Source organism: Mixophyes fleayi, chromosome 4 (genome assembly GCF_038048845.1).
Source record: "Mixophyes fleayi isolate aMixFle1 chromosome 4, aMixFle1.hap1, whole genome shotgun sequence".
NCBI classification, from domain to species: Eukaryota; Metazoa; Chordata; class Amphibia; order Anura; family Limnodynastidae; genus Mixophyes; species Mixophyes fleayi.
In genome coordinates, this window is record NC_134405.1 from 173,490,057 (window position 1) to 173,778,414 (window position 288,358).

A 288,358-nucleotide genomic window follows, 5' to 3' on the forward strand; every position below is an offset into this window, starting at 1 on the left:
GTTTGCTAAAATTAAAGCTTAAAGACTGAACCCTATGTTACCTTATTAATCAGGATCAGGTGGGCTTTTTGTCTGGCAGGCAGGCACCCAATAACACAAGAAGGGTTCTTAATATCATAGCTACTAACACTGCTCGTTCCCAACCTTTGATGCTGCATTTGTTTGATGCCGAAAAGGCATTCGACAGAATCCATTGCAATTACCTGTCTGCTGTCCTTACTAGATTTAGATTCCGAGGTTCCTTTCTCCTTGCATTCGTACCTTGTATACTAGGCCATCGGGTCAGGTCTATTCTTATTTTCTGATTACGAATTGCACTAGACAGAGGTGCCTTCTTTCCCCACTTATTTTTCGCATTAGCAATGGAGCCCTTGGTTGAAAGAATACGAGCAACTGACTCCATTAAGGGCTCCGAGATTAGTCATATGGACCATAAAATATGCCTCTTCACAGATGTAAAAGGGCAGCTATTTTGGTGCTTCTTACTGTGCTGATTTGAAAGCACGAAGGTTCAATGATGTGGCAAATATACTATTATTGCTAATATCGTAATAACCATTTAATAAGCTACCTTCATTATCACACAGGGTTGATTCCAATTTGAACCCAGTTCTTAGAAAGATAACTCTATTTCAGTGTCTGCTCTATTTACTCATATTACCACTGTTTAATGCAGGAAATATTGCATATCATGTTTAAGAAAGGATTCCACAAAGTCTCATTAAAGATAATATGTATTCTTATTAACAATATGTATTTTCAGTAACGTTTACACATATAATAGTGTAGAACGCATAATACATTTTATATGAAATACAATGCATTGCCTGCTTCAGCTATCTTATACATGTGTAAATGTGCCCTTTATCTATGTTACTAAGCAAACATGGTATATGTATATGTGTGTATATCAGATTGTACGACAGTGTGGGTATGCAATCAGTTTGTGTGCAATCAATTTGTAAGATAAAGTGTGTGTGTAAGACAGATTTTATTGTAAGATAGTGCATGTGTGTGAAGAAAAGATGGAGGATAGGCCATGTGTGTGTGTGAGGAGACAAAGTAAGATTTACAAGATGGATGATATGGTGTGTGTGTGTGTGTGTGTGTGTGTGTGTGCGTGTGTGAAGACAAGATGGAACATAGGCCATGTGTGTGTGAGGAGACAAAGAAAGAATTACAAGATGGACAATATGATGATGTATGTGTGTGTGTGAAGACAAGATGGAAGATAGGCCATGTGTGTGTGAGGAAACAAAGAAAGATTTACAAGATGTAGGATATGGTGTGTGTGTGTGTAAGACAGATTGTAAGATAATGTGTGTGTGTGTGCAAGAGAGATTGTTTTATAGTGTGTGTGTGTGTGTGTGTGTGTGTGTGTGTATGTAAGACAGACAGTGTGTGTGTATGAATATGTTAATTGCAAGTGGGAAGAAGATTGATGATTGATCAGTCCACATGGTAGATAGACAAGGGCGGCCTTGCAAAATGGAGTCCAGGCCATGTGTCTCTGGCCTTAGAACAAAGCCTAAAACAGAAGTCTTGAGAGTATATGAATTCCAGTGGTGTTCTTCCTCTCTGAGGTGTCTAGGGATACTTATTCCCTCATACCTTCTGAATGTTATCGAATGCAACTACTTTCCACTTTTATAACAATTGGACTCCTTGATTAAGTCCTGGGCCAGCTATGAGGTTTGGGCAGGATAGCTGCATTAAAGATGCTCCTCCCAAAGACCCTGTATCTGTTCCACTCTATTCCCTACATAGTTCCCCAAAGGCTGATTAATAAGTTTTATTCAATAGCCCTTAACTTTGTATGGAGGGGTAAGCGCCCCAGACTTGCTAGGGAATGCTTGTTTCAATCAAAATTGAAAGGGGGCCTTACGACAACCAAACTGGAAACCAAGCAACAAGTCTCCCTATTGGCCCAACTCAAAGATTGGTTGCCCCTCTCTCCCACGTTAGCCCTTGGTTACCATTGAATCGCATAATTGTTCCCCATTCCCACTGCAAGATCTTATATGGCTTGATAAGGGTAACTGACTGGTATCTGCCTCCACATTGCACAGTATCACTGACTCCCTTGTTGTCTGGGACACATGTGACATTCAACCCAGGGATTTTTGCTTCCCTCTGCCCACCTCTCTATTCTAGCATTATCTAAATTCATTCCGACCTTACGCCTTGATCTCCGGCACAGTCAGGTGATTGTTAAGATATAAGATCTTTTTGAGGGTGACTCTCTTATGTCCTTCTCTCAAATGTGGGCTCAATTCAGATTCCTTCCCTAGATTTTTACAAATATCTACAAGTGTGCCACTGGATATAGTCACAGCCAACAAATTCATCCTCTCTGAAACCCTTTTTTCCCTATGTACGGTTGATATTCTCCTTTTATACCCACACAGGTATTATTTCCACCAGGTTTAATGTTCTTCTTGCCCCTGCTGAATCTTGCAAATAACCAATACAATTTCAATGGGAGGTGTAACTTCTAATATCTCTGTCTGATGAGGATTGGGAAAAAATATTCCAGGACATATGCAAAATATCTAAATGCATTTACTATTTAGAGATGTTTATAAAGATAGTTCATAGACTGTATCTCATGCCAGATAAACTTCCTAAACTTGGCCTCGGTCTCTAAATTCTGTTGGAGTGAATGTAGCGAGATCAGATCTCTTATGCACATTTTTTTAAGACCTGCTCAAAAAATGCCTTCTATGGGCAATAATGTTTGGCCTAATACAACAGGTTACTAACACTAGGTTGCAACTGCATCCTGACATGGCTCTTCTCCAACTCTACCCCCTGCAACTCCAGCATCACAGTCAGTATGTTACTGGACATATACTTATCTGTCATAGCTCAACATTGGAAGGATTCAGCTCCCCCACCTCTCTCTAAAACAGCCAAGATTCAGAGTAATTACATTATGGAAACCATTGGGTTCAACCCTACATCTGTGTCTTATCCTTCGATTAAATGGAACCCATGGTATGACCTATATGCGGATCATCCGGTCTCGCCATGTTCCCCCCTCCAGACTAGAGCCCATTGCTTTATATTTGCCTGTATATTTACTTGCTCAACTCTGTATTGATACTAATGTACTTGCTGAGCCTGCCCGCACCTCTAATTGCCCTCCATTGTCTGGTTATTACCTTCTTTTACTGATGTTATCCTCTTTTTTGTTGCTATTTTTCTCATGCTTTTATGCACAGCATTTTCAATAAAAAACTTTTTTTAAAAAAATAAAGAAAACAAAAAAAGCTGGAAAAAATGCTGGCAAACATACTCTCTACCTCCCATTCAATAAAGTCACACCATAAAGAAAGAAAGATCATGCTGGGAGTAGAGAAACTTAGCTGGAAATCAGTTTGAAGATGTATGACTATCATGAGCAAATTCAGCTCATTAATCATTAATACATAAAATTAGGGGTGTGCACCGGGCACTTTTAGTGTGTTGGGTTTTGGGTTCTGATTAGCTTGAAGTTTTGGGTTCTGATTTGTTTTGCCAAAACACCTGACGAAAGGTTTTGGTTCTGATTTAAGGTTTTGGGTTCTGATTTATTTTTAAAAAAGCATAAAAGCGCTAAAATCCATTTTTTTTTTTTTTTACACTCCTACGCTATTATTAACCTCAATAACATTCAATAACAATCATTTCCACTAATTTCCAGTCTATTCTGAACACCTCACACCTCACAATATTCTTTTTAGTCCAAAACGTTGCACCGAAGTAGCTTTCTGGACTGCGTAGTGGAGTGGGCCCGGTACCCAATTTGGTACCGGGGCCACAATATATCACCCTCAACGGGTCTGAATTCCACTGCACAGCTGCCTGCTCCTACATCCTCTGCAGCATATACAGGGTGTAGTTCGAGCGCGTCAATACTTCTTGTTTTTGATGATGACAGGTCATTTTCATTAATTTTGGATTTGGCCCCAACACTGAATGTAGTTGATACGCATCTATCTGGACTGCGTAGTGGAGTGGCCCCGGTACCCAATTTGGTACCGGGGCCACAATATATCATCAAAGCGTACGAAGGGCTTCATCCAGAAGAGCTACATGCTTGGTGGAATCGCAGTGGTTTACCAGCTCCTCCCTCACTTTCTCTTGTAATATAGATTGCAGTACCTATTCTCTTGCACTGCTTAAAAATTGAATGTATTAAATGTAATATAGATTGCAGTACCTATTCTCTGGAACTGCTTAAAGAATGAACGTAGTAAATGTAATATAGATTGCAGTACCTATTCTTTAGAACTGCTTAAATATTATTTTTTTTATTAATTTTGTATAATTTTTAAAATAAATTGTTTTTTGTAATTTTGAAGAGATTTTAATAATTATAAATTTTTTATGGACTTAGCACAACTAAGCACAGGACTAAAGCACCACTGGACTCAGCAGGACAGACACTGGCCAAAGCACCACTGGACTCAGCAGGACAGAGCACAGGACAAAAGCACCACTGGACTCAGCAAGGACAGAGCACTGGACACAGGCATAAAGCACCACTGGACTCAGCAAGGACAGAGCACTGATCACGCAGGAGCACCACTACCCTACACTCCCTCCCTCTTCCCTGATGTCAGGCGAAATGAAGATGGCGGCCGCAAGGTAAGTATTTATGACATCCGAGTCTCGCGAGATCCGACGCGAGACTTGGATGTCATAGCCTCGGTTTGGCTTCGTTTGGCACCCGGAAGTTCCCAAACAGTGCTCGGATCCCGTCGGATCCGCACTGTTCGGGTGGGCTCGGATAAGCAGAATCCGAGCCCGCTCATCCTTACATAAAATGTTAAAAAATATTTGATAATCTCTATTGTCAGTGTTTGAAGCTCTTGTCAATGCTGATTGTGGACTTTGTTTTTGTTATACTGTACTCTAACCAGAGGTGTTGCCCTATTTTTGATTTCTGATATATCAGCAAGGTAACAGTTAAGCAATCCTTGCTCAAACCTCAGCAATTAACAGGCTATACCTTTTATCTGGCTGCCTTTAAAACCCTGTCTCTCTCTACAATCGGGACAGATCATTTTTGAACTTGTACTGTTTTACAGTTGTAGTTCTAGTGATTCAGTCTTGTTCCTTTTATCCTGAGTTCCTTACACCCTGTTACCAATTGCAACTGTGAGTTCCTAACACACTGTTACCCAAGGGTAATCCTGAGTTCCTGTTACTCTGTTACCAAAGTGTAATCTGAATTTCTGGCATCCAACTACCAGTGTGCAATCCTGAGTTCTGGTCTATGCATGGCAATCTGCACTCGTTAGTTCCTTACACTTTGCTGTCCTTGTACAAAATTGAGTTCCCGAAATCCTGTCACAGACTGCAATCCTGAGTTCCTGGCATCCTGCTACCAGTCTGCAAAGCCGTGTTCCGGGCATCCTGCTACCCATGTGCACTCCTGAGTTCCTGACACTCTGTTACTATTGTGCAATTCTGATATATCTCTCCTAAGGAATCCCAAAGCATTGTTAATTCTTGTATGGTGTAATAAAGTTTTCTGCACTTTCACCATATATCTGATTCCACCTATCACAAAACTCCTGGCATCTGTTAGGAACCCATTTAGCCGGTACAGCACAACCCGGAGTCTGCTCTGCCAGTCAGGTGTTCACTGGAGCCCCTAGTGGTGGGGACAGACTTGGCCGCAGACCAGCAGAGGGTCGTGAAGTGCGTATCAACTAGGGAAAACCCAGGAAAGCGGAGTGAAGTCCAGGCAAGGGTCGAGGGCCGGCAGCAGACAGGGAATCCAATACACAAGCTGAGGTCAAGGGTCACAAGCAAACAGGAAGGTCGGTAAACACGCCAGAAGTTGGGGTCACAGGAAACACAGGCAGGGTCCAAATCCAGTCAAGGGGTCATACACGTCAATCCAACACAATATCCAAAGGATAGGAGCAAGGAGCAGAGCAAGTCAGCAGACTGGTAACAAAAGCTATAAGAAGCTGCAGACCTCACTGCCTTAAATACCAGCGGCCACCAATCAGAAAAAACAAAACTAAAACACCTGGCGCAAGGAGAAATGATAGAAACGGAGACTACGTGTAAACCAGAGTCTGCAGCTGTAGAGATCAATAGATCTCAAACAAAGGAAATAACCACACAACAAGTAACAGCACTGACTACTGAGGTACACAAATAACAATAATTGATCTGTGAGGTACAGACAAAATGCACTTTAATAAAAACAAACAATAAAATAAATGAACATCACTGGCCAGTGGGTATACAACTGAACATAATGAATGCAGCTGATTCTGATGCAACAATAAAAAACATACCATACAATTGGCGTGTAATCAAATTGGTCACTCAGTGATAGTTGACATACTATATGTTCCACAATGTAAAACTGATAATGTCCAGTGACCCGGAGTAAAAAGCACGAAGAGGAGTGATATCAGATATTTGCGTTTTTTTATTGTTACATCAGAATCAGCTGTATTTCATTATGTTCAGTTGTATACCCACTGGCCAGTGATGTTCATTTATTTTATTGTTTGTTTTTATTAAAGTGCATTTTGTTTCTACCTCACGGATCAATTAGTGTTATTTGTGTACCTCAGTAGTCAGCGCTGTTACTTGTTGTGTGGTTGTTGTCACCAATCAGAGCCTAGCTCTAAATCACACACACACACCCTGCATGATTAATGCACCAAAGCATTAATTAGCCCACAGACTAGAGCAAGGCTTGTTTAATCAAGCCACAGGTTTTTGCACTGCTGTGCATGCGCGCCCGGCTTCCTCCGCTGCCGGGACGCAGCGCAGAACACAAAGCTTCCAACCGTTGCCTTGGCCAGGATCCGGAAGTGACGTCCCGGTCGTCAAGGTGACGGCCGGGACGCCAGTGGGCACAGTAAGCGAGCCGCGGTGGCTGTGAGTACCGCTGCGGCTCGTGACAGCATCTAGTTTTATGCTTGACAACTAGATATTCATTTTGGTCCAGACTAATTCCTGTTTACAATGGCTTTAAAGTTTTAATATTTTTAATTTTTACAGCTATTTTTATTTAATTTGACACTCTGAAACTCCTTTTTAAAATTATAATTGTTCCCTCTAAGGTGAACAACATGGAAATAATAGTATTAATATTTTGAATTGTTGGACAGAAACCCTGTAGATTGTGAATGCAGCCCTTCAGTGTGGAGTCCTCATTAGATGTCATTTTCATCTCTTTCCTTTCCAGATTGCTCATTTTAGAGAGAACATTGTTCATACCCTATGGACTGTGGTTAGTATTATATCAAATTAAATCAGAACAGAACCAATCTCAAATTTTGCTGTGCATTAAAGTACAAAATATATAATGAGTAAAACTCTGACAAGGTAGAGGTTGAAGTAAACAAAAATGTGCATTTGAAAAAGTACCAATAATGCAAAAATTGTTCAATAATACATGTAAAATGAAAAAAAAGAAGATATATTTCTATTTAATAATTCAAAAATCCCACATCCCAATCCCACAGGAATTAGTAGTTGCTATACAAAATTCTAAAACTATTTTAAAATGGGGAATATGTAATATAACCACTTACAAATCCCTTTTCCTATAACATGCCTTTTCTTGACATATGCAACCTAATAAAAATTTGTTTATTTTTATTATTTAATACATTTCTTTAATTATAGACTTGTCAAGAAACAGAAAATATAAGATTCAAACCATGTAAGTTAATCGTTAAATACATATAGAGTTTCACACTCACACACAGTATGATATATATGTATATATATATATATATATATATATATATAAATATATATATATATATATATATATATATATATATATATATATATAATTTTTTATATATATATTTAGTTATTTATTTATATTGTTATACTGACACCTGCTAAATGACAGACACAAACAACTTCTTACTTGGAAAAATGGTGCTTTTTTATTGTTAACTTCTCAAATAACACAACAAACTTTTGCCATGATGACACCAGACAGCCCTTGGTCAAGCTAGACACAGTTCACCTTCCTAGTTACCAGCCAACTAGCTTGCATCGGTCACCCCACACACAAGAAAAAAAAAGACAGTCTTTTAGCCCCCACCCAAGCACTACAAACAATCAAAGAAAATAACAAACCAATAACACCATATTGGTGCACTTATGTGTTTGTGTACTACAAGAGAAACCAAGGGCCTGATTTATTACTGATCTTATCTAGTGCAAAAGTTGCAATGCATATTTTAAGAACAAACAGGAAGATAAGAAAGCCGCTATTCAACAAGGAACGGAAGTTAAGAGACACGCCCATCTTAAGCCATTTACACAACGGAAAATAAGACCCTATGGATCTTAAGCAGTCAGTTCATCTTAAGATCCTCTTCTCAAGATCCGCTTCTTATTTAAAGATAAGAAGGTGTTACATAATGGCAATAGTGGGAGGTGCGAAGGGCTTGTTTAGAAATTTAAAAACACAATCGGAGTGTATTGTGCAAAACTGTTATTGCCTAATTATTTCCATTAGCATTTATATAATTATATTACCTGGGACAAATGATTTTAAAGTGGTAGTCTTAATATTAATTGGAAACACACACACGGGTCAGGGAAATGCTAGAGTGCTTTCATCACAGGGTAGGGAGGGGGGTGGTAAGGCGCAACACATCTTCCTAGGGAATGTGTGGAAAGACCACCTGCACTCATAAGAAGGGGAGAATGTGAAAGTTTGGAGATACCTGCTACCTTCCTCATAAACTTCATTATTACTAAAAATATATGGGAGTAAAGATCAGCAAGTTACCTTAGTAGTTAGCACTTCTGTCTCACAACACCGGCGTCATGAGTTTGAATACCAAACATAGCCTTAGCATCTGTGTGCAGCTTGTGGGCCTGAATCATTAAGGAAAGGAACACAAGAGAAACTGTGGGCAAACCAGCAGATGTTTTGAATTAGCAAGGGGTAGTATTAGGATACTATTTAGCGCATAAGGAAAAAAATGGTTATTTCTTCATGTAACACACACTTGATAGCTTTCATTGTATCTCTGACATTCAAAGTTGATCTACTACATGCTCTACCCCAATTAGAAATCTGTCATATTATAAAGTTACCTTCCCTCAAATGCAACTTTGTTACGGCAAGGTGCATTTTTTATTTATTACAATGGTTTACTTTTAAAAATGTTTCTGGTCCACAGGACTCATTCACATTATTATGTGCATGCTGACATCTATTACTATGAATGACATAAGACTCAGAGAGGGGTTGGTTGCTTTTGAGGGGACAGGCTCCTTTGAGGTAAATGCAACTGTTTTGTCGGGAAACCTTTTTTTTCTTCATCTACGCCTTGTATGTTATGTAAATGTTATGTTATGTGCTCAGTTTTATAAAAAAAAACAATGCAGACCACAATCCAGCAGCACAATGCTTTAGTGGTTAGCACTTCTGCCTTACAGCACTGGGGTCATGAGTTCAATTCCCAACCAAGCCCTTATCTGTCACTTTGTAGGCCTGAATAAGGGACTTGAACCTTGCTCAAACCATGTTGTCACCTATATAAAATAAAGCTTAATGTATGTGGTAAATGTGCAAAATTGACATGAGTACATGTTTTATAATTGCATTAAAAAAAACACACACACACACACACTATGTTTTTTGTTTTTTATATACAAATGTAAATAACGCCAATATTAGTCAGCAACCAAAACAGAATATAAAAAAATAATTCAACAGAACGGTACAATTTTTCATACAATGAATTTTTATTTTTTTCTGTAGTTTTTGGTATTTGTTTATTTTTTTCTATATTTCTCAAGTTTCTGTATTAGGGAACCCACCGATGGGTTTCCCTCCCCTTTTCTGGTGTCTTCTCGAGCTGTTAAAAACAAGGAAAAATAACACAATTAGCATGCCTAGGTTATTTCTCATACATAAATTACTTCTTTGGGTGTTGTTTGACAGAGTCAGCAGAGGTATGAAGTGTGACGTAACTTTAAACTGTCGGCATAGGTGAATGTGATGCTTAACACATTAGTAGCCAGCGGACTAATACCTCTTGGTGCCCCCCTCTGCCCAGGGGACAGGGCTTATTTTATTAAAAAAAATATTTATTAGGGTTATCATGTTTGAAACCTGTAGAATGGATAACTAGGGCAAATGGCATGTGGGAAATAGTGCTTTATGATGACTACAATGGACCTACCCTCAACTGCAAAAATATCTGTTTGTTTGTGAAAATTACTTACAGTCCACAAAAGCCTCCACCTCGACCCTGGACGCCTCCTCCATCTCCTCCTCCTCATCCCTGGGCGTCTCCTCTAGCTCCTCCGCCTCAACCCTGGGTGCCTCCTCCACCTCCTCCTCCTCCTCAGGCTCCTTCTTGGCCTCATGTGCCTCACACCTCTGACAGCCTGTTGGAATAAGTATAATACATTAGTTTCTTTATAAATGTTCTCCCTGTTTTCACAGTTACCTATATTAATATTTATTTATAAACACAATTTCTGTAATCAAATGAAACACAAAATAAAAACAAACTGTAAATACAAACTCCTTCGTAAAAAAAAATAAACCAAAAAGATCAAATACAAACACATGCATGTTGGTTTTATCCCATTGGTTAGAGGTGTTGCAAGGCAGGTCATGCTGGGACCCATAAAGGCTGTCTTCTTTATCTGTTTAAAATGTTAGAGAAAAAGAGATCAACCTTAGACCATTTTGAAACAAAATATTACTTGACTGTGTGTACTTTGCACACACCTGTACTTTCAAGCTGTAAAATCTACAATTTCTGAATGCTTAACTGTAACAGAGGTCCCCCAATAACCTAGAAGGAATAACATTGTTAACTATAGATACTTGCATACTTACAAAAGGCAACTCCTTCATGTCCTGTTCCTCCCCCTTCCATGAAATGATCCTTGGTGCTCCAGCTGACAGCTGGGTCATAAGGTCTGTTGGAATACATTACACACCTTTAGCTATTTAATAAAACGGTGTCTGTTTCTCACTTATCCTCAAAATGAAAGAGTTTATCTTTCACAAGGTATCTCCATTAGAACACATTGACAAATCAGTGCCTTAATATCAATAAACAGACACAACAATTACTTTATTTAACTGTCGTAGAAAAGAACATTCACATAGTGAGTCAGATATGTAATTAACACAGACTATGGTTGCTTACTGTTTATTTTTCAGATGAGACAGACATGTCTCAGCTAAGGCCTGTTCATACATCAATGAAAGCCTTTAGTTTGGTCTTTTTACAGCTAAGCTCTAACAGTCAACCATCAACAGTATTTTTATAAAAAGTATGGCTAGCATACTCAAATCTAAAAATCTCAGCAGGGGCAAAGACAGCCCTTACAGCCCGATTACAAAATAATTATCAAAGGTAAACATTTTTTTCAGTCAAAACTGTCTGGTGCATGCATTTGTTTATGTTTTGAAAAATGAAACATGCCTTTACTTTCATCACCAAACAACAATTGTATTTTTAAGATGTTAGATAACTTTAAAAGGGTGATATAAACCATATTAGAAAAACATTTTACAATGCAAATCAGTCTGGAACCTGAAGTGGCAGGCCTTTACAGTTTCAGGAGGGCTGGGGATCTGTTGGATAAACGTGTAACATGGGGACGTGCCAAAACACATAAGAATCATCTTAATAGATATTAGATGGAAAAGCTTCACAACACCCCTCCCCCCACTCCCCCTCCAAAAAAAAAAAGATTGGGCTAAGAATTATAATACCAAAAATATCACACGTCAAAATGCACATTACATATGAAAATCGAGATGCACTGTTATTGCGGAACATAAAAAATCTTACAAACACAAACTTTTAAAGTGTCTATAAAAGAATAAGAGAAAAGATAACTGTCAATACAAATAAAAGTCCAAATCTACACCAGTAATCTCCCCTATAGACTCCTAACCAACTTCAAGTGTGCATGAAGCAGACTTTTATAGTGGATTGTAATGAGACAAGTATATGCAGGTGTATGGCCCACTGTGGTATCAGATGACAAGCTCTGGTGCTGGGTCTATGCAACGCTGTTTATGGATATCTGTTTACTTTTATACTAATTAAAATATGATTGCGTTTATTTCTGATTGCGATTTATTCTGAGATGCATTTGCATAGACATTCTTATTTTAAATTGTTGAAAAAAAATATAACCCTTCATGTCGGTAATTAAGAAGGTGTATGCAATTGTTCATTTAATTATGCTCATTAACACTTTAGGTTACCACTAGTTCCTGTGTTGTGTTATATGTTTGTTTCCATTGGAATTATGCATTAGTGGTTACTCGAGTCAGTTGCCAACGGTAGGGTCATAAGTTCGAATCCAGAGTCATGCCCGTATCTGTGTGGACTTTGTATATCCCCATGTTCCTGTGGGTTTACTCCAATGTTTCACTTATATAAGAGTACTCTAGTATATGTTTTGGTGTTAGCTCTGTCTATAGAGTATTGTATTGTGCATGTATATTTATGATTGAGAATTATTAGCTGTTGAATTCGCATCCACATTTATTTTTATTTAACCTAATAGGACTTTCAAACATGGTGCTTGTCATTCACGTCTATATAATGTATGTAGTGATTAATCTGCACATTGTCTTAGTGGCTAGACAATCCACTTTTTATCAGTGGGGTCATGAGTTTGATGCCTGACCTATTTTGTGGAATATGCCTAAACTGCATGTTGAAATTTGTGTGGAGCTACAACAGAGACAAGCAGCTGTTTAAAATAAAGTGAATCCAAACAAATAGAAAATATCCACAGCTAAAAGCAAACAACACCTAAGTCCCAAAATAAAAAGCCAGAAGACAAAAAATGACAAACAATTTATAGTCCAACTTTTATTATTATTACTATTATAATTATTATATTATACATCAATGATTTTACATTGCAAATTATTTAAACTTTGCATCTACCATGAATTAAGGAAAAAATATTTCATTGTATAATTATTGACATTAATAAAAATTAAAAAAGAAAAAAGTTTGTTATGAGACAAGTGTATGCAGGTGTATGTTGTGCATAGTTGTTTTTTATTATGGGTTTTTAAAGCAAACATTGTTTTTACAAAAGTTTAGTGTGGTTTTTTATTTGGCACTGCTGGTGTGTGTAATTGTTATTTTTTCTCAGTAACACTTTAGCCTGCCAGTAGCACTTGACTTACATGCAATTGTGTATTTTTGAGCTTCTCATTCTAGTCTATATCAGGCACATATTGTTTCCATCTGCACGTTGGTTTAGTGGTTAGAGATTCCACCTTCGAACAGTGGAGTCATGAATTTGAATCTTCAATCACAGTCTTATCTCTGTGGAGTTTAAATATCCTCCTTCTCATGTTTTGTGTGAGTTTCCTAAGTCTCCCTTATGGAAGAAGAGTACTCATGGTTTATGTTTGCACAAATAAAGCTGTTTTGGCTTTCATTTTTACTAGTGTATTATTAGCTGTTTAAAAAAGAATATCAAACAAGGTATAGGCTAACTATTAGATATTACAACCACTTCACATTGCAATTTATTACAACTGTGCATCCACCATGGTTGTTTTTTTTTAAAAAGTACATTGTTTAATGTTTCACATTAATATAAAATAAAATTAAAATAAAAATATAAAAATTCTGAGTGAATGAAATTAAGATGTACATTGTGTATATCTAGTTGTCAGTGTTTTAAACAAACAATGCTTTTTAAACAGTTTGGTTAGTGTTGTTATTCAGCGCTGTTTCTATTGCTTTTTTGGACTTAAACATGACCCCGAGCTTTCTTAAGTTTCAGCATAAAGTTAAGAAAAACGTAAAGCATTTTTTCTTATCCATCTGACGGATCCGGAGATAAACGCCTACTCTTCTTAAGTCAGTATGATCTCTGCCCAATCTCCGCCCATTCCCCTCCCTTTACCAACCCTTTTTTCTTAAGTGGTCAGAGGACTTCTTAAGTGAAGTTAAGAAGGATTTTCATCTTAAGAAATTCTTAACTTACGCAACAGATTTTCCTTCTTATCTCTTTTTCCAGGTATGCACAGAGACGATTTTAGTAAGATCCGAAAAAACAGTAGATAAGATCAGTAATCAATCAAGCCCCAAGAGGGAATTTAATCCTGCTTGCAGCCCGCTCTTGTAGATTCCTTGGGTTTTACATATCCCCCTGTAGAAGAGGTGTGGCAAATAAGACTCTTTGTCACAATATACGCATACACACATATAATCTCTCTCTCTCTCTCTCTCTCTCTCTCTCTCTCTCTCTCTCTCTCTATATATATATATATATGCATATATATATATATATATTATATATGTAAATAACTAATCTTAAAGACTAGAAGTAGGAAGGTAATCTAGAGGAAAATAAGTGACTTGTATAGGGGGTAAACAAGTGCCTAAGAGAGTGGAAGGGAGGATATGCCTGTGATAGGAGGACACGTGGTCAATGAGGTATCCACAAGATATTCTAAATGGCAAATATAGACAATTCTTTGTAGAAGTAAGAAGATGGATGCATCTTTCTTTGTTTTTTTTAATTGGATTTGTGCTTCTATATATAATGATTTATATGAGTTAGACCTATCTCATGCCATGTAATTGTTAAACTAGTACATAAATGGTATTTCATCTCTCAAATGCTGTATATCAATATCTCATGAGACACTATACACATACGGTAACTATGTCCTGTAATTTGTCTATGCAGACCTCATTCTTGTGGGTCATTACTTGCTTTTAGGAGTTTGTTTTACTTTATTCTAGCACAGTAACCAGTAAGCATACTGTCAAATTGAATCTTTGCACATATAGGTTTTAAATATTCACAAGTTGGGCAAAAAAATGATTAATACACAGAGGTTTCTAGGAGTCATACTGCAAGCGCTTTTTAAGCTTTCTCATGTCACTTTCAATTTGCAAGAATGCATATAAGTAAGCACTTTAAAAATAATACAGTAACTAAGATTATTGATCCTTATTCATGCATGCGTTTGCTGCAAAACACCATGAAATTGCGTATACTCCATTTCCCAGGTTTACAAACTGCGAGCACAAGTTGGGTCTCCAAATTCTCAGATATATGTTCTATTTAGTTTCACCTTTTTTGGGGTCCTAGAATAATGTCACGCTGACTCTTGGGGTCCCAGTTCAAAATAATTTGAGCACTCCTGTTTTGTTTTGTCTCAGTCTAATAAGCAATATATAAAGTGTAACCTATACATGCTATTGCTGTATCAGTAAAAATAACAAAATAAAAAGCTAAATAAAGCTAAATAACTGTCACATATATTATGCCCACAATACACATAAATAAGTTGGTTATGTGAACTTTGGTTTGGTTGTATAGGGCAAGTTACACATATGACATTATATGCAACAAAGCTGCACTACACTGGGGCTACTGAGGCAACAAACGGGTCCCAATATTAATATTTAACCTGCTTCCCACATCCCAGGTGGGTCAGTTAGAGCACTGGTGTTATTACACAGTTTACCGTGTTTGAGAAATATTTTTCCTAGAAAAAATCTATTATACTTTGAACAGAGCCAGTTCAGTGAAGTCTGGACTGTCACTAATGTGTATTGGAGGGAGAGGGGATTGCAAAACCGGCCACAATGGGAAATAATGGTAGAGTAGAGGTGTTTCTGCAATAGGCTATTGCTAATGACAATTGATTTAAAGACAGGATGGGGTTGCCTATATTTTTAGAGTGTTATTTATTCAACTAACCAAGTTTTTGTGAATTAGGAGCAATATGGTAATTCATTCCTTGGCTACAAATTCAGATACATTTCAAAATATTCTGAATCAATTAGCCCATCGCTATTGTTAACAACCTTTGTTTGTGAGGAGCCTGAACTATAACATTTTTCACAATTAGAACTTTAAAATATATTTTTTTTAATTTTTGTTCTTTTTGTAAAGGATTTTAATGTATGGCCTTTATAACATTTAATGTATATGGGTTCCTTTCTACTGTAAAATGCCATAGCCTTGCTACTCTTTTAACCAAGTTACATGACCTTCCTTAGATTTGTCTGGTTGTAAGCAGCAGGGCAAGCTGGGATCCAAATTGAAATCAGCTGTAGCCATCATTAATACATGCTGTGTATTTAAACATACACAGATTTAACCCTGTCTTCTTTTGGCTCTTTGCAGTTTATCCATCCAGCTGTAGTTACCCACACTTATTTTTAGATGAATCAGTATATTTTACAGTCTCAGTTATGATTCTATTTAGCTATGGTACAGATACAATTTTCTATCTGTTATTTGTATTTAAGGACTGTAAGCTCCAATGGGGCAGAGACTGATGTGAGTGACATAAATTTTCTGTACAGCGCTGTAATATTAGTGGCGCTATATAAATAGATGATGATGATGAGTAACAGGTTTATAAGTTTTTTTTTTAGAAGAGTGGAAATGACAAGTTACTGTTACTGTTTAAACTTTCCACAGAAATTGTTAGCTGGTCATAAATTTACACACAGGGGCATACATTTGATTCATACCTGACAATTTGATTATTTCATAGTAAACAATTATTTTAAAACTTTTTTTCTAATTATAATAGTCTGGTTTGAATGAATTAATTAACTGATTTTAAAATACAACTCTAGACAATTAGCTCAGTCTAGGCAATTTCAAATGGGAAAACAAGTGTGATCTGTATAACAGTAGTATCTTGCGTTAAAAAAAAGTAAAAGGGACATATCTACATAGTAACATAGTAACATAGTAACAAAGTTGATGAGGTTGAAAAAAGACACCAGTCCATCAAGTTCAACCTATTTTGGATCTCCTGCGATCCTGCACTTATATTTGAAATTAATCCAGAGTAAGCAACCGCCAATCTGTTTCAATTTTGAAAATCCCCCCAGACTCAATATTGCAATCCAATTTTTACCCTATATCCACTACTATCCTTTATTTTAAATTAACAGTCGTATCCCTGGATAGACCTTTCCGCTAAAAATTTGTCTAACCCTTTCTTAAACATATCTATTGAATCTGCCATCACAACCTTCCCTGGCAATGAATTCCATATCTTGACTGCCCTTACTGTAAAGAACCCCTTCCTTTGCTGGTTGTGAAATTTCCTCTCCTCTAACCTTAGGGGATGACCACGTGTCCTGTGTATGGTTCTTGGGGTAAAAAGTTCCCATGAAAGCTCTCCGTATTGACCCCTAATGTATTTGTACATAGTAATCATATCTCCCCTTAGACGCCTCTTTTCTAAAGTAAACATGCCTAAACTGGCTAACCTTTCCTCATAACTTAATGACTCCATACCCTTTATCAATTTTGTCGCCCTTCTCTGAACCCTTTCTAGTTCCAAATTATCTTTTTTATAGAGTGGTGCCCAGAACTGTACTGCATATTCAAGATGAGGTCTTACCAACGATTTATACAGTGGCAAAATTAAACTGTCTTCCCTTGCATCTATGCCCCTTTTTATGCATGCCAATACTTTGTTTGCCCTTGCAGCTGCTGCTTGATATTGAGCACTATTGCTAAGTCTGCTGTCTACGAGCACTCCCAAATCCTTTTCCATTATAGATTCTCCTAAATTAATTCCATTTAATTTATAGATTGCGTTCTTGTTTTTGATCCCTGAATGCATAACCTTACATTTATCTATGTAAACCTCATATTCCATTTGGCCGCCCAATCCTCCAGTTTATTTAAGTCCCTCTGTAGAGAAGCTACATCTTGCTCTGATTTTATTACCTTACAGAGTTTAGTGTCATCTGCAAAAATAGAAACTTTACTCTCTAAACCATCACCAAGGTCATTAATAAATATATTAAAAAGGAGTGGTCCCAGCACGGAACCTTGAGGTACTCCACTTAAGACTTTTGACCAATTAGAAAATGTTCCATTTATCACAACTCTCTGTTCCCTATTCTCTAACCAGTTTTCGATCCAAGTACAAATTTTGATTCCTAGACCCAGTTCCCTTATTTTGTAAACCAACCTCTTGTGTGGCACTGCATCAAAGGCCTTTGCAAAATCTAAGTAGACCACATCTACTGTCCTGCCCTGGTCTAAGTTCCCACTAACTTCCTCGTAGAAACTAATTAGATTAGTTTGACATGACCTATCCCTCACAAATCCATGTTGATTCCCACTAATAATTTTATTGCGTACCAAGTAATCCTGAATACTGTCCCTTAAAATACCTTTCAGTAGTTTCCCCACTATTGATGTCAGGCTTACAGGTCTATAATTATCTGGTTGTGATCTCGTCCTCTTTTTAAACAACGGCACCAGATCTGCTATTCGCCAATCCCTTGGTACTGAGCCTGATGAGATTGAATCTCTGAAAATTAAGAATAGCGGTCTAGCTATTTCCGAGTTTAACTCCATAAGGACCCTTGGGTGTATGCCATCTGGACCTGGAGCTTTATTTATCTTAATATTCTTCAGTCGCCTTTGGACTTCTTCCTCTGACAACCAAGTATTAATTAGCGGCATGGTTTCATTTCCATTTTTATGTATTACTCCTGCCATTTGTTCCTCTCTGGTAAATACTGAAGAAAAGAACGTGTTTAATACCTCTGCTTTTTCCTTAGTATCATTTATCAATTCACCCATCTCACTTCTTAGGGGTCCTATATTATCTTTTTTAATCCTTTTGCCATTTATATACTTAAAAAACTTTTTGGGGTTTGTCTTACTTTCTTTTGCAACGTGCCTTTCATTTTCTAATTTAGCCAATCTAATTTCCTTTTTGCATGTTTTAATTCATTCCTTGTACCTATGGAAGGACTCCTCTGACCCTTCAGACTTAAACAATTTAAATGCACGCTTCTTCCTTTGCATTTCTTCCCTTACCTTTTTATTTAGCCACATTGGTTTAGACTTAATTCTTTTACATTTATTTCCCATAGGAATGAACTTATACGTGTATGTTTCCAACAACATTTTAAAGACAGCCCACTATTCTTCCGTATTTTTTCCTTCAAAGGCTTTGTCCCAGTCTATGCTCTTTATAGACTCCTTTAGCATATTAAAATTTGCCTTTTTAAAGTTTAAAGTCCTAGTTGATCCCTTATACTGTTGTTTCTGGAAACTAATATCTATATTGACACTTTTTTCAGGGAGCTCTGAAGCAACATAAAAAATAATGCAAACAATATTTTATGCTCTTGAATGCAAGAAAATGTCTGTGTCGGTGTATCCTATAGAAGGATTCATGTAGCTACAGGTGTGTTTACAATGCAGCCCATTAGACTTTTTTCTGTATATGAATCAAAATTAGTTCCATTTTGATTACATGTGAGAAGACTAAACACTTGTTAAGATGAGTATTTTTTAATGCCTTGTTCTGGATGAAAATACTGCAGAAGCAGGGATCCAAGGACAGCACAATCCGGAATGTGGTGTGAGAAAATAGTTTGAAACAAGAACCTGGAACACATGCTAAAATACTGTTTAGGTAGATTGATTTTTATACCCCTATGTCCACTCACACATGGATCATGCAGAATGTGATAATAGTAGAACAGTTGTGAAGCTGATGCAGCAGGTGAAGCTGTGCATAGTTACCTCTGATGAAAAGAAAGGCTGCCAGCAGTGGTGAAATTGTATTTTTCTATGGGACCCGCTCTCACCTCCCAGGACCACTCCATTTTGCCTAGAGATGAGAGGGGACTGCCCAAGACTTGCAGTAGAGGTGGTCCCCAAAACCCATGTATATAAATATGGAATGAATATAAATAATATTTATATGTTCTATTAGTTAAATGTAAGAAATATGTAAAAGAGACAGTTCAGATAGGACAATAGTCACCCTTCTCACACATGCAAGTATTTATAATACTTAAATTAATGCAGATTTGGTTGCCCAAACAATGTATTAACAATGCAATTGGAAGTTAGAGAACCGTAGAGTATGGTTAATTATTTTTAGAATTGAAGTGGAGAAAGTAAATGCATCTGTGGATTTACAAAATCCTTCATTAAGACAACAGTGAACAACTACGCACAGCGGCATTAGTAGACATGTAAAATATGATGAGAGGTCACAAAGTTAAATGGTGCAAGTTTAGATGACATTGTCGTTTGAGTGAGGTACATCTGTGCCATAATGCTGCCCTTCTGAATCAAACCATAAATATTTATGTGGGAGGGAGGGTGGAGAATTATTGCCCCCGGGGAAACGGGGGACTGCCCGAGACTTGCAGAAGAGGTGGTCCCCAAGAAAGGGTGTACTCCCTCTGATGCCAGGGCAACCTTGACGCCTCCTACTGGCGCTGCGTCACGGCTAGTGACAGGCAGCCGGGGGGTGCAGCTGTAATTAAATTATTGCTGCCTCTTGAGTGGATGTGGGGAGCGTGCTCTTGGCCCCATTTCTCCTATCTCTGTGTCTATTGATTCATGCTAATAAGCCTTTACTACATTGAGTTAAATCCTGGGGGCATCCTGTCTCCTTTACATATTTCTTCCGCATAACTATAAGAACATATAAATATTATTTATGTACATTCCATATTTATATACATGGGTCTTGGGGACCACCTCTGCTGTAAGTCTCAGGCAGTCCCCTTTATCCTGGGGTTGGATGAAGTTTCCCCTGGGGGAATGATTTTTCAGCCCTCCCTCTCCATTATTATATACGAGTCCCTTGGTTTGATTCAGAATGGCAGTAATATGGCACAGAGCATATAACTTGAATCATTGATATGTTCATCTTTTGGAAGTACATTAGGCATATAAAAAAAAAGTGTGAAACGTGTTTTATCACAATTCTATACATGGTCCTTGGAAGGATTGTGCAGCCTAGCATTTCAACCACACAGATAAAATATACTAAGCTCATTACAGAACGGCAGTAATATGACACAGAGCAAGGAAAGCCCTGCTCTTGACAACCGATGAATACTCTTTCAATGTATTATATGCATAGTCTTTGAAGGCTTTTAGTATGGCTGCAGGCCACCTTTATCTCCCAGAATCTTAATTTATTTATATAGCGACAGCAAATAAGATGGGTATCTTCTTGTCTAAATATCTACTGATGCCTCTGTCCGTCTAATGACATTTGAATGATACTGCCTCCGCATTCTCAATGATGCATGCTGTGTAATGTTCCACATTTAGTGCGTGTGTAGAGATTCACCATTTTTATCTTTTGCCGCTTACACAAATTTATTTTGCTGCTCAATTTATCTAATGTGCTTGCTTCAGTTAGTGGCATAGCAGATTACATTTTTCTGCAGCTGTTGCAATGATCTAAATGCAGTCACTGAATGTTAAAAAAGTGCCCATATTTTACTGACTGACCCTTTCAAAATAAACAAGTATATGGAAAAATATAAAAGATTAGAATATATAGTGTTTTTTGGGGTGTGCAGCTGTGTGCTGACCTCACACTTAAACACCCTTTTTTAATATGGATGTTACTGAATGACTCTTGTTCTTGCAGCTTTGACTACCTGCTGTTCTCTCTTGCTTGTTCTTGTGGTCTTGTTGTTGTTGTTTAGTTGGCTTGTAGAAATTTGTGATCCTGTTTTGAAAATATGCAAAAATTGTGTCATAATCAAAAATGCTAACAAACCCTGAATGATTAGGCTATTTAGTTCAATCACAACACTTCATATAAATGTACCCTATAACACAGGCATATATAGACCATAAAATATATTAAATTTTTTTGTCAATGAGCTATAATCAAATGCAAACATCTACCAGTCCCATCTGACTAGTATTTAATATTCTAGTGCCTGCAGAGACCATAGAAACCACGAAGAGCATCTGTAACCACCACACAATACAGAGATTATGCCCTCCCCAAGATGCTCTACTTTTATAAATAGCCCCTCAGTTATTTTATCACTCACCTTTCAGTCATTTTCATCACCCCCAATTTTACCACCCTCCATCCATTAGTCATTTCCCTCACTGCCCCTTCAGCCATTTTACTCACCCTCTGCAGCCTTTTAATTGACAACTCCCCTGCAGCCATTTTCATCACAACCACCACTCCAGTCAAGTCATAATCCCCCAAGTTATTTTATCACTACTCCTACCCAGCCATCACCCCCTCCCAAACAATTTATCACCTCCCTTTCCTCACTGCAATTTCAGCAGCATATTTCTCTTACCTTCCTCTCCAGCAGTAATCTTCTGGTCATGCTCCTCCCTCTTCTTCTTCAAGCTTCAGCACTGCACTACAGAAATATCCACTTGCTGTTAGCTGCCTGTCAGTGTGGACAGTACTACAGTTATGGCCAAAAGTTTTGAGAATGTCACAAATATAATTTTTTTACAAAGTCTGCTGCCTCAGTTTTTATGATGGAAATTTGCATATACTCCAGAATGTCATGAAGAGTGATCAGATTAATTGCAATTAATTTCAAAGTCCCTCTTTGCCATGACAATGAACTTTATCCCAAAACAACATTTACACTAAATTTCAGCTTTGCCACAAAAAGACCAGCTGACATTAGGTCAGCGATTCTCTTGTTAACACAGGTATGAGTGTTGACAAGGACATATTTAGAAATCACTCTGTCATGCTGATTGAATTAGAATAACAGACTGGAAGCTTTAAAAGGAAGGTGGTGCTTGAAATCACTGTTCTATCTCCGTCAATCATGGTCATCTGCAAGGAAACACATGCAGTCATCATTGCTTTAAACAAAAAGGGCTTTACAGACAAGGATATTGCTGCTAGTAAGATTGCACCTAAATCAGCCATTAATCGGATCATCAAGAAATTCAAGGAGAGAGGTTCAATAGTTGTGAAGCAGGCTTCAGGACTCCCAAGAACATCCAGCAAGCGCCAGGACCACCTCCTAAAGTTGATTCAGCTGCGGTATCAGGACACCACCAGTGCAGAGCTTGCTCGAGAATGGCAGCAGGCAGGTGTGAGGTCATCTGCACGCACAGTGAGGTGAAGACTTTTGGAGGATGACCTGGTGTCAAGAAGGCCAGCAAAGAAGCCACTTCTCTCCAGGAAAAACATCAGGGACAGACTGATATTCTGCAAACGGTACAGGGATTGGGCTGCTGAGGACTGGTGTAAAGTAATTTTCTTTGATGAATCCCCTTTCAGATTGTTTGGGGCATCTGGAATAATGCTTGTCTGGAAAAGGAAAGGTGAGTGCTACCAACAGTCCTGTGTCATGCCAACAGTAAAGCATCCTGAGACCATTCATGTGTGGGGTTGCTTTTCAGCCAAGGGAGTGGGCTCATTCACAGTTTTGCTTAAGAACACAACTATGAATAAAGAATGATACCAAAACATCCTCCAAGAGCAACTTCTCCCAACCATCCAAGAACAGCATGATGAAGCACCTTGCCATCAGGCAAAAGTGATAACTAAGTGGCTCAGGGATCAAAACATCAAAATGTTGGGTCCATGGCCAGGAAACTCCCCAGACCTTAATCCCATTGAGAACTTGTGGTCGATCCTCAAGATGTGGGTGGACAAACAAAAACCCACAAATTCTGACAAACTCCAAGCATTGATTAGGCAAGAATGGGCGGTCATCTATCAGTATGTGGCCGAGAAGTTGATTGACAGCATGCCAGGGCAAATTGCAGAGGTCTTCAAAAAGAAGGGTCAACACTGCAAATATTGACTCTTTGCATAAACTTAATGTAATTGCCAATTAAATCCTCTGACACTTATGAAATGCTTGTAATTTGACTTCAGTATATCACAGCAACATCTGGCAAAAAGTCTAAAAACACTAAAGCAGCAAACTTTGGGAAAACCCATATTTGTGTCATTCTCAAAACTTTTGGCCATGACTGTATTTACAGTCTCGTAAGATGTGGTAGTCTTGCAAGACCAGACTAAATGAACCATGGTCACACTGACAGGCAGCTAACAGCATCAGATTTGTTGTCAGGCTACCTCTCTGCATAGTGACTGTCGGAGCTGCCTCCATGGTAGCTCGATGATTTCAGGAGCTCCCCACCACCTATTTAAAATTATATGAGTTGTTTAGACCCTGTGAGTTTGGGTTGAATATAGTATTGGTGGACATTATAAAATAGTATACTAGGGTCTTAATTGAATTGCATTATAATGTAAAATTTCCCTCTTATGTAAAGTACTGACACCACTGTGTAAGAGAGATCAATGTAGTTTTAACTGTGATAGACTACCAATCCAAACAAATCTTGCTTACAAATTGAAGTAGAATAACTTATAAAATGTCTTCTCATTTGCATTTTTATATTATAAAATATTTATCTTTTCTCATTTTATAATTTCATCTCCTTTTGATGAAAATCATGTACTCATGTTCCTTGTTCTGTTATGTTATTAAGACATTATCTTGTCAAGGGATTTGAAAACTACTTCAAACAAGTCTGGCATATGCTTATTGAAAGTAAAACTAAGAAGGACTCTGTAACCTTTTTTCTGACAGTATTTATAAACCTTTAAAGAAATGGCTAAAAGCACTGTCAAAATCAATAGAGGATGCTGTAATAATCAACAATTCCAGAAAGACTGCTCAACAATTAACTTTATTGTTAGCTCTAGCATTTGTTCTACTCAGCCATATATTAATTATAATTATAGCTATTTTTATATACCGAGCTGTAGTTAATGGCAAATGATAGCCTAACATTTGTTGCATCCTACTTAATTACTACATAAAAAGTTTCAACACTTAACAGAGCTGAACAGTTAACCAAATCAATGAACACAAATGTTGCTTCTGAGCCTGTATTTTATTACACGCTACATAAACACTTTGTACAATGTTCCTTCTTATTCACAGTGAACAAAATAAAAAAAAAATCTTGTTGAAAAGTTCAGAGCTAAATGTATTGCCTTCCTCGACTCATTCATTGATACTCGCTTGCTATAGTGCTATTAGTGGCATCTCTACATTGCATTATATAGTACAGGATTTCTTAACTACAATAGAGATGATCAAATTGATTTGACTGAATTTCAAATTTGTGTATGTCTTGGTTGATTTGAGCAAAAAAGGGGAACAAAACTGAATAAAGTAAGATCAGATCAATTACAGTATATAATAAGAAAACAAGCCAATCACAAAGCAACATCCACTCTCACATGGACATAGTCTTATAAAAGAAGCAAGTAGTGACTTTTTAAACTGGTTCATTTTAGTTGTAAGAGAGGTGAAACAACACAGGATGAAATAGTGTTCTGTTAACATACAGAACAAAACTAGCATCTGTTAGTGTAGACTGCATGGTTCCTCAAAGAATAGCAATAACCAATAAAAGGACAAAGACAGAGTTCAATGTAGTGTCAAACTATCTGAATAGATTATGGCAACGTTATATTTTAAACATACTCCAAAAACTGTAATGATTAAGAAAATAAAATGATTAATAATTGTGAATAAAATAAATACATATATTTTATTTAAAATACATTTAATAACAGCTATAAAAAATATTTTATCACTCTGAAACCACACTTAATAGATAAAACTATTTAAATATATCCACATATTCACCTGGTGATGGGGATTGGTATATCCCATAATATATATGGTACCAGCTGCATGGCAAGAAGTCTGCGCTCGGTATATCCCATATTGTATATGGTACTGGCTGCATTGCAATATAAATACCCATATATATGTATACAAAACAAAAAGACAGTTTTCAGCGCTTATCCTTAACACTGCATATCTGTGTGGGGTTGGGTACGGCTTAGTGATTACGACAATTCCGACAATTTTCATACCTACAAAAAGAACCTGATGGCAGAAAAAGACAAACTAAATAGAAGCAGACTTACCTGAAAGACGAAGAGGCAGATGTCCGATGGCACCACAGGCTGATAGGCAGTGATTCCGACTGGACAGCTCTCCAGCACTTCAGTGTGCCGTGCGCGTGACTTACATGAATGGTATTTTAAAGCAGCAATGTCTGAACCCCGCAGGCTAATTGTTTCAACACTTAGCCTGCGAGATTGCTAAATCCCCAAATAATAAAAGACAACATAAAAAAAAATTGTATATAAAAACGGCAGCCATGGCAAACAACAAAATAAGGAACTGGCTCACTTTAAAATAAATAAATAAACACAGATTTAATTTTAAGTACTTATATATAAATCAACTTATACTTGCATTTCAAACGGGACACTCTTCTGTTCCGGCGGTCAGCGTTTCTGACCGCCCCTGTTCTCCTCCAATCACCCGGCAACAGCCTCTATTTAAATCCTGCTCTGGCACCATTAGGGTGCCAGAGTATCAGGTCTTCTGTTCTCCAGCATTGTTCTATTTCAGCTCGTATATTGGTTTAGACCCAGCTTCCCCTGACTCCTCTCCTGGTTTGTGCCATTGCCTCCGTTTTGATCCCGGCTTGCTGACTATTGTGGATTTCTTGTGACCCTTGACCTCGGCCAGTTTGACTTCTCTGTGGATTTCCCTCCTGTACCGCCTGCCTCCATTTGGTTTGATCCGGACCGTCCTGACCATTCCCTATCACTACTCTGCTAACTGTCTAGGTGGGCCGCGACCTGCGTACCTCTTGCAGTCAAGTCCAAACCTCCTTGCGGGGGTCCCTGGTAAAAAAAAACAGGAATACGTTAGACTCTGCACCTAGTTTAGTGGTGCTAATACCAGTTGGTGGTCTGAAAATCCTGAGTCCAGCAGCATTTCAAGCCTGACAGTAATGTTTTGTAATATTTGGACCTAAAAGATGGTCAGCAAAGCAATGTTAGTAGTGTTAAGCAGTCCATTGGAAACGCCACATGGTTGAGATCATAGGAGTAGTGCTCCCCAGGAATTAGTTGTTTAATCCTGGTCTTGAGTCCCCTTAATCCAGAATGTTATAGTCCTTGAAATAGGTACCTTGGATGTAAAATATGTCCATACCACCTGTTTACCTTAGTGGCACATTAATAATCCCTCATTGGAGCATTCATGCATACTAACTTATGATTACCGGTTGAAATTACTGTTGTCAATGTGTCAGCATGTAAAACTCCCAAGTCAGTACTTGCAGAACATGTTCACTCATGTTCCACTTTAGCTCACCTCCATACTGTACTTTACTGTACTCTCTGTACTTCAAACAATTTGTGACAGATTTATTTCCTCAGGGATTTGTCTTCCTGATCACTAAGCCTTTCGAATCTTCCCCCCTCCCTTCCCCCCCGGAATATAAATACCTTAGCAGTTGTAATTATTGTATTACACTATTTTGGAATTATATTAAGGGCAAACAAAATTATATTTCTACCAACCTATTTTAAAATGCCTAATTTTCAGTCAAAAGATGACTAGTGAAAGAAAAAACGTTTTCTGCTGACTAAGTTTTACAAATGCCTTTTTCAGACAAGTAAAAAACAAAATGTTGGTTCATATTACTGTACTATACTTTATTTTATTTATAATTGGGAAAGAGAATTGTTTGTTTAGAAACTCTTAATAATGATTTTTCAGTTTGATAAGTTCAGCAAAAGCTGGTTCTAGGTGCTCTCAATCTAAACAAAGCTCATTTTATTTAGTTAGCATCATAAATAAACCAATATGTTGCTCTAATTCTTGTAATTCATATTCTACCAATCCTGACACCATCTTCTGTTCACTAAGTCTTATAAACTCTTTTTAGTGTAATAAATACTACAATATAGCGTTCTAATTGTTGTAATTCTTATAAACCAAATATAACAGAAACAACTAAATAAAAAAATATAACTAACAAACTAGATAACTAACTAAAACATCTGTAAAACAAAATAAAAATAAAAATAAAAAACACACATTAGACAACAATAAAAGAAAAGTTTCCCTACTCTCAATCACATTAATCACAAAAGAGGGCTACCATGAATGGCTAAATGAATAGAATAATCTGCTATAGGGAACAACAGTTTTCCTAGTGAACTGCTAGATCAATTTGTGGAAATGAATTAAGAATTATATACACAAAATTGACAATTTACTAGTGAATTGAGTTTCGACGGATTTGTTCAGCTTCACTTAGGAACACTGATAAGTCATCAGCCAAAAAAACTCATTGCCCCATTCTTACTAAGCTGTGCTTTCAAGCAATTATGTACATCAACAAGGCAGCAAACTCGTGCAAGGTCTTTCTAAAAATAGTGAATAGTTTCAAATAGGTTTTAATTGTCAACTATTTGACTTTGAGGTGACAAGGTAATGCATAGGTCATACCTTAAGGATAGTAACTAATGCCACTCTTAAAATAGACAAAAGGTAAACCAAGTAAATTAAAAAACACATGCAAGACATAAAGTATATTTTACTACTTTCAAAATCACAATATGTCAACAGCATATGTTGTTCAAATAAGAAAGCATATACCGCTATAAGGCAAGCCATTTGCACTCTCATCTTATCTTAAAGTATCTTAAGTGCTGACTGCACTTAAAACAGCAAAAAAGGACTGGACTCATCCAAGCATACTGAGAATGAGGTATGGCATTAGCCATGCATAGAAATACAGGGACATGCATTTGCAAACCTGTTTTATTTATGTGTCACTTAAAATGACAAATATTGTTATTTATTAGTTTATACCAATCTTGCTATGTCTACAAGAAATCTAACTATGACACAAGAAATGATGTACAGGATATATATAGTACATGCCAAACATATTATAATGAAAAATACATACAACATTGCACTGACAAAATAGGTTACCACATCTACAATATATTTAGAATTAATGTATTAAACCATTTAGTGGATGTCAGTATACCATTTGGGAGACATTTATATCATTGCATGGGCACATAATTGGAAGGCCAACCTAGATGTGAGATGAATGTCTCCATATTAAATAATGATTTTTTCAGTATATAGGTCAAAATTACATGAAAGCAGTTAAAACATTATTGCACAAAAGTCTAGTTCCATTATCACCAATTTAATGGGTATCAGCTGATCTAAACTAGGGATGAGCGGGCTCGGATATCTGAAATCCGAGCCCACCCGAACCTTGCCGATCCGAGCCGGATCCGAGACAGATCCGGGTATTCCCGCCAATTGCAAAACTGAAAGCGAGGCTCCGAGTCATAATCAAGTTGTCGGATCTCGCAATACTCGGATTCTATAAATTCACCGCTGGCCGCCGCCATCTTCACTCAGGCATTGATCAGGGTAGAGGGAGGTTGTGTTAGGTGGTCCTCTGCCCTGCTATATCCTATGCTGTGCTGTGCTGTGCTGTGCTCAGACCAGTGGTGCTGTGTGCTGTGCTCTGTCCTTCTGAGTTCAGTGGTGCTGCTGGGTCCTGTGCTGTGTCCTGTTCAGTCCAGTGGTGCTGTGTCCTGTGCTCTGTCCTTCTGAGTTCAGTGGTGCTGCTGGGTCCTGTGCTGTGTCCTGTTCAGTCCAGTGGTGTTTTGTTTTGTCCTGTGCTCTGTCCTTCTAAGGGCACTGTTATTTCCCCATTATTCCCAAGTTATAACATTTTTTAAAAAAAGTTATAAAAAAAATAATTATAAAAAAAAGAAATTAAAAAAAAATATCCAAAAACAATGCTGCAGTATAAGTCCATTGGTACTGCAATATTACAAAGTTCACTGATTCTGCAGTATAAGTCCACCAGTGGTACTGCAATATTACTAAGTTCACTGATTCTGCAGTATAAGTCCAGTGGTACTGCAATATTACAAAGTTCACTGATTCTGCAGTATAAGTCCAGTGGTACTCTCCTGTGCCGCATATAATTTTTAAAGGCTTTGCCGAGTGTGTGTGGCTTAGGGGTACGCTCTCTTGTGCTACATATAATGGAAAACAAAAATTTGGAGGATAAAGCTGTGAGGAAAAAAGCTCAGTTTTCCTAAAAGACCCGCTGGCGGGGATGCTGATAACATCTGGTCCAGACTGAAGGACCTGCCAATCATTGCAGACATGTCTACTGTTGCTGCATTGGATGCTGTCACAATAGAAAAAATGGTGGAGGATTATTTTGCTGACACCATCCAAATAGACATGTCAGACAGCCAATATTGTTACTGGCAGGAAAAAAAGGCAGTTTGGAAGCCCCTGTACAAACTGACTCTATTTTACCTGAGTTGTCCCCCCTCCAGTGTGTACTTGGAAAGAGTTTTTAGTGCAGCGGGGAACCTGTTCAGTGAGCGGCGAAGGAGGTTGCTTCCTCACAACGTTGAAAAAATGATGTTTATAAAAATGAATAATCAATTCCTCAATGAAGTACAGCACTGCCCTCCAGATAGTACAGAGGGACCTGTGGTTGTGGAGTCCAGCGGGGACGAATTGATAATGTGTGAGGAGGAGGAAGTACACACTGTAGGGGGAGAGGAATCAGAGGTTGAGGATGAGGACGACATCTTTCCTCAGTAGAGCCTGTTTAGTTTGTACAGGGAGAGATGAATTGTTTTTTTGGTGTGGGGGCCCAAACAAACCAATCATTTCAGCCACAGTTGTTTGGTAGGCCCTGTCGCTGAAATGATTGGTTTGTTAAAGTGTGCATGTCCTATTTAAACAACATAAGGGTGGGTGGGAGGGCCCAAGGACAATTCCATCTTGCAACTCTTTTTTTGGCATTATGTGACCATTCAACAGTCGTTTGCCATGTTCAAAAAGTAAAACAAAATGTCAACAAATTCAAAAAATTAAACCAAAAGTAAAATGCCCTGTCATAATTTAAAACAAGAGGTATTGACGTGCTAGAATTACTGTAGTGTTTATATGTTATAAACACTACACTTGGAAGTTGGAGGAGGTATTGTGGCCCCGGCACCAAATTTAGTACTGGGGCCACTCCACTATGCAGTCCAGATAGAGGTGTATCAGATATTAAACAACGTTGACTGTTGCTGCAAAATTTTTAAATAAAATTGTGGGGAACACTACACTATGCAGTACATAAACATTTTTGGTGGAATTCAGACCCGTGGAGGGTTTTTTAATTATATTGTAGGGACCACTCCTCTACGCAGTCCAGGTACATTTTTTGGTGCGATTCAGACCAGTTGAGGGTTTTTAAATTATATTGTGGTGACCACTCCTCTACGCAGTCCAGGTACATTTTTTGGTGCGATTCAGACCAGTTGAGGGTTTTTAAATTATATTGTGGTGACCACTCCTCTACGCAGTCCAGGTACATTTTTTGGTGCGATTCAGACCAGTTGAGGGTTTTTAAATTATATTGTGGTGACCACTCCTCTACGCAGTCCAGGTACATTTTTTGGTGCGATTCAGACCAGTTGATGGTTTTCTTATTATATTGTGGTGACCACTCCTCTACGCAGTCCAGGTACAATTTTTGGTGTAATTAACACCAGTTGATGGTTTTCTTATTATATTGTGGTGACCACTCCTCTACACAGTCCAGGTACAATTTTTGGTGTAATTAACACCAGTTGATGGTTTTCTTATTATATTGTGGTGACCACTCCTCTACGCAGTCCAGGTACATTTTTTGGTGCGATTCAGACCAGTTGAGGGTTTTTAAATTATATTGTGGTGACCACTCCTCTACGCAGTCCAGGTACATTTTTTGGTGCGATTCAGACCAGTTGATGGTTTTCGTATTATATTGTGGTGACCACTCCTCTACGCAGTCCAGGTACAATTTTTGGTGTAATTAAGAAGACCAGTTGATGGTTTTCTTATTATATTGTGGTGACCACTCCTCTACGCAGTCCAGGTACAATTTTTGGTGTAATTAACACCAGTTGATGGTTTTCTTATTATATTGTGGGGACCACGCCACTACGCAGTCCAGAAAGATACCTCGTTGCAACGTTTTGGACTAATAACAATTTTGTGAGGTGTTCAGAAAACACTGTAAATTAGTGGAAATGATTGTTATTGAATGTTATTCAGGTTAATAATAGCGTAGGAGTGAAAATAAGCCCAAAAACTTGATTTTTTAACTTTTTATGCTTTTTTCAAAAAAAATCCGAATCCAAAACCTTAAATCCGAACCAAAACCTTTCGGCAGGTGTTTTGCGAAACAAATCCGAACCCAAAACCTCAAGAAAATCCGAATCCAAAACACAAAAGACGAGACACCAAAAGTCGCCGGTGCACATCCCTAATCTAAACATGCTGTATCTATTGATTTTGCATTTTCCGTTTTAGATCGATTAAGATTAAGTTTCAAATGAAATTTGTCTAATTCAACCTGCTTTTTTAACAATATTCCTGAAAAAATGCACTGCATACAAGGCACAGAAAGCAAACAAACTAAACAAAACTGACTGTATTAAAGTAAGAAACCAAAAAAATAATGTGCATTTGAGGATTGCAAAATTATAATTATAAAAATGTTTTTATGGGAAGGATCTAAAAAAAACGGTATATTAAAAGTAGAGAATATGGAAATCTAAAAATTATAACAAATTACAAAAGAAACAAAGCCAAAATAGAGAAATATGAAAAAAGTGTGACTACAATAAACCAGAAAGCACATAGAAAATTTGAAAGTATGCTATGAAAGAAAATGGGACAAATACTATGTTAGAAAATGATAAATCAGGTATGAGGCAATACCAATCACTATCTAGATTTTATTACCTTAGTATGGATTGTACCCTTCGCCGATAAAAAAAAAAGTTGTATATAAAGAATAAAGTGGTATCAAACAAACACGTGTGATTTATACACAATTCATACTCATATATTCAAAAAATGTGAAAGAGCACAATACCAAAAATTATGTCAAATGTGTACTGCTTACACCATTCTTAAACTATGGTATCTAAACAAACATAGTATATATGTAAAACTATAGTTCAATGTTACTGAAGTGCAATTAATGTGAACAAGAAGTAAAATTCTATACATGGTATATAATTATGGTACTATGAGTGCCCAGGGAAGATATAAAGGGCACAAAATGAAGCTCAAGATTGGTTATTATAGATTATTTACATATAGGATGCTATTAAATGTAATAGGTTTACAGGGATATATTACTAAACATAAAAAATAATTTAATAGTGCTACTGTACCATAAGAGAAAATGCTAATACCAGGTGTGTAACTACAAGGGTAGCAGCTGCTATAAGGTCCAGCAGGTGAGGCCCGTGTGATGCCAGGCTCCTTGAAACTGTCAATCATGCTACTCATGCCCTGCTTTACTCTGCGGAATCTGTGGTCAGTAGAGTGAGCTCTCGGCTGTTTGGCTGCTGACAGCATGAGGGATTAATTCTGCTCACAGTGCAAGGGAACTCTGGCGTGCAAAGCAGGTGCAGTGGGGGAGGAAGAGGAGGCAGCTGACTTGTTGGCAAGCTCATTTACATAAGGCAAGTTAAGAATGGGGGCCTTTCAACATTTTGCATTTTGGAACCTGGTTAACACTATCATCTAGGAGTCCACAATATATATGGAAAGTCACCAACATATTCTTTTGTCACATATATATATATATATATATATATATATATATATATATATATATATCATCATCAGCAGCAGCTATTTATATAGCGCTACTAATTCCGCTGCGCTGTATAGAGAACTCATTCACATCAGTCCCTGCCCCATTGGAACTTACAGTCTAAAATCCCTAACATACACACAGACAGACAGACAGAGAAAGACTAAGGTCAATTTGATAGCAGCCAATCAACCTACTAGTATGTTTTTGGAATGTGGGAGGAAGCTGGAGCACCCGGAGGAAACCCACGCAAGCATGGGGCGAACATACAAACTCCACACAGATAAAGCCATGGTCAGGAATCAAACTCATGACCAGTGCTCTGAGGCAGAAGTGCTAACCACTGAGCCACCGTGCTGCCCATAAATATATCTATATCTATATCTATATCTATATCTATATCTGAATGTTTGAAAGCAGTCAGGACAGTTAATGCGGTTCATATCTTAAAATGAAATCATATGAAAGAGAGAGATTATGGGGTCTATTTAACAAACTGCAATAGATCAAAAATCCAGAGTAAACAGCTATTTTCTTCAGAGAATGGCTTTCACAAGACTTCACTCATTAAAGGGTTTAACAGAGGAGAAATTGGAGATTTCTCCTGCATTAACCTATTTTTCCTTTATTACCAAGGTCCCCATAGAACTCTATGGGGAGCAATGTTATTGATTTATCAATCAGTGAAAAGCAATGCTGTCATTAGCCTACATCCTGCCTTCCAGTGAAGGCAGAAATGCCTTGATTGTTTGATCCCCTGCCGAGTCAAATCAAATGCGCATGCTTGGACTTTAGCCGCACATGCACATTTTACCTTTTGCTTTTCACCAGCAGTTTGCCCTGGCATAGTAAATTGTAACAGTAATGCATTATGTTTTACTTTGATATGCAACAATACGTAATAAGTGTTACCGCTGTGTAATAATAAAAAGACCTCTGTGTATACTGCTATAAGTTAAACAGAGTGGCTTGTGTTCCAGGGGCTTATCTTTTAGGTGCCTCTTGAAGTCCTGCCACCAGTGAAAAGAAAATAGAAAATAGTTTTGGTTAGTTTTTGATATGTAGAATGCAGACGGCAGTTGGTGTAAGCTGTACACTGGCTCAGCTCTTTGCCCAAGCTCTCACAAATATAAAGCATTGGATATTTCTGAATACTGTTGGCAAACATCAAAAGCAGCACTGAGGATCGACTTCATACTGAAAAACAAGGCTGTTTTAGGAATTGCTGAACTACCTTCTGTTCAGCTGTGGAACCCACAGAGCTAAACTGTCATTGTTGTTTCAACATCTGTTCAGCTGCCCACTGAGCTCAGCTCTGTTTGGCTGCTGGACTCTCTGCACCTAATTGTCAGTATCCTGGACTTCATTGTCTTAAAGCTACAGAAACAAAATAAACCTCACACCCACAAATCCTCTTTGCATGTCCTCTTCCTCATCCTGTTCCATCTGCAGGTGGCATCTCACCTAACACTAGACCCCCTACAATTCCAACTCTCAGCTCATGCTCCTCGTTTTATCCCAAACCTTTCCATCCACACTGTTCTTGCAATCCTGCCAACTTTATCCACATATCTCTACTACACCTTTTCCCTTCTCTTGTGCATTATGGAATGCCAGTTTCCTTTGTAACAAATTTTCATTCATTCATGATCTATTCATATCAAAATCCCTCAACCTGCTTGTTATTACAGAAACTTGGCTCAACTCCTCTAACACTACATTCTCTGCAGCTCTCTCCTATGGGGGACTCTCCCTCAACCATCCCCCTAGACCAGAAAAATGCAAGGTGGTGGAGTAGGCATTCTACTCTTTCTCCAAGTTGCACCTTCCAAGTTATATCCTCTGAACCCTCACTCTCATATAATTTCTTTGAAGTCCACACTATCCATCTATCTTATCCTCTGCACCTTCGTGTTGCTGTAATTTATCACTTCCCCAGGACCAGTTTCCCAAATTTTTTGACAACTTTGCGGCCTGGCTCCCTTATTTCCTATCCTTTGACCTTTCTACTTTCATACTAAGGAAATAAACAATGCATCAGGTGCTAGTTAAACAATTAATAGTAATGTACAATTAAATACACCTTATTATAATTGGATATATAAAAATAATGCCCAAGAAAAACCTACAGCTCTCCACAATAACAAGTACTGTGTCTTGTTATAAGAATCATATAAACAGAAAAGAACAGTGGCAGCGCTGGTTAATCTTAGATAAACATATTTATTAAAATGTAAATAAATGAAATAATCATGAGCTCTCAACATAACAAATAGGCACCTATATATATATATATATATATATATATATATATATATATATATATATAAAAAATAAATTGAAATTTAAAAGTGATAAAAACACTTTTGCAGGCAGCTATAGAAACCCAGTGTCCACAGGTATCAATTAATGGAGAACTACTATATCCAATAATTATCCCCAAGGCAGAAAGTCAGTATGAGCCAACCTGCATAACTGTGTCCTCTGAAAGAGATGATTCCAGCGATAGCAAGCTATAAGTACAGAGCCTAAGCACACTATGTATTCCAAATGTCACCTTAGCAATCAAAACTCAGCTGTACCTTACTTACAGGAACTGGTTGTCGCTCCTGATATCCTCCTTAGAGACTGTGATATAGTACACTGGGGCCCATGGAGATAATGGGGCCCGCTGCATGGTAGATGCAGAGGGTCGGGGGCCCTGGTTCTCTCCTCCCAGCCTCCCTGCAGCAGGGCCCATAGCTCGCTAGTTCCACCTCTGATCCAATTACCATGTCCAGGTTGAGATTAAACTGTCAATCTCGATTCATCCTATTGGCTAAGCTCAAGTGTAGTATCTGTCATAGTGTGGCTGGTTCAGAATGCCTTGAAGGGGTGGGTCTCCTTGTTCTGTTTCTGGAAGGCCGGAGGTATTTGGAGTCCAGGTGCCTGTGCCTCCGGGGACAGAGCCCGGAGGTGACCTTCAAAATGCAGTGGTGGTGGTGGGACTATAACCCTCACCTTGCACAACCCCGGGGTATAGGAGGCTGCTTTAGACTTGCAGCAGATGCTGTCTCGAAGACCCATGTATATAAATATGTAATGTATAAAGATATGCAATGTGTAAATAATATACAGTATACATGTTATATTAATGAAGTGTAAGAAATATGTAAAATAGACAGTTCAGATAGGCCAATAGTTGGCCTTCCCACACTAGTAAGTATGTATAACTGACATTGATGCAGATTTGATTGCCAAAAGCATCTATCTTGACAATACAATGTAATTGAAAGTCTACATTGTGACAAATTAGGAGGACCGAATTTGGCACTGCCAAATAATACATGTATATATGGAGATATGATGGAATTAGAGAACCTTAGAGACTGGTTAATTATTTTCTTAATTGACACAGAGAAAGCAAATGCAATGAGGGAAGAGTTACAAATTCCTTCATTAAGACAAGACTAGACACAGATCTCAACTCTGGACAGTGGCTTTAGTAGGAATCCCGGGTTATAGGAGGCTGCTGTAGACTTGCGGCAGATGCTGTCTCGAAGACCCATGTATATAAATATGTAATATATATAGATATGCAATGTGTAAATAATATACATGTTATATTAATGAAGTTTAAGAAATATGTAAAATAGACATTTCAGATAGGCCAATAGTTGGCCTTCCCATACTAGTAAGTATGTATAACTGACATTGATGCAGATTTGATTGGTAAAAACATCTATCTTGACAATACAATGTAATTGAAAGTCTACATTGTGACAAATTAGGAGGACCGAATTGGCACTGCCAAATAATACATGTATAAATGGAGATATGATGGAATTAGAGAACCTTATAGACTGGTTAATTATTTTATTAATTGACACAGAGAAAGCAAATGCAATGAGGGAATAGTTACAAATTCCTTCATTAAGACAAGACTAGACACAGATCTCAACTCTGGACAGTGGCTTTAGTAGGAATCCCGGTTATAGGAGGCTGCTGTAGACTTGCGGCAGATGCTGTCTCGAAGACCCATGTATATAAATATGTAATATATATAGATATGCAATGTGTAAATAATATACATGTTATATTAATGAAGTTTAAGAAATATGTAAAATAGACAGTTCAGATAGGCCAATAGTTGGCCTTCCCATACTAGTAAGTATGTATAACTGACATTGATGCAGATTTGATTGGTAAAAACATCTATCTTGACAATACAATGTAATTGAAAGTCTACATTGTGACAAATTAGGAGGACCGAATTGGCACTGCCAAATAATACATGTATAAATGGAGATATGATGGAATTAGAGAACCTTATAGACTGGTTAATTATTTTATTAATTGACACAGAGAAAGCAAATGCAATGAGGGAAGAGTTACAAATTCCTTCATTAAGACAAGACTAGACACAGATCTCAACTCTGGACAGAAGCTTTAGTAGACATTTAAAAGATGATCAGAGGGCACAATGTTAAATGGTGCAAGTCAAGATGGTATTTTTCTTGGGAACATCCATCCATGCAAAGGTCATGCAAATAGTTTAACAAACCAAGCACTTCAGGGACAGTGACTCCCACTCTTATGGCTGAAGTGCTTGAATTGTTCGGGACCCCACAACAGCCAACATTTTGGTTGTTGAACTGGAGAATAGATAGGAATGTTAACCAAATGAATCATGGGCATTTTGATAACAGTTGTCACTGGTCATTTTCCTCAGTGGTGACAAATGACAAATGTTATCACCACCCTCATCATCATCTTAATCATTGATGTCAACATCAATCACATTTTCGTCAGGAACAATACTTTGGAAAAAATTGTTGAAACTTTGGACAGATGTGAAAAGATCTTTATAAAATAGGCTGTAAATGACGGTTAATGCTATAAATAGTAATATAGGAGCAAAAACAGCTAAAAATCACCTAATTTTCCCAATGTTTCCCAAGTTTTAATTAAATCCAGATCGAAAATCAAAACCTTTCATGATTTTGGGACAGAACCTGTAACAAAGCCAAAACACAAAGGCATTTTTGAACCGACATCACATCCAAAACCAAAAAATGGTGGTCAAATGCACATCTCACATATATATATATATATATATATATATATATATATATATATATGGATATATATAAGTACATGTATATATATATATATATATATATATATATATATATATATATACAGAATTGGCAGAAACATCCAATCACCTGCAGTCCCATTCCGTGTGCCTGCAAACGTAAAGGACACTTACTACAGCCTATGATTTCAGGGAGTGATCTGGGCAGGAAAGAAGCGTTTTGCCGTAGTAAATTTACAGTAGAGGTTTGCCAAAGTCAAGCGTGCGCAGCTGCATCCGAATCAAGTGATGAGTGTCTTAAAGTAATTTTGTTAATTGCCTTACCTCTTGCTTCAGCTAAAGGGCTAGTCTAAGTCCTGATCAGTTGTGATAACATTCTCGTATGCATGCTGACCTATGTTTAATTTGTGCTTTTGTGCATCATCCAAAAACCTGTAATCCATAAAATATCAAAATAGTTAAAGGAAGAAAATAGTAAACCTATGTCCAAATGCCAATTTTCAATAATAATTGATGTACTCTATATTGAGAGCATTTTTTTTTTTTACAAAAATTATTATTGCCATTATATTTTGTCTTTTTCTCATCCACAGTACACGAGTACCTAAGTCTTGAGGGAAAAATGGATATGACCCAGGCATACATGTATATCATCCATTGCCAGATGGGTGTCATGCGTTATGCCCTGGGCTAAACAATGGAATACATCCATTTATTAATATTATATAAATAATTTTTGTTTTAGCAAATAGTTTACATTATTATTTTTTATTATTTTTAAATTTAAATACAAATTATAGAATTTGTAAAGGAAAAAGTTTGCATTATTATTTTAACCCTTCTTGTTTTATTGAACCTCAATTCTATGTATTTCTCCAAACTAACATAAGAAATTATTATTAAACAGTGTGAATAATATGATCAATTAGTGTTACAGTGACAGAACGCAGTACATATACATTACAAGGTGTTAATATTCAAAGTAAAACAAAGTTTATTGCTTACAAATGGGGCAGTTACAGAACATTTTCAATGCACAATAAAGAGTCACTCAATATATACATAACAATAATGTAGTATGAAGCATGTTACAAGCAATCAAAAAAAATTGCTATTGGTGATGTAGCAGTACACAAGAAATATGCATTGTTAATGTAGCATTACTGCATTAATAGCAAATATAATGCACACAATCTTAATTCAACTATACTTTGTTAGATGTACCTGTGTGCTCTGGTTTAATTTGGGTATAATTATATATAATGTATCCCAGATAAACACTCTGTGCATATGCTACTGGTGCAGAGCTGCACACATCTTGAGATGTGTCTGACTGAGAATATGCATGTAAATACACTTTTGTTTAACATGCATCTTTTTTTAGTGTAGTTTTGGACACATATAGGTCCAACTCAGCATCAGTCCCAATATTTTCACCTATTCTAATTGGGGACTTTAACATATTAGGGCTTAAGACAATTGCCTCTGTTGCTTTGCACCTGAGTAGTGCCTTATGCAGAACAATGAATAACAAGTTTAGTTATATCATATTATGCATTATGCAGGAAAATCTGCAACTTATTGATCGCTATATAATAATCTTAAAGATGGAAAATGATAGTTAAGCTACATAATTTTTGCTCATATTCTGCTTTAATTCTTCAATATCAAGTGTCATATCTCTGGTGAGGTTCCATCGATCGTGAGACTACTTTTAATAATATCTCCAATGCAATAGTCCAATGCCTTCAGAAAGGAAGCAGACTTTGTAATAAGAGGAAATGAAAAAAGTTGACTATTTTAATACATTACAAATTTCCTATTAATACCACTTAGGAACAGTTTAAGTAAAAGGTTTTATGATTTCACCCTATCACACTCCAGTTTTGGTTAAACCTTTTTTAGGCTTAGGTAAAGCTGCTGACTTTAAAGAAATCTAATTTGTAAAGCAATTGACACATCACAAGTACTTGAGTAATATAAATGTACCATGTTTTATAAACAGAACAAAATGCTACTTACAGTTTATAGCCTTAATAAAGTGTCAGTTTATAACTGGTATAGTAATTTTATTGCTTATCAGTCATTAAACGCCAAATAATGACATCAATTCTAATAACTTGTTAATCACGTTTTATTAATTTGGTCATAAAAATATGCATTCTGTGCCAAACATGGTATTTAAAGAATCTATTCGACCATCAACATGCATTATGCTGTTTTATACAAATCAATTGTATTAGGAAATGGCGCTTCCCCAGACTGAACAGCCTTCCGAGTTCCCCTGTATGTGGGTAAAGACTTACACTAATGGAGATATCCAGCTTAACCAATGGTAGCTTTTATTAATGGAACAACCACAACAGGCACAAAACCAAGATATGTACAGGACTAATAGTTACAGATAAATACAATGAACACAAGGGTAGTACATACAATATGATTCCAATCATACTATGGCCTCCTTGGGATATCTGCATACGCTTTGTTACCAGGTCCTTCTACACTCCTTAACACAAGTCCCGAGATTGCTGAGCCTCAGTGACTGTCAGCAAGGCAGCAGTCCTTCTTCACCTTGCCTTTGGTGAGCGTACAGATTCATAAGACCTTTTCCAAAGGAAGAGGAACAAGGGTCCTTGCAGTACTTCTCCCAATCTCTGATCTCAGTCAGCTAGCAGGACCATTACTTCTTACACCAGCCTGATCTTTAATAACTTGAACACTGAACTGCTCCTTCATATACACCCAGAATAGGCTAGGGCTGTAGGGGTGTGTTTGGCTTTCCTCTGTGTCTTAGGATCTTAAGGTTTAGGAATATAATGCACATATCCTAATTAAGGTGATTAAATCAGACACAGAGGACCACCATGATTGGCTTGTGAATACACTCCTAATCTTTATTTAGTTTGTCTACAGATGTAGCTAACAGCACAATCTTACAGTCTCTTACGGTTAGCCTTTTATGTATGGGTAAATAGCAATGTCATAGCAGGGCAGAATAATTACACGTTACATGAATGGTTACAGCATAATGTAACATTGACTATTCAATCCATTGTGCTTTAAGCATAACACTTGCCTCTCTAGATTTGGAACAGATGAGGGAGGACATTATCCCTATCTAGATCTCCTGTGGTTTAGGCAACCAAAAATAGTTTCTGTTTAACAATAATATAGTCTACATAATCTGGTAGTCTAATTATTGAAGTATGGTTTCCACAGAGCTAGAATACACATAGACTTACTCCTTTGGCATAATAAAACAAAAGCTCTAGGGCTAACATGAATACCTCACCTACAGTGTAACAGTTAACACAATCTCATAAATTAGTAATATTAAGGCTGATGTTCAAACACAGTATGGGATTGAACAGATATGCTATGGAAAATTAAAAAAATCACATATACTTAATACAGATAGTCATAATGTGTACAAGGGCAGACACTGCACTGCACATGGGGATAAGAAGTACATATTCAATGGGTTTCATCACAAAGGGCAAATTTCAAGTTATATTTTCAGTGTGCTTTATCAAATAAACTTATTGATAAAAGTAAGTTTCTGTCAGGCACCAGACCCATTTTCTGACTGCCTGTTGCTGGACCCAGTGTGCGCACATTCTTTCCATCCATCCGACTCCTGGTGCTGGATTCATGGTGTCCCCTTGCTGTCTGCTCTGTATAGCAGTGCAGTTTCCTGTGTGAATTTAAGTTGCGGTCATGTAACCCAATTCAAATCTGCCCTTGTCTATTTAAACCTGCTCTGACCCACAGCATGTTGCCAGAATATTACACTTCTGACTGTACTTCAGGGGTCCAGTGCATTCAGTGGCTGTTCTTTGTGAATTTAACCCAGATTGTTCCTAACTCCTCTTATGCCTGCTGTTTTTGGTACTGACACTGATTTTGCTTGTTGCTGGCCCGGCCTGTCCTGAAATTCCTTCTGTTCTCCACTTGGCTCTCTGCAGACTGTCCATGTATAAATCCCAGCTATGTTGGGATTTATATGTCCTTTCCATATACTTGGCAACAGTTCCTCACACCTGGGAGTAGGGGAAAGAGCCATGACTACAGCAAAGCCCATACCCCTTTGCGGGGGTCACTGGTGAAAACTTGGGGTTTGTTAGACTAAGTGCCTCTGTTTCTGTCAGCTCTAACCGAGATTGGCGATAAAGAATACACTAATCCCCACGTAACCGGGTCAGGCTTGTTGTGTTTGTGCTTGTGTTTTATATAATGTATATCCCTGGTTGATATGCTTTAGATGCTTTCACATGAGTTTAAGAATGTGTCCAGATGCAAATGGCAGAGAGATTTCCCATTCAATTTAATAGTCTCACAAATTCCTCAACCAGCCCCAGAGCTATATAGCCTGGACTGATTCCTATTTATTAATAACACTGTCAAAACACTATTCACTGTTGTGTGTATATGACATTTCATGAAATTTTATTGTGTATGAATAGTTCAATGTGATTTTCACATTTACTACTAGCACTGTCAAGCTGTATCTCTATGCTATTATGGGGTGTCAGTAAAACCAATTTGTATGCCAGACATACCTCATGCAGGAGTACAGCTTTTTTTGAGTACATGCAACTCAAGATATGGGCAGCACGGTGGCTAAGTGGTTAGCACTTCTGCCTCACAGCACTGGGGTCATGAGTTTAATTCCCAACCATAGCCTTATCTGTGCGGAGCTTGTATGTTCTCCCCGTGTTTGAGTGGGTTTCCTCCGCGTGCTCCGGTTTCTTCCCACACTCCAAAAAACATATTATTAGGTTAATTGGCTAGTATCAAATTGACCTTAGTCTCTGTCTCTGTCTATGTGTTTGTTAGGGAATTTAGACTGTAAGGTCCAATGGGGCAGGGACTGATGTGAATGAATTCTCTGTACAGAGCTGCGAATTTAGTGGCGCTATATAAATAAATGATGATGATATGTACCTAAGTATGCTTTTTGTGACAGAATTGCCATCATATTATATATTCAGAGTACAAAATGCATCTATCTCTAAATGAGGCCCTTAATGTATACTAATTTATTACATCTAAAATTTACTATGTTTAGTTAAGAAAAAAGAATGCTTCACATTTTTTAATATAGTTTATTTAACAATATAGAGTAACCCCCTTCCCCGCCTCCTTAAAATTCCAGTAATTTCACATTTGATTTGTGAACACATTTTTCCCAAGTTTAGTAAATTCCACACATTAATATACCCCTTTACAATCATATGCAACCAGTCTGTTTGGCACTAACCTTTACATTACATATAACCTTGAGTTGAATGTTCTATTATCTTATTTGCACACAAACTTACATTATTATCACATATTAAATGTTTGCAACTGCTTGTCTTTGGAGATGTTGACATAAATAAATCTACATATATATGCAAAACAGTTTGTATATCCAGTAGATTAAACAAAAGTCATTTAGGAAAACAGCAGGAAATGTAGCTTCATGTAATTGTTTTGTTCAGATCAACACTCTGTTCATGTCTGATTAAAGCTCTAGATAGGCATTTTATGACACATTTGAAACTAAGGTCTACTGTATTTTCTGCTACTCTCATTCTCTTGTAGAAATCTTATAGAGCCATACCAGAATACCAAACTGTGCATTAAAGCACCCATGTCAAAATAAGTCATAGTAACACCCACTGAGGATTTAATACACATATTAGTATTCTGGAATGACTGCTACTATGACAAAATATGAGGTTAGACTTTATATCATGTTATTACTTTGTGTGTCTTGGTATAGTAGGTTCCATCCATCAAGAAGAGAGTGAAACTCCCACATTTGTGATACTGGGCCAACAGTTTAATTTTTTCCAAAATTGATTTGCAATTCTATGTGAAGGATAAGAGATAGATTACCACAGTGGTTGCAAAGGACAAATGGCAGCAGTGCAAGGTTTAATTGACAAAAAATCTCATTCTCCTGTTCCATTTAGTTAGACTACATACTGTATAAATGGTCACATTGCAGTATACAGTCATGGCCAAAAATATTGGCACCCATGTACTTTTTAAAATAACTCACAGTTTCCTTTAGTCATAAGTTGAAATTAACAACAGTTTATGGTATCCACAATTTGTTCTCTGCTAATTTTACAGAACCTTTGTTTTTGATTCTGAATGTAATACTGTATATCCTTTTAAATGATAAAATGAAAAGAAATGTAGTTAACAAAATTATTGGCACCCTAGACTTAATATTTAGAAGCCTAGCTTTTGGTTGAAATAACAGCAATCAACTGTTATAGACATGGATGAACTTCTTGCACCTCTCTACTGGCAGTTTTGTCCATTCTGCTTGTACAAACTGCACCAGTGCTCCCAGATTTGAAGTGTTCCTTCCCCAAATACTGTTTTCAGATCTCTCCATGAGTGTTCTATGGGATTTAGATTTGGACTCATTACTGGCCATTTGAGAACTGTACAATATCTTGAACAATTCCTGGTTGTTTTTTCAAATGTGTGTTATGGCCACCAGTGTGTCATAAACTTGTAGAACTAGTGGAAGAGGTTCTCACCTATAGCAGCCACCTTTCCCGTAGAGACTGGTTATACTCACAGGTACTCGGATGCCCCCAGGTCTTACACTCAATGTAGTACAAGTTTATGGTCACACAGCGGCACATAGGAGCGGGAGATAATACACGGTGTAGGGACAGGCCAGAGGTCTGCGGACTGGACAAAAATGATAATGTCTGACTGGCCTGACAGAGCACAGGCGGAGAAGTCAGGTACAAGCAGGGTCAGAGCCACAGGCAAAGGTTTGGAGTCCGGGTACAGGCAGAAAGGTCAGGGCAACAGGCAAAGGTTCAGGGTCCAGGAAACAGGCAGAGGTCATACCACGAAGTCAATCCAAAAGGTGTTCACCAAACACAGCACAGCACTGGAGCAGGTTAGCTAACAAGAAACTGGACGCTATAACCGGCAGAGAGGCTAAGCCCTCCCTGCCTTAAATACTTTGATGGACAAATCAGAAAGGAGGAGGACAGGGCTGACAATCAGACTCAGAAGGCTGCTAATTAATTACTAGATAGAACTAGCATACGTATTATCATAAACCAGGAACATGTATAAAAATATAAATGAACAAATTTAAAACATACGAGAGCCCCCCCTGGAGTTGGAGGATGTCCCTACACCCTCCTACTCTATGTTACAAAGATAACCCCAAAGAATAATAACAGTGCATTGTAACTAATACACATGCCCGGCTACAACATCACGCCAGGATGTGGAGTACCGCGCGGCTCGTGACAATGTGTTATGACTTCCAAAATTAACCCACCTTTCTGACACTTGGTTCAACATTGCTCACCAAAATAGATTCCTAATATCAGATTTTATGGTGACATGCACATGTTCAAGGCACCCAAATGCCAGATACAGCACTGCCACCCCAAAACATCACAGAATGTCCTCTATTTTTGACTGTAGAAATGGTGTTCTTTTTTTTTTTGAAAGCTCCATTTTGCTTCATGTAAACATAGGAATGAAGTCTCATAAGTCCACAAGACATTCTCCCAGCAAGAATTTGGCTTGTTTAGGTTTGTTTTATCACATTCCAGTCAACATTTCTTATATCTCTCTCAGCAGTTGGGCACTTTTGGGCCTCCTAGAATATGACCCAATTTAAATGAGTTTTTGACAGTTGAAACTCTTGTACCTTGTATCTGGAGGTCAGCTTGAATCTTATTGAGAGTTGATCAAGATACTTTCTCAACAATTAAAACAATCCTGCACTGCAGTCTTTAATCAAGTTTTCTCTTGTGGTTAATTTCAGGGGCACTGTAGCAAACATTCTAGTAACATTATATATGGTGGAAGTAGGAACATTAAAGACTCTGGAGATTGATTGGTAGCATTCAGATTATTCATGCTCGTCTACAATCTTCTCTCTGACCTCCACAGAGAGCAATCTGCTTTCTTTCTTTTCTCCATGCTCAGTATACACAGTGACACAAAACAGAAGCTGTTTTAATAAATGATTTTTATTTTGCCATGACTGTAGTTTGTGGCTTTTGTATTAACAAATCTGATCAATTGAAGTTCCAAATATAAATGCTATATTCCCATCTAGAAGGACTTCAAATTGAAATCTGAGTAAATGCAGATGAGACTTTATATTATTTTTTTTTGGCTTGTCCTTTGAAGTTCTGTCCATATAGAGGTGAGTTTACAGGGGTGTCCATATAATTAACCAGTTCCAGCAAATGTCCTGAATTTCTGATTCCAAAACACTAAATTTAACACGTATTTCCTACTGTCACAATATGAGTTAATGAAGCTGTAACTCACAATAGAAACCCCATTTGCTGGGTCCACAGATCAGAGGTAAGGTAGATAGGACAGATGCAACAGTATCTTTTATTGCAAAATACAATGATATAATGCAAAACAGTAACAAAACTGTGTACAAACACACTTAAAAATAGCCAGGTGACTCACCAATACTTTAGGTAGTACCCTTACTCAGTCTCTGAATAATGCAGCTTCACTATTGACCACAATACAATCCTTATGAGCAATGTATGAAGATTCCAGCCATTACACAAAGAATCCTGCCAAGTGATGTAAATTCCGAGCACTTCTGTATGAATAGAGATGTCCACTTGCGGATTCCGGCCATTTAGACACATCACCCTCTACCAGCTTGGTAGAGAACTGACGCTCAGTCATCCTACTCCTGTAGGCACACAGGATCAGATCTACTGGTTTCTCCTTATGCCACAGGATCAAAGGTTTATGCACAGCTTGCATGAATAAGGTATTCCTTACAAACCCTCCAACAGAGTTGTTAGAAGCCAAAACTCCTTTACCAGTTTCCAGCATGGCACCCTAGATCCATTGAGTTCCTTATTTTAAAGGGACCTAAATCCCCACTATGTTCTGGGTGGGTACCAGATATCTTGAAGCTCCAGGATTGGGCACACGTCACCAAGGAGTTGATTGAAGTGTCTCTCTTCATGTCTTGCAATACCTTTTACACCCTACTGGATGTGGGCTGGGATATCTTACAGACCAATAGGCGCTTCATCATATTGACAAAGAGGTTTAATTTCTTGCAAAACTTTCTTCCTACATCCATAATTAGTGTTGATTAGTGTTAATCCACAAGGCTAAATTAAAGAAGTAATAAGATGTATACAGTATATAAATATCAATTATCCAACATGAAAACAAAATAAAAGAGTATAACATAAATGGCACACCATAATGTACATACACATGACGGGCTGTGTTCATTAAGGAAAATAGGGCAAAAAAATTAGTTAGTTTATTATTTTTCATATAAGTTAAACACTGGCTGTTTTTGTCATGTAGCACACAAATATTTTATAGCTTATTTGAACACTGTAATTTAAATTGATCTAGGACATGCTCTACCCCATTTATAAATCTGTCCTCTCATTTTCCCCCACATTGTCCCCCCTCCAAAACAACAAGGTTTGCCAAGGTTCAAAATTACTCAATTTATTTGCTTTCCTTTCCTTAATGAATCAGGCCCAACAATACTGCTAAGCAATAAGATATTGTCTCCTTCTCAGCACCCAGGATCTGAGGAACACACATAAGCACCAGTTCTTTAGTTCATATTTTGAGAGAAACAAGTTGCAGGTCAGTTAAGGTGAAATCAACCCATGGTTTCATTACACCTACATAAAGATTGTTTTATTTCTATAACATTCACTATTATAATGTATATGTAAAAGTTTCTATATATTTCCAGGAATTGAATAGCTACACATTGAGTCTTATTTAGAGTCAGGAGTTGTGACAAGACTAAGCCTTACATTGAGAATATTGCGCCAGCCCAGTCTGTTAATCAGTAGGCCAATTGAACAGCGGCCCACTCAGTTATTAAATGCATACCATTGGCCAGATCCAGTATTGTTGTAGTGTTCAGAGAGGGAGGGGGGCAACTCACAAGAAGTCTGAAACAGCTGTGGACCCTGTGACATAAAAAGAGAGGACATGGTTAAGAACAGGAGGGTCAGGACTCTAGCTACAATCAGGAGGCATAATCTTCCTGTTTACTGACCATTGTTCCAGCACCTCTCCAACACAGACTGGATGGCACAGAATCAGCAGGTGGTAGACCACTGATGTCAGGCTCTACCTCCACTCCGTTACCACCTAGACTCTACACACCACCAGTAAAATTGTACCATGGTGGTGGTGGTGGGGAGTTTACACAGGAGGTGGCAAGGATTGGGTGACGTTGGGGAAGATACAAAAAGGAACTTCCACAGGGGAGGGCGGTTGTTGTTAGAGAATCTTGGAAGAGAAAGGACTTGTACAAATATAGAGTAACCGTATTCCATCAGGGCCAGAAAGGATTGCTTGAAGCAGGAGCTTCTTTAGACAGATTGGGCACTGTACCTCTAGGACTGATTCTGTCACCACTCCATTAGCAGACACTCACAGATTCTGGGGAATTAGTGAGCCTTCTTCGGTAGGGAGACTAATACCCAGGGTCCTACCAAGCTGATGGAGAGTTGTCCACCAGCTTTATTATAATTAATACTGTAAATAAATTCAAATTGACCTTCTTAGAAGACTCTACAGTCTGCTTTACAGGAAAATATATCTCTTTATAATCACAACTTTTTCTCAGATATCTTCATTTATGATAATCTCATTAAAATGTAACATATACACTGAGTAGACAGAAAATGGAGACACTAAACCTGTTAGTCCTGATTCATTAAGGATAGTAAAGCAAAAAAATTACTAATTTTTCACCTTGGCAAAACCATGTTGCATTGGAGGGGGATGGTAAGTTTAAAATGTGTGGACAGATTTATAATTGGGGTAGGGCATATCCTAGATCAACTTCAAATGTCAGTGTAAAAGTAAATTAAGTATTTGTGTCCTACATGAAAAAGCAGCCAGTATTTTCTTTATGTGCAAAATAATAGACTAATTTGCACCCCTTGAATTGTAACATGGTTTTGTCCAGGAGAAAACTTACTCCTTTTTTTGCCTTTCTTTCCTTAATGAATCAGGCCCATTGAAAGCAAATGCTTAAACAAAGGTCATGCATTAATTAAGCAAATAAAATCCTTGTATTAGTCACATAAAAAAATGCTGTTATGGTTTGGTTGCTTAGAATCATTGCTATCATGGCTCTAAGAGGAAACATATCAAGGCTGTAAGAAGAGAGTTTGAGTGTTATGAGCAGTGGAGAAGGCTCCTTCCTCATTGACTGCTTGGTTGTTGTGACTGCCTACAAGCAGCTGGGTAGTTTAATGCACAAAAAGTTAAAAACAGTTTATTTATAGTTTGGACCTTTACTCAACTCCACATAAGCTGGTTTTAACTTCTTGTTAAAGTTTGTGCAAAATTATTTCTGTTTCTTTTAAAGTTATTATACAATACTACACTATATGGTTGCTGTCTGACAATTTTCTTTCCCAGCTTTAAGGAGTTGTCATCAATCCAATAAGGAAAAAAATTAAAGACCTAAAGAACCTATACAAAAAAAAAACTGATATATATTGTCACTGGGTACACTGTCACTTTGTGTCTCATTGATTGACAGATTTTTGTATTGCCGATATACTACATGAATAAGAGCTTGCTTTTCTCTTTTTAAAGCGTCAGGCAAAACAGATGAACACCTAAAAATCAATTGACTGCAAATTTCAACCTGTGGCATGAGCAAATAGTTTCATAAAAAAAATGGCCCTACACCGCAGAGCAGGATATCATAGTTGGGTTGCAATGCATAACTCGTTCATCAAACCTGGAAATGCACGCTTGCAAGTTTGGTGTCACAAAAAGTAGGAAGATTAATCATCCTTTACTATGTTCTCAACAAATGGACAGATAAATGTGTAAGGCCAACCTAAGAAACTACACAGACCTGAGTTTCCAACAGTGTTGGTTCAATATTGTCATAGGTTCAATTTTTCTGGCATTGCTTGGGTCGTCATTCCATTAGATGGCAAGGTCATTGATAATAGTCACTTATTGGTACTGCCAGTGTAAGGTGACGATTGTGAGTTTATTTGAACATAATTTAGACATACGCAATTACCAATGATCATATTGTCAGGCGCCGTCCTGCTCTGTCATCTTTGGAATGACTGCCTGCTCTCACTCACTCTGCATCTGATTGCTTGGCAACCATATTGTTTGGGACCAGGTGGTCTGCTCTACTGCACAAGCACCTCCCATTGCATAGCAAAGGGATGTGATCCTGAACCCGGCATTCGCTGTTGACGTCACCGCCACAAGTAGTTATCTTCTCTTTCCCACACTATATAAGGGAGATTATGGCACCATTAGCGAGCAAGAGTATTAGGTCTCCCTGTGCTCCAGTATTCCTGCTTATGTGCTGACATTCCCTGTATATTGGCTCCTGACCTTGGCTACCTCCTTTAGACTACTCTTTGGATTTTTCCTTGGCTCTGAATATCTTTGTGGCATTTGACCTTTGGCTAGTCTTGACTTCCCCTCTGGATTTTGATTTGGTGCCATTCTGCTGGACTCTGACCTGGACTGTCTGACCACTCTCACTCTTAACTACTTGGCTGATAGCTCTTTTGTAGAACCACAACGTGTGCATCCCTTGCAGAAAAATCCAAAACTCTTTGTCACTGGTGAAGTCAAGGGGCATGTTAAACTCCGGCAAGTAGCCTGCATCCAATTTGCGCCAATGTGTATGTGACACATATAAAGTGAAAACACAGCTTGCTACTATTTTGCAAAAACTGAAAAAAAGACTATAGTAATGGCAGCCTATGAAAGACAGTAAATAACTGAGAGACACTGGCTGTCTGTAGTGCTTTACACAGAATAATTAAGGCACAAACTTGTAGAAGCAGACAGAGAATTCACAAGATGCAATATTGGTAATGGAGTATATCCAATTTTCCTGATCCAACTGAAGATATAAAAAGTCTAAGTGCAGCAGAGACAAGTCCAGAGCCCCTCAGTGCTGTGATCAGCAGGGGAAGTGACCAATGTTTAAAAGACAGTTCAATGCTCAAAATGCTGTACTCACAGAGAGAGATCACAGTAAGCAGGATAGCAGATTGGTGGCCTGGATTAGTAATGTTGTTTGCCAGGGTACATGTTCAAAAGTCTTTGTGTGCCATTAGCCAGGGAAATACAGACAGAACTGAAGCTGAAATCAGTAAACTGAAGAATCCCAGAGAGGAGACTGTATATGAGTCCAGAATGTAACTCTATCATTGACAAAGTTGTATAGAACAGGAGGGACTTTTAAACTCCAAGTGGTAAATGTATCAAGCTGTGAGTTCCGGCGGGTTTGAAAAGTAGAGATGTTGACTATAGCAACCAATCAGATTCTAGCTATCATTTTGTAGAATGTGCTAAATAAACAATAACTAGAATATGATTGGTAGCTATGTGCAACACCTCCACTTTTCAAACCTGCTGGAAACATTTACCCCCAAAGTTCAAATCAGGTCCAAAGAGTAGCACACCTCATGCTCACAACAGCTGAAGAGGTAATATAATAACATACACAGTCAATGGGTCTTGCTCACCAGAGCTAAAAAGGCAATACCAATAAATTAACAGAGTGATAATCTTCATGCTACAGTATTTTCACCAAACAGCACACACGGTTGCCAAATGGTTTTATGAGAATTACATGCTGTTATCCATGTATTATTGCATTCTCAGTCACCATTTTTAAACACAATCAAACATTTATGTTATATTCTGAAATGAACCCTGAAACACTTTTTTCCAGTTCCATGAACCAGGTTCCTTTTTGTGAAAGAATTGTGCTGATTCTCTCAATCACAATTCTAGACATTGGATGACCCCAAGCCAAAGTGTATACAGGTTTGTTCTAATTTGGTATGTAGTATTGCTGTGTTCTGATTCGTTTATGTCATCAGGGTCTGATACTATACACATATTGCTTCATTTCTCATAGGACATAAGATTGCAAAGAATAAATTACAGCCAATACCAAGCAAAGGTCAACTACTTGGGCCACACTCACTCTCAGGGGCTAAGACATTTGACAATGGACAGGATTAAGGCAACACAAGACATGACACTGCCACAAAACCAGCTGCAGAGTTGTATTTTTTATACTGCACTGAAGTTGCTAGTTGTGTAGAAGTCTTGATTGTGAAGCTAGCAGACCAGTAGCATGCTACAGTTTATAATTGGACACTGTTGCAAAATCTCTCCCTACGTGTTTAAGAAGTGTAACAGAAACTGGTCTTTTGGTAAGTAAGAGCGAGGACTTTGTACTGGGACTTGATTCAACTGTTTATACACCACACGCAGTAACTGTCTCCTAAATTCTGCCCAAACTAGGCATGTATTCTCAGCAAGATATACCAAATGTGCCTCTGAGATGCACAAAGGGTGAAAGGAGAGGAGACTCTAGTTGAAGGTGAATTTGACAGGTATACAGATGCACATGATTGCATGGAATATTTGAATCACACCTTTACCGTAAGACCTGACATAGATGACACCCCTTTAGAAAATGTCAATTTTGTGTTTTTTAAGGATGGGAGTTGTCATAGACAGACGGACTCATGAAAATTATGTACTGGTTATGCTTTTGTAGTTGATGAAGGTGTTATGGAAGCTGAAGTCCTTGGCCCACCTCACTCAGCACAGATAGTTGAACATGTAGCATGGAGAAAGGCATATGAGTTGGCAGAGGGTAAATCAGTTTATATATACACTGATGCTAGGTATGCCTTTGGGTAGAGCATGACAATGGGGCTCTATGGCTTCTTAGGAATTTTATGATCATGGCAGGCACACCAGTAGTGCACTCATCATCATCATCATCATCATTTATTTATATAGCGCCAACATATTCCGTAGCGCTTTACAATTGGGGAGAAACACAGTAAACTAATAAACAAACTGGGTAAAACAGACAAAGAGGTGAGAAGGCCCTGCTCGCAAGCTTACAATTTATGGGACAATGGGAGTTTGATACATGAGGTTAAGTCTACATTATGCATTTCAGCCCAGCCAGACTGCAAAGGTAAAATTGACTCATAAGTTAAATAATCCATCACACAACCATGTTGTTGAGGGGGTAGTTGTCTTGTGTGAAATTGTGTAAAGGATGGTATTAGGGTAATGTAGTGAGGTTAAGAGGGTGGTTGTGGAATATTATAACCTTGTCTGAAGTGGTGGGTTTTCAGAGAACTCTTGAAAGTTTGTAGACCAGAGGAGAGTCTTATTGTGCGAGGGAGAGAATTCCATAGAGTGGGTGCAGCCTGAAAAAAGCCCTGTAACCAGGAATGGGAGGATGTAATGATGGTGGATGAGAGACACAGATCTGGTGCAGAACGGAGTTGCCGAGTTGGGAGATATTTTGAAACAAGAGAGGAGATGTATGTTGGTGCAGCTTTGTTGATGGCCTTGTAGGTTAGTAAAAGTATTTTATATTGGATTCTGTAGAAAACAGGCAAACCAGTGTAGAGACATACAGAGTGATTCAATAGAGGAATAACGATTTGAAAGGAAAATCAATTTTACCGCTGTGTGCAAAATAGATTGTAGGGGTTTGAGTCTGTTTTGGGGAAGACCAGTAAGGAGGGAATTGCAATAGTCAATGCGGGAGATAAGTGCATGAATTAAGGTTTTTGCAGTGTCTTGTGTGAGATATGTGCGAATTCTGGAATTGTTTTTTAGATGTATGAAACATGATTTAGATATAGAGTCAATGTGGGGAACAAAGGATAGGTGTGAGTCGAGGATTACACCTAGGCAGCGAGCTTGTGGGTTGGGATTTATGGTCATGTTATCAACAGAAATAGAAATGTCAGGTATGCTCTTGTTGGTGGGTGGGAATATTATTAACTCTGTTTTAGAAATATTAAGTTTGAGTTGGCGAGAGGACATCCAAGATGAAATGGCAGAAAGACAGTCATTTACACGGGACAACACAGATGTCGAGAGATCAGGAAAGGATAGATAGATTTGCGTATCATCCACATAGAGATGATACTGAAATTCAAAGGAACTTATTAGATTTCCAAGAGAAGCGGTATAGATAGAGAACAGCAGAGGACCTAGCACTGAGCCTTGCGGTACTCCAACTGATATAGAAAGCGGAGCAGAGGTGGCCCTAGAGAAATTAACATTGAAAGAGCGATTAGAAAGGTAGGATGAGAATCAGGATAGAACAGTGTCTTGAAAACCTAGGAATTGCAGCGTTTGTATACGAAGAGAGTGGTCAACTGTGTCAAATGCAGCCAAGAGGTCCAGGAGAATTAGGAGAGAGTAATGGCATAAAAAGACTTTTGACCGTGATACAACTACCTAAGGAAGTAGCCGTTATCAAATGTAAAGCACACACATATGATATGTACCCTATATAATTTGGTAACGATAGAGCAGATGAGGCTGCTGAGAGAGCAGCAGGCTCAGTCATAAAAACAAATGTAACCAAATGAATGATTTTCGAAGCTCTCAGTGTACAGAAATTAATAAAAATGCAGGATTTGTGTCCCCTACACGAGAAGGCTGTCTTGAAGTCGAAGGGATGTGGGCAAAAGTCATCTAGACTCTGGAAAGAGGGACAAGGTAGGCCAGTAGCTCTTAAGACATATCTTCCAAGCTTAGCAGATGCGGCACACCTTGGTAAGAATGGTATGTTCAAATTTGTAAGAGCATATTGGTGTGCATCGGGCTTCTCTTCACGTGCTAGTAAGAAAGCAATGTCTTGTCTTACTTGTCTGAGAAAGAATATGGAAAGAGCTATACTGACAGAACCATTCCACATTCCTAGTTTCCAGGTCATATAAATCTACTTCATCCACTTACCACTGTGCAGGAATCTCAAGTATATATTAGTGTGCATCAAAGTCTTCTCTAAGTTGATAAAGACTTTTCTTACTGCTTCTAATACTGCTGTTTACACTGCTAAGAAAATTGTTCAGAAATTGGTTTGTAGGTTTAGTATCCCTAAAATCATTAAAAGTGTTTGGGGTACACATTTTACTGGGGATGTCTTTCAGTTTATGTCTAAGCTCATGGGTATTGATAGTAAGTTACACACTCCCTAAAATCCAGAAGCCAGTAGGAAAGTAGAAAGGGTAAATCATACTATCAAGAACGAATTGAGTAGAGTAATGGCTGAAACTGGACCACCTCTTAACCTGTCACCATATTAAATACTTTTTGACGGAGCACGACGCTTGATGGTAGATCCCCAAGATGATTTAAAATGTAACTATGAAGTGACTGTTTATTATCTTATAAAGATGTTTAAACAGTTGAGTCAGCAACAAAGGAATTTCAAAATACTGTCTCCTGATATGCCAGACTCTAGCTATCATGATGTTGAACCTGGGGAATATGTTATAATCTGGAATTTCCTACGCTCAGGTTGTATAACAGACAGGCGGAATTACCCATTCCAAGTGTTGATGACCAGCACCACATCTGTGAAAGTAGCAGAAAGAGACACTTGGATGTATGTCACAAACTGCAAAAAAGTCAACTATCTGGAGAAAGTTCAAAAAAAGACCAAGGCTGACACTACAACCCTGTCACTCATAAATCTGTTCCATGAGACTAAAAATTGCAGTCAAAAACATCTGACCCAAGGATTTCACATCATGGAATGACAGTTTTTATGTTTTTCAATTTCTAGTGTTTCTTCTCTTACTTAATTTTTCCAGGACAATCTATTTTTGCAATGGTGATCAGATGATGGAGATTGGTTTGGGTGATAATACTGATGTTGTGGAGATGAAGGAGAATATGTTAGCATAATCAGTTTAACTTAACACTTTATTCAATTCATGGATAAAGAAAAGGTCTGCTAACCTTGGAGCTCCGAGACACTGTGAGGGACTATGTATGAAGAATATTGTATTTGTAAGTACTATAACCCCATAATCGAAGAGAAGTGCATCCAGCAATGCCAGTCTAAAAATAATTTGAATCTGGGTGGACATCCTTTAGATAATTATCATTCTTTGGTGGGTAAGTTCTTAAACCAAACTGAATGCTGCGTGTGTTCTCACGTACATCAGGGACAAAATTATGTAGGACTAGTACCATTTCCACTAAATATCTCTGAGGTTCTCAATTTACATGGGGGAGACTAATAGAAGGAAGGTAAAATATTACAAGATCCGCTAGTTTGACACTTTGCCAATACTTGGTTGACAGGTCTCTGTTATGTCTGAATCTTACGCATGCAAAAAAACTTGAGTATTGGGAAGCAGAATGAAACGATCAGACAATAGCCCACTTCACAAGTGTTGGCAAAAGACCTGTTGATAATGCTAAAGTAATCAAGAAGGCTGAAGGGTATCATAAACAAAGTAATATTAATAGACATGCTAAAGTATTGTTTGGAAAAGTTCCTCTGGGTTATTGTTTAAACGTTATCCAAGCTGAAACTTGTCTTAAACAGATGGAAATGCTAGGCATGGGTAACTTTACTAAGACATTGTATGACATTATAATGGATTGTTTTGTACCTTATATCCTTCCAGATGATGTATATTACATTTGTGTACGAAGGGCTCACAAATAGTTAACTCCATGCTCTAAAAGAATATGTTTTCTAAGAAAGATAGTTCTTGAAATAATGACTGTTTCCTTTGATAAAATGAATGACATTCACAGAACAATCTCACCTCCATACGAACACGCACAGTATGAACACAGATTCAAAAGAAATATGATTCCAGAGGAAGAACCTATAGCCGCAAACTTAATTACAGAATTCACAGGGTTTCAGACCATGGTTGCAGTGAACCCCACCAGGACTGCTTGGGGAACTCTAAATTATAAATAAATATATATATATATATATATATATATATATATATATATATATATATATATATATATATTAAGGGTGTGCCACTTTTGGTGTTTTGGGTTTTGGGTTCTGATTAGCTTGAGGTTTTGGGTTCTGATTTGTTTTGCCAAAACACCCCACGAAAGGTTTTGGTTCTGATTTTGGGATTTGGGTTATGATTTTTTTTTTAAAAAAGCACAAAAAGTGCTAAAATCAATTTTTTTTTCCCCCACTCCTACACTATTATTAACCTCAATAACATTAATTTCCACTAATGTCCAGTCTATTCTGAACACCTCACACCTCACATTATTGTTTTTAGTCCAAAAGGTTGCACCGAGGTAGCTGGATGTCTAAGCTAAGCGACACAAGTGGGCGGCACAAACACATGTCCCATCTAGGAGTGGCACTGCAGTGGCAGGCAGGATGGCAGTTTGAAAAACTAGGCCCCAAAGAGCACATAATGGCCAAAAAACAGGTGCAAGCTGGAATTGTCCTTGGGCCCTCCCACCTACCCTGATGTTGTTGAAATAGGACATGCGCACTTTAACAAACCAATCATTTCAGCGACAGGGCCTACAAAACTGTGGCTGAAATGATTGGTTTGTTTGGACCCCCACAAAATGAACTGGCAAAGAAAAAAAGAGGTGCAAGATGGAATTGTCCTTGGGCCCTCCCACCCACCCTTATGTTGTTGAAATAGGACATGCACACTTTAACAAACCAATCATTTCAGCGACAGGGCCTACCAAACTACTGTGGCTGAAATGATTGGTTTGTTTGGGCCCCCACACCAAAAAAGCTGTTCATCTCTCCCTGTACAAACTAAACTGGCTCTACTGAGGCAAGATGTCGTCCTCATCCTCATCCTCTGATTCCTCGCCCCCTTCAGTGTGTACTTCCTCATACTCACACATTATCAATTCGTCCCCGCTGGACTTCACAACCACAGGTCCCTCTGTAGTCTCTGGAGGGCAGTGCTGTTCTTGATTGAAGAATTGATAATTCATTTTTATGAACATCATTTTTTCAACGTTTTGCGGAAGCAACCTCCTTCGCCGCTCACTGACCAGGTTCCCCGCTGCACTAAAAACTCTTTCGGAGTACACACTGAAGGGGGGACAACTTAGATAAAATAGAGCCAGTTTGTACAGGGGCTTCCAAACTGCCTTTTTTTCCTGCCAGTAAGAATATGGACTGTCTGACATGTCTACTTGGATGGTGTCAGCAAAGTAATCCTCCACCATTTTTTCAATTGTGACAGCATCCAATGCAGCGACAGTAGACATGTCTGCAATGGTTGGCAGGTCCTTCAGTCCGGACCAGATGTTCTCAGCATCCCCGCCAGCGGGTCTTTTAGGAAATCTGAGCTTTTTCCTTGCAGCCACAGGTGTTGAAGTAAATGGAGGAGCTGTTGGCATGTCTTCAGAGGACAATCTCCTGACCAGCAGGTTTTTGCACCTCTGTAGACTTGTGTCCGCCGGAAAAAGAGACACAACATACGCTTTAAACCGAGGATCCAGCACGGTGGCCAGAATGTATTCCTCTAAATTTAAAAGAGTGACCACCCTCGGATCATGGCAAAGCGTACGAAGGGCTTCATCCACAAGAGCTACATGCTTGGTGGAATCGCAATGCTTTAACAGCTCCTCCGTCACTTTCTCCAGCTGCTTCTGCAACAGTCTGATCAGGGCAATCACCTGACTCAAGCTGGCAGTGTTGGAACTGACTTCTCGTGTGGCAAGTTCAAACGGCTGGAGAACCTTGCACAACACGGAAATCAATCTCCAATGCGCTTGACTAAGGCGCATCCCCACTCCTTTTCCTATGTCGTAGGTGGCTGTGTAGGCTTGAATGGCCTTTTGCTGCTACTCCATCCTCTGCAGCATATAGAGGGTGGAGTTCCAGCGCGTCATAACCTCTTGTTTGAGGTGATGGCAGGGCAGGTTCAGCCTTTTTTGATGTTGCTTGAGTCTGCGGTAGGCACTGGCAGAATGCCGAAAGTGTCCAGCAATTTTGTGGGCCACCGCAAGCATCTCCTGCACACCCCTGTCACTCTTCAGGTAATGCTGCACCACCAAATTAACGGTGTGGGCAAAACATGGGACGTGCTGGAAATTGCCCATATGTAATGCCCGCACAATGTTACTGGCGTTGTCGGACACCACAAATCCCCAGGAGAGTCTAAGTGGGGTAAGCCACTGAGAGATTATTTCCCTCAGTTTCTCTAAGAGGTTGTCAGCGTTGTGCCTCTTATTAAAACCGGTGATACACAACGTTGCCTGCCTTGGAACGAGCAGCCGTTGTGGAGATGCTGCTACTGATGCAGCTGCTGCTGTTGCTGCGGAAGGCGATGCATCTACCCAGTGGACTGTCACAGTCATGTAGTCCTTCATTTGCCCTGAACCACTTGTCCACATGTCGGTGGTTAGGTGGACAGTGGGTACAACCGCATTTTTCAGAGCACTGAGGACCCTTTTTCGTACTTCTCTGTACATACCGGGTATCGCCTGCCTAGTGAAGTGGAATCTCAACAGTGGCCTAGTGGTTAGCACTTGTGCTTCGCAGCACTGGGATCATGAGTTCGATTCCCGACCATGGCCTTATCTGTGTGGAGTTTGTATGTTCTCCCTGTGTTTGCGTGGGTTTCCTCCGGGTGCTCCGGTTTCCTCCCACACTCCAAAAAAAAACATACTGGTAGGTTAATTGGCTGCTATCAAAAATTTACCCTAGTCTCTACCTCTCTGTCTGTATGTATATATCTATGTGTGTGTGAGTGTGTGTCTGTATTAGGGAATTTAGACTGTAAGCTCCAATGGTGCAGGGACTGATGTGAATGAGTTCTCTGTACAGCGCTGCGGAATTAGTGGCGCTATATAAATAAATGATGATGATGATGATGATGATGATGATGATTTGGTACCGGGGACACAATACCTCCATCAACAGTCTAAATCCCACTCCACTGATGGCGGACACCGGACGCACGTCTAACACCAACATAGCTGTTACAACCGCAGTTATCCGCTTTGCAATAGGGTGACTACTGTCGTACTTTGTAGTCATGGCAAACGACTGTTAAACGGTCAAATGTTTGGTGAAAGACGTAGCGTTCTTGCGACTTCCCCTCTGGTAAGATGACCGACTACCAGCAGCAACAGCAGCAGCGGCAGTAGTAGGCGTACCACTGCAGGATTCCTCAGATGAATCCCGTATTGAAGAGGACTCAGTCATGCTGGTGACATGGCCTGCAGGACTATCTCTGATGGAGATCTTGGAGGAAGTTGACGAGCAGGGTGTTGCTGGTGTGTATACAACAGGACCAAGGGATTTAGGTGTCCCTGGACTGCTGACGGTCCTAGCCACAGGTCCTGAACTAAACACTGAATTATGAAGGTTCTTCAGGTGATGTGTAAGGGAGGATGTCCCTAGGTGGCCAAGATCCTTACCCCTGCTTATTTGAGCTTTACATAAGCTACATATGGCCATACATTTGTTGTCCAGATTGGGATAAAAATAACTCCAGACAGAAGAGGTGGATTTTTTGGTCTTCTGACCAGGCATGACGATGGGCTTTTTCATCCCATGGACAACAACTGTTAACCCCGTTGGTGGCTCATTTATGACAACCACATCAGCATCCTCCTCGTCAAGTTCCTCCTCAGCGCCAGCTACATCAATATCCTCCTCCCGGTGTACAACATTCACACCTTCATTAGCCAAATCTGTAACTGGACTGTGGGTGATCCTTCCAGCATATGCAGAGGGCGTGCTGCAAATGGTGGAAGGAGCCACCTCTTCCCGTAGAGTGATGGGAAGGTCAGGCTTCGCAACCACCAACACCCTTGGACTCGCCTTGGGGATTTGTGATGCCATCTCTTTAGAAGGCAGAGTTGTTTGCTGTGTTGTTGATGACAGCTTAACTCTCTTAAATTTTTTAGAGGGGGGGGAGAAGGAGGGCTTAGATCCTTGGGTGAAGCTTGCCACTCCGTGTCGTAAATGGCATATTGACAAGTTTTCATTTCTCCTCAGATGTTTTTAATTTTTTTTTTTTGGTAATTTTAGTCAACTTTGGGTTTTTGGATTTTACATGCCCTCTACTAGGAGATTGGGCATCGGCCTTGGCAGACGACGTTGATGGCATTTCATCGTCTATGTCATGACTAGTGGCAGCAGCTTCAGCATTAGGAGGAAGTGGGGCTTGATCTTTCCCTACTTTATCCTCCAAATTTTGGTACTCCATTACATGCAGCACAAGAGAGCGTACCCCTAAACCACACACACTCGGCAAAGCCTTTACAAATTATCTGCGGCACAGGAGAGTACCACTGGATTGGAGTTATATAGCAGTACCTAGTATTTTTTGGTACAGCAGCAACAGTGAACGTAGTTTGACTTTTAAATAGCAGTACCTAGTATTTTTGGGTACAGCAGCAACAGAGAACGTAGTTTGACTTTTAAATAGCAGTACCTATTATTTTTTGGTACAGCAGCAACAGAGAACGTAGTTTGACTTTTAAATAGCAGTACCTAGTATTTTTGGGTACAGCAGCAACAGAGAACGTAGTTTGACTTTTAAATAGCAGTACCTAGTATTTTTGGGTACAGCAGCAACAGAGAACGTAGTTTGACTTTTAAATAGCAGTACCTAGTTTTTTTTGGTACAGCATCAACAGTGAACGTAGTTTGACTTTGAAATAGCAGTACCTAGTATTTTTTGGTACAGCAGCAACAGTGAACGTAGTTTGACTTTTAAATAGCAGTACCTAGTATTTTTGGGTACAGCAGCAACAGAGAACGTAGTTTGACTTTTAAATAGCAGTACCTAGTATTTTTGGGTACAGCAGCAACAGTGAACGTAGTTTGACTTTTAAATAGCAATAGCTAGTATTTTTGGGCACAGCAGCAACAGAGAACGTAGTTTGACTTTTAAATAGCAGTACCTATTATTTTTTGGTACAGCAGCAACAGTGAATAGTTTGACTTTGAAATATCAGTACCTAGTATTTTTTAACTAATTTTTTTATATTTTTTTTCAATTATTTTTGTATAATTTTTTTATATTTTTTATAAATTATTTTTGTATAGGTTTTTTATAAAAAAAAATTTAATTTTTTAAAACTTTTGAATAATTTTGAAATAACAATGCCCTTAGCAGAACAGAGCACAGGACACAGGCAGCACCACTGGACTCAGCCGGCAGAGCCCAGGACACAGCACCACTGGATTCAGCAGGACAGAGCACAGGACAAAAGCACCACTGGACTCAGCAGGACAGAGCACTGGACAAAGCACAAAGAACCACTAAACTAATCAGGAGCTCCCTAACTACAACCTCCCTCGCGAGTGATCACAGCCAGAATGAAGATGGCGCCTGCAAGGTGAGTATTTATGACATCCGAGTCTCGCGAGATCTGACGCGAGACTTGGATGTCATAGCCTCGGTTTGGCTCCGTTTGGCGCCCGGAAGTTCCCGAACAGTGCTCGGATCCCGTCGGATCCGCACTGTTCGGTTGGGCTCGGATCTGCGGAATCCGAGCCCGCTCATCCTTAATATATATATATATATATATATATATATATATATATATATAGATAGATAGATATATACATATATACAATACATAAAGAGAAAGAGAAGCGCCAAAACATAGTTTGATATTGCCAAAAAACAGCAGTGATCAGGTAATTTTCAAATTGGCCTCGTACCAAATATAGAAAATATATTCGCTTATCTGAGAGAATATCCCTCTGCGGTCACGAGATCCTTCTAGTGCAGATTATGGAACCACAAACTAGGACTCAGATAGAGAATAGCAAACAATAGTGTAGTGCGTTCATAACAGAAATTAAATTATCTTATAAAAATATAAAATTTAATCACAACGTTGTATCCATATATAACAAACCAATGCCCATACATTGAATAAGAGCAAGTCAAGCTTATCTGTGCACTGTGATAATCCAATATGCAGCATAGACCTCGCCATCCACTGGTAATCTAGGCTCCTTTACACCGATAGACAGATAGGAGATGATGCTTTCTTAACCTCTCCGGTGACCAACGGCAATGCGTGTTCAGCCAACAGGTTGGATCAGATGCACAGCGGAAATCCCTTGACGCGTTTCGTCTATTAGACTTAGTATCTTGAGATGAAAGCAGCCCAGACTCATTTTATGTAGAATCTTCTACATAGAATGAGTCTGGGCTGCTTTCATTTCAAGATACTAAGAACTGGGACTTGCGCCAGTAAATACAGCCTTATCCGCTCTGCCCTCGAGCGCAAAGGACACTTAAGTCAGCCTATATTTTTAGGAAAGATCGGGAAAGGGTGTTTTGCTGTGTCAATGTACAGTAGAAGCGTGCCAAACTCAAGCATATGTTCGAACTCTTGCTCTAGCTACAGAGCTAGCCTAAGTCCTGATCAGTAGTGATGACAGTCTCGTATACATGCTATAACATGTGTTTGCAATCAGGAGCAACTGTAAAAATGTTTTTTTTATGTTCATTAAACATTAACAGCATACTAATAAATGTATTTCATGCTGGGAAAAAATATTTTATTTATTATTATCAGATGACATTAATTATATATATATATTTTGTGCGGTCTTTGGCGAATTTCTAATCCACATAGGTATTAGGCGTATCGTGCAGTGTCTTGTGTAGTAGAGCACAGCTGACCTAAACCCGAATTCACCAGTGCATGTATCTTGAGAGCCGTGCATTGATGAACTCAGGCGTGTGCACAGCCGAAATACGTGCATTTTAAACCAAACACAGGATGGATGCAGTCAGTATGCATGCCTTGATTAATCAGGTCCATGACATCTGCTCATGGACCTGATTCCATAAAACCGACCCCATACCTCTTTTTGAATGTCAAATAATGTAAAACAGTTATTGAAACCTATTCCCACTTATTCTGTTAGTGTGATAAATTAAAGATTTGTAATTTAAAATTGAGACATATATGCCACAGAGAAAGTGACATATATAAATATTATTCAATCTCACTTTTTTCTTACCTATGTTATGTGTCTACTTTCCAGTTATTATTGTAATCTCCCTTTATTCTCTTTTTCCTTCCCTTTTTCACTTCCTTATTGATCAATAATGCTAAAACATCAATTATCATGACATTTGATTTTAATATCCTGCATATTAGATAATTGGTAGTAAGAGTGTAGAGAAGAAGGATGAAGATTAAAGCTAAGCTACATTGAAATGAGGAAAATGTTATATGTGAGATCACAGACAATATACAAATGTTATAAATGTGTTGCTCAATTACTAAGCAAAATCAGATATTAAATTATTTATGAACTACAGTGAAATGAATAAACATTAAATACATAGAGATAAAGTAAATACAAGTAAAGCACAATTCTTTTGGATGATCTGGTGCTTCCTTAAGTGAGGAGGTGTGCTGGATCGTGCTGCACACCTACTCTAGTGTGGCACAACGGTAGTACAATATGTATCTCACATGCCTTATAGTTTAACATTGCAGCATTTCAGCATTATGGCAAAAATTACATTTGAATAATGTTGCATTTTCATTTATATAAGTACATTTAATTGCTAATGTTTCTATGTAAAGGCAGTGACACAATATCAGTACATAGGAGGAGGTAACAATCATCATTTGGAACTAGCCTATCGATAACAGTGTTTGTTTTTTCAGCAAGTTAGGGAATTGTGTGATTTGCTATCTGTTGCGCCCTCCTTAGAACGTAGTGGGCAGTTGAATGCTATATTAAACAATGCCATAGTACTGTTCTTGAGTGATGATAAGGATTGCCTTGTTGTCGGAAGAGCTAAATGAAAAGTAAACAAACATAAATAATTGTAATTGATTTTTGAAAATTAAATATTATTAATAGAGATGAGCGGGCTCAGTTCCCAGAGATCCGAATCCTACCAAATTTAGGGTATCCGAGTATCGAGCCGAGCACGCTCGGTACTCTCCCGCCCATTCGGATTCGAAATCGAGGCAAAATGTCATTGTGACGTATTCGTTTTTTCTGAGCTCGGTTCTCGCGAGATTTGAAAAGCATAAATACCAGCCTCCACAGCAATCCATCGCCATTTGACAGAGGGAGAGAGCAGGGTTAGGTCACACTGGCTAGATCAGCGCAGGGACAGTGATTGATTGTATTCAATACCATTGTAATCAGTTGTTACAGCAGTAAGAGGAGAAGAGAGGAGGGGTTTTTTTTGTTCAGTTTCTGGCTCCAATGCTGCTGGGGTGTCCCCCATTCGTTTGCAGAAATTTATCTGGCTGTCAAACAAGTCCTATTTTGCAGCAGTGCCAAAAAAATATATTTAGCACTCCCATTTCTTTTTGGGGTGTCCCCCATTGTTTTGCAGAAATTTTTCTGGCTGTAAAAAAAGTCCTATTTTGCAGCAGTGCCCAAAAAATATATATTTAGCACTCCAAGTGCTTTTGGGCTGTGCCCCATTCTTTTGCATTAATATTTCTGGCTGTCAAAAGTCCTGTTTGTCAGCAGTCTAAAAAAATAATATTTAGCACTCCAAGTGCTTTTGGGGTGTCCCCCATTCTTTTGCATTAATATTTCTGTCTGTCAAAACTCCTGTTTGTCAGCAGTCTCCCAAAAAAATTTTTAGCACTCCAAGTGCTTTTGGGGTGTTCCCCATTCTTTTGCATTAATATTTCTGGCTGTCAAAAGTCCTGTTTGTCAGCAGTCTCCAAAAATAATTTTTAGCACTCCAAGTGCTTTTGGGCTGTCACCGATTCTTTTACATTAATATTTCTGGCTGTCAAAAGTCCTGTTTGTCAGCAGTCTTAAAAAATTATATATAGCACTACCAAGTGCTTTTGGGGTGTCCCCCATTATTTTGCATTAATTTTTCTGTCTGTCAAAAGTCATATTTGTCAGCAGTATCTAAAACAATTTGTAGCAGTACAAGTGCTTTGGGCTCATAATGGATTCAAAGCAGTCCACATATGAGCAGAATCAGCAACCAGGTTCTGTCACCAGTCCTGATGGTAGTGTTCCCAGTACGTCATCTGGGAAAGGTGATGTCAAACTACACAGTCTTTTGAAATCAGTCAAAAAAAACACACACCAAAAAAATTTTTACAGCGAAAAAGAAGTGTAACTGAGGAAAAGTTAAGTGCTGATAAAAAAAAAATTGCCAACAAGCCATTCTACACACGCAGTGGCAAGGAGAGAATAAGGCCTTCACCTTTGTCTATTAGTGGCAGATCAAAAAATGTTACTGAGCCTACAAGTGGTGCACAACTACTGTTACGCGTCAAAGCCGACCTGCAAGATAACAGTAAGGCATTAGAGGATAATGTTTGCTCTGAATCAGAAATGACACCAATCCCTGTGGAGAGTCCATCCAACAGTGGGATGTCTAATCGTGAGCATTCTGTTAGTGTACCCATAAAGAGAGACCCTTTCAGCAGTTCTGCTGATATGTGCCTGAACAGCCCGAGTGTAGCCGGTGATACACCAAGTGAGGATGACACTTTGGAATTAGAAGAGGATGAGGGGGAGATTTGGGTAGCCGACGAGGGCGCTGATGAGGATGCGGTTGATTGTGTAAGTCCTGCGCCAGTGGCAGCAGGGTGGCACCAGTGGCAGCAGTTCTGGCAGGTGAGGTTCTGGCACCAATTTGCACTTTCCAAACACAAGCAGAGATGACGCAGGTGGCAGACCACAAGAGTTTGACATCTGGGCTGGTTTGAATTTTTTGGTATTTTATACAAGTGGAGGGGGGCCTAGAAAGACAGAAACCAAACTGGCTTTCTCCATTTCAATTAATATTGTACAGTCTATAACGGCTGAATTTTTTTGTATTTTCTACAACTGGAGGGGGGCCTAGAGAGACAGAAACCAAACTGCCTTTGTCCATTTCTTTACATATTTAAGTATAAGTGTAGGGTGTAATATACATCCAAATACGATGGCTGCATTGCCAATATTCATAGATGGAGAGGAAGACAATCTGGTTTGTGTGTCGAATTAATGAAGGCCTACCAGGAATTAAACTGTTTTTTGGATAATTTATTAGCTTTACAATTACATTACTCATCCAAGAAACAGGTGGAGCACTAAATTTGGTTATTTTAGGCCAAAAAACAATGATTTTTAATCAAAATAGCAAAACAAAACCAAACAAAACCAAAACCAAAACACGCAATGACGGTTTGGCAAAACCAAAACCAAAACACGCGGTAATCCAGATCCAAAACCAAAACCAAAACACGGGAGTCAGTGAGCATCTCTAATTATTAATCACTGGTGAAATAGTCATTGCAGGTGTATATTTTTTTTTGGAAGAAGTAAATAATGGCGAATAAAACCAGATTGTTTATAGTGTGAGTTAAATAATAATACTCCCTACAGCATGTTTGGGGAAAAGAGCTTTTATCAGGGAACAATGTTTCAGGCTCATAGCCCTTCTTCAGGTTCAGTGCTCAAATCATGTTGAAGCAAATGTTATTCTTTAATACAAATACAACAAATTGTGAATCTCATCCAAGTATATATTCATTGGATTATGGTGCCATGTTTGGCGAAGTTTGACAAGAGCGTGTGCTCCAACGTTCTCAGACTATTTTAGAAAAGACAAGTTAGCAAAATTTAAATTTATATGTTTAACTGTTATGACATATTCTCTGTAAAAACAACAAAGTGTAAAGAAAGTAAAAATCTTATAGCAGTAGCTCATTATTAGACTTAGCTGTAACCAAAATAGTTTGTCATTAAATTTGCTTTTAGTTTGTCTACTTTTACAAATTATTCATGAATTATTCAGCAATACAAGAGGGTTTCAGGGGAAAATCTTTTAAAAAGCAATCAGAAACATTTTTGCCTGTAAATTATTGAGTGCTCTAGAGACGTAAAAGTCAACTTTATCCAAGTAAACTGAAATTGTAGATTGAATGTTTCAATAAATAAAAGTTACATGCTAAAAGACAATCATTTAGTTTCAATGCACAAATCTATCTAAACATAAATCATATATAAATTAGTGACATATATAACATTAGTATATGTTAGAAGACTCATTATCTATTTTCTTTTTATTAACCCATTTCAAACCCCACATATGAATGGTTTCAGGATGCTTTACTGTTGGCATAACACAGTACTGATGGTAGCGCTCATCTTTCCTTCTCCGGACAAGTGTTTTTCCAGATGCCCCAAACAATCTGAAAGGGTATTCATCAGAGAAAATGACTTTACCCCAGTCCTCAACAGTCCAATCCCTATACCTCTTGGAGAATATCTGTCTGACCCTGATGTTTTTCCTGGAGAGAAGTGGCTTCTTTGCTGACCCTCTTGACACCAGGCCATCCTCCAAAAGTCTTCGCCTCACTGTGCGTGCAGATGCACTCACATCTGCCTGCTACCATTCCCGAGCAAGCTCTGCATTGGTGGTGTCCCAATCCAGCAGCTGTATCAACGTTAGGAGACGGTCCTGGTGCTTGCTGGATGTTTTTGGGTGCCCTAGATCCTTCTTCACAACTATTGAACCTCTCTCCTTGACCTTATTGATGATCCGATAAATAGTTGATTTAGGTTCAATCTTTATAGCAGCAATATCCTCCTGAAGCCCTTTTTGTGAAAATGATGACTGTACGTGTTTCCTTGCAAGTAATCATGGTTAACAGAGGAAGAACAATGATTTCAAGCATCACCCTCCTTTTAAAGCTTCCAGTCTGTTATTCTAACTCAATCAGCATGACAGAGTAATCTCCAGCCTTGTGCTCGTCTACACTCTCACCTGTGTTAACGAGAGAATCACTGGCCTGATATCAGCTGGTCCTTTTGTGGTAGGGCTGAAATGCAGTGGAAATGTTGTTTTTGGGATAAAATTCATTGTCTTGGCAAAGAGGGACTTTGAAATTAATTGCAATTCATCTGATCACTTTTCATGACATTCTGGAGTATATGCCATTAAAAAAAACTGAGGCAGCAGACTTTGTGAAAAATAATATTTGTGTCATTCTCAAACCTTTTGACCATCATTGTATATCGTAACATCATATGGTGCCCAGTCTGATACTAGGCAATAACATTTCCAAAGCTCTGATTTCCATTTTATGGGCCTGATTCATGAAGGAAAGTTAAGCAAAAGTAAGTAAGGCAACCCCATGTTGCATTGGAGAGGGAGGTAAATTTAAATTTGCACCCCTTGTATTGCAACATGGTTTTGTGCAGAAAACTTGAGTAAGAAAACTTACTCATTTTTTTTGCTTAACTTTCCTTAATGAATCAGGCCCTATAATCACAATGATAAAATTGAAGCTGAAATAATAAATTAAGAGATTAACAAAAAAATAAATATCCAAATAATGAAAATAATGTAGTTTGTCACAATGATGTAAATCAGCCCTGTATATTAAATAAAAATCTATTGGCATATGATCTCTGGAATGCTCTCATTACTTCTGTAGATCACTACACTACTTATAATTTCTCTTCTTCCTGTTTCTCACCTTTCTGACTTTCAATCCATCCAGAATGCAGTGCCTGGGCTCTTCTTCCTCTTCTGTCACTCCCCTTCTGCTACTCCTTTGCGCAATTCCATTCATTGGCTTCCTATCAATTACAGAATCCAGTTCAAGCTCCTTACCCTCACTTACAAAAGCCCTTACCAACTCTTCTCATCAATACATCGCAGACCTTGTCTCGAGGTACATACCCACCCAGCAACTCCGCTCTGCCTTCATTCATCTTTCATTACCTCCTCCCATGCTCACCTACAAGACTTCTGCTGTGCAACCCCCAAACTTTGGAATTCACTACTCCCCAACCTACAATGTTTAAAACTCTCATCTCACCTTTTGAAGCTCACCTATTATGCCACCTCCTGACCATCTTATCCATCACCTACTGTTCCTACTGTCTCTCACCACCCCTCCCTCTAGAATATAAGCTCTTATGGGCAAGGTCCTCTCTACCTATTGTCTCATGTCCATCTGCTGTCTAACTCCCTTGTACGCCATTTTATGTCATTTGCTGCACTATGTGTGAGTTCCCACAGCATTACTCACACTCATATGTGCTACTTACTTTTTACCTTATCTATCTGTGACTTGCTTACTGTAACCGGCACCATGAAATCTGTGGCATCGTATAACTGAATAAATAATAATAACAATAATACTAGATTATATCCCCTTACTGATCTAGAAATGTGTAGATATTTTACAAGTGGATTCTACTCTTAATAAAATATTGATATCCACATCAATCTACATGACAACTCTAATATATGGGGAACACTCCCTATCAATGTAACTATCCAAGATATAAATCCCTAAACGAGATGGGAGCCCTAATTCTACTGAATAACAGCAACAGAAATATTATTGCAATAAACAGCAATAAGTTTTCTAGTTTCTTTCCTACAGCCACAAGAAAATCACCACACCTACTGTCCAGGATCAAAGTGTTCTAATACCATAGGATTGAAATAAATTAGCATGCTAAGTGGTAATCCCTTTTCTGTTGGTATAAATAGGAAGGGTTAAGCACACATTACCTGTATGAAAAAATGAACTCTCAAGTACCATGATTTGCACAAATAATCTTAGTAGTAATATTAACAAAGGGTCCTGCTCACTAGAGCTTAGAGTGTAGTATAAAATAACAATTATCTCAAGCTCTCATAGCGCCTATTTCAAAACAATGCTGCACGATGGACTTGCTATATCATCATCATTATAAGATATTTATATAGCACCACTAATTCCGCTGCGCTGCACAGAGGACTCACTCACATCAGTCCCTGCCCCATTGGAGCTTACAGTCTAAATTCCCTAACACACACACACACACACACTGACTAGGGTCAATTTAATAGCAGCCAATTATCCTGCTATTATGCCTTTGGAGTGCGGGAGGAAACCGGAGCAGCCGCGGGAAACCCACGCAATCACAGGGAGAACATACAAACTCCACACAGATAACTCTATATATATTCTGTACACCATTGATGCTGTTTAAAACAGTTTTGTACAATGTTGGAGCTTTGTAAAAAAAAACCTGAAAGTCCTTTTGGCCTTTAAAATATATGCTAATGCCAGACTGCCTAGAACAGAGCTCAGATTTTCCATTAGACATGGATTTTGACCACTGGTTTAGGAAATGTGTAGTTGTGTCTTGGTCATTCTTTTGGGGATTGGGGAGAATTACACATAATTATTCCTTGCCTTATTTGTTCTACAGTTAAAACCATCTTATATTTAGGTTTTCATTTGCTCTCATTTACAACAACCTTCAATCAATCAACCAGTTTATAGAAATGAATAACTGTACAGTGTTGGCCATCATGTATTCTGGAAAATATACTACATTTCAACTAGCTGTTTGATGAAGTATTGCCCCTTATATTAATTGACAGGAAATTTAATTAGATATTTGAAAGTGGTAATCAAATCCCGCTATATAAAACAGGATCAACAGGTGGTTAGTATAGTTTGTTATTCATACCTGATCCCAAACAACTATACTGAACATACTATAGTCTACTCTAAAATGTCAAATTTTATGGTAAAGTAAACATCTGCTCACAATACCCCTTTTCCAATATTTCAATAGATCCATTGCACATTATGGATGAAAGATTAAGGTCCCTCCTGTTCACGGTTAATTACCTTTGACTGTTATTGCTATCCCTGTGTGAATCCGGTCTACTGATCCACACCCCTCTGAATAGTCCTTTCACAGAGCACTGGTAATTCCACAGGGCTTACCTTAACTATGCCTTCAAAATACATACTGGCCTCCTTAGTGACAAGGGCTCTCATGTTGAATAACAATAGGGCTCTTCCTGACATCCCTGGAGTTATAGATGACAAGAAAATAGTGTAAAGTGAAATTTAAATGAAACACTATTGTGGAACTACAAGCAAGGCTTGGTAGCCAAGAAAAGAGAAGCCCTAGTTTTATTCAGCAAATGGCTTGTCATCACATTTTTTTATAGGCGCAAATTCCCTAGGGATTCAGCTGTCTATGCTGGGCTGGTTTCTCATTATGGAAGGGAAACCCCACTATGGATCTCCATGTTAAAGTGTGAATAGCCCATGCTTGTTGCCTGGTCCCCCCTGCTTTAGGGCTAACCAACCCAGGCTATAGCAATGGAGTTAGTTTAGAAGGGGACATGCCGTGTTTTATAAACATTTATTTAATTCACATTTTAAAACCAATACTATATATCAGTCATCATCATCATCAAGTTTATGATGATGCCTGCCATATCTGTACTCCAGTCTCAGTTGCATATTTTTGTTGTGATCACATACATATGCTATATTTTGAGTTGCAGAAACCTTAAAGCTGCACTTATTTCTGGAGATAATTAGCTAATTTCCTTAACCAGAGCACCTGAGGTTGCTCCCTGTTTTGTGTTTTCCTAGGGCACCATGGTGCGATGCCAGTTATAAAAATTCCTAGAATAAAATCCTTATAACCAGGCTGGTGTTGGTCTTCATCTTTGGCAGCCCTCTTTCCCTTATAATGGACGATGCTCACCGGTACGTGGTTGCCCCAGATCAGGTCTTATGCACAATTTCGTAGGGACTTTTTCTGGAACTGACTTTAACTCTAGTTATACAGGAGACACTTGTCAAATGATACTGTGCTCTAACAGCAAGGAGTCTGGATCCAAGCCAAATTCAAATTTGGCAGGGATCCCAAAAATATTTAAGGTCCATAGGGGAGGTCAGGGCAGACTGCAATCCAAAGAGTAGACGAGGTACACAGAAAAGATCAGGCCAGGCAGCAATGCTTTGCCTCTCCTTTACCTCCACTCAACCACATGGGGCAACCCTATTTGTGTCTTCCCCTTCCCTTTAGTATGTAAGCTCTCATGAGCAGAGTCCTCTTACCTCATGCTCTCCTTCTACTGTTTTATCACCCTCTATACCTCTCTGCCTGCTTTTCTATGCCAGTTTTATTTAGTCCAAGCCTACTTCACATTGGACATTACCATCACTCTTAGGGGTATATTTACTAAACTGCGGGTTTGAAAAATTGGAGATGTTGCTTATAGCAACCAATCAGATTCTAGCTGTCATTTTGTAGAATGTACTAAATATATGAAAGCTATAATCTGATTGGTTGCTATAGGCAACATCTCCACATTTTTAAACCTGCAGTTTAGTAAATCTAGCCCTTAGTCACTGTCCCATCAATAAATTGATTTACATTACTAAGTTATCTGTGTAATCCATTAACTAGCAGATGTCTGGTCTTTGCATAATTATGTTTAGTCTAATAATGTATTATGCAATGTATTATGATTTGTTGCTGTATATGCATTGTATACCATTGTAAATATCATGTACAGTGCTGCAGAGCTTTTGTGGCATCTTACAAATAATGATAATAATAATCCACTGAATAGTCAAGGTTCAAAGTAATATCAAAACTTAAACAAGAAATATTGTTTATTCATTTATTGCCTGATTTATAGTTGAAAATAAAATTGCAACATTTGCATACATGCAAAAATGCACCCATACACTATGTTTCTGCAGTTGTTTATTGTGTTGCCTGTATTTTACTTGCAACCTTATATCTAGCACATAGATATGGCCAACCCAAAAATAATCAACTGAGAGAATTGCACTAGATTAATGGTATTGCGCAAAGATATGCATCCCAAAAGATATATATTAAAGATACAACTCTATACCAATATTGTACTAAATTTACAAATGAACGCCCCTAATCCTCCTCCAAATGCATATGGACACAAGTGTAAAATACACTTAATTCAAAATACGGGTGCAAGCTGCGCATATGTACATTGAGAGAAATTTTATCCAAATCACATTTTTACATTTCGTACATTTTGATTTATATTATCTAACGCTAAATAATGCCCTTAAACTCTAGTGCTACCTCTCTAGTGTTCCTCAGTATATGAAAGGGATGCATAAGGATTGGACATACTTCTAAATTGGGTTAGAAACCAACACATAATGAGGAATAGTGTACACTTTAGCAGTGACCTAAATAAAATTGTATATATATTTATATATATATATATACATTAACCATAAGAAATGTGCTATGGATACACATAAATGCATGTGATTGGATCGATAAGTATCCTGGCATCTAATTGCCAGAAATATAACAAAGTGTAGCTGGCCTTATTGGAAAACAATAGTAACAAACTGCATGAATTTAAATCATAGAAAAGATTTGGCTCTTTGAAAAATTGTTCCTGTGACACATAGAATGTCATTTGTTGTGAAAACACGCTGTCAAAAAGGCATATATAATGGTGTTAATCAGCTGATAAAATTAACCACACTTGTTTAAGCCAGCATAAATCTAGAACAGCCGGTGTGTAAATATGTTGTAATATAAGCTAGAATCGATTATAGAACCTCTTCACAGTCTGCAATCCAAAATATTATCATATATCAACAGTCTTTTATTTTCAATACATAAAATATTGCAGGTAATAGCAAGAGCAAATTGTACCTAATAATATGAAATAACAATACCCATAATACACCAATACTCTGGTGTACATACATAGACTGGGCCAGGGATTAAAAAGTACATTAAACAGTTAGAAACGGGTGATGAATAAAAGTCCTCAGTCCAGTGGGACCCCATGTCGTCACAATAGAAAACATTTATCAGTTGCACTCAAGGCAAAGCAAACTGTGCTTGCAGATTCTGGGGGCAAAGCCAGGCCAATTGTCATGAATAGACAACCTATTTTCAGAATGCTTGTGAAATTAAATCAAGTTGTGATGGTGAAGAAGAAACAGTCACAACACTAGACATAGGTGCCATTCAGCAGGCACACGAAAAGAGTTTTAAAAAATTGATTGCCCCAAGAAACTCATCCGCAAACACCACTTACACATCATGCCCCCCAAAAACATTAAACTGCAAAGGCAAGTAAATGTATCATAGGCTAAGTGAAACAAATGATGAAGCAAGTTGAAATTTGTCAGCTGCATATTGTTTCAGAGTGACATGGATAATATGACAAGGGCCAACTCTGTAGTATTTGCACAATGGGTTAGATGAGGATACGAGGAAACAAAGTTTGCAATATCACCCCTGATCTAACTTGTGGAAAAGCACAAAAGTCTCATTTGTTTGTCAAACTAGATAGCAGTTCCAAGAATAAAAATTAACACGTTAATTGTGTATCTTGTGTTGTTTTCCTTGCTGACGATGATAGGCGCATTGATAATGTACATATTCTATATGTTGATCATTAATGGACTGAAACTACTCTTGTTGGTAGTTGTGGAGTGCTCATTGTATATTCTCAGTCATTGTCATCTAATGGACTTGATGCAAAGTTGAATGCAACTGAGGCATAATTTACGGACCAAAAATGCGCACACAAAAATACAGGATTTAATTCCATATTCTGATTCCGATGCATTTAAAGATGTGCCCAGCTCTGCATATGTAGCAAATGGGCCTGGTTTACGGCCGGCGTACTTACACATACACAGAATCAGATCGCAAGAGCAATAAAATATTGTAAACATTTGTTTTTATAGTTTTAAAAACTCATTTGCTATTAGGCTTCATATAATGCAGAAGATATAACCTTCCTTCTCACATACAAATGAAAGTAAGAATTTCTTTTTTAATACACACACAAAATACATGCATAATACGTGAAGAAAACACCCAGCAGCTTCATAGGTGAAACTACAATCAGCCAATCAGAAGTGTTTTAGCTAGTGTCTGTAATCGTCATCATCATCAGTGTGCATATACTGTTGTAAATAATATGGCTGCAAAATGCATATCTGCATTTGTGTTCAGGTCTGGATTGGCTTGGATATTCCACGAATGCACCCTTACTGTACTCGGCCTAAATTAGAACTGCCCTTCCCTCCACCTTCATGCATTTTTATGCGCAAGTCAATGTGAATGTGTGCAACTCTTAATAGACATAGGTACTTGTGGAGGTATTTGGGGCAAGCGTTGAGAAAAACATGCAATTTACACTACCCAAACAGGGATATTTTCAACTCTGCATCAGACCCAATGAGACCCAAGCTTGAGCAAGTACAGCAGGGCACATCATCTAACACTTTCCCTGTAAGTAAGGAAAGACAAGTATAGTTTTAGAAATTCTGCCTTTCGGGTTTATTGAATCTGCATACTTTGGGAATTGATATCTGATAAAATACTTTTTAACTTTTCTGTACATTCTCTAGCTGTCACTTGCTGTTTTGTGCTGCTTGCTTGCTGCTCCCAACTAGATTCCAGATGACTGATAGGAAGTGGGCAGAATAAATCAACACAAGGTTCCTGCGAATCAAAGCAAAGGTCTGTAAGGTAGGGCTGGTAGGACTGCTTTTCTTTAATTTGGTAGTATTGTCTTTGGTAGTGTTTTAATCATTTGTGGTATTTTTTAAAAACTGACATATTTCTTCATGATTGTTATACATATTTGTTAAGAATGACTGTTCTGTCATTTATACTGTACAAGGGGATGGTAAATAAAAGGGAAACTGTATCTAATTCAATAACTGGCAGGAAGACTTTCTGTGTAAAGAAAAAAAGTTGTATCTAGTGAATGAGGCTTAGCTCAGCTACATTGACTATGTTCATAGATTCCATAGAAGTAATTCTAGACATATTTCTGTTAAAAATGATTTATAAAGAAAAAAGTATTCTTTTGGATGTAGCATGGTTATAACAAATATAGGCAGCACATTTTGACAGAATGAATGAGAAATATATACGATTAATATTTACTGTCTTCTTAAAATTGTTACTATGTAGGAGGTACAAATTGACTCAGTCATGTAAAATCATATTAAAATTAGCATAGAAATGTATTAAAATACTATAATTGAGCTTTTTACCCACTGAGGACCTTGATCTCATAACAAATGTCCTCGGGACTTGCTTAACTAATATATAGAGATACCAATTTAGAACTAGTTTGAAATTCAATCAAACCTGCCTGGCTTGACAACTTTTTAAATATTGAAGTTTGGTTTTGGTTTGCACAGCTTAGTTAAAAATAACTAAGCTGTGAAGTAGAGTTTGCTGTTAAAAGATGTTAAACATAAACTATAAATGGCTATTTTTTTTATATTATTATTAACGTTTTTTTTAATGTGTCATTTTGTCAAACAGCCAATATTACTGAGTTTGTTTGTGTCTGAAGTACAAATTTGCCATTAGCACAACATTAACACTTCTATACCATGTAGCTACATAGTGTTGAACATTTTTGAACACAAATTACCTGTATGCTCTGCTGTAATCAGGGCCGCCGAGAGGGGGGGGGGGGGGCGGGTACTAATTACCCAGGCCCGGGCATGTCAGGGGGCCCGGCCCGGGCCCTTGCGCTGCCGATTTATTTATTTTTTGCGGCGAGGGGTGGGGGGGGGGGACTTGGTCGTTGGTGGGGGGAGCAGGGTAGTTAAATAAAAAAACAAAACATACTCATGTGATCGTGGTGCTGGCGTCCCTCCTCTCTGCTGCTCTGTGCTCCATTCAGACTTTCTGAATGCCGGGTGTGATGTCATCATGTCACGCTCAGCATTCAGTCAGTCTGGAGCAATGGAGCACAGAGCAGCAGAGAAGACCAAGAAAGAAGAGAGAAGTAAAGGTAAGTGAAGGGAGGAAAATGAGGGGGGGCACAAAGAGGTTAAAAAATGGGAGGGCAGCATGACAGAGGGGTTAAAAAATGAGGGGGGCACAGAGGGCTTAAAAAACGGGGGGGGGGGGCAGACTGACAGATGGGTTAAAAAACGAGGGGGGGCACAGGGGGTTTAAAAACAGGGGGCAGCATGACAGAGGGGTTAAAAAATGAGGGGGGCACCAAGGGGTTAAAAACGGGGCAACATGGCACAGTGGGGTTAAAAAACGGGTCCACATGGCACAGTGGGGTTAAAAATGGTGGGCAGCATGGCACAGTGGGGTTAAAAAAGGGGGAAGGCATGGCACAGTGGGATTAAAAAACAGGGCAGCATGGCACAGTGGGGTTAAAAACGGGGGGCGGCATGACACAGTGGGGTTAAAAAATGGAGGGGGGCATGGCACAGTGGGGTTAAAAAATGGGGGGCAGCATGGCACAGTGGGATTGAAAAAGGGGGGGCAGCAGCATAGTATAGTGTGATGAAGGGCAGCCAGGTAAAGGGGGCAAAAGCAGCACGGAGGGTGCAGTGTGATCATAAGGCATGGCGATGATGAAGGGGCACATTATTGTAATATTGGAGCTGGAAGAAGGCCTAATTATTAATCATGGATGGTATTGATTTAACGCCAGGGTTGTTTGGATTATCTAAATGTAGCTATTTTTTTCCAAATAGGGCCCCCAGCATTCCAGGATCCAGACAAGCCGCAACTAAAGAAACATGCAGCCACAGGTGGTGAAAGTGAGAAGAACAGGTAGGAGAGAGCAGGACAGTATGTGAAATGTTGTGATTCTAGTAGGGACAATGTCAATTTTTGGTGAGTGTTGTGCCCAATGTAAGGTGCAGGCCAAGACTGAACTCTTTGTGTACACACTGCATTTTTTCTATACTACACTGTGGTGCTAGATGTCCTGAAAGTCAGGAGTGCTTGGACATATGTGACGGGCGAATTGAGAGCCTAGTGATTTTGATGTGTTAGCCATGCCCCAATGGCGCATTTGCCACGCCCCCAAATGCATGACCACACCTCCGCAAAAACGGTGGCGCAATTTTTTTTAGCATACTCAACTATAAGGGGGGCCCCATGAATTTATTGTACCAGGGCCCTGAATTCCTCTTGGCAGCCCTGGCTGTAATGTATCTGCATTTTCTTATATATCTAAAGCTTGAGAATTTATTGCAAATTTACAAACTTTAAAACTGTTTTGATAAACCGGTTTGAGGCTTACTTTGAAACAATTTTATTAAACCTCTACATCTATATCCTAAGTAATCTCCACCTCTGGAACTGGAATGTCTCTAGATGTTTCCTATGTAGAGAATGAAAAATAAAATTGTATCCTTATATTGTTACACATAATTAAAATAATATACAAACATACAACTAATGTTTCCTTAAAAAAATACATTAAAAAATCCCTCTTAAAAAAATGTGTTCAGTTAAAAAAACAGCACAAAAAAAGAAAAAAATGTCCTAAATGTGAATTTATGTGTTTACTAGCAAAAGACAATTAAAAAAAAATGCAAATTTCCAATTAATGAAGAATTTTAAAAATACCAGTATGAGTGCATCTATTAGAATACCTTACATTATGCATGATCAATTCATACTTAAGTGAAGTCACTACGGTCTCATTTTGCTACCCTCAATTTGGCATAAATACAAAAACTGTGTGAAGATGTAGTCAGAGTGGGGAATAAATGAGAAATTCAACTGCAGGAAATGCTATAAACTACAGGCAAATTATAGGTTTTTATTTTCTCAGTTCTGATATGTTAGGAAATAACAGCATTCATTATAATCAGCATTACCTTATAATAGCAATTACTTTTATGAACAAAAGTAATTTTAGTTATACTCTGTAATGTCTCGCAAAGGAGATTTTGAACAGAGATCTTGTAAATCCCTTGTCTCAAATGAAAGAAAATTGGTTAAAAACTACATTAAGAAAATGATAAAAAGACAGCTATATGCAATAAGTACAATAATTATTTTTGTTGTGTTAGTCCAAAATGAACATGTTGAAAACTACAGTAAACTTACAGGAAAAAATACTAACAAATATTTCCATTTTTATTTGAAACCCCTGATTAAACATTTTAAAATATAAGTGACATTAAACTGGTTTACTCTGCAATTTATATTGTTTTTGCTCTCTACTGTCAAATTTTTTATTAGACTGCGTAGTGAATAACATTGTAATTGTGACTGCAGGAGAACTTATTTTGTTACACACATTAGAGGCCATAAATTCCCATGTGCGCTGTACTTCGAGTAAAATCGCACTTTGCATGCCCAAAAACTAGCCATACGCCAAAGAACACAGCATTGTCCAATTCATCTTCGAGCATCAAAGGACCCTAACTACAGGTATGATTTCAGGAGCGGAATGTGGTGGGGAATGGCCATATGCACTTAGTCAATTTACAGTAAGAATGTGCCAAGCTACAGCGTATGCAGAAGCGTCCGGTTTAAGCTTTGGCCATCTCAGAAGTACATCTTTTTCTTTCGTATCATTTGCACCAACTGGTGTAAGGACTGATTACTAGTGCTGACAGCTGTGCCTGCAAGCCAGGACATGTGTTTGCAATCAAGAGCAACAATAAAAATGCATTTTATGCACAGTAGACATTCATAACATCATAATAAATGTGTGCTATGAAAGGAAAAAAATGGGAAAAAAACAACAACTTTTTTAATCTTAACTTTTGTGTCAGGGGACATTAATTCAATAGATTTTTTTTATGTGCGCTCTTTTGTGATGTTATATACCATATATGAATCCTGCAAAGCGGACCTAGACCCGTATTCATCAACAGATGTATCTTCAGATGTGCTCCTTGTTGAAAATGGACGTTTGTATGCACATATATGAACATTTATTTAAAAACGCACAATGCATTCATTTTGAGATCCTTGATGAATAAGACCGTAGATGTCTTATCCAATTGAAGGATACAACATGCTACTTCAATTTTCCCACCTATTGTAGGAAATAGTTAATAGGAATAATTATACAAGATTGCAGGAATCTATGATTTGCAAACTTGTTATTTTCTGGGGAAATATAATTGGCACTTGACAACAGCTAGTGGGTTGGTAACCAGCCAAAATACAGCTGAAACCAGAAGAGACAATGAAAAAAACCTTTTACTTCTCCCTGCAGCACATGGGGTGGACTGTTTGCTAACACACATTATCTTGCAGGTTACTAATCATGTCCTGAGTGTAGATAATTGCAAGTGCAACAAAGTGTCTTGGAACCATTGCTGGATGCACCTTGTAATATAGCATATAAAGATGCAAGGCACAGTTATCAAATTAAAAAGGAGAACAGTAACAGAGAGATGACGGACAAAAAAAAATCAACCATTTTTGGAAGCCATAACACTGAAACTGGAATATAGCATGGTGAACCTGGCAGCTGTTCTTGAATTGTTCACCCTTGTGGCTCAAGTTGCACTGCAAAATTGAGCTTTATATTGTCTCCTTGGGCATCCTGGTCTGGGTCCTCTTCTGGCTCTTTGCTGCGACAAAGACTGCACAATATACAGTTATTTATATTAGTAAAGTATTTCTTCAAAGGAAAAACAGCAGCTATATGTGTAGGGTGAACAAAGTGGGAGCTGTTACTAGTTGGCAATACTATTTCCATAGAACAAAGCAAGTTTGCAGATCATAGATTTCTGCAAACTTGTATTTTGGTCTTCAGAAGGTTTGATACCTCACCTTGTGGTTGCTGTGAGAACATGATCTTTTAGAAATCAAATAGACTCCAGTAATGTTTTACAAATGTACAAATTGCAACTTTAGTAGTAGCTGCACCCCGCAGTAAGAGGTCTGTGAATTGGTTGCTATCAGGGTACTCATAGTCACGATAGACACCTCCTAAGGGTTTCCAAGGGTGTCCCATTTTAGACCCCACACACTGACTGGGCTCTGTAATATCGTGAACCAGAACTAATTCCACAATGAGCAGGTTGAAAGAGGATATTTTAGAGTGCTCTAAGGCTAAATGCAGGAGGAAAGAGTTCAAATTCTCTCGTTACAGTCCCATATTAGGCCTTAAAACAGATCCTCAAGGAAGCATCAATCAAAGTATTTGTGGGCAAGGCAAACATCATATCCATTTGTAAACCAGTAATATTGCCATACACATGCAGTGAGGCAAGAGGGTAGATTTACTAAAGCTTATCAAAAGGTAAAGTGGATGTGTTGCTCATATAAACCAATCAGGTTCTAACTATCATTTATTAGAATGTACTAGATAAATAAGAGCTAGAATTTGATTGGTTGCTATGGGCAACACCTCCACATTTCCTTTATAGAAGCTTTAGTAAATCTATCCCAGGGTCACTAACAAATCCAGAATGCCCTGGAACAGTCTTTGCAAAACTGATTGATGAAGGAAATCCACAGTCTATTTGGCCAAACTGAGTATACCAGAACTGTTTGGGTTACATTCCTAGCTTGTGCTGTAGTTTTAACAACATGGTTGGTGGTTCAAAGTAATAGGGGTGCTTCAGATCAACCCATGAAATGGACATTGCATCCATATTTCATTCTACCTTTTTCCATATATAGTAGATGAGGCGAGGTAGAGTTTGCACAAAGGTCCACGTCTGGTCTCCTGAAAATGTATACTTTCTTTTGAAAGAATTTGTTTTTTAGTGACAAACTGTCTAGGGAAAATCCACTGGTGACATAAAGAATCGGTCAATTTGTTAAGTTTCCCCTATAAATATGTCACAATTTGAAAAACATTTTTCTGAATCACCCAATCCCAGATCTCCAGTACTTTCCTGTGTAGAGATATGAAACGAGTGACCCTCAACATGGTCTTCTTTCCCAGCTGATTCCACCAAGCTCGTTCCCTTGGATGTGGTTTCGCTAGCTAGTAGGAAGGGAAAGTGGGAATCTCGTTCATCCATTCATGCTCATCACTAATTAGATGACGAGGCATTTGACTACCTTAAGAGAGTCATAGTTACTCCCGTCGTTTACCTGCACTTCATTGAATTTCTTCACTTTGACATTTAGAGCACTGGGCAGAAATCACATCGCGTCAACACCCACCGCAATGCTTTGTTTTAATTAAATAGTCGGATTCCCTCGTCCGCACCAGTTCTAAGTGCAATATGATGCAGCACGTGCCCTTGTGTTTCAAACTCCCATAGTCCCATACATTGCAAGCTTGCGAACAGGGCCCTCTTATCTTTCTGTCTGTCTGTATTACCCAGTATTGTTTTTTTAATGTTTGTTCCCAATTGTATAGCGCTACAGAATTTGCTGGCGCAATATAAATAAATGTTGATGAAGATGATGATGATGATGAAATGATCTTTTACATTGACTTCATGATTGTCCCATTGGACTATTGCTTGCTACAATGCTTACTAGAAATAAAACAGATGTATACCAGAACTGATTCTATACATAACTACATTGCTGAAAATATTTACAATGTTCTTCTTTAAATTAATTTACCTATCATGTTAGTGGTCTAATCCTTTGTTCTCTGTGCGCCATCACTGTAGGAGTTACAACAATGGTTGTGCACTCTGATTGCCATTGCCATATATCAGGTACAAGCCTTGGGGGTGCTTTAGACTGACTTCGGGTGCTGTGTCACTACCCGCGATGCAAGTAAGGGGTATAGCTATAAAATAAAAAATGTTTACAACAGTGCACAGGAACTATCATATCTGTCACGAACGCCCAGCCTGTCCCAGACACAGCAATCTTTACAGCTGGCAGTGAGAGGTGTCACCTTAGTCACTTAGCAATGAATACACCTTTTCTGCCACCACAAAGGATTTATTATGGTATCCTTACATTTACCAAAACCACTTATTAATGTTTCACACTTAAATCACATACACATGTAGCATGTGCCTCCCTGGGCTTCGTAAATTCACAAAGAATCATAGAGGACACACTAGATTAAATTAATTGAATCTACAAAATGTTTCCAATGCTTAGTTACAAAAAAGTTAATGACAAGACATACAATGAATTGCACAAATAAGTTTCAGAAATAAAATAGGAAATAAAACCAGAGTCACTACTTACTAGTTAAGACTTGGTGTGTGACGGAACACAGTTGAGAAATATGAAACATTTCAGTCTTGATAGACCCCCTCATGAAAATGCACACATTATTTTCTAAGGCAGAACATTTTAAACCTTTTTCCACATAGCTTTCACCCCCCTACCTTTGGAGTTTAGCTGTCAAAAAGGACAGATTGATGTCACAAATGTCACAGGGCTTTTGAAGTGAGCTAGGGATGTCCTGAGATCGGGAATGTTCACAGGTTCTTGAGTTCTCACCTCTGCTCCTTATGTTTAGCTAGATGGTTTACCACTTTGGGGCTTCAAACTCCTCAGAGATGCCTTTCTCTCCCTGGTCTAGATAATTTCAACAGATTATTGACACTTGCGGTTCAGACCGATGTCATCTAGCAAAGCACATGTTGAGATTACATTACAAGGTTACATGCAATATGCATTGTCATACATGAATTCAACAGAAAATAACAGTCATTAGATATACTACATAATCATCACAATATCAAACACAGAAAACTGAAATGTTCCATGAATATATTAAAAAAGCAATTTATTAAAACTCAAATAAAAAAATAAAAAATAAATAAAATATACAAATACAATGAATGAGCTGATATGTTACCTGTAAAAACTCATCAAGCAAAAGACAATTGTTGAAGTCAAATAAGTCAGCTACTTAAGGGTATAACTATACTTGGGAAAGATAGCTAATTCCAGATTTAAGTAAATTAACGAGCTTCAACTGTTTAAAAGTTACAAGAAGCAGACCTGATAAAATAATTTTCTTTAATTTTCTCTATTATTCCATATATATTGGAAAATATTTTTTTCCCTGGCTTTAACTTATTTACTATATTACATATTATTTCAATTGAACCTGCTGAATGGCAGCTTTGGACTTTTCTTCAGAAGGGTTGTCCATCCTGTGCATGGAATTTGAAATGTAACATGTTATAGTATATCATGCGTCGACAAATGACTGTTATAAACACAGCCAAATGAAAAAGCCCACCACTGCTTTCTTAGTCTCATTCACCAATACTACTGGTGTAGTTTACATTCCACACAGCACAAAATATATACTTTGCGGAAATGAAAACAATTGATATAAGTATTTAAAAAAAAAAATGTTGAACATTAAATAATGTTAAATTTTTCCTTTAATCAAAATGTAAATGTTACCCCTCTTTGTTCTTCTACCTTGCATAATTTGAGCAAACTATGCTACATAAATTAGTTTGTTTACACAGAAAGAGGGAAAATGTGTCTATTAATAAGAGAACCGATAATTGGTCTTGCTGTGTTATGTAGTTTAACATTATTGATTACAAGTCGTGCTTAGAATAGAGTTACAAAAACTATTAACCTAAATTTAACAAACCTCTCTATTAAAATAAACACTATTTACTGAATGAATGCTTAAAAATCTATAGAAAACATTTGCTGCTTCAAAATGTAACCCAGATCAACAAATAGAATGCATCTATTTTCTTTAAAGCAATACTTCATATTTACAGTGTTAAAATTGTCTATCATTTAGTCTGAAAATAATAAAAATAAGGTTAAGTTTGAATTTTCAGTTTCAATACAAATAGTCATACAGGAATAATATTTTACAACCATTATGTGTAATCAAATTTCTTTTTCATAGCCCTCGCTCTTATTGTTGTCTATTTCGGTGGTAATCGTTTTTCCGATTACCATCATTCCAACAATGTGAGGTTAAATGTTTAAACACTTAACCTTAGGGGTCCACACATTGCTGCTTTAAATTTTTAGTGACAGACATCGCGATGACGTCAGCCTGCACTGCCGGTCAGTTCTCCAATCGAAATGTCTTGCTGTCATTATGCTGGTTTCTTCGGTGATCTCCAGCGTCGTCTTGAAGGTAAGTTTGATTATTTTCAAGTCGCTTTTCTATTCTTTCGTTTTCTTTTTGGAGGCATTAGCGATGTCGGATTTATAACGCTCGTTACAACGTACCCAACCCGTCTATTTATATTTGTGAATTTCAACCACAGTGTAGTCATGTGCACAGAACAAAAAAATGTGCATTTGTTTTACAACATTGTCAAGTATAGTTAGACTGTTACAGTTTGTAAAAACATTTAAGAAAATTAAATGCAGCAAATATTAAGACATTTTATGTTTTGCAGGTTTTTTTGATTTATCATGCTTTTAAAAAATGAGCACAGAACTTGAACGTATTTCTAAATGTGTTCAAATACAAGTGGAACTAAAGATACGTTTCCATTGAATCCGGGTATAAGTACACTCTCTCTAACCATTACTTGTCATATGTGGACAGACAGAACAGAGTGCATGATACACACATACATATGTGCAATAAAATTCCCATCAGAATGCATGCAAAAAAAATTTTTTTTTATAAAATATGTTAAAAATTCAATACTATAATCATTAATAAAAAAAAAAAATGTTTTAAATTGTAATCTATCTTCCTTGCTTACACAAGTTCTGTGCTATCTACTGGCACACTTATGTGTAGCTTTTAATACAAAGACTACACCTTGACAATATACAGTATCAGTCAGTACCTACATCTGCCCTGGAGCTGGTGTAAATGATACGGCTAAAATAAATGTAATTTCAAAAAACCAAGACGTTGAATTGGCTGCATCTGCATTGGCACGCCCTCTGCATGCTCTTACTGTACATTACCCAAGTTCTTTCGCCCTTTCCCTCCCTCTTTTACCTTTCAAGTTGTAGTCAGCAGTAAATGTTATTTGCGTTAGGATATGAATTGCATACAATTGTGCTAATTTGCAAAATGTCAAATTTCGAGCATGTGTAGAGCTATTTCATGCAAGATACAGCATGCAAAGGGACTTAAGTCTGAAGATAATTCATAACACCAGTGGGCACACGTCTATGAGTAGGTCACTAGCCAGGGTCAAACGTTTAAAAAAAAAGAGTTGGAAAAGCAGGGCATAGTTTAGCAGCAGAGTAACTGCAGGCAAAATAGTCTTCACAACTAATGATTAGTTCTAATACTTCAGGTAAAGTTCTGTGAACAAGTGCCCCAATTAGGAGAAATGCAGGTAATAATGTATAATGACATTACAGCAACTATGCCAATTGCAAAATCTAACAATTAGTAACCAGCTCTCCTAGTAAATGTATATTTTTTATTGGAAACTATGCCCTTTATATATATGAATAACTGGTTATAAAATATCCTAGATGTAGTGGTAACTGTTCCCAGCATCAGCCATTTCACCATGGGAAAGGAGCAGATATTGAGAAACGTCATTCTCCATTTGTGGCCCTGACGTAGCTTTCTATGTTGTATATGGAGATATGTTACCACAGTAACTGGACCCTGTAGCTGGGTTTTGCAAAATAAATTATTGTATTGATTGTTTTCTTAGAATAGGTTTTATATTATTTATCTAGGGATTTTGATTGTATACCTTATGAAACTAGTAAGTTTGATATAATTAATACGATTAAACACCATAAATAGTTTTGCTTGGACATCTGCACTATAAAAGACAGAAGTGATCACTTGCTCCCCTATCCGTCTTGACAAAGACTATCCATAGTTGAAACTCTTTGGTGTCTTACAGTGCCAATCTCCATTGGCAATAAATTCCATTATCCGGAAGAAGAACAATGAACAGTGTCCTATGACTCTTCAATTAAACTTTTGTTTCACTGCATATTTTAATTGGATTTCTGGTTGAAGGAACTACTTAACCCCAGTTGGGGAATCTATACATGTGAGATTATGCAAAAAAAAAAATCTTCTTTCTTTGTTTTATATACAATATGGTGTCTTACTAGAGAATTACCACATAAGAACTCAAAGACCTGAAGAATTGTTGATCCATCCATTGTTTTAGTTCAGTTCAAGTATTATGAAAGTGATTGCATGGTGGCTGCCTACCTGCATAATTTTGAGGAAATTCTATCACAAAATGTTCACTTGGCTGTAGTTTATATAACAAACACCTTCTGATGTTGTTCACCTCAAAGGTTGTCTACGTCTAGTGACACAGGTATTACAAATAAAAATTGTTATTGGAGGTTACTGAACTATATTATTTTTTTATTTTTTGCATACTAAATGCACCTTTCGGAGACCTAAGAATTCTCAGTTAATGATGGACTATAAAAAGGTAAAAGACACATTTGTTCTGAACTTATTACAGACTGTTTGTTTTGTAATCTGCTCCACATTATTGTTATATTGGTTTATCCTGTTCAGACATAAGTGGTAGCCTTTTGTGTCTTTAGTGACAGCACCAGATATTCATATTTATAATCTTTTGTGCAATTACAAAAACTGTCAATACAGACAGTTGCAGAAAACAAAAACACATGAACACAATCACATACAAACACGAACTCTGGATTAGTAATGATGATAAACCTACAAACCCGTGCTCAGAGAGGCCAGGTCATGTATGTTTGATATTGTTACAGTAACACAGTCCAGTTCCTCTACAACATGTTAAAAATTGTTTTTGGTTTAGTTTCACTTTAAAGTGTTCTGATTAGGTGGAACTTGATGGACTGGTGTCTTTTTTCAACCTCATCAACTATGTAACTATAGCATATAAGCATTTTAAAGGACCGTTAAAAACAAAACCATAGTTACCTGATATAAAAAGATACTAATAACATTCTATATATATATATATATATATATATATATATAAAAAAGTTACCATACCTTGACTGAACTTGTTGATTACATGTTTGATATTCTATTTCCATTTCCTCAGCAGATGACAACATGCTATTTTATTCATCAGGAGGATTCCCACCTAGCAACAGCTTGGAGACAACAAGCCTCCAGAAAATATTGCCAAGAAGAGACAGTGAAAAGAAACTTTCACTTCCTCCTGTTATACATGGGTTGCCCGCAAGCACACATATGCACACTCAATCAGTATACACAATCATGTGCACGCACCCCGCTAGTAGAATTTTCAGTCTTGTGCACCTGGAGATGCATTCTCTGTCTCTGGGACAGACTCCATAAAGTTATCCTTTGATGAGCCGCACAAAAATGACAGGAAGATCACCAAAAGAGTGGTTAGTCCTTCATGGAGTGAAAAGTGCAAGAGAAAAGTCTATCAGATAGGTTCTGTTTTTTTCAACCTCAGACTGTGCAGTGGTAGTCACTACACCGACTACCACAACCCTGACAACAAATAGCACGACTGGTAGTTGGTGGAAGGTACCCAACCCAAACTATGAGGAAGAAGCTCAGAAACACATAACCACTTTGGGCTAGATTTACTAAACTGCGGGTTTGAAAAAGTGGAGATGTCGCCTATAGCATCCAATCAGATTCTAGTTATCATTTATTTAGTACATTCTGCAAAATGACAGCTAGAATCTGATTGGTTGCTATAGGCAACATCTCCACTTTTTAAACTCGCAGTTTAGTAAGTATACCCCTTTGTCTTCACATAACCACCTTGCAGGCATCCCAGTTCTGCCCATAGCTGAAATACTTAAACTGCCCATAAATGGCAGCATGATGGGACACACAGTCAGTACAAAGTAGAGATGGGCGGGTCCGGTTCTCCGAGAACCGAACCCACCCGAACTTTGGGTATCCGAGTACCGAGCTGAGCAGCTCGGTACTCTCCCGCCCGTTCCGAATCCAAATCGAGGCCGAACGTCATCGTGACGTCGTCGGATCTCGGGGCTCGGTTCTCGCGATACTTCAACTTTATAAATACACGCCTCCACAGCAATCCATCGTCATTTGACAGAGGGAGAGAGCAGGGTGTAGTCATAGGCTGATTAGAGCAGGGACAGAGAATACAATATTGTTCTTGCAATTGCTCAAACCAAAATTGCTAGTGCAGAGAGGAGGATAGAGGTTTATTATTTTTTCTTAATATTTGGCACTCCCCAGCGCTAATTGTGCATAAATATTTCTGGCTGTCAAAAGTCATATCTGTCAGCAGTATCTACCAAATAATTTTTAGCACTCCTCAGTGCTTTTGTGGTGTCCTCCCTAATTGTGCATTAATATTTCTGGCTGTCAAAAGTCATATCTGTCAGCAGTATCTACTAAATAATTTTTAGCACTCCTCAGTGCTTTTGGGGTGTCCTCCCTAATTGTGCATTAATATTTCTGGCTGTCAAAAGTCATATCTGTCAGCAGTATCTACTAAATAATTTTTAGCACTCCTCAGTGCTTTTGGGGTGTCCTCCCTAATTGTGCATTAATATTTCTGGCTGTCAAAAGTCATAACTGTCAGCAGTATCTACTAAATAATTTTTAGCACTCCTCAGTGCTTTTGGGGTGTCCTCCCTAATTGTGCATTAATATTTCTGGCTATCAAAAGTCATATCTGTCAGCAGTATCTACTAAATAATTTTTAGCACTCCTCAGTGCTTTTGGGGTGTCCTCCCTTATTGTGCATTAATATTTCTGGCTGTCAAAAGTCATATCTGTCAGCAGTATCTACCAAATAATTTTTAGCACTCCCCAGTGGTTTGCGCTCAGAATGGATTCAAAGCAGTCCACATATGATCTGAATGAGCAACCAGGTTCTGTCACCAGTCCTGATGTTAGTGTTCCCAGTACGTCATCTGGCCAAGGCGATGTCAAACAACAGAGTGTTTTCAAATTAGTGCAAAAAACAAAAAACAAAAAAAAAATTACTGTATTGAAGCGAAAAAGAAGTGTAACTGAGCAAAAGTTAAGTGACGATAAAAAAAAAATTGCAAGCATGCCATTCTACACACGCAGTGGCAAAGAGAGAATGAGGCCTTCACCTTTGGCTATTAGTGGCAGATCCCAAAAATTTACCCAGCCTACAATTGGTGCACAACTACTGTTACGCGTCAAAGCCGAGCTGCAAGATAACAGTGAGGCATTACAGGAGAATATTTGCTCTGATTCACAAATGACAACAATCCCTGTGGAGAGTCCATGCAACAGTGGGATGTCTAATCGTGAGCATTCTGCTGATGTGTGCCTTAATAGCCCGAGTGTAGCCGGTGATACCCAAATTGAGGATGCCCCTTTGGAATTAGAAGAGGATGAAGGGGAGATTTATGTAGGCGACGAGGGCGCTAATGAGGATGTTGATGAGGATGAGGTTGTTTGTGTAAGTCCTGCACCAGTGGCAGCAGTTCTGGCACGTGACAAGAAAAAGGCCATTGTCATGCCTGGGCATAAAACAAAAAAATCCACTTCTTATGTGTGGAATTATTTCTACCCAAATCCAGAAAACAATTGTATAGCCATTTGTAGTGTATGTCAAGCCACAGTCAGTCGAGGGAGGGACCTTAACCATCTTGGAACCTCGTCTATGTTACGCCATTTAACGAGAGTTCATGGCAAAGTGTTGGGAAAAGCTGAAAGTTCTTCCCAAAAAAATACAAGCACTCCCTCATCAGCTAAGACCCTCCGCTCACCGACATACCGACGGCTACAAAATACACCCACCACACCATCCTTCACAATATCCTCAGTAGCACTCAGAGTTAGCCCGGCATCCCACTTAAGGCTGGATGACTCCGGCACTATTATTGATTCCTCTGAAGAAAGCGTTAGTCCTGTTGCTGCTGTTGCTGCTGCTGGGGGTGAATCGTCATCCCAGAGGCAGGTTAATAAAATGAGCAGTCCTACATTTCAGCAATTAACTGTGAAACAATCATTTGCGAGGGGAAGCAAATATGACAGCAGTCACCCAGTCGCCAAGCGAATCACAGACGCCATGGCTGCAATGTTAGTGTTAGATCTGCGTCCAATCTCCACAATAAACGCAGCTGGTTTTTCACAGTTAATTGAGGTTTTGTGTCCGCGTTACAGAATTCCATCGCGACACCATTTCTCCCGTAAAGCTATTCCACAACTATACCAAAAAGTGTGTAAAAATGTAGAGATTGCGCTGAAAAATGCCATTCTCCCCACTGTTCACTTAACCACAGATATGTGGACAAGTGGAAGTGGCCAAACCAAAGACTATATGACTGTGACAGCCCACTGGGTTGGTCATTCACCTTCACCAGCAGGAACAGCAGCAGCATGTACACCACTACGTAACATTTGTCACAGGCAGGCCACTCTTTGTATCACCGGCTTCACTGACAGGCATACGGCTGACAATTTGTTACGCAAACTGAGAGATGTGATTGATGCATGGCTTATACCACTCGGACTCTCCCCAGGGTATGTCATTTCAGATAACGCCAACAATATAGAGCGAGCATTACAGCTGGGTGATTTCCAACATATTCCCTGTTTTGCTCACACCATCAACTTGGTGGTGCAGAGCTTCCTACGAAATAACCGTGAGGTGCAGGAGATGCTTTCGGTGGCACGTAAAATTTCAGGCCATTTCAGGCATTCAGCCACAGCATGTAGGAGATTACAGCAGCTCCAAGAGCAGTTTAACTTGCCCTGCCACCAACTTAAGCAAGAGGTGGTAACTCGGTGGAATTCCACCCTGTACATGCTTCAGAGGATGGAGGAACAGCGCAAAGCCATCCAAGCATATTGCACAAGCCATGACATTGGGAAAGGAGGGGGGATGTATTTCACTCTTGCACAGTGGGGAATCCTTTCAGTGCTGTGCAAGGTGCTGAAACCATTTGAAGTTGTGACGTGTGAGGTGAGTGCAGACTCTGCTAGTTTGAGCCAAGTCATTCCTTTAATTAGACTATTGGAAAAGCAGCTTGAGAAAATGAAGGAGGAGCTGAAAGCAAGCAATTCAGCAAAGTATGTTGGCCTTGTCGATCAAGTACTTAATTCGCTTCACAATGATCCTCGAGTTATTAAGATCTTGAACTCGGATCAGTACGTTTTGGCCACTGTGCTTGATCCAAGGTTTAAAACCTACATTGAGTCTTTACTTGTAAATGAGCGAGATGTGAACTTTTGCAAGGAGCTATTGCTCAGCAAGTTGGCCGCTGAACTGGGCCTCGGCTTGACGACGTGTCCTCCTTCACTTTCTCAAGCTGCTGCTCGTAAAAAATTAAATTTCCAAAAAAGAAGCAGGGAAGACACAGGGGGCAGACCAGAACAATTTAACATCTGGGCTGGTTTGAAGGATTTTTCAAAAAAATGTGTCACTTTGCCCATAACTCCATCCAATACGAGTATAAACATGCAAAGGATGGTGGAGGATTACTTTCAAGAGGTAGTTGATATGGAAATGTCAGACAGTCCCTTTCCTTACTGGGAAGAAAAGCAGGCCATTTGGAAACCCATGTACAAACTTGCTTTGCAATACCTAAGCTGCCCACCCTCCAGTGTGTACTCTGAACGAGTGTTCAGCACAGCAGGGAACTTAGTCAGTGATCGCCGTAGAAGGTTACTTCCCAAAAATGTGGAGAAAATGATGTTTATAAAAATGAACTACATCTTCCACGAGGAAGGCCTTCACCATCCAAGACATCCAAGCACTGACTGTTCTCTAATGGCGGATTCAAGCGGCGATGAATTGATAGTCTGTGATGATGACGTACACACTGATGAGGGTGAAGATTAAGCTGAAGATGAATCCGATAACATCTTTTTAAAACTTTCTATGTAAGTGTAGGGTGCAATCTACCCCCAAAGAGGAAAGGGACTTGTGGCATTTCCATATCACATACCATCTTGAAAGGCTGCTGTTAGGGCAATTTATCCTTAAGGGTAGGGTGTCATAGACAGAGTGACCCTAAACTGGCTTTGTCCATTTTTCATAATATTGTACAGTCTATAATGGCTGAATTTTTTGGTATTTTATACAAGTGGAGGGGGGCCTAGAGAGACAGAAACCAAACTGGCTTTCTCCATGTCTATTAATATTGTACAGTCTATAATGGCTGAATTTTTTGGTATTTTATACAAGTGGAAGGGGGCCTAGAGAGACAGAAACCAAACTGGCTTTCTCCATGTCAATTAATATTGTACAGTCTATAATGGCTGAATTTTTTGGTATTTTATACAAGTGGAGGGGGGCCTTGAGAGACAGAAACCAAACTGGCTTTTTCCATTTCTTTACATATTTAACTATAAGTGTAGGGTGTAATATACATTCAAAGACGATGGCTGCATTGCCAATATGCATAGATGGAGAGGGAGACAATCTGTTTTATGTGTAGAATAAATGAAGGCCTACCAACGAAGAATTAAACTGTTTTTTTGGATGATTTATTACCTCAACAATTAGATTACTTGTCTCTAAAACAGTTGGAGCACTAAATTGGGTTAATTTAGGCCCAAAAACATGGATTTTCCAAAAAAATAGCAAAACAAAACCAAACAAAACCAAAACCAAAACCAAAACACGCAATGGCGGTTTTGCAAAACCAAAACCAAAACCAAAACACGACAGTAATCCAGATCCAAAACCGAATCCAAAACCAAAACACGGGGGTCAGTGACCATCTCTAGTACAAAGGGTCACTACATCATGAGTCACAGTGTATTTCCCCTGAGAATGCGGGCCTGTCAGGTTCCTCTCACTCTGTAGACTGGGAGTCTGAGGACTTGACATGATCCTCTGTCTCATCCAAGTGAGGCAAATTTAGTGAGATTGAAATGGCCGTGTTAGCCTTATTATTAGCTAAAATATTGTATATGGTACACATTGATCTTTGAATAACAGCTATGAAGTGCAGAATTTTGCACAGCTGGCCTTCTTCGTCACCGTCATTAGAGAGAATGAGTTGGTGCTACATAATAACTCATTGCCCTCCTCAAGGCTGAGCTACTATCAGTTTAGTAGAGACGTTTAATTATTTTATTAAAACCTGCAGTCTTGGGGGCTATCCAGAGCAGACCTTGCAAACATGGCCTCCAAATGACTGGATTTTCTTGATCTGGTAAATGCAGATATGCTCAGGCATCAATTCTTTGGGGACATAAAGGCCCACCATAAAGCCTGCATGTCATTTTCACTAAAATGTCCCAAAAAGGAAATTTGAACACATACCTCACCATAGTGCAAAAGGAGCAGTATCAAGTGGCTGGACTTCCTTCAGGAAATGTAAAAACACATTCTTCCTTCCTTCACCTCCTTACACTAAAGAACACCAGACAACAGATTTGTCTCTAGTTAGCTGGGGAAATTTCTCTCGAGAGAAAGAAGTAAGAGGCATCTGAGAAACCATGAAATCAGTCTTGCTTATAAATATGTTTGAGATAAAATTGACAGTGAAAGTCTTAGTTCCCAAACAGTTTCAAGGGGTCTCCATTCAGCTGTTCATGAATAACAGGTCAGTAGTTCTGTATATCAAGATGATGAGCTTGACTCTGGTCTGCAACTGTGAAGAGATATGAGAGGTTTAAGATACGTGGGAGGACCCCGGCCCCTGTCGAGGGGGCCACGGGGCACCGCTGGTGAAATACGACTACTCTTATTGTATTTTCAATTACCAGGTGACGCATTTGGGCAAGCCCCGTGCGGGCTCTCGCTTCTGGCTCCAAGCAGGCCGACGCCCTGCCTGGGCATTCCTGGCCTGCGACACGGTCTGTCGATGGGCCAGGTGGGAAGTTTGACTGGGGCTGTACACCTGTCAAACTGTAACACAGAAGGGCAAAAGCTGGTTTCATCCTGATTTTCAGTATGAATACAGACCATGAAAGCGGGGCCTCACGATCCTTCTGACTTACTTCTTTCAATATACACATGCCAATTCCAAAGACCTTACAATTGAATGGGAAAAAGGAGTAAGTGTAGCTCAGACTGGATATTGAAACAGTTATGAGCATGTACCTGTAAAAGTAGTAAAAAGAGTATTTCAAAATTAGGTTTGCTCTTAAGGAGTGTTGTTGATTTTAAGGAGTGTGTCTTTGTCGGTGATGTTGAGTAATTTAAGTTGGATTTTGTTTAATATGGGGAGCTAGTGTAGGGATTTGCAGAATGTTGAGGACAATGTGGGGTTGTAAAAGAGCAAGATCAGTCTTGCTGTGGCATTTAGGATGGATTGAGCAGGGATGTGGCAAATGACAGAGGTGGAGGTTGCAGTAAGTGACATGGGTGATGATGAAAGAATGGGTTAGAATTTGGGTAGCATTTTTGTTATGAAAAGGCAATATTTTGAAGGTGGGGAAAACAGCTCTGTGAAACAGACTTAATAGGAAGAATTCAAGTATGACACCAGGGGTCTTGGGAGACTAACTAAGTTGTAGTGTTGTTGACGGTGATTTGTGGGAGCTGCTGACTCTGGAATTGGGTGAAGTTGATAGGCACTGGTTTGTACATGTCTATACATTTATTTTACTGGCCCTCCTTCCCCTGGTTCTAGAGAAACCATTTGTGTTCATGCTGCACAGACACTCTTGTGGCTATCCACTAGCTGGGAGTTGCTCTGTGCGGCACAGTGTTTTTCTTTAGTGTCATGTTCATTTCTGCAGATGGAGTCAGGAAACTTATCCCCCAAACTTGCTGCCACCAAACAGGCAGTGAAAATCACCAAATGACAAATAGAGATGGCAAAAGCACAGATAGTTGACAGCAATGACAGTTAAACCCACTGGGTCCAGCAGCTATACTGAGATATTGTTCCGCAGATCATCAAATCAACTTTGTACTTGATGTGATGACACTCATTGGCCCCAACATGTAATATTCCACTGCAGACACTTATCATTGCTATCTGCATGCCACACTGCAGTCTGCAGGCACCATTAAATAAATATTACATAAAACTTGCTCTGTTGGTGTGATAAGAGATACAAATAAGTATACTTACCATTAGATTTTATGTTCTGTAAGTTAGATTTTGAAGCGCAGAAGTAGGAGGCAGTAACAGGAAAACCATAGACAAATGCCAGGAACAGTCTAAGGGTTGAGGGTCCATAGCAAGCAGGTAAGACAGGGACAGGCCAAAGGTCAGGGGCAATAGACTAAGCCAAAGGTCAGGGGCAATCAGTTCAAGCAGGGTCCAGAAACAAGCCAGGATTCACAACAGGAATCAGACAGAATTCAAGCAGAGTGACACCAGTACCAGAGACTATTCTCAGATGGAGCAATACCCAATGATGTAATAGTAAGACTGAATTTGGGAAGAGGGGCTCTGGGCGTTTTAACAACGTGTACATTTTGTGATTTTTTAATTCTGTGCTTTCCAGATAAATACATGGCATTGACTTAGTTGCAGCTAACACAAAATGTATCTTCAATATGGATAAATGTTTTTTCCAAAAAGTTTCAAAAGCAGAAGAAAGAAAAGTAAAATATTACTGTTGCAATAAAAATGGCTTATTCTTCAGTCACTGTGACATGCCCTGCTAAGTATGTGGAAGTACATGGATCATTTTAAATCTAATTTATTAGATCCTAGGTATGGTGCTCCATATTATTATTATTATTATTATTCAAATATGTTTATGATACCATAATACTCAGAGTAACAACTAAGAATGAACAATTGTATAAAGAAGTAAGAGGGCCCTGCTCACAAGCTTACAATATCAGGAAAATAGACGTTTATTAAATGAGATTAAGTGATTAACTGCCACATATTATATACTGGTCCAGCCAGACTGCAAAGGAAAAAAGTGCTTAGTGGGGCTATATGATCCTGCCAATTGCTGTACAGTAGGTTTGGGGATCATAGGGCTTAGTTTTTTAGCAAATTAAATTTAAAAAATATGAATGCTGTATGTTACCAAAGTATTATGGTAGATATTTATATATATGTCTGGAGAACTTGTATGTGTAAGGTTTTATTTAAAAAAAAGTTATTTTGCAAAAATGGCAAATAATGGCAAAATTGATGTTCTGGGAATGAAGCCAAGAATGCAAGGGTCACTGTACAAGCAAGAATACTAGTAAAATGTTTCAAGTTGTAAGAGCTGCTGGACAAGCAGAAATACTTTTAGAAATGGTACAGAACAAACTGTCATTAAGGTTGCTGGACAAGCAAAATACTTTTCAAATGTTGTTAAGGAAAGTAGTATATTGACCTGGAAATTGAATAATTTCATAGTAGGAGATTGCTTAGTTTAAATTGATTACATTTTACATATTTTTATGTGAAGTTTAATTGTACTGGACAATAGGTTGTATCTAGAGATGTTCACTGACCCCCGTGTCCCGTTTTGGTTTTGGCTTTGGCTTTGGATCTGGATTAACTACGTGTTTTGGTTTTGGTTTTGGCAAAACCGCCCTTGCGTGTTTTGGTTTTGGATCCCGAATTTATTCTAAAATCACTATTTTTTTTTTTTTTCTAAAATCACATATTTTTTTCGCCCTACATTATTATAAACCTCAATAACACTAATTTCAAGTCATTTGCGGTCAATTCTGACCACCTCACAGGTCACAATATTATTTTCATACACTTTCAAACAAAGACTGCAGATTTAGAAGACCAAGCCTGCCAGACCTATTATTTGTATTTCAGCAATGGCAATTAGCAATGGAGCAATGGAGCTCTGCTCTTTGTATGTTATCTATATAACACCGTACAATGTGACTGCAGATTTAGAAGACCAAGACTGCCAGACCTATTATTTGTATTTCAGTAATGACAATTAGCAATGGAGCAAGGGAGCTCTCCTGAATGTCACTGGAGACTTTGAAGAACACTGCTACCCCTCCTCTTTCTTTTCTACCTATGGCGCTGTCCAAATGCACTAGAGACTACCAAGAACTGTGCTACCCCTTCTGTGTCCCTCTGTGAAATGGCGCTGGATCGCCGTGGAGGGCTGTACTTATAGAATCCAAAGCTCGCGAGATCCGATGACGTAACAATGATGGTTTGCCTTGTTTTCAATTTCAAGGGCGCACAAAAGTACTTGGATCTGCTAAGTTCGGGTGTGTTTGGTGCTCAGGGAACCGAGCCTGAGGATCTCTAGTTGTATCATAGCAAATATTACTGCTTTATGAAGGAGGGAAATCAATCAATATACCTTTCCATTTGAATCTGGGTATAAGTATTTTCTGCCTAAACGTTACTTGCCATATGTAGACAGACAGAACAGAGTACAGGATTTGCACATGCATATGTGCAATATAAAGTCCTATCAGAATGCATGCAAAAATATATATTTTATGAAACAAATGAACAACTCTAATGATTATTAAAAATATTTGTAAGATAAATAAATAATTTTTTCATTATTCTTAACAGTAAATACATAAATTGTATGCCTACTGTACATACAATGCATTTTTATAGTCTATCTTACTTGTATACAGTTGTTATGTGCTATCTAGCAGCATGCATATATGTAGTTTTTAATACAAACACTATACCATGACAATCATCCCTATCATTCGGCAATTACTCCTGTCCTGCAGCTGGTGTAAATGTTATGGTAACAAGACACGTACTTAAAAGAAAACCAGGACTTGAATCAGCTATATCTGCATTGTCCTGCCTTCAGAATATCCATACTGTACATTGCCTACGTTCCCTTCCCTCCCCCATTCCACCCTTCAAGTCAAAGGCAATTGTAAGTGTCATTTTTGTTCAGACATGAATTGCATGCAATTGAGTTCATTGGCATAAGGTTCATTTATGAGCATGCACAAAGCTTTTTCACGCAAGATACGTCACACAAAGAGACTTACGTCTGAAGACAAACCAGGCCATACATGTATCAATATTGAAAGTTTTTGTTACATTCAACCTACGCACAGAGGCCTTTTTCTGCCTCATCCAAGGGTGTGTCATACACAAGTTATTTTTGCAGGGATAAAAAATTCTGTCCTGCTGTCTAAGAAATGCCCACCCATAAATACTCTATACGCCACTGTAATCTCATGTACATATCTTGACTAGCAAAAGGAAATATAATTTTAGCTTGCGGACATAAAATTAGGTTCATGAGTGTGCTTAGTTGGCATTGGGTTATGAATGCCCACCGCACCGCCCAATAGAACATGTTAAATTTTGCACTCCTGCTGATGCAACGATTTTGAAATATTTGTCATATACTGTATATGGGCAGAGAAGGGACACACTCAAAGGGTCATTTAAAATAGAACTGAAAATGCAGCTGATCATCTGCAATGCTTAATTACATCAACATTTATCCAGTTGCTGGGCAAGTAGAACAAACATAACGCACATTTTTTTAAAAAATTTTCTTTTATTAATTGAAAAAAAAGCAGAATAAAATTTCCATCTATATCCACAGCAAAGTTATACTTTACATAAGCTTCTTTACATGAAAAAGAAAATAGTTTAGTTTCCTTACATGTTTATACAATATAATTATTTATTTTTAAGTGAAACATATTACAAAATAAAACATTATGTGCAGCTTCCAGTTGTGGTCTTATCCAACATTTTAGTTAGAATCTACTTTGTTTGATAATTGAATAGGAGGATTATTCAACCCTATCCTTTCCTTATACCAGTTTGTAAATTTGAAACATGAGAATATTTTTACGTTCAGTGTATTGGTTAATACATCAATAAAACTTTCCCATATTTCAAAAAAGGAATTTACCTTAATTTCCTTATGCAAGGCAGTCTCTAGCCAATCCATTCAGAATTCAAATAACAATTTTGATTGGAATAGGTCTAAAGATGGCAGTTGTTCCTGTGTCCACATATACAAAACACTCTTCCGGGCAACTGCCGAGATAATCATTAGTTGTTATCCGAGAAGAAACCATCACAATTCCCAATACAGCCCATTCCGGGGATAAAGGGACATAGTTTAAAAGATATGTTAATACACAATGATAAACCAGTCTCCAAAACCATCTTATGAATGGACATTCCCACAGAAAGAAAGTAGCTTTTAAACTATGACATTTTGGACAACGGTCCGATTTAAATAACCCCATTATGTAACCTCTGCGTGGAGACAAATAGCCCCGATGAAATATCTTATAAAACATTTCCCTATATGTACTTGCAGGTAAAGTTTTAATAGAGAATAAAATTGTTTTAAAGATCATATCCAAGGTCACTTGGGGAAAAAGATCCACCCAATAAGACAGTCCCAAGCAAATTTTTAGTCAAACATTGTTTGCAAAAGTTTGTACTGAACAGAAGTAGCTCCTCTACCTAATATTGGCTTATCAATTATATTATCTAATTCATTGTTCCAATCTTGGGGTAAAAAATGTTTAGCAACCAAAGAAACATTATGCTGAGCCTGGAATATTGCAAAGACACGAGTATAGGGCACATCAAATTTCGCAATAATCTGAGCTGCCATAAGTATTTTCCTAGCTTGTTGATCTACTAATGATCTTATATTAATGATTCCCATACTCTGCCATTTATTGAATGGGTTTATAGCTTTTCCCTCTTGAAAATCATGATTTTTATAAAATGATAAGTAAAGTGAATGAGTACAATTAAGTTCATATTTTATTCTAGTTGAACGCCACGCTTTCCATGTAATAAACAATAAAGGGTTATCTATCCATTCTTCCAACAGATCTTGTCTAGGTAGATGCAGAAAGGAAATCAAACTACACGTAGATATGAAGGAACTGTAGACTTCCAAATCAACATAAACATTTCGGGCATTAAGCCATTCGTGAACATACCTAAGCTTGATTATACAACTTTAAATTTGGGAAATAAATTCCCTCTCTCGATATAGGTTGTTGCAACTTAATTAAGCCAATTCTAGATCTCTTAGCTTGCCAGATAAATCGACGGAGTTCCCCATCTATCAACTTTTCATCTTTGGCAGTTAGCAAAACCGGTAAAAGTTGATGGGTACAATATCTTTGGAAATATAGTCATTTTTCAAGTTTGCTCAGCCTAAATATTACAAGGGAAGGTCACTCCATCTCCGAAGTTGAACAACAACTTCTTTGATGATAGGACAGATATTCAAAGAATAAAGATTATTTCTATTTTTAGGTAGTTTAATCCCCAGATACATCATCGAATGATATGCCCACATAAACTCAAAGGCTCTCCCCCATATCAGTTTAATAACTGGCCCCAAAACCATTGCTACAGATTTTTCATTATAAACCGTAATTCCAGATACTCTCCAAAATTCTCCTTAAATGAGCATCTTAATACCAGCAATGGCAGTGTTGCTCTCTATAGTGACGCCATTTTAGGCAGACGACCTGTTGATGCGCCGCATTTATTTGAAGTCTGTTTTCCAACCAGTCGCACAGAACACACTGTCTGTAAGCAGTCTATTGCTGTTGTCATGTAGTGCAAATTGTTGTCAGGTTTTTTGTAGTCGGCTTTTAGTACCCAACCCCTCCACCTTTGCAATGGTGGATGTCAGTACTGCTCCACTTTTAAGCAGAGCTACATTATATACTTTATTAAGTGCACATTTTTAGCAAAGTGTAGGACTTCAGCCCCTTTACTTCTGGAAAAACCTGAATTCTTTATACTGTGAAGGGATGCACATGGTCATCATGTAGGCGGTGTCATTTAAATTATGCTCAATTGATATTAAGAAGCCTAATGTGAGCTATTCCCATTATTCACATCATTATACCACCACCAGCTTGCACTGTTGACACAAGGTAGGATGTGTCCATGAATTCATGTTTTTTATGCCAAATTCTAACCCTACCATTAGCAGAAATTGCGATTGGTCAGACCATACAATATATTTCCAAGCTTCAACTGTCCAGTTTTGGTGAACCTTTACCCACTTTAGTCTCAGTTTCCTGTTCTCAGTTAACAAGAGTGGAACCCAGTGTGGTCTGCAGCTATAACCCATCCACTTCAAGGTCTGACATACTGAGATGCTCTTCTGCATACCATTATTATAACGCATGATTATTTGAGTTACTGTTGCCTTCCTGTGAGCTTGAACCAGTCTGGCCATTCACCTCTTACCTCTCTAATTAATAAGGAATTTTCTCCCACAGAACTGCTGCTCACTGGATATTTTTTTGCTTTTCATTCCATTCTCGGTAAACTCTAAAGACAGTTGTGTATGACAATCCCAAGAGATCATCAGTTTCTGAGATACTCAAACTACCCTTTCTGGTACCAACAATCATTTCCACAGACAAAGTTACTGAGATCACATTTCTTCTCCATTCTTGTTTGTTTTCTGAACAATAAGTGAACCTCTTGACCATGTATGCATGCTTTTCTGCATTGATTTGCTGTCACATGATTGGCTGATTAGAGTTTTGCATAAACAAGCTCTTGTACAGGTGTACCTTATAAAGTGGTCACTTAGGGCCTGATTCATTAAGCAAAAAAAATTAGTAACTTTTCCCCTTGGCAAAACCATGTTGCATTGGAAGGGGATGTAAAATTAAAATATAATGGCAGATTTATATTTGGGGTATGGCATGTCCTAGATCAACATTAAATTTCAGTGTACAAATAAGCAATCAATTATTTGTGTGCTACATGAAAAAACAGACAGTAGTTAACTTATGTGCAAAATACAAAAACATTTTTGCACCCCTTGCATTATAACATGGTTTTGTTCAGGAGAAACAAACCTATTAACACCTATTTGTTCACTAGAAAACCACAGTTATTGTGGCTATTTTAACACTCTCTCTTTGCTTTTTTTTTTAATACATATAATGCACCAAGTATAATTTTTTCTTTTCCTTTTAACATTTTTTAATATCGATGAAAGACTATAAAACAAAAAATGTGTTTTGTTTGTTAATTTATATATTTTATTCCCTATTGAAAAATAACAAAATCACATATGAAGCCAATCTTTATCTGCATTTAGGGACATAGAGTGATACTGCAAACCATTGCACAACTCTAATAAGGCAACACAAAACTTTTAACCAATTTTATTTATTTATAAATACACAGTATATTTACCATAGTAAATATTGTTAGGCTACCTGGTTATGAGATATAGGTTTACCACCATGTTGCTCTTCCTATTTTAAGCAGTGACTTGTTCATATAGAGTCAAAATGAAAATAATTTTTAAATACAGTGTTTTTCAGTTGATTGGGTATGATCTGAGATCGTGGCAAAGCCCCATGTTAAATAGACCATGCGGCTGCAATGAAGTCAATACGCAGCGTGAGCTCTTCATGTCAAGAGCTAGTTTGAGGCGGTCCCCCAAAATTTTTATTTTGCCAACCACCGATTCTTTGGATTTTTGTTTTCAAAGCTGCAGGATCGAGGATCTGTTTATTTATTTTTTACATTTTTTTTATGGACATGGATTTTTTTTTCAGGTGTCAAGCTGCCAGATTGTAGGATATAATTTTATTTTATGGACATGGTTTTTTTAGGTTGTGAGTCCCAGGATATAATTTAAATTTATTTTATAAACAAGAGTGAATTACAGATGGCGAACCTGGATGTTGGTTGTTTTTTATTTAATTCAAATAAAGTTATTTTTCAAATGAAGTGTGTGTTATATTTACATTTTGTCTTGGAGCATTACAGGTCTCAACAGGTGATAGGTTCCCCAAGTGCCAGCATGCCCTGGCAGCCATGGGTATGCTGGTGCTTGTAGTACTACAATCAGAAAGCATGTCCAAACTGTTAATGGCAGCCTGGGCTTGCTGGAACCTGTAGTGCACCAGCATCAAAATGTGGGGTGGGAAGAGACATTGTGCTTTCACCACAGGGCTGGGTACTCCTGTGGAGATCTGCTTCTTTCTTTGCAGACCCCATCACCTGGGATTTGTTGTCATTATGGCAGGGAGATCCCATGCTGTGAGTTCCCTTGCCATTGTGCCACCAGTACTGCCAACAAAGCCTAGTGCTGATGCTTTTTGTCCCCCCTGATTTTGGTAGTACCAGCCTAGGCTGTTTGGTGAAAGGGGGACATGCTGTTTTTTGTATGTATGTTTATTTTTTAATTTTTTTTACTGCTTTATGGACTATATTGTGCTGGCGAGTCCGATAGCTGTATTGCCGCCGACCCGGGTGGCTTGCGGTGACATTGCCATTTACATGTCAACATTGTGACTGTCACCTTTATTACCTGTCGATAATCTGACTCAACACAACAAAACATTTTGATGTCAACAATCTGACTATCGGCAGGTTCAGCATCGGCAGATTGACTGCATCCCATTCATTTGTGGTGCATGAATAATATATAATTCTTTGAAAATCTACTTATAGCTAAAGATTTTTTATCATCACAATTTACTCTTTAATTCCTCCTTCCTTTTCTCCTAACTAATATTTTGGTGGGGTTATCTCCCGTATGATCCTGCTGTTTACTTAACTCATTAAAGTTCTGGTACTTACATTCAGTGAGGACCTCTGCTGATTAACTTTTAAAATGGTCTCCGACTGCTGGAAAAGCAATCTAATACAATGAAATGACAGCTGGTTCCTAATAAGACGAACAATATGGGCATTAGCAATCAGGAACTGGTTATTATTATTAGTCATGGGCAATATACTTTATGTATGGGGGAAAAAGGAGGAGTTTAAAAACAATTAAAATGTAGAAAAGTTTAAAGAGATTTAAACAGCACAAATAAGAACATAAAATACATAAAACACATGCTAAAGAATAACTGCAAGCATTAATAAACCTTAATACCTTTTGCAGATACGTCTGTGAAATCATCAACTGTTTTCTGGCTTTGTAGCTTTTCAAATTGCCATCCTGGTGGGGGAAGAAAAACTTGCAGTGATTGGGTCCCTTTTACTATCTGGGATTATATCATTATTGCAAGTAAACAATATTTTCTATCCCGGGGACAATTTGATCATGTCTGTCCTCACCACCTCTAAATGGTTTCTGTTCCAGTGATCTCCAAGATCATCAATATTTCTTGACTTCCCCAATAGTAAAGATAAATGTACACTTTAGCGTACAAATCACTTTAATTATTCTAATTATTGGACAAAACTAGAGGCTGTCGCTGATTGTTTCAGAGACAAAATAAACTCTATATTCCATTTATTGAGAAACATATATCCTACCTATAATGTTGCCCTATAAATTTTATTTAATTTATATTCCATTTATCACATGCTTGAATGTAAACAAGTTTCGAGGATACAAATAAAGATTTCCCAAATATGTATTGATTCTAAACATACACAACATATTATATTGACATGTTTTATTTCCTATTTATTGGTTTTTAGTTTTCACACCTTTTTGTTTGCTGGCAATATAGAGCAACTGATTCATTACTTCACATTTCCACTGCTGTTACTTATCTTGCTTCGGGCCAAGTATTTTTTCTATCTTTCAAAATGTTTTCATTTGACAGCCTGAATTTTTCACTATGCTAGTTAGCTCAATATGGTTATTCAAAATGAATATTTTATGAATAAACATGCATGGATTCATCAACTTAAGGAGCCTGTGCATTTTCACATAATATACCATTTATTTCACATTGTCAGAAAAAATAAAGTAAGTCAACTGTATTACAATTTAAAATGTAGAGAGCAAAACTTGGGTTTCATTTAGGTTAGCATGAGCACATGCTTTTTTTATTAAATATGTTTTAGAACATAATGCTACTCTTTAACTTCTTAATGCAACATTAACTTACTTAAAAGTATATTATAATTCCTAAAATACAACCAGGCAGGTGAAGTATATAAACTTTACTTCTAAACATTGTATAAAATCGTAATTTTAGTCGAGATTGGTAATTCATTGCCTGTAAATAAATTTCTGTATCGGTCCCTTTAAGTCCACAATTTGGCAACTCATTTATGCCCACTGAAGAATCAGGCTGATCATGGGGCATGGGGTGTATATCAGCAAGCATCAACAAATTTCAAGTGTCTATAACAAGAAAGGTCATAAAGCCGAATGCACTTAAACTCATGTGTTTGTGCAAGTGTCATTCACTTACCCATTCAGGGTTAAGTCTCCTGCATCCCCCAGCCACTAATATGCACATGGAGGGTTGCCGACTTCTCTATATATTCTTCTCCCAAGTGGATTCTGGGCTTCTTGTTTGCTGCACCAAATCCAGGACGCAGACAGAACACCAGAGAGGCTTAGTGTAGCTCAATTTTGTGGTGTGTTCCTTTTAGGTCTCTCTGTGTTTCCTATAGATATGTATAGATGTGTATTTTATATATGTCTGGTTGCATATTAGTACACCTGTCTAAATGGTACTGCATCTTGCACCTGTGTTTTGTAACTCTTTATATGTACATTCAATGGGTTTTATAATCAAACCTTTATTTACTTGTTAATGCATATATTTGTAAAATACACAGAATAAACCACACATTGTAAATCCAAAAGATTTATTGTTGAATTTAGAAAAGCAGAGCAGAGCAGTTGCTTGCTGTTCTTCAAAGGTATCCATATTAGTAAAAATTTTTATTTATGTGCAGTTGCGAGCGAACGTACACTGTAGACATGCTAACGAGTGTATGAACAAAATGTGTTACCTTAGCTTTTTTATGAGGTTTGTGGTGGTTCATCATCATCATCATCAACATTTATTAATATAGCGCCACTGATTCCGCAGCGCTGTACAGAGAACTCATTCACATCAGTCCCTGCCCCATTGGGGCTTGCAGTTTAAATTCCCTAACACACACACAGACAGAGAGACAGACTAGGGTCAATTTTGATAGCAGTCAATTAACCTACTAGTATGTTTTTGGAGTGTGGGAGGAAACTGGAGCACCCGGAGGAAACCCACGCAAACACAGGGAGAACATACAAACTCCACACAGATAAGGCCATGGTCGGGAATTGAACTCATGATCCCAGCGCTGTGAGGCAGAAGTGCTAACCACTTAGCCACCGTGCTGGTTACTATTGATTATGCTCTGCCCCTTATTTAAATTTATTGGGGATATTGTTACATGGACCTAATAAGTCGTTTCAGTGCATACAAAATTCTAATCTTTGTTTGCGACAATATGGCTGTGAAAAATCGCTGCCTGGACGGTCAGTCTTTCGTTAATCGTCTAAAACGTGACTAGGGTGTACAAATTATTGGCCGAGCGATCGGACCTTCGGTCAAAGGTAAAGTCTTTGTAGATAACACGTCGGTCAGGAAAATTCTTCTATGTGTACCTAGCCCTATTTAAGTCAACTGAATTTGGCTTACCACCAGCATCAGAAATATAATGACCAATTATCATCATCATCATCATCATCATCATCATCATCAAAATCAATTCAATCAGAACTGTTTTGGAGAGGGATATTAATTCTGGAACACCAAAAGAAGAGCAATTCAATTGTATGCATTTCTGTTGCTATATTTATTCCCATGTCTATTCTTTTTTGCTCTCGTTATATCTCTACTACTGCCCAATAACACCACAAAACAGAATAAATTACCTGCTATTGTCTCAGATTTATTACTACTGATCCATTACGTAGAACGGTGAATTAAAACCACCATTTAAGAATGTTGTCCTGGCCCTTATGCAAAATAACTTTTTCTACAGTGAAACATAATTCTCAATACATTTAATCACAAATGCATTAAAAACTAAACATGATATCCACAAGAATAAACAAAAAGTAAAAATATGAAAATAAGACAAAATTGTATTTTGTGAATACAAAAATCAAGGGGTATATTTACTAAACCGTGAGTTTCAAAAAGTGTAGATGTTGCCTATAGCAACCAATCAGATTCTAGGGCCTGATTCATTAAGGATCTTAAATGAAGATGATTCTTATTTCAGTCTCCTGGACAAAACCATGTTACATTGCAAGGGGTGCAAATGAGTGTTCTGTTTTGCACATAAGTTAAATACTGACTGTTTTTTCAGGTAGCACACACATATCAACTTAAAATTTCAGTGTACAAATAAGCTATCAAGTATTTGTGTGCTACATGAAAAAACAGGCAGTATTTAACTTATGTGCAAAACAGAACACTGATTTGCACCCCTTGCAATGTAACATGGTTTTGTCCAGGAGACTGAAATAAGAATCCTCTTCATTTAAGATCCTTAATGAATCAGGCCCCTAGTTATCATTTATTTAGTACATTCTACAAAGTGACAAATGGTGGCTAAACTCTCACCTTTAACCCACCAAAAGAAACCTACCTTTGCGGGGACGTCCTTGGTTGATTGTATCCCGCAGTCCGCTCACCTCACCGGCTGTCATCTGTGATCTGGACTCTGCTGATACTCCGACCAGGACACCCACGATTGTTTGATGTAACAGTTTTTTTTCTACACGCTGATAATCATCTACTTTCTGGTAGGAACATATATATGTTTTTAATTAATAAATACCAATAGTTACTACTTTAGAGATGTTCCATCTTTCTTCCTCTATGTGACCATCCGTGGAGATATTTGACAAATTCACTCATCATTATTTTTGAAGTGCCATCATTAAAGAATATATGGTGTAAGTAGTACCCCCTGCGGGAGATGTCCCACAACATATGAAGACACGGAATTTCACATGGTGGAATGTTCATTAATTCAATTACAGTTGTCGGTGAAGGCTCACTCTGGTTTTTTATTAACCATTTGTTAGACACTTGTGAATTATTGTATGATTTTTTTGATACCATTTAATATCATACAGAATTACGCTATTGTTGTTATTTTTTCCTTTCCATTTATATGTACATCAATATTGGAGAGGAGAATAGCAAAGAGCAAACGACAAACCGTAACATCATTTAATATAAGTATTTATTTATTTATATTTGCGATTGTGCTGTTAGTTTTTTGGGGGATCTCAGCGCAGAAAGGACTGATTCTTAATAACATTTATATATATGTATAGTGTTACCTTCATACCAGTAGTCATAGTATTGCCCATTGCCAGTCTATGCTGTATTCCTTTATTTGGTTTTACTGTATACAGTACTGCATTATTTTGCAAGTATACACAGAATAGATCCTTGACAGTCTCCAACTACCATGTAAATGTACACAGTTCAATTCCCATTTCAGTAGATATAGTTATTATAAATGCCAATATACTATATTGTCTCATGAGGGCATGTGTGTCTCACATCACAATATGCAGTATTACCCAATACTTATATACATCATATATCTTTATACCTGCATAGCATTGACCAATATTATTACCATTATGCATACTGTCATTTAGACCCATATCAGTACACAAAGTTTAAAAGACATACTCATAGCAAGGAGGGTCTACTATCAAGGCAAATACACTTGACTATTATGACAAATACATATGACTATTTAACAACTCTCTCTCTCTATGCAGTGTCGGACAGGGGCATGAAGGGCCCACCGGAGAACTGCAACGCTAGGGGCCCACCAGAGGGGGTGTGGCCAGTCATCATAGAGGCGAGACTAGACGCTAGAGGGGGAGTGGTCAGCCCACGAAGGACAGCTAGCACCATAGTGTAGTATATAAAGAATGCAGTGTGTGTATAAAGAGTACACAGTCTGACCTGCCCCATAGATTGGGCAGAACAGTCACCATAAATCGGGATTGTCCCACTAGACCAGGCTTGGCTAACCTGTGGCACTCCAGGTGTTGTGAAACTACAAGCCCCAGCATGCTTTGCCAATATATAGCAGCTTATTGCTGGAAGGGTGTGCTGAGACTTGTAGTTTCACAACACATGGAGTGCCACAGGTTAGCAATGCCTGCACTAGACTCAGAATATTTGACAGACTGTCCTACCTGTTCTTGTCACTTTTACCACCTGTAGCTGCTGGTTTCTTTAGTTGCTGCTTGTCTGGATCTTGGAATGGGCCCTATTTGGAAAAAATAATGGGTACATTTAGAAGATTCCAACCAGCCCCGGCGTTAAATCAATAGGACCAACAATTAATACTTAGGCCTTCCTCCAGCCCCAACATTAAAGTTATAGTATTCCCATTTAATAAACCTATTTCCCTCCCTCCAGACAGCCCCTGCAATAAATCGCATTTATGTATAATACGTATAATAAATATACCTATTTCCCGCAACCGTCACTGCCATTAAATAATTCATATTCACATTTAATTAATATCCCCCAAACCACCCCATCTTAAATTAAATTGTCCCACCTTCACCCTACAAAGAAAATAGCACCCATTATTTAGCTACCACCTACTACACACACACATTACATTGCCACAAGCCCGCTGTGCCATCACACACACATTACTGTGCCCCTTAATCACCATGCTGGGCCTCCTTATGATCACACTGCGCCCTCCATGCTGTTTTTGCCCCCCCCTTCATCACCCTGTGTCATGCTGCTTTTGTTCTCCCCTTCTGCTGGCCCCCCCTTCACTCTGCCATCATGCTCCCCCTTCACTCTGCCATCATGCTCCCCTTCACTCTGCCATCATGCTCCCCCTCCACTCTGCCATCATGCTCCCCCTTCATGCTCCCCCTTCATTCTGCCTTCATACTCTGCCATCATGCTCCCCCTCCACTCTGCCTTCATGCTCTGCCATCATGCTCCCCCTCCACTCTGCCATCATGCTCCCCCTCCACTCTGCCATCATGCTCCCCCTTCATTCTGCCTTCATACTCTGCCATCATGCCTCCCCTCCACTCTGCCTTCATGCTCTGCCTTCATGCTCCCCCTTCATTCTGCCTTCATACTCTGCCATCATGCTCCCCCTTCACTCTGCCTTCATGCTCCCCCTCCACTCTGCCATCATGCTCCCCCTTCATGCTCCCCCTTCATGCTCTGCCATCATGCTCCCCCTTCACTCTGCCTTCATGCTTCCCCTCTACTCTGCCATCATACTCTGCCTTCATGCTCTGCCTTCATGCTCCCCCTTCATGCTCTGCCATCATACTCTGCCTTCATGCTCTGCCATCATACTCTGCCTTCATGCTCTGCCATCATACTCTGCCTTCATGCTCTGCCATCATGCTCCCCCTTCATGCTCTGCCATCATGCTCCCCCTCCACACTGCCATCATGCTCCCCCTTCATGCTCCCCCTTCATGCTCTGCCATCATGCTCCCCCTTCACTCTGCCTTCATGCTTCCCCTCCACTCTGCCATCATACTCTGCCTTCATGCTCCCCCTTCATGCTCTGCCATCATGCTCCCCCTTCACACTCTGCCTTCATACTCTGCCTTCATACTCTGACTTCATGCTCTCTTCTTTCTTCCATTCCCTCACTTACCTTTTCTATCTGATTCTTTCTTCTCTTCTGTCTTCTGTCTGCGGCGCTCCTCACTGAATGTCGGGCGTGATGATGTCACGCCCGGCATTCAGTGCACACGGAGCCGGCGCCGCAGACACGCAAGGTTTTTTTTGTTTTTTTTGTCTTCAGTTACTCGCTCCCCCACCAACAAAGAGGGGAGCGATCAGGGTTGGGGCCTACCGGGGGATAGACCGGTCCCCCGGCGGGCCAGTCCGACCCTGTCTCTATGTATATATATATATATATATATATATATATATAAATATGTATATATATATTGTAACAAAGGGAGGCATTTTTCTGACAAGAGGCAGATAAAGTATACAAACAGAATAAAACATTGGCACAGTTATGCACCTAGGTGGAGATTAAACCAGGTAAAAACATATGTGTAGTTTGGAGTGTGTTAACTTACATGATTTAAAAGCTGCTTCCTCTCAGCAAACAGACAGGGTGTGTCTTAGTCTAAACAGAGCCAGGGATGGGCGTTTCCTTTTAAAGGGAAGGTGGGTGTGTCACCTGCCCATCAAGCTAGGCCTGTGGGAGGAGTGTCAGGTATAAAACCATACTTGTTTCATTGTTCAGGGAGATCAACGCTGGGCTAGCTGGCTGATCTGGACAGAGAGCTGGACTATGTATAGTAAGCGTATAGGGTCTCCATAATTGCTGTGCAAGTATACGGTATCAAAATATTATTACCACCTGGCCCTCTGTCCGTAGCAGTTTTGCCATTGGGCCCTGTAGCAGGGATTCTCAAACCTGGCTTTTGCCGTGGCAGCGGCTTTGGCAGAAATGCAGGTTCTTTAGTCATTTGCTGTAGCGAACAAAACCTTTCTACCACGTTGGCAAGCTCTTCATAAGTTTGTGGGTCTGATTGCAGCACCCACCTTTGCAAATCGCGGTTCAGCCCCCGGATGCAGTGATCTATCGCCAGAACTTCAATAATCCGAGAAGGCAAATTCTCCTCAGGCTGCAGCCATTTCTTTAAAATTTTAGAAAGCTCAGCGACTTGCGCTCTGACCATTTTTTCTTTATCATAGCGCCATTGGTGATAGCGCTAGGCTCGGCCTGGCCCGGAAACTCCAATGCGAGCCAATATCTCAGACTTTAGGCACAAATAATCAGAGGCCCGTTCCTCATCTAAATCCATATAAGCTCGCTGAGCTTCACCAGTCAGATATGGCGCCAGCCTCTCAGCCCAATCTTTAGGAGGCCATTTGCCCTTTTTGCAAGTCTCTCAAAGGACACCAGATATGCTTCTATGTCATCACCTGGCGACATTTTCTGGAGAACAGGACCAAGTGGTTCATTTCTGTCATGTCTCACCTGGCTTAACTCTTCTCTTAAGAGTCTTGTGTTTTTCACCTGTGCCTCGGCAACTCATAGCATCTGAGCTTGCTGCTGTTGCTGCGCAGCGGCCACATTCACGAGGGTTCTCAGTACTTTCTCCATGTTGACGTCTGCGGGGATTGGGTACCGGAAACTTGCTTCCCGCAGCATCCCACTCCTGACACCACTTGTGGCAAGAGCCCGCTACTGCAGAAGCACACGCGAACAACTTCTTCCTTTTTATGTAGTTTTATTGTCAGGATGGTAAATGTTTTGACACCGTACAGATTTCACAGCAATATTTGGAGACCCTAAACGCTAGCTAGACATAGGTCAGCTCTCTCTCTCAAGATCAGCCAGCTTGCCCAGCGTTGATCTCAGTGAACAAATGATACAAACAAGCTTTTATACCTGATACTCCTCCCCCAGCCTTAGCTTGATGGACAGGTGACACACCCACCTTCTCTTTAAAAAGGAAACACCCATCCCTGGCTCTGTTTGCACAAACAGACCCTCCCTGTCTGTTTGCTGAGAGAAAGGATTTCAAATCATGTAAGTTTAACCAAACTTAAACTATTGCTTTTCATACATAAGTCTTCACATTCAATCTAGGTGCATTACTGCACAAATGTTTTACTCTACTTTCCTGCTTACTCTGCATATTGCCAGCTAAATGCCTCATTTTGTTACAATATATATGATATATATATATATATATATATATATATATATATATATATATATATATATATATATATATATATATCAGTGAGTTGGATGTGATGTGACTGTCAACAGACAAATTGCGAGCCCTCTGTGAAATTTTGATCCAAGTCCACCCAGTGGAAGGGTCAGAACAGACTCTCTGGGTTCTGCCCAGCGTTCACCAACAGGACGTCTGACCGGGACCTCAATCCCTAGTATGTCTTCTGGGGTCCAATGTTACCATTCTGTGCAATTTATTAATACAGATGAGTGCCTGACATTGCCAATCTCTATTTATATTCTGCAAAAACAGGTGATGCAATGGTGTAAAATACTGTATTCCTCTGCTTGTATGATGCCAAACATAAATGTCCCCACTACCTTCCACTACCTATTTAGATTTTAAGCTCTTGCTTTCTAAAATGTTTCTACTTTGTAGCTTTTGTATTCTTAGTTTATTTGTGCTCTTTTTATGTGTTTGCTTTCTTCAGTACTGATACATATATAGAACAGGGAATATATGTGTATACTATACAAACAAACCAATGCTGTGCATCTTAATAGCAAACGAACATGCAAAAGAAACAATTTTGCTTTCTTGTCCCTAGATTCTCACCAGCAACCCTTAGATTTCACAATGAAGATATTCAGTTTAGCAACACTGGAAGATAAAAGACAAATAACTATTTGCATTTCTACCTGATTATGATGCGTCTTCACTCTGTAAGAAACAGAAGTCTGAAGGTTTGTGAATCCACTGTAGAATCCTCTTGGTTAAACAAAAGATTGTCCACTGCGATTAATGTGGTTCGAACACACAAAGAGATTTAATTGACAAATATTACAAAGTATAACTGATACATTACATAACTGATACATTACACTGTGCACTGGATCCAGTAACAGTCATCAATCCTGAAGCCTGTGAAGAGACTGTTACTGTGTCCAGTGGCCTGTTTTATATAGTTTTGAGCTGAAAAAACAGTGAAGATGTCACAATGTACATAAAGATCACTAAGATCATTCTTCATTGGTTTAAGATTCAGGATAGTTCAGTACAATGCAGGTCATAGGTCAGTTCAAACTATGAATCTCTAAAGGTGGGGCAACTCACTCCAACAGCTGTGCACGTGCTTGCCTCAGGGAATCACCAAAAATCAATTTTAAACTAACCTATTAACATATACTGTACAGAGTATTTTTGAGTATCAATCTCACACTAATGATAACGTGTTCACAATATGCGATCGCTTATTCGATGATGCCAGATTCCTGCTGGTGAAATGTGGATTAATATAAGACCAAATACAATAAATTTCTTTTGTCCTGAACCCTAAATAATGTAGGTTTGCTATATATTTGACCTCAACATTTGTATGAGGCTGTGGACCTCTGACAGAGCTAAATAAATGAAAATAGTTATACTTATATGATTACAATATATTTTTTTGTATGTTTTTGCATCAACATTTCTTAAAACATTCTAGAAGATTTTTACCACTGTTTTATTAAATGATGATCTCTAGACAAAGTACTACTTTTCTAAGTTCGAATTTTACATGTATTGCAAAGTACTGACAAAGATAGAGGTGCTCAAACCTAGTCTTCAAGAGCTACAAGCAGGTCATGTTTTCAAGATATCTGTTTGTAGAAACAGGTGGGATACTCATCCAGCCAAATAGATTAACTTGCCTGTGCATGATTAACACAATTCTGAAAACATAAACTTTTGTTAGAACTTAAGGACTGAGATTGAACATTTTTTAAGGCTTTCATGCAATATGAGCTGTATAATATCCACCATTTATTTTTCCAGAATGAGCACTGTGTTTGAATAAACAATTACTCAAATAACCCAATTTGATTCTATGAATATCTCTAGGTAAGCATGAGAAGATGAACACACGAAAAAATAACAATTGTACTTATACTGAAAGCCAGGTATATTAATTTGATTTTATCACTAGGGAAACAAAAAAAATCCGTTTTCTTTCCTTTTGGTATATAATTGGACATTGTGAAATCCTTATTTGTTTTTTAATTCCAAATGTATTAAAGGGACACTAACAAAATATAAAAAAAAACTATTTTTTTTTAAACATAGAACTCCGTTTTTTCAAAATACATGTTTATTTGAACATATAAACATGTGCACGTGGTAATCTCTACATTTTTCAAAATGTTTCTTGCATGGATTTTTATAAGTGATAACTTCTTACAACTTATCACTCTTGCTTTTCTCAACATTTAAAAGCAGCAGACCTGCACTATTTTTATTTTTTGAGGAATTGGGTCTAAATTTCCACCAAGCGCATTTCGTGATACATGTCCGTTTCACAGTCTTTGGTAAAACGCCTTTAAATTAAATCTCCACCTAGCTTTGTTGCTTTGTGGATACTCAAGAAATGCACATGATAAAAGAGTTAAAACACTGCTAGAGGGATAGTCAAAAACCATTATGAATGTTTTCTTACTGGTCAACCATATTTACACATTGTTCAATAGAATCCTACTTCACACTAATAATTGTCCTTGAGACCATTAACCACTCACTTCTCATGCAAACACTGCATTGATAAAGTCTCCAGAAAACAGTCCTATCATGCTTCTCATCTTACCTAATGAACTGCAGTTTCGGTGTATGTTTCTCTAGATCTACCTCTTCTCTGATTCCATAATCTTTTGTAGTACTGCAAAGTTCAGTCCTAGGCTCTTTGCTCTTTAGTTCTAACACCTCTCTTGCAAAACTAATAAGCACTTTTAGATATCAGCATCACCTTCTTGCGGATGACACCCACATGTATCTATCCTCTCCATATCTTTCACTATCTACTGATTTGAGCAAATTTGAAATTCGACCTGCAATTTGCTGCTAAGCTATTAACGCAAATTTAAAGTCCGCATTTGCAGCTCACAGTTAATAGACTGTAAAATTAACTAAACAATATTGCCTCTTCTGTCCATGTAATTAAATAGTTACATTTTGTAATGTTTCTAACTTATTTTAGCTTGAACAGTGAGTGTTACTGTGTTTGAGATCAAAGTTTGATCACATAGAAAAGCTTTAAAATACTATGCAATGTAGCCATATTGGCTCAAACAAGCTCAGACATGTTTGAGCCAGCTTGGACATGGTCAGGCCTGTTCACCTTGCTCAAATTTAGCTCAATTGTTTAGCCTATCTAAAGTATAAGAACCACTTTGAAACAATTTCTTTTACAAATCTTTAGAGAGGGGGCCCTGCATGTCATGGGCATCATATTGTCAGCAGACAGAAAGATGATTGCTGCTCTCCTGCAAACAAGGAAAGATGACAGCACATCCCAACCTCCTGTTTTAGCTATCTTCCTAAGGTTTTGATATTTAACAGTGGTGAGAGCAGGAAAACAAAAAATAAATAACAGAAATAAAACCAAATAAAATGATAGATTATTGATTCTGGGTTTTAAAATGGGAATGTCCTGGTTTCCATGGTGATATAGCAGTGGGGATTTGTCCATCAAATCCTCATTGCATTATTCTTTTATATAACATTACTTCCTTGCTCTTATGCCTTGCCAGCATTGCAAATCAAATACTTAATCATAAGATCTGTAATACAGTAAAATATGGAAACATGACATGCCGCTAAAAGATCATGTCTCTTCTGCACAAACACCACAGAGTTTGCTCTGCCGTGTTTCAGCCCTGCCTTTCATATTTCTGTTACAGAATGTTTTAGTTTTTACTAGAACGTCAAGGGAAGAACAAAATATAAGATTAAACTGTTTCTATGTAGAGATGCAGTACATTAACGAAGACTGTCAGCAAAGACTATAGAGTGCAAAACTGCTCTAAATTTCTGTGTTATACCTATTAACCATTTAATGAAATTTTAATGCATTTTCCTTTTCTTGTTTCATTTAAGGTTTTCCTGTCTCAACTATCTTTATTTATTTTGTCCTACTTTCGGAACGTAGTCGCTTAATTTATCTTTGGTGCCAATTTTAGTAGAAGTTATTGCTTATAATACAGTAAATACATATTTGCTTATAACAGCAATCTTGCCTGCTAATTATAGGTAATATTATTTAGCATAAAACATGTTTCCAATCCAAGTAATTCGATGCTTGGCTGCTCTCCGAAAACTAATTCGCCCTCCCCTACTGTGTTGATGGACTGATTATTTGTTTACACAAGATGAAAGAGTCAATAAGTGAGTTTTTCAAATCTGTAAACAGGGACATTTGTCTTTCCGATAGGAAGTTGCATGCCTGCAGCAAAACACAGTGTGAATGTTCAGAAAATAACCATTTGCTTTAAATATGCTGCTGAGATTATGCACTTCACAGACAGTGAAAAAAGGGAGAAGGAATCATTATGTTGTGGAATATAACAAAGTATGATCCTTTCTCTTTCAAACTTTTTCAATTTAGCCACTATTAGAATAATATTCTATAGCCATCACTATATTTCAAATGTGCTAAATTATACAGTATATATTTATTTACAGTGTTAGCACATATGATGTTATGATTTTAAACTAATTACTTACTTTAGTAAGTTGTTTTAATTTGTATAAAATTATAGTTACATGTTTTAAAAATAAATAAGCAAGGACTCCCTGTCTGAAGGCTAGTGTAATCTTGCAAGCTTTGTTATTGTAAACGTAAATTTCAACATTTATAACTATATAACTATTTATAGAGTAATGTGTCAGCCAGTTTCTATATATATGAGACTGCTTTAAGATCACTTTGCAAACAATGCACTGTAGTTATCTAAGCACACTTCAGTCCCACTATTTGCTAAAATTAATGGAAAGCTACACTACCACCTATGGAATTGATTTTACTAACATGGTGATCGTAACAAAAGTTATTGTGATTTTTTTTTAACCTGTATTTTCACGTCTTCTGTTTAGACATACCTAGTTATGTCAACTTCATGTTTGTTTGTTCTTCAATCTGTTTAATACATTTCTAATAAGGTTTTACAGAGGTTAATAACAACTGTTGTACAGTGGATAAGGTAGGAGAGGAACATATCTACAGATCTACCGTATTTCCCCAAGTATAAGACGCACCCATGTATAAGACGCACCTTAATTTAGGGGCCCAAAATGAAAAAAAAGATGTATTACATAAAGTTATTGAACTCAAGTTTTATTTATCATAAATGCAATGTGCAGCAGGAGGAATCAAAAGGCTCTTTCTAATTTTTGTCACAGAGCACACTATGGAGGAGCCTGCAATTTGTCACAGAGCACACTATGGAGGAGCCTGCACTTTGTCACAGAGCACACTATGGAGGAGCCTGCAATTTGTCACAGAGCACACTATGGAGGAGCCTGCAATTTGTCACAGAGCACACTATGGAGGAGCCTGCAATTTGTCACAGAGCACACTATGGAGGAGCCTGCAATTTGTCACAGAGCACACTATGGAGGAGCCTGCAATTTGTCACAGAGCACACTGTAGCCTGTTATTTGTGATTCACTAGAGCAGCTTACACATTCACACCAAAATGAGGCAGTGAGGCAATGAGGCAGTGAGGCAATAAGGCAATAAGGCAATGAGGCAATGAGCGCTACTGCACAGTCTTGCTGACAAGAGACAAGTCACGTAGACACGCCCCAAGCGTGTCTACGTGACTTGTCTAATGTCAACAAGACTGTGCAGCTTTTGTAGGGGAAACACGGAGGAATCTGCAGCGGCGATCATCGGAACTGTCAGTCATGTGACTGACAGCGCCAACACTGTGGGAGGCGCCTGCAGGACCTGAAGGTCCTTTTGTAACGGCTGCCACGCTAACCACCGCTGGAGCTGCTGGAGCTGTTGGAGCTGATTAGCGGGGACTCCTCACACCGGATGCCGACTTCTTCAATCAGGTAAGTGGAACTTACATTGTATAAGACGCATCTTTTTTTTAGAACCAAAATTTGGGGTAAAAAGGTGCGTCTTATACATGGGGAAATACAGTATTTCTCTACAGATCCTGCCACATCCAGTGTAATTACTGGTCCCAGGTTTTTTTCCCCGCATTGCAGGAGAAAAATAAAAATAAATAAAAAAGTGGTGGGACAGGCAAGTCACGGTGGGAAAGGCAAATATTTGCAATATCTAGTTTAGTATGTTTAAAGATAATGCCTATTTTTTTTTAACTGGTTGATAGCAAGGTAGATTATGTTGTCATCCAAAACTGCTGGCTTTCTAGCAGATTTAACCTTTTAATTAACTCAAGGTAATTTATGAATGGCAAAATTTGTTAACCTACAATGCTTCACTATTTGAAAAACTTCACCTACTCGTCTGTCAAGCAAATTTCAAGGTACCTACGGTACTAGGAAACACCCCTATAACACCCCTAGAGTTTTGGCGGGAAAGTTCTAGGTTTCGAACAGGAAGGATTAAACTGCCATGTTGGAGGCCTGAGGAGAGTGGCTGAGAGCACAGTGACATGCAGCTGAGTTTCCCCAGCAGAGAGCGGTGGTAGTCATTCACGATGCTGAAAACGCTGACATGGAAAACCCGACATGATTAGCCTGAAGGTGTCATGAAGACAGCGTGGTAATAGTGACAATATGAAAAGGAGACTTCAAACAGTTTAGATCCCCGCAGCCTACAATTATGTCAGTTTCAAGGTCCCCACTATCATTCATGCTGTTAAGCTGCTAATTTAAGGAAGCAACAGCTGTACAATGTTCTTTAGAAAGCCTAGAACATTGTACAGCCGGCGCCTCCTTAAATTAGCAGCTTAACAGCGCGAATGATAGTGGGGGACCTTGAAACTGACATCATTGTAGTGTTGTAACTGATTGAAGTCTCCTTTTCAAGCTGTCACTATTACCACGCTATCATGCATGATACCTTCGGTCTAATCATGTCGGGTTATTCCATGATGGCGTTTTCAGCATCGGGATAAGGTAACCAACCCACAGAGAGAACAAGAGCACTGGGACTTGTGTGAAGTGCTGAAAAGTTAGAAGGGAATTCCCTTCCCAAGCAGCAGAGTTTCTGACACTGCATCCCACAGCTGTGAGTGAGAAGAGGTCATTTCCTGCTGAAGAAGCCCTTCAGTGGAAGACATGCAGAGAGGTCTGTAAAAAACATTCTCACAGATTTCAGCCCTTCTTTATACTTCCGGGTGACAACTTTAATGTACCACTGATTCACTAACTAGAAAATATGCAAATTAATCCCAGTGACAAGGATTATTGTGCAGTAGTAGGTGCATACATTAAAAAAAAAAATCTATTTACATGAACTGTGAACGGAGACATAAACAGCCAGGCATTCTATAATATTAAGTACAGATCTGTATTATCATCATCATTTATTTATATAGCACCACTAATTCCGCAGGGCTCTACAGAGAACTCACTCACATCAGTCCCTGCCCCATTGGGGCTTACAATCTAAATTACCGAACACACACACACACAGACTAGGGTCAATTTGTTAGCAGTGAATTAACCTACCAGTATGTTTTTTGGAGTGTGGGAGGAAACCAGACCACCCAGGAGAAACCCACGCAAATACGGACATACAAACTCCTCACAGATAAGGCCATGGTCAGTGAGTTTAATCAGTCAAAGACTTGACCTTAAATAACTCATTCCAATCTTTTTAGGAAAGGAGAAACTCAAGCAGACAATTAAAACTGTTAACCGCGATAGATAATTAATTCTAAGTAAGGACTGAACTGTTAAAAACCTCTATGCAGATGGATGAAAACTGTCAGAATTGAGGAATACAGATATTGCAACAAGAATCCCCAAGGTCACTAACACCTGCAGTAAAGAGAGCTTCTTTCCAAGCCTTTAAATATTAAATTGCACGTTTGTCATTGACTTTAAAATTAGGGACAACTCCTCATGGCACGACCTATACAGAAAATTAATGAATATATATATATATATATATATATATATATATATATATATATATATATATATATATATTGTAAACAGTATAGATATGAAACCTATTGGCGCTTCACTGTATATCTGATATAAACAAATGCAATTTTCATATGAGAGAAAGTCCCATATGTACATGTGGCAGCACCACTTCAAAGAACTGGTAGGTCAGTCCAGAATGAAAATAGGTATGACAAATAAATTTGAAGCAGGCGCCTTCTTTGTATGGATGTATTCAAAAATATGTGTACCAGAATGCTGATAATAAAAGACACTTCAAAGCTATATATGTTTTTTCTAGATGTCCTTTTGGAGATATCTTGGGAGATCAGGCGCTCACAGAGAATAAAGGAGAAAAACACAACATAGTGTGATACCCTTTAAAAGGTGGAAAAATTCCTTCATAAGACACTCTAATAAATATGCGTACCAAAAAGATATAAATATATGCTTATCTGTGTCAGTTGAATCTGGCACTGGATCTCTCAGCAGGTACTCCCTCTGGATGTTAGATCCGTGATTACATAGATGCTGCGGTATCCGCGTATTATCTTCTCCCCTTCAATATCGGAAAAGCGCTATTTAATCTGCTGAAACGGTAATGAACTGCATTATTCTCACCGCTAATGCTCTACTCCACAGCGCGGTGAAATATCCACACAGACCCCCATGAAGCGGCCTGGCAGAAAGGCGGAACCACAGTAGATCCACGTTGCAACAGTCGGATGCCTGTTCCGCTCAATGTGATCTTAGTATGTGTCCAGTACCGATGTTATATTGCAACACCAATTAGTGTACGGAATGTCCCAATGACACTATGTGTCCAATGTTCCGTAATCTGGATGTGAGACCAAACATACAAGCTGGGCAGGATGTAATATATATAGTAAAATCGGGTCCCGTGTGGTCTGATCAAATGGTCAAATGCTCAAAATACCTGTGAGCTACACTTATGTGTGGAGATTCGGTGATAGTACCCAAATGAAGGAAAAGTTGGTGGATAATAGTCCGCTAAGTAGATTGATAATTCCAAAGTTGAAAAGAGAGCCTTCATTCACCATCTAACGCGTTCCAACTTTTTCAAAGAAAAGGACCACACTGGTGGCAAAGAATTCAAATCCTTTAGTGGGGATGACATGGTTGTGTACTCTCTATCAATTTGCTCTCTACATGTTACAATCCTGTCCAGGTTTGCTACTTTTCCCGTCTGCTCTGTTCTCCTGTGGATCACATGACTCACTTCAGGGCGTGCCATTCAAACCTGCTCTATTTAAACTCAGCAGCACTGACACCTGCTCACTGTCAGTGCAACTTGTTTGCTAGCCTGTCTCCATGGACTTCTGTGCATTGATTGATCCTTGTGTATTCATGAACTCTCCTGTTGGAATTCCTGTGGGTGAACGTGCTTCATCAAACAAGTGCTGGTAGCACCATCTTTGGGACTCTGTTTGTAAGTATATCTATGCATCAATTTACAAGACTTTGCTTATTATGCCAAGTGTGTGAATGCTCCTCATTGTGATACTCTGAACTGCCATGTCATCTCTCTGCTGTGTACAGGACTTTGCTGCATTGTTTCCATGTGTTGATATGTACTTATGCTCATATTCATTGAAGTACTTATTAAGCAGACCCACCGTCTTGTGTTCTTATTTTCTAAACATTGTATGATCCTGACTCAGCTAGTCACGTGCACAGGCCATCGTGGGAACCGCCCACTAGGTCTGATATTATTCCAGTCCATAAGACTACACTCTTTTATCCTATTAAAATAATTCCGTCCCATAAAATAACATCTTCTTCGTATATGTTATTGCGCTTATGCTGAGGTTTAACACTTTGCAGTTTATAAACGACACTTGCTATCTGAATATGGCTCATAATGCTTATCCTTGACCATCCCAACTTTACCCAAAAAGAATTCATATGGAAGCTCAACGAGACATGACCTATAGGAAACGAATAGATAATTCTTTAACCAGCTACTTTTCAAACAATAGTTTGGAAGAAAACTCTTCTTTCATAATCGGGGGAAGCCCAAGAAACCCAAATGGAAAAAAAAATAGTGGAGGATTTAAAAAATAAAAAAAAAATCTTTAGAAGCTGCCCACAAATAATTTTGCTGACCGAGGTGAATTAGCTATGGCTAGATCATGACTTTCCATTTCAGGGTACACTACTGAAAGATTTACACCCATGCCTATAATTATATTGTGTTTGCCAATACTAAATACACCTTACTATTACTGAGTAGGATCCCCCAGGGCCGCCGAGAGGGAGGGGGAGCAGGTACTAATTACCCGGGCCCGGGCATGCTGTTCAGGTTTTTTTTTTTTTCTTTTTTTGTTTTGTAAACTTACTTTTTTTTTTTCTTTTTTTCTTTTTTTTGTTGCGCCCACGGGGGTGGGGGGGGGGGGCGGTATAGGTGGAGTACGGCGGTTCGGGGCTCCGTCCCTTTGTTGGTGGGGGACAGCAGCGTTGTAAAAAAGTAAAAAAAAAAAGTAAAAGATACTTCCAAAATAGCGGCGCCGGCGGCCCCTCCTCCTTCCTCTCTGCTTTGTTTACACTGACTGTCGGGCGTGACGTCATCAAGTCACGCCCGGCAGTCAGTGAGGAGCAGGGCAGACAGGACCAAGACAGAAGAAAGAAGACAGAAGATAGAAGACAAAAGAGAAGAGAAGAGAAGAAAACAGCTAATACTAATGTAAGTAAAAAAAAAAAAAAAAGGCACAGTGTGAGGAACAACAGTGGGGGGAGAGAGAGGCAGAATATTGAGAAAAAGAGGGGTACAGAGAGGCACAGTATTGAGAAAAAAAGGGGTACAGAGAGGCACAGTATTGAGAAAAAGAGGGGTACAGAGAGGCACAGTATTGAGAAAAAAAGGGGTGCAGAGAGGCACAATATTGAGAAAAAGAGGGGTACAGAGAGGCACAGTGTTGAGAAAAAGAGGGGTACAGAGAGGCACAGTATTGAGAAAAAGGGGAGAGAGAGCCACAGTATTAATAAAAAGGGGAGAGAGAGGCGCATTATTAATAAAAAGGGGAGAGAGAGGCGCAGTATTAATAAAAAGGGGAGAGAGAGGCGCAGTATTAATAAAAAGGGGGTAGAGAGAGGCGCAGTATTAAGAAAAAGGGGTAGAGAGAGGCGCAGTATTAAGAAAAAGTGGGTAGAGAGAGGCGCAGTATTAAGAAAAAGGGGGTAGAGAGAGGCGCAGTATTAAGAAAAAGAGGGGTACAGAGAGGCACATCATGAGGAAAAAGGGGCAGAGAGAGGCACAGCATGAGGAAAAAGGGGGGGGGAGAGAGGCACACCATGAGGAAAAAGGGGGAGAGAGAGGCACAGTATGAGGAAAAAAAGGGGGGGCAGCAGAAAGGCACAGAGTGATGGAGAGGGGGAACAAGAGGGCACAGTGATGGAGAGCGTGGGCAGCATGGCACAGTGATGGAGTGGGGGGGCAGGATGGCACAGTGATGGAGTGGGGAGGCAGGATGGAAGAGTGATGGAGTGGGGGGGGGGTAGGAGGGCACAGTGATGGAGAACGGGAGCAGCATGGCACAGTGATGAAAGAGTTTAAGATGGGGTGGTTTGGGGGCTACTGAATGTGGGGGACAATGAGGTCTCTTTATTAAATGTGCCTATGAATTATTTAATGTCAGTGATGGTTGCGGTAAATAGGTATATTTCTGAAATGTAAATACTATTAATTTATTGCTGGGGCTGTTTGTAGGGAGGGAAATAGCATTCACATTTAATAAATAAACCTATTATTTTAATATTGGGGCTGGAGGAAGGCCTAATTGTTAATCGTGGGTGCTATTGATTTAACGCTGGTGCTGGCTGTAATTTTTTAAAAGTACCCATTTTTTTTCCAAATAGGACCCCCAACATTCCAGGTTCCTGCCAAGCCGCAGCTAAGGAAACCTGCTGCCACAGTTGGTGAAAGTGAGAAGAACAGGTAGGAGAGAGCAGGAGAGTGTAAGAAATGTTGTGATTCTAGTGGGAAAATCCCAATTTTTGGTGACACAGCAATGCAAGTTTTTTTTCTGTAAGAGGGTTTCCTGGGCACGCCAAGTGATTCATAGCCATGCCCCCAATTGTAGGACCACACCCACATGTGAGTGTGGTCGTACAATTGTGGTTGTGGGCGTACAAATTTTTGCTGTTTTTTTGTTTTTTTTTTAGCCACACCAAAATATGTTGGTGCCGAAAATGTTTTTCATTCTCAGCTTTAAGGGGGGCCCCATTAAATTGTTGTACCGGGGCCCTGAATTCCTCTTGGCAGCCCTGGGATCCCCCTGTGTCCCCAGAACAGCCTGAATTCTTCAATGCATGGATTCAATAAGGTGTTGGAAACATTTCCTAGATTTTCTGGACCATGTTGACAAGATAGCAGCAAACAGTTTCTGCAGATTTGCAAACATTCCACCGTATACCAAATGTGCTCTGTTGGATTGAGATCTGGTGAGTGTGATGCCCTTTGGAGTACACTAAACTCACTGTCATGTTGGTGGAACCAGTTCGAGATGATGTGTGCTTTATGACATGGCATGTTATCCTGCTGGAAGAAGATGGGTAAACTCTGGCCATAAAGGCATGCATAGTGTCAGGAATAATACTTAGGTAGGGTGTGGAATTTAAACATTGAGCAATTGGCATTAAAGGGCCTAATATGTGCCAAAAAAAAACATTTGACACTCCATTACACCACCTCCACCAGCCTGTACCATTGACACAAGGCAGGATGCATCCACAGTTTCATGTTTTTATGCCAAATTTTGACCCTACCATCTACATGTTGCAGTAGAAATCAAGATTTGTCAGACTAGATAACTTTTTTCCAATATTCAAATGTTCACTTTTGGTTAGCTTGTGGCCACAGTTGTAGCCAATTTCCTGTTCTCAGCTGACAGGCAAGGGACCCAGTGTGGTTTTCTGCCACTGTAGCCTATTCACTTCAAGATTCAACGTGGTGGAAGTTGTGAGTGAGCTCAAAGCTTTTGTTTTGGTTGATACAGTGGAAAAGTTTAAACTTTTTTTTATAACAATAGCTATTATAAAAGGATGTTATGTATTTTATTAATTATTATAATTGCCACTAATAACTACGCACTTTATGCATCCAATATACTTTGCAGTACATCCAGCAACACAAACTTATTAAAGATATTATACATTCGTTACTTCAATACCCTTCTTAGAATATCACGTTGCTTATTCACACACTTTCCACATTTTTCCTTTTGTTATTTAGACCATGCACACTCATTTTAGTTACCGCTTAAACAACAAAGGTGTCTTGCATAATAATTACACTGAGTCCTTGTATCAAGACTGCACATACTATTGATTGACATTGATCCTCTGCACTCACCAAATACATTCTTAATGCTATTCTAGCTACTTCAAGCTGTATTTTATATTAAAAATTGGCAATGTTAGTTTCACATATTGCAATATATGTTATGCTGACCAACTCACACTGGCCAGCCCGACACTAAAAATAAACATTCAATCAATTTTAATATGGGTTGAGTCTTACCTGCACACAGTTTTTAAAGGCAAGTACAGCACTTAATAAATACTTTATACTAACGACGAGCGGTTCGGATTAAGTTAAATCAGACAAATCTGTGTTCACGGGTCCCTAGTGAGACCAAGTCATGACCCGGTTTCTCACACCAAAATCAGATCTGAAAGCTAGGCAAAATGTAATTTCCGGGAAAATGATGGATCTTGCGAGCTTTGGATCGATAGTTTTCATATAGGCAAGCCCGACTTATGTGCAAAATAGAAAACTAATTTGCACCCCTTGCATTTTAACATGGTTTTGTCCAGGAGACTTAAGTAAGAAATTTCTTGCCTAAGTTACTTAATGTATCAGATCCTTGGGTCTTAAAATATATATATATATATATATATATATATATATATATATATATATATATATATAATTTTTTTTTAAAATTATTTTTTTTTTTATTATTATTTTTTTTTTTGGGGGAGATGTGCTGCTCTGTGTCAAAGAACATGTTTGCCCACTTAATAAAGATGTCACTGATAAAGAAATAAAAAAATTATATTTAATGTTAATGTTCCTTAATGAATCAGGCCCCAAATGTGTAAATTGGAATTATATTCTGCAGCAGTGTCAGAAGAATTGTAAGATAACATTACCTCCTTTCCCAATCTCATTGAGCGTTCACCTGATGTGGTGGCAGCTACAAGTAGGTACAACTTGTTCAAGTAGCTTTACTCCTCTTGATAAACATGGATCACTCAACAGATCCAGAGCATCCTATTACTGGTACTGGCAGTAGAAGTACTTTTTCCACCTCTACAAGTAAAAAAGGTCATGAGGAAAGAAAGTGTCTTAAAGAAAACATTAGCTCTTGATGTAAGGAGGATTAAGGAGAATGTTCTGATGAATACAGTGAATGTCCAAAAAAATGAAAATAACTATAATTCTACCATTCTCAGTGGCAAGACAAGGCTCAGAACATTCCCAGTTTTTGCTAGTAGGGGTCCTTCTACTACTGATATGCATACTAGAATGCCCATTACAAAAGAGAGTGTCCAACATGGTCATGCTCTTCTTTAACTTCCAATGCACCACCTTCTCGCTCCAAGTGTAGGTCTTTCACTTCTAAAATAGCAAAAGTGCATGAAAAAACACTGAGGCTCAAGAACAACTTGTGTACTCACAGAATCATGAGGAGAGTCTAAGAGTATCCATGAGTAGTATATGTAAGTCTGGCATTTCAGATTCTGACACTGTAATTATAGAGCAGCCTCCTTGCCAATTTTTTCAACCATTTGTAAATGTGAGGATGAGTAGCAATGATGATGCTACTGATTTAGACATAAAAATTGAGAATACTACTTTAGAACTTGTAAATGTGCAAGAGGATGAGGATAATAATTGTGGATCTGAAAATGAATGTGTTGTACTTGAAGTATATGAGCATGATGATGATGATGATTGTGTTGCACTAAAGCAGCCGCCAGTGGTACCACTTCATGTTCATGATAAGTCCATCGTCATGTCAAGGCATAAGACAAAAAATGCGCCTCTTCTGTTTGGAAATATATTTATACCAACCCAAACAAGATTTGTCAAGGCATCTGTAGCCTTTGTGTTGCCACAATAAGGGACATTGATCACCTAAGCACTTCCTGTTACGCCATTTGCAGTGAGTTCATTCAAATAGGTTTTCAAAAGGTGGAAAATTGTGTATAGTAGTAAGCAGCCCAACATCAAGTAGCAGCCAAATTGATAGACAACTCATGCAATCCTCACCATCATCAACTTCATCATCAACCTCCTTATTATTAGTACGTAGTCCAGCATCCAATTTTCCAATTGTACCTGACTCCACTAATGCAATCCCTGGTCCTCTAGAAACATCCTTGCACACTACAGCTGCTGGTGCTGCTATGGTTGATACTTCTATAAAGAAGGGGACCAAGAAGAGTAAGCAGCATAGTTTTATACAATTGTTTGCACAGCATCTGTTTGAAATAGAAATCAAGTATGACAGACTTCAGCATGTTGCACACTAAAGCCATAACAGCTATCTTTGAATTGGATGTGCTTAGAATTTCCGCCATCAATGCATCAGGTTTTAACTGTCACCATCTCGATTCCATTTCTCCATAAAAGCAATTCCTCAACTGTATCAAAAGGTTAAGCAAAAAGTAATTCAGTCCCTAGAATATGCCATTGTACCGACTATCCACTTAACTATGGATATGGGGACAAGCGGTACTGGTCAAACAAAAGACTTCATGACTGTGACAGCTCATTGGGTAGGTATATCACCATCATCAGCAGCATTGCTGGTAAACTCGCTGTGGAACTGTACTTGTATGAACTTGGCACATGATTCTGTTTTGAAGCACATGGATGGTCACTGTAATTGTATGGCATAGTGGCACCAAAAGATTTGGTAAAGTTGACAAAATGCTGATTTGTAGCATAAGACTTCTGGAGTCCAGGAAATGCAAATTACTTTTTTGGTTTGCTGTGTAGTGTAAGAAATTCCCTGATATCTCTGAGACTACACTAGCATTACTGACATTTTTGATATCATAAGTATAATGAATAGGGCTAAGGATTGTAAGCTCCTGGGTACTGGGGATATACTCATCGGTGGCATTAGCTGACTGTACCAGTTCAGAGGTTTAGGTTACAGCGCAATATGAGTAGAACATTCCATGGTGGCCTTTCACCATTTTTTTCTGGATACAGCTTATCTTTGTCTATCTTCAGCAACCACCAATGAAAAGGTTCGCTTTTGTAGGGCACAAACAAATCAAGCACTTCACCCACAACAGTGGCAGTCCCTGCGCTGAAGTACTTGGCTTGTTAAACTATGTGTATGCCCTTTTTAATAAATGGGTGAGTGGATAGCCCCAAGAACAATTCCATCTTGCACTATTTAACATTATAGCTTTCATCTACCATCTTCTGTTAAATGACTACTGATGACACTGTACATCTAATAAGCTCTTATTCTTACTGCCTCTTCAATATACAGGAGGGATGTTGTCTAACACTCAAAATATAGTGTGCGTAGCCTTTCATAATTTTATTTCTGGGTGCAATGCTACTTTGTCTATCTACTTCTCGAAATGTCTACTGATGCCGCTGTCTGTTTAATGACCTCTTATTCTTTGTTATGAATCCAGTGTGTTATTATTGGTTTTCAAAATAAACGTACACACTAAAATTTAAGCTAACAAGCAGTTACTACAGCAACCGCAAAAAAACAAACAAGCATCACATTATCTATGACAGACATAACAGTATAGCTGTACTGCATAAAAAAGATACCGGAGTCTGGATGGCCAGGATTTAGACAACAACCTGACTAACATAAATATGCTTGGAGGTCCAATTCACAAATTATAACAATAAGTATGCATGAAAAATCCAGAAATTTGTCTAATGTCATATTATTCTTACAGCTGCTTCATTTTTACATGTGACATGCCATCTAACTACAAAGTTTAGTGTGCGTGGTCTTTCGCTATTTTTCTTCTGTATACAGCCCACCTCCACCTATCTACTTATATAAATGACTAGTGATCCCGCTGTCCAGCTAATGACCTTTTATTCTTAAAGACTATTCAATTTCCATGAGGCATTCTGTCTAACTTCAAAATATAGTTTGTGGTTTTTCTCTTTCCATTTTTCTTCTGGGTGCAGCCCTCCTTCATGTATCAATGTATTAGACGGTATTTGGTGCCTATATTTTTGCAATCATTTGAATAATAAAGAGTATTTTAACCAATCGGCAAGAGAAGATGGACTATTTAGAATTCCTCACAAACCAACTTACTATCGTTGACAAAGTCCATACATCGGATGAAACGCGTTGGTCCTCCTTTGACCACACACAGCCACTATCCATTTGTATTCCAGTAAATGACTACCACGTTCCATATACGGTAGCATGCTAGAACAAAGTGGACCACGATTATCGTCTGAAAATTATCGAGATTAAGAACACTGAAGTGACAGGACCAGCGGTGTATGGACTACTAGAGTAAGAGATTTTGTTCCAACCAATCGGCCTAAGTCTTATATTGCTCCAGAGATGCATCAATCATTCACTAAAAGAGCTATAACACTTCACCGTATTTTTATTTTTATTGTATCATTTTTACTCTTTATTTTGACCCAGTACTTTTCTGCTTACTATACTGCTACTCTTACATTGTGCCCTCCTGCAATCTTACTACTGCTATTTTCTTATGAGTTGCTGCAGTTTTGACACATTTCAGTGAGAGTGCTTCCCTTATTTTTCTAAGCAATTCAATTATTGTTGCCTCCTGAGTGGATGTAAGGGACATGCTCTTGGCCCCATTACTCCTATCTCTGTGCTAGTGGTTCATGCTCATAAGCTTGTACGTCATTTGGTAAAGTCCTCAGGGCATCCAAGTACCTGTGATTGCGTCCAACTCTACGGACAAGACAGCGGCTACAGGTGAAGACCTCTCCTGCTAGTTCTAAAAGCTTATGACAGCTATTATGAAGTTTTAACATTCTAAAGGATTATATCCTGGGACCAGTGGAGTAAAAGCAGTCTGACCTTCCACTGTTTAGTTTTGCTATTAGTTGTTAACTGACTCATATTTACATTGGTGTCCGTGTGCTTCAATTACAGTAATAGTGAAGGAAGTTTGAGTGCAATGAAAGGGAGATATCAACACTATGCAGTTTATTATGTTTTGAATTGAATCAGAGAAAGCAAATGCAATGAATACAAATTCCTTCATTAAGACAGGTCACTGCAAACTTTGGCCAACATTGGTGAAAACTGGCACCGTTATGAAGGGATAATTAGAAAATAGATTGGGAATAACTGGAAATTAATGTTAATGCTATGAAAAGTGATATATGAGCAAAAACAGCTCAAAATGACATTATTTTACCTATTTTTCACAATTTTTAATTAAACACAGAACCAAAACCTTTCACTGCTAATGGTCCTCTTAAACGAAATGTGTGGCTATCCTATTTAGTAAAAGAGTAGAGTTTATTCATAAATCTTCCATAGGGGACAAGGCGGGTAGATATTTGATCTTGATTGGTTGATTAGATAATAAACAAGTTACCATAGTCTCAGTGTACGCCCTAAACTCTAGACAAGTCCCTTTTCTGAGGGGGGTCTTTCAAGAAATAGAGAAGTATAAAGAATTAGGACTGATTGTGATGGGGGACTAGTTGCAGATCCAAAATTGGATAGGTCCTCTCAATCTTCGACTCCCTCTTTGGACACGGGTACATCGGGCCCCTCCCTAGCTTTTACCAGGTTACTGGTGGAATTTGATTTATATGACGTGTGGAGAACTACAGATCCCAATTGCAGAGATTATACATATTTCTCCTCCGTTCACAATTCATACTCACGTATAGATTTAGTCATTAGCAATAAGTGGTCATTGCAGGCTACAAAGGTGATTAAAATTTTGCAGATAACATGATCGGACCATGTGCCAGTACTTTGGTCATGGAAGAGTACTAATGCTTATACACCTCCTAGGACGTGGCATATGCCGACATATCTCTTATTCCTTCTAGAAGCCAGACTGGATATTAAAAAAGCAATTGAATAATAGTGCCAAACTAATGCCCCATCAGACACGAACATCTTTAATTTCTGGTGTGCATTGAAAGCATTTGTGAGAGGGGTAGCAATCCAGACAGGGTCTAGGTTGAAAAGGGCCAATACGTACTTACAAAAAGAACTTGAGGTAAAACTACATAAGTTAGATTCCCAGAATGAAGCATGTCCCTCTAAGGAGTTGAAAAAATAAATTACCCTAGTTCGAGCTCAACTCCAGAAAATGTTACTGTCTAAGACCCAATTATCATTAACTATACTTCGACAAAGATTCTATGTGACAGGAAACCGAGCGGGGAAGCTTCTGGCTAGGAAATTTAGAGGCCAACGGGCCCAGAATAGAATTAAATATTTGATAGATAATACAGGAAAGAAAGTATCAACTCCCAGGGACATTGCCAACATGTTCACTCAGTATTACTCTAAGCTATATAATTTGAAGGACGATAGCTCTATACACCAACGAAGCCTCGCAGACATAGAGGTTTTTTTTCACAGCCTACATATCCCGACAATTGATTCAGCGACGGAGGCTGCCCTGTCTCTACCCTGGCCCTGGAGCTGAAATCCAGGAAGTTAGTAAGAAACTACCTTCAGATAAGGCTCCAGGGCTAGATGGATATATAAACGGCTTTTACGTTACATTTCAGGAGTAGCTCCTTCCGTTATTTGAGCAATTGTTCAATGAAGGCACATCTCAAGGGACATTCCCACCTGAGATGTTGGAGTCTCAGCTAGTTTCCATTCCTAAGCCAGGGTAGGAACCTGCTTCATGTCTCAACTACAGACCAATAGCCCTCCTAAATTTAGATATTAAAATCTACGCTAAATTGATAGCGAATAGACTTAATGGTCTTCTCCCGGATCTGGCTCACCCTGATCAGGTGGGATTTGTCCTGGGGGACCAGGCCTCAGACAATACCAGTAGAGTGCATAGCATTCTAGAATGGGTGTCGAATTTCCAATTGGAATTACAAGCTCTCTCCCTTGACGCTGAGAAGGCTTTCGATAGAGTACATTGGGAATACATAGAGAGGGTCCTCCTCCGGTTCGGATTTCAAGGTAAATTTTTGTCAGCCATCTCCGCATTATACTCTAACCCTTCAGCTAAGGTATTTAGTAATGGTTTTCTGTCGGATAGTTTCCAGATCTCAAACAGTACAAGACAGGGGTGCCCGCTATCGCCATTGATCTTTGTTCTGGCAATGGAACCCCTTGCAATAGCTGTTAGATCCTCACTTTGGTTCCCAGGTATCAGCATTAAGAACACGGTATTGTCACGGGCACTAGGAGTCTTGCCCAGGAATTCACCAGATGACTGGGCTTACCAGAGTAGTGGAGTTCACACAACGGTCCTCTGGTAGCGGGGTGACTAGCGGAACAGATATCACAGCAGATGGAGAGAGAATGCCAATAAATAATAGGAAAGTCAGTGACTTGCAGCAATTTTTTGTCAATGAATCAGCGACTAGCTGATATAGTGGAAAGGCAGATTTGAACACGGAGATCAGGATGGATGTGAGTAGATGCAGGGAGGTAGCAGGGAAGTCAGTGGTCTGCGTATAGCAAGTTGTACCACTGCTTATGGTGAGAAGACTTGTCCAGGTGCAGGTAGGTAGCGGGGAAGTCAGTGGTCTGCGTATAGCAAGTTGTACCACTGCTTAATAGGTGAGGATGTGTACAAGTGTTGATGAGTGGAAGCATACAAAGATAATAGGATGCAGACACTGAGAGCACAGAGGAACTTGATCCCAATAGGTATGCAGCGTATCCAACAAAGTCTATATAACGGTATGTGTGGCGCTGCTTGGTAGAGACTTGCTCAGCACAGATATGCAGGCCAATAATGGATAGTCAATCATAGTTATGCATATAACGACTGAGTAGTACGGTTAATTCCAAACAGGTATGCAGCGTAACAATAACAGTCTATAGCGGGTATGGATACCGCTGCTGAGCGTGGAAACTTGTCCTAGCGGATATGCAGAGTAAACGTAGAAAGTCAATAACAGATAGGCATACCGCTATTCAGTAGAACAGTCTGTCCACAGGGAGATGCAGGAACTGCAGAGACGCTGGACGGCAGAGACGAGTGATTACCGGATCTACTCACCTGTGGTTCCTACAGAGTCAGCTGAGGACACAGGCAGGAAACAGGAGACTGTAGCAGGTATGGAAACCAGTGAGGAGTAGATCAGGAATCAGCAGGAAACTGAAGACACTAGTAGAACACAGGGGAAACCTTCAGAGACTCACAGGGAATGAGACTCCAAGATCAGGCAATGAGGTAATGCACACAGGTGCCTTAAATAGGGAGTTGCCTGATCAACCAATTTGGATTAAAAGCAACAGTCACAAGAGTTCTTGGGAGCTGCGCATGCGCAGACCATCAGTATGGCAGACGGCCGCGGTTCAGGATAGGTGCCTGCTGGAAGGCTAGGGAGCCACGCACCAGTGCAGAGGAACTCACGGTCCGGTGAGTGACAGGTATACAATTATGTTTGTTTGCCGACGATGTCTTATTATTTGTGACCAGCCCAGAGACCTCGCTGCCGGCCCTACATAACTTACTTGATGCATATAGTCGTGCTTCTTACTATAAATTAAACTCAACCAAATCAGAAGCCCTTCCAGTAAAGATTCCTCCTCTGAGGATAGGGCTTCTTAAGAAGAACTTCCAATACTCCTGGAAAACAATGGCTCTCCCGTACTTAGGCATACAGATCACCCCAACTCTAGACAATACAATAAACCTTAATTTTATAGCTTTAATACAGCAGCTTTGTACATTAACCAAATCGTGGGCCTGCTGCGAGGTCTCCTGGCTGGGGAGGATGGCGGCCTTCAAGATGTCGGTGTTACCAAAAATGATGTATTTATTTAGAACCATACCGGCTAACATGCCGAAACCATTGTTTGATAAATTGCAGTCGATTATGACAACTTATATATGGAAACGTAAACCACCCCCGTATAGCGTGCTCTCAGATGTGTTTGCCTAAGCAACAAGGTGGTCTGGCATTACCAGACTTACATAAATATCGCTTGTTTATTATCCCAAATTAGAGAGTGGTCCCTACCTGAAAACCAGAAACCGTGGGTTGACTTAGAGAGAGCATTGAATTCTCGTTTCCCTCTGGGGGACTTGATTTGGGTCCCTAAGACATGGTGCCGACACCTGCCCTTCTTCCAAAATTAGCTAAAGATTCTTTAGCGGTGTGGGATAAGTTTATTGACAATAGTCAGGATATTACGGTCCCTACTATGAATATCTCACTAGCAGCTATAGCTAAACTTATTCCAGAACTAAATCTCGGTCTGTGGATAAAGGGTGGGGCCATATTATTGTATGATCTATTTGAAGATCAGAAGTTACTTTCCTTTACTCAAATACGTGACAAATTCTATCTCCCCGTCCAGGAATTCTACAAATACATGCAGATTAGACACTGGTTTTCCTCCCTCTCCAGACAGGGATCGGAGATGTCCCGAGCCCCAGCCTTAATAAACACAAAACTAACAAAGGACCCCAATAGGTCAGGTATTACTTATTGGTACAAAGGTCACTTCTCAAAGAATGAACCCTGCTCCTGAGGTAGCCTTACTACAGCATTTTCCCCCACAATTTCCTCTCCATGCTAGATATGTGTTTTGCCATATCTTGATCACTGCAAGAGCATCCTTGTCACAAAACTGGAAGTCCCCAAATCTGCCCTTGTTAAACAAAGTGGTTGCTAAAGTACAGTTTAGTTTCGAGATGGAGACAATGGGGATGCTGTATTCCTCCTCCCCTTAGCTCACCCCTAATGAAGTGGTTTGCCTGGCATGTGTATATCACAGAGGGTGAGGGGGCAAGGCTGGCCCAAGCGGCCTCACTACTCCCCCTTCCCCCGTTCTCATTGAACGAGCCCCCTTCAGGACCCACATAGATTGCCATAGGTGGGTGACCCACTGTGAGTTCGACCTCTACAATTCTGATGCATATTTGACCATTGAGTTGATAGCTACTATTGTATTATGTATTGTTACTTTGGTACTGTGTAATGTGTTCCTCCCCGCTATGTACCCCTCCTTCCCCTCTCTTTGTTTTGGCCTTCCCACCCCTCCCTCTCTACTTTCTGTACCCCTTAAATTTTGAAGGGAAAAAAAAATAAAAATACTATTGAAGTTAAAAAACAAATACTTATATCAAAACAGGGTTGTTGTCACTCACCGGACCGTGAGTGCCTCTGCGCTGGTGCGTGGTTCTCTAGCCTTCCTGCCGGTGCCTGTCCTGAGCCGCGGCAATCCGCCATCTTGAGGAACTGCGCATGCGCAGCACCCAAGAACTCTTATGACCTTTGCTTTTGATCTAATTGGTGGATCAGGCACCTCTCCCTATTTAAGGCACCTGTGCTCATTACATCGTTGCCTGATCTTGAGTCTCATTCCCTGTGAGTTGCTGAAGGTGTCTCCTGTGTCCTGCTCGTGTCTTCAGCTTCCTGCTGATTATCTGCTCTACTCACCGGTGGTTCCCATACCCGCTACTGACTCCTGTGTCCTGCTCGTGTCTTCAGTTTCCTGCTGATTATCTGCTCTACTCATCGGTGGTTCCCATACCCGCTACTGACTCCTGTGTCCTGCTCGTGTCTTCAGCTTCCTGCTGATTATCTGCTCTACTCATCGGAGGATCTCATACCCGCTACTGACTTCTGTATCCTGCTCGTGTCCTCAGCTATCTGCTGGATTACCTGATCCGCTCATCAGCGGTTCTCATACCCGCTACTGACTCTTGTATCCTGCTTGTGTCCTCAGCTGTCTGTTGGATTACCTGCTCTGCTCACCTGCGGTTCCCATACCCGCTTCAGCCATTCAGCGCTCCTGCTGTGCCTGCATATCCTCGTGGACAAGCTTCTCTAACTCATCAGTGGTATGCTTACTTGCTATTGACTTTCAACTGTTACCTTGCATATCCGCTTAGGACAAGCCTCCATACTCAGCAGCGGTATCCATACCCGCTATAGACTATTAGCTATAACGTTGCATATCTGTTTGGAGCAAAATCCTCTGTGCTCTCATTGTATTCATACAATTATTGACTCTATTCATTCCTTCACTTATCCTCACCTGGACAAGTCCTCACCTCCTCGCAGTGGTACAACTTGCTGTCCGCAGACCACTGACGCCTCCTCTACCTACCTGCACCTGGACAAGTCTCCTCATCACAGCAGTGGTACAACTTGCTGAACGCAGACTACTGACTTCCCGCTACCTACCTGCACCTGGACAAGTCTTCTCATCACAGCAGTGGTACAACTTGCTGAACGCAGACCACTGACTTCCCGCTACCTACCTGCACCTGGACAAGTCTTCCCTTCACAGTGGTGGTACAACTTGCTGAACGCAGACCACTGACTTCCCCGCTACCTACCTGCACCTGGACAAGTCTTTCCATCACAGCAGTGGTACAACTTGCTGAATGCAGACCACTGACTCTCCCATTACCTTCCTTCACCTGCTCACGTCCACCCGACTCTCCGTGGTTGAAACCTGCCTTCCACTATAGCTGCAAGTCGCTGACTAATCTACCAGTATAGCTGCAAGTCACTGACTATCATCAATTCCATTGGCATCCTCTCTCTATCTGCTGTTATATACGTTCCACTATTCACCCTGCTGCCAGAGGACCGCTGTGCAAACTCCGCCCCTCTGGTAAGCATAGTCACCTGGTGAATCCTGGGCAGAACTCCTAGTGCCCGTGACAGTTGTGCTTCCATGGTTGTAAAGAAAGAATGAAAGAACAAACAGCTCTAATCTCTGTCATCCAGTTATGGAAAAGGCCTTATATTGGCACAACCTTGGTGTTGCCACATAACTTTTATATCTAAATGATTTTCTTGACCACTGTCAGAATCACTAGGTGGAATTGATGATACCTGCAAGCAGTTGGCGCTACTGAGTACTGAGGCGCGGAGTCTAACACGCCACTTGTTTTCACCAGGAACCCACGCAAGGAGGTATGGACTTCGCTGCAAGGGACGTGCAGGTCGCGGCCCTCAGTATCAGTCAGCTGGCGAGGTAACAATTGAGGCAGCGGTGAGAGCCCACCAGGATGCAGGATGGAAGAGTAGTCAGCAAGCTGGGTCAAAACCAGAGGAACGGATATAGCCAAATCAGAAACAGGAGAATGGTCAGGAAGCCGGGTCAATACCAAATATCAGTCTAAGCCAGAATCAGGAACCAAGGAGAAATCAGGAACAAACCGGGGTCAGAATCCAAATAACAGCAACACAGGAACAAACCCTGGAGCAAGGCTGAAGACCAAATACTCTGGCACTAGACATGTGTCAGAGGCTGCCTTATATACCCTAAGGTGCCTCCTGATAGGGTTAGGGAGATTTTGGCGGTAAGACATGCTGGCTGCAGACAGGTGAGCAGAGATAGCATCCCGCTGCTAGGCAACAGGACGGGGTTGCGTGGAAGGTGCAGGCGTCCGTCTCCTGCAACAAGTGTCTGTGCGGAGACGGCGCCTGACAACCACTCTCCACCATGTCTCCATTTTAATACATTACAAATCTCAGTATGCTCTGATGCTAATGCTGATGCTAATGCTGATAAAAACAGAGCTTAGTAAATGGTATTACTCTTTAATAATGTGCTAAACATTATATATCAATGAAGATTCACTGTCAAAACCTAATGGAATTATAGATTTGAATGACATCTGCATGGTAGAGAATATTGGTGTTATAGTGTAATTTACTGTCATCTGGAAAAGTACAAACTATCTAATTCTCATCTATATATTATTTATATTTATTATTGTTGTTGTTTGTTTTAAATCAACATTTAAAGATTAATTTCTATAAACATAAACAGAGATGTACTGAACAATTCATTTATAAATAAGAAACCATTTCTAAAAATGTGAGAGCTAACTAAATATAAATCTGCATTTATTTCTGTTCTCAATAAGTGAGACAAATGATGGCAAAATACACTCTTTTATTCCTTATAAATATTGTAATTTAAATGCATATTCTGACTTTTTTATTGAAGGACAGATAGGAATACTAATAAGACAATATTAGAATAGTAAAAATTGCTATTATATTGCTATTATATTCATGCTATATTTTAATGACTTGCATGCAGCTGAACATAATCCTCAAAATGTATTTCTAAGCTACATTTCTGTTCAGTTAAATATAATTTTGTATGTTTAAATGAAGAGTGAAGTATGAGTTATAGAAACATTAATGTGAAAAAATTATGTAAGGTTGGTTAATATTACAAATATAATTTAAAGAGAGATTTAAAGTGAATTATCACTTGGTTTTCTACAAGAAAAATACTGTAAACAAGCCTATCACTACTCCTAAAAGATTATTACAGAGGTATTAGGTTAAAATAACTGATTTATTGATACATTAAAAGAACCAACTGGTAACATTGCTGTACCGGCGTCATCAGTAAATACAATATAGGCTTACCAGACTTACAAAGTATGTTTCCTGATTATGTGACTGCAATGTCATCATCCAAGTCAAACTAATGTTGCAATCAGCAATAATGAGACCTATAAAGGTGCTATATTACATTTTAGTTATTATGTCTTGTGTATTAGGGGAAATTATAAATATCTGCATAAATCATTCTGATATATGATTATAATAACAATAGTACAAAAAAATATCTAAGGAAAAGTTGTATATTAAATTTCTCTGTTCAGTCAACATCAACTATCTTTCAAAGCTCTAAAACGTTTTATTTCACAGAACTCTCTTTGTTAAGGTCTCTTATAATGATCACTACTTCTGCTGTAAGTTTTAATGTGTTCAACAACTATACATTTATACATAGTAAGAATGATGGTGCTATTTAGAATGAAGGGCTAATGCACTGTCATCACAGTATGAATTTTGCTTCAATGATCATTTAAATGCATCTTCAAAGATTGTATAGTACAGTCTACATAAAAGTTTGAGAGATGTGGGATAAGATATGAAATTGCATAGCCCCTGCTGTGCGAGTCTATGTTCTAATATCACTTTGTTAACATAGAGAGGCTGCTTTGCCTCCTCAGACACTGAGTTTTTCATGCCATCTGACACCACAAATGGCGAGAAGGAATCTGATGCTGTCAGGGTGACCAAGAAGAATTTGGAGCCCCGATACAGCAACTTTTTGGGACACAGCTCCATAGATAAGTAGGAAAAAGGTTGTATGTCACAGAAGGGTGCATGGCCACATCCATCAAACACATCACACCAAACACCCACAGACACATAACGCCACCTCCCCCAGACACATCATAACACCCCCACAGACCCATCAAGGCACCCTCCCAAAAATATCACAACACCCCTTCAGACACATTATGACACCCCCCCTGACACATTATGACATCCCCCTGACACATTATGACACTACCTCCACAGATTCATTATGACATTCCCTCCCCAAACACATTAAGACACCACCTCACCAGACATTTTATAACACCCTCTCCCCAGACACATTATGACTACCCCAGCCCACTGTACAGTGGAAACGTCCTGTAAAATGAACAGGGAAGTAGTTACTCTTGGAAGATTATCTAATCTCATGAGACTTAGATCTCCACAGCTTGCTCTGCAGGCTGTGTCCTGTCCGGTGACTGAGCAGCTATCAGTTCCTAAAGGCGAGGCAAAAAAACATGTAAAAGTGTCTGTGAAGTGTAAAATCAATAAAACAATTTATAAAATATAAAAAACAACATTGATCAATCCTATCATACTGGGTTTAAAACAAATAGCATAAAATGAATATAATTAGACAAATGGTCTATTTGTTGAGCTGAAGAGGTATATTCGCTCTTTATGCAGAACATGGTACTTTGTAAAAGACAGGAGAATCCTTTTTCCCAACATTATTGGATGAAAATGATAAAGTGGCTGCATTCATGTTGCGATAATTGTAAGATTACTGTTTACCTTAATCAAATACAAATATGCCAATTTTTAATACCAATGAAGATAGAAATAATAATAAGAACTCATTGAAGGTGAAATAGATATTTCTTCCTATGCAGGTAGGAAGTTCAGTCATAGACAGATATATAGAGTAGTGTTGGATAACATTAATCCAAGAAGAAATACACTAAGCTTTCTAAGACAGACAGAAATACATTAAGGGGACTATCGTCAAGGTAACAGACAAACCAAAAGGAGTTGTTATCCAGAATATTAAGGAATATAAAGAGAAGCTAATCTTAAACTGAGATGGCTTAATAATATAAAATGTTATAAGATGCTCTCCACCAACCCTGCAAGCACATATCAACAACAGCTTTTATTGGATTGTGCTCTGGTTTATGAGGTCATCTCAAGAGACGAGTGGAAATTTTTGTTTGTCCCTTTTATGGTCACTCTAATTTATTATCACCTATTGCCTACACCTCCTTGGCAATCTATAATTTTTGAAAATAAAAATTGAATAATTATCTGCGCTTCCTTTAGTGGGGAGTTTCAGAATCGGCTCTTTCCTACTGGTAGATGTGTTTTCAGCTTCCTTCTTCCCAGTGCATCCTGGGTTTCCATCCTAATCAAATGTGGCTTGTTTGATTTTTTTCAACTTGCATTTGTTAGGGGGCCATGTCATATGATATACATTTTTAGGTTTTGTTTTTGAATTATACTTGTTATATGACCATCTAGAATAATCATTTTATACTTTTATTGTTTTATCAATAAACATAAAAAAAAGTAATGCACTAGATTCCTCCCCTTTCATTCATTACTATATGTGAGGGGAAAGCATCTGTTAAAGGTGATTCACACAAGCTGTCTGAGAGGAGAGATCGAGCTGCAGACAGGTTCTGCAATTATCTGGCTCTGCAGTACACACTTCTAGCAAAACTCCTTATTCCATCTGTTAAAGAACAACGTAGGGAGGCAATAAAGATAGAGGATCATTTGATGTGCAGATCCTGCGGCCATCAGGGGATTTGAGACACGCTTTGAACAAGACTTCAGATTGTGAGTGTATTAACAATGAGGAGTGATGTTGAGAATGGGACATAGAAATGTTTTGTGCATATTTGATTTGGATTAGAGCTCAGTGTCTAAAAGAAGAAAATGATTTGATTATTCACTAATCCACTTTTTTACTTGGAGGAGGACTTTGTGAATAGTGATATATATTTCCTATATATTGGTTACAGCACTGATTTATTGGACTTGCACATTTATGTATTTATGGTATATGTTGTATTTTTTTTGAAAAGGGAAAGCGCTTAGTTTGCATCCTTCACTCTTTACACTATGCCTACTGAAAGCATCAGGCTAATGGCCTTACATTTTATAAAAGTAATCTTCATGTAGGTCATATAGTAGCACTGAAACTATAAGTACTTGGGTATGCTGCTATTGTATTTATAAATAGATGATTATTTTTATTAAACACACCCTTCAACTTATTTTGGTTAAAATGAATAATGAAAAAACTATAAAAGGACAGAGTTATTTGTAATAGAAAAATAGCACGCAACATTAATTTTTCTGAACATGGATGACTGCACATCTGTCAGAGGTGTAAAAAAGAAAAGCCAAAAGTCTAAAATGACTAATCATCACCAGTGATGTGTATTTCTTCATTTTATCACTCCCTGTGTTACAATTTATTCCATATAAATCAAACCTGATGACACAGGTTAATTACAGACCTAAATACTAATGCTAATTAATGTATACAATACTCAAGGTAATTTTATGAAGTAAGACTTGTATTGTGCAATTGTCTTATTAAATTCACACTACCCATTTATATATTGGCTAAGAGGTCATTCATGTTATGGTCACTATTAAAGATTTGTAATGTCACAGGCTTTATATAATTATTATTTTACTGAGGAAAATGTACATCTTCCGCCGAACTGTCTCATTATAAAAAACTCAACATACGCTGTACAAATTTATTCAGATCATTGGGTCAGTAGTTTATTTTTATCTAATCATTTGATTGGAAATTTAAAATTAGAGCACACCAGTAAAGCTTGTACCTTATATTTTTAACATCTGCGGGGAACAGACAGATGCACACAAAGTTCCTACCTTGTCCACAATTGGTCCACCTACTTTTTTCATTCATCCCTCAGCACGGCTTCCCACACCACTTCAGCCTAGGGAAGAAACCAGACAGATTACTAGAGGACAAGGATACAGGATGGAATGAGAGGTACTGTCCGAGGTGATGGCCAGGAAGCAGTGACATTTCACTCTACTCCTATCGCCAACACCTCAATTTGGTCTAGGCCTTGGGGTGGGACTATGGATATTCAGACAGGGAAGTATCCTGCCCGAATATCCTACTCACCGATGTACTGGTGATGGCCTCCACCAAGAGAGAGATAAGAGACAGAAAGATGATACTCACTCGGTAATCAGCGTCTCCTCTTGATGGTTGCCTGCACTTTCAGGATCCGTGTCTAGAAACAAGAGTGACACAAAACAGCCCACCCACAGTTCTATTAACCAGGCTAATATGTACTGCCCACACTAGTGCTAGATACAATAACACAAACAGCGCCTTGGTCCTAACAATCAAACTATGTATCCAGATGCCACACAACATAAACTCCTAGTAGATGTCATGTACTACCCTAAATCAAACCCCACTGTTTGGGAGCCAGACTTCTGAGTCCTGGAAGGGAAAATACTTACACACATAAACACAATACAGTAGAGTGCAATACCATAAAGTACAGTGAAAGGTACCACTTGACATTGGCTACCTAATTATAATACAGTGGGGACAGACCAGGCTCGGTCTCAAATGATAGGGTACCTCCTAACGGTTACATGCCCTAATGCAAATCTAAACTAACAGGCTTAGTGCCCTGGGGCCACAAGTTAATCCTGATTTTTACTTGTAACACAGGCTAATCCTGAATTTTTGCTGCTTAAGTTTAACAAATGCGCCCAAACAGACTATGCAATTCACCTAAACAATCTTAATTAACCAGAGCCTAATGTCACTGCTTTCACATTGGCCTAATGCGCAAAAAATGCCCAGGGTCTTGTGCCCAATTCTATGAAAGATAGAATGCAGGCATGGACCTTGAAGAGGGCCTTATCTGATTCTAGCAGCTTTCGCCGGCAGCACGAGGGAACCTTGATAGCTCTTTTGCCATAACCCTGCTGCTTTTTCCAGATGGATTCTTCAGTCTTCCTTCATAATCCTGCATCTCTTCAACTCTGCACTGACTGTTGCTGTCTTCTTACTTTTCTCTACTGCTCTGCCAGCTGCTTTCTTCTATCTGGTGTCTTCTGTGTTAATCCCAGAGACTTCTGTATTAACAGTGGTGTCTTCTTCCTGAAGATCTTCTCAGGTTGACTCTTAGTGTGACACTGAAACTGGCCACATGGGATGGCTATATACATACAAGCCATCACAAAAAAAATGCACAAAAAAAAATATTGAATTAATGTCACTTGATAATAATATAGGCATAAATGATAAAACAATAAAGCCACCGAACATAAAATACATTTTTACAGTAGCTCCTGATGGCAAACACATGTTATAGCTTGCATACAAGACTGTCATCACTACTGATCAAGAATTCCACTAGCCCTGTAGCTAGAGCAAGTGATATGATAGAAAAACAAGTACCATTGTGATGCTCAAAGCTTGATTTGGACATGGCTGCATGCGCTTCAGTTTGGCACGCACTTACTGTCAATAAGTAAATAAGTTCCCTCCAAAAAAATCGTAGGCTGTAGTAAGTGTTCTTTGCATTTGAAGACAGAGTGGACAGGGCTGGGTTTACTGTTGTGTGGGCCAGTTCTGTGCAAGCACAGAGTGATTTTGCCTACGATACGCACAAAATCAGCAGATACGGGCCTTAATCAATCAGGCCCATAATAATTTCATTAGTATATTTGCATGTTATAGAACTGGAGGCTTAATTTTCAGATGCCTGAAACATCGCAAACGTTATCACATTTGTTGACCTCACCTTAAAAGTCCTGTTGGTACCTATAAATTGTGGCTAACTAATAAAATTACCTGTATTGATTAGTCCCATGATTATCAGCTATCTGACCAACACTTCAGTTTGAAATTGACCTAAGGCTGCTTGTTTCCCTTAGGACCTGATTCATTAAGGAGTAAAGCAAAAAAATTATTATGTTTTTTCCTGCACACCACCATGTTATAATGCAAGGGGTGCAAATTAGTTTTTTATTTTGCACATAAGTTACATATTATTTGTTTTATTCATGTAGAACACAAATACTTGAAAGCTTATTTGTACACTGAAATTTAAAGTTCATCTAGTACATGCCCTACCACAAATATAAATCTGCCATCACATTTTAAATTTACATCCCCTTCCAATGCAACATGATTTTGCCAAGTGCAAAGTTGCTCATTTTTTTTGCTTTTCTTTCCTTAATGTATCAGGCCCTTAGAGTGCAATCAGGGTATTGAGCTTATATTGCCTGGTTGTAATATTATACATAATCATGTACTTTGAACAGGCCTGCCAAGAGAAATTTCAGGCCCCGGTACAGCAATTTATTGGGGCCCCCTTTCATAGCTCCTTCAGGGGGCATGACCACACCAGGTCTGTGCCTCCTTTCACTACACAGTCAGGCCCGGGCACAGTACTTGTGCTAGCTACCCCCTGCTCCCAGAGCCCCTGACCTTAACCACAGAACAAGGATAATTTTCACATCATTAGTTACTTCGGCCTGTTTGGTACTATACTGCACTTGGGTACTTTATTAAAGCCTAGTTAGTTTGAGTGGTAATATGAACAGTCCTGTTTTGAAATGGACACAATCTACGAAGCAGTCAGATAGTAAAATAAATGCATTGCACAATGACTAGAGGGCCCCAAATCGAGGTGTTGCACAGAGAGGGTAACCAATTACCATACTAATGTGCTCTAGGTATATGTATGTGTGTGTGCATATGTGTGTGTGTATATATATATATATATATATATATATATTATATATATATATATATATATATATATATATATATATATATAATTATACACACAGATCATACACAACATTGTAACCACTGGGGGTGCTGAGGCACATGGGATTGGGTCCAGTCTGTCTTCAAAGAATCCTCATATTAAGACTAACGGTTCTCTGTCTCACACATTCTCTATCTACAATGGTACACGCCAGGGATGCCCACTTTCCCCATTGATATTTATTCGCTGCATGGAGGCTTTGGCCCAGTCTATTAGAAGTAACCTGGATGTGTCTGGGGTTGGGGGTAGAGCACAAACTGGACCTTTTGAGGATGACCTGTTAGCAATGGTCACCAATTCCTTGGTCTTGCTACCCAATCTAATGTTGGAGTTTGAGATATTTGGGACATTGTCTAACTTTAAAATTAATTACAACAAATCTAATGCTCTGAATCTCTTTATTCCGTTGCCCATGTTGAAGAGTTATAGATGCTCCTTCCCCTTCACCTGGCATGCCTCTCATATTAAATATCTGGGGGTGTGGCTGCCAACGGACCTTTCCACATTATAAACATTTAATACCATTAATTCTAAAGTTTCGAGCAGATTTTGGATGCTGGCGATCTCTGGACTTCTCCTGGCCGGGGAGGATAAATATAATTAAAATGAATATCCTACCAAAGATTTAATACCTTTTCCAAACTTTCCCAATACATATTCCCCCCAAAATACTTCCTAGATCTACAAAAATTGGTACGTGAATTTGTTTGGCCAGGTAGGCCTCCTAGATTTTGCCATGATATTCTATACAGGCGAAAAACGCAAGGGGGCTTGCAGTTGCCTCACTTCGCCAAATACTATCAGGCTGTACTCCTCAATAGAATCATGGAGTGCACTAGAGTGGTGCCCTCTAAATAGTGGGTACATATTGAGGGACAAGCGATTGGTTGTCTAAATTTCACAATCTCTGCACCCTACTATTGGTCCCAGGCTTCTCAATGCTGGGCTAGGTTGTGAATTTATTTTGCTCCCATTATCGCCACTCACGCACTTGATTGCTAATCCAGACTTCCCAGCTGGACTCACAGAAGGGGCTTTTGAGGCATGGTCTACAGGTCAGACAATCAGGAGTTGCCAGCTGTTGGCCAATGGTTGAGTATGTGCATTTTCTCTTTTAGAGGACAAATTTGGTTTGCCTGCTTCAGAGTTCTGGGCGCAGGCTAGAAACTACTTACAATCGAAGTTAGTTATGGGGAGAGCAAGCAAGAGCTTGACTAGCTTTGAAAAGTTGTGCTGCTTTTCCACTGAACCAAAACACACTATATTGACAGTTTACCAATTGCTCATCGTCAATTTTTCCCCAACCTATCTGGCTATGCCAGTGCTTGGGATACAGAACTGGGGAGGCCTACCTCTGACCAATTTTAGAACAAAGCTTTTCAATATATCATGGTTAGTTCCTTTAGCCTCTCTTAGATGGAGATGCAGTACAAAGTTCTCTCTCGTTGGTACAGGTGTCCCTCCCAATTAAGTAAGATACACCTGGGTGTCTCAGGGTCATGCTGGAGATGTAGTTCTGGGTCAGGATCCCCTCTTCATATTTGGTGGTCTTGACCTGTAATAGCATCGTATTGGCGTAAGGTGAAAATAGTTGTGGAGTAAATTATGGGTGTCATTCCCATTTCTCGCTATAAAAAAATTCTTACTCCGACATCTGTGCAATGCTGCCATTGCAGTTATCCCAGTCCACTGGCGGTCTCTTGCACCCTCTGACATGCGGGAGTGGTTTAGATGGATAGACCTTTACAGGCTTATGGATGACATAACCCTTTATGGCCAAAAGAAAGTTACTGACATGTGGCAATGTGACTCCGATAGCTCAAGTTTAAGGAATCTCCGTCCTACCGCTTCCTCATGGATTGTGACTAGTCATTATCTCATGGTGGTAAGTGTGGGTGGACATACAGGAGAATGGGCATAAAGTACCTTCCCCCTTTGGGCATACTTTCCCTTTTCCTGCAACTGTTATACTAAGAGGAGTCTTTCTTTCTCTCTCTCTCCTTTCCACCCTCCCTTTCTAGCCTCCATTTCTTCCTTCCTATCTACTCTACTCATCCGTTCTCATCCTATTCTATACACTTTTCTGATTTCTGCTTTCTTGTGTCTGTCGTGTATTGTATGTTTTTACACACCACACTATCTGTTGACAGATTGTGATATCTTTACATGATTCTGTTTTTGAAGCATGTTTTGTTTGCTGTTTGTACTCCTCTAAATATCCTAATAAAAACAAATTAAAAACAAAACATTGTAACCACTGACAAGTACAATGAATAACATTAATTATCTTCTTGCAATGGAACCTGTGAAGGGTTGGGATATATTATGCAGCAAATGAACAATCAGTTCTTGAAGTTGATGTGTTGGAAACAGGAAAAATGGACAAGCATAAGAATCTGAGCAACTTTGACAAGGGACAAATTGTGATGGCTAGATGACTGGGTGCCAGGGACTGTCCCCGCACTTCCTCCATGTGCTGAGGACAGCCGCCTGCCTATTCCTGCCGGGCGCGTCCCGTTGTCTATCTTCTCCTCTTTTCGGCCGTGCACATAGCTGGTACATGCATAGAAGGCGCTGCATACCATTTGCTAGGCAACAGGATGATTTTGCCAAAACGTACTGATTGCCTGAATTCGCCCCTAGCCAGTCAGGTCCCTCTCCGCTAGGGTGCCAGAGTAGTGGTGAAACCTATCTCCAGCGTTCTCCATGCCTATCCCACTTACCTGTATACTGCTTCCTTGCTCCAGTGTACTTGTGTCTCAAGACCCAAGCTGTTTCCTTACCTTCCCTTTGGATTGTGATTTGGGCTCATTTCGATCCCTCTGGTTCTGACTCCTGGCTTTATGCTGACCATTCTCTGAATATCCCTTTTTACCATGCTGCCTGGCTGGCTGTTACGGGCCACCGTTCTACTCAAGACGACTCGGCTTCTACCTCTCTCTTTGTACAGCTCCTGTGACATTCACTGCATCCCAGTATCAGGACAGAATGCTGGGCGCATGCATGGAGGCATAATGAATTATTTGCCACTGGTGGTGAATTCTAGATGCTCCCTGGGCCCCATTCTATTGGCTGGCAACACTATTTAAGACAGGGAGAGCTTAGCCTTCCTGACAGTTATAGCTTCAGTTCACCACTTTGCTGACCAGCCCCAAGTTGTTCCTATGCACATTCTACTCATATTGACTGACTCCGGGTGTGACTCTTGCCTGAACATTGGACCTTGTCTGTTTGTCTGCTGCCCTGACCCCTGTCTAAAAACTGGACCTTGCTAATTTGCTTGTTGCCCTGACCTCTGCCTGATTACCAGACCTCAATGCTTTACCAGTTGCCTCAGACCTCGGCTTGTATTTTGGACCATTCCAGGTTAGTTCTGTCTCCTGGTACTCCTCCTACCACTCTTGCTACAATCTTTAAACATAAGCTCCTAGTACTTAGAGTTAAGACCTGGGGGCATCCAAATAGCTATGAACAAAATCAGTTCTACGGTTCATGTTTGGGATACTAGCTGTGGTTCTGACCCAGATTGTTTGACTTCTCTAACTTCACATATCACTTCGTTGGTGACTGTCTCGGAGAACCGTGACATGCACATCCCTTGCAGCCAAGTCCATACTCCCTTGAGGAGGTTCCAGGTGAATATCAGGGGTGCATTAGACTCTGCGCCTCGCTGTTCAGTTGAAATAATACCATCCAATCCTCAGTTTGTGACACTGGGACAGAGCATTTCCAAAACGGCAGGTCTTGTGGTGTGTTCCCAGTATGCAGTGGTTTGAACTTAACAAAATTGGTCCAAGATAGGACAACGAGTGAACTGGCAACATGGTAAGGTGCACCCAAGGCTCACTGATGCATGTGGGGAGCAAAGGCTAGCCCGTCTGGTCCAATCCAACAGAAGAGCTACTATTGCACAAATTGCTGAAAAAAATTAATGCTGGCTATGATAGAAAGGTGTCAGAACACAGAGTGCATCACATCGCATCTTGCTGCGTATAGGACTGCATAGCCGCACTACAGTCAAAGTCCCTATACTCTCCCATGTCCACCGCTGAAAATGCCTACATTGGGCACGTGAGTGCCAGAAATGGACCACTGAGCAAAGGAAGAAGGTTGTCTGGTCTGATGAATGACCTTTTTTTACATCATGTGGATGGCTAGGTGCGTGTGTCTCACTTACTTGGGGAAGAGATGGCACCAGGATGCACTATCGGAAGGCAAGGCGGCGGAGGAAATGTGATGCTCTGGGCAATTTTCTTCTGGGAATCTTTGGGTCCTGGAATTCATGTGGATGTTACTTTAATACCTACCATGTACCTGTCACGAACTGACGTGATAGGCTCCCCTGCTGGCTTTGCTGCTATCATTCTGGCTGTTGCCCTGACAGCCAGAACGTCACTTCCGCACCATTTATGCTTACAGGGACTGCTTCACTAAGCTAGGGAGGGCCTAGCCTTCCTACTGGTTATACAGGTTGTGTGACCCACTAGTTGACCTGATCCAAGTGCTGTGGATACTGTGTCCATTTGATCCTGATTCCTGTTATGATCCCTGGCTTGTTTCTGGACCCTGCTTGTATGCTAATTGCCCTGACCTATGGCTTTGTTACTGGTTTATGCTTCCTAGCTGCCAGCCCTGACCCTTTAGCCTGTCCCTGTTTTGCCTGCTTGCTACAGACCCCTGACCCTGGACTCTTCCTGGCCATCCACTCTTGTTCTTGGCTACCGCCTCCTACCTACCAGCTTCAGCATTGCATATAAACTTTTACTACGCTAAGTGTTTGTGAGTGCAACAACCTATACAGGAAAGGTGTCTGCTATAGGCAAAGACCTGTGCTCTCCTGTTTTAGAATTTTATGTCATCAGCCGCTAGCCATAACAGTATCTAAACATTTTTGCAGACCAAATACACCCCTTCATGACAACAGTATTCCCTGATAGCAGTGGCCTCTTTCAGCAGGCTAATGCACTCTACCAGACCGCAAACATTGTTCAGGAATGGTTTGAGGAACATGACAAAGAGTTAAAGGTGTTGACTTGGCCTCCAAATTCTCCAGATCTCAATTCGATCGTGCATCGGTGGGAGGTGCTGAAAAAGCAAGTCCGAGCCATGGAGTACACACATTGCAACCGTTGTACCACAGGACATCTTCAGAGGACTTGTGGAGTCCATGCCTTGATGGGTCTGAGCTGAGGGGTACTTACACAATATTAGGTAGGTGGTGTTGGGGCTGATCAGTGAATGTGTGTGATGTGTATACTGTATATATATTTGTAAATGTTGCCTGTTTTAATCTCTTTTCTATACATTAAGATAATGCTGGGCATGTGCTGCTACTGGTGCAAAAACATTCATGTTTGCCCTAATGTTCAGCAAATTCTCCTTAAGGTTTTTATTAATAATCTCACATCTGTTGGTACCTACAAATTCAAACTCATAATGGAAACTCACATCTCATATTTTTACCCCTGTATATCCCACTCCTACACATATATATTTGACATACTAATAATCTTCTTTATATAATGTGTGTTTCGGGAGCACCATTTCTCTGGCTGTGAACCCAAAAGAAGTCTTTAGTGTTAATATGGAGCGCTACGCTCCACTTCCCATCTTGATAGTGTTGTCCTCTGTGATCTAGTGAAGACAGGAAGTGGGGCAGCATCCAGCCGTCCATATCGCTCTACTGAGCATGCACAGACAGGAAGTTTGGCTCTCAGCTGCAATATAGTCTTAAAGCCTGCATATATATTAATGTACTATGATAGAGTTAGGTACATTAACTGCATAATTATGACCTACTGCTTGTCTGTTGCAGTCAGTATCAACTGTGAGCAACTATAAATATGTATATACCAACTCTTACAACAAGTTCGGAAATAAAACCAACAAATTAGTTAAGACACAAGCTTCTTATGGTTTAACATCTACCATGAACGCTGCTGACACCTATTACATATAACAGTAGAAGTTCCCTGATAATAGGTTTCTGTCCAATATTTAGCACACTTTTGATAAGAATTAGTTGATGCAAACATGTGCTTTGCTTGCCTTTGTCAAATAATTATTGTCTATAACAGACCCCCAAAGGACTGCAATGACATAGTAATTAATTACTTGAGATGCTCAGGCTCAGTTCCTCGGGAACAGAACACATCGAAACTTAGGGGATCTGAGTACCGAGCCGATTTTCGGAATCGAAAACGAGGCAAAACGTCATCGTTACGTCGTCGGATCTCGCAAGTTTTGGAAACTATAAATACCTCCCTCCACGGCAATCAAGCGCCATTTGAGAGAGAAACACAGAAGAGGTAGCACAAAGTGTAGAGTAGTTCGGCAGGCAAAGTTATAGAATTTAAAGTGGAGGGTGGTAGCAGTGTTCAACAAAGTAATCAGTGACATCACGGAGAGCGCCATTGCTCCATTGCTAATTCTCGTTGCAGAAAATACAAATACTAGTGCTTACAGGGTTGATGTAATACTGCAGTCCAATTCTACTGTGTTATATAGGTAACAGACAAAGAGGAGTGTTCCATTGCTAAGAGTCAGTGCTGAAATACAAATTATAGGGCTGGCTGGCTTGGTCTTAATCTGCAGTTACATTTTACTGTACCATACCTCACTCAGAAACAGGAGAGGTGGCAGGGTTCACTGCTGAAACAGAAATTGTAATAATTGGGCTGTGAGTGTTCTTAAAAGTCTCCAGTGACATTGTACTGTGCCATAGCTCTTACAGAAACAGGAGGGGTGACATTGTTGTTGTCACTCTCCAGTCTCACTCATGATGATACTAATCACTCTACCTCATGTGCTAAAGCCTATGTTCAAGTGCATAGTGGTTTTAAGTCAGGGAAACAAAAATTAAAATAAAAAGCTTGTACCTTTTTAAAGAAAAAAAAAACTTCTCTAAAAAGGTGAAAGGTTACTGTAGAAAAACATAAAATTGCCAAGATGCCATTTTACCCAAAATATTACCAGGCATACCAGCATCAGGTAGCTCCCTTCTCTTAGCTAGATTTCAGCACCTGCAATTTATACTGTCATCATATTCACCCTCAACATTGTGTACATCTTCCTCAAACAATACTAATGCATCCCCACTGGAATCCACCATCACAGAAGTCTGTGTACTTTGATATATTTGCCGATAATGGCCTTCCTTATGGAATTTGTAGCTCTTTCTATGGCAGAGCTGTCACGAATTTGGGCAATTCTTTTAGAGCAGAGCAAATGTCAAAATGTTGTTTTGACTCATCTGCATCACCACTCGGTGTCTTGGGAAAGCTAAGTTTTTTCCTAGAACCAGTTTCCAGAGAAACTGAAGAAGGAGACATCATTACAAGATGTTGATAGCTCTTTGATCCTGGCAAAGCGAATTAAGTACTTAATCTACAATTTCAATATAGTTAGCGGATTTGTTTAGTTTAATTCCCTCCTTCAATTTCTGTAGCTGCTTCTCAAAAAATATAATAATGGCAATCACTTGACTCAAGCTAACCATGTCTGCACTCTCTTCACAGGTGACTACTTCGCTGGACTAAAGCACATTCCCCCACAAATTCTAATCTTCTTGCAGCTGCTGCATTCTCCTACATGCTGCTGCACAATCCCGAAAATGACCCAAAATTTTTCGGGACACAGACAGCATCTCCTGCATGTGATTGTAATTTTTTAAAAAGTTCTGTACCACCAAGTTGATTGTGTGAGCAAAACAGGAAATGTGATGGAATTCCCACTGCTGTAATGCTCTAACAATATTTGTGACGTTATCAGAAATCACATATCCTCAGGAGAATCCAAGCAGGATAAGCCATGTTGCAATGACATCCCTTAGTTTTTAAAACAGTTTGTCAGTGGTATTACCTCTGACCTGCGCCTTGTCTCGTGTCTGATAACCACCTCTCACTCCTGTCTTCAAGACTTCTCCCGTGCTGCTCCCGTGCATTAGACAAGTAATTGTCTAACGCCAGCTGCATTAACAGTGGATATTATACGCATGTCTAATACTAGCCGAGTCCCCATGTCGTCTGTGATCCGCTTTGCGACTGGGTGACAGCATTCTTACTTTCTTCCTCTAGCAAAGGATTGTTTAACAGTCAATTGTTGTAAACTACTAGTAGTCTTCTTCTGGGTTGAAGATAAACCTCCAGCAGCAGCAGCGGGACTAACACTCAATATTTCTTCAGAGGAATCATGGTTAGTGGAGGAGTCATCTAGCCTTAGCAAGTTGGATGCAGAACTAACTCCCATCACTTGTGAGGATATTGATGGTGAAGGTGTTGGGGGTGTAGGTTGCAGGTGCTGGGATCTATATGAGAGAAGGGAGGTAGCTGATGCTGGACTGCTAGGTGTTATTTTTTTAACCTAAGTTTCTGATTTTCCCAACAGCTTTCCATGAACTCGCTTCAAATGCCGTAACATGGCTAGACAACTGTTGTCAGGATTTGTGTAAAAATGTTTGCACACATAAGAGGTGGATTTTTGGTCTTGTGCCCAGGCATGACAATGGCCTTTTTCTTATCCCTTGCATGAACTTCTGCAATATTTGTTTGAAAGTGTATGAAAATAATAATGTGACCTGTGAGGTGGTCAAAATTGAATGCAAATGACTTGAAATTACTGTTATTGAGGTTAATAATAATGTAGGATCAAAAAAAGAGCAAAATTATGTGATTTTAGCATATTTTAGCAATTTTTCTAAAAAAAATACAGATATAAAACCAAAACCAAAATACACGAGGGCTGTTTTGCCAAAACCAAAACCAAAACACGAAGCTAATCCAGATCCAAAACCAAAACCACTTCACGGGGGTCAGTGAGCATCTCTATTAATTACCTATGCTTCTTCTGTATCCTTTCTAATTGCTACTTATGCATAATTTCCAACAGTAACAGCATGAAATTTAACAGGGACTCCCATTTTAAATTGACATGGGGATAAGTTCATTTTCTGTAAATATGAAAGAGTGTTATGGGCGGGATAAGATCAACTGAAGTGAGGACAAGTTTTTTGTTTACATTTTGGTAGCTCATCACAATTTTTTTCACAATTAAATATAGTACATTAACCAAACACAGAAATGTTTATGATGTAGACTTGATGCACTGTTGATTGATGTTAGTAAGATTGTTTGCAGAAACATGTCTCAAATTTAAAATGTGGGAATAAAAAAATCAAAAACTTCTTTTTGCCTTTGCCATAGGTTATCAACCTTAGCGTTCAGCTTCTGATCAAAATTTAATAGTCATAGGTTTGTTGTATTTCACGTGGGTCTGGGGAAGTACAGCAATGATGTGGGGAAATAAGAGGAAGAATAGAAGGATGTCTTTGCTAATAGTCTGGGCTCTTTAGGTATGTAGTCTGTGACACAGAATTTGTTAGAAGATGATGAACTGATGTAGGATGCTGACCTGCTATCTGTCCACTATAGGTTCTCCTATCTCAGCTTTGAGCCAAAGGGAACTATGGTATCTCTTAAGGTGCAACCACTATGATGTTATGCCTAAATTACTAACTTTCCCTCTTGCTGAATACCTTGGCATCAGGCAGGAATGGATTCTCACCATGAGGTAGGTGAAATTCTTAGGGAATTAGAAATGAAACAACAAGGGCCTCTGGCATCAATGTCTGTGCAGGAGTTTGCAGAGGAAGACTTAACATGCTCAGAAATTCCCAATGTGTAGCATAGGATGATTACAGATGATATGTAGGAAGGACAGGGGATAAAAGAAAACTCACCTCATGGAGTATAAATGATAAAGGATTGCTAATGGCATGTACACATGCAGGCACATGGCAGATGGGAGACTTGTTATGTAGTACTAACATATAACTACCTATTGGCAACCTAATCCTATTGTTATGAGCCGCAGTGGTACTCACAGCCGCCGCGGCTCGCTTCTGATGCCCTCTGACGTCCCGGCCGTCACCTTGACGATGGGATGTCGTGCAGCCTCACTGCCGGTTATAGCTTTTCTGCCACAGTCCTGCTGACCTGCTTGAACCTAGTTCCTATCCTTATCCCTGTCCCGTGGACACTCTGTTGGATTTCCCGTGTTTGACCCCTTGCTTGGATTTTGGACCCTGCCTGTTTGCTCGTGACCCTGACCTCTCTTGCCTGTATCTTAGACCTTGCTACCATGCCTGTGACCTCTGACCTTGACTTGTCTATTGGATTCGTTGTCTGCTGCCGGCCCTTGACCCTTGCCTGGACTTCACTCCGCTTTCCTGGGTTCTCCCCAGCTGGTACGCACTTCACGACCCTCTGTTAGTCTGCGACCAAGTCTGTCCCCATCACTAGGGGCTCCAGTGAACACCAGACTGGCAGAGCAGACTCCGGGTTTGAGCTGTGTCGGCTAGAGGGGTTCCTAACATTATAACCGGCCTAAAACAGACGTTCCGGAGACGAAGTTGGGATGGATGAAAGCGGAACCAAATCATCTCCTTTTCAAGCCTTAGCGGGTCATGTTGAGACCCTGTACCAAATGGTCCGGGGATTGTCCCAGCGTTTGTCCACTCAAGAGGAGGACTCCTGAACTACACTGGCCATTTCCGGTCCCGTTGATGAACCCAAGTTAAATTTTCCGGACCGGTCCTCCGGAAATAGAGCCCTGTTACAGGACTTTAAAGAAAGCTGCAAACTCTACTTTCGGCTGAAACCTCGATCTTCTGGTTCAGAACAGCAGAGATTTGGAATTGTCATCTCCCTCCTGCAGTGTGACCCTCAGTCTTGGGCTTTCACCCTGCCGCAGTCGAGTCCTATCATGCAATCATTGGAAGCTTTCTTTAACGCATTTGGTCTCCTCTATGATGACCCAGATAGAGTTGCCTCCGCTAAGGCTCATCTACGGGCCTTAAAGCATGGCCGGCGTTCGGCAGAAGAATACTGCGCTGAATTCCGCGGATGGTCGCCTGACAGTGAATGGAATGATCCAGCGGTACGCAGCCAGTTTCGCCTAGGAGTGTCAGAGGAGATTAAGGATTCACTTGTGCAGTATCCTTCCCCCACCTCGTTGGAGAGGCTTATGCAACTCATTATTAAAATTGAAGGAGAATCAAGGAGAGGAGGACAGAGAAAGAGGCATCTTCTTTTTCGTCTGCATTTATTCCAGCTTCCACGGATGTTGAGAAGCCTACGCAGTCAGGGGCGTTTCGCCTCCCTCCCGAGGAAAGAGACAAGAGACGGTCACAAGGCCTATGTTTTTATTGTGGTAATAAAGGCCACTTCTCCTGCTCTTGTCCATACAAACCTGAAAAAAGAGCATGTCTGGGAAATGTCCACTTAGGTTTTGCAAATTGTTTCCCAAAAGAATACTGTCCTGATTCCCGCACAAGTCACTTTCGGTGCCAGTTCTGTGGCACTGTCGGCCTTCATTGATAGTGGAGCTGCAGGCAACTTCCTCGACATCGGGTTTGCCCGTTCTGCTGGGATTCCTATGGTGAAGCGTTATTCTGCAGTTACAGTTTGTGGCCTAGATGGGAGTCCTTTGCCTTTAGGCAAAATTGTTTGGGAGACTCCATCACTACAACTGAACATAGGTGCTCTCCATTCAGAGTCCATAACCCTCCTCCTTATCGACTGTCCATCAGTTCCGCTGATTCTGGGTCATCCGTGGCTTTCTCGTCATAACCCTGTTGTGGATTGGGTGAAAGAAGAGATTATCCAGTGGAGCTCTTTTTGTTCACAGTCCTTTTTAACCATGCCTCTGCGAATCATCCAGTCTATTCCGGAGCAACTTCCTTCACAATATCATGAGTTCTTGGATGTGTTCTCTAAAAAGGCTGCTGACACCTTACCACCTCATCGTGACTGTGACTGTTCTATCGAGCTTATTCCTAGTTCCAAATTGCCCAAGGGACGCTTGTACTCTCTCTCTGGTCCAAAGACCAAATCTATGCAGGAATATATTGATGAGAATTTGGAGAAAGGCTTCATTGGGCCATCTAAATCTTCAGTGGGTGCTGGATGTTTTTTTGTATCCAAAAAAGACGGAGGACTAAGACCCTGTATTGACTACCGAGGATTGAATCTCATTACAGTCAAGAACACTTATCCCCTTCCTCTCATCTCCGTATTATTTGATCAATTAAGAGGTGCTACAGTCTTCACCAAAATCGATCTTCGTGGTGCATATAACCTCATCCGTATCAAGGAAGGAGATGAATGGAAGACTGCATTCAATACGCATTCTGGCCACTACGATTATCTGGTCATGCCGTTTGGTCTTAGCAACGCGCCTGCGGTGTTCCAAGATCTGATTAATGAAGTACTACGGGAGTTCCTTGATCATTTCGTGGTCGTCTATTTAGATGATATCCTCATATATTCTAAATCATTATCTGTACATCGGGGTCATGTCAGACAAGTTCTACAGAAATTACGAGAACACCACCTCTATGCTAAATTAGAAAAATGTGAGATTGAGCTGCAGAAGGTATCCTTCCTGGGCTTTGTAATCTCTTCTGAGGTATTCTCCATGGATCCAACCAAGGTTCAAGCTATCCTGGATTGGGTACAACCGAATAATCTCAAGGCGGTACAGAGGTTCCTGGGCTTTTCCAATTATTATAGAAGATTCATTCGCGGCTTTGCTGATATTGTGGCTCCTATTGTCACCCTGACTCGCAAAGGAATGGATCCAACTAACTGGTCACCCCAGGCAGTAACCGCATTTGAGACCTTAAAGAAAGCGTTTGTATCTGCTCAGGTCCTTAGACATCCAGATCGTGAAGTACCGTTTGTTCTTGAAGTTGATGCCTCTGACGTCGGTGCTGGTGCCATCTTATCTCAAAAGGATCCCCATACTCACCGCCTACACCCATGTGCCTACTTTTCCCATCAGTTTTCATCAAGAGAAGCCAACTATGATGTGGGTAACCGGGAACTATTGGCAATCAAATGGGCCTTAGAGGAGTGGCGACATTGGCTAGAAGGCGCTATACATCTGATCTCTGTTATAACTGATCACAAGAATTTACAATACATACAGTCGGCCAAACGCCTGAACCCCAGACAGGCCCGTTGGTTGCTATTTTTCACCCGTTTCAACTTTGTGATCATCTATCGTCCAGGTTCTAAAAATGTCCGAGCAGATGCTCTGTCCAGAAGCTTCTTGGCACACTATGTTCCAGTTACTAGGCCTGAGCCTATCGTTCCCTTTTCCATGATCCATGCTGGGCTAGCCCAAGACCTGAGCAGCACACTGCAAAGGTTTCAAAAATTAGCTCCTGACAATACTCCGGAGGGATGTTTATTCGTTCCAGTTCATTTAAGGAAGGCGGTGTCCTCTCTTGTGAGGGTTGTGCCAGGAGTAAGGTCCCCAGGAGTCGTCCTGTAGGCCAGTTGTTTCCATTGCCCATTCCCGCAAAACCCTGGACACACTTGTCTATGGTCTTTATAGTCGATCTGCCACTCTCTGCAGGACACATCACCATCTGGGTGGTAGTTGACGGCTTCAGCAAGATGGCACACTTCATACCACTACCCAGGCTCCCTGGTGCTCGAGATCTGGCCATTTTGTTCATCCAGCATATATTCCAGCTCCATGGACTTTCTACTGACATCGTTTCCGATCGTGGTTCCCAATTCATAGCACAATTCTGGAAATCTTTTTGTACCCTTCTTGGGATCAAGATTAGCCTCTCATCTGCATACCACCCTCAGTTGAATGGACAAACTGAAAGGGTTAACCAGTCCTTAGAACAATTCTTACGATGTTACACTTCGGAATTTCATGATAACTGGTCCTCCCTGTTACCCTGGGCAGAATTTGCTTAAAATAATTCATGTCACTCATCTACCAAAACCTCTCCATTTTACTGCAATTTTGGTTTTCACCCCAGATCTAATTCCTTGTACTCTCTCAAGTCCGCTGGTATTCCAGAAATTCTTTCCACGGCCAGGGATCTCAAAGTCATCTGGAAAAAAGTGCAGTCATCATTGAGACAAGCCTTATTTTTTGCAAAAAAAAATTCGGACCGCCACAGTACCACCTGCTCCCTCAAAGTGGGCCAGAAAGTGTGGCTGTCTACACGCAATATTAGGCTCAGACAGCCTTGCAAAAAACTCGGACCTAAATTCATCGGTCCTTTCCTCATTATCAAGAAGATTAATCCTGTAGCCTTCAGATTGAAAATCCCTGGTTCCTTGAGGATCCCCAACACATTCCATTGCTCTCTGCTTAAGCCTGTGTTATACACGAATCAATTCCAGTCTTTGAGTTTTCCTGTACGGAACACGAACAAGTACACCGTTTATAAGATCCTCGATTCTTAAAGAGTGCAGGGGCAGGTGCACTTCCTAGTTCAATGGAGGAATCGTGGTTTAAAAGAGCGGTCTTGGGTTCCGCGAAGACAGCTCCATGCTACCAAACATCTGAGGGAGTTCTTCAAAAAATTTCCTAAGAAGCCTTGGTGTTGGGGTTCCTTAACCCCTCCTCAAGGGGGGGGTACTGTTACGAGCCGTGGCGGTACTCACAGCCGCCGCGGCTCGCTTCTGATGCCCTCTGACGTCCCGGCCATCACCTTGACGCCCGGGACGTCATTTCCGGAGTCTATCCGCAATGGTCGGACGCCAGCTGGAGTAGCACCGCGTCCCGGGGGCTGGGGACAGCCGGGCACGTGCGCAGAAATAAACACAAGCCTGTGGGCTAATTGAATAGACCATTATTAATTAAGCAGGGGGCTCAATGTGATTTCAGAGCTAGGCTCTGATTGGCTGATGCTGGTATTTAAGGCAGTGAAGTCTGCAGCCTCACTGCCGGTTATAGCTTTTCTGCCACAGTCCTGCTGACCTGCTTGATCCTAGTTCCTATCCTTATCCCTGTCCCTGTCCCGTGGACACTCTGTTGGATTTCCCGTGTTTGACCCCTTGCTTGGATTTTGGACCCTGCCTGTTTGCTCGTGACCCTGACCTCTCTTGCCTGTATCTTAGACCTTGCTACCGTGCCTGTGACCTCTGACCTTGGCTTGTCTATTGGATTTGTTGTCTGCTGCCGGCCCTCGACCCTTGCCTGGACTTCACTCCGCTTTCCTGTGTTCTCCCCAGCCGGTACGCACTTCACGACCCTCTGTTAGTCTGCAGCCAAGTCTTTCCCCACCACTAGGGGCTCCAGTGAACACCAGACTGGCAGAGCAGACTCCGGGTTGTGCTGTGTCGGATAGAGGGGTTCCTAACACCTATTCAGAGTTTTTACACTAAACACAACACCATCATCCACAAGAAAAGCAAAACTATCCTTGTAAATTCCAAAACTGTATAAAACAATAACAGCAACAACAACAGACTTTTATTTGCACTTCACTAAATGAAGGTATGATTTTAGAATATGCACCAAAGCAATGTTAACAGTCTTTAATCAGAGAGAGACTAGTGAGAATACACTGCAGCCAAATTTGTGGCTTTTATCTCTAATAGGACTCATGCACCAACAGGTTCTGCTTTGTCTACAAACTTAGTTTTATCATGGGATGCTGGACAATGGACGATAAACTATAAGCAAGGTGACATTACATTTTCCTTGGAAATGTGATGGTAACCAAAAATATGAATAAGTTAATTCTCATCCACAGGAAATCATGTATTTATTTCAATAATATTGTTTTGCAAGCTAGGAATGCGACCCTCAGTCTTTCACTAATGGTGGCGGGCTTCTAGTTGCCTGGAAACTCCCCTACATCCAGGACTCATTGATAGTCTGGTCCCTCCCTTGTGAACAGCCACTTTACTGCCGCTGATGCACAGATTTTTTCTGCCCCTCACTTCTACACTATATGTCGCATCCTGAGACCTGCCAGCAATCTGCAACCCAAGTAAGTGGATTGGGTAGATCTGATAGCTGCAGATTGAAGGGCAAATATATGAGGCTTTGTCCATTTAGTGTGGTATTTCTGGGGCTGTTTGTCACAGAGAGAGAACTCTCAATTGTGATGTGTTAATGTTCTCTTTAGAAAGGGAGTGAGCAGTTAGAAAGCTTGAGTTGGTAGATGATTTTCTGTGTGTCTGTCCTTTGTTGTAGCCCCAGTGTGTTTATTTAAGGCTTTCAAGAGACCAAAGCATATAAATCTGTAATGGCTTAAAAGGAAGTGCAGTAAATATGGGCAGTGTGAATGAAACTAGAGGAGTAGGGAAGTATTTATTCAGAAGTGATGTATTTAATTTTGTTGAGATCAAACTATGGATTGTTAGTGGTAGTGGAAGAGAGGTATATTAGCTGATTAATCAACTTTGTATAGTTTGTGGATGATCACAATGGTGGTAGTAGTATATTGTATGGAGTCTATAAGGTCTGGGGTAATATTCCTTGTGGAGGTGTGAAAAGAATTCAAGTGGAGACAGCCATTTTTGGTGTGTGACCAGACCAAATTAATAAAATTCAACATGAACAACATTTATGTTTGAACCAATAATTAAATATAAGAGAAACTATTTTTAAGTATTATTGTTTCAGTACAGCTAACTGTTCCATTATCTGGATGTAAGTAGATTCCCTCATTTCTAGCTACAGTACTTCTAATTGCTTAAAGAATATGTGTGTTCACAAATTCAATATCATACAACATCACACCTCCATTCACTTGCAGAGCTTATGGATTTTCATGGGGTGGATACAAACTGTTACAGCTTTTGATTGAACAAATGTTGTAGCGATACAATAGAGAACATCTGTTTGCTTTTAAAATTGGGAAGTGCACTCATTTTTACTTGCACCCCTATAGTCATACAAATGTAAATATCTTCACTTATTTGTTTCTGGCTGTATTTGTATATATGCATAAATGAGTATATATGCAAATATATTTATATATATATATATATATATATATATATATATATATATACACAAGTTAACATGTGCATGATACTCATGCATTCTAGTCAAATCAAGCTACTTAAGGTCTTAAAAAGGTTCTTGTCATGCATTTGGGCCTAGCCCAGGCCTCCTCAGGGGAAGAGCGTTACTTCCCGACGCAAGCACCCTTTTTAATGTGTGTTCATGAGGTAAAATTACCTCACAAAAATGAGTTTGAGCCCTCAACTCGTAAATTTAGCCTTTACTACCCCTCCCACGGGGGGAAGGGGGAATGATGGAAGTTAACTGACTTCACTATTCTAAATTTTTTGTCAAATAATGTCAGTATACCAAATTTCAGGTCAATTGGATGAGTCCTTTCTGAGAAAATAGTTTTTTCCACACACACACACACACTAACACATGTTGCTACACATGTGTGTTCATGAGGTAAAATTACCTCACGAAAATGAGTTTGAGCCCTCAACTCGTAAATTTAGCCTTTACTACCCCTCCCACGGGGGGAAGGGGGGATGATGGAAGTTAACTGACTTCACTATTCTAATTTTTTTGTCAAATAATGTCAGAATACCAAATTTCAGGTCAATTGGATGAGCCCTTTCTGAGAAAATAGTTTTTTCCACACACACACACTAACACACGCCGCTAGGCTTTTACTTTTATATATTAGATAATGCTAAGAATTTAGTAGGTCAGTGTATAACTCCACCCAGCAGGTGGCGCTGCAGCCTAACACAGGCCGCAAAGCTTTTATATTATAGATATATCAGCAAAAGGCATATATATATATATATATATATATATATATATATATATATAAAAATATATATATATTGCCATAGACCTGTAAGAGAGGAATTAGCTATTCAGCTGACAATCTACAGGTAATAGCTGCAGACTGTGTTACACACAGGTGTAGCAGTGCACATAGGTTAAAGTACATAGGTGTAAGACATGTGTGACAAAGTAAAAGTATAAACTGTGATTTAACTTACATGGTTTAAAAGTGTATTTTTCACAGCTAAACACACATATATACTGTGTGTGTATATATCTATATATATGAGAGATAGGTAGATATATTTAACACACACACACACACGCACACACAGCCGGATTCCGAGTGGAATGCAAACGTGACTTGCGGTTGAAAAAGTAACATGAAAGTGTATACATATGCACACCATATTCAGAATTGTGTCCAGGTCTCAGAGGCTTCCACTTGTCAACAGACATACCCCTCAGACACTTGCGTCCAACTTTCGAACACGTACAAAAACCTTTTATTTTATATGTTACTAACTTTGTTTTATATGTTACTAACTCAATCACTATGAAGTATCATTTAAACCTGAATAATGTAGCTGATACAGCAGGAACAACTTTCCAACACATTAAAAAAAAATATTTCTTTTATCTTTGCATCAACATGCTCTTTAAATCCTAATCTATGCCAAGCGACTAATAAATTCTCAATAAGGGTGAGTGAATCACAATCTTGTAATTACAAGCAGTCCATTAGTTTTGATGTTGTCATCATCATCAACCGCTACTTACATCTGCTCCTGACCACCTGCAAATAAAGCCACTTTTTCAGTCGTATCTGCAACTACTTCCAAGTCTGAATCTGTATGCAATTGCTCGAACCAGTACTTACTGTAAATTGCCTGCTTTACAGCACCCCTTCCATAAGCTCTAAGTGGCAAACAGTCACTGGTCCGAATAGCTGCATTTTTTTCAGACACAATGGTCCATCTCTCCGTTCGTCCAGACACATTTGTCTTTGCGTAAGAAATGGACCAATGTGTCTTTGTTTTTCCAGACATGGCTGTTTTTAGACATGTTTGTACATCCAAGCACATTTGTCTTGTCAGAAACATCTATCCACCTTCCTGTATATCCTTTGTAGTAATCCACTTGTCCATTTTTTTGTGCCCTAAGATTACAAGCCAAAAAAACATGGATTTATTCATAGAAAAGAAGAGAAGAGCTCTCCGTAAGGTGGAATAAAACTAGCGAATTGAGAAGAGTTGAATATGCTGAAGATTGCTTGAATATGATCCAAGCTAGTAGCAGCATGCAAAAGAATGATATTGAAAACTACATGACTATATTTCTACTATCAATGACAATTTGAAATGTGAGCTACTAGAAGAACCATCAAAGGCTTCACTTGGATTCAGCTACAATTTTCTACTCTTAGTAAGAAAGCGACGGAATAAAAAATGTTTCTAATACAAACTCACATGGACAGTTTTCTGTGGTTAATATACTCTGATGCAACAAAGGAAGTCTTCTGCAAATATTGTGCCCAATTTGTTACGACAGCAATGGGAAGCCCCCACAAACATGTTCCTTGTAAAGAAGCCCCTGACTGTTTTTTGCAAAGCTGCTAGGCAAAGATGAAGCTGTGCACTCGTGAGAAGCAGCAATACCACAGGAATTCTGTGCAAGCAGCTAAAGTCTTTCTGAATGCCTATTATGCACCAGAGAAAAATATTATGAACAGGATTAATTCACAGTGACTACAGCAGGCCCAAGAGAATAGACAATGTTTAAAACCTATAGTCAAAACCATTCTGTTCCTTGGCAGACAGAATATTCCTCTGCGAGGGCATAGTATGATAGCTAGTTAAAGAATCCAACATAGAACCGCTGATTAATTAAGGTAATTTTAGAGAGATGCTGCGGTTTAAAGTTTAAAAGTGGAGATACTGCTCTTGCAAATCACCTTGAGAAGTCTTATTCAAATACAACATATATCATAAAAAATACACAAAACTTGCTGACTGAATGTTGTGCAGAAGAAATTAGGAGTGTCATTCTGGAGCATGTCATGGAGGCAAAATATTACTGTGTGATATTTGACAAAACTACATATATTTCCCATAGTTCTCAGTTGAGTCTCTGCTTGAGTTATGTATACAAGAACCAAAGGCATAAAGACTTCATTGCTTTTTAGAATATTCATGAGGCTTGATTCAAGCATTCATCACCATCTTTTGAGCCTGAGGTGAATAGCAAAGTTTTGGGGCAGCTAGTGATCAGGCAAATTAAAAAGTTCAATTTGGATTTGCAGAACTGTGTTTGGATTGGTATAAATGGTTGTACCCTGATGATATAAGAACAGTTAGGTGCTGTTGTAGAGATACAAAAGGAGGTCAAATATGCCACTCAATGCCCTTTCCTTAAACACATACTAAACTTGATGATGCCCAAGACTTCAAAAGTTCAGATTATATGCCAATGTATCAGCATCATGAAGGAAGTTGCATGTTTCTTTAATGCTTCAGTTAAGTTATTATGAATGTTGCAGATTCAAAATTAAAGGGTATGTGTGAAAGATGGAAATAAGTGAATGCTTGATCCAGTTTCTTGACCGAATAGAGAAAATATTTAGACACTTCAATATATATGACAAAAGAACTGAACCAGCATCATCCTTTAAAGCCCAGACCTTGCTAAGTGCCCTAAAAAATGTTAAATTTGTAGTGGCATTACATTGCCAATTCTTGATATTTACATTGTGTCTACCACTTGGTAGGCTGTTCCAGTATAAAATTGTAAATTTCACTGGCGCTACTACCCTTGTCACTGATCATCTGTCAGTTTTAAATAAACAGCGTAATAATTGAAGTGAAGATTTTTCAAAAATATTTTCAAATGCATCTGAGGTTTTCTCAAAGTTAAATGGTACAATAGAATTATCTCAAATAACCAAGAAAAATCAAATGCATAGTGCTAATATGCCATATGCTCTGTGTTAATGGAAACCATAGAGATTTCCCCTTTGAACTCAGGTCCAGTTATTCATGAAACTGAACCCCTGGACCTCGTACTTGAGCTGAACCACCCTGAGACTTTGACTTTATTACTGATCTCCTATACTCAGTTTTCTATTATTTTGGGAATTCCTTGATTGGCTGCAAACAATCCATCCATTAACTGGGAATAAAATCCCTTTTAATTTTCATAAGAAACTCGTGTTCCAGAGACTAAATCTGAATCCTCTGTTGAAGAGGTAGTGCATTATATAATTCCCCTCTTTAAATATCGGAACAGTTACCTCCACAATATAAAGACTTTACTGATTTAATAAGAAGTTGACCTGGTGTATTTGTTACCTGTGGCTACCAGTCCCTTTGGTCGCATTTCTCCATTAGCCAAACCTGAAAAAGGTCCTCAAATATTTTGTGGATGAAAGTTTAGAAAAAGGTTTATTCATCTCTCCACATTTCTAGCAGGTGTACCTATTTTTTTGTGAAAAAAGATGGTTCATTACGACCATGTATCGATTGTAGAGCATTAAATAAAGTTAAAATCAAGAACCAATCAAGAACCAATGCCCACTCCTACTTATATCAGAGTTACTGGAGAAACTTCCCTCAGCAAAAAAATTTCACCAAATTAAATATACGAGGAGTGTATAATTTAATTTACATATAGTGAATGGAAGACTGCCTTTCAAAGTAAATCCGGACATTTTGAACATTTGGTGATGTCCTCTGAATGTGCAATGCCCCGGCTACTTTTAAACATTTCGTGAATGACATTTTAAGGATGTAATTGACCAATTTGTTGCTATTTAACTAGACAACATACTAATTTTCTCAAATTCCCAAGAGCAACATCAACAACAAGTTCACTTTGTACTTGAAAATCTTCACAAACACCATTTGTAGATTAAGTTGTAAAAGTGTGAATTCCACCAAACACAGGTCCAGTTCTTAGGCTATATCATACCACCCAAGCATTGAGAATGGACCCTAGCAAAGTCCAGCTATAGTAGATTGGCCATCTTCACGAAATGTTAAAGAGGTACAAGGCTTCATAGGATTTGCCAAATTCTATAGACTTTTCATTAAAGTTCTCTCCAAAATTGTGCCACAAATCACTGAATTAACGAAGAAGGGATCATCCTTCTATTGGTCTTCAGAAGCTTAATATGGTTTCTCTTTGCTTAAAACAGAGTTTACTGCAGATCCCATATTAATATATCCCAACCCAGAACATTCAGTCATCCTCAAGGCAGATACTTCAGATTCTTCAGTAAGTGCAATTTTATCACTGAGAATAGGAGAGAAGATGTTATTGCATCCATGTGTTTTTTTCTCTCATCAAATGACTGCTTTAGAAAGGAATCCCGATGTAGGGAATTAAGAACTAATAGCCATTGTAGCTGCATTTACTGAATGGAGGCATCTGCTTGAAGGTGCTACACATCAATTTACTGTGCATACTGACCACAGGCATCTAGAGTTTGTAAGGTCTGCAAAGAGAATTTTTCCTTGACAAGCCAGATGGAGATTATTCCTTAATCATTTTGACTTTGTTATCTCTTATAGTCCCGAAATGGGAAATCTGATGCTCTATCCAGAGCATATATGGAAGACACACCCCAGGTTGAATCAAAATAAACAATCCTCTGTAAGTCAAATTTCCTGTGAGCTTTTGGCACCGGTGAGCTGTTGTCTGACATAAAAGACGGTTAAAGAACAGATCCGTTCCTTTTAAATAAATAGGTCCCTTTAAAATTTTGGGACAAGTCAGTTCATTTGTCTTTTGAACTCTCAGGATCTAGGCAGGTTTCTTTACTGAATTCAGCAATTTCAAATACTTTTCTTGGTTGCACCTTGCCCCATCCAGATCCTGTTCAAATCGATGAACATGAAGAATTTCTAGTAGAGAGAATACTAGAAATTCACTTTTTTGAAAAAAAGGCTATATTTTATTTATTATTAAAGAAGAAACAGAAGCAAGACACAATGGTAAACTCCTCCCCCAAACCATTCAAATTATTATATGATCATGCCTAGGAAAAAGTTGATGATGATAAAAAGCAGATCTTTGCTCCATCCACATCTTTACGCTATATATTAGTTTTAAAGGCTATTCCACATAACATGACATCTGGTTGTAGAAAACAGTATTGCTTTTAGAAAAGAAAAAGGTAATTGACAGTGTTGCATGGTACCACCAAATCCTTTTTTTTCATTCTCACACTCCTTGGCAGTTCAAACAAATTGGTTAATATACTATAACTCCTCCTTCCTTGTCTTTTCCCTGTATTTTCAAAGTTGAGCAAGGCAGCAGCAAGTGTAATAAGGTTTTTGTTTTCCATTTCCATATGGATTGACCTATGAAACATCAGGAAAGCAGTAGCTCCCTTTAGAGCCGGATTAAGGTGGATCCCAGGGGGCATGTGTCCCAGGCTCCCTATCTCATGGGGCACCGCAGACCACAGCTGTAATTATAGAGGTGCGGCTGCTCAAGTCACAATGATGAGGAGGGCATCGTCAGGGGGGGTGCAGAGTACAATTTAGATTGCACTCTTGAGCTGTGCATTGTCTGTTGCCAAACATAGGCAGTGGACTTTACTTTACATTAGAATGCCCCGCCCCCAACTGTACTTCTTTTTATTTGGACACATGCATCACAGGGGAGCTTCTCCCCTTACATCCTGCATTGGCCAGCACTATTTTCAAGAGTGGCTTCATCTAAGTTGTGCTGGGGCGCGTGGTGCAGTAGAGGTGGAAGTGCTCGGAGGCTCTTTCAGAATGAATGGGTCTCCTTTCCTCCATGTTTGTCTGTCTGTTTTACCTTCTGTTTATATCCACCCCCCACGTGGTTTTCTCCGTCACCTGTCTCCCATTTGTTTCTCTAATGCAATCCGATGCAATCCAACATTGGAGATCTAAGTGAAACCGAGTCATTTCTCCAGGAAAACTTGGATCTAATTTTTTATTTTTGAAAAACTGTTGTGAGATTTGGATTACCATCTTTTGTTTATATAGTCCTCCCATGTTCTCTCAAATGCCATTTTTAGAACAGACAGTGTGTAGGGAGGAGGTTAGCTGCAGTGCTCTGCTCATAAAATAGGAACATAGGAATGCAGTAGAATCCAGATTATTGCAAAACAGTACTGTAGAGAATAGTCAGTTACAACAGTTTGCTGATCCATTGCTTTTAATTTCAATTTATACACTTTACACAGACTAGTGGCTACTGGTGGTTGATAATGCATTGAATTGCATATATATAATAGTACTAGACATTATATACAGACTGAGTTAGATATCATTCTACATCAACTAGGATATTCTTTGAGAACAACAGTGTGCTTTTGTTGTCAGACTAAAAAAAATAAACATATTTCTTTCTATTAAAACTGAATTTGTTTCTAATGAAAGGAATCTTATGTGGGGCAGTGACAACTCAAATAATTAAAAAAAAAAACTTGGTGTTTGCGTGTGAGATTCAGCAGCAGTTGCAAACTCCCAAAAAAGTCTATATATTTTTATATTCTAATGTTTTCTATTTTTCAGTACTGTTGATAGGGTCATCCAGTGAAATCTATATTTAAAAAACGTATTATTTCCTCACCTAGGTCCGGTCTTTGGAAAATAAAAAACCCTCATAGCCACTTGCAAGATTAGTTCTGCTAAGAGCATTTGCGTCAGGAGTTGTTAATGGAGCAAGTCTACCGGCGGATGAGAAGGTTTTTTATTTACCGAAAACAAGAATCATGGGTTTCCCCATGCTCTGAGGTCAGGGCATTAGAAATCACATGGTTATAAATATAACTCCACAGTCACTAAGAGCTAAATTGAGACAGTAACTGTAAAGTACGTATTTTAAAGGATGCGATTTATTCTTACATTTTAAGAGTCTACTCTGTCCAACTCTACATAAGGCTCCAAATGCATTCTAATATACTTCTCTTACATAATATCTCAAAAGTAATCTAAATATAAAAACATTTCAGCCCTACCTCATAAAGTTAAATACAGTGATATAACAATAATTTGTAGACCAATGGCCTGATTCATTAAGGATCTTAACTTAAGAAGCTTCTTATTTCAGTCTCCTTTACAAAACCATGTTACAATGCAAGGGGTGCAAATTAATATTCTGTTTTGCACATAAGTTAAATACTGACTGTTTTTTCATGTAGCACACAAATACTGATAGCTTATTTGTACACTGAAATTTAAAGTTGATATTTGTGTGCTACATGAAAAAGCAGTGAGTATTTAACTTATGTGCAAAACAGAATACTAATGTGCACCCTTTGCATTGTAACATGGTTTTGTCCAGGAGACTTAAATAAGAAGTTTCTTGAGTTAAGATCCTTAATGAATCAGACCCCAAGTTATTTCATTGCCCTCCTGGTTGACTTTGCACAAATCTAAAAGTAATCTAGTGGCACTATCTTCCTCCAACCCTATAATGGTTCTACTAACCTAGTGCCACTCTGCTTATGGTGGCCATTTTGAAACACTGACAATGCCCTTAACCTGTGATGTTTTTTGAAAATTTATTAAAGACTTTAACAGAACATCTTGGGGTTTGAACTGGACCACTGTAAGCAGAAAACTTACAGAATTGCTGCTGCCCAGGTAAGTCTAAAGTTGCATTTTACTCTAATTTAGTGAGCTCCCCTTAAAATGTAATTACATTTTTTTGCAGTTCTCCTTTAATCAATATATGCAGAACAGTTGAAATTAGTATTTTATATACCTTTGTATTTTTCTTTTTTTATAAAGTGACTCATCACAAAACAAAATGTACATTAGACTATAAATAGGTAAATGAGTATTGCATTTATGAGTGTCTCAAATAAAATGCAAAATAGAGAACTTTAGGTCACAATATTCCTAAGGCATAACACATTCAAGATAGTGATATACTCAAAATAACTTGCTATGAAATAAACCTGGGGCTACTTGTCATATCTAATGCCATAATAGTACACTACTTTCATTTCAGCATTATTGGGAACTAGAAAAGACCTTGAATACAAAAGAATTTTGAGGAAGGAAAATTTGTCTAAAATCTTTTCAGGTAATGCAGTTGTTCTTAAAACTATACTTAGGTGCTCCCTACAGTTTGTGTTTTGCAGATTCCCTATCAAGAACTCAATTTTCCAAATCAGTTATTGACTCATTCTAAAAGTTCTACTTCTGTTGCTTTCTATTGAACTCTTGAGGAGATCTGCAAAACATGTACTGTCATAGGATACAAGGGGATAAATTTAAGAACCACTGAGGGATCTGTTCTCACAAAGGGATTAATTTACCTAATATTGTATTGTAATACAATCTTTCATACACAGAATTTTCTTGTGCACCTTTCCACTCTAGAGCAGTTCTATGAATAGGGGAAAGTGGAAAGTCCTTATTTGGTCCCAAAAATTCATTTATCACGCTAATCATGCGATTGGCTGAACAATTTGCCATATACAGTATAGATAAAAGTCCTGATGGCTGACAGCAGAAGTAGAGGAAGTGCAGGAGAGAGAAAACCATCTTTGCTCCCACTCACCGCATTTTACAGAATTGATACAAGGTTTTCTCCATGTCATGTTCATGGTAGAAATAGACACATTCTTATGATGGTGATAGAATACTGTGAACTCATGTGAACTGTTTTTATTTTATATATTGTTTTTTTATCCTTAAATTTGATTGGGCTGCCAGGCCAGTGTCTATAGGATTATTAGCACAGCTGCAGAACCAGTGGCTATACTGACAGTACAGCAGAGGTGGTCCTTCCTGTGCACTCTCCTGTGCATCTCTATTCATTCAGTCTCAATAACATGAGGCTGACCACTAAGGGTTTCAAGGAGCATATCCCTGATTGGAAGTCAGTACATGCTCCTCTGACCCCTGGTGCTCAGCCTTATTGAGGCTGGGTGAGAGCAAAGTTGATTGGGAACATCTCTTCACATTTATCCAGTACACTTGAACTCCAAGTTGGACAAGTATAGTTTCTGCATTTGCTATCTCAATAGTCCTCTAAGCTTGTGTCTGTCTGGGGTTCAAGTACATCAAGAGATGAGAAACAGTAGAAACAAGAAGCAGTTTATGTAAAATAATTGCTTGTAGATATTCATATTGATTATGGATTCATCATAGGAAAAGCATCCTTTCTATTATTTTTCCAGAGTTAGCACATTTATAAATAATAACAAAATATACTGACAAGAAAGTGAAAATTTACCTTATGAAATTCTTTCTTTTGCTGAAGATCTAAAGGTTCAAACATATGGGATATGACATCAATCAAATGTTTTGTATATGTTGAAGCCATTATTTCAGCTACTAGAATTCTATAAACATTCAATTGGTTATTTGTGTAAAGCAGAATAGTGAAAGATGATATATATTGCTCTTTACATAAAATTTTCTCTTAATTCCCTGTTTCTGCATCACTAGTGGAGTATGGGACTCCAAAGCTAGGCTTCAGGATAGTGCTCCTCTTCCCTACCTGCTACCACAGGTAGGCAATCACGGCCACCAGCACTTGTTTGCCTGAAAGTATTATTATTATTATCGTACATTTGTAAGGCACCACAGTGCTCTGCAGCTGTACAGTAGGGAAAACAGTACATACATAAAACAGGGACATACAAGGTAGACAAAATAAACTCAGACATGAAAACAAAGGTTATTAAGGACCCTGCTCATTAGAGAAATTACATTCTAAATGGAAGAGGGAACAACTGAAACAATAGGAGCAAATGTGGCTAAGAGTGGAGATTGGGACCGTTGTGAGGGTACATTAGTGTGACTAGTGTTATCGAGGATAAGGATACCTCTAAAAAAATAGATGGATTTTCAAAGAGTGTCTAAAGATTTGAAGGCTGTGGGAAAATCTGATGAGTGTGGAAGGGAATTCCATAAGTGGAGAGCAGCACGGGAGAAGTCTTGTAGGCGGGAGTGAGAGGTGCTTACTAGAGACGAGACAATGTGAAGGTCACAAATAGATTTAAGAGGGCGCGAGGAAGAGTATTTTGATATGAGATTTGAGATGTATGCAGGGCTAGTGTTGTTAAGAGCTTTTGTAGGTAAGGTTGAGTAATTTGAATTTGATTCTGAAGGACACTGGGACCCAGTGTAGGGATTTGCAAAGTGGTGCAGCAGATGTGGAGCAGTGAGAGAGAAAGATCAGTCTTGCAGCAGCATTCAGGATGGATTGAAGTGTGGATATATGGGTGTCAGGAATGCCAGATAGCAGGAGGTTGCAATAGTCAAAAGGGGAGATGATGCAAGAATGGCTAAACATTTTGGTAGCATGTTGAGTAAGAAAAGGGTGGATTTTCTTTCATTTAAAGGTCCATTTGTGTCAGATTTATGACTTTTAATAAATTTACCTTTGGAGCCACTTTGGGAGACACTTTATCTATCCTGGCTTTGAAGGATTGGTTTTGTAATTATTTAATTTGATGGAGCCAGGACTACTTACTACCTTAGCTTAATCATGGCTAAACAAATCAGGGAATTGGACAGTCAAAGTCATTTCTATTTAGACTGAATTGAAAAGATGCCTAATCCAATACAATATTATGATTTTAATGTTAATATTTTTACCATTGGGTGTTTTTTTGAGGGATTCGAGTTGTATTTTGCTTTGTTTGAGTTTTAAAGAAACAAGAATTAATGCAATTAATATTTTTTAATAGGATTATGTGATTATTAAAACTGAATTAATAAAAATGATATAGTAGATAGGACACATATTGCTAACACAATCAACTTGGTGGTACAGAGCTTTTTAAAAAATGACAGTGACATGCAGGAGATGCTACCTGTGTCTCAAAACAATTCGGATCATTATCGACATTCTTCAGCAGCATATAGGAGATTGTAGCAGCTGCAAGAAGAATAGAATTTGAGGAGGAATGTAATGCTTTCACGATATTGGTAGTGTTATCAAAAATTACATATACTCAGGAGAGTCAAAACAGAATAAGTCATGTTGCAATGACATCCCTTAGTTTTTTAAACAGGTTGTCAGCGGTATGCCTCTTAGTGTAGCTGATAATAAGTGTAGAATACCACTTTGTATTTGCAACAGGATGAGAGGGATATTTGTGTAGCTAACGATGGCACTAATGAGGATGTTGATTAGGATGATGTTGTTTGTGTAGGTCCTTCACCAGTGGAAGCAGTTCTTGCCAGTGATAATAAGAAGGTCATTGTCATGCCCAGGCATGACAATGAGCTTCTTATTATCAAACCAAACCATGAAACCAAAATATCCACCTCTTATGTGTGGAATTATTTTTAACCAATCCTGACAACAGTTGTCTAGCCATTTGTAGAGTTTCTAAAACCAAACCGACAACACCTTCCTCATCAATATCCTCACTAATGATGGGAGTTAGTCCTGCATCCAAGTTGTTGCTAAGGCTAGATGTCTTCTCCCCTATCCAGGATGCCTCTGAAGAATTATTGAGTGTTTGTTCCTCTGCTACTGCTAGGGGTGGATCTTCAACTCAAAAGTAAACCAAGAAGAAGACTACTAGGTGAAACACTACTCTATGACACACCAATTTGTTTTCTCAGGTCTCTTAGCTGTTCTTTAAACTGGACATATTTATCATCCTGCCTCAGGGCCTCCTCTGTATTATTCTTCTGAAGCGCAGTGTATCTCTTGTGTATAAGCTCTCTCTGAAATCCGGGATCTTCTCCAGTGGGTCACGATTTAGCTTAATCATGGTCTCCTCAACTGCATCTATATATTGGTTTAAATCTCTGTTCAATGCAGTGTGTTTCAACATGACAGATTCTATGCTGCCCACATTTTCTGTTTCATAGTCAATCTGAAGAAGATCTAGGGGTATATTTACTAAGCAGCGGGTTTGAAAAAGTGGAGGTTTCCTATAGCAACCAATCAGATTCTAGCTGTCATTTTGTAGAATTCACTAAATAAATGACAGCTAGAATCTGATTGGTTGCTATAGGCAACATCTCCACTTTTTCAAACCTGCTGCTTAGTAAATCTAGCCCCTAATGTCACTCCAGTTGTAATATCCATCCTTGTGTCTACATATGTTTGGCAGTTCTTCAGGGATGAGAGGGAGGTATCCACAGACGAGAAGGAGATTAAAGATGCAGCACAAGCAGACATGGTTTAATAGTGTAGAGTTCATTGACAGCAATTGGTAGCACTTCAACCAAGCACTTCAGCCACAAATGTTCTTTTCAATATCTTACATAAGGGTGGGTGGCAGGGCCCAAGGACAATTCCATCTTGCACCACTTTTCTTTTCTGCCACTGCTGTGTGGAAATGTTTCCTACTTGTGCTATGAACTGCTGTGTGTTTGTGTCAATGCTATGTTGCTTAGCATCCAGCCAGCTCGCTGCAGTCTTTGTCCAAATGTGTATAAAATTAATGTTGTGACCTGTGAGGTGGTCAAAAATTGACTGAAAATTAGTGTTATTGAGGTTAATAATAATGTAGGAACAAAAAAAAGTTAAATTATGTGATTTTAGTATATTTTAGCAATTTTTCTAAAAAATACAGATCCAAAACCAAAACAAGCGGGGGCAGTTTTGCCAAAACCAAAACCAAAACACAAACTTAATACAGATCCAAAACCAAAACATTGGGGTCAGTGAACATCTCTAGTTGATATGGGAATTATGACAAGAGTAGGATGATGAGGAGAACAATGGGATTAGCAATAGTCATGTCCCCCAATGGTTGGGTAGAGGGCACAATGGATATTCAACAGGGACCCACATATACAGACAGTCACATCTTTTCTTTCTTTGTTACATTGGGAACAAATTATCCGAATTGAAAGTTACTTGTATAATGAGTCAACATCCAGACTACAATGATCCAAAATGTTTATATAGTTTATGTGATTGGGTATAACAAACCGTGACTTTTGTTACCCTCAAAATGTTGTGATGTGAAAAGAGGGATAAGTAAATGAAATAGAATTAAAATGAATACATTTGGATGTTTGTAAACATGGCAAATGCATCATTGGTGCAATCCATTAATTACATTTTAAGATCTCGAACCCTCAAGTAGCATGGTTCTGGAATACTCAGCTCCCTGTTACTTCACTGTATCCTCTCCCTACATCAACAACTGAGGGAAGAGAAGGTGCAAAGAGCAATGTGTTAGCATTTAGCAGTGGAGCTGAGTGCAAGGAGACCCGACTCTTTCCAAGCAGTACGAGTGGAAGAATATAACACACCATTTTTATTTAAAACGGCATAAGAGCAAAGTGTCTGTTAGTACCTTAGACACTGACGCTGTATGTGTGTTTTAGCGATGGATATAATTAAGTTATGGCTAGACATTACATTTATCACTCATTTCTTCTAATTGCCTAATTTCAAAAATGTTGATGTCACACATTATGTGCTTTTTGTTCTCACTGTATCAACTCTTACTCATTTTCCCTGATGTACAAATCATCAGTATTTCAATTTACAATCTTTAAATCCATATTATTCTCCTGCACAATCACTGCATACATAGTATGTCTCACATACTTAATTCATTATCTTTGATACTTTTACGCAATTGTAAAATTTAATTTTCATTTTGTTATGGCTATGTTAAAGCAATAATAGCCAGTGATTTGTAAATTAAAAACGACTAAGACTAGTTAGTTATTAATAGTTTGAGTTATACATAATACTCCAAAGGATGATAATTTATAACCTTTGTTTCATTAAAAATAACTGATTCATTTTCACTACTCTGAAATCAGTGTTATGGTCCTGTAATATTACATAATAGTCATTATTAACAGTATTTTATTATTAACATATTTGGCACTAATTCATTAATTGATGCTATGTTTAATGAGATACTAGTTGAGGATTCTTGCTATTGCACAGATGACCTCACTTATTTCAGTATATGTCCTATTAACTATATCATTTTTATTAATTCAGTTTTAATAATCACATAATCCTATTAAAAAATATTAATTGCATTCATTTTTGTTTCTTTAAACAAAAAAAGACACCAAATGGTAAAAATATTAACATTAAAATCATAATATTGATTGGATTAGGCATCTTTTCAATTCAGTTTAAATAGAAATGAATGTCCAGTTCACTAATTTGTTTAGCCATGATTTAGCTAAGGTAGTAAGTAGTCCTTGCTCCTTCAAATTAAATAATTACAAGACCAATCCTTCAAAGCCAGGATAGATAAAGTGGCTCCCAAAGTAGCTCCAAGGGTAAATGTATTAAAACTCATAAATCTGACACAAATGGACGTCTAAATGAAAGAAAATCCAATATTGTTTTAGACTTCAGTTGGGATATAATCTACTAAACTCACTTGACACAAGGGGCCTGAATCATAAAGGCACACATTCTGAGCGCCACCTGCATTCAGTATTATACGCACGTATTTAGGTTTTGCGTACTCCCGAATTTATCGTGGCACAGGTCTCAAGGTACGTTGTTACATGAATTCAGTAGCAAAGCCATTTACGTAGCAAAAAAGGTGGTGTACCACTGCGTCTGACTGTGTAAATGTTCCGCTACTGACCACATGGCATCCATGCGTTTTAGAAAGCTAGGCATTTGGAATACCTGCTTGATATAAATAGGATGCTTGAGTTTACTTTGCAGGAGAGCTCATAGGATCTGCTTTTGCATCATCTACCAGGATTTTGGCTTTATTTCAATCCCGCAATGTATTACAGATTAAATACCCTTGATGTAAGTGACCAATAAACAATGGGTGTGTAGGCGTGTTTTTATGGCATTAAAAACTATAGTTAAACTTATGTCTGTGTTTTTTTTATATGTTTCTTTGGGACAGTAAAGGTTCCAGCATGGGCTTACAGCCATAGAGTATGCTTGTGCTTGTTGCCCTACACGTGCCAGCATGGCCATCCTGGGACCTGTAGTGCCCCAGGGACAAAATACTTTGATGCATTATACTATTAATATGGGTTGGGTACGAAATCCTGATGAAAGAAATACCGACACTTATCCTGCTAACACAAAAATGCAAACAATCTAAATGCCTGCATTTCAATTTCCCTGACACTGATAAAATACCAACATTGTGATTGCCGACTGTGAAAATGTCGACAGTCACAATGCCAACATTAAATTATCAATGACAGTGGGTCCAGCGGCTATACAGCGTCAGTGGGTACCCCTGGAAAGGGTTTTGAGAGCCGCTTCTCCATAGGAAATTCAGCCCAGTGCTGACTCTGGGGTTGGTTATCAATATGGCAGGGGAAACCCAAGCAGCGGAATTTCCTGCTATAGTACCACCAGCCCAGGCAGGCAAGCCTAGTACTGGTAATAGTGAAATTGTGGTGAACCCATGCTGTTTGACCTGCCCTATATTTTTGCTAGTTCCTATCTAGGCTGGCAGCTCTACTGTTGCCTAAGTTGTTTTGGGGGCCCACCTTTTTAATTTTTTTCACTTTATAAAAATGTAATGGTTTATGCCAATATTATGACTATATCCCATATGATGATAATGGCATAATGGCGTTGAGCCTATAATAGTGTATGTGGAAAGCAAATGATTACCTCGTTCATTACAGTAATAAGGGATAATGTCATAATTTTTTTAGCCCTGCTACCCTCATCACAAACTTCCTTATGTCTAAGATTGTCTGGGAGTTAATATCCAGTAGAAAGTGGCAAATGTATATTAGATATTAGTTTTTTTGTTCAAAATGTCCCTTCATTATGGTACAAATATACATGAATTCATATTTTCATTTATTTGAAAAAAACACACACCAATGTTTGGAGCTATTCATGAGAAAAAATTAGGAGCAATAAAAAGTTCAGCTCAGCATTTTTTAACTTTTTTTTATAATATGTTTTTTTATTTTTTTCCATTAAATACAGTAGAGATGGGGGATTGGCAACTGGGTGAGGGGGCTGAAAAGTGGTTGGGGGACTGGGAAACGGTTGAGGGGGGCTGGAAGGTGGTTGAGGGAGCTGGAAAGCAGGTAACGGAGGCTGCCAATATGATAGGCTTGAAGCTGAGGCTCCCCAATTATACCTAACAGGAGGTGGAAGTTTTGGTTCAGCTGGTGGTAAATTTGATTTTGGATCATGTATGGTTTTTGATGTACACTTACAGGGGAATTCAGATAGTGGCAATGTTCCTCAGAACACCACAGCGGCGGGATTTTTACAGAAATATCTGCTGAATTTTCCTTGCACCCCCTAGAGGTGCAGGGAAAAATGAGCTGAGAATATACCGTAGTAATGATAAAATGCGCAGCCACGGTGTTCTGATGAACATCACGGCTAATTGAATTCCCCCTTAAACTGAAACGTGGCATATATACAAGATTGTAACAATTACTTCCATTAAAAGTAGGTGGATAGCACATATTGCTTATAGCGGGATGCCTCCACTGTTTCAGGAGGGCTGTAGTCGGCAGCAATCTCAACTTCTTCCATTCCTAAGGCCGATGTTATGGAACACCACACACAGAGCAATGATGTTGCATACTGTTTTTGGTGCATATATATGAGCGCCACCAGTCCATGCATATAAACCTTGCCTTTAATAGGCCAAATCTTGTGGCTGTATGCACCAAGTTGTACACAACTTCCTGCTCTTTGTGTGATTTCAAAATAGGAGTGAGGAGTCAAAGGTGGAACTGGTATTTTCTCCTATGAAGGGTGGAGGCTGACAAGAAAGACAAAGAGAAAGAAATTCGCCATGACTTACAAAACATACCTAAAATAATTATAGAATATGCTAACATGATATAGTGGGAATATTTTTGAACAAAATAAGAAATTTGCGTCTAGTTGCCTAATTATTTACGGCAAGCAAAGCATCCAAAAATTGAGCATTTCCATGTTGGGTTAACCATGTGGCATTGGAGAGCTAACTAACTTTAAAATGTGTGTACATATTTCTATTTGGATTTGGGCACATCCAAAATCACCTATATTTGTTAGATGTGCAACATTAAAAGCTGCCATTATTTCCGCCACTTTCAAAGAAAAACACAAAAAATACATCTCTTGCATTGTGACATGCACAATATTACAGTGTTCAGATTTCGAATTTTGCAGCAGAGGGAGACCTACCATTTCTGACTACAGTGCATAGGAAGATCTGAAATACAACAAAAGTTCAATGATATATTTTAATTAAATGAAAAAAAAATCCTAATATCCACGCATCACCTGATTATCTTCATGCGAAGGAGTCATGCGTCCCCCCCCCCCCCATAGATTTACCATATCACGAATCTGGAGAGATGCGTTGCATATACAGCATGGACATTTATAGAGTGGAAATGCTTTTGATTCATATAAAATCAAAGCATTCCCAACTGGCAAGAACAGGGCTACATATGTCCCATCTTCTGCTCCTATGACATGCGGAAAGCCAGCTATGATCGTGAACCTTCTCTTTATGGGCACTAGGGACTCCTCATTGTGTGGCAGATGGATAATTCGGCTGAGCCACATCAGAAACGCCCTCAGCACAACCTTCAGTACACGACTGAAAGTGGCTTGGGACATCCCTGCCGTGACACCCACAGTAATCTGGAAGGACTCAGTGGTGCAAAAGTGCAACGTCACTAACAGTTTAGTGCATGACAGTATTGTGTCAGGGTGTTGTGCATTGTCTTTAGGTTACTTTTCACAATGCACAGGGTGCCCATGATGGCATGAGGCAGGAGCTAAAAGTGACTGACCACCTCAGAATCTTCAGTTCCGTATTTGATTTATTAATACATACTCTTCCTTCTCTATACTCTTCAGAGGTTTATCTGTCCTTTTAAATAACTAAATCTGATTAGTATGATACCATCCAGGATACACTATCATAACCTATTCATATAGTATTGTCCATAATATTGTAATATTGTTGTAATATTGTTCATAAATAAGGCCCCTTAGATGCCAGTATAATAGCCAGCAATAAGGAGTTAATTCATCTAACCCATCTATATTTGTATTTAGAGGAATTAATGGACATTAAATCATAAAGAAATACACCACTATTGTAGAATTGTTTATTGTCCTACATTAGTAGTCATACTTTCCTTTATTTGACTATGTTATTAGGCAATAACTTTGGAAGAAAATTATAGTATGTATCTAAGTGAACAGTGAAGTGGCAAAGCAGTTATTACTACTATTTTAACAGTTGATATTTCAGCCATTAGCAAACCTTACACCTCACAACCTTACATATATTTTAATATTTCGCTATTTTCGAAGATTTATAGGGAATCTAATGATTGATGCATCTCTATTGAAATGTATATCAATAAAGCTTTAAAGCATATTTTATGTTTATATCAATGAGATACAACACACTTACCATTGAGTGCCCCTTGTACACACTTCTTGCTTTTCTTTATTTACAGTGAATTATTTATGTTTGTGGGTGCACCGTCCCTTTGACATGGTTATGCATTTGCTGTATCTAGTACCAATTATAGGTATTTGAGGGGTTTAGTGGTTTCCCAGTGTAGTGTGATAATTCTTTTTCACCTCAGAATCTGACATCCCAAAGAGACTGACACGTGGCCTGAAGACACGCTCCCAGGACCAGGGATGGCGGACCAGTTGCTAGTTTCAGAGGGGTTGATTCCTGTTGCCCTCCTCTTCCAGCACCTCCTCCATGTCCATGAGTGCCTATATGTGAGAAAGATGGATAAAGAGTGCACATAAATAATTACCTCATGGCTTGCAACATGTATTATCTGTGTGTACATTAAAGAGTGGAAACATACTTACACATACAAGTGGCATTGCCAGACTCATTACATATCCGGGGGAGAAAAAAAACAGTATCTAAAATATTAACATAAAACTTTTAAAAAGAATCAGTTAAAAAGAAACAAAAAACAATGTGTATGTATGTTAATACGTTGGTAAATATTAATAGAATACATAGACAAGCCTTGGATAAATGTACACCAAAAAAGAAAAAATAATGCCAAGCATATGATAAACTGTTCAATAGGCACATAACAATTTACAACAGGGAAGCATTGGTTATGTGGCACATAACTATAGTATAAAAGTATGAACACATATTTTACTACAATTACAATTTAAACCAATCACATTCGTAAGCAGTACATGACACATATATAAAAAAAACCTCTTTAGAAAAAGGTATCTCCAAATATTCCAAACACAACCAGAACTCTCATATACACAGCTATCTTCTCAAACTTGCACCAAAGTAATCTTACTCCATAGGTCTTAGATAATGGTGTACAATGAGATGAGTTTATGCAGGTGTATGCTGGAGGATGGTACAAACTTCCAATAGATGATGTAGGTATCAAGCTGTGCTTGTTTGGAGCTGTCAGCAAGGACTTAGACTAGACCCTGAGGTGGCACACTTTTTCTGTCTGAAAATATGTGAATTTCTGCGTGCGCGTGAGTATACATTGCACGTATGTGCAGGTAAATGGTTTCATTGTGCTTTGATAGACACTGATAGGCCCTGATAGAGCTTGACAGCTCACCCTCAGTCCAAGTTTTCCTCCTGAGAAAATCCTCAGCAACTACCTCTGTCCCTCCAGGGATCCCTTTATCAAGTTTCCCAAAATTCCCTAGTCCTGAATCTCTTCCTGGGCCAAACCCCTGGGCATAATCCATGTTTATTGGTGACAAGGTAAAATTCGGTGGGGGGAAGGGTGTGACCTCAGCAAAAGCCCCCTGCTTCTCCCCTGCCATAAAGTCTGGTGTATATGTCCCTGTTCAGTCAATACCAGAATAACACCTCTTGATTTTAAATAGGGGAAAAACCCTCCTGTTTTTAACCCATTCCACTACTTTATGATGTGACAGGGGCTCCAGCTAATACATAATTCCTGTGGCATCCTCCCCTCCCTCCTGGCAAACAAAGCACTGCAAGATATGGCCCCTAGGTGGAATTTAATAACAATGTAGTAGGCCGGTGTAATCCAATGTGCCCCTTGACTTACAGACCGCTTTGAACCGATATTGTCCTGATTTTACCTGGTCTGTGCAGTAGCTTACACACATACTTTGTAAAATATGCAGCTACAATTTATTTTATGGTCTTAAATTCAGGTTTTAAACAAAGGTATTTTGCTGCTTAGTGCCAAACTGTAGAGGGAGTGTAGCTTTTTATTTTAAATTTAGAATTCACAAGCTCTAATTGTTTTAGATGTATTGATATACAGAAAAGAAAGATTCACTCTATTGAGGGAAAAAAATTACTGGTCAATATGCTAGGATTACCTCCTTGGCCAGTAAAGGAAAACATACCAGGAAAAATACTTAGGGCAAAAACTCTATGTACAGAAAAATGAAGGGACATTATTTGGAAGTAATGACAATAAATAAAAAAAAAACCAATAATAATAAGAGATAATAAACAATAATAATAATAAATAAAAAACAAATAAACAAATATTATTATTACAAAGTCCATATTTCAAAGTATACAAAAACAACACATATGTTAATAAAATAACTTAATCCAATTGGAAATAAATAGCAGTATAGCACCACTTGCTCTGGTTAACTGAGGTTACCATCTAATTCATTTTCAGTACGGCATTTGCATCCAAATTGAGATGTTCAGTGGAAATCTGAATTAAATTTTTTTTTAACCTAAGTATAATCAATGAGTAGCTAACATCAATTATCTTTAATACCAACGAGTGTAGTATATGTTGCTATGGGTGTAGCCTAGCTCCACATGATGAACAGTGCTGCTTTGGCCAAATGGCCAGTGGTCTGAAGCTCAAGGTGCTGTGTGTCCCAGATACAGTCTGAGCTGGGGCCCTATCTTTTTGGCTCCAGGGATGCAGAGGAATGGGGCCCTTTTTCTTTAGGAAAAGGCCCAAAGGGCTAAGCCTCCATGCATGGTTTTTAGACCATGCACTGGGCAATTGGAGCAATGTAGTTGTCACTCACCAGAGGGTGAGTGCCTCCACTCTGGTACGTGGTTCTTCATCTTTCCCGCTCACACCTGTGTGGAACCGCGGCCGTCCGCCATCCTGTCGCACTGGGCATGCGCAGGTCCCTTTAACAACTACACCTGACCACTAATGTGATTGATGGATCAATCACCCCTCCCTACTTAAGGCACCTGCAGCCTTAGGTAGTGGCCTGATCTTGAAGTCTCACTCCCAGTGAACTTCTATAGGTGTGTGCAGTTTCCAAACTGCTTCCAGCTCTACTCCTGTGTGCAGTTTCCAAACTGCTTCCAGCTCTACTCCTGTGTGCAGTTTCCAAACTGCTTCCAGCTCTACTCCTGTGTGCAGTTTCCAAACTACTTCCAGCTCTACTCCTGTGTGCAGTTTCCAAGCTGCTTCCAGCTCTACTCCTGTGTGCAGTTTCCAAACTGCTTCCAGCTCTACTCCTGTGTGCAGTTTCCAAACTGCTTCCAGCTCTACTCCTGTGTGCAGTTTCCAAACTGCTTCCAGCTCTACTCGTGTGTACAGTTTCCAAACTGCTTCCAGCTCTACTCGTGCTTCAGCTTCCACGCTGCTCCCTGCTCAACTCAGCGGCGGTTCCCATACCGCTACAACGCTTCACTTCTCAGCTGATTCCGGATCTACACAACTGGGTATGCTCTACTGACTATTGACTATTGCCTATTGCTCGCATACCAGTTGTTTCCATTGTTGTTTGCTGCACAGGGTACAAGTACCCATATAGACTGTGTTACTGCATTGCTTCATTTAGGACAAGCTTTCACTCAAGCTACGATATCTCCTCACGCTACTACTTAGCGTTATTGTGCATATCTGCTGTGACCAGCTTCTCCTCACTGCAAGGCATCTACTCCATACAGACTATTGATTGTGCCTTCCATCTCTGCCTCACAAGACATTGCTCTACTCGCGCTGTTTCCATACAGCCACAGTTTGCCTTTCAACTTCACTCTCCTGCACCTGGACAAGTCCTCATTCCTTCTCACAGCAGTGGTACAACTTGCTGCACGCAGACCACTGACTTCCCTGCTATCTACCCGCACCTGGACAAGTCCTCCTATCACAGCGGTGGTACAACTTGCTATATGCAGACCACTGACTCTCCTATTACCTACCTACACCTGGACCAGACTCCTCACCATAGCGGTGGTACAACTTGCTGAACGCAGACCACCGACTACCCTGCTACCTACCTGCACCAGTACTATTCTTACCATCACTACAGTGGTACAACTTGCTGTACGCAGACCACTGACTCCTCCTCTACCTACCATCACCTATCCACGTCCACGTGTCTACATTATCTTCAGCCTCCAGTTTACTGCTCCAAGTCGCTGACTTTCCTCTAACCATAGCTGCAAGTCGCTGGCTTCCTCAGACTATCTCTACTCTCCTGCTGTTGTGTCGCTCCAATCATTCACCTGCCTGCTTTGAGGTGCGTGCCATAACCCCGCCCTTTCTAGCAGAGTTCCATCTGGTGAAACTCGGGTAAGCAACTCCTAGTGCCCGTGACAGTAAGATCAGCCCATGACAGACCCAGGATTGGAACCAACAGTTAAGGAGATGCTGCAGCATCTGGTCACTCGGGTAGAACAACAGGATGTTCGGCAGCAACATCTGTTCCAGTGTTTCCAGACTCTGGCCACCCGAGGAGTTCCTCTACAAAATGTTTCAGCGACTGTTGAACCTCCAGTGCCTTCTCCTTCGCCAGTGCCATCGCAGGTGTCTACTGCTTCCACGCTACACCTGCCTACTCCCTCAAAATATGATGGAGATCCCAAGACGTGTAGAGGTTTTTTGAATCAGTGCTCTCTCCATTTCGAGCTTCAACCTCACCATTTTGCCACTCACCGTGCCAAGATTGCCTACCTCATTTCTCTGTTTTCCGGACAGGCTCTTGCGTGGGCCTCCCCTCTGTGGGAGAGAAATGACCCCCTATTGGAGGATAGTGCACTCTTCATTTCCACGTTCCGCAAAATTTTCGATGAACCTGGCCGCGTTGTCTCTGCGGCTTCCAGCATTCTCCGACTACGCCAAGGATCACACTCTGTGGCCCAGTACGTCATTCAGTTTCGGATACTCGCCTCTGAACTACAGTGGAACACCGAGGCCCTGATAGCTGCGTTCTGGCAGGGTCTGACGGATAAGATCAAAGACGCACTGACAACACAAGAGTTACCCTCCTCCTTGGACGATCTAATTTCCCTATGTCATAGGGTAGACATGAGATTCCGTGAGAGGGAGTCTGAAAGAACAAGCACCTCTAAGGGGTTCACTCGCCCATCACCTCAAGTTCGTCATCTTCCCCCTCCAGTGGAACCCATGGAGGTAGGACGTTCTAAGTTAACATCTAGAGAGAGGGTCCGACGAATACAAAATAGACTCTGCATCTATTGTGCTGACCCTATTCACAGCCTGAACTCATGTCCTAAGAAGTCGGGAAATGCCAGGCCCTAACCAGTTCTGGAGAGGTAAGGTTAGGGTCCCTGGACTCCTCTCCATCTTCTATGGATTCCAAAGTGTGTGCATTTGATGTTACCATCTTTTCAGCCACCAAATCTTTTATCTCTCAAGCACTTCTGGATTCCGGCGCGGCCGGCAACTTTATCTCCAGTGCTCTTGTTAACCAGTGGTCCCTACCAGTGGCCCCGTTAAAAACCGTCATAGCGGTCACTGCTATAGACGGCTCTCGCATCATTAATGGACTTATCACCCACTGTACGACTCCTTTGACCCTTCAAATTGGAGCCTTACACCGAGAGAAAATCTCTTTGCTGGTCCTTCCTGCTACTACTAGTCCCATCGTTCTTGGCCTTCCATGGCTTCAGCTTCATTCACCACAAGTTGATTGGAGTACTCCCCAAGTCACATCCTGGGGCCCGGATTGTCATCATAGATGCCTAACCCGAGTGATACCACTCAAAATCAACAGATCATCTATAACACCTGGTCCTCCGGGTCTTCCTCCACAGTATGCCCCGTTCGCTGACGTGTTCGATAAGGCGCAATCTGAACGCCTGCCACCTCATCGGGCATGGGATTGTCCCATAGATTTACTACCTGGCAAAAACCCTCCTAGGGGCCGTGTATACCCTCTCTCGCTACCAGAGACACAGGCTATGTCAGAGTATATCAAGGACAACCTTCATAGCGGATTCATTCGACCTTCCAGCTCTCCCGCTGGAGCGGGCTTCTTTTTTGTGAAAAAGAAAGATGGGACCTTAAGACCCTGCATTGATTATCGGGGGCTCAATGCCATAACCGTAAAAAATCGGTACCCGATTCCTCTTATCACCGAACTCTTTGATCGTATAAAAGGTGCTCGGATTTTTACCAAACTTGATCTCCGTGGCGCTTACAACCTAATCCGGATCAAGTCAGGCGATGAATGGAAGACAGCATTCAACACCAGGGATGGGCATTATGAATACCTAGTTATGCCCTTTGGACTGTGTAATGCCCCAGCTGTCTTCCAAGGATTCGTGAACGAGATCTTCCGGGACCTATTATACGTGTGCGTTGTAGTCTATCTGGATGACATTTTATTCTTCTCTCAAGATCTTGTCTCCCACCATCAACATGTGGCAGAAGTTCTCTCCAGACTGCGGAAGAACCTCCTATTTGCAAATTAGAAAAATGCTCCTTCGAATTATCCCAAATTCCATTCTTGGGATACATCGTGTCCGGAGTAGGTCTGGAGATGGACCCAGACAAAGTTAATGCCGTTCTACTTTGGCCCCAGCCAACTACCCTCAGGGCTATACAACGCTTCCTGGGGTTTGCGAATTATTACAGACGTTTTATCCTGAACTTCTCATCTATTGCTTCTCCTATTGTGGCCCTGACCAAGAAGGGCGCCAATACTAAACACTGGTCCTCCGAGGCCCTTCACGCTTTCTAAAGCCTTAAAGAAGCATTTTCTGCCGCCCCTGTTCTTCAGCAGCCTGACGTAAACCTTCCCTTCTTTCTCGAGGTGGACGCCTCCAATGTCGGACTAGGAGCTATTCTCTCCCAAAGATCTGAGCAACAGAAATTCCATCCTTGTGCCTTCTACTCCCGGGGTCTTCTACCCGCGGAAAAGAACTACACCATCGGTGACAAAGAACTGTTGGCAATAAAAGTCGCATTGGAGGAGTGGAGATATCTACTGGAGGGGGCTCATTATCCGGTAACCATCTTTACCGACCACAAAAATCTCCTCTATTTACAAACAGCCCAATGTCTAAACCCTCGACAGGCGAGGTGGTCACTTTTCTTTTCTCGCTTCAAACTCATTATAACGTTCAAACCTGCTGCAAAGAACAGGAAAGCAGATGCCTTATCCCGGGCATTTGCCCCTCCTTCTGACATCTTGGATTCTTCCGATCATCCTATACTGGATCCCAAATGTGTGACTTTGGCCACTTCGTCCACCAATGTGCTACCGTTTGGGAGAACTCATGTTCCGCCATCTCTATGCAAGAGAATATTGTCATGGTACCATTCTTCTTGCTTCTCTGGACATTCTGGTGAATGAAAGACTTTTGAGATCCTTTCACTGAGTTATTGGTGGCCTTCTATCAGAAAGGATGTCAGAGAATTTGTGGCCGCTTGTGAGATCTGCTCTCAATTTAAGTCTTCCCGCAGAACACCAGCGGGATTGCTCCAACCACTACCTATCCCTATCAAACCTTGGACCCATATAAGTATGAACTTTGTCACCGAACTTCCTCTTAGCAAGAGATCTAATACCATCTGGGTAGTGGTGGATAGATTCTCCAAGATGGTTCACTTCGTCCCTCTCACCGGATTACCATCTTCTTCTACCTTGGCTGACCATTTTATCAAAGAAATTTTTCGAATTCACGGCTGTCCGTCCGAGATTGTGTCCGATAGAGGAGTGCAGTTCGTCTCCAGATTCTAGCAAGCCCTTTGTAAGAACTTGGGTATCCGACTGTCTCTATCATCGTCTTACCATCCCCAATCAAACGCCCAGACCGAAAGGGTCAATCAAGATCTCGAGACCTTCATAAGAATCTTTACCTCAGCCAATCAAGATAATTGGGTAGATTTATTCCCGTGGGCTGAGTTTGCCCACAATAACATGTACCATGAGTCTTCAACTAAAACTCCTTTTTTCGTGGTTTACGGTCACCATCCGTCTCTCCCAGAGTTTCCTGCCCTCCCTCCCACCCAAGTCCCTGCGGTGGAGAGACTTTGTCAAAACTTTAAAACCATCTGGACTCAGGTGAGATCATCCCTAAGGAAAGCATCAGCCAGATACAAATTCTTCGCAGTTAAAAAGAGGCGAGCCATTCCACCACTCAAGCTTGGAGACCGTGTATGGCTTTCTACAAAAAACATCCGCTTGAAGGTTCCGTTCATGAAGTTCGCACCACGCTTCATCGGACCATACAAGATCACTCAAGTCATAAATCCAGTTTGCTTCAAGCTACTATTACCAAAGAACCTCCGGATCTCCAATGCCTTCCATGTCTCTTTGCTCAAACCTCTTGTTATCAATCGTTTTTCTGCTCCTCCTTCTGTACCTAAACCAGTACAGATTCATCAAGAAGAGGAGTTCGAGATCTCTCAGATCCTGGATGCTAAAATTTCGTGAGGAACTCTCTGATTCCTCGTTCATTGGAAGGGCTTCAGTCCAGAGGAACGCTCCTGGATTCGCGCTGAGGACCTCAACGCTCCAGCCCTGCTTAAAAAATTCTACCAAAAATTTCGGGCCAAACCCGGTTCCAAGTGTTCTGTGCCCACCTTTAAAAGGGGGGGTACTGTCACTCACCGGAGTGTGAGTGCCTCCACTCTGGTACGTGGTTCTCCATCTTTCCCGCTCCCACCTGTGTGGAACCGCGGCCGTCCGCCATCCTGTCGCACTGGGCATGCGCAGGTCCCTTTAACAACTACACCTGACCACTAATGTGATTGATGGATCAATCACCCCTCCCTACTTAAGGCACATGCAGCCTTAGGTAGTGGCCTGATCTTGAAGTCTCACTCCCAGTGAACTTCTATAGGTGTGCAGTTTCCAAACTGCTTCCAGCTCTACTCCTGTGTGCAGTTTCCAAACTGCTTCCAGCTCTACTCCTGTGTGCAGTTTCCAAACTGCTTCCAGCTCTACTCCTGTGTGCAGTTTCCAAACTGCTTCCAGCTCTACTCCTGTGTGCAGTTTCCAAACTGCTTCCAGCTCTACTCGTGTGTACAGTTTCCAAACTGCTTCCAGCACTACTCGTGCTTCAGCTTCCACGCTGCTCCCTGCTCAACTCAGCGGCGGTTCCCATACCGCTACAACGCTTCACTTCTCAGCTGATTCCGGATCTACACAACTGGGTATGCTCTACTGACTATTGACTATTGCCTATTGCTCGCATACCAGTTGTTTCCATTGTTATTTGCTGCACAGGGTACAAGTACCCATATAGACTGTGTTACTGCATTGCTTCATTTAGGACAAGCTTTTACTCAAGCTACGATATCTCCTCACGCTACTACTTAGCGTTATTGTGCATATCTGCTGTGACCAGCTTCTCCTCACTGCAAGGCATCTACTCCATACAGACTATTGATTGTGCCTTCCATCTCTGCCTCACAAGACATTGCTCTACTCGCGCTGTTTCCATACAGCCACAGTTTGCCTTTCAACTTCACTCTCCTGCACCTGGACAAGTCCTCATTCCTTCTCACAGCAGTGGTACAACTTGCTGCACGCAGACCACTGACTTCACTGCTACCTACCCGCACCTGGACAAGTCCTCCTATCACAGCGGTGGTACAACTTGCTATACGCAGACCACTGACTCTCCTATTACCTACCTACACCTGGACCAGACTCCTCACCATAGCAGTGGTACAACTTGCTGAACGCAGACCACCGACTACCCTGCTACCTACCTGCACCAGTACTATTCTTACCATCACTACAGTGGTACAACGTGCTGTACGCAGACCACTGACTCCTCCCTCTACCTACCATCACCTATCCACGTCCACTCCTCGTGTCTACATTATCTTCAGCCTCCAGTTTACTGCTCCAAGTCGCTGACTTTCCTCTAACCATAGCTGCAAGTCGCTGACTTCCTCAGACTATCTCTACTCTCCTGCTGTTGTGTCGCTCCAATCATTCACCTGCCTGCTTTGAGGTGCGTGCCATAACCCCGCCTCTCTAGCAGAGTTCCATCTGGTGAAACTCGGGTAAGCAACCCCTAGTGCCCGTGACAGTAGTTTTGACACATATTTCAGAGCTAGCTCTAATATAGTTATATTGTTCTCAGTGAACATGTGGGAGCAGCCTGCTATGAATTAGGAAAACTTTACATATTCATTTTCTGTAGAAGACTTTTGCATTTTCAGTTTAAGTTTGTTTTGTTTGCAATTTCCCTCTAAAAGCATGTGCACTGTCTATTTAATAAAGTTGTAGTGTTGTGCAATAAGTAAAGAAACCAAATGACTTTTGATTTATAGCAGCCATTATTTTGGCCGGGCCCAAATTAATTCCTAGAATGGTTTATTTAATGGAATGCACAACATTCCCTTTTTTTACAATTTAATTTTACTTGTGCTGAAGCAAGATGAATGCAAAAACATGATTTCAATGTCTTTAAAAAAATCACGTGTTATGTACAAATGCTCTTTTGATTTTTAAATTAAAATAATAATTGTGAATAATTTCTGGCATGTGAAATATTATAATTATTAAGTTATATGAGTATAATAATAGAAGTCATGGCAAAATACATTATTAAGATGTTCTGTTAAATACTTTATTCTTCATACCCATGTTTTTATCTTACAACTTCCAGTATCTTCATTTAATTGCTATCATTTGAGGGAAAGTGCAGCTCCCCATAAATCTTGCACACAGGGTATTTTGCAATTAAATCTGTGATGTATGTAATATTTGATATAGAAAGAAAACTGCAGTAGCTACGCATGAAAAGGTTTTTTTCAAATTGCATTTGAAAGTAGATGATATATAATTTAATTGTGATGCTTAAACTAATGGTTGGTTGAATAATGTGTGAGCTATTTATTTCAGTTTAGGTTACCAAAAAATAATACAATTATATTTTTATAACCATCATTGAAAGGCAAATTATTTTCCTGAACCAAAACTTTATTTAAGAAATCTTTTTTTTTAAGTTTAAACATTTCATATCAAAATTTATCAAGCTGCGATTTGCCCATATCGCCATCTGCATTTTCTTCTGACCAGTTTCAAACAGCAGGAAAAGGCGAACTGATGGAAAACCACAGTTTTCAAAAGCGCTAATATTTAAATTCACCATCCAGATATTTAGCCATTATAAGAATACAACTCGTCAGATGTATGAGGCAAGGGTTTTGCAAACCACGGATAACCTGGTTAAAAACCCAACAGATCAAGAGTTTTGCTTTTCGAGAGATTAGCAAAATTGCCAGCCGTTGCCCTATGCAGGTCTATGTTGTCAATAAAAAGGGCCACAAATTTGTATTATACTGTAACTTTGTCAAGATGGGGATACTAAGTAATCTAGTATTATTATTATTATTATTATTATTATTATTTTTTATTTATAGCGCGCCACAAAGTATCCGTAGTGCCGTACAAGGACAAACAATGGCACAGTACAAGGTGAAACAGCACAGTACAAGTAACAGTAAGCACTATAACTCTGGGGGCTCAGGCACAGCATGAAAGAGAGGGAGGGAGGGGAAAAGTGAGTATAGGCAGGTAACTATGGCCCAAAAGGGTGGGCACAGATGACAGGTTGAGAGTCACTGAGGGGAGCGGAGAGAAACGAGAGGAGACAGAGGGCAGAGGGACTGAGAGGAGGTGAGCTGAGTAGCTGGAGAGCGCAGTTAAAAGTGATGGAAACAGAATTTAGGAGAGCCCTGCTCAAAGGAGCGAACAATCTAAAGGGAGGGGAAGACAGACAGACACATGGATGAGATGGAGAGACGGGAGTAGCTTAAAAAATAGTTTAAGATTTGGAGCAGAGAAAGAGGGATGAGGAACAACACCAACAGCACCAGGGTGCACCCAGGCTCCGCAGACCACAGGATTTTAGAGCAGGCTTGATCTTGGACTCCCTCTCAGAGTAGAAGGTTGTGCAAATGTTTAAGCTTCACAGAGCAATCTGTAGCTGTGTGAGCATGAGAGAGATGATTTGGCATCATGAAAGTCTCGCTCCAATGCCTTATCTGGGATGCAAAGATTAATGTGTACTCTCCATTTTTTATCCCACAGGCTCCATCCAGTCTGTGTACTCACCGGTGGTAGGGCTCACACAGATGACATTTTCCAACCACTTATCTGCAGTGTTCAGTGCTTTTACCAAACTGTTGCGTACATATGTCTGCTTCCTCTGCCAGCATGAGTTGTGGTTAGCTTTCTATCAGCTCTCAGGATTCCCTAATATCTTGGGAGCCATAGATTGCACACACTTTGGGATGAGACCACCTTATCACAGGGCATTGATATAATAGACACTATACTTCCTCTATGAATATGCAAATGGTCTGTGAAACAAAAATGAAAATCATGATTGTTGTGTCAGGCAATTCTGATTCTTGCCATGATGTCTATATCCTGTTTCAGTTGGCCCTTTATGAGAATATTCTGCATGGTCAAATGACGGAAGGATGGCTACTGGGTATGTTAAACAGTAATCATGTACTTGAAATAAAAATATATTTAAACATGTATTATATAGATGTTTTCCCCTTATTTACATGTAACTAGCAAAAAAAAAGTTTTGCTTTCATATTTGTAATATCTAATTTATGTGTCATTTTAGGTGACTGCTGAATCCACAGACTCCCGCCCATCACAGATATAATTGGGTGCATACATCCACTAAAAGTGTGATAGAACATATCTATGGCCTATTGAACATTCAGGTGCCTTGGTAAATCTGCTAGTGTGCTTCCCTATGCCCTTGCTACAGTAGCTAAATTGTGGTGTTGTGCTGTTTGCTTTGTAATTTTGCCCTTCACCAAAATATACCCATACCTCCAGCAGTAGATAGTGATGAAGCAGGGGGGCTCAGACCATCAGCTGACGTGGAGACTACAAGGGGAGAAAAGCAGGTCAGATAAAGGGAATTACAACCTCTGTCACCATGTGTAGTCTTAAATGTAATATTAACCCAAATTAATATACATAGATAAATATTGACAAAGATCTATAATGTTTATGTACAATTGTTAATGTGTGTTTTCTGAACATTGTGAATATAAATTGGAAGTTTTAAAACAACTTTCAAAATCGTTTTAATGTTAGCACTAATACATTTATTACATACCAAATGTATACTTGTATAAATATATATTTTTTTATTATGTTAGTAGGTGGCTTGGAGGTGAATAGAGTGGTTGTCTGGCTGTTCTCGCCAGATGATGAGAGCCCAGGTAAATGTGTCATTATAACATTTTGCATTTGACTGCAGGCAGAAACTAAGTTGCCTGATAGTTCTCTCACTGCTCCAATTAGGTTTTTAACAGATGTATTCATTTGCGCTAGGCTTGTGTTAATGAGTTCAAAGCTAGTACACATACGGAGCAGCATTTTCTGAATTTGGTGGATATGTTTTATGTTCCTGTTGTGTGATTACACCAGAGTCACCTGGATCAGAAAAATGATCCACAAATTCAATTATTATTCAATTATTTGTTTATCTAAGTTGATACTGATTGCTATTTGTGGAACAGCAGAAACCTGCTCTGGTTCTTCCCATAAATAATATTATGATGTTCCTGTGAAATGGGCAAACTTTGTGTATTGAGAAAAAAGCACAATGACAATATTCAGATTTTTTTTTTATATCCTAGGTAGAGATGATTGGTTCAGGTTGGTTGACATTCAAAAAGAGCTAACGTTGGGGATCCCAGTAAAAACGAGTCACGGCTCAGTTTAGCACACCAAATTCGGATTTCAAAACGAGGCATAACGTAATTTTTGGTATTTTTTTTTGAAAAACACTCAAGGTATATATATATATATATATATATATATATATATATATATATATAGTCCTCCTCATTTTCTCAAGTGCCATTTTAGAACAAACAGCATGTAGGAAGGGTGTTAGCTGCAGTGCTCTGCTTTGAATATAGCATTCAGTGAGAAAGAGGGAAGTAGAAAAACAATAATGTCATTATTGTAAAGCAGTTCTGTAGAAATTAGTCAGCTGGCATAGTTTGTTGATCAATTGCTTTTAATTTCAAACTTTGAGAGAGTTTACACAGACTATGGGCTACTGGTTGCTGTTAATGCATTGAATTGCATATATAATAGTACTAGTATAGAGAATGAGTTAGATATCATAGTAGTATATTTAGTGGAGGAAAACATTACCAGCAGAATCCATAAAGCAAATAGATTAATTTATTTTAACATTTTAAGTTTATCTAGCGAAAGTAATCTTGTGTGAGGCAGTGACATCTGAAATTATTTTGAAAAAAAATGAGTGTTTGTGTGTGAGATTCAGCAGCAGCTGCACACCACCCAAAATGCTATGTATTCTAATCTTTTCTATTTTTCAATACTTGTCAATTTTGAAAGGGTCATTCATTGACATCTATATTTAAAAGAAAGCTGTTTGCATCTCAGAGTTTTAATGGGCTTTTTAGACATTCAGCAACTTCATGTAGAACATTGCAGTGACTGCAAATAATATTTCTTCTGCCATGCCATCAGCTGAAGCAAGCCCATTAGATAAATTACACAACAACAAAAATTTAGTGTAAGCTGCAAGTAATACAAATGTTGTAGTGCTATGTTTACACTAAATTTGGAACATTACACAGCATGCTTCATGGAGAGTAAAGAGGCAGTAACAATCAAATGTTATTAGATGAACAGAGGCATCAGTAGATAATTAGAAAACTATATAGCCAATTGTAAAGAGCTAAATAAGTTGCTGTTACTATATAAATAAATAATGATGCTGATAGACGAAGGTGGCCTGCACCCATACTTAAAAACTTCAAAGACTAAGCACACAATACAGTTTTCAATGACCAGAGCATTCATTGGTAGCCAAGAGCAGTGCTTTTCTTACCTTGCTGCTATATAAATAAATGATGATAGACAAAGGTGGCCTGCACCCATACTACAAAAATTCAAAGACTATGCACACAAGACACATCTTAATGGGCGGAGTATTCATTGGTGTCAGAATTACTCTGTGGAATTGATGATACCTGCCAGCAGTTGGCGCTACTGAGTACTGAGGCGCGGAGTCTAACACGCCCCTGGTTTTCACCAGGAACCCCCCGCAAGGAGGTATGGACTTTGCTGCAAGGGACGCGCAGGTCACGGCCCTCAGTATCAGTAAGCTGGCGAGGTAACAATTGAGGCAGCGGTGACAGCCCACCAGGATGCAGGATGAAAGAGTAGTCAACAAGCCGGGTCACAACCAGAGGAACGGATATAGCCAAATCAGAAGCAGGAGAATGGTCAGGAACCCAGGTCAATACCAAATATCAGTCTAAGCCAGAATCAGGAACCGAAGGAGAAGTCAGGAACAAGCCGGGTCAGAATCCAAGTAATAGCAACACAGGAACAAATGCTGGAGCAAGGCTGAAGACCAAATACTCTGGCACTAGACATGTGTCAGAGGCTGCCTTATATACCCTAAGGTGCCTCCTGATAGGGTTAGGGAGATTTTGGCGGTAAGACATGCTGGCTGCAGACAGGTGAGCAGAGATAGTGTCCCGCTGCTAGGCAACAGGACGTGGTTGCTTGGAAGGTGCAGGCGTCCGTCTCCTGCACCAAGTGTCAGTGCGGAGACGGCGCCTGATAGTACTCTCACTTTTCTTCTTTTTCAGGGCTTGCAAGGTCGCCTCTCTCTCCTTCCTGAATTTGGCCAATAAGCGAGGGGCATGTATCTCTTGTACATCGATCCAAGATCTCTCCTTGGGGCCATAACCCTTCCAGTCAACAAGATATTGGTGGCAACCCCTGGAGATCCGGAAATCTAGAATCTGACTGATCTCATATTCCTCCCCATGATCAGTCTTTACTGGGACCGGGGGTGGGGTTCTTTTGACAAATCTGTTGAGAACAAGGGGTTAAGTAGAGCAATATGAAACACATTGTGAATCTTGAGTGATGAAGGAAGAAGGAGTTTGAATGTCACGGGATTTATAACTTGAGTGATTTGAAAAGGTCCGATATAACGGGGTGCGAGCTTCATGGTGGGAACTCGCAGTCTTAAATTCCTTGTGGATAACCACATTTTGTCTCCAACTCAAAGTCTGGGAACTGGTCTACGGTGACGATCTGCGCTAGCTTTGTAGAGTAGGGGGATTCCAATAATTTGGACTTCGTCTGAGACCATATTTGAGAAAAGTCCTGAATAAGATTCTGCACGGCCGGAAGCGCTGAACCAGGTTGGGAGAGTTCAGGAAGGAGAGGGTGAAACCCATAGGTAAGAAAAAATGGAGACGAACCAGTAGATACATGCACCTGGTTATTATGAGCAAATTCTGCCCAACACAAGAAACGACTCCATTCAGCCTGATTACCCGAAGAGTAGGTCCTGAGAAATTGTTCCAAGTCTTGGTTGACCCTCTCCGTTTGGCCGTTGGTTTGAGGGTGGTACCCTGAGGAAAACTTTAGATTGACCCCCAACTCTTTGCAGAATGATCTCCAGAACTTGGACACGAACTGTACTCCTCTATCCGAGATAATATCCTGGGGACAGCCGTGAAGACGGAAAAATCTCCTTGATGAAGAAGTTAGTAAGGATAGAAGTCGAAGGAAGTCCTTTGAGAGGTATGAAATGTGCCAACTTGGAAAATCTATCCACTACCACCCAGATAGTATTGAATCCATGGCTAGCTGGTAAATCGGTGATGAAATCCATAGAAATACTAGTCCATGGTCTCTCTGGAATAGGAAGTGGTACCAAGGGTCCTGCAGGAGACTGCCTAGGTGTCTTGTGTCTGGCACAGATTTCACAAGCGGCAACATAGGCCTTAACGTCCGCCCGGATAGAGGGCCACCAATAAAGCCTAGAAATCAACGAGAAGGTCTTCTTGACACCCGCATGCTCGGCAAACAGAGAATCATGGGCCCACTAGAGAGCCTTAGGCCGAAGCCTGGAAGTAAGAAAGGAGCAACCCGGAGGAGGAACCTTGACTGAGGTTCTAGTGAGGGCCACAATGGTAGTAGGGTCCAAGACAGTTCCGGGGGTGCGGGCGGGTTGAAGATCTGAAGGTTTGTATGAAGGAAGACGAATTTTGTAACAGGGGGTCATCATGCTCCCAGAGAGGAGAGGCCCAGGCAAGCGCTTGATCCGTGAGTAGCGAAATAATATATGCCACCTTGGCTCGTTCTGAAGAAAAATTTCCTGGTGATAGTTCGAACTGGATAGCACATTGGTTAAGAAACCCTCTGCACTTTCTCGGATCACCACCGAATTTGTCGGGAGGTGGGATGCGAATCCCTCCAGTAGGATTAGGTGCAGCTGAAGCAGGGGAGCCAACAGCGGGGGGTACGGGAGCAACAGATACTCCGGGGCGGAGTAAGGGTTCTCTGGAGGGTATCCATGCATGTAGCCAATCCCTGAAGGCACTGCAGGAGCTGAGTCTGGTTAACCTCTTGTTGATCAACTTGGCGAGTCAGGTGCTGCAGGAGGTCACCGGCGCCTTCGGCATTTGACATGGCCAGAGTATACTGTCAGAATTACTAGGTGGAATTGATGATACCTGCCAGCAGTTGGCGCTACTGAGTACTGAGGCGCGGAGTCTAACACGCCCCTGGTTTTCACCAGGAACCCCCCGCAAGGAGGTATGGACTTTGCTGCAAGGGATGCGCAGGTCGCGGCCCTCAGTACCAGTCAGCTGGCGAGGTAACAATTGAGGCAGCGGTGACAGCCCACCAGGATGCAGGATGGAAGAGTAGTCAACAAGCCGGGTCACAACCAGAGGAACGGATATAGCCAAATCAGAAGCAGGAGAATGGTCAGGAAGCCCGGTCAATACCAAATATCAGTCTAAGCCAGAATCAGGAACCGAAGGAGAAGTCAGGAACAAGCCGGGTCAGAATCCAAGTAATAGCAACACAGGAACAAATGCTGGAGCAAGGCTGAAGACCAAATACTCTGGCACTAGACATGTGTCAGAGGCTGCCTTATATACCCTAAGGTGCCTCCTGAGAGGGTTAGGGAGATTTTGGCTGTAAGACATGCTGGCTGCAGACAGGTGAGCAGAGATAGCGTCCCGCTGCTATGCAAAAGGACATGGTTGCTTGGAAGGTGCAGGCGTCCGTCTCCTGCACCAAGTGTCAGTGTGGAGACGGCACCTGACAATTGGTATCCCAACAACAGAGCTTTCATACCATGTTTTACTTATATGCTTTGTGCTGTAATGCTGCCATTCTGAATCAAACCAGGGAACTTGTATATATTTATGAGGAGGTAGGGCTGAAGAATCATTCCCCCCGGGTAAAGCTTAGTCTAACCTCGTGGTAAAGGGGATTGCCTGAGACTTGCAGCGACAGTGCTCCCCAAGAACCATGTATATAAATATGGAATGTATATAAATAATTTTTATATGTTCTATTAGTGATATGTAAGAAATATGTAAAACAGACAGTTCAGATAGTTCAATATTTGGCCTTTATTTACAGTGCACACAACTGACATTGATACAGATTAGGTTGTCAAAAACATATGTCTTGACAAGACAATGTAATTGAAAGTCCATATTCTAAGAAATTAAGAGGACAAAATTTAGAACTGGCAAAAAATACATATATAGATGGAGATATGATAGCTGAAGATTTACGCTATTAAATGGAGTTAGAGAGAGTATAGACTGGTTAAATATTTTTAGAATTTAATGGGAGAAAGCAAATGCACCCAAGGAAGATTTACAAAATCCTTCATTAAGTTGAGAGAAGACACAATGCTTCATCTATGGACAGCAGCATTAGTAAACATTTAAAATATGATGAGAGGGCAAAATGTTAAATGGTGCAAGTCAAGATGACATTGTCCTTGGAGTGAGATAGATCTGTGCTGTAATGCTGTCCTTCTGAATCAAACCAGGGGACTCATATATATGTATGGGGAGGAAGGGCTGAAGAATCAATCCTCCAGAGGAAGTTTCGTTTACACCCGGGGTAAAGGGAACTGCCCAAGACATGCAGCAGAATTGGTTCCCAAAGGGGGTACAGTCAATCTGATGCCAGATTTTGCACCACTCAATCTTATGTCACGAACTGCCACGCTAGCTGTGAAAGCTCAAGTGTATCCAGATTGTGGGCTAGTCCCTGCTGTTGCCCTTGCAGCCGGGACATTACTTACACTGCTGCTGCATCCCGGCTAGAGACAGGCAGCTGGGGCACACAGCTGTAATTAAATTGTTGCTGCCTCTTTAGTGGATGTGTCGGGGGCGTGCTTTCGACCCCATTTATTGTTAGTACCTATCAGTTTAAAAGGCAATGAGAGCTTAAGCTGCCTGCCAGTTATAGCACTTTTGCCCTGCAATAACTAATCTGCCTTCTGTGCTGTAAAACCTCTGACTACCTCTGATTGATTCCTTTTGTGACCCTTGGCTTTTTTTCTGGTCTCTGCTTGAATGCTGATTGTCCCTGATCTCTTGGCTCATTCTTCTGAACTATCCTTGATTGCTGCCAGCCCTAACCTATTGTCCTGTTTGTGATGCTCCCTTCTCGCTGCTGCCAAATGACCTCTGGCCTGACCCTTGTTATCCGTGTACTGAGTCGCCTGACTCCGTGCCTCCCATCTCCGTGCTACAGGTTCCTGTTCATAAGAATTTACTATGTTAATTCCTGGGGCATTCGAGTACCTGTGAGTGTGTCCAACGCTATGGGAAAAGCAGCAGCTATAGGTGAAGACCTCTTGCACCAGTTCTAAAAGCTTATGACAGTTACCGGGAAGCTGTAACATTGTAAAGGATTGGATGCAATAAAAGGGAGATATCAACACTGTGTAGTTTAATTATTTTTTTTAATTGAACCGATGAAAGCAAATGCAATGTTACAAAGTCCCTAATTAAGACAGTTTGTTGCAGGCTTTAGCCATAATTGGTGAAAATTGGGACAGTTGTGAAGAAATCATTAGAAAATAGATTGGAAATGACTGAAAATTAATGCTATAAAGAGTAAAATAAGAGCAAAAACAGCTCAAAATGACATTATTTTACCTATTTTTTAACCATTTTTAATTAAATCCAGATCCAAAACTAAAACGTTTTGCAATTTTTTGGCAAAACCTGTCACAAAACCATAACACAAAGCTGTTTAGAACCAAACCAAAACCACATCCAAAATGAAAACTTTCAGGGAACAGTGCACATCTCTAATACTAGGTGGACTCACCGTCTAATTGTTACGAGCCGCGGCGGTGCCCAGCCGCCGCGACTCACTCACCTGCGTCCCGGCCGTCGCTATGGCGACCGGGACGTCACTTCCGGCCCTGACCCGGCCGTTGCCGGGGCAACGAGAAGACGCTTCGGCGCTGCGTCCCGGCAATGAGAGGAAGCCGGGCGCAGCGCTCACCATATGTTCTAGCCTGTGGGCTAATTAATGCAGCCTATTAATTATGCTGGGGGCTGTGTCTAATTCAGAGCTAGGCTCTGATTGGTGGCCACTGGTATTTAAGGCAATGAGGTCTGCTGCCTCATTGCCGGTTATAACTTCTGTGTTTCCAGTCTGCTAACCTGCTAGTTCCTGTCCTGTATCCTGATATCTCTATTTGACTCCCCGTGTATGACCCTTGGCTTTGATTTGGACCTTGCTCGTGTTTCCTGTGACCCTGATCTTTGGCCTGTTTACCCGTTCTGCTATTTGCCTGTGACCCCTGACCTCAGCTTGTTCATCGATACCGTTGTCTGCTGCCGGCCCTTGACCTCTGCGTGGACCTGACTCCTCTTGCCTGGGTTCTCCCCAGCTGGTACGCACTTCACGACCCTCTGTCAGTCTGCGGCCCAGTCTGTCCCCACCATCAGGGGCTCCAGTGAACACCTGACTGGCAGAGTAGATTCCGGGTTGTGTTGTGCTGGCTGGAGGGGTTCCTAACATTATAACCGGCCCACTCACGGAGACGAGGTTGGAATGGATGCAAGTGGATCCTCACCGTCTCCGGCACAAGCCCTAGCAGCTCATGTTGAGTCCTTATATCAGATGATCCAGGGATTGGCTGAGCGTCTGTCTGTTCAAGAAGAAGCCGCAAAAGTGTCACAACCCACTCCAAGTTCCGTCTGTGAACCTAAGATGAACTTGCCGGATCGCTTCTCTGGAAATAGGTCCCTGTTTCGGAATTTCAGGGAGAGCTGCAAGCTCTATTTCCGATTGAGACCCCGCTCCTCCGGGTCAGAGCATCAAAGAGTCGGGATTATCATTTCCCTTCTACAGGGTGACCCCCAGTCCTGGGCGTTTTCCTTGCCGCAGACCAGTCCTGCCATGCAGTCAGTAGACGCTTTCTTCGAGGCGTTAGGTCTACTATATGACGACCCGGACCGTACTGCCTCCGCTGAAACTCATCTACGGGCCTTGCAACAAGGCCGGCGCTCGGCAGAGGAATACTGCGCTGAATTCCGTAGATGGTCACCTGATAGTGGATGGAATGATCCTGCCTTGCGGAGTCAGTTCCGTCTTGGCCTGTCGGAACAGGTCAAAGACTCTTTGGTGCAGTACCCATCTCCTTCCTCTCTGGAGGATCTGATGCACCTCTCCATTAAAATCGACAGGAGATTTAAAGAGCGGAAAATCGAAAAGGAGACATCATCACCTCTATCCGGCTTCATTCCTGTTCCCACGGATGGTGAGGAACCCATGCAATTGGGGGTGTATCGTCTCTCCCCTGAGGAAAGAGACAAGAGAAGATCACAGGGTCTATGTCTCTATTGCGGCACAAAAGGCCACTTCTCCCGTTCCTGCCCGAATAAGCCGGGAAAAGAGCATGCCTAGGGAACGAGGGGAAAGTTCACCTAGGTCTGCAGATTGTCTCCCTGAAAAATGCTGTATTGATCCCTGCACAGCTCATGTTTAGTGCTCGTTCAATGGACCTGTCTGCCTTCGTTGATAGTGGAGCTGCAGGCAACTTCCTGGACATCGGGTTCGCCCGCGCTGCTAAAATTCCGATGGTAAAACTCAAGTCCGCTATTACTGTCTGTGGCTTAGATGGAGGTCCGTTGCCTGGTGGCAAGATTTCCTGGGAGACCTCGCCACTACAATTAAAAATCGGAGCTCTCCATTCAGAGTCAATAACCTTCCTTCTTATCGATTGTTCATCAGTTCCCTTGATCTTGGGCCACCCTTGGCTTTCCAGTCATAACCCTGTCATGGACTGGGTAAAAGGAGAAATTGTCCAGTGGAGCTCTTACTGTACACAGTCCTGCTTGTCACTGCCCCTGCGGGTGATTCAGTCTATTCCGGAGCAGCTTCCCTCACAATATCATGAGTTCTGGGATGTGTTCTCCAAGAAAGCTGCTGACACCCTACCACCTCACCGTGACTTTGACTGTGCCATCGAGCTTATTCCTGGTTCCAAGTTGCCTAAGGGTCGCCTGTACTCTCTCTCTGGTCCGGAGACCAAGTCCATGCAGGAATACATTGAAGAAAATCTGGAGAAGGGCTTCATCAGGCCATCTAAATCTCCCGTAGGAGCAGGATGCTTCTTTGTATCCAAAAAGGACGGAGGACTAAGACCCTGTATTGATTACCGGGGATTGAATCTTATTACAATCAAGAATACCTATCCCCTTCCGCTAATCTCCGTATTATTTGATCAGCTGAGAGGTGCTACTGTCTTCTCAAAAATCGATCTTCGTGGAGCCTATAACCTCATCCATATCAAGGAGGGAGACGAGTGGAAGACGGCATTCAATACGCACTCTGGCCATTATGAATACTTGGTTATGCCGTTCGGTTTTAGCAATGCATCTGCAGTATTCCAGGACTTAATCAATGAGGTTCTTCGGGACTTTCTTGGTAGTTTCGTGGTCGTCTATTTAGATGATATCCTCATCTATTCCAGATCGCTGTCTGTACATCAGAATCACGTTAAACAAGTTCTACGAAGACTGCGAGAGAACCACCTTTACGCCAAACTAGAAAAGTGTGAGTTCGAGGTGCAGAAAGTATCCTTTTTAGGTTACATAATCTCTTCTGAGGGATTCTCCATGGATCCAACTAAGGTTCAGGCTATTCTAGATTGGGTGCAACCAAACAACCTTAAGGCGGTGCAGAGGTTTCTGGGCATCTCCAATTATTATAGAAGGTTCATTCCAGGTTTTGCGGACATCGTGGCTCCCATTGTCGTCCTAACCCGTAAAGGAATGGATCCAACTAATTGGTCACCTCAAGCAGTAGCCTCATTCGAAAGCCTGAAAAAAGCCTTTGTCTCCGCTCAGGTCCTTAGACACCCGGATCCAGCTAAATCATTTGTTCTTGAGGTCGACGCCTCTGACGTCGGTGCTGGGGCTATACTATCACAGAAGGACCCTCATACTAATCGTCTACACCCGTGTGCCTATTTCTCCCGTCAGTTCTCTTCAGCAGAAGCCAACTATGATGTCGGGAATAGGGAACTGTTGGCAATCAAATGGGCCTTCGAGGAGTGGCGACATTGGCTGGAGGATGCTCCACATCAGATCTCTGTCATTACCGACCACAAGAACTTGCAATATATACAATCGGCCAAACGTCTAAATCCCAGACAGGCCCGTTGGTCGTTATTCTTTACCCGGTTCAATTTCCTGATCACCTATCGACCGGGTTCCAAAAATGTCCGGGCAGATGCTCTGTCCAGAAGTTTCTTGGCACACCACGTTCCAGTTTCGAACCCAGAGCCTATTATTCCTCCTTCCATAATCCATGTTGGATTAACCCAAGATCTGAGTATCACACTTCAGAGATTCCAGAAATTAGTCCCTGATACTACTCCGGAACAACTCTTTTTGTTCCAGTCCATCTAAGGAAGGCGGTTCTTGCAGAGGCGCATAATAGTAGGTCTGCTGGACACCCTGGAGTTTATAAGACGCTGGAGATCCTTTCCCGTACGGTCTGGTGGCCATCCTTGTCCGCTGACGTCAAAAGTCATGTCCTCTCGTGTGAAATTTGTGCCAGGAACAAAGTCCCCAGGACTCGCCCGGTGGGTCAATTGCTTCCATTGCCCATTCCTGCAAAACCTTGGACACATTTGTCCATGGATTTTATTGTTGATTTGCCACTTTCTGCAGGACATAATACTATTTGGGTTGTGGTGGACCGTTTCAGTAAAATGGCACATTTCATCCCATTAACCAGGCTTCCTACAGCTCGAGATCTGGCCATTCTCTTCATACAACATGTTTTCCGGCTCCATGGACTTCCTTCCGATATTGTTTCTGATCGTGGTTCACAATTCATAGCACAATTCTGGAAATCTTTCTGCACCCTCCTCGGAATCCGGCTCAGTCTGTCATCTGCATACCACCCTCAGTCTAACGGGCAAACTGAAAGGGTTAACCAAGCACTTGAACAGTTCCTCCGATGTTATTCCTCAGAATTCCATGACAACTGGTCATCTTTGCTGCCATGGGCAGAGTTTGCCTACAATAACTCATCTCACTCATTTACTCAAACTTCCCCGTTCTACTGTAACTTCGGTTTCCATCCCAGGTCTAATTCTCTGTACTCTCTCAAATCTGCTGGTATTCCGGAGATTCATTCCACAGCTGCTGATCTGAAAGTAATTTGGGGGAAAGTTCAGTCCTCCTTGAAAAAATCCTCATTGTCGGCCAAAAAATTTTCGGATCGCCACCGTACCACCTGCCCATTCAAAGTGGGCCAGAAAGTATGGCTATCAACTAGAAATCTTAGGCTCAGACAGCCTTGTAAAAAACTAGGGCCTAAATTTATTGGGCCGTTCATGATTACCAAACAGATCAATCCGGTAGCTTTTAGATTGAAGATTCCTAGCTCACTAAAAATTCCGAACACATTTCATTGTTCATTGTTGAAGCCGGTATTGTATCCTAGCCAATCCTTAACTGTGCCTGGGGGAAGTTCGAGTAAGCCACTAAGATATGTGGTTCAAAGGATTTTAGATTCCAAAAAAGTGCAAGGACAGGTGCACTTCCTGGTGCAGTGGAGGAATCGCGGGTTAGAAGAGCGATCTTGGGTTCCGCGAAGACAACTCCATGCCCCTAAACAATTGAAGGAATTCTTCAGGAGGTTCCCAAGAAAACCTGGATGTCGGGGTCCCTCGACCCCTCCTCAAGGGGGGGGTACTGTTACGAGCCGCGGCGGTGCCCAGCCGCCGCGACTCACTCACCTGCGTCCCGGCCGTCGCTATGGCGACCGGGACGTCACTTCCGGCCCTGACCCGGCCGTTGCCGGGGCAACGAGAAGACGCTTCGGCGCTGCGTCCCGGCAATGAGAGGAAGCCGGGCGCAGCGCTCACCATATGTTCTAGCCTGTGGGCTAATTAATGCAGCCTATTAATTATGCTGGGGGCTGTGTCTAATTCAGAGCTAGGCTCTGATTGGTGGCCACTGGTATTTAAGGCAATGAGGTCTGCTGCCTCATTGCCGGTTATAGCTTCTGTGTTTCCAGTCTGCTAACCTGCTAGTTCCTGTCCTGTATCCTGATATCTCTATTTGACTCCCCGTGTATGACCCTTGGCTTTGATTTGGACCTTGCTCGTGTTTCCTGTGACCCTGATCTTTGGCCTGTTTACCCGTTCTGCTATTTGCCTGTGACCCCTGACCTCAGCTTGTTCATCGATACCGTTGTCTGCTGCCGGCCCTTGACCTCTGCGTGGACCTGACTCCTCTTGCCTGGGTTCTCCCCAGCTGGTACGCACTTCACGACCCTCTGTCAGTCTGCGGCCCAGTCTGTCCCCACCATCAGGGGCTCCAGTGAACACCTGACTGGCAGAGTAGATTCCGGGTTGTGTTGTGCCGGCTGGAGGGGTTCCTAACACTAATACCTGTTTATCTACATGCTGAGGGGATGATTGCATAGCCTGCATTTGTGATGAACCAGTGTGTTAAACAATGGAACAGGATTGATATTAAAATCTTTAATATGAAAATTAAGTGTATGTTATGAAATAAAAACATGTCATATGCATGGGAAAAACAATAAACAAAGACAAAAAACTAACAAGACAACAGTCAGGCAAAATACATCTCAGGTATCAAACTTCACTTACTGAAATCATCAATCTCCTGCGCTGTCTACTACTCGCTAACTCCTGAAACCCCTATCAACTAATATACGTTTATCTCCTGCAACCTCTCCCTTATCTTTATTGCATCACATCACTGGTAACCTCTTGCTGCCCTTCTTTCTCAGTCATACTTTCAATCCACAATCTCAGGCTTATATCTAGCTTTGAAACAAATGCAAAGCAAAAAATTGAGTGGTACGTTAGCGCAAACCACAATATAGCTGCTGCCCTCTGTATCCAACCCCCGATTCACAAATGGGGTAAACAATACAAATAAAACCAAAAAGAAATAGATACAGAGATGGCGCTGGTACCTATTCTAAAGAAAGAATACAATAAAAACAATTATAATGCAATAGAAAAAATAGTTCATTGATAAATTGTCCATACAATGGCATGAATCTCAATCAACACAACGGATCAACAATATGAATGTATTTGTATGGACAATTTATCATTGAACTATTTTTTCTATTGCATTATAATTATTTTATTGTATTCTTTCTTTAGAATATTTACCAGTGCCGTCTCTGTATCTATTTCTTTTTGGTTTTATTTATATCTAGCCTTATCATGCTTTGCTCAATCTTCTCCCTCCCGCCACCTCCCTCATCCTCCATCTCTCCTTCTACCCTCCTCACCCATCCTCCCTTCCCCAATTAGTCCCTATCGCTGCTCTTTTATCCACTACCATCTGTTCCTACCTATTAATGCATTGAAAGTGTAGACAGGAATACTTGTAAATGGCATCTGTGAATCCTGCAATTCAATGTGATCTCTCTGCAATATCTGTCTTTTATATGTGTGTATATTTTGTCTCTGCCCTTGATTACTGATGCTCATTTTGTGACTGTAAATTAGCTTATTTTTACTTATTTCTATCTCTCTGCACGTATCTGTTTTTGATCAGTTTACCAGCTAGTTCACATGGGCCTTCTAACGTTAAAAATGCACATTACAAGTATAAGTATCCAGACCCAGGGCTCTCCAGTTTAGGGAATTCAGTTCACAGAAATATAGAGGCAGAGAGGAGGAGTTACTGGCTGGGGGTAGTCCAAAATTACAATAAATTATATTGTAGCATAACGTAGAGACGTGTGTCACTTGAGAGCAAAGCTTTAAAATACTAAACAGAGAAATCTGGAACTGAGAAATTTCAGACATAGAAGCATACATGGGAATTAATATTCCAACACACTAGGAACCCCTGTTCAAGAAGGAAGTATGCGACTTGCAGGCTCTTTTTTTTCAAGGCCATTTCATATTTTAGGATTCCTAGTATTCAAACCACGGAGAGTTATTGAAACTGAAAACTGAATTCTTTATGTGAAACAAAACTCACAGTAATAAATTATGTAATGCAGGCAATCATTAATGCCACAGTTGCCGACTTTTTTTGTCACGTGACAGGGGTAGGAGGGGGCGTGGGCGTGGTGATGCATTGAATAGCGGGGGCTGGGTTTAATGATGCGATTAAGCTTCCCCCCAATATTCAATGGCATGAATTTCAGCATTTTTTAGGATCTGGGAGGGTTGCCTACGTCCGGGAGTCCAGGCAAGTATGGTTAATGCAGATTACATAAGTCCACATACTCCACTGGTAACAAATGCAGTTTTCCAAGTAATTAATAATCACAGGAGTATAGAGAGTGAGGCCAGGAACAGCAGCAATAGATGAAATTACATCAGTCTGCTGGAAAATGTAGACTTTTAAAGACCAGGCACATGTGATCAGGATCCAGATCAAATGAGGAGGGCTTAACCCATTGCATGCAGGACCTTGTATAGTCAAAGCAGCATCCATAGAGAAGATAATGTACATCAGAAAGAGGCAGATCATAACAATACTGAAACTCAAAGGATCTTATTAGTTTTCCAAGAGAAGTGATAGAATGTCAGGAATGTGGAAAGAAGTTGGGCTAAGAACTGTGGAAAACTCAATTGTTTCACTGCCTTAAAGCTTGAATATTAGATGCCTTGACATCTTCTCCCACCAGTCAGTGCAAATGTCACTATTTTGCTCCACAAGGGGGGAGAACGATGCTTAACTAGTAGGCCGGTAAATAGACAATGGTGCTGTGTTGGTCAGTCCTGGGGTTGCAAGAATGTTTTGTCTTTTTAATGAAAAATTTGTTTTGCTATACCGACAAAATAAAAGAGGAATAGTAAACCAGCTGAGTTGTGTCCTGTCAACTACCTGGTGTCTATATATATATATATATATATATATATATATATATATATAACCATTTTATTTCCGTTCGAGATAATAAAGTATACTGACAGTTTTCATTAGTACAAACATGTTACTTCTAAGTGGTACAAATGTAAACAAATTAAAATACATGCTATGTTCTTGATAATTCACCTCATTTGATTGTTTGGTTTTTCATCAGGATGGATTTTGTCTTTTGGAAAGATACTGTGTTGCAGTATCATAAAATGCACTGCATCAAAATCTTCTTTTTTTATTGCAGTTTGAGTAATGTTACTGCATTTTCTCTGAGGTTCTGCATAGTAAACCTGACTGTAATATGATCAGACAAGATGAAAACAGATCTGAACAAACTTACATGCACATTATTAGGTAAAAGAAAACTAAACTTATACAGCTGGATAGTTTTATTCCTGATTTTCATAATATCCACAAACACTCTTAAAAATAACATTTTGTTATCGGTTTTGGTAACAACCTGTTTACTAGTATTTATGGGTTAATGTAGAGTTGGATTTATTTGCTTCCACAAAGCAGACATAATTGTGTGCCGCAAAAATTGTGCATTTACATGTTTATTTTGATTGGCACATATCTTAAGACATGCACAACTAAAAAAAGCAAGTAAATGTATTAGCATAAAGCTTCATTTAATGTGCTTTAATATTCACTTTAAGCATATCATGAGACAGCGGCATACTGGAGACGACAGTCATCATCATCATTATCACTTATACATTTTCAATGAAGTTCATTGAGACCCCATGTGAGGTCTAGCTGCAAATAGCCAATCAGAAATCTGGGCCGATGATCAAGCACCTGCAAAAGATTATATATAAACATTTCTTTTAAGTGAATGTCGTGATCAAGCACCTGTAGCATGGTTCATCAAACATTCCTTTCTTGCTTAAACCCACCCTGCTAATAATGAACTGATGTGAATGAGTTCTCTGTACAGCGCTGCGGAATTAGTGGCGCTATATAAATAAATGGTGATGATGATGATGATGATGATGATGATCGAGACAGGCTATTTACATACAATCTGACTCTTCCAAGCTCAATTGCACCATTTATTCAAATGAATTGCAGAATAACACTGACGTATCTACCATCAGTGAAGGGTGTGCAGTGCACATAGGCCCACAAATCTACCTGCATACAGCTTTGAAAGGCAAATCCTCCCCAAGCACTAGCAGTCATGGGACACCAAAGGACTCACCTGACACACGTTGGAATGAATTAATGTTAAGAACAAAATAAGGCGTGCAAGAGAGTTTTGACATCAATGGTCGAAGAGGGTTTGATGTATAGTGGTATGTCACAGCGCCACTTCTCCTACTGTCTTAACTGTAGAACTATCAAATTCCATTTACTTATATTTTCCATACTGCCACTTGCACAAAGCCATAACACCACTTCTAAATTTCCATTTCGACCGCTGACTTACATTGTATAAACAAAAAGAAATTGATCATCTGCACTCACAACATGCAAACTGACATACTATAGGGGTGTTTCCATATTGTATAAAAAAAACATATTGATGCTTTATACTCATCAAGTACACAATGAATGCTGTTCTACTGTTCTATATTAAAGACAGAGAATGTTAATTCCACATATTGCAATATTTAATAAACAGAACCCACATTACATTAATAACATCCATTAAGCTCACATTGGATGAAAAGCCTTCACATCTAATTAAAAGTGACCTCATAGTAAATTAATAGTCCCACCTGGTGAAACATTACACACATAGCTCTCATCAATAGTCCCATTACATTAATAACTCCCAGATTACATTAACAACCCCCCTAATAGTCCCACTACATTAATACCACTCCCACACACATTGCAATATTGCAAAATACCCCACAACATTACATTAGTAGCCCAACACATATTACATTAATAGCCCTACACACACATTGCATTATGATTCTATCCCAACACTTACCATGTTCTGCAGAGCTTTACCTGCTGTGAAGTAGACTCTTCTGTCTTACTCCTGTATGTCGACAAGTACAGGATGAGGGGCCAGCCACAAGGAAGGGCATCAATGAAAAGATTGGCCCCATAAATGTAGGGATGGCCTGAGTAGTAAGTCTGTTTTTGATAGCAAAACAGTTGGAGCAGGGTGGGCCCTTAAGTGAAGGAGGTGGCCTTTCAACTTATGGGTCATCCCATAGATTTATGGGCCTATGTGCACTGCACACCCTACACCGAAGGTGAATACGCCAGTGCTATTCTGCAATTCTTTTGGATAAATGGTGCAACTGAGCATGAAAGAGTTATATTGTATGTAAATAACCTGGCTTGATCCATTGCAGCTTATTATTAGCAGGGTCGGTTTAAGCAAAAAAGGAATGTTTAATGAACAATACTACAGGTGCTTGATCATGAAATTCGCTTAAAAGAAATGCACTCCATCCCTATATGCCTATATGCCATAATTTGACGTGAGCTTTACCATTTTCGATAATAATTTGTACATTTTACTAAATGTAGGTCCTGACCTTTCCACAAAGTTTATAGCTCTCTCAGTACAGACATCAAATCAAAATGAAAAGAAAAATTACTTGACATGATTTAACTAATTTATATACAAAACAAATGTACCATTTTTTCATTTGTGTGCACAGAATTCATTTAAATGTCAATGAGTACCTTTTTACATAATAAAGTGAAGTTCTATTATAATTTTCAGCTCAGTAGAGAGATTTTAGAAATGTATTACTACAATTTCTGATCTATGTCAGATTGGGTTTATTTATATTATATTAAATAACAATCAATATTCAAAGTTCATTTTGTAAATTAAGGTTTAATTAATCGAGATCCTAAAAGTCAGTAATTCTGAAAATACATTTTCCACTCTCTCACTTGAACATTTTTTTGTCTCTATATAGTTACACAAATTTTTGAACCGTCCCAGAAATCAGCAGATTCCCCCAAGGTTGCAGTGCAGTGCTGCAAAGCAAATCCATGGCCCGTTGTATCTCTGTAAGGAAAGTGCCATGACAGGCAGAATGAAAAAGACAATATTAGATGTCCTTTAACTAAACTATCATACAGTGTTGGTCACCGTGTTATAGCTAATAAAACATTTGTCCCCGTTACTATGCAATGATGTTGGACCTTTTTTGTGGATCTGGGGTAGGGAAACCATAGCCTCCTAGTCTAATGCTGGGGGTCTAACTAGAGCCTCATGATACAATGGGGATGTGTGAATGAAATCTATTGGAGAAATTTATGAAACTGTGTTTTTTGAAAAATGCAGATGTATTAAAGGGCAAAGTGATATAAAACTGCTAGAAAAGCACCACATTACAAATTGCTGTCTCAACTGTAAGCCAAGATAAGAATACAAAGTGTGAGATGTATCAAGCAGTGGTTTTGCAAACCACTAGAAAGTCCACCAGAAAAATAGAGGTGATTCTAACAGGTGAGATTGCACAACCAACATTCTGTTAGATATTTCTTGCCATACATAACATAAGAGTAGTGTTCCATTAACTTATGAATTATGAGGTAAGTATTATTGAATAACACAACAGAATTAATGTATAATGCACTTATTGGGCAAAATTAATTGTGCCATTAAGTGTCAATTTTGTTTTATAATGAAATTAAATGGGTAATGTTATTTGACTGCTAACAGGGGCAATAATTAATTATGACAGAGCAACATTTATTACATCATGATTGGGGTACCATTTATACTACACATGTACATGATGGCACTTGTAGTGCTGCAATTTTTACGCCGATCTGAATGCAGCGTGAATTCAAAAATGTAAAAACAATTACAATGTAACTGATTTTCAAGCAACTAATCCATTGAGGGTTTTAATTAGAGATGGTCACTGACCCCCGTGTTTTGGTTTTGGATTTGGTTTTGGATCTGGATTACCTTCGTGTTTTGGTTTTGGTTTTGGTTTTGCAAAACCGCCCTTGCGTGTTTTGGTTTTGGTTTTGTTTGGTTTTGTTTTGCTATTTTCTAAATAAATACAATTTTTTTGGTCTAAAATAACCTAATTTAGTTCTCCACCAGTTTCTTAGATAAGTGAGGTAATTCTAAAGCTAATAAATTATGAAAAAAACTGTTTAATCCCTGGTAGGGCGTCCTTAATTCGAACACTTGTCTGCAAATTATACAGACAAACCTGGTTGTCTACCTCTTCCATCTTTGATTATTGGCAATGTAGCCATCGTCTTTGGGTGTGTATTACACCCTACACTTGTAGTTGAATATTAAAAAAAGCAGCCTGCACAGACTGTGGAACTAGAAAGTAAAATTAAATGGACCACTGTAGTTTGGTGGCTATCAATGCCCCCTCTCGCCCTCCACTTGTAGTTGAATATAAAAAAAGCAGCCTGCACAGACTGTGGAACTAGAAAGTAAAATTAAATGGACCACAGTAGTTTGGTGGCTATCTATGCCCCCCTGCCCTCCACTTGTAGTTGAATATAAAAAAAGCAGCCTGCACGGACTGTGGAACTAGAAATTAGAATATACAAAGAAATGGACAAAGGCAGTTTGGTATCTGTCTGCATCAGGTCCCCCCCCCCATCCACTTGTAGCAAAATAGAAAAAAAAGCAGCCTGCATAGACTGTAGAACTAGAAATTCGAATATAAAAAGAAATGGACAAAGGCAGTTTGGCATCTATCTGCATCAGATCCCCTCTCCACTAGGAGTAAAAAAGAAAACTATTCAGCTGTTATATAATCTAGAATATAAATAGAAATTAAGAAAGGCAATTTGGTATCTGTCTGCATCATAATCATCAACATCCTCATTAGTGCCCTCGTCACCTCCACAAATCTCACCCTCATCCTCTTCTATTTCCAAAGTGGCATCCTCAATTTGTGTATCAGCGGCTACACTCGGGCTGTTCAGGTACACATCAGCAGAACTGCTGAAAGGGCCCTTCTTTATGGGTACACTAACAGAATGCTCACGATTAGACATCCCACTGTTGGATGGACTCTCCACAGGGATTGGTGTCATTTGTGAATCAGAGCAAACATTATCCTCTAATGCCTTACTGTTATCTTGCAGCTCGGCTTTGACGCGTAACAGTAGTTGTGCACCAATTGTAAGCTCTGTAACTTTTTGGGAACTGCCACTAATAGACAAAGGTGAAGGCCTCATTCTCTCTTTGCCACTGCGTGTGTAGAATGGCATATTGTCAATTTTTTTTATCGGCACTTAACTTTTGCTCAGTAACACTTCTTTTTCGCTTCAACACAGTAAATTTTTGGGGGGTTTTTGTTTTTTGGACTGATTTCGGAACACTATGTAGTTTGACATGGCCTTGCCCAGATGACGTACTGGGAACACTAACATCAGGACTGGTGACAGAACCTGGTTGCTCATTCTGATCATATGTAGACTGCTTTGAATCCATTCTGAGCGCAAAGCACTTGTAGTGGTAAAAATTATTTGGTAAAATACTGCTGACAAATATGACTTTTGACTACCAGAAATATTTATGCACAATTATGGGGGACACCCCAAAAGCACTGGGGAGTGCTAAAAATTATTTGGTAGATACTGCTGACAGATATGACTTTTGACAGCTAGAAATATTTATGCACAATTATGGGGGACCCCCCAAAAGCACTGGGGAGTGCTAAAAATTGATGCAGTAAGAAAGGTCAGGACGGGCGGAAAACAAGGATATCCAGGAAACAGGTCCAAAGGTCAGGGAAATCAGCAGAGAAGCAGAGTCCAAATACAAGCCAAGGATCACAATGAATAGGTCAATTAAAATAGCAACAGAGTGCAGAGGAACACAAAGCAGGTCAGCAACCAGGGGTCCAGAAGCTATAAAGGCAGGGAGGCTAATCCCTCCCTGATTTAAATACAGAGGTTTCCCCAATCAGGGGAAAGGTATGCATAATTAATATGCCCCCATGGGCTGCCTAATTAATTAGCTCAGCACTCCTCCTATTTCCCGAGGAGGCTGAGCAAACTGTGGGGTCATCTGTGCATGCACCCAGCTGTCTAATTGTTGGGGCGCGGCACATACACTCAGAGCGCCCTGGCCATTGCCAATATGATGGCCGGGATGGAAAAGCGGAAGTTATTCGTATCATGATGACCAGCACCACTACATTTTTGGCTCCCAAATGAAAATGGGGGAGTGTTACACAAACCTTGGCCATTCAACAGTGGTAGATCAGCCCTGTTACCATCCATTGGCCACACTACATGAGCTTCCCTAGAAGTACTGCACACACAAACAGCGGAGGGGAAAAAAACAGACTTTGCTGCAATAGGGGCTTTGGCCAGGAAGATAAACTTTAATGTTCCTTGCAGCCAAAAGCATAACCTACGTTATCCTACAAAGGAGCCAATCCAAGTATCTGGTTGGAAACTCCCTAGACCTTTGTATCATAAGCAACATATTTCTACCTGGGGGAAGTTAGAAATTTTAACATGGAAAATCAAGATAGGAGCAATTTCTCACACTACTTTCACAATTTGCCGTGACATGTTATTTACTTAAGCATGGTTTATGCGCTAAGGAAAGGGTTGAATACGGCATTACATAAAAATCATTCTAAGCAATAAACATACTGCACTCTATATTTGTGTTCGTTTTTTATGATGCATCTGAAATCTGAAAGGAATCAATTCATCACAAGGGGTGTATATACTAATCTCCGGGTTTGAAAAGTGAAGATGCTGCCTATAGCAGCCAATCAGATTCTAGCTGTCATTTTGTAGAATGCACTAAATAAATGATAACTAGAATCTGATTGATTGCTATATGCCACATCTCTACTTTTTCAAACCCGAAGTTTAGTAAATATACCACAAGGACTTTGAGCAGAAGAAATTTTTAACTATTTACAACGATGGACATTATCTAATTATTTTCTGAGTGTATTTCACTTTTCAATTTATGGTGTATCAAGCACTATTGCTTGCATTTATATTATGTGTTGTTTATTTGAAGTGTTGGAGAGATTGTTTATGTAAACTAGGCAGCATCATCAGATGTGGGAAAGGCCCAGTCAACCCACTATGGGCAAACCTTCTCACAATTCCCTCGGAGGTCCTGAGGTGCCAGTTCCAGAAAACGGCACAGTGTGGACCAACAGCTTCTGTGAGTGTAAATTCCTGCCAAACAGGGCATGGAAAACTCTATACATGACGTGATATAAGTAGAGATGGGCGGGCTCGGTTCCCCGAGATCCGAACCCGCCCGAACTTAGTCTATCCGAGTATTGAGCCGAGCAGGCTCGGTACTCTCCCGCCCATTCGGATACGAAATCGAGGCAAAACGTCATCGTGACGTCGCCGGATCTCAGAGCTCGGTTCTCGCGACATTTGAAATGCATAAATAGACGCCTCCACAGCAATCTATCGCCATTTGACAGAGAGAGAGAACAGGGTTAGATCACAGGCTGTAGTAGAGCAGGGACAGAGCAATTATTTAATACCTTATTCTTTCAATTATTATTGAAATTCTGCTAGCAATTCTTCTAGCAATTGTTAGAGCAGTAAGATAGAAGGATAGAGGAGGCATTTTTTTGAATATTTTGCACTGCAAGTGCTTTGGGGTGTCCCATATTCCCCAGTGGGAAACAACAATTTTTCTGGCTGCAAAAAGTCATATTTAGCAGCACTATCTATTGAATATTTTGAACTACAAGTGCTTTGGGGTGTCCCATATTCCCGAGTGTGAAACAACAATTTTTCTGGCTTCAAAAAGTCATATTTAGCAGCACTATCTATTGAATATTTTGCACTACAAGTGCTTTGGGGTGTCCCATATTCCCCAGTGTGAAACAATAATTTTTCTGGCTGCAAAAAGTCATATCTAGCAGCAGTATCTATAGAATATTTTGCACTACAAGTGCTCTGGGGTGTCCCATATTTCCCAGTGTGAAACAATAATTTTTCAGGCTGCAAAAAGTCTTATCTAGTAGCACTATCTATAGAATATTTTGCACTACAAGTGCTTTGGGCTCATTTAAATGGATTCAAAGCAGTCCACATATGAGCAGAATCAGCAAGCAGGTGCAGGCACCAGTCCTAATGGTAGTGTTCACAGTACATCGGCGGACGCTGCGCTTGTTGCTCACTATGATTCATACTTAAAAACACTCTAAGATAAGCTATTTAGTGACCATATTACCAGGCAGTTATGGAAAGATGTTTACTAAACAAACCTCTCCCTATTAGAGTCCTGTAAGATTAGGAGCTCTAACAATTATCAGAATCTGAAAATATCAGCTTTCAATGAATGACACCCGCTCAATGGGATGAGTGAATGTATACTCTTTACCATACTAGTTACTAAAGGGGAAACAAAAAAGAAAATTAATAGGGCATAGTAAAACCCCGCAAGTAACGTTTGGGACAGATTAACGGATCCTACAGAAATTCAAATATTAGATATAGAAGTGATAAGGGAATCCTTATTTATAAAAATACAACAAGAACAACATATAATTAGGGTATTATACCTTTATTGGTCACAGGTGGCATCCATTTATGAACCATCATCTATCAGTTTGGTTTCTTTTAGTATTGACAAAGATGTTATAGATTATAAAACTGAGCAGCAGCGCAGCTAGGTAGTTCTTTTTTACCTTCTTAACAGTTATTAATATCTATGGCAATTATATTTCACATCCAGTTTTTAATATTTCGCTATAAGTCCTTTGATGGATCTATTTCTCTTGGTTACAAATTTTAATGATAATTAATAAAGTATTAAGTTTTAAAGGCTCATGGCCATTTGAGTGCCTCATTTTCTGGACACACTTTTCTTTTTCTCTCGGTAGTCGTAGTGTTCCCAGTACGTCATCTGGTAAAGCCTATGTAAAAGTACATAGCCTTTTTAAATCAGGCAAAAAAACACACCAAATTTTTTTTTTTACCGTGTTGAAGCAAAAAAGAAGTGTAACTGAGGAAAAGTTAACTGCCGATAAAAAAAAAATTGCCAAAATGCCATTCTACACACGCAGTGGCAAGGAAAGAATGAGGCCTTCGCCTTTCTCTATTAGGGCCAGATCAAAAAATGTTACTGAGCCTTCTTCGGTCACTTGTGACCAAGCAAGACCAAGTAATTTGCAGTCCAAAAGTGGTGTACAACTACTGTTAAGCGGGAAAGCTGAGCTGCAAGAAAACAGTAAGGCAGTAGAGGAAAATATATGCTCAGAATCAGAAATGACACCAATCCCTGTGGAGAGTCCATCCAACAGTGGTATGTGTAATCGTGAGCATTCTGATAGTGTACCCATAAAGAAGGGCCCTTTCAGCAGTTCTGCTGATGTGTGCCTGAACAGCCCGAGTGTAGCCGGTGATACACCAATTGAGGATGCCACTTTGGAATTAGAAGAGGATGAGGGGGAGATTTGTGTAGGCGACGAGGGCGCTAATGAGGATGTTGATGAGGATGATGCAGAAAGATATAAAACTGCCTTTCTCAATTTCTATTTATATTCTACAGTCTATAACGGCTGAATAGTTTTCTATTTTACTTCTAGTGGAGAGGGAGTCTGATACAGACAGATACCAAACTACCTTGGTCCATTTATTTGCATATTGTTCAGTCTATGCAGGCTGCTTTTTTTCTATTTAACTACAAGTGGAGGGGGGGGTCATAGACAGCCACCAAACTACCTTGATCCATTTATTTTTATATTGTTCAGTCTATGCAGGCTGCTTTTTTATATTTAACTACAAGTGGAAAGGGGGGGTCATAGACAGCCACCATACTACCTTGGTCCATTTATTTTTATATTGTTCGGTCTATGCAGGCTGCTTTTTTTCTATTTAACTACAAGTGGAGGGGGGGTCACAGACAGCCACCAAACTACCCTGGTCCATTTATTTTTATATTGTTCAGTCTATGCAGGCTGCTTTTTTTCTATTTAACTACAAGTGGAGGGGGGGGGGCATAGACAGCCACCAAACTACCTTGGTTCATTTATTTTTATATTGTTCAGTCTATGCAGGCTGCTTTTTTCCTATTTAGCTACAAGTGGAGGTGGGGGGGAATCATAGACAGCCACCAAACTACCTTGGTCCTTTTATTTTTATATTGTTCAGTCTATGCAGGCTGTTTTTTTTCTATTTAACTACAAGTAGAGGGGGGTCATAAACAGCCACCAAACTAACTCGATCCTTTTTGTTTTATATTGTACAGTCTATGCAGGCCATCTTCTTTTCTATTAAAGTACAAGTGGAGGGGGGGGCTGATGCAGACAGAAACCAAACAGCCTTGGTTTGTCTCTTTGGTGCGCACCTCCAGAAAGTCCGGACAAAATACAAGTCCCACTTGTTAATAGATTTCACTACCATTAGTAAGCTCCAAGCAGTCCGGGCAGCATGAACAAAGCGACGCGTTTCGTCTGAACCAAAGACTTTTTTAAGCAATAAACAACTGATTCAGTAGCTGCCTTTTAAAGAGGAAATATCTCATTAGACGTAATTGCAGGCACATGTCTAGAGCACTTGGACACCTGAAAGCGCATATATTTTTATAGAGACCTCGTTATATAACAGATGTTAAATCCTAAAAATGCTTTTATTATAATAAGCAAGAAAATTCTTACAAATAAGGATATACAAGATGTATAATATATAATGCCATACTAATAATCAACCATTGACAAATTCTCAGATAATATATCTAGTTCATACGTGACCAGATATTCCAGCAGAAAAAAAGTTATACAGACATTGTTAGAATAAATAAACCATACCTACTGGATACATATGTGCATGTACATAGAAACACACACACATGGGTGTGAACCACATATCCATGTGTGTGTGCATCCAAGCATGCACATATATCCATAACCACACAAATAGAGGTTCTACATATGCAAATGTATAAGTCTTAATCAAACCTAGATAAATAAACACAACCATTACAAATAAATATATGTAGATACCCCCACTAACAGGGGTGCAAAATAGACCACATGTGCAAAGAGGCAAAGCCTCTTTCACACATATTAACAAGTATTTAAAATGTAAGATAAATGTATTATTAACTCATTGTTATAACAAAATCTCCTATTCAACAGATATAGCCTTCAAAAAATCAAGACTGCCAATAAGTAAATTCTATGGTCTCATTCAGACCTTCTGGGTGTAGGGTTTGTAATTTAAATATCCATGATACTTCACTTTTACACAATTTTTTATATCGGTCCCCACCTCTAATTGTTGGATCAAATTTTTCTATTCCAATTATTTTCAAACCCCTAGGGTTCCTGTCATGCTTCTCCGTGAAGTGTATAGATACACTATGTTTCAGGTAACTTTTCATGATATTCTGCCTATGTTCCCTAAAATGGCTTTTAAGAGAACGAGTGGTCCTACCCACGTACTGGAGGCCACAAGGGCACTCCTGCACGTAGATAACGAATATTGTCTCACAGTTAATAAATTGAGATATGGCATAGTCTATGCCACTGACCCTAGATTTGATATTAGTCACCGCTTTACCAATAAAGTCACAAGTAAGGCAAATGTTTCTATTGCAACTATAGCAACCTGGTTTTCTAGATGGTAACCAGGATTGGAATGAGGTTTTAACGATGTTGTTGTTGGTTCTTAAAATACTTGGAGACAACATATTCTTTAAATTGTTATTTTTCTTATATACCACTTTTGGGACCTTTTCTAAAATGTTACTTAGAATGGCATCCTGATGTAGGATTTTATAGTTGTTAGTAATAATATGTTTTATCAAATGGGACTTGTTATATTTGGAGATATAAGTAAGAGAGTTGCCTATATCTTTTCCTCCAAATCTCTCAAAAGAAGAGCTTTTACTCTTAGGAACTAATAGATCACTATGTTTCTTTTTTGAAGCATATTCTTTAGCTTCCTCTATTAAGTATGTTGGATAATCTCTTTCAGAAAAATCAAGTGACATTTTTTCGGCTTGTGAAACAAAATCATTATCATTATCAAGAGTTGCGCCTGATTCTACAAAGCTGTCCCTTTGGTATGTTATGAATCCAGGGCTTGTAATGGCCACTTCTAAATATGTACTGGAGTCAACAGGTTTGTTATAATTGGGGGATACAATCTTATTATTTATTTCATCTATTGTCAGGGTTATATTCAAGAAGTTCACAGTGAACAAATTAAACTGGTGAGTGAAGGATAAATTAAAAGTATTAGTGTTTAGAAAGGAAACAAAATCTGAGGCCAACTGAGGGCCTCCATCCCAAATAATAAATAAATCGTCTATATAATGGTCATAGAGCACCAGGTTCGCCCCAAATGGACCGCCCCAAATGAGGCTGTCCTCCAACGCCCCCATGTATATGTTGGCGAAGCTCGGGGCAAAACTGGTGCCCATGGCTGTCCCAAGAGTCTGTAATAAACCGAATCAAACAAAAAATAATTGTGAGTGAGTATGAGCATAATAGCATTAGTGATAAAATTGGGCTGCCCCTCAGAGTCCCCACTATTTTGGTTAATGCTTCTCCAACCACCTGGGTTCCTCTTACATGAAGAATATGAGTATATAAAGCCTGGACATCTAAGGTTAAAAAACCCCAGCCTGGACGACAGGTAATGTTTTTAATCAAATTTAGGACATGCATGGTATCTCTCAGGTAGAATCTCTCAGAGACAACACAATCCTGAAGAAAGTAATCAACATAATAAGATAAATTTGCAGTAAGGGAACCAATACCAGAAATAATAGGATGCCCTGGTGGTGTAGTAAGGGATTTGTGGATTTTAGGTAAATAATAAAAAACTGGTGTAATGGGGTGTTGTGTAAAAAGAAGATTATGAACTTCCCTGGTAATCACACCTTCCAATAGTCCTTTATCTAACAAGGTATAAAGTTCTTTTATATATCTCACAGTAGGATCTTTATCTAAGATTATATAGAATTGGGTATCTTGAAGTTGTCTTAGGGCTTCAGTGTAATAATCATCTATGTCCATTAATACAACCCTTCCCCCCTTATAAGCGGGCTTTATGACAAGTGACATATCGTTGTTTGGAGAGATTATATTTGCCCAGATCTCTCCCTAAGGATCCACTGCATAGTGCCTTAATTTTATCTAGAGTATTTTTATAAAATAATTGTATCGCTGGGCTCCTGTGACTAATAGGATAAAACTCAGATTTTTTCTTGAATTTATTAGAATTATCTTTTACATTAATATCGAAAATAATAGTAGAATCATGAGCAATTGGCTCCAGAACATTGTTGTCTTTCCACAAGTCTTCTAAGATTTCAAGTTCCATATGGTCATCAGTATCTAGACAAATAGGAGAGCCTTCTATTTGTTTTTTATTTAGATTCTTAGAAGCAAAATATCTTTGACGGCATAAATCCCTGATATATCTATTGAGTTCGGTGTAAAGATCGAATAAATTGGGATTTAGACTAGGAGCAAATGACAAACCTTTACTCAAAAGTTGTAGTTGTCCTTTATCTAAGGTTTTAGTGGAAAGATTAAAGATACCTTTTATATTATCTGATGTCTCTTTGGCTCTGTTTCTGATCCCTCCCCCTCTCTTTCCTCGTACTCTCTTGAGCGTTTTGGTGTTCTGGGGGCTAGGGCATCGAAACGGTTTCGATGTTGAAATTGCTCCCACGGATTGGTCTTTTCTAAAAAATGGTGATGGGATCTATAATCACTAGAGTGGGTCTTAGGTCTAGCTCCGATATTCCAAAAAATATCAATATGATTCGATGAGCGTTCTTTAGTGGTGGGGGTTCTCTTGTATGGTTCTTCCCTATCTCTTGAATTTTCAGAATTTGCATCTCTCATATTCATTTTTGAATTTCTATCTGAATATGGAGATCTTTTTCTGGGAAATCATTGAATGGGAGAATTGTTCCCTTTTGGGCTGAGGTCTGACCTGTTATTAAAATAATTAGAATTTGAGAATGTTTCTCTAGAGTCTCGTTTATTATACGATTTTACAATACCTCTATGGTAGTCTTCAGAATCCCTAGAGAATTTTTGTCTTTTCCTCATGAGGATATCTTTCTCATAAGACTCTACCTTTTTATTAACCTCAATATCTCTCTTAGAAAAATCCGGAGAATCTTTGTATTGAACCAAAGTGGTTTTAACTATTTCATTTCGTCTACAGTTTTTTTAATCTTTTTTTTCTCTATATTGGATTAGGATCTTCATCAGATTAATGGAGCACATATCTAATGTATTTTCCCACTCCTACTTAAGGTCCAAATCATCCTGAATAGAGAGATGTTTAATGATCCTAAGGGATCTTTTTTGAATCTACATACTGTTGAAGAAAAATATGGTCAAACCAGTGACTGACCTCGCTTTTTAAAAGCATTTCTAGTTTTGAAAAATTATTAATCATACCCATATGTTATAACTAAGTTGACATATAGTTCTCATGTCTAGTATATCGATCTCTGCAGCACTGTAATTCTAAAAACTATCTATAGCCTTGTTTTAATACTATGTATTTTCTATTTCCTTCCTGTATTCTCCTTATTTGTTACAGTTTTATTTCTTCTAATTTTTTGCTCCAGAACTGTGTGACAAATACAATCTCATATATTCCTTGCTTCAAGTTTGAAAGTTTCAAACAATCAAAAAAATTGGTAAACTGTAACTAAAAATGTATATTTTTAGGGGAACAATTTCATTTATAACAACTTCAGGGTCTCTGTCTGATCAAACATTAAACTAATCAGAGCTCAGGAATGATTCTATATAAGATAGGTTTAGTAAGAACATTTTTTATAATGCAGCCCAAACCAATTAAATACATCTATCTATCTATCGATCGATCTATCTATCTATCTATCTATCTATCTATCTATCTATCTATCGCTCTCTCTCTCCCTGTCTCTCCTCTCTCTCTCTTTTTATATATATATATATATATTAGAACAAAGCACAGGCGGGGCGCCTCATAGTGTTATACCAGGAGAACAAGGAAAAAAATGTGTATGTATATGCGTACCATCAGGTAAAGATGTATAATCTAGACTTGAGTGGATCCTCTTAGGGAGTTGTAACACTAGATCTCAGCTCAGGAACAATCCAAAGGCATGGGAAAAGGCAAACATAGTATAATATTGTAATGCAAAGGATAATGCACCACGTGAAACACCACAGAATGTTCAAAAAGGTGTGATATTCAAGAATGCACCAGGGTATATGTATAGAACAACATAGCCCAAGAAAACACACACCACTTTGTGTATAGGTAATAATTCATATGCGTACCAGAAATATGAGCATAATAGCCAGAAGATGTTTTTCTTTAAAAGCAGCTGTATCTCATACAATGGATACCCAGGAATATGGGCAAAATAGCCAGAAGATGTTTCCTTTAAAAGCAGCTGTATCTCGTGCAATGGACACCCTTCCAGCGGCGGTATAATAAATGGAAGGGGATACAATTGTAAAGAGCAATACAATTTAATAAACAAAGTAATACTGAACTCACATATAGTTCACCAGGTACAGCTGATCAACAGTAAGGCTCGACGCGTTTCGTCTTGATAATCACAAGACTTCCTCAGGAGCACAGAGATGTGTAACACCGGATTAACCGGCTTTTTATCGAGTCCGTGCGCCATTTTGGCGCATGCGCACAGTCCGCCACAGTGTGCGCAGGCGCGGGATCGAAAATTCAAAAAACTTTATTGTAAACGGATTCTATGTGCAATCCCAACAATAACAATAAAACAGCATGTTAGATGCGATCCGTGCACAGCGCCAGAGTATATATGCTTATGAACAAGAACATTACATCACCATATATGCGGCAGAGAGTACCGCTGGAACTAACAAATAGTGCTATATAAGGAAACTATATAAGAAATAGATATCATTTATCAGCACTAGATGGTAACCATCACATGTAATCCATGTAACACAATATACAATATTAATAAGGTATAAAAATTCTAATGAATTGTAAAGTGACTTGTGTATAAAAGAACCACACATTATATTATCAGAAGACATATTTATAAAGTGCAAATACATACTTCATGTGTAAAAAAACATTCAATATCATAACCCATATCTATATAGTATGCATCTAATATGTGATCCATAGATAACAAAACTTATGGAAAAAGCTCACATACAAGTGTTTATAAGGGAGAGAAGGAAAGAAGGGGGAGGGAAGAACCTTAGGGGAAATTTATAAAAAAGGGGCAAGTTCATAGTTTTCATTAAGACCGGTAGGGGATAAGGTATCCAATTCCAATATCCAATACATTTCACGTTGTGAAAGTTTCCTTTGCAAATCACCTCCCCTTTTACCCAGTGTAACATGCTCTAAAGCTATAAATTTAAGACCATGTGGATCTCCATTGTGTATCAAATTAAAGTGTCTAGATACAGAATGGCTTTTAATTTTGTTCCTAATATTACGAATGTGTTCTTGTATACGTAATTTAAGAGTACGTTTTGTTTTGCCAATATATTTTAATTTGCATGGGCAAACCAACATGTATATCACAGAAGTTGTTAAACAATCCATCCTATCCTTAATAAAAAAATTTTTACTATTATCTGAGTTGAAAAAATGAGTTTTAGTAGGATCCATAAACTTGCAGATATTACAGTGATTACATCTCACTGAACCATTGGTATTTAATACAGGTGGTTTATGACTTATTGTTGTTTTCTCCAATAAACTTGGAGCTATCATATCTTTCAAACATCGTTTTTTTCTGAAAACTACCACTGGTATTTCCGGAAGTATTTCAGATAAAACTGGATCCCTTTTTAAGATATTCCAATGTTTAGTTAGGGTCCACCTTATAAGGTTTTCCCCACTACTGTATTCTGTAATAAACGGTATCATATCCTTCTTTTCACCTTTAATTGAATACTTTAGGGTCTCAGTTCTATTTTTGTTCTTAATTTTCTGAGTAGCCTCATCTAACAAAGAGGCCGGATAACCTCTTTTTCTAAAACGATCCGAGTATAATGATAGTTGTTCTTCAAAATCTGTCTCCCTACTACAGTTCCTTTTAATTCTGTTAAATTGGGAAAAGGGTATGTTGTTTTTCCACCGTTTCTGGTGGCAACTCCTATAGTGAAGATAACTGTTCGTATCAACTTGTTTAATATAGTTTCTAGTAATAACCTTATCATTATCCGATGTTAGAATTAAGTCCAAATATTCAACCTGCGTTTGACTAATAGAAGCGGTAAATGTTAGATTATAATCGTTAACGCTAATGAGTTCCAAGAAGTTACTAAACTCATCTAGAGTACCACTCCAGATGATTAGTATATCATCTATATAACGTTTAAAAAGTTTGATTTTATCAATGAAAGGATTATTATGGTATATACATTTTGTTTCCCAACTGCCCATGTGTAAGTTTGCAAAACTCGGAGCAAATGTTGTGCCCATGGCTGTACCGCATATTTGAAGGTAAAACACTTCTAAAAAATTAAAATAATTATGAGACAAAATAAAATCAATCAATTTGCAAATAAAATTGCCATGTTCAGCCGAAATGCTTGAGTCCCTATCTAGGTACTCCTTACAAAAACAAATCCCCTTATCATGCTGAATAGATGTATAGAGGGATTGTACATCAATAGTAACCCAAGAAAACTTGGGGTCTCATACAAAATCATTCAAAATTTGAAGAATATTATTTGTGTCTTTCAGATATGAGTCTAGATTCACCACATATTTATTAAGAAAATAGTCCACATATTTTGATAAATGAGACGTCAGGGAGTCTATCCCAGCGATTATAGGCCTCCCTGGAGGTCTGGTCATATCCTTGTGGATTTTAGGGAGGTAATAAAAAATCGGAACAGTGGGGTAAGTGGTATATAGAAACTGGAATTCCTCTTTGTTTATAATGTTGTCACGTAAACCTTGAGTTAATAAATCACGGAGTATTAGAATATACTCTTGAGTGGGATCCGATGGCAATTTAATATAGAATGTGTTATCTCCCAGAAGTCTGTCAGCTTCTGATATGTAGTCTAAGCGATTCAAAATCACAATACCCCCCCCCCCCCTTATCTGCTTGTTTGATTACAATATCATTATTAGTTTGTAATCCCTTAAGGGCAGAATTTTCACAAGGTGTAAGATTCATGTGTGTCTTATGCTTATCATTCGAGCGACATAAGTCCTGTATAACTAAATCTTGAAAAATATGTAGATGATTACTTTTAGATTCAAGTGGGTAAAATTTCGATGGTAATTTTAACCCTGATTTGGAAGACTCATAGTTACTAATACACGCTGAGTCTTTTTTAACAAAATGCCTTTTTAAGGTCAATTTCCGGATGAATTTGTGTACATCTACATAAAGTTGGAACTTATTGGGCTGTTTGGTTGGAGCAAACGATAAACCCCTATCTAAAACTGAAATTTCAGGTTTGGATAATATATGTTTAGATAGATTAAAAATACCCTTTAATTTTAAATCCTCATTAGATATTACAGATAGCGTCTTTTGTATACTTTGGGTTCCCCCTCGCTTTCCTCGTCGTCTACTAATCTCCTTTTTAGGGGTGACGCTATTTTTATATTTTCTTTGAGTTGTTTTTTGCGGTGTAATAACCTCTCTCGGTTGGATGGTCCTGGAGATAAAAAATCATCCGTATCACTATCTGATACCGATAGAGTTGAGAATCTGTTTTTCAGGATAGGCTCAAAATGTACCTGCTTATTCGATTTTGGGCTAGATTGTGCGAAGGTTCTTTTTGTAGGGACTTTCCTCCATTTGTTACCATTATTGGAGGTTCTCTCAGAATGTTCCTCATATGTAGGTTTATATTGGGTCCTATTTTTGGACCACTTTTTAACATTAGCATGTTGATAATCTTTCTTATCCCTATTAAATTTCCGTTCTTTAGTTTTGATGACTTCGGTCTCTACTCTATCCAACTTTTTGTTTAGCACAACCTCATTGGCCTTAAAATTTTCACTTTCTTTATCCTTAAAGGGCTGTAGGAGTGTTTCCTTAGCCTCTAGTTCTTTTTCAATATTCTTAAAGATATTTGTTTTTTCAATTATAATTAATTTTATTAACCTCAATGAACATTCATGTAAAATGTTATCCCATTCTGAAATAAAGGTAGGATTATCATGGCCAAAAGTAGGTGTTTTATTTAATCTAAGACCTCTAGGGATCCTATTGACGTCTATGTAGGACTCAAGACATTTTATGTCCCACCAAGCTTTTGTTTCTTTGATCAAAAGTTTTTCAACATCCCAAAAAAGTTGGTCAAGATCATTATTATGATCTGTTTTAACTAAATTATCGTCAAAGATTTTGTGACAAAAGTCATTTCTAGAATTAATTCTATTTGCCGATTTCCACATAATCAATATATAAGAAACCGTGTGTAGAAGCTGCCTATATCATAAACCAATACTATAACCACAACAATAGATATACACTGGCGCTGTCCACCACATCAGTTAGTATTATATATAAAGGTTCACAATACTATATAGTATCAGAATAATAATTAGTAATTAGAAGTCCACAATCACTTCACTCATGTATGAGTGGCAGCCACGTAGAAGCCTGTATCCAGATGGTCAATCCAGAAGAAAATAGTCACTAGAACAAAGCACAGGCGGGGCGCCTCATAGTGTTATACCAGGACAACAAGGAAAAAAATGTGTATGTATATGCGTACCGTCAGGTAAAGATGTATAATCTAGACTTGAGTGGATCCTCTTAGGAAGTTGTAACACTAGATCTCAGCTCAGGAACAATCCAAAGGCATGGAAAAAGGCAAACATAGTATAATATTGTAATGCAAAGGATAATGCACCACGTGAAACACCACAGAATGTTCAAAAAGGTGTGATATTCAAGAATGCACAAGGGTATATGTATAGAACAACGTAGCCCAAGAAAACACACACCACTTTGTGTATAGGTAATAATTCATATGCGTACCAGAAATATGAGCATAATAGCCAGAAGATGTTTTTCTTTAAAAGCAGCTGTATCTCATACAATGGATACCCAGGAATATGGGCAAAATAGCCAGAAGATGTTTCCTTTAAAAGCAGCTGTATCTCGTGCAATGGACACCCTTCCAGTGGCGGTATAATAAATGGAAGGGGATACAATTGTAAAGAGCAATACAATTTAATAAACAAAGTAATACTGAACTCACATATAGTTCACCAGGTACAGCTGATCAACAGTAAGGCTCGACGCGTTTCGTCTTGATAATCACAAGACTTCCTCAGGAGCACAGAGATGTGTAACACCGGATTAACCGGCTTTTTATCGAGTCCGTGCACCATTTTGGCGCATGCGCACAGTCCGCCACAGTGTGCGCAGGCGCGGGATCGAAAATTCAAAAAACTTTATTGTAAACGGATTCTATGTGCAATCCCAACAATAACAATAAAACAGCATGTTAGATGCGATCCGTGCACAGCGCCAGAGTATATATGCTTATGAACAAGACCATATATGCGGCAGAGAGTACCGCTGGAACTAACAAATAGTGCTATATAAGGAAACTATATAAGAAATAGATATCATTTATCAGCACTAGATGGTAACCATCACATGTAATCCATGTAACACAATATACAATATTAATAAGGTATAAAAATTCTAATGAATTGTAAAGTGACTTGTGTATAAAAGAACCACACATTATATTATCAGAAGACATATTTATAAAGTGCAAATACATACTTCATGTCTAAAAAGACATTCAATATCATAACCCATATCTATATAGTATGCATCTAATATGTGATCCATAGATAACAAAACTTATGGAAAAAGCTCACATACAAGTGTTTATAAGGGAGAGAAGGAAAGAAGGGGGAGGGAAGAACCTTAGGGGAAATTTATAAAAAAGGGGCAAGTTCATAGTTTTCATTAAGACCGGTAGGGGATAAGGTATCCGTATTAAATATCCAATACATTTCACGTTGTGAAAGTTTCCTTTGCAAATCACCTCCCCTTTTACCCAGTGTAACATGCTCTAAAGCTATAAATTTAAGACCATGTGGATCTCCATTGTGTATCAAATTAAAGTGTCTAGATACAGAATGGCTTTTAATTTTGTTCCTAATATTACGAATGTGTTCTTGTATACGTAATTTAAGAGTACGTTTTGTTTTGCCAATATATTTTAATTTGCATGGGCAAACCAACATGTATATCACAGAAGTTGTTAAACAATCCATCCTATCCTTAATAAAAATTTTTTTACTATTATCTGAGTTGAAAAAATGAGTTTTAGTAGGATCCATAAACTTGCAGATATTACAGTGATTACATCTCACTGAACCATTGGTATTTAATACAGGTGGTTTATGACTTATTGTTGTTTTCTCCAATAAACTTGGAGCTATCATATCTTTCAAACATCGTTTTTTTCTGAAAACTACCACTGGTCTTTTCGGAAGTATTTCAGATAAAACTGGATCCCTTTTTAAGATATTCCAATGTTTAGTTAGGGTCGACCTTATAAGGTTTTCCCCACTACTGTATTCTGTAATAAACGGTATCATATCCTTCTTTTCACCTTTAATTGAATACTTTAGGGTCTCAGTTCTATTTTTGTTCTTAATTTTCTGAGTAACCTCATCTAACAAAGAGGCCGGATAACCTCTTTTTCTAAAACGATCCGAGTATAATGATAGTTGTTCTTCAAAATCTGTCTCCCTACTACAGTTCCTTTTAATTCTGTTAAATTGGGAAAAGGGTATGTTGTTTTCCACCGTTTCTGGTGGCAACTCCTATAGTGAAGATAACTGTTCGTATCAACTTGTTTAATATAGTTTCTAGTAATAACCTTATCATTATCCGATGTTAGAATTAAGTCCAAATATTCAACCTGCGTTTGACTAATAGAAGCGGTAAATGTTAGATTATAATCGTTAACGCTAATGAGTTCCAAGAAGTTACTAAACTCATCTAGAGTACCACTCCAGATGATTAGTATATCATCTATATAACGTTTAAAAAGTTTGATTTTATCAATGAAAGGATTATTATGGTATATACATTTTGTTTCCCAACTGCCCATGTGTAAGTTTGCAAAACTCGGAGCAAATGTTGTGCCCATGGCTGTACCGCATATTTGAAGGTAAAACACTTCTAAAAAATTTAAATAATTATGAGACAAAATAAAATCAATCAATTTGCAAATAAAATTGCCATGTTCAGCCGAAATGCTTGAGTCCCCATCTAGGTACTCCTTACAAGAACAAATCCCCTTATCATGCTGAATAGATGTATAGAGGGATTGTACATCAATAGTAACCCAATAAAACTTGGGGTCCCATACAAAATCATTCAAAATTTGAAGAATATTATTTGTGTCTTTCAGATATGAGTCTAGATTCACCACATATTTATTAAGAAAATAGTCCACATATTTTGATAAATGAGACGTCAGGGAGTCTATCCCAGCGATTATAGGCCTCCCTGGAGGTCTGGTCATATCCTTGTGGATTTTAGGGAGGTAATAAAAAATCGGAACAGTGGGGTAAGTGGTATATAGAAACTGGAATTCCTCTTTGTTTATAATGTTGTCACGTAAACCTTGAGTTAATAACTCACGGAGTATTAGAATATACTCTTGAGTGGGATCCGATGGCAATTTAATATAGAATGTGTTATCTCCCAGAAGTCTGTCAGCTTCTGATATGTAGTCTAAGCGATTCAAAATCACAATACCCCCCCCCTTATCTGCACCATCAAACAAGCAGATAAGGGGGGGGTATTGTGATTTTGAATCGCTTAGACTACATATCAGAAGCTGACAGACTTCTGGGAGATAACACATTCTATATTAAATTGCCATCGGATCCCACTCAAGAGTATATTCTAATACTCCGTGAGTTATTAACTCAAGGTTTACGTGACAACATTATAAACAAAGAGGAATTCCAGTTTCTATATACCACTTACCCCACTGTTCCGATTTTTTATTACCTCCCTAAAATCCACAAGGATATGACCAGACCTCCAGGGAGGCCTATAATCGCTGGGATAGACTCCCTGACGTCTCATTTATCAAAATATGTGGACTATTTTCTTAATAAATATGTGGTGAATCTAGACTCATATCTGAAAGACACAAATAATATTCTTCAAATTTTGAATGATTTTGTATGGGACCCCAAGTTTTATTGGGTTACTATTGATGTACAATCCCTCTATACATCTATTCAGCATGATAAGGGGATTTGTTCTTGTAAGGAGTACCTAGATGGGGACTCAAGCATTTCGGCTGAACATGGCAATTTTATTTGCAAATTGATTGATTTTATTTTGTCTCATAATTATTTAAATTTTTTAGAAGTGTTTTACCTTCAAATATGCGGTACAGCCATGGGCACAACATTTGCTCCGAGTTTTGCAAACTTACACATGGGCAGTTGGGAAACAAAATGTATATACCATAATAATCCTTTCATTGATAAAATCAAACTTTTTAAACGTTATATAGATGATATACTAATCATCTGCAGTGGTACTCTAGATGAGTTTAGTAACTTCTTGGAACTCATTAGCGTTAACGATTATAATCTAACATTTACCGCTTCTATTAGTCAAACGCAGGTTGAATATTTGGACTTAATTCTAACATCGGATAATGATAAGGTTATTACTAGAAACTATATTAAACAAGTTGATACGAACAGTTATCTTCACTATAGGAGTTGCCACCAGAAACGGTGGAAAACAACATACCCTTTTCCCAATTTAACAGAATTAAAAGGAACTGTAGTAGGGAGACAGATTTTGAAGAACAACTATCATTATACTCGGATCGTTTTAGAAAAAGAGGTTATCCGGCCTCTTTGTTAGATGAGGCTACTCAGAAAATTAAGAACAAAAATAGAACTGAGACCCTAAAGTATTCAATTAAAGGTGAAAAGAAGGATATGATACCGTTTATTACAGAATACAGTAGTGGGGAAAACCTTATAAGGTCGACCCTAACTAAACATTGGAATATCTTAAAAAGGGATCCAGTTTTATCTGAAATACTTCCGAAAAGACCAGTGGTAGTTTTCAGAAAAAACGATGTTTGAAAGATATGATAGCTCCAAGTTTATTGGAGAAAACAAGAATAAGTCATAAACCACCTGTATTAAATACCAATGGTTCAGTGAGATGTAATCACTGTAATATCTGCAAGTTTATGGATCCTACTAAAACTCATTTTTTCAACTCAGATAATAGTAAAAAATTTTTTATTAAGGATAGGATGGATTGTTTAACAACTTCTGTGATATACATGTTGGTTTGCCCATGCAAATTAAAATATATTGGCAAAACAAAACGTACTCTTAAATTACGTAAACAAGAACACATTCGTAATATTAGGAACAAAATTAAAAGCCATTCTGTATCTAGACACTTTAATTTGATACACAATGGAGATCCACATGGTCTTAAATTTATAGCTTTAGAGCATGTTACACTGGGTAAAAGGGGAGGTGATTTGCAAAGGAAACTTTCACAACGTGAAATGTATTGGATATTTGAATTGGATACCTTATCCCCTACCGGTCTTAATGAAAACTATGAACTTGCCCCTTTTTTATAAATTTCCCCTAAGGTTCTTCCCTCCCCCTTCTTTCCTTCTCTCCCTTATAAACACTTGTATGTGAGCTTTTTCCATAAGTTTTGTTATCTATGGATCACATATTAGATGCATACTATATAGATATGGGTTATGATATTGAATGTCTTTTTAGACATGAAGTATGTATTTGCACTTTATAAATATGTCTTCTGATAATATAATGTGTGGTTCTTTTATACACAAGTCACTTTACAATTCATTAGAATTTTTATACCTTATTAATAGTGTATATTGTGTTACATGGATTACATGTGATGGTTACCATCTAGTGCTGATAAATGATATCTATTTCTTATATAGTTTCCTTATATAGCACTATTTGTTAGTTCCAGCGGTACTCTCTGCCGCATATATGGTGATGTAATGTTCTTGTTCATAAGCATATATACTCTGGCGCTGTGCACGGATCGCATCTAACATGCTGTTTTATTGTTATTGTTGGGATTGCACATAGAATCCGTTTACAATAAAGTTTTTTGAATTTTCGATCCCGCGCCTGCGCACACTGTGGCGGACTGTGCGCATGCGCCAAAATGGCGCACGGACTCGATAAAAAGCCGGTTAATCCGGTGTTACACATCTCTGTGCTCCTGAGGAAGTCTTGTGATTATCAAGACGAAACGCGTCGAGCCTTACTGTTGATCAGCTGTACCTGGTGAACTATATGTGAGTTCAGTATTACTTTGTTTATTAAATTGTATTGCTCTTTACAATTGTATCCCCTTCCATTTATTATACCGCCGCTGGAAGGGTGTCCATTGCACGAGATACAGCTGCTTTTAAAGGAAACATCTTCTGGCTATTTTGCCCATATTCCTGGGTATCCATTGTATGAGATACAGCTGCTTTTAAAGAAAAACATCTTCTGGCTATTATGCTCATATTTCTGGTACGCATATGAATTATTACCTATACACAAAGTGGTGTGTGTTTTCTTGGGCTACGTTGTTCTATACATATACCCTGGTGCATTCTTGAATATCACACCTTTTTGAACATTCTGTGGTGTTTCACGTGGTGCATTATCCTTTGCATTACAATATTATACTATGTTTGCCTTTTCCCATGCCTTTGGATTGTTCCTGAGCTGAGATCTAGTGTTACAACTCCCTAAGAGGATCCACTCAAGTCTAGATTATACATCTTTACCTGATGGTACGCATATACATACACATTTTTTTCCTTGTTGTCCTGGTATAACACTATGAGGCGCCCCGCCTGTGCTTTGTTCTAGTGACTATTTTCTTCTGGATTGACCATCTGGATACAGGCTTCTACGTGGCTGCCACTCATACATGAGTGAAGTGATTGTGGACTTCTAATTACTAATTATTATTCTGATACTATATAGTATTGTGAACCTTTATATATAATACTAACTGATGTGGTGGACAGCGCCAGTGTATATCTATTGTTGTGGTGGTTATATATATATATATATATATATATATATATATATATATATATATATATATTTATAAAGATAAAGAGAGAGAGGAGAGAGAGGGATCGATCAATAGATAGATAGATAGCCACAAATCAAAGTGGCTATCAAAAAAGAATCAGAACAAATGTTTTTTAGTGCTAGCTATGGCAGTGCAACAGTTTCCCTTTATTGTGGAACCTTAAGGAAGCAATCCCATGAATTGTTTTTTTTCACATATATCGCTGTGACAGGCTATAAGTAGAAGATTGGGAACTACTTTTTGTTCTTGATTTGTTTTTTCAGGTTGCTATTAATTACTTATAATTCTGCACAGTTTCCACAGTGTCATGAAACTACCATGGCAATAACATTCACATGATGCTGTGAGCGGAGAGGCTTTGGAATACCCCTATGATCTCTGCATGAACTGTAAAATCCCCCCTCTCTTTCTCTCCCTTCTGCCTTCTGAAAACTATGAGTCTGTGTGTGTTACTGTCGGCCATACTTGTCTGCGTTCCAGAGAGATTTTGAAAAGGAGGTCATGATTCGTAGGAAAAGAGCTAAGATAAATGAGATATGTTTTTTAAAAAAAAAAAAGTGTAGGTGTTTGGAACATAACTATTGCTCTGTCATAATTACTGTTTGTGTGAATTCACTTTGTCAATTGGAATGAATAGGAAGTTGTACTTTGTACAATGTTTTGCAAAAAATGTTAGTTACCCCATAGCCACATTTATTACATGTGTAATACAAATGCATACATGTTAATAGTGCAGTTATTATTTGTATTTCATTTAAAGCTAAAATCCAATGAAAATTGTGTGATTTTAAACTCAAATCACTCTGTTTTAAAATAAGAAGATAAATGACAGTGTTATGTTTTCCTTACATTTATTCTTATGCTGCTATTAATGATTTACAGCTTGCTAAGCATCAAACGACTACTATGGCATCCACAGCCAATTTATATAAGATGTTGTGAGGAGAGAAACTTTAGAAGGCACCACTTGTCATCATGGGTTTGCGCAGCACATTCCCTCACCTTCTCTTTCCTACCATCTTCTACATGAAGCAAGGGCTCTGCCTCAAAGATCAGGTGACACACTCCTCGGGAACAAGCTTAAGTGCTAAAATGCACTACCACTCAAGTGGAGAAACTATGCATATAACACTCCCACAGAGAGAGATTTTGCAAAGAGAAGTTGGAGTCAAGACTACAAAACTTTCTGATCTTCAATCATATCTAAGAACAAGTTTTAGCTACAAAATAAAGTAATGATATTTCCTTGAAAACCAATCTATATGTTTCCAAGCCTACTTCATCCTATTCACCACCTCTAATACTTTCTTATAAGATAAGGAATCTCACCTATAGGGGGCAAAAAACAGATCACATAAAAGCAAGGAATCCTATCATTTTTAAAGTTTGGATATTACGTTGAATTTTGAGAAAAAGAAGAAAGATGATGTTCTACCACACTTTGTATCTTTTAACACAAAAAATTGCTTGACAGTAGTAACTATTGGAAGACAATGCAACATTCAAAATGGATACCTCAGTAGCCAAACATACATAGTATTTCTTCCCAGCCCCTGGCCCCTATAGTCTCTGAGATCTGGAAATGATTATGTTAAAAACTTGTAGTGCTACATCCTCTAGGATTATTTCTTTAGGTCATGGTATGCTAATGATTCAAATATAAACTGTTGCCAATATCTGTTTATATTACGGCAAAATATAGTCCAAATTTTTACTTTATAATTAAAACATAGTTATACAATTTCCATTAGACACACACAAGGAAAATAGGAAGATAAAAACACAAATGGAGATCATTAAGAAGTTTTAACTAGTGTTTAAAAGGTTTGGGGGACAAAACTGGTGCACAGGACACATTTTTCATGTGCTCCTGTTTTCATAAATGCCCCCAACTGAGTACAAAAATGAGCGAATTTGGGGTTGTTGTCACTCTCTCAATATACTCATTAAAGGTGGGTCATCTTATTAATTGTGAATTCTTTTTATTATTAATAAAGTAGTTTAATTACCTCTTTAACATTATATCTATTCCTGTATTAGTTTGATCTACAAAGTGATCTGGTATTCATTTAAGTCTTAATAATAACATAGTATTCTGAATAATAAATACCACACAACATGTACTTTTTCATATCTATTTACGAGTTCTATTAAGTGTCACCATAGTTAAAGTTGTATTTGCATTTAAACTTGACAATTTTTATTATTCTGTTCTGAATGAATCTTGAATGATCCAGATGCAAGCTATGTTCCTCTGGTTTTAATGTATTGAAGCAATGTGTATATTTTCAAATTCTCCCCTTGCTTCAGATCTTTTCATCATGGTTTGGATTTAAAAGCATATACTGTAATCGCATATTTTACATGACATATAGTTTGTAATTTAATCATCAAAAAGTTTGGTTTAAAGTTCTTAATAACCTATGACTTTTTAGATATATAGCTTATAAAAAGTGCTAAAGCACATGTCAGAAGTAAAAAAGTATATTATACGCTGAAAATGCAATTTGTGTACAACTCAATATGACCCCCTATAACTCCATAAAAGCACCAATAGCAGCTATGTCTCTTAAAACACATCTTCATAATTCTCCAAAAAAGCATTCCATTCAAAACACGCAATGTGGGGATATATGTTAATATTGATAATTATGCAAATAAATCATTGTTTCTCACCAAGATCATACTACATTATTAGGTAAGTATTAGGCCCCCATATTATTAATAATGATAAAAAAACAGTATACCTATGTTACATTCGTTGTTGGGGGGAGCAGGGTAGTTGAAGAGAAAAAAAAAAAAAACTCATGTGTTCACAGCACCGGTGGTCCCACTTCCTTCATATCCACTCCGTTCACACTGATTGTCGGGCGTGACGTCATCACGTCATGCCCGACATTCAGTAAGGAGCGGCACAGAAAGGACAAAGCAAGAAGCAAGAAGGCAGAAGAGAAAAAAAGAAAAGAGATGAAAGAAGCCAATACAGAGGTAAGTAAAAGACTGAGGCAAGGGGGAAAGCATAAAGGCACAGTGTGATGAAGAAGGAGGGTGGGGGGGCATAGTGTGATGAGAAGAGTGAAGGAGGAAAGCATAAAGGCACAGTGTGTTGAAGCAATGTAGTGTGTATGATGGCACAGGGGGCTTGTGGCAATGTAGTGTGTATGAGGTAGGTGGTGGCTAATTAATGGGTGCTATTTTGTTTGTGGGTTGATCGTGGGGCAATTAATTTAAGATGGGGTGGTTTGGGGACTATTGAATATGGGGAGTTTGGGGAGAATGAGGTCTCTTTAATAAATGTGACTATGAATTATTTAATGGCAGTGGTGGTTGCGGGAAATAGGTATGTTTATTAAATGTCAATACTATTAATTTATTAATGGGGCTGTTTGCAGGGAGAAAAATAGTTTTTTTTATTAAATGGGAATACTATTATTTTAATGTTGGGGCTGGAGGAACGCCTAATTATTAATCGTGGGTGTTACTGATTTAACGCCGGGCTGGTTGTAATTTTCTAAATGTACCCATTTTTTTCCAAATAGGGCCCCCAACATTCCAGGATCCAGACAAGCCGCAACTAAAGAAACCTACAGCCACAAGTGGTGAAAGAGACAAGAACAGGTAAGAGAGAGCAGGACAGACTGTGAAATGTTGTTATTCTAGTAAGGCCATCCCAATTTTTGGTGATTGTTCTGGCCAAGACTGTTAACTCTTTATGTACACACTGCATTCTTTATATACTACACTACGGTGCTAGATGTCCTGAAAGTAGAAGTGCTGGGACATATGTCACGCTCCAGCGGACACTGCATCCTTGTGGCAATGGTGTACACAACAATGCAGGGTTTTTTTCTGTAGGAGAGTGGCCTAGCGCTTTTTACCTGCTAATCATGCCCCAAAGAATTATAGCTACGCCCCCACTTGTATGACTACACCTACTATTAATGTTGCGCAAACATTTTTTCAATGCTCAACTATGAAGTTGTTGTACCGGGGCCCTGAATTCCACTTGGCAGTCCTGATTGCAGGGTAATTGGAGTTTTAAAACACCTGGAGAGCCACAGGTTGGCCAGGCCTGCTATAGCTAAATAACACTTATAATAAAGAACACCAACCTCTTTCTATGTAATATTAAGGCTACTACTTGTTTTTTTCCAGATTCAACTCAAGTGACAATTTAAACAAACTTAAGATAAAAAAAATAAAATATGTACATGTGAATTGATGATAGTAAATTAATTTTGCTTAATTTGTTTATAAAAAAAAAAAGTGGAAGACGTAAATAAAAGAAGTGGAAATCAAAAACTGATGGCACATGCAGATAGGTCATTAAACATGATAGAATATGGGGCTAAAAGAAGTGCCAGAATTGTGTTAATATGTGTTGCAGCACAAATTAAGTGCAGCCTATACTGCAATGTAACAATCTAGCAGTATTACACTGCATGTACTCCACTCTCCATATTAGAAAACTTACAGTAAATCATAGTAAACACATATTAAACAAGGAAGGTACAAATACAAATAAACAGATATTATTTGTCCTTTAACTTATGAGGTGAATACATTTAGATGTAGTAACTAATCTTGTGTATTGAGTAAAAAGTGCTGAATTGAAAGATTATCACATTTTCGGTGCTATCCATTACATTTGGATGGAAATCAAAGGGTAAGTGGACATTTAGCATAGGTTCCATCGGTGTCCTGACAGCATGTTGGCTGTACAAGCATTTTCATTAAAGGACATTTATCAGTAGTTACGCTTCGGTCCTCTGTGATTTCCTCTCACCACGTTCATCCAGCGGCTTCAAAATGGCAAAGTTTGGTTTTATGGAGAATATCCACAACAGCGATTGTCAGAGGGAAGTGGGAAATGTACTGAAAATGCAATAATAATACAGAGATTCCGATATGATGGATGCAACTCATTCAGACGGTTTCTTCCAGTTCCAGGAGAAAAACAAGTACTGGCACGGGGCCACCAATACATCTGGATGACTTAGTACTAGCAGACATTCACTATTAAAAGATCAGTTGTATGGCCACCATGAATGTCAAAATATACCCTTATTATAAAAGAACAGTATACAGACCAAGAGATACAAGATGCCACTTACTCGGATGTAACTCACATGTGGCTTGAGCTGACCTTAGTTGTAAGTATACGGCAGTTGCGCTTGTTCTTGCACCTGAACGCCGCTGCCTCGCTGTCATCTCCGCTTGCAGCATCTGAGCTCCACGTTACTCGGAAAGGAAGCAACAAACTTTCCCATGCGATCCGTCATATCCAGGATTGGTGATGGATAAGAAGATGAAATTACATCCACACAGAGCTTCAGTTTTATTTTTAATATGTGTCGCCCTCGTCAGGCACGTGATTCTGCTCTTGTTCCCCCTTTTCTGCAGGTTTATTCTTACACGTGGGAATAAGAGATCAGCATTGTTGTGTGTCCGCTGTCATACTGACCCTGCTGCTGGAAGCATATGCAGTGAAATCTTGTCACTACCATAAATATCTTCTTTTTATGTCTCCACCAGAGTTGTGCTGTTGTCTTTTACAAACTAAATCCTCTGGTGATCTTTCAATAGACGTTGGAAGTGTAAGAAGAGATTGTGTGATTTTAAAAAACAAGCATATAAAATCTCAATACGAAAAATGATGGTCATAGTGTTATGATAGTGATCATATTTGTACTTGTAAATATTAACGTTGTTTTCATGCACCGTAAATCCAGCCTGTACAAAGGTATATATCGTTTTGATGTTTGGTGGTTATTAGAGATCCTCTGATGATGTTTTTTTTTTTACAATTACATGTAGAGATGGTTGGTGAGAGGAACTGGTATTGAAATCTGGTGAACTGAATTCAATGGCTTCATTACATAGGAACGTGTCTTGGAAAGGTATCAGATCCCTGCCAAAAAAAAATCACCAGTTTTCTGTGCATTGGTGTCCCTAACTAGCCTCCTGATTACCTATTGCAGTAAGTACATGTACCTGTCATAAGATGTCTGCTACTGGGTACTGTACATCCCATACATTTGTCATTATATGAAGCAATGTATTAAGTGTAACCATATGCTTACATTATTTGTAGACAGAATGTCATCAACAGAACACCTCACTGCACCCCAACCTGTATCTTTATCGCTGTCGCTAAGAAAAAACAAAAAACTGTTTTACAGACAGCGTGCAACACAACTGAAGCATCACTTTCATTAAACATCAGTCTAACTTGTGAAGATTGGTAAACAAGCATGACTTTATTGGCTACTCTACCCAGTAATGAACTCATATTGTGTACCAAGGAAAACCTGATTCTGTGCATATACTATTTAACATGCTGATTTCCATGTTGTATTGTGCAAAACCTGTTTCTGCTTTCTATTCTGATTTTTTCTTCAAACAATTTATAAATTGGAAACTCTTGGATACTCCATTGAAGATGAACCTTTTATATCTGGATTTTACTGTACAATACAGTCACAAACTCTACACAGTTGATTGCTGTTTTCTGATATATTTTTTAAAGCCGTAAGCTGTTTTACACCACTTAAAGCTATTGTTTACACACTAGAAATAATTTAATTGCTCATATGCCACTGCCTACATTATAAATTCCTGCCAAACAATGCTTGATTCTGGGAAAAATAAAATAAAATAAATAAGCATTGTCTGTTAGTTGTATTGAAACAGAATATTATGTGGACTAAGGGAAATGTGTGCTATTGCTTGTAGTATAATGATCAACCTGCACTGTATTGTGATTCTCTGCAGCTTATATATACAATACTGGTGGAAATCCGCGTTAATATGTGCCTGGCAGTCAGCACAGAGTCTGTCATGTTGAGATGTAATAGTTGAAGACAATTATGAAAAAGAAACAGATTTGGTTTTTAACGAAGTGCCTGGAGCAGCCTATCACCCACCGCCCTGTTAACACTAACCTTGTCAAATTTGTGTAGTTGTTAAATTTAGATTGCAGTTAGCAGTTAAGACTTCATTGATCTTACTTCTAACATTGTCCAAGCTAATTAGTTCTATGTGAATGGGGCTTTTAGTTCAGTTTGAATTACAGAGAAAGAACATTATTTGGGGAAATCTGACCTATAGTTGAATGGAATGGTAAGCGTTATGTGTTGCTCTGCTCTATGAAATCACTAAAATTAGTTTTTAGAATTTTATAAAAATGTGCTACATGGTATTGGAGGATACTGGGATAACTTTGCAGGGTGTTGCAGGCCTTTCTGACTACTTTGGTGGCAGTAATTATTATTTTCAATAGGATTCTCAACTAAGAAGCACATGAAAATTACCACTTATATTATTATTATTATTATTATTATTATTATTATTATTATTATTATCTTTGACTTATAAGGCGCCACAAAGGGTCCGCAGCGCCGTACATTACATATACAGAAAACAGAACCAAGACACAACATGATACACAAATATATACAAACACAGGTGACAGGGTAAAGCAAATCAGATTATATCTGACAGATAGTGAAAGGGATAGTAGAAATCAGCAAGAAGAAGGCCGAAGATTAATAAAACAGGGTAAACAGGGCTAGCGAAGCGGCCAAGAGCTACAGAGGGTGAAGGAACAGTAGAAGGAGCACACAAGGAAAGAGGGCCCTGCTCATGAGAGCTAACAACCTAAAGGGAAGGGGGAGACCAGCGTCAGACTGGCCCACTGGGATGCCGGAAAAATCACCGGTAGCCCCCGCTGCATTACGGCCACACCCCCTTTTTGAAGTAGGTGGAGCCCATCCAGCTTACTTGGGTTGTCCTCACCAGGGGTCCGCTACCTTCCCCGGCATCTCCGCTGCTGCAGCTTCCTGGGCGGAGCTCAGCGGATGCCCAGGTAAGAGAGATGTGGAGCGGACCAAATAATACCGGCCGGAGCCACCGAAGCCGAACTGTCCGGGGAAGAGGAGCCAGAGGCGGCGGGCGGGGTGTCCGAGAGCTGCGTCATAAACCTCAGCGTTCAGAAGACCCCAAGAGGGATACAAACCCAGCTCCACAGAAGAATTAATGATCATCTGAGGCCCATGTGTGCAAGTCCTGAAAAAGTCATGTCTGGAGGACAGTATGGATGAAGCGTTGCAGAGAGGAGACATTGAGAAGGCGGAGCAACTTAGTGACAAGCTGGCGACCCACGAGGCAAGTTACCGTATTATATAAATATAAAGATGATTATATATAATGATGAATATGTATGTTCTGCAGGAAGATATCAGAGAAGCACAATATCCCCACTGCATAGTCCCATAACTTACAAGAGGTAAAATAGAAACTTTACTGGAAGGTTTATACCCGGACAAATGTGGATTTAATGCTTTGAAGACCCCAATGTAGAGTAATGTGAGGATGGGTTAGATACTGTGATAATTGTTGTATGGAGATCCCTCTTCTGATCCTCTCAGGCTGGTTCTTTCCCTGTTGCACCTGGTACAGTTATAATTATATCTTACACCGTCCTCTTTAATATAGCCTCCCTATAGGATGTAAGCTCTTATGAGCAGGCCCTCCTCCCTCCTGTCTCTCTACCTTCTCTTCTGCTCCACAATATATTTGCCTTGCCTGGAGCCTCTGAAGTCTTGGTATTACTCGTTCATTCTTTTGTACTGTTATTGCCTGTACTGTCCATTGTTTGTATTGTGTACGGCGCTGCGGAAACCTTGTGGCGCCTTATAGATAATAATAATACGATCGCAGCTGCGATCATGTGACCGGCCCCCTCCCCTGTCAGCTGATTGATTGTCTGATGTTCCCGCCGCCGCTGAAGGAAGAAGGAGCAGAGAGGCTGTAGCAATCAACATATGGGTAAGTAGATTTTAACCACTTTATACTTATTGTGCTATCACTATATATATATATATATATATATATATATATTGTCGAAGTCATATAATTGGATGAACGAAAGTATATTGGTTAATATTGTTTTGCCGTGCGATTGCGATGTGTACGCCATGTAACACAGATCCGTACGCCACCTAACACAGCGCGTGGTGCGATCGCACGGTAAAATACGAACACACACACTAGCATTACAACATTTAGTTATTTATATAATTCATATTCATATTGGTTCCGTTACACTGTAATTTATGAGCAGATAGCATTTGGTTTATTATTAGTTTATATAATAAGATTATATGTGCACTTCAGTGATATATATGGTTCAGGTTGCTGGAAAGGTTGCATGTCTGGTATCATACTGAAAACCTATTCATCAGCAGCCGTCCGGTGCAGTCGGCGAAGAGATCGCACATTGCATACTTTAGTTATTGATAATAGGGAATAAACCTTTGTATGATGCTGGCCATGAAAGGAGCAGACCCCGTAGAGGGACGACCCCCACCTTTGGATTCCTTAGATTGAATCAGCCTATGACCTGTTTGCCCTGGAGATACCCTTTGTCTGGACCTATAGAAGCAAGCTACGTCATTTGCATTGTTCTCTGTAACACTGAATGAATATATATGATCACAGCTGCGCTACCAGCCAGTCTACTCTGACCACAGTTATCTAACAGATATACTGTTCCATTGGGACCCATGGAAGCGCTGTGATTGCAGCGGTATGTATGTATTTAACTTTTGGTATTGGCTGTGCTGTACTGTACTGTATTATTTAATAATGTACTGAACTGTTAACTTTTTACATCTGCTAAAATAAATCACTTTGTGCTTTGGAAACACATACAATTGATTGGGCAATGCTTATTTGAAAACGATAGAATTACTTTAATAATTTGGGGGCTCGAAGGTGAGTTACGTTACCGGCAGGTATGCAACGCTTACGGTATTCGGTTCCTCAACAAAGGGTGGATTGACGGACGCGTCACATAACAGGAAAGAACGCAATGTGTTTAAGACCTGTGGTTCCCTTTGTGTTGCGAAACCGAATGTCCGCTGTTGTATAGACTGAAGGAACGGTAATTTGAATCTAGGGACAAGAAAGAAAAATGTTTCTTTTTATTGTCGATTTGCATTTTAAAGGGTATAGCATTGCATAAGGTATGTGTACTTCCTGCATAAAGTATGTGTACTTCTGGTATTGTTGCCAAGTGTGTAAACAGTCATGATCATAGTCTGTTATATATGCATAGTGTAATCACTTGGTAAAATCTCTGAAAGGATAATGCCATTGTTTGGTAAATTTGTTTTCTGTACAGAAAACAAAGGTTATGTGTGTGTGTGTGTGTGAATGTTATTTATACATAAAGGCAAAAGTATACTGGTAACTATAGGCAACTATAGGTTTTTACACGTGTGCCTAATACTAATCACGATGTTTACTGATAACTAGTTTGAGTGGTGCAATTCAACCGCATGGTAAGGCCGTGATTGAGTATTGGGAGGGCAGTGTGGAACTATTTAAAATTGATAGCGCTTTGGTTCAGGTGTGTCTGACGGGGCATGGTAAAAAAAGGTGACCTGACAACAAAGGTTCTGTTCTAGGGCTGAGCAGGATATAAAGAAACCTTTGTGTGAGTGGTGTTCTGTTCTAATAAGAGCAGGTGATAAAGAGACACCACAGAGTATGCATGGCATACTCGAAGTGAAAATAACAGGTTTTCGCGGCATTCCCAAATATTAATCGCAAAGCTTACTGATAGTTAGTATCCGTAAGCGGTGCGATCGGACCGCATGGTTGATTTAGCACAGCTGTGATTGCAGTACAGCTGTGATTGCGACTTGGGAGATGTGGGAGGAAATACGCTGCAACCACTGATATTCTTTATTGATTTTGGTTGCTAACAGTGGTAAAGTACTCAAACTAGGAAAGGCATTGATATTTTTAAGGGGACGTACCTGTTGAAACCGTCCACGGATAAAAATCTCTAGTAGGTTCTGTTTAGCGTAGCGTTGAGAAATAGGTTGTTTTTACAATGGATACGAAGCAAACGCTAGAGATAGTTCATGTTGTGCTGCCTAATGAATGGCCGGTTGGTTCTGCGAAGTATGTTATGTATAATAAATACGGTGCGTATGCAACGGCATACTGCGACAAATGGGTCAAGATGACCCGGGAGTGTGTGAAACCTTTCCCAAACATCAAACATAGGTAGTCTTGACTCAGAGGTGTTAAATAATGTTAGAGATAAAGTAAGGTTGATCAAATCAACAAAAATGAGAATTGAACATGATGACTGTTTAAAATTGTGGCAACAAGAAGGGTACACGTGGCAAGGAAGCGCGTGCTCAGCGGAAGTAAGCGTACGGGAAACAAGCATTCCGGAAGTGTGCGTTGCAAAGCGTGGCGAACTGAGCGCAAATACGCCCCCTACAAATTCGGTCGGGGCGGATAGTACAGCCAATACCAAAAATGTAAAAACTGTAACTAGTAAGTTGTATGATGTCTTAAGTAATGTTTTAAAGGAAGAAGATGTACCCACAGTCATTTCAGCCATTGCCCATGCCAGTAACATACACGGACAAGGAAAGGGAATGGTTCCACCAGCAGGGGCAGTAGCTGAAATTGGTGAGAATAATGTAAAGGTTATCAAAGGGGGAGACATTCATTGTACTGCAACAGCGATTCCAGCAACTAGTTCAGAACATAGTCATTTGGTAGGCTTATATCCTGTCCGCACAACAGCAGTTCCCAATGGGAAAGCGGACAGAGATGGTGTAGTTCCCATGAAACAGGTAGCAATGTATTTTCCATGGACTAAGGCGGAACTATTTACAATTATGTCTGATTTCCCTGATCCTAGAAAAGATTTGGCCAAGTGTCAGAAATTTATTAGACATTTAGGTAATGCACATGATCCTACTAATAAAGATTGGCGAGTGTTGTTTAGAGCTTGTCTTCCTCTCGATACTGATATACAGAAGTTCATTAAGGATTGTAGGTTAGAGAAGGATAAACCCTTAACTGAGGATGACAATCAGGATAATATTGGACGTATAATCACAAAGCTAGCCATATATTTTCCAGTGACAATGGAATGGGACAAAATATTAACCATCAAACAAAAAGGTAATGAGATTACAACTGATTATTTTTCTAGGGCTATAGCGGCCTTGATTAAGTACACAGGGATATCATATATAAGGGAAGATCCACATCATAGGGAGGTAGCTGTAGCAGTACTAATGAACGGCCTCCGGGAGGATCTAAGGACCTGGATACAAACCTCTTTTCCTAATTGGAGAGGTCTCACGGTAAATGATATTAGAGAGCATGCTATAGAACATGATAAAAATACATGTAAAAAGGAAAAAGCACAGAGTGATAGGTTAATGATGTTGAGTATCCAGACGATAAAAAAAACTACATCCACAACCTCAGAATTATAAAAACCACTATAAGGGACGAAAGAAACAGAAATCTTTGAAGTGTTTTAACTGTCTTAAGAAGGGACATTTGAGGAAAGATTGTAAAGAACATATTAGAGCCAAGGCTAGGAAATTAGGACCAGGCAAGGCAAATAATAATCTGTGGTAAGTATTAATGTGTACTTTTAGAAGAAAGAAACTGAGTTTAAAAGGTAATCTTTATTGATTTTGTTTGTTTGTTTGTTTTAGGTTGTCAAATGCTTGTTTTCCTAATCGCTGGCCGATGGTAAAGATTGGAAATGTTTGTTTTGTTTGCTGTTTTAAAATAACATCTTGTTTTTCTTCTCACAGATAAAGGGGACACAAGAGGAGTATAGACTTAGTGATCAGAGGGGTGGGATAGAGAAATAGAAAAAACCCACTCTTAAAAGACAAATTAACAATAGACAATTGGAACACTCTTTGTTTTAGGCTGCAGTGACTCATGATAATTTGTTTGGCTGAGAATCATTATCCAAAAATGAAGTATGTACATACTTTGCTCCAAAATATCGTTTCATGTATTTCAGAGAAAATATGAGTCACTAAGAGTAAATTTTTCATTTCTCTATCATAAGTTAGGAAAGTCTGTTGAAAAGGTACGTAGTTGATGTTATACCGAGTTCTTAATGAACAAATGACGGACAACACTGGATTGCACGGTTAAGACCCCCTAGTCAAGTAGGGGGAGGGATCATAGTTAAAGGAATACAGCCATTTTCCCATAGAGTCCAATCCAGCTGTCATTCTTTGCTATAAAGATCTCCCTTTCTGCATGTATGTTTGTTTTCAAACCTTTGTATTCAAATCTTGGTATTCCTATTATTCATTGCTTTCTTATTCCTAATTCTTTACATCCATGCTAGTCTCTCTCTCTCTCTCTCTGCTCTGGTAGAGATAAAAAAAACAGACACAGTCTCATCAACGGGGCTAAGACATATTTTTATTTTTATTTTTTACATAAGACAAGTTCAGGGATACACACACTAGATTGACATGAGTCACAGAAACAGTCAGGGGTTTTGTTTTCATGCGTATAGAAACTGCTGATTTTAAGCAGAAAGGTTCTGTCGTGGAAATACAATTCATGTTTTATAGATTGCATATCTGTTTTGTTTTTTTGTTTTTGTGGTTCGTGCCTCCTGTACAAAAATGTGCCTTTATATGGATGCACAAAGGGTGGATAGGAGATTGCTGGAGGTTAGGCATACAGATATGCATCTCTGTGTAGAACATTGGAGTAGGACTTTTACCACAAGATACGGCATAATGTGAAACCCTAGAAAATGTAGAATTTTCGTGTTTTATATTTTTCACTGTTAGACAGACATGTACTGGATACTGTTATATTTGAAGAAAGTGTTATAGAAATAGACCCCTTTGCCTTTCCCACTTAGTCAAGTAACTGAATGTGAGGTACTGAGAATGGCATGTGAGTTGGCAGAGGGAAAATCGATTGATATACATTGGTCTTCAGCATTTTTCTAGTCTAGGGGGCGATGTTGAGTTAACTGAAAAATCGTTTCATAGCAAAACCAGCACATGAGTAGGACACTACATAGAGGACTTTATACAGTGACACAGTTACCAACTGAAGTAGCTGCTAGTAAAGTCCACACTTACACACATGACCAGACATAGCTGTCACACCAGGGCGAACACAGCTGTCAAATAGACAGCAGGGTTTGATGTGACAGCTAACAAATCTATGTTTTGTTTTGTTTTTCGTTGTATTGTTTTAGTTTTAAAATGTGAACACACACACACACATGCACGCATACACATATTGGTTAATATAGGAACATTTGTGTTACAAGGGATAAACTGTCTGGAAGGTGAAGAGATGTGGTGAGGAGTCTGGCGGACCCTGGAGAGATGGACAAGGTAAACCAGTAGCTCCCAGAGTGTATCTCCCAGACCCTGAGGAGGCAGAAAATGGTCTGGCTCAGTTGGGTACAGAAGGTATGTGCAAGCTGGTAAGAGTATATTGGGGTGCACCAGACATTTAGTCTCAAGCTAGAAGGACGGCAACGTCCTATCTTGATTAAGAGAATGTCAGGAAAATTATACCAATAGAGCCATCCCATATCCCTCCTGCAGATGGGTTTTCCTCCAGGTAAAACAAATTCACGTCATCCAATTACCACCATGCAGGATCCTCAAATATACAGTGGTGTACTAATGAAATATGTCTGGGTAAAGGTGTATTGAAATGTGTCTAATGTATTACTGTATCATACTCAAAGCTTTTGTTATTCAATGTGATAGTCCTAGAGTTATAATAGATGATAGGGGTATTCATGTTATTGATAATAGAGGTATAATGTATGAGTAGTGGTAACAAATCACATACTTTCAATTAGCCATAAACCAGTGTGAACATAAAGTAGTGGTACTAGGTAGAACGAATTGAATAGAATAAGAGTTGGAACTTGATTGAAGTGACTGATAGCTTCGGGCATTAGTCCTTCCCCGCCACCAAAAGATCACTCCTGGGTAGCCTCTTAACCTGACGATTTTGAAATGTTCTTGACCCCTCGTGAGATGAGATTGTAACTGGGAGGTTAGGTTAGACCTTGAGAGAAGGTAAATAGTGAGACAGCAGCCGAGTGTCCAAAACACTGTTTCCTGAAAAGTCACACTAACTGTCAGGATGTTGGATCAGGAGAGTAAGTTTGTGGAGCAATAATTTCTTAGGCTCAGGTTATTTGACAGACAGGTACTAGGTGTAGGCTACCAACATCACGGCTTCAAGGGTAGCAGAGACACACTGGTGCCCATTCCACCCACTGCAGAGGGGCCAACACTCAGAGAAGGGTCCAAGGGCACTCATGAGTCTGTTCTGGAAGGCCTCGAATGCAGTTAGTAGCACCTCAGCCAAAGGCTAAGACAGTTGTCCAGCATGAAGTTGTAGTTTTTCCGGTTTTGTGTTCTTTTATTTCATTCTCTTCTCGGGACGGCTAATTCTTTTAATTATTAGCAGGTGACAGAGACTGGTTCAGGTAATGATGTTGAGGAATTGGGGATGAAGGAGAAGTTAGTAGCATAATCGGTCCAGCAATTTACTCTATTCAATTCAGAGGTAAAGGAAAATTTGGAAACCCTGGAGCTTGGAGAAAGTGCGAGGGGCTATTGTCTGAGTATCATTACATCTGTAAGTACGGCGACCCCATGGTTAATAAAAAGAGGTACATCCAGCGATGCCAGTCCAGTAATATTCAAACTTGAGCAGGCATCCTTGAGAATGATTATTATTCTTGGGAGGGTAAGGTTTTAGACAAACAAAGTGCTGGTCGTGCTCACACGTGCCTCAGTGATTATATCAAGAAGGATTAGTTCTCTTTCCACTAAATATTCTTGAGGTACCCGAACTATAGGTGGGAGGTCACTAGGGGAAAAAGTACGACACCTAGGTCCCTTAGTCTGAAGTCTCCCAATGCTTTGCAAGCCGATCACTGTTAAATCTGAGTATTGGGAGACCGGGAAGAACGAACAGACAATAGCCCGCCCACAAGTGTTGATGAAAAGAACTGATGACATTATTAGAAGTGTGTATATTAACGCAAGCTAAAGGAGATTGTATATGACATTATTGATAGCCATAGGATGATGCTATTGATGAACATGAAGTGTTTAAATGTATTCTGAGCTTAAAGACATGCGTTGGACAGATGAACCTGTTAAACTTGAAGAACTGTAGTAGAGTATTCTGTATAGCTGATACATGTTCTATTGTACCTTGTACCTTTCCAAATAATGTATTAAGTGTTTTATTGCACCCTTGAAGGGCACACAAAAGGTTATCTCCAAGCTCCAGAAGTGTACGGTTTATAGTAAAAGAAGAAGTCGTTTAGAGGATTAAGACTCTCTCTTCTGATAACTTGTTTAGATCTACACACAGCGTGGTCATACACCAAGGGGGACTTGTATTACATAACAATGAAACGTGGTACTGGGATCCTGCATATAGCATCTTGAAGGTGATAGTTTATTATACTATCAAAGGGTGGAACTGTCTAAGTTGTATAATTGAATGAACGAAAGTATATTGGTTAATATTGTTTTGCAATGTGATTGTGATGCGTACGCCAGGTAACACAGATCCGTACGTCACCTAACACAACGCGTGGTGCGATCGCACGATAAAATACGAACACACACACTCGCATTACAACATTTAGTTATTTATATAGTTCATATTCATATTGGTTCCGTTACACTGTAATTTATGAGCAGATAGCATTTGGTTTATTATTAGTTTATATAATAAGATTATATGTGCACTTCAGTGATATATATGGTTCAGGTTGCTGGAAAGGTTGCATGTCTGGTATCATACTGAAAACCTATTCATCAGCAGCCGTCCGGTGCAGTCGGCGAAGAGATCGCACATTGCATACTTTAGTTATTGATAATAGGGAATAAACCTTTGTATGATGCTGGCCATGAAAGGAGCAGAACCCCTAGAACCCCTAGAGGGACGACCCCCACCTTTGGATTCCTTAGATTGAATCAGCCTATGACCTGTTTGCCCTGGAGATACCCTTTGTCTGGACCTATAGAAGCAAGCTACGTCATTTGCATTGTTCTCTGTAACACTGAATGAATATATATGATCACAGCTACGCTACCAGCCAGTCTACTCTGACCACAGTTATCTAACAGATATACTGTTCCATTGGGACCCATGGAAGCGCAGCGATTGCAACGGTATGTATGTATTTAACTTTTGGTATAGGCTGTGCTGTACTGTACTGTATTATTTAATAATGTATTGAACTGTTAACTTTTTACATCTGCTAAAATAAATCACTTTGTGCTTTGGAAACACATACAATTGGTTGGGCAATGGTTATTTGAAAACGATAGAATTACTTTAATAATATATATATATATATATATATATATATATATATACACAAGTTAACCCGTGCATGATACTCATGCATTCTAGTCAAATCAAGCTACTTAAGGTCTTAAAAAGGTTCTTGTCATGCATTTGGGCCTAGCCCAGGCCTCCTCAGGGGAAGAGCGTTACTTCCTGACGCAAGTGCCCTTTTTAATCTGTGTTCATGAGGTAAAATTACCTCACAAAAATGAGTTTGACCCCTCAACTCGTAAATTAGGCTTTACTACCCCTCCCACAGGGAGAAGGGGGGGGGTGATGGAAGTTAACTGACTTCACTATTCTAATTTTTTTGTCAAATAATGTCAGTATACCAAATTTCAGGTCAATTGGATGAGCCCTTTCTGAGAAAATAGTTTTTTACACACACACACACACACACACACACACGCCGCTACACATGTGTGTTCATGAGGTAAAATTACCTCACAAAAATGAGTTTGAGCCCTCAACTCGTAAATTTAGCCTTTACTACCCCTCCCACGGGGGGAAGGGGGGATGATGGAAGTTAACTGACTTCACTATTCTAATTTTTTTGTCAAATAATGTCAGTATACCAAATTTCAGGTCAATTGGATGAGCCCTTTCTGAGAAAATAGTTTTTTCCACACACACTAACACACGCCGCTAGGCTTTTACTTTTATACAAGTTAACCCGTGCATGATACTCATGCATTCTAGTCAAATCAAGCTACTTAAGGTGTTAAAAAGGTTCTTGTCATGCATTTGGGCCTAGCCCAGGCCTCCTCAGGGGAAGAGCGTTACTTCCCGACGCAAGCGCCCTTTTTTAACGTGGTTTTGTCCACAAGTCACCACCTCATCATTTTTCTCATTCACCTCATCCTTCATCTTTATCGCCACATCTATCCAGATGTCTATCCAGACACAGGGATCTCTCTCAGCGGTCCTGAGTATCACACTCCTCTCGCTCTGTCACCCCCGGCAACCACCAACCACTCCCCACTGTCACCCCCGGCAACCACCAACCACTCCCAACTGTCACTTCTCCTTCAAGAAATATATATTTTTTTAAAATCTTTATAAACACTTTTAACAATTAACAAATTAAATTAACAAATTAAAAACATCTTAGTATACCAAATTTCAGCCCTTTCTGAGTTTTTTTCCCCACACACACTAAGAATTTAGTAGGTCAGTGTATAACTCCGCCCAGCAGGTGGCACTGCAGCTTGTTTTTTTTTTCCACACACACACAGACTAACACACGCCACTAGGCTTTTATATTATAGATATTAGATATTAGATAATACTAAGAATTTAGTAGGTCAGTGTATAACTCCGCCCAGCAGGTGGTGCTGCAGCTTGTTTGTTTTTTTTCCACACACAGACTAACACACGCCGCTAGGCTTTTATATTATAGATATGTGTGTGTCTGGTCTCGCCTCTATGGTGATTGACCACACCCCCTCTGGTGGGCCCCTACCATTGCAATCCCACAGTGGGCCCCTCATGCCCCAGTCCGACACTGGGGGAGACACATAAATGGTGGTACTAACTAGGGGAGAGAGCCAGGACAAGAAGGTTAGGAGGACTGATATACTTGACTGATAGACTTACATAAAGTGAAACATATTTAAATAATAAATAACACATTCATTTATTATGCCAATTGAAATAAAGGCATTCTTAATGCATCTTTACCATCATGAGCTATTTAGTATTTTAATGAGGTTGAATAACCAGTACATGGCGTAATATAGGAAATTATCGAAGAAAAAGGTCTAAATGTTGCAGAAGTCAATGCTTTACATCATTACATAGATTCTAAGTTAAAAAAAAACATATGTCCTAAACATTCTAATTGTGTGGACCAAAATTAAGGCAAACGTGAGGCAGTAAGTTTTACACCCTTACAACTCTGCCCACAGTGAAATTAAAGGTGACAGCAGGACTAGCGTTACCATTAAAAAATGTGAAGAGTGACAGGGGCATCAGAAAATGGGAAGAGAGCGAGTGGGGGCATCAGGAAATGGGGAAAGAGAGAGGGTACACCATAAAATATGAAGAGAGAGAGTAGCACCATAAAATGTGAAGATAAAAAATAGGGAGAGAGGGGGGAATCAGAAAATAGGAAGAGAGAGAGAGGGGCACCAGAAAATACAAAGGTAGAAAATGGAGAGAGAGGGGGCATCAGAACCAATTATTTTATTAGTATTTGCACACTATTTGGCTCTCTCCTGTCTCTCCTATCATATCACATAAACAATGGAAATCTAAATAACATACACGTATTAAGCTGTTTATTAAAATCTTGTGGGCCAGAGGGCATGTGAGAAACAAGGTGCTTGGCATGGGGACATGTTTGAGAAAACTTGGTGGGCAGGGAGACATGTGTGAAAAAAGTTGGGTTGGGCACCTAAGGCAGGGGTGCATATGGCAGAAAAGCTAGTTGGCAGGGGACAATCTGAAAAGCTGGTGGAATGGAGGGGACATGTGTGATGAGCTGATGGGTACAGATGGCCCATGTGTGAGAAAAGCTGGTGGGTAGTGGTGAACATGACAGTGTGTAACAGGTGAGTGATTTTTTTTCTGCTTTGTTCTGAAATCTAACATTTGGAACCCCCCTCTAGATATCCTGCATTTGCTTCTGTATAACAGTAAAGCCTGGACAGCATTCTGCATAAGACATCAGTACATCTGAACTGCAGCATTACCAGCCAGCCAGAAATAGGTAAGAGTTACTATTTTTATTTTACAAATGTCAAGTGTGTGAGGGGCTAGAAAGGGGGAATTAGGGGGCGGAGGGGCAATAGGCTGAAGCTTTTCCTAGGGCGCCAAGAAACCTCGTGCTGGCCCTGGGTGACAGTTATAATTGATCTAATCCAAAGACAATTGGGTATATTTACTAAACTGCAGGTTTGAAAAAGTGGAGATGTTGCCTATAGCAACCAATCAGATTCTAGCTGTCATCTTGTAAAATGTGCTAAATAAATGATAACTGGAATCTGATTGGTTGCTATAGGCAACATCTCCACATTTTCAAACCAGCAGTTTAGTAAATTTAGCCCAATGTCTTGTTCACTAGGATATAATAACAGTGGGCCTGATTCATTAAGGCTAGAAATATCTCACTTAAGTCTCCTGGACAAAAACATGTTTAAAATGCAAGTTATGAAAAGTAGTTTTTTATTTTGCACATAAGTTAAATGCTGTCTTTTTATTATGTAGCACACAAATATCAACTTTATATTTCCGTGTACAAATAAGATATCAAGTATTTGTGTGCTACATGAAAAAACAGCCAGTATTTAACTTATGTGCAAAATAGAAAACTAATTTTCACACCTTGCATTTTAAACATGGTTTAGTCCAGAAGACTTAAGTAAGAAATTTCTTGCCTAGTGTGTTTCTTCTTGAAGAATCTGCTGGTTACAGTGATACATGATGCAGTACTGCTGCAATTTACCATGCAGTGGCTGCTCTGGAAGATAGCCGGAGAAGATAGTTCCCATTGAGAAAGACCAGTATTGCCACCCTGATATAATTTTTATAAATTATTTAAGCTGCTGTCTCCATAGAGGTCTTTGTTAATTAGATTGATGCCAGAGAAATTTATCTATAGGTTATTTTTCCAGAGTTAACCTTTTGAGAAATAAGAAAAAGTGGTGAAAGTGCCTTTTGCCGATGTTCACTGATCCCCATGTTCTGGTTTTGGTTTTGGATTTTGGATCTGGATTAACTTTGTGTTTTGGTTTTGGCAAAACCGCCCTGGCGTGTTTTGGTTTTGGATCCCGTTTTTTTTTCTAAATTCCCTATTTTTTTTGTGCTAAAATCACATGTTTTTGCTTTTTACATTATTATTAACCTCAATAACACTAATTTCAAGTCATTTGCAGTCAATTTGATCACCTCACAGGTCACAATATTATTTTCATACACTTTCAAAGACTGCAGCGCCCTGGCTGGATGCTAAGCGACAGAGTAATGGCACAAATACACAGCACATCTAGGAAACATAGCCACAGATTCTAGCTGTCATTTTGTAGAATGTACTAAATAAATGATAAATAGAATCTGATTGGTTGCTATAGGCAACATCTCCACTTTTTCAAACCCGCAGTTTAGTAAATCTTGCCCCAAATGTCAAAATGTTGTGTTGAGTCATCTGCATCATCAATGTCTAAGATTTTTGCAAAGCACACAACAGTATACAGCACATGTAGGTAACATTGGCACACAGGAGTAGCTGAAAGGAAAAGTGGTGCAAGGTGGAATTGTCCTTGGACCCTCCCACCACTCTTATGTTGGATCTTAAAAAGGAAATGCACACTTTAACAAACCAAGCACTTCAGCGACAAGGAGTGCCTTTTTTGAGACTGATGTGCTTGGTTTGTTTGGGCCCCCACAAAACAATCTAACAATGACCTTAAGGCACCAAAGGTAACAGCGCTGCTAATGAACTCTACTATGGTAAGATGTTGTTGTCATCATCCTCAGCCTCATCCTCACCCTCATCAGTTTGCACATCATCCTCACACATTATTAATTCATCACCGCTTGAATCCACCGTTACAGAAGTCTCAGTATGTTGATGTAATTGGCGGGAAAGGCCTTTCTCATTTAATTCTACACACAAACCAGATTGTCTTTCTCTCCATCTATGCATATTGGCAATGCAACCATCGTCTTTGGATGTATATTACACCCTACACTTAGTTAAGTATGTAAAGAAATGGACAAAGGCAGTTTGGTTTCTGTCTCTATAGGCCCCCCTCCAGTTGTAGAAAATACAAAAAAATTCAGCCGTTATAGACTGTACAATATTAAGAGAAATGGACAAAGCCAGTTTGGGGTCAGTCTGTGTATGACACCCTACCCTTAATGAGAAATTGGCCAAACAGCAGCCTTTCAAGATGGTACGGGATATGAAAATGCCCCAAGTCCCTTTCCTCTTTGGGGGTAGATTGCACCCTACACTTAAATAGAAAGTTTTAAAAGGATGTTATCGTCATCATCTTCAGTTTCATCCTCACCCTCATCAGTGTGTACGTCATCATCACAGACTATCAATTCATCGCCGCTTGAATCCGCCATTAGAGAACAGTCAGTGCTTGGATGTCGTGGAAGATGTAGTTCATTTTGTAAATATCATTTTCTCCACATTTTTGGGAAGTAACCTTCTACAGCGATCACTGACTAAGTTCCCGGCTGTGCTGAACACTCGTTCAGAGTACAAACTGGAGGGTGGGCAGCTTAGGTATTGCAAAGCAAGTTTGTACATGGGTTTCCAAATAGCCTGCTTTTCTTCCCAGTAAGGAAAGGGACTGTCTGACATTTCCATATCAATTACCTCTTGAAAATAATCCTCCACCATCCTTTTCATGTTAATACTCATATTGGATGGAGTTATGGGCAAGGTCACACATTTTTTTGAAAAATCCTTCAAACCAGCCCAGATGTTAAACTGTTCTGGTCTGCCCTCTGAGTCTTCCCTGCTTCATTGTTAAAAATTACATTTTTTACGAGCAGCAGCTGCTTGAGAATCTGAAGGAGGACACGTCATCAAGCCAAGGCCCAGTTCAGCGGACAACTTGCTGAGCAATAGCTCCTTGCAAAAGTTCACATTTCGTTTATTTTGAAGCAAAGACTCAATGTAGGTCTTAAACCTTGGATCAAGCACAGTGGCCAAAACTTACTGATCCGAGTTCAAGATCTTAATAACTTGAGGATCATTGTGAAGCGCATTAAGTACTTGATCGACAAGGCCAACATACTTTGCGGAATTGCTTGCTTTCATCTCCTCCTTCAGTTTCTCAAGCTGCTTTTCCAATAGTCTAATTAAAGGAATAACTTGGCTCAAACTAGCAGAGTCTGCACTCACCTCACACGTCACAACATCAAATGGTTTCAGCACCTTGCACAGCACTGAAAGGATTCCCCACTGTGCAAGAGTGAAATACATCCCCCCTCCTTTCCCAATGTCATGGCTTATGCAATACGCTTGGATGGCTTTGCACTGTTCCTCCATCCTCTGAAGCATGTACAAGGTGGAATTCCACCTAGTTACCACCTCTTGCTTAAGTTGGTGGCAGGGCAAATTAAATTGCTCTTGTAGCTTCTGCAATCTCCTACATGCTGTGGCCAAATGCCGGAAATGTCCAGATATTTTACGGGCCACAGACAGCACCTCCTGCACGTCCCTGTCATATTTTAAAAAGCTATGCGCCACCAAGTTTATTGTGTGAGCAAAAAAGGGAAAATTCTGGAATTCACTTAGCTGTAATGCTCTCACAATATTGGTGGCATTATCAGAATTTACATATTATCAGCAGCAGAGGTGGATTTTTTGGTCTTATGCCCAGGCATGACAATGGCTTTCTTCTTATCACGTGCATCATCCTCAAAAAAATCCTCATTAGCGCCCTCATCAGCTGCATAAATATCCCCCTCATCCTGTTGCAATTCCAAAGTGGCATCCTCAATTTGTGCATCACCGGCTACACGTGGGCTGTTCATGCACACATCTGCAGAAATGCTGAAAGGGGCCTTCTTTATAGGTACACTAACAGACAGACAGAAATGTAAGAAATGATTTATTAAATCACAAAGCTGCAATGGTTCCCATGCAAAATGGCAATATAAAAGTAGATACATATGGTATAAACCAGCAATATAACTTGCTTCAAATCCTGGATCAGCAATAGTCCTTTTAAGGGTGGACACGGAGGTCCTGAAACTGAAAACGGTTTATTGAGTCCCAATGTAAAGCGTTAGTCCAAACGTTAATGGGATTTGCAGTCTCTGTGTCTATATAATGACAATAATCCGTGCTAGGATGTAGGTATAGTCGGAACTGTAGTGAGGTTCCGGCACAGAAAATCTGATATGATAATCAACACAAAGCTGCAATGGTTAACATACAATGCAAGGTGACAACCTTAGTACATCCATATAATCGACATCAAAATACACTAGCTCCAAATCTATAAACAGCAATAGTCCTTTGATATTGGACACGGAGGTCCCAACAGACTGTTAAGATTGAATGAGTCCCAATGTAAAGCATTGCACCCAACGCGACTGTGCTCGCAGTCTCTGTATCAGTAAAAGATGTTACTCCGTACTAAGTAGTAAATAAATAACAATCAAAAGGTGCAATGAGTGGAAATAATAAGTAGACAGATAAATCCAACTTCTGTAGTAAAGTTCCGGTACTTACTCTCTGCCTGTCATTATAAACCGACATTTGTTACTGTTTCAATTTACTTTTACTCCTTCTGCATAATCATTGGTTCAAACCTCCTTCAATCATCTCCTCAACCAATTAGAGGCCTACCTTAAAGTGGCCAATCACCTATTCAATCCCTGTGCAAGTGCCTCTATAAGAATGGAGCTGCCTCTACTTAACCATACTTCCCTGATGAAGCGGTAAGCGAAACGCGTCGGAGATAGCTGTCACCCACAACTCCGCTATATGATTACATTCAGAACCGGATTTTGGAACAGCGACTTTTCTTTCTTTCCCCACGCCGCATGCGCTTTTTGGTGTTAGCCGCGGCCGCGACTACACCAACTTTTGGAGGCTTGCTTTCATCCTGTATATCCAGAGGATACAGCGGCACCGCTACCACTACAGGGGTGAGTGAAATTGACACCATGAGGCCTTCACTACTGGATTAGAGTTTTTGACCGCCCAACGCACACTGACTCTACCGGCATTTATTGTAAGTACCGGAACTTTACTACAGAAGTTGGATTTATCTGTCTACTTATTATTTCCACTCATTGGACCTTCTGATTGTTATTTATTTACTACTTAGTACGGAGTAACATCTTTTACTGATACAGAGACTGCGAGCACAGTCGCGTTGGGAGCAACGCTTTACATTGGGACTCATTCAATCTTAACAGTCTGTTGGGACCTCCGTGTCCAATATCAAAGGACTATTGCTGTTTATAGATTTGGAGCCAGTGTATTTTGATGTCTATTATATGGATGTACTAAGGTTGTCACCTTGCATTGTATGTTAACCATTGCAGCTTTGTGTTGATTATCATATCAGATTTTCAGTGCCAGAACCTCACTACAGTTCCGACTATACCTACATCCTAGCACGGATTATTGTCATTATATAGACACAGAGACTGCAAATCCCATTAATGTTTGGACTAACGCTTTACATTGGGACTCAATAAACCATTTTCAGTTTCAGGACCTCCGTGTCCACCTTTAAAAGGACTATTGCTGATCCAGGATTTGAAGCAAGTTATATTGCTGGTTTATACCATATGTATGTACTTTTATATTGCCATTTTGCATGGGAACCATTGCAGCTTTATGATTTAATAAATCATTTCTTACATTTCTGTCTATCTTTGTGCGCTACGGGGAAACCATCTTTAACATATCTCTCTAGAGTCGGAACTACCCTTTGTATTTCATCCCCCTAAGCAGCCCCTATCTTTCACCACCATATAGAAGAGCGCTCACCAAACCCCCCATTGCCACACACTAACAGACAGGTCAGGATTAAACATAGCTCTCGTGGATAGACTCTCCTCAGGGATTTGTGTTATTTCTGAATCTGAACATACATTTTCCTCTAATGCCTTACTTTTCTCTTCCAGCACTGCTTTTACACGTAAACGTACTTGGACACCACTTTTGCAGTCCGAATGACAAGGTCTTGCTTGGTCATTACTGACCTTACAAGAAGATGCCTCATTGACAGTTGCAGAACTAGCACTCGTAGAGAAAGGCGAAGGCCTCATTCCTTCCTTGCCACTACGTGTGTAGAATAGCATGTTGCAAATTTTTTTTCTGCATATAACTTTGCCTGGATTACAGGTCTTTTTTTCTTGATCAAGGTAAAAGGTGTTTTTTTTACATTTTTGTTTCCCTGACATAAAAACACTATGCACTTTAACATAGGCTTTAGCAGATGACGTAGAGGGATTACTATCATCATGACTGGTGCCAGCAGCTGCTTGGTGCTCCTGGTCTTCAGTGTACTTCTGTGAATCCATTTTCAGTGACAAAGTGACTGCAGATTAAGAACAACACTGCCAGCTCTATTATTTCTATTTCAGCAATGACAATTACCAATGGAGTAATGGAGCTCTCCTCTTTGTGTTTTACCTATATCACACAGTACAACGTGACTCCAGATTTAGAAGCCCAAGCCTGCCAGCTCTTTTATTTGTATTTCAGCAATGACAATTAGCAATGGAGCTCTCCTCTTTGTGTTTTACCTATATCACACAGTACAACGTGACTCCAGATTTAGAAGCCCAAGCCTATCAGATCTATTATTTGTACTTCAGCGATGATAATTAGCAGTGGAGCACTCCTCTTTGTATGTTAGCTATATAACACAGTACAACGTGACTCCAGATTTAGAAGCCCAAGCCTATCAGATCTATTATTTATACTTCAGCGATGATAATTAGCATTGGAGCACTCCTCTTTGTATGTTAGCTATATAACACAGTACAATGTGACTGCAGATTTAGAAGACCAAGCCTGCCAGACCTATTATTTGTATTTCTGCAATGACAATTACCAATGGAGCAATGGAGCTCTCCTCTTTGTATGTTACCTATATCACACAGTATAACGTGACTCCAGATTTAGAAGCCCAAGTCTGTCAGACCTATTATTTGTATTTCAGCAATAATAATTAGCAATGGAGCTCTCCTGTTTGTATGTTACCTATATAACACAGTACAATGTGACTGCAGATTTAGAAGACGAAGCCTGCCAGACCTATTATTTGTATTTCAGCAATGACAATTAGCAATGGAGCACTCCTCTTTGTATGTTACCTTTATAACACAGTACAATGTGACTGCAGATTTAGAAGACCAAGCCTGCCAGACCTATTATTTGTATTTCAACAATGACAATTAGCAATGGAGCAATGGAGCTCTCCTCTTTGTATGTTACCTATATAACACAGTACAATGTGACTGCAGATTTAGAAGGCCAAGCATGCCAGCTCTATTATATCTATTTCAGCAATGGCAATTAGCAATGGAGCTCTCCTCTTTGTGTTTTACCTATATCACACAGTACAATGTGACTCCAGATTTAGAAGCCCAAGCCTATCACACCTATTATTTGTACTTCAGCGATAATAATTAGCAATGGAGCTCTTCTCTTTGTATGTTACCTATATAACACAGTACAATGTGACTGCAGATTTAGAAGGCCAAGCCTGCCAGACCTATTATTTGTATTTCAGCAATGACAATTAGCAATGGAGCAATGGAGCACTCCTCTTTGTATGTTACCTTTATAACACAGTACAATGTGACCGCAGATTTAGAAGACCAAGCCTGCCAGACCTATTATTTGTATTTCAACAATGACAATTAGCAATGGAGCTCTCCTCTTTGTGTTTTACCTATTTAACACAGTACAATGTGACTGCAGATTTAGAAGACCAAGCCTGCCAGACATATTATTTGTATTTCAGCAATGACAATTAGCAATGGAGCAATGGAGCTCTCCTCTTTGTATGTTATCTATATAACACTGTACAATGTGACTGCAGATTTAGAAGACCAAGCCTGTCAGACCTATTATTTCTATTTCAGCAATAACAATTAGCAATTGAGCTCTCCTCCTTGTGTTTTACCTATATCACACAGTACAACGTGACTCCAGATTTAGAAAACAAAGCCTGCCAGACCTATTATTTCTATTCAGCAATGACAAATAGCAATGGAACAATGGAGCTTTCCTGAATGTCACTGGAGACTTTGCAGAACACTGCTACCCCTCCTCTTTCTTTTCTACCTATGACGCTGCCCAACTGCACTAGAGACTGCCAAGAACTGTATTACCCCTTCTGTGTCCCTCTGTGAAATGGCGTTGGATCGCTATGGAGGGCAGTACTTATAGAATCCAAAACTCACGAGATCCGACGTAACACTGACGTTTTGCCTCATTTTCAATTCCAAGGGCGCGTGAAAGCTCGGTACTCGGATCTGCTAAGTTTGGGTGTGTTTGGTTCTCGGGGAGCCTGAGTCTCTCTAGTTATAAGTTCTGAAACTAGTGGGTTGTGCACATGCTCAGATGTAAAAAAGCATATTATATGCCAAAATAGCAAATTGCGTTCGATTCAACATAAGCACCTGAAAGTGCATGTGCAAAAGTTTGGGCACACTCTCAGTCAGTAGCAACCCCTTTGGCATAAATCTCAGCTATCTTATGTTTCTTGTAGCCAGCTAAGAGTCTTTCTATTTTTGTTTTAGGATTCTTTTCCTCCTCTTCCTTGCAGAACTCTTCTAGATCAAATATAATCTTACTCTTTTTGCATGCACTGCATGTTTGAGAATGCCCTACAGATTATCAATAATATTCTGGGGACTGGGAAGGCTATTGCAAAACTGTAATCTTTTGTTTCTGTAAGTACTTATTTTTTTTGTTTTGTGGTATGTTTTGTACAGTTGTCTTGCCGAAATCACCAACTGCATGGAACCAGGATCTAGCACAGCACATGCAATGCAACTGCCTGGGACCAAAAACTAGCACAGTGACTGTATCCAACAAGTGCACAGACACATGAACTAATGCAGTGCCCGTAATCACCAATTGCCTTAAGGCAGGACCAAGCACAGAACTTGTGATCACCATATTTCATGGATCAGTTACTAGCACAATGGCAATAATCACCAGTTGCCTGAAGCCAAGAACTAGCACAGTACTTGTATCCACCAACTGCCTGGAGTGAGGAAATAGCAGAGTACCTGTATTCACCAACTGCTTGGAACCAGTAACTAGAACAATGCCTGTTTATACCAAATGACCAGACCCATGACATAACAAAGTGCCTATATCCACCAACTGCCCAAAGTCAGGAACTGGCACAGTACCTCTATCCACAAAAATGTATCAACAAAAACAGCTACAATTGTTGTCCTGCTACCTTTTGAATTAAATGTACCCCACGCCAGTTAGATTGTAAGCTCATTTTGGGCAGGACCATCTTTACCCTAGATTTCATGTTACTGTATGTCAGTTTTTCTATCATAAGCCTTAATGTACTGCGCTATGTAATTTGTTGGTGCTTTATAAATAAAAGATAAAACTATTAAAAAAAATCATTTCAGCTTCAAGTTCTTCATTAAATCTAGCATACTAGCTTCTAGGGTTTGTTAACTTTTATTTAAAGCCCTTATTCCTTCTACCTAGACCAAATTTCCTGTGGAAGTGGCTGCCACACAGCCCAAAAGCATAGAAGATCCCCACCTTCCCTTGCTTAACGATTAACAAGGTGTTCAATTCTTCACCAGCTTTCTCCAAATGTATCTTTTGAGGTTGCAGCCAAAAAGTATTGTATATTAGACTTTTGAAATGAGTTCAAAGGAAAGGTTTCCTTCTTAACTCTTTCATGCACAACATTTTAGTGTAAGAAATGGTACACTATGGACCTGTGGACCAGTACTGTAATGTCAGCTAAATCTTTCTGCAAATTCTTTTGCAGTGATCTGATGACTCTATTTTGCATACCTGACCAGATATTGCCTTTACTTTAACAGTTCTCCATAACTCCTATTCCTGAATTATATCTTTGACAATGGAAATTTCAATCTGGAAACATTAAATAACATTTTATAGCCTTCCCCTGGATAGTTACAGTCAGTTATCTTTATTTTTAAGTACTCAGTCAGCAGCTTAGAAGAATCTTATTATTCTTCCTAAAGCAAGAAGAGAAAGACCTTTACTGGGCTAAAATAAACATTTGGAAGCTCAAAATCGCCAAGAAGGGGGGGGGGGGGGGGGGGAGGGGGATAACATAGTGCCTGGGCCTCCTATGTGGTGATGCCAGTGGGGCCTGTCCTATTCACCCGTTCATGACCCATTTACGACCACATCTGAAACAAATTGGGCAGAGGAAAGTGACTGAACAGATCTATATATTTCTAATGGTCCACATCGTCACACTCAGGACTGCCAAGAGGAATTTGATAGCCCCGGTACAGCAGTTTGTTGGGCCCATAGGGGTGACAGAGATTGTGCAATACTGTATATCAGCAGCACTGAAGGTGGCGTAACCACACAGTTTTGTGGGCATGCTGCCTCTCCTATATTACTTATTGTAACTATGTTGCTCTTTCCTACCTGTTATTGCAGCTTTCACAACCTGCTTCAGGTTTCTTGTCTGGATCCTGGGTTGTTGGGGTTTATTAGAAAAATGTATAGGTATTAAAATATTGAAATCCAAAGAATAATTGAACATAGTGAATAACACAGATCATGCAGTATATAATATTTACATTATAATACAGTATAACACATTTATTACATACAGTCTATATAAATTCACATGAAAAATATGTGGTTATTGAATGACAAGCAGGGGAGGACTGATAACTTTTGGATTGAGTGGCCAAGAAAGAGGCCCAGACTCTTCTACCAGTGCACCAGCAATTAAAAAATACAGTGATCATGCCATCCCCAACCACATCATGCTCTCCCATCATATAATGCCCTCCCCATCCACATTATGCTATCCCCAGCCACAACATATTACCCCCAGTCTATTAAAGTTGCCAGGCTCATCAAAGGATAACTTATTCTGCATTGTGTGAATTACGGGAGCTGTATATTCAGTACACAGGTTTTTTTGAAGGGGTTTATTGCCCATGTGGTATATCCATCTCTACTATGGATTACGTTGGATCAAGAAAGGAAGAATATTTTAGGTATGTATTATTAGGGAGGCATCATTTAAATTATGTGGACCATAATAATGTATTAATTTAGGAGGCAACAGTAATTTATTATTTGATAACAGTGGGCACTAATATTTATTTTCAAAGTACTAGGGGCACTATTATTTAATTTTAAAGTATTGGGGGCATATTTTTATACTATGGGGCACTATTATTGATTTAATATTATAAAAGGCACTATTATTAATTTAAAATAATATAAGGGCACTATTACTGCTTTAATATACTACGAGTGCACTTTTACTAATTTAATATATGACAGGGACACTATTATTTATTTATATTAGAGTGGGGCAACACTTGCTATGCATATAGAGTGGGGGCAACACTTGTTGCGCACACTTTAGTGGCACTACAAATGCACTGGTGCACATGTGCTGAGAGTTTTACCCTTGTACCCACTGGCCAGAGTTACTAGAAGGTGTCCTTTGCTACTCAGAATTGAACTGTTACACACTAGGGGCCTGATTCATTAAGGATCTTAGATGAAGAGGATCCTTATTTCAGTCTCCTGGACAAAACCATGTTACAATGAAGGGGGTGCAAATGAGTGTTCTGTCTTGCACATAAGTTAAATACTGACTGTTTTTTCATGTAACACACAAATGCTTGATAGCTTATTTGTACACTGACATTTAAAGTTGATATTTGTGTGCTACATGAAAAAACAGCCAGTATTTAACTTATGTGCAAAACAGAACACTCATTTGCATCCCTTTCATTGTAACATGGTTTTATCCAGGAGACTGAAATAAGGATCCTCTTCATTTAAGATCCTTAATGAATCAGGCCCTAGGTTTGGACGCTCCCCCTAGAGAACCAGGACCTATGCTGAGTAACACTGAGCTTGTAGAAAATGGAAAGTGTTAAACCAGATGATTTACAAAGACAGGTAGGCATCAGTTATAAATGACTTTGTACAGTTACATATGATGCAAGAAATTTTGTTGTGACACAAATGTGTCACAGTCTAAATTTAGACACATGAAAGTTGAAAGTTGAATATTCATTTTAGATATGTACATAAAAGGGCTCATTTGGAGTTGGATGCATATCTTGGTTTTATTTCTTGATTTACACATTTCTGTACTGCACATGTGCACCACAAATACATCCATTGAGCTTTTTGCACATCATGATTTGCATATCCAAAGCCCCAGAGATGCAGAATGGAGGATGGAAAGGGTGGGTAAGCATAGGCCAAATACAGTAAGGGTTTTTTCACGTAGTTGCAACACAATTAGATGTGAACACATGGACAGATGTGCCTTTTTGGAGTCCTATCTCTTTTGGGTGCTGAAGGGCTGCAAGGATTCACAATAATGATGATGACTATCAGCTGCACTTTATTATCACTTTTGGTTGGCTGATTGCATATTGGCCTCTCTATATGAAATTGTTGCCGTCTATTTCCTTAACTAAAAATTAGACTAGTGTAGAAAAGAAGATACCCATATGAATTTGTAAGGGTAAAATAACAGATGTTTGTATTTGTATTTAATTTAATTTGTATATTTTAAATTATTTTGTATTTAATTAAATTTTATATGGAACATTTACAGTGGATACAAATACCCTAATTGAAATTGCAGGGGATAGTGATGTAAAGCCTGAAAATTAAGATAAATCATGAGAGACTTTGATGTGATCTTGTAACCAACAAAATTCTAGTGAAAAACAAATAGACAATTTTAGGAAAAGAAGTGAAAATGACAAGATTACAATACCCAGATTGCATACGGGTGCGTACCCTTTCATAATAAAGTTGTAGTTGTGTTTATATATAATGAATCACATTCAAAATCATGTTCAAATATAATTAGCATACACCTACCAGCAATAAAAGTGATTATGATTAACCCCAAATAAACATCAGCTGTAGGCTTTCCTTGCAGTTTTCTAGTTTGGGATAGCCATAGTCTGCAAGGAGCTTTCAAAACATCTATAGGATCTTAATGTTGGAAGGTACCAATCAGGAGAGGGGTACAAAAGAATTTCAAAGGTATTACATGTACCCTGGAATACTGTGAAAACTATCATTAGTAAGTGGAGAATATTTGGCTACATTAACAGAGCTCTAGGAATTTCTGGCAGGAACATTTCATTCCCTGCATGTGACAACAATCTCTCAGATTCTCCCATATTCTGCACATTGCTGGGTAATGGGGTAGGCTGGAAAGACAAAACACATTTCTCACAACAAAAAAGAACATCCAAGCCCATCTAAATTTTTTAAAAATATATTTTTCCCCCAATGTCTTATGATCTGACCAAGTTTGAACTTTTTGATCTTAATTCTAAAAAATATGTTTCACAGAAAGACAACAAAGCTCATCATACCAACTGGGAAAAATGGTGGTGGCAGAATCGTGCTTTGGGGCTGCTTCTCTTCAGCCAGAACAGGGGGCTCTAGTCAGCATAGAGGGCATAACAAATATCAAGATATTTTGGAAAAAAAACCTGCTGGCCTCTGTCAGAGAGCTGAAGATAAAGAGGAACATGATAGATCTAACACAGACATCCAAGTTAACCAAGGAATGGCTTCAGAACATGAAGATCAATGTATTGAAATGGTCCAATCAGAGCCCAGCTTACAATCCAATTTAAAACCTGTGGAATGACTTGAAATCCCTTTACAATTTGAGCGACCTTGAACTATATTGCAGGGAAGTGTGGGACAGAATTGCAGAGCCCAGGTGCAGTTGATAGAGACTTATTCAAAAATACTCATTGCTATAATTGAAGCAAAAGGTGCTTCCACAGTATTAGTTAAGGTGTGTGCACACTTATACAACCAAGTCATTGCAGGTTTTTAATTTTCACTTCTATCTCCTAAAAATATCTATTTGTTTTTCATATTAAAGTTGCAAATCAGTCTGAAATGAATTGATTTCAGGATTTACATCACAAACAACTGCAATTTCAATAAAGGTATGTAGACTTTTTATATCCACTGTATTTATGACTGTGAAGAGATTATTCTCTCCTGTGCATATGGCACTTCATTAAATTATTATATTGTGTACACATAGGGTAATGTCGCTACCGACACTGTCTGACAACATATCTAAGCTATTGCTAAGTATTTTATATGCTATTTCTCCGCTATAGTGGGTCATAAGTATACACACTTGTTATGCCTGATGTTAGCCTGGTATACAGTCCAATATACAGGACAATAGTCAGGGCAGACTGAGATCTGTAGCAAGGTCCAAAATACAAGCCGAGGTCAGGGTTGGCAACATATAGCAGAAACAACCAAAATAAAAGCAAGCAGGGCTGGCAGATTTCAAGGCAAAATCCAGTAACCAGGCCAAGATCAGAGCAGAAAGAGATCAATAGCAGATCAACCAAAAATAGGCAGAGATCAATTGCAAGAGAAAACAACAGAATCCATGATACGGTCCAGGTCACAATAGCAAGGCAAAACATAACAGTATATTCACATACTAGCTAAGTAGAAACTTCAGCACAGGTGATAGGCAGGGAGTGGTTTTTATTCACTGTGGTTCCAATGAGAGGGAGAGCTCAGCGAGTCCTAACCAGCAACACCTGATAACAACACTGCTAGACAGCTGCTAACTAGCAACTGGGTAGTCGCCGGCAGCATAGAGTTAAGATGCTGGGCAACCAGCTGACATTGAGGCAGCCCCTGCCGAGTCCTATTAGTAAAAGGATGTCGGTTTCCAGATGGGCAGCTGCAGGAACCTAAACTAACTATACCACCGGAATTCCCTCCTCCCCTACAATAGATGAATCCACTTTTGCTTGAATTCTGATTGTTACTGCATTATGTTTTTACACTTCTAACAATTTCACCATTTTTATTATTTATTGGATGGCATTATTGCATTTATATTAATCTTAAATAATCTTGTTATTGTCATGGTCATTATTGTATTGAAACTATTTATTGCTGCTCCTGTATTTCCATATATTATGAATTCATTCATACTCTGTTCAACCTAATTTCATTTTAGATTGTTATTATAGCAAGTGCTAGAGTAGTGACCATTCTGCCACTTTTGCTTTTTTTAATTGGTCTTTTTTTATGTTGGTCTGCATGGAAACTCATATCATATTAGCAATTAAGGCAATACAATTGACATTTAGCATCATGTTTTATCACAGGCAGACTCATATACACTCCTTCCTTTACATAGTCAAACCGAGGGGGGCTTCCTAGTGCCTGGAAACCCCCCTCTAAGTCTGGGGCACTGCATAATTGAGGTGGCTGGACCCTGCCCCCACTTCACACGGCTCTGCTTTAAAAGGGAGAGCTGCATGCACCTAACAGTAGCGCATGCAGTATTGCCCATGTATATTATGGGGATAGGGAGTGTTGGAGAGCAGCCAATCGCTGTCTAAAATTATAGCCAAGCCCCCATGTATGCTTGTCACGCCCACTGGTGGAAAACCTCTCTCTACAAATCCTGCGTTTGCCCCTGCTCTACGTAGTCATTTCCAAACCCCTGTTACCACCCTCACATCCCTATTTCAATTATTTGCACCATATTCCACACTACTCTGTCATATGTATGGTGTTTTCATGTTTCCCCAGAGTTTTATTAACCCCCAACCCTGCAGCTGATTCTGACAAGCCAAAGGCAATATAATCACTAGTCATTTACTAAATGTAGACTTCTCAAGTGACAGGACATCTAAGGACATGGTAGAGATGAAGGGACACAGGGAGGTATCAGGAATCGTTGGAGGGACTCAGGAAAAGGTGAAGGAGAAATAAAAGAAAGCAGGTGGACATAGAGGGCCTGATTCATTAAGGAAAGTAAAGTCAGGAAATGAGTAACTTTGAATCTTGGCAAAATCATGTTGCAATACAAGGGGTGCACATGAGTTAATTATTTTGCACTTAAGGAAAATACTGGCTGTTTTTTCATGTAGGACAAAAATACTTGATAGCTTAATTTTTACACTGACATCCAAAGTTGATCTAGGACATGCTCTATCCCTATTATAAATCTGTCCTCACATTTAAATTTTACCTCCCCCTCCCAATACAACTATTTTTTTTGCTTTACATTCCATAATGAAGCAGGCCCAGAGCGGCAACCTTTCATTATTTAATATGTCCTTGTGTGTTGCTACATATGTTTAAAAGCATCTAAAATTAATTAAAACTAACACATTTCCTAAAGCTTCAGAGGGCCTAAAGGCAATTTTCTTAAGTTTTCCATACCACCACTTCTAAATATCCACTTCGACCACTGGTTTCTTATATTGTGCCCAATGCCTTTAGCTTCAGCCTATAAGGAGTAATTATAATATTTACTAATTTATTCTCATATATTCTAATGCACATCTGAATCTATACTCGCTCAATTTACTGTTTAGGACCAGTTTATGGATTTAATTTAATTTGATCAACTCTGTATTATATTTCCAATTGATAATGGTTGTTTTAATTCATGATTACATAATGCACTGCTTATTCAGAGAGTGTTGAACTTGATCATCATTCTAGCTGGCACAAAAACAAGATCAAAATTATTTATTTCATGCTATCCAATTGAATTTTTATTGTTTCCCAAGGTTGTCATCTAGGGTATATCACAATTAGAGAGATATCAAAATTGAAACACTTGGAAACACAAGAAGAAACATAAATAGGAACATGACTGACTCTTACACATTCATTCATTCATTTATTCAATCATTCTTTCATTCATTCATTCATTCATTTATCAGACATATGAGTAGTTCAATGTAGCCATTCTATAGTTGTTGTTCCCCTGCCTGCAACTGAAACCAAACATGTTAAATGGGACTTTTTAGAAACTGTGTAAATTCATATAAAATAGACATTAATCTGGAATAGTTTCAAGTTCATTTACCATTTCGCGATTCACATAAAATATAACACAAGTTCGTAGAGAGATTGGTTGTTATAATCGTCTCTTGTGGACTAATAATAATTTGTGTCACATGTGCAGTTGTAATGTAGCAGCTATATCATCATCATCATCATTTATTTATATAGTGCCAATGAGTTCAATTCCTGACCATGGCCTTATCTGTGAGGAGTTTGTATGTTCTCCCCGTGTTTGCGTGGGTTTCCTCCGGGTGCTCCGGTTTCTTCCCACACTCCAAGAACATACTGGTAGGTTAATTGGCTGCTAATAAATTAACCCTAGTCTGTGTGTCTCTCTGTGTGTGCGTGTTAGGGAATTTAGACTGTAAGCCCCAATGGTGCAGGGACTGATGTGCGTGAGTTCTCTGTACAGCGCTGTAGAATTAGTGGCGCTATATAAATAAATGGTGATGATGATGATGATTAATGTTGGACAACCAGTAAAACACCAGGGAATTATAATTTTATAGCAGTTACATTACAAATGCACATATGCACAAAATATTGTTCGCCCACAATACAGTAATATAACTGCCAATCTTGTGTTATATTTTATGTGACTCTCAATATGGTATATGAACTGGAAACTTTATATATGTTATCCATCCATAAACCATTAATGTGTTTCTTGTATGCTAAATAAAGATCATTACTCAATGTTATTTAAGAGTCATTATTTATTAACATATTGTAATATCCAGCACAATAAAACCACCAATCTTGTATGATTTTAACAATAATATATTTTTCAGCAAAATAGAAATTTGTTGGACAGTTCTTATCATTATTGATATCCTAAATTTTAGCAATATCTTTTTTACTAAATTAATAAAAGTATCAATTGAGCTTTTAAATTAAATTACAGTACAGCAAAATCAGTATGACTGATTTCTATGAAAGCTTTAGGAACGTTATATATCTGAACAAAGGTTCCTATTTTACTCAAAATGTCAATCACTATAAGTCACAAGCTCTGTGAAGTGATATTGATCACTAATTGGGTTTCCTATATATTGACTGCTGCTCATTCTTTCCATTTGGGATCTGTTGTGAGATTTCCCTCTTTGTATTTAATGACATAGTGTGGGACCTTTCCCTGGATATTCTGGTCCTCTTTTTGGTGCCTGGTTGTCCATCTCATATCTTGTAAAAAAAATTACTACCTCTAAAGCTTCTCCTCATCCACTTTTTAGATCTGTCAGACCTTTAAGAAGAACAAGTTCAATGAAGAAAGATCCTTCTGAGATATGTTACCTTTCTTTACTATGTCATTTGGAGTGCCTCTCCGCAACTCGGGTATAAACATAAATGCATTGGTAATCCTTAGTGTCTACTTCAAATTTCTTAAGTTTAGTTTTGAGGATAAAATCATTTAAATTATCAGTGTTCTTAATTCAACGTGAACTTTATTGATCCAAAGCTGTAGACTCCTTAAACTCGATATCAACAGAGAAAACTTCTCTTTGCAATAATTGTATAGTGAGTTATAACCATTGCACAGTAAGTAGTATAAAGGTCTAAGAATTGTTTATTGTTCATAACATACAAACAATGGATATATATTGGGTTATCTTTCAGCAGAATTGGATACCATTTGACACATAAACCTTACAGTATATGGAAAGCCTTAAAGTACACTCAAAATTCAGTTGTAAATTAATCTCTCTCGTTTTAGTACTTCAATCCTTCCCCGATCGTTTATTGTCCTGCCCCATTAGTTTGAAGGTTGTAGTGACCTGAAAAATCCTTCCGTAAAGTCCTAAAAACCGTTAAACTCCAACACAAGCAACCATGCACTTGCCATCAACTAAAGCTTGGAAAGGCCACTTGTATGAAATTCTGCACCATTTCACTGGACAGGTAAAACCAGCTTTGCAGCCGGACCTGCCCCCTCCTCCGCATACCTCAATAAAAAGTGACTTTCTTAATTTCCAAATTCAAAGCCTCATTTGTAACCTAAAGCAGTCTTTTGAAACTGAGCTACAAAAAGCTGTCACTTCAATAAAATCTGACATCTCCACTCTGGTGGCTCACACAACCAAGTTGGAAACAAGGCAAGAAAGCTTTTTGAGATTCCAATAGGATACTGACAAAGTCCTCGATCACATTAACAGGGAGTGGAGGAGCTGAAGAAAAAAATGAGGTGCTTGAGAACTGGGAATAACGTTAGAATCAGGATCTTACTCAAGAGTTTCACTAAAGATAACCTAGAAACCATTCTAAATAACATGTTCTCCATAATGGTCCCGGACATGAGGCCGCAGTAACTATCAATGGAAAGACCTCAGACAGCCCTGCAGCACTAAGAACAGGGTCAGCAAACCACCCTGAGACATCATTATCCAATTCTTAAGCTTCAAAGATAAAGAGCAAATAATGAAAGCTGCCCGGGGCAAGCCACAAGTACTGCACAAGAACATCAAATTGCAGTTTTTCTAGGATGTATCCCAGGTGACCATTGCTAAGAAAAGAGATCTCAGGGAATTAACCAAAGCCCTTTATGACAGAGGTTTGCTTTACATATGGGACTTTCCCTTCAAAATCATTGTGGATTTCGGAGAAAAAAACATACTCAAAGATTTTTCATTCCAGAGATGGAAAAGACCTGGTGGCACAAATGCATGAATCAACACCCACAACTCAAAATCCCACGCCCCTTCAATCCTCTAGAACACTATTCCCACTGCCATAGCAGTACAAAGCTAAGTGGCCCATCAGTATTTCTCATTATATTTATGCTGCCATCCTCTGATAAGCATCACCATTTATCCTGGGCATTAGAAATGTTCACTTGTTAAGGCCCATATGTCTTTGAATTCCTATTTCTCTCTTCTTCCCTTTCCCCGCCCCTCCCCCTCCTGTTCTCTTTGCAGTGTGCTCTGATGGCCCAACACCAACACGACACTCTTCATGGGATAATAGATTCGGAACCTGTAAACTCTCACCTTTACATGGAGAAGCATACACTGGACTAACACATACAAAATTATAATAATAATAATAATAATAATAATAATAATAATAATAATAATATATAAAACCGGGCAACAACCATCAATACTGTAACCAAGAACATATTTGAATGTTTTACTTTTTAGCTCCCACTGGCTAAGAAATGTAAATAACATACTATAGTATATTTTTAAAGTGTTTTTTTATACTTACTTATATACATAGGTATATCCTGAGAAGTAAACAAATGGTACATACCCCTGGCAATAACAAATTTAAGTGTGCATATAACAATGCAATTTCTACATTAAATTAAATTAATAATCTTCTTGTCAGTATGTTCCTAAAGTAATTTATTAATTTACTATGCTTCAACAATTTAAGGGTTTCCTGAAAACTGTGAAATAGCCAATAATTTTTATAATTTAATTTTTTATAATAAACAATAAAATTCGATATTTTCTGCACTTTAATGAAAAGATTCATATTCAGGGGTATTGGCTCCATCCTATGGTTAAATGAAGATATGCACTGTACCAATTAGGCTTGTTGCCATGGTGATGCAGTCCCATACATCTGTAATCTTACAAAATGAACAGTTTGCATTCAGCATGCAGGTACAGAAGATAATAAGACAGAAAATAACATTGTCATTAAGCAGTGAAACACACATTGGTGTGTTTCAGTAATGCTAACTGTAAGAAACAGTTTGAACTGATTTGTGAGTTGTGTTTTAAAAGTAAATGCTATCTAAACTCTTTTAAAATAAAGTGTAAAAGCATAAATGTTGAAGATAATTAATACATATGTAATAACTATATAATAATAAAATAATAATACTAAAATAATATTAATTTACATGCCAAAATCAATTAAAAATGTTTGTGGATATTCAAATAATATATTAGGTTATTTACTGGCGATACTGCTATACATTGTCACAAGAACATGGTGGTAACATAGCTATATTCATCTACTTAATATTTTAACACAGCATAGACCAGCTTTACCTGAAAGGTAGGCAAGTCCAAGGTCTCTGCCGCCACCAAACTTCTCCTCCTAAATTCCTATTTTGAACTCTCTCAGTGGACTTCCTCTCTCACCCACTTCATTGGTCTTTACCTCGACCTCACCTTCTCCTTCCACTGCTTCATCATCAAATTGTCCATCTCGCCCTTACAATCTCTTTTCTTTCAGCCTCTCCCTGCCTCTAGCACCCCCACTACCTACAACCATGTCATCTCAAAGGATTCTTAAAGCACATAACCCTGTACTCTCCAGAACTAAATTCTCTCTTTAATTTCCTCTTTATCTTGCCCTAATCTGTCTGTCTCTTTCAACATCTGCAGTGTCACCTCTACCCTAGACTCTGTTGCTACTATTACCAACCAGAGCCTCCGGCACTTCAAATCCCAGCAATGGCACTCCAAGCTGACCTTTTTCCTGCAAAAATACTCCCACACCACTGAGCACTGCTGAAGGAAACATGCCCAAAGGCTGACTTTCACCACCTTAAAATAATTATTTCATCATTCAGCTCTTTCCTCTCTCTCACTAAACAATTTTACTTTAAGTCTCTCATTTCCACCAAGTCATCCATCCACTGTTGCCTCTTCAGCACCTTTAACTCCTTTCATTTCCCACATTGGTTTCTTTCCTTCTCTCCTATATGGCTTGTCCAACCACTTTTCAGCCATCTCCTTGTAAATGCCCCAATGCTACCTAAAGCTCAACATGGCTAAACTGAGCTCATCATCTTCTCTCCTTCCAGATCTTCCATCCTTTCCCACATGTCTCTCAACATTGACAACACTACACTGTCCTCTGTTTCTCAAGCCTGGTGTAACACTTGATTCTGTCCTCTCCTTCTCTACCCATATACAGTCTCTCTTCAAGGCATATCTCTTCCACTTTTGCAACATTGCCAGGATACAACCCTTTAACATCCTAGATACAATAATACCTCACTAAAATTCTATCTCCTCAGCCTCACCTACAAAACCCTAAGTTAATCTCCCATCAATTATATCTCTGATTTTAAATGCTCCTTAAAAACCCACCTGTTCACCAAAGCCTACCACTCTATCACCTCATTTCTCATGTTGCCTTCTCCAACCTCCCTACCCCCACTCTACATTCTACTTGCCCCTTCTGATTCAGCCTTGTCCCTCCTCATTAGATTGTAAGCTCTCTGGAGCAGGGCCTCCACTGTCATCTTGTAAGTTCCCATGGTCTCTTCAAGATATGTGCAATTGTATTTGCTTTTTGTATATTCTGTTTCACAATATTATGCTTTATGTTTGACCTATACTTTTGTTTTTCTTTTATACTCATTCAGTATTTTGGAGGCCGTTACACTATGTTTTATGTATGGTGTGCATAATATTGTGTGGCCCTATTAATAAACAATACTACTGCTTCTACTACTACTATGACTACTACTACTACTACTACTAATAGTAATAGAATTATATAATAAATAATAATAGTACTTTCTTTTTCTTGCACTCACAAATGTATATGTCTATGAATAGTGTATTTGCAATTTTTGTAACTGAATCAATGATGTGCAATCAGTGGCTGGCTAGAAATTTTTATCCCAACCAAGTTGTGAGTATGTGCTACCATCAGAGAATGAATAACCAAGCTACAGAAAGGGCATAGGTAGTATTCCTTCATCTTCGATTGTGTATTATAAAAAATGTTCTGTGCCCATTACAAACCATGTACCTCCTTCATTAATGCACCCTTTCCACCTAATAAAAATTATTTTAATATATCTACCTAAAAAACAAAATGTATTTTTATGCATCTAGACTGATGTAACATGAGGAGCACAAATTTACCTAGCTCACATTTAGTTTTCAGTGACCTAATCTGCCCAGTTTCTCCCTTGAGAACATGCTAAATGCTGCACCCTTGCAGACACTGTCACTTTCATATGCAAATTCCATGCACTTAGTGCAAAATTGATTGCATTTCTTTAAAAAGTATTACATGGCAACACAGAATATCATTTGCACTGAGGGCCCACAATTTTGAATTTTCAGAAATGATCCTGGCTACTCTTGTTACAAACTGTCAGTAGATGATGATATGTATGCGGGGTCTTTCTTTGGATATCTGGATCCACATTACATTGGTAAGCTCCACATAAAATGTATTACCCATACCAATCCCTCCATAAAATTAACACCCAAACCGAAAATAAAAGTATAGTCCAATAATTACATTAATATCAGAGATATACAAGGCAAAGCACCTCCATTATGTCAATTGCATCTTGTGCAAAAGAGAGGTAAGAGCAGAATCAATCAGTGTTCTGGAATCATCCAGTGTTCTAGAAGAAAAATGACTATACCTCAGTAGCAATCCAGATAATAATGTTAAAGTAGTTAAAAAGCAACATTCACCTTTTCTTACAAAATAATTTCTCATTCGTAAATACACCTATATGTAATATTCATTGATGAAAAAAAATCTTCAGATTCACAGACCAATCAAGTACTGAACACTTCTCAGCAGCTACTGCAGAACTTGGCCTCTTTTTAGTGCTGTGCCTGACAATTGTCTTCCTTCAGAGGCTATTTATGTAAATGTAACTGCCTTTGACATAACAGAAAGCTAGTCACCAGAACATGTAGATTGTTTCAATAGTCAGTGGAATATTAGCGCACATATACCTGATCAATTACTATTTTGCAATGTCATATGAGGAAATTTCTCATGCTGGTTTTTTCTGATATTTTGTGTTCAACTATTTCTGGTGAATGTGATAAGATTTAAAGCAAGACTCCAATTCATATAAATGGTCTTGCATACAGAAAGTGAGACTCAGAAACAGTGCAACATAAAGCATTTTCACACTTTTATCAAACTGTGACATTAAAAATTGCTTGTGTAGCCTATTCCAAAGATGTTCATAATTCTTTTAAACGCAATTGAGTCAACTTTCGGCTCTAAATTTGTAAATCTCTGCTAAATTTAATTTGTTAAAATTATGCTTGCAATTTGCAACTCACTTAAATTCTCTCCAATTTGCTGCCCACTTCATATTATCCATCTACAATCCCTGTAGGTAGGGAGGTTGCTTAAAAGTAAAAATTACTGTTTTACTGTTATCATATGAAGGAAGTGGGTGCAGTTTTGTTTAAAAAATAATAGTGACTAAGCTATTTGTAATCACGGTTCTGCACAAGCCAGCAATTCCAAATCAGATCCACCAAGCTTGAAAGGCATAATTTCTAAAACTAGCTCTTTTGCTAAGCGCACATTCATAGAGGGTGTCTCAATGTGTGTCCTGCTATATGTTTTCTCTCTGTCTAATATCTTAAGCAGGGATTGTTGACATTGATAGGAGATGCTGGTTTGGTATACAAGATGCTGGTTTGGTATTTTCCCTGTAAATTATTACAAACATTATGTGAAAATGACACATGACACATTTCACAATAGTCATCAAGTGCAATGTCAGTCCCATAATGATCGACATTTATATAATCATCATCATCAGCAAGAGCAACAGCACCAGATGTCCAACTAACAAGTTTATTTTTATTTTTGGAACTACCATATGGTGTGTCAGGTCTTGGGCATTACCCCCAAAAGGTTCTATGATACCTTCCCATACATTGGATTAGGGCCGATATTCCGAGCTTTGTTCTTTGATAAGCTCAACTGGTCCTATGTGCACATACTACCTACCTAACCATAACTTCGTTATCCATGTAACACTGACATATTATACAAACTATCAATTTTGAAATTACATTGGTGGCTGTCATTTTGCATCATGTTTGGCCTTTATTTCCTGAATTAGGATCTTTCATGGCACTTTTTGTAAGGTTGCCAGTGATGGAAAGCTACCGACCTTGCAATGTCTGTTATTGCTTTATTATATTCACTTAGTCTGTTATAAATGACACTTTCTTTGTATTGTGCCCAACTGACATATATTGCATATATCTATTAATTTTATTTTGGTTTAAGTAAGATGATGTGGAGGATGCATATATTTGCTTCATAACCAGTAACACTAGCACTGCTTCTTTTCTTGTATATTACACTGTCAGAGCACATTAGCCCTTTTTACCCATGGCAGATTTTGGCTTATCGCTTAGAGGTATATTGTCATCTTTATTTGGCTACCTTTAAACATGGAATGTGAGTCAATGTTCATCTTCGCCATCCCTCTGAGGTTGACAATCACATTGCAATGCTTGTATCATGAGGCTTATCGTCAGATGTACTTCATTTTTACCACTACTAGGACCTGACATATTTTACTCAAAGCCTACAAAAATGTAACTAATTAAAGAAGGCTCTGTGTCACAATTTGATAAAGGTGATGATAGAGATATAAAAGGTTTTAATCATTTGAATTGCCAACATGCCAGACCATAATTTCATGTGTCTTACTCATCTCTAAAATAAAAGTCTGCTTTGGGGAGTTACTTTACTTTTCTTCATGCAAGTCATTATACTCTATGAAGTAATTGACAGTGAATAAAAAAAAAAATGCTATTGGGGCTGCCCAATACAATATGGACTTCAATCAGACGGGATGGACAGATTAGTAACAAGTAGCAAGTAACACACTACATTTGAAAGAGCAGTTTACATAAAGCTAATGACAAGTAAAGTATTTGTTGCATCGGTCAATGCATTGTAAAAATACACCTAAACTGTATATATCAAGATCATCAGCAGCTATTTATATAGCGCCACTAATTCCGCAGCGCTGTAAAGAGAAATCACTCACATCAGTCCCTGCCCCATTGGAGCTTGCAGTCTAATTTCCCTAATATACACACAGACAGACAGAGAGAGAAGAAGGCCAACTTAATAGCAGCCAATTAACCTACTGTTATGTTTGTTTATATGTTTATCTTTAACTTGCTGAAGAGAAGGCGCATTTAAGCATCGTTGCTGATTTTAAGCTGTTTTTACCTGATATGTTTGTAATGCTGACTACAAGGAATAAACTTGTATTTATTTTAACAAGCCTTCAGGCCATCAGAGCCTTCATATTGCAGACACCTATACAAAAAAAGCATCTTACAGGGTTACACTGATTGCAGATTAATTGCATTGTATCTTACACAACCTTGTTGTAGGCATTTTTCATATGTGCTATGCACATATACTTGCTAACATTTACATTTATTTAGTGAGAGTAAAAAAAAGGAGTCAGATGGTATTTTCAGCCTCCGGTATTACAGTACACGAAAGATGCGTTCCTGGAATCCCCATGCAAAATGTACATGTTAGAGTATGGCATAGATGTCTGGTCAGTACTTTTACTTCTCTGCATAGTGTAGGTCTATACCAATATCCAGGTCCTGCATGCTTTTTGTGGCTCAGAGAGTAGCTTGTCACTGAAGTACCAATGCCTGACATGTGGTCAGGCTCTTGTCTCTTTGAACTGAAGCTGTGTGTGAAGCTCACTGGGAGAGACATCTGCTACTACTCACTGACAAACTTGATATGAAAGCTATTCAGCTCCCAGCCTAATACAGAAAGCTGTAAACATTATTCTTAATGGGAGTATTAGATGGCAGCTAAGATTTTAGTATGAATTACAGTATATGACAAATAATTTGCAATTTACAATTAATGGTAGCCTTAAACTGTGAAAGGATAAAAATATTATATTGCAACATCCGTTTATGTGGGATTAGTAAAATATATCTGGTCTTTTGACTGTAGTAACAATGGGACCATGACCTTCTTTCCAAGCTGATATTAATCTATTGAAGGAGAGTTGATGTGTCTTATGGATTGATAAAAACACCATTTTTAGTCAGAAAGCAGGATTATGTATACTGTATCACATCTTACAATGCATATGCCTTATTGATTGGTTGTAACACTCATTAGCATCTTAGTTCAGTTGCTGGACAGTAAGTTTAACTGTCATGTTATCTGTCATGCTTGCTATCTCTGCTCATCATTTTCTGATTTCTGAGTCCTCCTTTGTGACAGCAGCTGCCACCACAACTTCTGGGAAACAAGTCCTGGCCCTGTTTCTAGCAATGAGCATGATGCCAAAGAATTGTACCAGTCACACAGCTGCTTCAAGCTGATGGATAACCACAATGTTAATATAAATAGTAAAGCACAGACATAATTGCTAGCAGTTGTCTTAAGATTTACGTAAACACTGGTTAGTCTTTCATGTCTCCACCTACTGTCTCTCATTACAACTATACCACACAACTGGAAACTACACAAAAAATTGCCAGTCACTAATGGCTGCTTTAATATTAGTACTTGATAATGCTTCTTTCCTGCAGTAATCACACAAACCTTCCCCATCAACAGCTATAATTGTTATTCTGTTACCTTATGTATAAATTGTTCCCCACACCTCTTGCATTGTATGCTCATTTGGGCAGGGCCATCTTTACCTTCTCTTTCATGTCATTGTATGTAATCTGTGTTTGTATTATGATCCCCTAAATATACAATGTCGTGAAACACAGCTTTTTAAATAATAATAATAATAATAATAATAATAATAATAATAATAATACAATTACAATAATACAACTTGTTGGTATTTAACAGTAATTTGCATATCCAAATAGTTACATTTGCTTTTATTAATATAGATATGTAATTAAAAAATCTGATTCTGTTTGTATTGCAATACTGTACTTAACCCATCTACTTTCACTAAATTTATTATTAATATAGTAGAGGGTGAACATTTAACCTTTAGGTGACAAACATTCTAATAGTGGTGGGTAACCTGATACACTTCTAAAGAGCCTGTAACCTTCTAAAGGGCCGCACATTACTCTTAATCTCAAAGTAGCCTCAAAATGGCCTCCTTACCCCCACATTACTTGTCCCTAAATGCCCCCTTATGCCACTCAAAGCACCCATTTGCTCCAAAATTCCACCACTTGCCACAAATGCCTTTCAGACCTTCTAATTGTAAAACAATTCTCCCAATAATCCTAAAATGTCCCTTAGATCACACATATACTCCAAAACAATCTACAGACTTCTTCACAACACTCAAACCTCCCTCATGTACCCCAGCATGCCACTCAGATCTTCTCACATGTCCCCGCTCACTGGGAGTAACAGTGACCACCCAATAGTAATCTAATAAAAAAAAAATATATATATATTATTACCCTGCCAAAAAATTATCGCTTACCTTAGTTCAGTCATTTCCTGCTGAGAATGGAGGTAGACAAAGTGGTGCAGACTGCACTGTACTCCCTCTTCCTTTGATTACATTTATTATGTGACCTCCCTCCATTGTGCAGAAAGAGTCACATGATGTACAAGCCAACTGCTCCTATCAAATTTGAGAGAATACAATTTCCTGCAGGAGCCATGCTCAATGGACCTCTGCTAGATCCTCGGTACCTTAACACTACTGATGTTTGCTCATATCTTATAGTGATGCAAGCACTAATCAGCAATATTTTAGGTACCATAATACCCGGAAGTGTGCACAGCCCCACATTATGTGAGGCTTCTATGGGATCTTGCACTGAATTAAAACCCCCCATTAAGTCAGAGTGGGGACATGAGGCAGAGGTAACCATTGAAGGCTAGCCAGCAGAACTGTTGCCCACCATTGTTTTATAAAATCTAAGTTTTTATAAGCAATTGTGTTTTTAGCTTTAAATGTATTGAACATAACTTGCTGATTACAAATACATCAACAAAACACAGTTTCACTTTTGCTTTACAAAAAACATGGCGTTAATCACCACCCACTACATCATGGTACTATCCAGGTGGGTAGAACACATTCTTGTATTGCTATCTTATATTCCATAACACTGCCAAATTGTTTTAGTTACGGTAACACACATTTTACCGTTTCAATCTCCCATGTAAATCATCAGACTGAGAGGCAACATCACAGCTACATCTGATGCTTTCCCATTGATTGCTATTTGTCTTTCATAAATCTTCACAAAAATGAACGGAATTCATGATAATTGCACTGCCTACACTTAAAAAGTGAAACTGACACATTCTGCCAGCTAAGCAATCTGCTTTAGTACAACTGTATGTTTTAATAAGCAGACAATAAGATTTGCTCTAACTAATTGCTTTTTCTAATGTTGTTAGGTAATGCAAGTCATAATACACATATTACAAAAGTCCCAAGAGCAAAATGAACACCGTTAATTAACTTTCTAAAGAAATTAATTTTTACTCATGATTGATATGAGGAGACATTCTAATTGTAATGATTCCTGCATTGAACATACGTTTTTGTTTCTTCATAAAATTAGGTGATTCACTTATTTAGATTTTAATATTTGTCTTGTACCATTTAGGTCAGCATTATAAATTGTCACTAGCTATGAAAAGTACTTATTCTGCTGTAAACAAGTCTTCTACAGCTGGAAACACAGCAAGCAATAGACAAAACAGCATAGATGGGACTATTGATGCCACATTCTTACCAGGTGTCACAAAGCCTGAGTTTGGAATAGATCTCGAAGTCCCGCTCTAGATAGACTTACCCCCAGAAAGGTGCGGAGTCTAGGGGTACAGAGGAATTCACCAGGGATCCCAACAAGGCGATATGGACTTGGCAGCTCTCTAGCCGCAGGTTGCGGTCCTCTAAGGGGGATTAGAGCAAGGTGAGATTGAAGCGTGGAGTGGAGCAGGACTGCTGGATGATAAATGCAAAGGTTCAGATGAACGGCAGTGAACCAAAGCGTTGAGGTTTTTAGAAAGCGAATAGCTGAAAACAGGACTGATTATAAAGCACGAGGTTCCTGCAACAATACCGCAGTTCTTGATCGTGGAAAAGGCAGGGCCGCCGACAGGGGGCAGCATGACAGGGGTTAAAAAAGGAGGGGGGGCACAGAGGAGTTAAAAAACGGGGCAGCATGGCACAGTGGGGTTAAAAAACAGGGGTCAGCATGGCACAGTGGGGTTAAAGAATGGTGGGCAGCATGGCACAGTGGGGTTAAAAAGGGGGGGAGGCATGGCACAGTGGGATTGAAAAGGGGGGGGAGCAGCATAGTATAGTGTGATGAAGGGGAGCCAGATGAAGGGGGCAAAAGCAGCATGGAGGGCGCAGTGTGATCATAAGGCATGGCGATGATGAAGGGGCACATTATTGTAATATTGGAGCTGGAGGATGGCCTAATTATTAATCGTGGATGGTATTGATTTAATGCCAGGGTTATTTGGAATTATCTAAATGTAGCTATTTTTTTCCAAATAGGGCTCCCAGCATTCCAGGATCCAGACAAGCCGCAACTAAAGAAACATGCAGCAACAGGTGGTGAAAGTGAGAAGAACAGGTAGGAGAGAGCAGGACAGTATGTGAAATGTTGTGATTCTAGTAGGGACAATGTAAATTTTTGGTGAGTGTTGTGCCCAATGTAAGGTGGAGGCCAAGACTGCATTTTTTCTATACTACACTTTGGTGCTAGATGTCCTAAAAAAGCCAGGAGTGCTTGGACGCTCGTGCGAGTTGAGAGCCGAGTGATTTTGATGTGTTAGCCATGCCCCAATGGCGAATTTGCCACGCCCCCAAATGCACGACCACAACCCCAAAAAACTTTACGGCGGCGCAATTTTTTTTACCATGCTCAGCTATGAGGGGGGCCCCATGAATTTGTTGTACCGGGGCCCTGAATTCCTCTTGGCAGCCCTGGGAATAGGTAACACATGATACCAACTGAGAATTGGTGAACTGCAGAGAACTGATGCACTGAGATCTCTGGAAAGCGAATAGCTTGAGAACAGGACCAGTGATGAGGCACAAGGTTCTTGCAATAATACCACAGGTGTTGATCGTGGATCAGGTAACACAGGATACCAACTGAGAGGTGGTGAACTGCAGAGAACTGATGCACTGATATCCCTGGAAAGCAAATAGCTTGAGGACAGGACCAATGATTAGGCACGGGGTTCTTACAATAATACCACAGATCTTGATTGTGTACCAGGTAAGACAGGATACCGATGAGCAGATGAGAGCCAGAGAGAACAGCGTCCTAACAGGTAAGGAGGAAGATCTGGCAACTTACTAGAGAAGCAGGTGCTTTAAATAGACAGAGCTGACAGGTAATAAGTCAATAAAGAGAATGCAGGACGTTTTGAAAAGACCAGGTGTGCGCCTGCTCAGTTCACACCAGCAAGTGAATGCAGGGAGTGATAACCAAGGGAAACACGTAAGAACGGGGCCAAAATGCAGGTTAGCTGGTGCAATGTGTGAAATCAGGGTTTATGACCTGTTCTGCTACATGGTGCTCACCTGCTAATCTACCTGATTATTTCAACATTAAGAGTTGAAATTCTATCACAGGATGGTGTACACTAATATTCTAATTTTCTTTCCTGAGGACCAAGTTGGGACCAGGAACTGAGAACTGCAATAGATACTATCTTTTCCTGATTGCAGTCACCTATTCACGCACATGGTAGTAATGCTTATATTAGTAACACTCCCAGATTCAAGAAGCAATCCAATATTAATAACACTTATAGAGATTGGAACCTGATCCAAATATGTATAATTTAGCTTTAAATGTAATATAAAAGGTATAACTGTATTGAAAATTGTAGGTCTTCCAATTAAAACACAGGAATCACACATGCTTTCAAACTTTAATTTGGAACTAGTATTTAGCAATCTGAGATTATCTTAAAACTACTTAATTTATATTTTTAGCTGGTACAACTGTATCACTCCTTTCAACCTTCACTTGGTCTATTC